General features: G+C 46.4%; 7 protein-coding genes and 1 long non-coding RNA gene across 16 annotated transcripts; 4 read left to right on the top strand and 4 right to left on the bottom strand.

Moving 5' to 3' along the window:
• Positions 1-3,983: 3,983 nt before the first annotated feature.
• On the bottom strand, positions 3,984-11,090 carry MRM3 (mitochondrial rRNA methyltransferase 3). Of its 6 annotated transcripts, XM_067714657.1 has the most exons (5): positions 11,011-11,076; positions 10,751-10,931; positions 10,257-10,501; positions 8,687-8,854; positions 3,984-6,500 (listed from the first exon to the last, which is right to left on the bottom strand). In XM_067714657.1, exons 3-5 carry the CDS (start codon positions 10,492-10,494, stop codon positions 5,956-5,958), a joined length of 951 nt encoding a protein of 316 aa, XP_067570758.1. In that variant the 5' UTR covers positions 10,495-10,501; positions 10,751-10,931; positions 11,011-11,076; the 3' UTR covers positions 3,984-5,955. The 6 variants fall into 6 exon arrangements, with proteins under 6 accessions (XP_067570758.1, XP_067570753.1, XP_067570754.1 ...); XM_067714652.1 differs by having other exon boundaries at positions 10,751-11,090; XM_067714653.1 differs by having other exon boundaries at positions 10,257-10,931; positions 11,011-11,082.
• Positions 11,091-11,109: 19 nt separating this feature from the next.
• On the top strand, positions 11,110-31,648 carry GLOD4 (glyoxalase domain containing 4). Its single transcript, XM_067714658.1, has 9 exons — positions 11,110-11,268; positions 14,065-14,114; positions 14,676-14,796; positions 18,389-18,533; positions 23,916-24,052; positions 24,824-24,910; positions 25,178-25,291; positions 25,382-25,468; positions 31,098-31,648. Exons 1-9 carry the CDS (start codon positions 11,179-11,181, stop codon positions 31,161-31,163), a joined length of 897 nt encoding a protein of 298 aa, XP_067570759.1. The 5' UTR covers positions 11,110-11,178; the 3' UTR covers positions 31,164-31,648.
• Positions 31,649-33,941: 2,293 nt separating this feature from the next.
• GEMIN4 (gem nuclear organelle associated protein 4) lies at positions 33,942-40,643 on the top strand. Its single transcript, XM_067714647.1, has 2 exons — positions 33,942-34,099; positions 37,286-40,643. The coding sequence occupies exons 1-2, from the start codon at positions 34,090-34,092 to the stop codon at positions 40,453-40,455; spliced, it is 3,180 nt and encodes a 1,059-aa protein (XP_067570748.1). The 5' UTR covers positions 33,942-34,089; the 3' UTR covers positions 40,456-40,643.
• A 1,273-nt stretch (positions 40,644-41,916) lies between these two features.
• TLCD3A (TLC domain containing 3A) lies at positions 41,917-50,567 on the bottom strand. 2 transcript variants are annotated; one of them, XM_067714659.1, is made up of 5 exons: positions 49,954-50,192; positions 49,421-49,504; positions 45,585-45,789; positions 44,067-44,162; positions 41,917-43,614 (listed from the first exon to the last, which is right to left on the bottom strand). In XM_067714659.1, the coding sequence occupies exons 1-5, from the start codon at positions 50,073-50,075 to the stop codon at positions 43,345-43,347; spliced, it is 777 nt and encodes a 258-aa protein (XP_067570760.1). In that variant the 5' UTR covers positions 50,076-50,192; the 3' UTR covers positions 41,917-43,344. The 2 variants fall into 2 exon arrangements, with proteins under 2 accessions (XP_067570760.1, XP_067570761.1); XM_067714660.1 differs by lacking the exon at positions 45,585-45,789 and having other exon boundaries at positions 43,478-43,614; positions 49,954-50,567.
• Positions 50,568-50,627: 60 nt separating this feature from the next.
• Positions 50,628-64,875, bottom strand: LOC137211918 (uncharacterized). Of its 2 annotated transcripts, XR_010937276.1 has the most exons (4): positions 64,523-64,875; positions 55,116-58,304; positions 52,205-52,235; positions 50,628-51,661 (listed from the first exon to the last, which is right to left on the bottom strand). It is a non-coding gene; the product is annotated as an uncharacterized lncRNA (long non-coding RNA). The 2 variants fall into 2 exon arrangements; XR_010937277.1 differs by lacking the exon at positions 52,205-52,235.
• On the top strand, positions 64,873-190,447 carry VPS53 (VPS53 subunit of GARP complex). Of its 2 annotated transcripts, XM_067714648.1 has the most exons (22): positions 64,873-65,130; positions 67,061-67,141; positions 70,253-70,302; positions 74,232-74,298; positions 97,132-97,218; positions 100,526-100,641; positions 102,326-102,445; positions 113,044-113,122; positions 115,705-115,848; positions 116,674-116,816; positions 120,709-120,850; positions 131,286-131,387; positions 137,625-137,719; positions 148,200-148,442; positions 151,400-151,547; positions 154,911-154,993; positions 155,963-156,041; positions 169,426-169,574; positions 173,599-173,668; positions 186,241-186,378; positions 188,108-188,212; positions 188,673-190,447. In XM_067714648.1, the coding sequence occupies exons 1-22, from the start codon at positions 65,044-65,046 to the stop codon at positions 188,841-188,843; spliced, it is 2,499 nt and encodes an 832-aa protein (XP_067570749.1). In that variant the 5' UTR covers positions 64,873-65,043; the 3' UTR covers positions 188,844-190,447. The 2 variants fall into 2 exon arrangements, with proteins under 2 accessions (XP_067570749.1, XP_067570750.1); XM_067714649.1 differs by lacking the exons at positions 64,873-65,130; positions 67,061-67,141; positions 70,253-70,302; ... (2 more) ...; positions 100,526-100,641; positions 102,326-102,445 and adding an exon at positions 112,731-112,891.
• Positions 190,448-205,746: 15,299 nt separating this feature from the next.
• RFLNB (refilin B) lies at positions 205,747-213,966 on the top strand. Its single transcript, XM_067714663.1, has 3 exons — positions 205,747-206,029; positions 208,927-209,036; positions 210,848-213,966. Exons 1-3 carry the CDS (start codon positions 205,817-205,819, stop codon positions 211,176-211,178), a joined length of 654 nt encoding a protein of 217 aa, XP_067570764.1. The 5' UTR covers positions 205,747-205,816; the 3' UTR covers positions 211,179-213,966.
• Positions 213,967-225,531: 11,565 nt separating this feature from the next.
• LIAT1 (ligand of ATE1) lies at positions 225,532-228,568 on the bottom strand. Its single transcript, XM_067714438.1, has 2 exons — positions 228,280-228,568; positions 225,532-226,100 (listed from the first exon to the last, which is right to left on the bottom strand). Exons 1-2 carry the CDS (start codon positions 228,458-228,460, stop codon positions 225,697-225,699), a joined length of 585 nt encoding a protein of 194 aa, XP_067570539.1. The 5' UTR covers positions 228,461-228,568; the 3' UTR covers positions 225,532-225,696.
• Between the last annotated feature and the right edge of the window lie 15,225 nt (positions 228,569-243,793).

The following is a 243,793-nucleotide window of genomic DNA, read 5'->3' as shown; positions in this document are numbered from 1 at the left end:
TGTGCCCTGTATCATGATGGCCTTGGAACAAAGGTGGTCTCTCTTAGCAACTACTTAACCTTCTGGGGCAAAAGAAACAAAGTCCAGTTGAGACGTCCTCCTCGCAAGTCACTGCAGCAGAAAAATTAGGTCATTTTTGATCCTTCTACGGCCCATACAGGGCCGACTAAACTACTTGCCACTAATGTCAACTGGACCCTTGACACCAGAATTCCCCTTCTGGAGGGGGGTGTGGAGGTTAAGGTCAATGGGAAGGTTTGCCAAAAAGGTGCTTTTGGTTTATACGGTGGCAACTTTGGGGGGAAAATGCTGGGGGAGGATCACCTCACCAGTGAAAAATCCCGGTCTCTACAGTGCGAGAGATCTTAAAGGTTATTGATGCAGACGAAGTGGGTGGCATCTTAATTCCCACTAAGCAGCTCCAAAATATCTTAAAATTCTTGTCGCTGATCGGAAGCAGGTTAAAACGCCAGCTGTGGCATACTCAAGGTCTTCCGCCCGCAGCAAGGGAGACCGTGCCCTGCAGGTTGATGAGGCAGGATGGTGGCTGTAAAAATGCCACCCTGGGGTTCCAGATCTGTGTTCACCACAATGACTTCCAGATCCGATTCTACCCATTTTCACAACAGAGACGAGTTTTTTTTTTTTTTACCTGTCCCCAGCAATAAAGATCTGCTTAAGAAAAAAAGTATGTGTGTGGGTTGGCATGTACAGCGGGCAGGTGTAAAGGCCAGAGGGCGACTGAGAATCAGCTGCTTTTCCAGAAGTGAGGGGGCTGCCTGCTACCCCCGCTCCAAGTGTGTCCTCGCAATCAATGACTCGCTCATCCAGGCGCAGGGAGCCTGTTCTGCTTTTCTGGCATCAGCCAAGCTTCAAGTGGTAATTTTCAGCCAGACTGTGTTTTTTCCTGTTGCCTAATTAAAGCCACTGAAAAGCTGTTCTCTCCTCCTGCGGCCTTGTTCCAGGGCAGCAAACGGAATTCTGCAGTGATAGACATAGTAGAATGTGGTCCAGGAACGGAGCAGCTGGACCCAATGAGGTCATCGGAGGAGGAGAACTACACACGCGTGTGCGTGTACACGTGGAGAGGCCCGCGGGCTTGGAGTGGCAGCCCTGGGAGGGGCCCAAGCGAGTAGCTGGTCCAGCGCCTCCAGTCACGCAAGCATTCTGTTCACTGTCGCCTCCCCCTCGGCCAGGCCCCTTGCCCGCTGGGAGCAGGAGCTGAGCGCGGCAGCGGCGGCGGCGGCGGCGGCGGTGTGGATCGGCGAGCGGTGTGGATCGTGGGAGGTCCAGCAGTGCCCCTGCAGCTTCTCTCCGGTGCTGCGGCATGAACTGAGGACAGCCCAGAGCTCAGGATCTTCCATTTGCCCTGAAGCAGCTGTGTTCAGTGAGCACTCAAACCTAAGTCCCTCTTTGCTGACACCAACAGGGACGAGAGCGCCCACTGCTTTCCTCCAGGCAGGCTGCTCAAGGGAAAATGCTTTGGGGACAAACGGCTGTTGTCTATTCGCCTCATTATTATTATTATTATTTTTTGCGGTACGCGGGCCTCTCACTGTTGTGGCCTCTCCCGTTGCGGAGCACAGGCTCCGGACGCGCAGGCTCAGCGGCCATGGCTCACGGGCCCAGCCGCTCCGCGGCATGTGGGATCCTCCCAGACCGGGGCACGAACCCGTGTCCCCTGCATCGGCAGGCGGACTCTCAACCACTGCGCCACCAGGGAAGGCCCTCGCCTCATTATTGATTGTTCATTATTAGCAAGTGGTGCATGTGTGAAGGGTAGAATATTTTCCAGGAAACAAAAAGCTCGGATATAGGGAAATCTTATATTGGCTCTACTCTATGGCTGGGACTTCTCCTTCTACGAGGGTAGATCTGATATCAGGACATTCTAGGTATGCCGAAGTGTGAAAGCACGAAGAGAAGTAACTCTGCTGCATTTTTCAGCCTAAGTATGCCTCACCCTCTTGGCCTTCTGGAACACTTCCCGAGTCAGGAAATGTGTGACTAGATTTGGGTAGGACTTGTTCTGAGGGGCTGTAGGGTTTCCATGCAATAATGTGCCGCCTCATGAGAGCCTCTGTCCCCAGGCCTGTAGGCCAGTGTGCAGCCCCAGGAAGGCAGCCAGTCTCAGGTCTGACTCCTGGGCGCTCTTGCATCACACAAGTAAGTCACCCACACGGGCTACAAGTGGGATATGGGAGGAGGCATGATTAGGACCCAGTCCCCCCAAACAGATCTCCTTTGATATCAGAGGATACGAAGTCCCCAGCCAGTCAAGCCACTCTGCCGGCCTGGGGTCACAGAGGTGCAAGGGCGGCTGGGAGGCCAGACCCTTCTACAGCCACATCTCTCCCCAACCTTAGTTCTCTTCTTGCATTTTGAGGAAGGATCAGCTTTGGTGATGGTCTTCTCCAACTATGAGACCTTAGTTGAAAAAACTTGCTCCTCCCTACAAAACATGTGAAGAACAGAGCTGCTACCATGCGTGCTGTATGCACATTTTCAGTACCTGGCCTTCGAGCAGCGGCCTGGCTTCCTGAGGCTATGAGCGCCTGCAGCTGCTGCAAGGTAACGCGGGACCCTGGTTCAGGGACTGTCAGTCACCCACAGCAGCACATCTGGCTTCTAGCTTCTTTCTTTTGCGTGTTCACTGATGCAGAGGACGTGAGATCTTGGAGTTTAAAGGTGTCTACGTGAGTGTGTCCTTTAAAACACGTTTTTCAGGTGGGCCAGTCAGTTCTGCTCCCGCAGTGGGTGGAGGCGGCTTGGCCAAGAGGGGCCCACAGCACAGCCGTGGTTTTCAGCACCAGTCGGGGAACCCTGGGCAAGGTGCTGATCCTGGAGTCTTCGTGTGGTGGAACAGAAGTGGAGCAGTTCAGCTTTTGGTGACATCGGGTGTTGCTAATAGCCCTGGGGCAGGTGGTAAAAGGCCCCAGTGGAAACCAGTCCCCCGAGGTCTGTTTATCCTCTGGGCCTTAATGACTGAGATTCTAACATGAGCTAGTAGCCACGGCGGGGGGGGGGGGGGGGGGGGAAGAGGACCTTTCTGCCTCCCCTGCCCTGAAACTCTAAACGGGGCGAGGCAGTGGGTTCTCAGTGTGAGTCCCAGGCACCTGGGGACATCAGCATTAGTCCAGAGCTGCTTTCCCAGAGGCTCCGTTCAAGGGGAAAAGATGTGCTAGTTTTTTCTGAGGCAGCTACTTCCCACTTCTGTCCATTTCCTCCCTAGTTTTTGGTCCAATGTTCTATACTTCAGATTCTGCCGAGAATGAATGACAACGTGGCTGGGTCTTCAACTTTAGCACCTCTGAGCACAAACAGCTTGCAAAAGGCCCACTGTGGTGGAGGGAGACTTTTGATTCCATCCTCTTTCACAAGTTATATCCAGGAAAAATCCCCACCCTTCCCTTCAGGGTTGGGAGTGGTTGAGGCGTGACTGCCCCCTTGCGGCAGAAATCACCATTACAGCCACATGCAACACAAAAGCAAGGGGCAGCTTGGCCAACCTTCTGAAGGCTTCTCTTTCAGCCAAGCAATGTGTTTTACTTGTCATATACTGCTCAGTTTTCATCCTGTCTCCTGGGGAAATGGTGACATAAATATTGGCCTCAAAACTGAGAAGAATTTCCAGATGGCTAATTTCCATCACTAGGCAAACAACTTCACCATTTGCTTCCCCTGTAATCATTTTAAAGAAAGGAAAATTTGCCCTCCCCTCTGCTAAGTTATACGCACAAATATACAAAAAGAACTCACAAGGCATGGTATACAAGTCATGGACTATAAAGTGAATGGGATGTAAATGTCTTTTCCTTCTTACACCCAGGATGACAGAATGACTTGCTAGGTGTGCTCTTCTGCGGTGCTTTGTTTTTCTAAACAAAGACAAGGTATGGGTTTGTTGTTCTTTCATTGGTTTTTATTTTGCAATAAAAGCCAGCAGGAATAATAACCCAGGGACAAAAATTGCCAGAGACTGGTTTCATGCTGAAAAGGCATGAGCCTCTTTTTATTTTTTTAAATATTTATTGGCGTATAATTGCTTTACAGTGGAGTGTGTGTTAGTTTCTGCGAGCCTCTTTTTAGTGACGTGTTTCTTTAGCACTTTTCCAAGGTGTTGGGAGACTGTCAATAGAGTGGTATCGTTCTCCGGTGTCCACCGCCCCCAATTTCGCCTGCTGGTGTGACGGGCATTATAGCTGTGAAGCTGGCAGAGGGCCCCAGCCTTTGTGGGCTCAACACAGCATGAAGGCTGTGGGCTTTTCTACTTTTTAGAAGCTGATGAGGGATGGAGAGTCTCAAGAACATTCTGGGGGCCGCTGTCACCCAACATCTGTGCGGGGCCCTGGGCAGCCCCAGACCAGAGTGGGACACCAGAGCAGCTTCTGGCCAGTCAGCCTGAGAGAGCACAGCCAACCAAAGAGATTGTTCTTTTAAAAACCCCTCCCCTCAAACATAACAAAGCAATCCCACTGGGGCACCACGTGGGGCACGGTCATGCGTGACCTTTTGGTCTTACCAGGGAGCTCGGCGAGCCAAGGGAGGAGGGAGGGGTCCACGGTTCGTCCTGGGCATGCTGCAACGCATTGGACCTCCCTGCGATGAGCAGCTGAAGGGCTCCCGAGGAACCCCAACCATGACGGGGGCCACTGTATGGAAGGGACGTGGTGACACTACACTGCTAGTGTCTTTGTCCTCAACTCCAACCACATTCACTGTGGTGGTAAACGCACTGCTTGGACTAGGTCCCATCCTCTGGTTCCCGCCATCCCACCTCACACACGCGCAGTGACTTACACACACGGCGATTACCATCTGCCTTGGCCCTCGTGTCCCTGGCTACATCCCACTGGCACTTGGTAAGTAAGGATCCAGCTTGCCCTGGTCCCCTGGGGGTTTGAGAGAGAGAAGAACAGCAGGGTCTTGCTGCAGAGTTGTGGGCTCAAGGGCCCCAAGCTCTCATCCTCAGAACCTCAGCCTCTCCCCTCACAGAAGCCTCTGTTCACACAGCCTCCAGGAACAGTGGCATTTTCCTAACAGTTCTGTTTATGCAGGATGGGGGATTAATGTAAACAAGTCATTACATTTAACCAAAAGTGTTATACAAAGTAGGACTAACAGCAGGAAGCTAGTAAAAAGGGTACAGCTTTGCTGACAGATAGATGCAGGATTAAGCTGAAGATTTAAGAACTGTTTCCTCCTTTTCTGAACCAAGTTCTCAAAAAGATATCTGCAGAAGTGCTAAGAAGGTGTAATACCACCTGAAATGGTGGTATCAGCTCTTTCACCAGAAATGGGGGAAAAAAATTGTGTCATACATAAACAGTGTTTAAGTCATGGCCTGAATTAACAATCACAGAGATTAACACAGCCAAGCCAAAAGAAGAGCCAGCTACTGAACGCCACCACCTGTAGCGCTCAGCTTCCTGGGTCATTAACCCCCTAGCAATGTCCTCATCACTAGGCCAAAGATGAACAGACAGGCATTGAGACCCACTGGCCACACCGAAATAAAACTTTTTAATGTAATCTGCTGGTCTACACTTCACAGGGATGAAGTCAATTTCCACTGACCAATGATCACAGGAGTTGAGTGACCAAGGCCGGCCTCTAACCAGCGCTCCATGATTGCAGAGCACCCCCAGCTGCGGAGGGAGGGGTCCTCCCTACCCAAGGTGATGCCCTCAGCAACTTTCTGGGCACAAAGATGCTCCTTGGCGGACAGTTTTTAAAAACATACAGCCATGAGGAGCATCTACTTATGTTCTCTCTCTCTTACCCCCCCACACACGTACATATACACACATATAGAAGTCGGTGGGAAGATGGAGATCGCAGGAGGAATTTTGGCCTTTGTTATTTTTGAGGCTAAGCAGAAAGTCAGGGAAGTTCTTATTTTTCCAGTAACCACAGAGACAACCTATAACCGAGGACTGGCTTCCACGTCCCCTCTCAGTGGTAACTCCCGTCCTTGCTCAAGTGTTCCGCCCTCACCCGCAGTTGTCTTCTCCCTTCAAAGAGCAGGATGCTCGCAGCCATGGCCGAGTTCAGGCTGTCCACACCAGGCACGATGGGGATCAGCAGCCTCCCGCCCCCCGTGCTCTCAGCCAACTGCAGGGACTCCAGGCTCACGCCGCTGGTCTCCCCACCTATCACCACAGCTGCAGGTGCCTCTGTCCAGTCTGAGTCGTAACTCTGGACCTCAAGTTCAGGGAGCCAGCCTTTATTGGCTGCACTTTCTAGATTCTCTTCCTCCTCCTCATACTTGTGAAACTTTAGGGGTTGTCGGTCACATACCCAGCCGTAGTCACTGGCCTTATTAGACATCTGGGCCTGGGCCTGTGTGTAAAGGCCACAGTTGTCAGCCACGTAGACGCGGGTGTCATTGGGCAGGTAGTTGGGCACTGCTTCCCAGTCCAGGTTGTTGATGATGGGCACTTGGAAATGTGCGCCCATACCTGCCCGCAGCACTTTGGGTTCCCAGGCATCCACACAGCCTAGAAAATAAAAGGATCCAATTAACATTACAAACCTTCCCAGACATGGGGACTTTGAAGTAAATCAGATTAATTCTGGATCAGGAGATAAAACAAAAAGTGTCCTAGTGTGGCCTTCTTGGTGGCTAAGGCCTCTGCCTCCCCAGCTATGGCGGTGTCCAGCCAAGGGACTGGAGGACTCGTTCCTGCTAGTGCTGAAACAGATTTTATTCATCCCTTCAACATCTACCACACACAGGGAATTCCCTGGTGGTCCAATGGTTAGGACTCGGTGCTTCCACCCCTGGTCGGGGAACTAAGATCCCACAAGCCATGTGGTGAGGTCAAAAACAAAAAAACAAAACAAACAAAAGAAACATTTACCACACACGTGCCAGACATTGGACAGGAGATGAGAGAGCCTTAAAGTCCCCAAACTCAAGGAGCTCATGATGGAGCGGGCAGTGGCGTCGGGATGACATTTCAGCAGGTGACTACGCTACCAGTAATAACTGATGTAAAAGAAGCATGAACAAGGTAATAGAAAACTCTCGTACGAAGCAGGGCTATCGAAGCAGGAAAAACCACCTGAGAACACAACACTGAGCGGGATCTTGAAGGTTAGGAGGGTTTTGTCAGAATGACCGGGTCAGAGGACAAAGTTACAGAAGTGGGAAGAAAAACTAAGTAAGGCAATTGGGCCAATTACTGAGTGGGGGTGGGATGGGGGTGAGGTGGGAGATGAGACCGGAGGCAGGAAAGGACCAATTTAAAGGAGGCTGGGTATGCCAGGCTGAGGAGTTTAGGATTTTATCCAGAAGACAATATAATGACCCTGAAGGATTTTAAGCAAAGTAGTGACAAAATCTGGTTTTTGTTTTAGAAAGACACATTTGGCTTCCATGTTGAATCTGGATTGGAGCAAGGAAGATGCTAGAAATGGGGAAATTAGACTGGAGGCAATTACAGTAATCCAGGGAGAACCAAGGCCACAGCCCTTGCTTCCATACACACTTCCTCTCCCTTCCGTGCAGTCGTGCTAAACCCAACCACCTCTATGCATCAGCAGACACTTGGCCTTTCCCACAGGTCGGGAGACAGCAGGACCAGGGCACCACATATCCGGTATCCTCCCTGACTTGTTAGCACGAGTCTCCTCATTGTAAGTTATCTTAGAAGTTAGCCTGTCAAACTTCAGGATAGGTTAAGTAGGCAAACCAAGTTTATAAAGGAAAAAAAGACATGCAGAATGTACACTGTTCACATGGATCCCCAACCACAGGAACAAGGCATGGAAAGTGGTCTGTGTGCCAAGAGGTGACAGGAGGGGCGGGCAGAAGAGGGGCCCAGACTGGAGGGGCGCCATCTAGTCTGACCCCTCCACCGGTGGGGAGCAAGGGACAAGGTGAGACTCCCCCTCATCCTGGTGTCCTCAGCACTGGCCACCACACCAAGTGTTCCTACTCTTTCCCTACCTCTCACACACCATCCACCAGCATCAATGTGGAAACCACACTGCCTGGATAATACAGGTGCATTCCCAGACCACACCTGCTCTCCGAGGTCTCAACAGTGAGGCAGGTGAGTGGGGTACTGATGATGGAACCCCGCACCTCACTCATCCCAGTGGAGAGATGCATCCCAGCAAGGCCTGACTGGGAGGAGGAGCTGTCAGGAGCAATTCAGGCGAGTCTCAGCAATGGGACCACTTCAGTTTACACCAAATGGTAGCTTGACTGTTTCTGATGAATGATCCTCTCCTTCCCCGCTCCCCCCGGGTTGTAATAGCCCTTTCAGGCACGTCCCAACTGTTAGGCAAGTCTGTTTGGAACCAAGGCTACTAATTCCCGTTTCTGACGAGAGGAGATAACCAAGTGTTCAAACCAGCATCTGTTTCTTCCCTGATTAATTTTAAGTTCTTTAATAACGTAGCAGGTGTCAAAATAACTTTAAAGATAATCAACATGAATGAGTGTGCCAGGCACAGTGCTAAGTACCTGATATTCATCATCTCACTTAATCCTTAGAACAACCTTACCAGGTAGATTCTGTTATGCCCACTTTACAGATGAGGAAATTGACATTCAGAATACTGCTTACACATAGCTACCAAGGGACAAATCCAAGATTCAAATACACACGTCTGCCCACAGAGCCAGCTCACTTACAAACAGCCACCCGATCCACCCAGTAGCAGGTGCTCTTACCTTTGGTGAGTAACACTTTGCTGCAGCCTACGCCAGCAGCAGATCGCAGAATTGTCCCCAGGTTCCCAGGGTCGCGGAGATTGTCACAAATCAACAATATGGGCACTGCGTGGAGAAGCTGAGTCTCTGGGTATGTCATCTTGACGTGGTCAGGTTTGGCAAAAATCCCTAAAGAAAAAAAAAGGTGGTTCATTTGTCTGGCATGGGGAGTAATTTGACTTTTCACTTATTTATCATTCTTTGTGTATTCTTAATTACATACTAGGTGAAAACATTCTGATCGAGAAATTCAGTGCCCTCCTCTCCCTCATAACTGCTTTCGACCTTGGAGTGTATCCTTTCAGAACCTGTTCCATGCATCTCCCTACATGTATGTCCATCTACCCATATATAAGTGCTTTTTCTTTTACCTAAAAAAAAAAAAAAAAATCACACTCTATGAAATTATTCTGTAACCTAGTAATTCTTTTTTTCTTTTTGGGCCTCACTGCATGGCTTGTGGGATCTTAGTTCCCCGACCAGAGATCAAACCCGGGTCCTTATCAAGGACAACTATAGCTAATAAGAGCATAGTTACTTAGACTGAGTGGAGGACTTTAGTAGTCCAAGTCCCCACCCTATGGGAGAGTTCTGGGCACGGGGGCACAGATTCCTAGGATTTGCTGGGTTACAGAAACAAGAGACTGTCCCCAGAATTTCCGCTCCCAATTAATAGCTATACAGTGAGCCCACTACAGGGAATATGCATGCACAACTGGTGTGAGAGGCCCTGGCCTAAACATTAGAATCTTGAAGAAAACGCCTTCCCTGCCCCAACTATCCCTTACTATCTAAGAGAAATCTCTACACTCACACATTCGATTCTCATATCTTGAATGTCAAAAAAGTATAAAGAGTTTAGTCTTTCCATATTTAGAAAAAAGACTTTCTAAGTGCTAACAGTCTATTAGAATCTTGAGTTGGATTCAATCAAATGAAGACATGGTTTCCTGTTCAACAGGCTAAACCGGGCGACAAATTGCAGCTTACTGCTCAGACCTGCTTCTAGAATAAGGGGGTCAACAATATATAGGTATTACCACACTGGCAGAGGTTTTGTGGAAATAGAGGGTAAATCTTTTGGTAAACATTTTAATTTTTTTGTTTTTGGCCATGCCTCGTGGCTTTCGGGATTTTAATTCCCCGACCAGGCATCGAACCTGGGCCCACAGCAGTGAAAGCACCGAGTCCTAACCATTGGACCACCAGGGAATTCCCAACATTTTCTTAATTTTTAATTGAACACTTAAGGTTGAAGAAGTGACCCCCCAAAAATAAGGTCTGAGGAAGACTGATTATTCCCTAGAGACTATAAAAAACCCACAATACAAATGACAAAAAAATGGCTTGAGTCTCCACTGAAGATACAAGATGCAAAGATTTGAGAAATGTATTTTTCTGGGTGTCTTAAGAAAAGGTTAGGCACAGTAATATTTTGAATTTGGTTTCAATAAAATTTGTTGCCCTGAGACAAATATGAACAAATAATCCCAAGCCTCTACTTCTAGAGACACACTGGATAACCACTGACCCATTATTCCTTGTGGTGTTACTAGGTCGGACCAATCCTTGATATCCTCAAATTTCACCTTAATGAGGCTAACACCTTTCAGCTTCTCAATGGGCAGCTCCTTTATGTATTCCAGACGGCTAAAGAAGAAAACTCTGGGCACAGCACCAGCCTTGAGAGCATCTGCAATCAGCCTACGACCTTCCAACAGGATCTTCCCTTGCTTTTCCCGAAATTGCCTGGACTTAACTACTGTCATCACACTGCTGTGGGTGGAAACAAAAAGACGGGTAATTACCAACATCCTCGTTACGGAGACACATCTAGTTCTAACAGACATGAAGAGCTTCGCGGGGAAAGAAACGAACTGTTAGACACTTATCCTACCCTCCGTGCATAATAAAAACCAGCGAGTTGTGCTTCAAGAGGTCCTCCAACGGGAGGAAAAAGGTCAAGGTCTCGTTGTGAGGGGAAAGAGAAACGAGAAAACTCGACAAGCCTCAGGAACACATCACCTCAGCCTTTTGTCTCCGGGGAAAGCCTTATCATAGCGAAGCCCCGACTCTTCCCAGGTGCTGGGGGTCTGGGATGGGGGCACCTGACGCGACTGCTTCAGTCGCTGCTCGCGGGGACTGGCCTCTGCCGCCGCCTTCCGAGGCTGCTTCCCGGGACCGGGCTTCCGTTCCACGACCTGACCTGATGGAAACACCACTTTCACGGGGCTGCGCCGCAGCGCCCGGACCCAGCGCCGCGCATCGAGTTCCCAAGTCCGCACCACCGGCAACAACGGTCGCGTGGCCCAACACGCGCGCTCCCCCAGCACCGCCATCTTCCCCTGCGCCGTGAGCTGCGTCACGAAGGCGCGCCGGCGGTGATCAGTGACGTCACTACCGCGCCGGCATCCTCTGTGGGCTGTGCGGCGCTGTACGAGTAACGGCTGGTCATGGCGTCTCGTCGATCTTTGCACTTCGTGTTCAAAGTGGGAAACCGCTTCCAGACGGCTTGTTTCTATCGTGATGTCCTGGGAATGAAGGTGGAGACGGGGCGGAGAGGGGTTGGCGCGCGAGGGGGTCGCGGGAGGCTGAACCCCACATGGCCGAGGGAGGGGAGAAAAGGGTGTGATGTGGATTTCAGCGGGAACCCGGGTGTCCGACCTTAGCCCCTAGACTTCCCATTAGCTCTGTGGTTTTCAACTTCAGGAAGAGCCGTGAGTCGCGGCTTGGGTTAGATGGACTTTGAAAGGGGGTCACACTTACTAGTCGCCGATTGTGTTGCCCACACACGTTCTTTCATTTAAGTTTATTCACGAATGTTTATTCCTGCCCTTGCGAAGCTTCTAGTCTAGTGGGAAAGGCAGTAAATAAAAAGTTATATATAATACTCCTCCGGTGAACAATGACTCTCTTCTGGTTTGGAGCCTTTCGGTTTAGATATCAGCATTAGTCAGAGTTCTGCTTCTCTTGTTGCTGGTTTGAATGGTCTCTTGGATATTCAGTCTCTGGGTGAGTGCTCCAATTCTTCTCTCCATAGTCCAGATCTAAGTGTGAAGTGAGAAGCCATCCTCGTCTCCAACACCTGGAAGTCGCCTCTCTCCAGCTCTGAGCAGCTGTGATTCTGCAGAGATCACCTGGGTGGCAAGCGCTGGTGGAAGCTATTGGGGAGCTTCCTGATAAGCAGGGACTTTAGATGTTGTCAACTGAAACAAAAATGCATAACCTAAAATTTTCGAGTTAAGTTCTTTTTGGGAACCTTACTGAGGACTATAGCCTGGAAGACAGCCTCTCAGATAGCTCTGAGGAACTGCCCCGAAGAGGCAAAGGCGGAGCTAGAATATATATGAGTTTTTTTCTGGGGGGAAAAAAAAACAAAACCACGTAGTTGAACATCAAAAGATTACTGCTAATCACAAAAACAGACATCTCAAGTTAATGCTTCTTTCTTTTTTTTTAACTTGGGATTTTTAAAAATAAACTTATTTATTTATTTTTGGCTGCATTGGGTCTTCGTTGCTAAGCACGGGCTTTCTCTAGTTGCGGCGAGTGGGGGCTACTCTTCACTGCGGTGCGCGGGCTTCTTATTGCGGTGGCTTGTCTTGTTGCGGAGCATGGGCTCTAGGCGCGTGGGCTTCAGTAGTTGTGGCTTGGGGGCTCTAGAGTGCAGGCTCAGTAGTTGTGGCTCATGGGCTAAGTTGCTCCACGGCACGTGGGATCTTCCCGGTCCAGGAAGTGGTCCCCTGCATTGGCAGGCGGATTCTTAAGGACTGCACCACCAGGGAAGTCCCAGAAGATGGGTTCTGGATTCATTGAAATTATTCCTTAGATATGCATCTTAAATATCTAGGGCCAGCATCCAAAGCATGGAATGCTTCTTGTTTTTCTCCATCCTGAATTCCCTTCAAGGTGCACTGTTGGTGGGCCACTGCAGTAGCTGATGCCCTGGTCCTTGTAGAAATGGAGTTGCAGGCGACATTCTTTGTTTACAGTGTGCAAGAGTGCGATTTAATGTAAAGACACCGCAGGAGACATGGAGTGCAAAGGGAGTTACCTGAATTCATCAGTCATTTAAAAAACATCACCCACTTCATGGTTCTGTGTTGGGCTTTGGTGACAAAGATGAAAATAACCCTGGTATCTGTCCTCAATTAAAGCTCCTGGCTTGGAATGGGGGTGGGAATTGTATATTGCTGATGGTAACGGTACTTGAAATTTGATGATGGAAAACCACAGAGCTCTCTCTTAATGTGTTTCCTCATTGATAAAAGGGTGGTTGTAAAGATTAAACACATTATTATATGTGTAGTATTTGACACATGGTATGTCTTATGTAAGTGTTAGCTACCATTATTATAAAAGTACAACAGTAAGAGAGCTTTAACTCTAACCTGGTCCTCAGGAAATAATTCATGGAGACCTTGTACTTGAGGTGACCTCTAGAGATAGGTGGGATATCCATAGACCTAGATTAGAGGGAGGAGTATACTAGAAAAACTGAACAGCCAATGCAAAGTTAAGATATGTTTGGGAAGCACCACTAGTTTTATGTGCCTTTAGTTTTTTGGGTTTTTTTTGTTGTTGTTGTTGGCTGCTCCACACGGCTTACGGGATCTTAGTTCCCTGACCAGGGATCGAACCCCAGCCCTGGCAGTGAGAGCGCGGGGTCCTAACCACTGGACGACCAGGGAAGTCCCTGATAGTATCTTGAATAATATGCTAAGGAATTTGGATTTGATGTCATAAAAAGTGGGGAGCTCTCTTACATTTTAGAACAGGGCAGTGGTGTGATCAGAGCTGTGCTTTAGGGACTTAATTTTATGGTGGTATTAAGGAAAGAGATCAATAAGATGATTTCTAATAAATAGTCTGTGAGAGATGTGATGGGAGCTTGAACTGGAGCAAGAGCTGTGGGACTCAAAAAGGAAAACAGAAACTGACACATTGAGAGCCTACTGTGTAGTAGGTTCTGTGTCAAATGCTTTAATAAATTATCTATTTTCACAACATATTAGGAGACTCAGATCCTAATATGTTGTTCTCAGAGTTACACAACTACTAAGTGAAGGCCACACTTTTTTCACTACACAGTACTGCTTCCCGATCTAAATATAATAGATTTACAACTTTGGTTGGTTGCCTGACCCTTGGTATCAAGCCGATCTTTCTTACCTCTACTACTTCCAGCCTGGGAAAGATATACAGCTCGTTATCTTTTGTTTGTTTTACACAGAAAGCTTACAAATAATAATGTCTGTGTTTTGACATTTTAGTTTGTGCTAAATATGCTGTGTGTACTACTAGGACAACTTTGCCATTAATTCTCATTCCCTTACCAGATTCTTCGGCATGAGGAATTTGAGGAAGGCTGCAGAGCTGCCTGTAATGGGTATGACCCCTTGTTTCTTAAAATCTTCTTTAGTCTGTGAATACTCCTGAAGAACAGAAAGCAGTTTCTCAAAGCGAGTAGAAGGCAGTAGAATAAATTAAGGAGGCAATAAATTAGGGAGGCAGCTTCAGGGTCACAAATAAGTATATGCTGTGGATGAAGCAGTGTCTTATGGAGTATCTCTTAAGCTTAGTAACCATGGCAAGCTGAGAAATTCCAAGGCCTGATGGGAATTGCATGCTTGACAAGTAGGCAAAAAATGAGTTAAGGTCAGGTGGGACGGCTGTCCCTATAGGATTCAGCTCCCTACTTTAAAGAAAAGGTAAACGAATCTTTCCCTCAAGTAAGTGCCAGACAAATGGTCTTTTGAGCCTTTGGTGATGGGGCCCATGAGCGCTGTGCACAGCTGCTCTTAGCACCGGCTGAGGTCATCTCATCCTTATGGGTACTTGGAGGACCAGAAGGGACTGCCCACCTCTTTGTCCCAATAGTTCTTTGGGGGCAACCTGAAGCAGATTTTGTCTGTGGTCACTGGGTTCATTTTTTTTTTCATTTTTCTAGGCCTTATGATGGAAAATGGAGTAAAACAATGGTGGGATTTGGACCTGAGGATGATCATTTTGTTGCAGAACTGACTTACAATTACGGCATTGGCAACTACAAGCTTGGCAATGACTTCATGGTAAATATCATTTTGTTCTAGCAGATTTTTGGCTGTACCTTTTAGAGAGGTCACTGATACGGCTGTAGATAACGACTACTGATTGATGGCTTTGGGGTGCAGTTTAGTGATCAGTTTTTTGATATTTTCTATTTAAAAAAGAACAAAACCAAGAAACCTGCTTGGGCCCCTGTCTCCAAGCTGGCTCAGGGTGAAATGTGTTCTCCCACCACTTAGGAATCAAGCTCAAGACTTAGAGACAGGTTTGAAGGAGACAAGACTCCCCTGGGGGAATGACTGAATCTCAGGAGGTGGAAGGGCCAGAGTCAATGGTTCGTCAGGTCCTCATCACCATCCAGGGAAATATTTTCTCTCTAGTGGACAGTTGTGATTGGGGTGAGTGATTGCAGTGAATCCTAGTCAGAGAAAAATCTGAGAAGGTTTTAAGGATAGAAAGAAGGTGTCATTGCATGCACCGCATTCATTAATGCATTCAAGAATTCAAGTTATTGTGCACCTGTTATAGTAATAGTGTCTGTCATTTGCTGAGCAGTTACTGTGTGCGAGAGGGAATGTCACTGGGCCCAAATACATAGCAAGAGAGGAGTAACTGATTCTTACCCAGAATCTACTGAGCAGCTCTACCTCATGCTAGATGTTATTTTGCTCATTTGATCTCGCTATTCCTGTTAACTCATGTTAAAATAATGGTACCTAGATTGAAGTTTGTAGGACCAGATATATATAAAAGTGTTTTGTAAATGGAAAGGACTGCTCAGATATAACATATTAATACATTTCTCTTTCTCAGTCTCCATGCCTCTCACTAATTTATTCATTTAACAGATATTTATTGTGACTTGCTCTATGCCATGTACCTTGTTAGTCCTGGGGATACCATTTAGAGTATGTTCCCTGGCCTAAGCAGTTTCCTGTCTGATGGGGGAAACAGGTAAAGAGACAACAAGAATACCGTGTGATAAGTTCTAAGATAGGGATAAGAACAGGGGAATGTGGGAACACACAGGAGGAATTTCCAGCCTGTGCTCAGACAGATGAGAGTTCAGGGACGGCTTCCCAGAAGTGACGTCTGAGCAGGGTGAGGGGGGCAGGGTGGGAGGGTGAGATGGCTGTCCTCAGCATGTGCACAGGCCTGGAGGTGAGAGGGAGCATGGTGCTAAGAGAACTGTGAGTGACTCACTCTCGCTGGAGCTTAGTGTGTGAAGAAGGGAGAGTAGAGTTGGGGCTGGAGGAGTGAGCAGGGGCCACATCATATCAGGACGTTCAGACTTTATTCTGAAAGCAGAGTGGAGCCACTTTTAAGCAGGGGAATGATGCAGTATTTGCCATGTACAAGAATCCGTGGCTAGAGCAGGGAGGTTGGGTTGGCAGGGAGCAGGACTGGAAGTGACGCCACCAGCACACAGGATACACAGCAACCTGCAGTTCCGTAACTAACAAACGCAGCAGTAGTGGGGGAGGGAGGGAGAGGATGGATTTGAGAGATGTCAGAGGTAGAGTTCATAGGATTTGGTGATTGAGTGTATATGAGGGTCTCTGTGTTTCTCCTTATCTTTCTTTTCTTTATTCTCCAAATTTAAATCAGGGAGAAAAAAAAAGAGCAAAACCATCTTGGTGCCATAAACATTTAATCGGCTCAGGTCAAATGTTGATCAGTGGGCCCGCAGGTACTAGAAGCCATGTAGGTGGAGAACAGCTTGGTGGCTCTACTGTGGGTCTTCCCAGGAGACTTTGGTAGTAAGAGAGCCCTGATGAAAGGTGCCTTCTGTGCTGCTCCTCAGTTCATGGAACACAAAGAAAAACAGGTTAAATAGAACTCCCATATGTATAAAGAACCCCTGTATAGTGAAAAGAAGAGGAAGTCTCTTAAACATTGAAAAAGATGTTCAACTTCCGAGCTGCCATTTGTCATCTATCAGATTGGCAGAAATCAAAAGGTGTGATAACACACTGTGAGGAAGGGTGTGGGAAAACTGCCACACTCATGCATTACTAATAAGAGTGTGAAGTGGTACAGCCTCAAGTTTGGCAGTATCAAAATAATTAGTGCCTTTACCCTTTGACCTTGCAGTTTCACTTCTAGGAGTTTAGTTTATGCATATGTTAACAAATATGTGAAATGACCTATGTATTAAATTATTTATTATTGAGTGCCTGCTATGTGCCAGGCACTGTTCCACGAACTTCGGATAAGCGGTGAACAAAACAGACAGAAATCTGTGCCTGGTAGGGGAGGGGGCCCAGGGCCTGACAGACAACAAATAATAAATTTCAATGAGGCTTCCCTGGTGATGCAGTGGTTGGGAGTCCGCCTGCCGATGCAGGGGACACGAGTTCGTGCCCGGTCCGGGAGGATCCCACGTGCCATGGAGTGGCTGGGCCCGTGAGCCATGGCCGCTGAACCTGCGCGTCTGGAGCCTGTGCTCCGCAACGGGAGAGGCCACAACAGTGAGAGGCCCGCGTACTGCAAAAAAAATAAATAAATAAAACTGGTCATTTGCCCCATACTCCCAACCCCCCTTATCCTGTTCTGTTCTTACCCCATTACAATAATCACCTTTAAAATATTCAATAACATATATTACGTGCCCAGCCGCTCCGTGGCATGTGGGATCTTCCCAGACCGGGGCACGAACCCGTGTCCCCTGCATCAGCAGGCAGACTCTCAACCACTGTGCCACCAGGGAAGCCCCCACTTTTAATTTTAAGTGGGGCGTTGAGAGCAGGTTTCCATGAGGAGGTGACATCTGAGCAAAGTCTTGGAGATAAGGGAGTTAGCCGTGTGGATATCTCGGGGAAGAGCATTTCAGCTAGGAAACAGCCGGTGCAAAAGCCCTCAGACAGCGCCTGGCACGTTTTAGAAAACGTGAGGAGGCCAGCATGGCTGGAAAAGAGCCAGGGGAGAGGGGGAGGAGGGGGGCTCAGAAATGACATGGGTCAGATTGTCTTGGCCCTTTCAGGCCATCGTAAGCCATCTGTGAGTGAAATGAAGAGCCATCAAGGGTTTTAAGCAGAGGAACAACAGCATGGGGTTGCCGTCTTGAGATAGACTGTAGGGTGGGTTTCAGAAAGTTTACTCCGGCTGCAGAGTGGATGATGGATTGACAAGACTGGAGGCAGAGAGAGGCTGATCTGCAGTCCAGGCTAGAAACGAGGCCGGGCACATCGGAAGGTATAGTGCGCATTCTTAGGCATTTTGATTAATTTAAATAAAGAATGCCTCGATAGTTGGTTTATGTATTTTGGTTTAAAAAGCAAAATTAAAAAGAGAACATTTTAAATAAGTAGCTGGCGAACCAAGGGTAAGATCAAGATTTCTCTGACCAGATCTCAAAAGTGAGGAGAGATTATCTTTGGTATTAAATGAATCAACTTTCTCTGGCATTTGTGTTTCTGTCCTACAATTCACAAAGTTTAGAATCTTTGTGGGAGAAAAATGTCCAAAACCTACTTCAAAATTACTAGCAGAAAATTTTGAATGCCAATTAAATCTTAGGTGATTTGATGTAAAGGCAGTGGGGTTTTGCTTCATTACCTTCTATAAAAGATCCGTTGTGATTACGCACTTGGATGATACTGTTGTTTGCCATAGGGTATCACGCTCGCTTCTAGCCAGGCTGTCAGCAACGCCAGGAAGCTGGAGTGGCCACTCAGTGAAGTGGCAGAAGGTGTTTTTGAAACCAAAGCCCCAGGAGGATATAAGTTCTATTTGCAGAACCGCAGTCCACCTCAGTCAGGTAATTATCCCCACACTGACAAAAGCCCTCTGTCTAAAGGCTTCTGATGGAAGGAGAGAGGGAGCTCAATTTCTGTCTCCTGTGGAGTCTTTCTATATTGACATGACACATCTTTCCCAAGCCAGTGTTGTTATTTGTCCTCTAAGAAATTATATTCTCATATCAGAATTTGAGTGCATCACTGTAGGGGTTCTGGACTGGTTCTATCTATTCTACTGGTAATGTATCTGTTTAGGATACTTCCAGCTGCAGATATTAGGTACCCAACTGTAGCTTGAACGGTAAGAAAATGTTTTAGTTCACAGAGCAGGCATTCTCTGGGTAGGAAAGACTTCAGGGTTAGTTGATTCAGCAGCTCAGCAATGGCATCAAGAACCCAAATCTTCTCTCTCTGCATCCTCTTGTCCTCAAGGGTCTGCTTCTCCCTCTCAGGGTTGTAGGGTGGCTGCCAGTAGCAGTTGGGGCTACCTGCCTCCACATTCTCATCTGGTAGGAGGAAGAGAAACTGACTTCCTGTGGCTCTTTTTTAAGAGCACAGCAAAACTTTCCCAGAATCTTCCAGCAACTTCCTGGTCAGAATTGATTCCCATGCCTGCTCCTGAACCAATCGCTGGCAGGCAAGAGAAATAGGATTATCCTTAGACCGGTTAGTCGTATCTTGCAGCTAAGGTCAGTTTCCCAGACTACAGTGCTGGCTCTTGGTCAGTGTGGTGAATGAAGTGAGGAGCCCACCGCTCTGACTGCCGCAGTGAGTGGGAGAGAAACCGCATGATGTTTCACGTACGAGGCATCCTCGTCACACATGTATTTAATTCCTGCAAATTCTGCTACCTGCTCTGCCAAGAGAAAAACAAAAGCAAGAAAAGGGAAAAAAAAATACTGGTGAATAGCAAGGGCACTTCTGCCTGTCATTCAATCAGTGAACACAGGCCCCTAAGTGCACCTGAGGTGAAGACATTCTCTTTCCCCGCTGGTCTGCCTCAAGTCCCCAAGGCCCCTCAGACTGAGCCTGACAGTTGTGTTTATTGCTACTTGCTTTTCTTTCTTTTTTTTTTTTTAATATTTATTTATTTATTATTTATTTGGCTGCGTTGGGTCTTAGTTGTGGCAGGCAGGCTTCTCTCTAGTTGTGGCGCATGGGCTGTAGGGCGCGGCGGGCTCTGTAGTTGCCCCGCAGCAAGTAGGATCTTAGTTCCTTGACCAGGGATCGAACCCTCATCCCCTGCATTGGAAGGCAGTAGGGAAGTCCCCACTGCTACTTGCTTTTCATCTGGAGCTCAGCAAAAGAAAGAGCGATGTTCCAGTGTGGGAGGTTAGGCTGGTACTGTGGGACGTACTGAGAGATGGTATTTCTGAACTTCACTGGTAATGTAAGGGATTCCTATGAGTATTTTTATTGATAGGTGATAGGTGTTTTATATACTAACTTTGAAACTTAACTCCTGCCACTCATTCCATTATACATTTTTTCCCTAGTCTTAATGATGTTTCAGTACATAAAATAATACAGGACCTCACAATCATAAGGTTTTTTTTTTCTTTGCTTTCTAGATTTGGTTTTTATATTCCAAAGATATCAATTTAGGGTATTGACATTAAAATTCAAATATTTTCTAATGACATCATCTTGATTACCTCCAAATAACTTGAAAAGTTTTCCATAGAATCTTTTTTTTTTTTTTTTTTTTTTTTTGCGGTACACAGTCCTCTCACTGTTGTGGCCTCTCCCGTCGCGGAGCACAGGCTCCGGACGGGCAGGCTCAGCGGCCGTGGCTCACGGGCCCAGCCGCTCCGCGGCATGTGGGATCTTCCCAGACCGGGGCACGAACCTGTGTCCCCTGCATCAGCAGGCGGACTCTCAACTACTGCGCCACCAGGGAAGCCCCATAGAATCTTTTCTTTGGTCACTATTTTTAATTTTTTAATTTTTAATTTTTTTTATTTTTTTGCGGTACGCGTGCCTCTCACTGCTGCGGCCTCTCCCGTTGCAGAACACAGGCTCCGGGCGCGCAGGCCCTGCGGCCATGGCTCACGGGCCCAGCCGCTCTGCGGCACGTGGGATCCTCCCGGATCGGGGCACGAACCCACGTCCCTTGCATCGGCAGGCGGACTCTCAATCACTGCGCCACAGGGAAGCCCTGGTCACTATTTGTTTTTTGAATTTTATTTTTTATACAGCAGGTTCTTTTTAGTTATCCATTTTATACATATTAGTGTATATATGTCAATCCCAATCTCCCAATTCATGACACCACCACCACCTCCCGCCACTTTCCCCCCCTGGAGTCCATACGTTTGTTCTCTACATCTGTGTCTCAATTTCTGCCCTGCAAACCGGTACCATTTTTCTAGGTTCCACATATATGCGTTAATAAACGATATTTGTTTTTCTCTTTCTGACTTACTTCACTCTGTATGACAGTCGCTAGATTCATCATAAGATGTTTTTGTTCTTTGGAATGATAATACCTTTGGGGCATTAATTTCTGGTTGGTGATATAGTCAAATCTATAAGTCTAGCCTGGTGTCCATACTTCTTTGAATGAATCACTCCTGTGTAGTTTCACCCACTATGACTGTTCCTGCCCCTACCTCCCTTCAGGGTCTGAATCACCTGGAATTTGTTGATGTCTCAGTGAATGGGGAAAACTAAAACAGTCTGCCAGGTAGAGGCACCTGTGAGAAACACCTTGCTTTAGCCATGGTATTGCTTGTCTAGAAAACGGGACTAAGGCAGTGAAAACTGAAGGAAAATGCACTGAATTTATCCTAGTCAGATACAGACTTGGAACAGCTCTTCAAAAAGTCACTTTACAAACTCCTTAAAGAAAAATTTTAGTGTAATATCTAAAAAGACTATCCAAAAAGACTTTTAAGATACTCCTCAAACAACTTATGTCTCAGAAGCTGGAGTTTCTTCATATGCTTCAACTAAACAATATATTGCAACAGACAGGGTACAGAAGCAGATGTAAGAATCCAGCTATCTTCTACTAATCCAGACCTTAAAGAGATTCACAAAAACTTAAAACGATGCTGTTCTTGTCATTGCTTGTTTTGGAAAACACAAGTTGTTTTTCACAAAAAAAATGTAATATTATTTTTAAATGAATTAATATGTAAATTTAAAAAGTCATTTTACACTATAAAAGTTTCCAATAATGATAAGTGTTTAAATATAACTTTTATTCTTTTTACAAAAAAAATAGATTTTTTTCCCCTAGACACACAGATACGCAAAAATAAGGAAGAAGAAAAGAGATAACCACTGTTAACATTTTACTTATTTTATTTATTTGGTTGCACTGGGTCTTAGTTGCAGCATGCATATGGGATCTAGTTCCCTGACCAGGGATCGAACCCGGGCCCCCTGCATTGGGAGCATAGAGTCTTATCCACTGCACCACCAGGGTAGTCCCTGTTAACATTTTAGAGTATATCTTTCCAATCTTTTATCAAAAGAAATAAATATATAATTAAATATATATGGGATTCCATTGTGTGACATTGTAGGAAGAGAAACAGTTGTCTGTTGTTAGATATTCATGTTGTCTCTGGTGTTTCGTTGTTATGAGCAACACTGTGATGAATGTCTTTGTGACAAGAGGCCTTCATGCATCCGCAGTCACTTGTTTAATTGCTGAAAATGGGATTGCTGTTTCAAAAGCAGTGGAGGGTTTTTAGATACATTTTGTCAAATTGTTGCTCAGAAACGTACTAATTTACACTCTGCCATTATTACATGATTGTGGTTTTTTCCCCCTGTACTATAACAGTTAACACTGTGAACTTTTAAAATTATTTGCTAATTAGATAACAAAATGTTTTATTTGAATTCTATTTATTTATTTATTTTTGGCGTGTTGGATCTTCGTTTCTGTGCGAGAGCTTTCTCTAGTTGTGGCGAGTGGGGGCCACTCTTCATCACGGTGCGCGGGCCTCTCACTGTCGTGGCCTCTCTTGTTGCAGAGCACAGGCTCCAGATGCGCAGGCTCAGTAGTTGTGGCTCACAGGCCTAGTTGCTCCGCGGCATGTGGGGTCTTCCCAGACCAGGGCTCGAACCCGTTTTCCCTGCATTGGCAGGCGGATTCTCAACCACTGCGCCACCAGGGAAGCCCCTTATTTGAATTCTAATTTCTTTGTGAGGTCAAACATGCATTCATATGTTCATTGACTGTTCCAGTTCCTCCTTTTGTGGATTACTGCTTCGTGCCTTTTGCTTATTTTTCCAGGACGTGCATCTTTTCCTTATGATGTTTAAAGGTGATTTAAATATTAAGGACTTTTTGTCATATATGTTGTTAAAAAAATGTTTCCTACTTTGTTTTATTCTTTAATTTTGATAGTAATCCTTTTTTTTGATTGTTGTCTAGGGGTTTTCCATTTCATGTAATTAACCTAGCACATTTTTTTCTTCATGGTTTTTCTATCTTTAGTGTCAGATTAGATCTTTCTGGGCTTCCCTGGTGGCACAGTGGTTAAGAATCCACCTGCCAATGCAGGGGACACGGGTTCGAGTCCTGGTCTGGGAAGATCCCACATGCCGCGGAGCAACTAAGCCCATGTGCCACAACTACTGAGCCTGTGCTCTAGAGCCCGCGAGCCACAGCTACTGAGCCTGTGCGCCACAGCTACTGAAGCCCTCATACCTAGAGCCCGTGCTCCACAACAGGAGAAGCCACCGCAGTGAGAAGCCCGTGCACCGCAACAAAGAGTAGCCCCCGCTCACCACAGCTAGAGAAAGCCTGCACACAGCAACAAATACCCAACGCAGCCAAAATAAATTGATAGATAAAATAAATATTTTAAAAATCTTATTTATAAAAAAAAGTTTTTCTCCACCCCAAAATTGTTTAAATAATCACCCATTTCTAGTATTTTCACGGTTTCAGTCTTTAAACAATCCTTTAACTCATTAGGAATGTATTTTGCCATTTAGTTTAAAGGTGTAGCTTCTTCCCACCAAATAAGAAGTCAGTTATCTTTTTTTTTTTTAATTATTTATTTATTTTTGGCTGCGTTGGGTCTTTGTTGCTGTGCGTGGGCTTTCTCTAGTTGCGGTGAGCGGGGGCTGCTCTTCATTGCGGTGCACGGGCTTCTCATTGTGGTGGCTTCTCTTGTTGCGGAGCACGGGCTTTAGGCATGCAGGCTTCAGTAGTTGTGGCACGTAGGCTCAGTAGTTGTGGTGCATGGGCTTAGTTGCTCCGCGGAAGCCAGTTATCTTAATGCCGTTTATCTTTATTGAATAATCTGCCCTTTCACACTGACTTAAAATCCCTTTCTTATAAACTAAATTCTTATATATACTTGAGCCTGTTTGGGTCCTTCCGTTCCATTCCTTTGCACTGCCCTGTTCATTCCTGCTGTTTCGTTACCCTACAGATCCTGTATTAAAAGTAACTCTAGCAGTGTCTGATCTTCAGAAGTCCTTGAACTACTGGTCTAATCTACTGGGAATGAAAATTTATGAAAAAGATGAAAAGAAGCAGAGGGCTTTGCTGGGCTATGCTGATAACCAGGTGAGCAATCTTGGAGAGAAATAATCTGTTACTATGAGTTTGGCTTATAAATAAAGTTAACATGAAGGTTATTCTCATAGTTTCTTCATAGTAATTCAATATTTAGGACAGAAGAAAATTAAAAGTGCTGGTAAGCTCACCACCCAGATATTACCTTTGTTTATATTGGGGGAATGTGTCCTTTCAGGAGTGGATTTGCTGAGTCAGAAGAGATGTAGGCAAGATTTAATGCTGTAATGATAATCTTTTTTTCTTTTTCTCTTAATAACTTAGCATTTGAGCATGATTTAGTCCTTTTACTTTAAGCCAGAAGGTCTACTCCTAGGAATTTATTTTACAAACGTACTTATCCTACACGTGCACAAAGAAGTATGTACAAGGTTATCTGCTGCGGCATTGTTTGTAATAGCAAAATATAAGAAATAACCTAAATGCCCTGTGGATTCAAGCAATAGTTCAACCATTTATGGTTCATCCATAGAATGGATTAGTAAGCAGCCATCAAAAAGAATGAGGCGAGTCTCTATGTGCTGAGATGGTAACATTAATTGGAGAAAAACAAGGGACAGAATGGTGCATAAATTATGCTACCATTTGTGTAAAAAAGCAAAAAGGCTATATGCCTGTGGATGCCTGCTGACTGGTTGCCTCTGGGGTGAGAGTAAGAGGGAGACTGAGAATTTACTTTATTCCTTTAGCCCTGTTTGAATTTTTTTCTTTTACCACGTAACCTGTTCCGAAAAATAAACCCGCTTTCTCATGTCTTTTCAGTGTAAGCTGGAGCTACAGGGCATCCAAGGGGCAGTTGTTCATGCAACAGCTTTTGGACGAATTGCCTTTTCTTGCCCCCAGAAAGAGGTAATGTTTGGTACCAGGTCTTTTGTTTAAACTCTGTGACTAGCTAGTTCAAACAGCTAGGAAACTTGACCCTCCCTTCTCTAGGTTCATGTTGATTGTGGCTTTGGTATCAAGTTCAGCAGTTGTCTCGAGCAGCTGAGATATAAAATCAAACAAGTGGCGCCAGAGTTTTCTGGTTGATCTGAGATTCCTCTGGGGCTTTCAAGGACCACAGCCCAAGAGTGGTGTGGGACCCCTTGCTCACTTTGCTTTTTTGTTTTCCTCAAGTTGTCAGACTTAGAAGATTTGATGAAAAGGGAGAACCAGAAGATTCTGACTCCCCTGGTGAGTCTGGACACTCCAGGGAAAGCAACAGTGCAAGTTATCATTTTGGCCGACCCTGTAAGTATTCCCTAGGAGCAGGACAGGCTGCAGCAGGGCTTTCTTCTGAGGTGTCTTTTTGCCAAATTTCTTTTCTCTCTTTTGGTGTAGGATGGACATGAAATTTGCTTTGTGGGGGATGAAGCATTTCGAGAACTCTCTAAGATGGATCCAGAGGGAAGCAAATTATTGGATGACGTGAGTCTCTTTTCTAAATTTATCTCACCTTCAGCTCAAGGGGGTGCTGTTAAGTGTGTATGAAGAAGGACCCAAGCATCAGGGCCAGTTCTTACTTTCAGAACCGTGTCCTTTTGAGGTGACTTTTTGAGCCAGAGGCTTGTGTCAACTTCATTGCCACCTATGTGACTCTTATCTGGGTGCAGTATGTGTGCCTTCCCTCCACCTCGGGCTGCCTTGGAGAACCACTGCTGCTAAATACATCACTGTTCTGCTCGGTGATCGGAAGTGCCCCGACGCCACCCCTTCTCACTACCTTAGCCCCTTGGTCATCTCTTCTCCACTCTACAGCATCGTTCTCTTCCTTCCTAGCAAATTGTTCTCATAAGCATACAAACTAACTCTAGTATCTTCTAAAAATCTTTTATTGACCCCATATCCCTTCTCCAGATTTGTTTTAAAAATCTCCCTACACGCCGTTTCTACTTCTTACCTCCCATTCACACTTCACTCTGTTCTGCATTGGCTCCTGTCACGCAGTGAGACGCTCGCATTGACATCATCGGTGACCTCCTCTTGCCAAATCCAGTGACTGTTTTTCTATCCTCATCAAACACGATCTTTTAGCAGCATGCAGTGTTGTACCCCAGCTTCTAGCACATACCTCATATGTAGCTGGAACTCAGTGAATACTCTGCTGCTGCTGCTGCTGAAAGGAATGAATCAATCTGTCCTGGTTCTGTCGCTTAGGATCTATGTGACTGACCTTAAGAAATTTACTTCAAGTCTCTAAACTGTAGTTTCTTATCCAAAAATTTGAGGAAATAAGATTATCCACCTCATAGGATTGTTGTGTTGTTTATAGAGCTTGGCAAACTGCTGACATAATAACGGACACTCAATTGTTGTTCATTAAAGCTGGAAATGTACAAAAAATATAGCGTTTACAAATTTTACCATAAAGGAAAATAGAATCTCAGGCAACCTCTTAGTTGACAAATTGGCTAGATTGTTCTTCTTGCTCTTTCATATCACTGACCAACTTCCTCCTCTTTTTTAATTTTAAAATATTTATTTACTTACTTTTATTTGGTTGTGCGGGTCTTAGTTGCAGCAGGCGGTATCCTTAGTTGTGGCTCGCAGGCTCCTTAGTTGCGTTGTGGCCTGTGGGCTGCTTAGTTGCAGTACGTGGGCTCCTTAGTTGTGGCATGCGTGTGGGATCTAGTTCCTTGATCAGGAATCGAACCTGGGCCCCCTGCATTTGGAGCACGGAGTCTTATCCACTGCGTCACTAGGGAAGTCCCCAACTTCCTCCTCTTTTGAGCTCTCTTCTCCCTTGATGTTGGGGATCCTGCCATCTTCCTATCTCTCTGACAGCTTCCCCTCAGCCACAGGCATCTTTTTCTGTGACTGATCCTGAAATGATTTTGCCCACGGTCCCATCTTGGCTGTCTTTTACTCTCTCATTGTACATTCTTTCTCTTCTCTGAGTAGAAGTTACCTGTTACTCTGGTCATCTCTGCGCAGAGCTTCAGCCATCATCCATTCTCAACTTCCTAACTTCTAGTTCCCACTCCCCACTAAGCTCTAAATGAGCATTTTTCATTGTTGTTACTGCGGTAAAATATACATAGAATTAAAGTGTACAGAAAGTTTAGTGTCCACTTTGATGAGTTTTGACAGTTACATATACTCGTATAACCACTACTCAAAATATAGAGTATTTTCATTGTTATAGCAAGTTCTGTTGTGCCCATTTCTAGGTCCCAACCCCTCCTCTCAGCAGCAACTACTGTTCTGAATTCTGTCATATGAATTTTGTCTGTCCTTGGACTTCATATAGATGGAATGGCTTCTTTCAGTCAATGTAACATTTTTGAGATTCCTCAGTGTAATTGTACATGCCAGAATTCTTTTTTCTTTGCTGAGTGGTATTCAATTTTATGAATATAACAATTTGCTTATCCATTCTTCCAATGGTGGACATTGAAGTTTTTTCCAGATTTTTATCTATTTTAAGGAAGACTGCTCTGAACATTCTCACGTAACTCTTCTTATGGATATGTGTTTCATTTCTCTTGGGTAAATACCTGGGAGGGGAATTGCTTTTACTTTCTAAGAAACTGCCAAACAGTTGTCCAAAGTGATTGAACCGCTTTACACTATTGGCCATGTATGTATAGAAGAGTTCCAGCTGCTCTGCATCCTTACCAACATTTGTGTGTTGTCTTTTGTCCGTTTCTTTCTGTAACAGATTTTATTTTTAATATTTCATGATTTAAAATTCCATATATACACAAAAGAGTACAAAATCCCTATGTGACTGTCACCAGTCAACTCTGCCATAATTTTTCATCATTCCTTTCCACCCCACTTGTTTTTTCGGCAGTGGGGATATTTGTTGGAGAATTTTAAGGCAAATTTCAGACATCATGGCATTTCAGCCCTAAATACTTAAGTATTTTACACATTTTAAGATGATTTGAAAAGTGAAAATTACAACATTGTAAAGGAACCATACTCCAATAAAAATAAGTTTTAAAAAAAGCAAAAATTAAGGAATTTTCATATATACAATATTGATATAATCACACTTAAAAAATATATCCTTTTTTTTTTTTTTTTTTTTACAGTTAACACAGTGTTATATTGCCTCCTTATATCAACCTCTTATTTATTTATTTCATTGCGTTGGGTCTTCATTGCGGTGCGTGGGCTTCTCATCACAGTGGCTTCTCTTGTTGCGGAGCATGGGTTCTAGGCGTGTGGGCTCAGTAGTTGTGGCTCGTGGGCTCTGTGCAGGCTTCTCATTGCTGTGGCTTCTCTTGCTGTGGAGCATGGGCTCTAGTCACATGGGCTCATTAGTTGTGGTGCACGGGTTTAATTGCTCCACGGCATGTGGGATCTTCCCGGACCTGGGATCCAACCCGTGTCCCCTGCATTGGCAGGTGGATTCTTTTTTTTTTTAACATCTTTATTGGAGTATAATTGCTTTACATATATCCCATATCTTCTCCCTCTCGCATCTCCCTCCCATCCCTCTAGGTGGACACAAAGCACCGAGCTGATCTCCCTGCGCTATGTGGCTGCTTCCCACTAGCTATCTGTTTTACATTTGGTAGTGTATATATGCCATGCCACTCTCTCACTTTGTCCCAGCTTACCCTTCCCCCTCCCCATGTCCTCAAGTCGATTCTCTATGTCTGCATCTTTATTCCTGTCCTGCCCCTAGGTTCTTCAGAACCCTTTTTTTTAGAATCCATATATATGTGTTAGCATACAGTATTTGTTTTTCTCTTTCTGACTTACTTCACTCTGTATGACAGTCTGTAGGTCCATCCACCTCACTACAGATAACTCAATTTCATTTCTTTTTATGGCTGAGTAATATTCCATTGTATATATGTGCCACATCTTCTTTATCCATTCATCTGTTGATGGACACTTAGCTTGCTTCCATGTCCTGACTATTGTAAATAGAGCTGCAATGAACATTGTGGTACATGACTCTTTTTGAATTATGGTTTTCTCAGGGTATATGCCCAGTAGTGGGATTACTGGGTTGTATAGTAGCTCTATTTTTAGTTTTTTGAGAAACCTCCATACTGTTCTCCATAGTGGCTGTATCAATTTATATTCCCACCAACAGTGCAGGAGGGTTCCCTTTTCTCCACACCCTCTCCAGCATTTATTGTTTGTAGATTTTTTGATGATGGCCATTCTGACTGGTGTGAGATGATATCTCATTGCAGTTTTGATTTGCATTTCTCTAATGATTAGTGATGTTGAGCATCCTTTCATGTGTTTGTTGGCAATCTGTATATCTTCTTTGGAGAAATGTCTATTTAGGTCTTCTGCCCATTTTTGGATTGGGTTGTTTGTTTTTTTGATATTGAGCTGCATGAGCTGCTTGTATATTTTGGAGAGTAATCCTTTGTCCATTGCTTTGTTTGCAAATATTTTCTCCCATTCTGAGGGTTGTCTTTTCATCTTGTTTACGGTTTCCTTTGCCTTGAAAAAGCTTTTAAGTTTCATTAGGTCCCATTTGTTTATTTTTGTTTTTATTTCCATTTCTCTAGGAGGTGGGTCAAAAAGGATCTTGCTGTGATTCATGTCATAGAGTGTTCTGCCTGTGTTTTCTTCTAAGAGTTTTATAGTGTCTGGCCTTACATTTAGGTCTTTAATCCATTTTGAGTGAGTGAGTTCTACCTCTGAAATCCTTTGTCTATCTACTTCCCTTTTGAAAAAGCTCTCATTTTCACCTGCAATACTGCAAAAGCCTCCTCCCACCTTCCAGTCAATCCCTGTTGCTAGCACTAGCTCTCTAAAGCATCAATCCAGTAATTTAAAAAACGGTTTAGGGGCTTCTCTGGGTGGCTCAGTGGTTAAGAATCCACCTGCCAGTGCAGGGGACACACGTTTGAGCCCTGGGTCCGGGAAGATCCCACGTGCCGGGGAGCAACTAAGCCCATGCACTACAACTACTGAGCCTGCACTCTGCAGCCCGCAAGCCACAACTGCTGAGCCCATGCGCTTAGAGCTCGTGCTCCGCAATGAGAAGCCGGCGCACCGCAAAGAAGAGTAGCCCCCGCTCACCACAACTAGAGAAAGCCCCTGCGCAGCAATGAAGACCCAGAGCAGCCTAAATAAGTAAATAAATAAATAAAATTTTTAAAAAAGAGACTTCAGTTTTAAGCTGGGCTCCCCTGCCCTCCCTGCCCACAAGCCCCTTTCTATGACCTCAACCTCATGGAATGGTAGGATAAAAGGACTCTGGTGGAACCAAAACATATTGTTATTAACAAGACTTCTTTTTTAATTAAGAGGTTCCAAACCAAACAGTACCAACATCAGCGGAATGGTGTGGGAGGAGGCGTGGAAAAAGGAAATCATTCCAGGCTCATTGCTAAGACGTCAAAATAGCTTTTCACATTTGGTCTCATCATTAGACTGAGTCTCCTGAGCACTAAAGATTCTTGAGAGCCCACCCAGACTCTGAGAATGACAGCACTTTCTGTTCCAAAGAGCCCACAGCGGGGTGTGCTTGGCCTGCTCTCCAGGCAGCATCAGCCGCACTTTCCGGCTGCAGGCTCTGCCCTTTACTCTGCAAAATGAGAACTAACAAGCGATTGCTTGATACCCATCAGCATCCTCTGTCAAAGTAAACACAAGACTCTATACTGAATGAACATTTTTTCTTCTTTTCTTAGTTAATTAATTAATTAATTTTTTGGCTGCGTTGGGTCTTTGTTGCTGTGCCCGGGCTTTCTCTAGTTGCAGTGAGCGAGGGCTACTCTTCGTTGCGGTGCGTGGGCTTCTCATTGCGGTGGCTTCTCCTGTTGCAGAGCACAGACTCTAGGCACGTAGGCTTTAGTAGTTGTGGCACGTAGGCTCTAGAGGGCAGGCTCAGTAGTTGTAGGGCATGGGCTTATTTGCTCCGCGGCGTGTGGGATCTTCCCGGGCCAGGGCTCGAACCCATGTTCCCTGCGTTAGCAGGCGGATTCTTAACCACTGTGCCACCATAGAAGTCCCTGAACATCTTTTAATTGTTAATTTCTTGATTGTGGGCAGTGCAGTGAGGTATGAAGTAGACTATGTGTTTTATTTTATGGATTGAGAATAAATAAATATTCCAATTCTGTTTCTATAGGCAATGGCAAAAGATAAAAGTGATGAATGGTTTGCTGCACAAAATAAACCAAAGGCTTCAGGTTAACGGAAGACATCACGTGGAACAAGCATTAGTGATTCCTGTCGAACACCTGTGAGGCCTGATGTGTGCATTATGTGACAAATGTTCTCACAACGTGGTGGTTTCCTGTGTGGGCAGAGAGGCTGGGTGGTGAAGATTTGTGTATTTTTATCTTTGAGAGCTCTGATATATTTTAGAGAGAAGATCCTATCATTATCAGTCCATTTAGAGGAGAGCTCTTGCTGTCATCTGTGCCATCCCTGGAAGGGTACATTTTTTGTGTAACTGTATTACATTAGTAATCAATTCTTCTGCAGCCTGGGACAGCTGTATTGAACAGGACCTTTGGTTGGGAATGGAGGGAATTTTGATAAGTATGTAGATTTAATGAGAACAAATAAACCCAAATCAATTGCTTACAGCAGGAGTACTTCCAGTACCTGGTGACAGTATGCTGTTCTAATGTCTTAACTCTGGCAGGCCTTGACCAATAAAAACTTTTAAAGAAATTTTGTGCCTTGAACCAAAAGACTTGGTTAACGTTCCCACATTTTTTGCTTTAAATTTTTGAGTAGCCAGAGAAAACAGACAAAAGGATCTAATGTATTATGTTGCTACACGCCTGGCTCTGTGCTAGTTTCTCTCTCTCCCTCTCTCTCTATATGTATATTTTTTTCTTTTAATCCTCATAAGAAGAGACCATGTTAGATTTCTTAGTGATGAATTAAATGATTTCTTCAGCATGAAAAACTTTTTTTTAATATTTTCTTGTTTTCTATTTGATTCTGCAGAACAAATCAGTTTTAATCACTGGAAATAGAATTAAGTTGGGCATAGTTATTATGAAATGTTTTTTGAAATTATGCTTCTGAAATCAAGCTGTTACAACCAACCTGTAAGACTCATTATTTAAAGTGGTTGCCAGGTTCAAACTATAGGGAAAAAACTGATGAGATTGGAAATGATTGACTCAGAAGATATCTGTTCCTGTACAATATACATGAAATTACTTGTAAATCATAGCCTCTGCTGTTCTCCCTTGCTGGCAGGGTAGGGTATGGAAATTTCAGAGTGAGTTTCAGCTCACCTTCTGATAGGGCTATCTTAACCTTCACTGAGAGGAAAAAATTATTTCCCAGCTCCACAGCACTTTTCATTCCACTTAAATTCTCTATCTTAGGGAAGCAATTTTGAGTTTCAAAGCAAATCAAGCTATGTTCCTCCTGTCGACAGTTGGTTCACTTTTTTTTTTCCTATGCATGGGGAAATTATTATATGAATTTTGAATAATCAAGTAAATGCCTCTGTCTTCTTTAGACTATGATTTGTTAATTCTCAGATTTTCTAATTAATTAATAATTAGATTATTAATTCTTGATGTTTATCTCTGGTAATACTGTTCTCCTGAAAAGAAACTACTTCTCCCAGTGTATTAGGCTGTTGTGATGTGGCCTTTCTTTTTTTTGGGCTGCGCTGCACGGCATGTGGGATCTTAGTTCCCTGACCGGGGATCAAACACGCACCCCCTGCATTGCAAGGTGGAGTCTTAACCACTGGACTGCCAGGGAAGTCCCTGATGTGGCCTTCTAAGTTTGTTATAGTAAAATAAGTGGTTTATGTAAGTACTAAACACATGCCAGATTCCTCTTTATCTGTTTATCTTATGTTGTAACATACCCCCAATTTTTTCTCTTAAATGTACAGCTATGCATGAGAGAACTGAATGCTGTTTATCTACCTGGGACATTTTAGCTTCATGATATCAGCCTCCTTTTATTTCTCTCATTGCCTGTCATTTTTCCTTTGTTGCAGTCTTCAATATTTTATTCATCCTAAAACCATTTACTGTACCACTTTGGCCTTTTATCAAGCAATCCAAAAGTTTACCTCTGCACAGGGCAGCTAGTAATTTTAAACCAAAAGTTACTACTTTCCCATCTCTGGGAATGGTATAATCAGCTACAAAACAAGGTTTAAAGATAGTTTTGCCCAAGCTGGTGTTTTTAAACAGATGAAGTTGGGAAGTTCCTCAGTTTCTCCAGAGTTGTGTTTTCAGAGTAGTCATTTTATTTTTCGACTTGAGGGGTTGTGGTCCTAGCATATTAAGTTGAAGTTCAAATATCTCTTGAATTTAAATCCAGAGAGATTTAGAATGGCTGTGTTGTGGAGTTTTCCTAGGTTAGCCTGTAAAGTTAGTATGAAATCCATGTGTGTCTGACGTCTGAATGGAATTAGCAAAGCCAGGGACATTTAGTGCTCCTTAGTATGACTTTCTGCCCATCTCACCTGTCCCACAATGTCCTTGTGAGTCGGAGAGTTTCCAGGAGGACTCCCCGTCGGCCACTGAAATTTATGGTAAGAGTTGATGGGAAGAGACCCGCTGCGGGGGAGGAAGCCTCTCAGGGAGTGGTGAGTCCATGCGGGTTAGTGGGCAGCCTGGGTAGGGGCATTCAGTGAGGGTGAACTGTGGCGGGGGTGTGAGGAATCCGGGGATTACTGGGTGCGGGAGAATGCGGGGCCAGGGACGGAGCTATAGGGAGGACAGACTGGGGCCCAGGAAGTAGGGAACTGCAGAGACGCGCGGCCGAGCGGAGCCTGGGCTGGGAGGGGGCGGTCGTTTGGGGGCCGGGCCCTGGGTAGGGGGGACGGCACGCCGTGGGATGGAGGCGCGGGTACCTGCCTGTTGCCTGGTTGGAGGCCTCTGGCCGATAGAGGGAGCTGTGGGTCTGGCGGCCCCGATACCGCGGGCGCTTAGGTGGGACCGCGCGTGCGCGCGGAGCGGCGTATATATGCCGGGGTCCGCGCATAGCCCGAGCTGAGACTGCGGGCGGGGGCCGAGGCGCCGCCCATTGTCCCGCCCCCCGGGACCGCCTATTGTGCCGTGACGCTTGCGCCGCCCTCGCGGCCTGGCGGGGGAGGGGCGACCCGCGCCGCAGTCAGCGTCGCCGCCATGGATCTAGGTGGGTGTTCGGTTCCTCTGGGCCCGCGTGGGCCGCGTTGAGCAACCGGCGACCAGGCAGTGCTGAGTGGGCCCGGGCTGAGGGAGACCTCCGGGCCGGGGAGGGGTTTGGGAGGGCGGGGGTGTCTTGGAGACCGGAGGTCGGGGGGCCGGGCTCTACCCGCCGCTCTTCCGCTCGCCTCTTGCCGGCTCCAGGCCCCTTTCCACGTGAAGGGGCCAGCGGATGTGAAGTTAGCGTTCGCGAGAGTGGACAGGTTCGGGCACGTGCTTTGGAAAAGGCCGGGCTCCGGCGGCGCCCCGGGGAATCCCGTATCCCCAACGATCTCATTTATTGAACGTCTACTAAGTTCTTGAGCAAGCGTTGAGGTCCTCGTGGATAAACGGGGATGATGATACCGTATCAGCCTCACAGAGTTTGGGGGAGTTTTCACTGAGATCACGTGTGTACAGTGTCGAGTCCGGTGCCTTGCGCAGGGCTAGCGTTCTTCAGACCAGCAGTTGTGGGCACGGGTTGCAGCAGCCGAGGCGGCAACGTGCGTCTTGATTCTCCAGATGCCAGGTCTGGGAGAAGGGAGGGGACAGCTGGTATAAATCGGCGGCTCCTTGCCCAGCCTCCCCCGCTGCTGGATGTGCTCTTAAGGGCATAAGACCAAGAGCTGTTCTGGGAGAGCTGGGGTGAGGCTCCCCAAGATGTGCCAGTATTAGTAGGCTGTTGAGAAATGTTCTGGTCCCTGTCCCCAGCCAGCTGTTCCGTGGTGGAAAGGTAGAGTTGGAAGAGTTTGGAGCCCTGCAGCTGTGGTGATCTCTGTCCCAGCCCACTGCTTTGCAGTTCCGACAACCTGAGCAAATTGTTTGAGTCTTAATGTTTCCATCTCTAAAACAGGAATGGTCCTCAAAATGTTGATCTGACGATGAAAAGATACACATACCAACTAGCACAGTGCCTGGTACAGAGTAAGCGCTTAAACATAAGGAGCGGGCACTCACAAGCGCCAGTTAACCATTCGTGATAAAACACTTGGGATTCGCCCAGCCATTAACTGCTTCTGGGACTTACTCCTTCAGGTGGCATGAGTATATACTTACCGTCTCTGGAAGGTGGGTCTCAGGGGCCAAACATCTCAGCTGAGCAGGTAGAGCAATAAAATTAAATTTACAGAGTCAGAAGGGAGCCTTTTGGGGGGCCCTGGGAGAGCAGCCTGAACCAGAAAGAAAGGCCAGAACCCCCAGGGAGACCTCTCAGCAACCTGGCTCTTCCTGGGAGTCTGCCTCAGCCACTGGGCACCAAGATGGATTGCCTTCACCAGCGGGTTGCATAGGAGTGCTGTTCCAGATGGAAGGGGCAGGATAGTCTCCTGACCCATGAAAATGGGGAAGCTGTGTTCTTGAGGGCCTGAGGGACTGAGGAAGGGGCCCTGGGAAAGGGGAGAGGGGTCAGGAACATTGAAGAGTGAGCAATGTTTGTACGATGATTTAGTTTCTGGCCCAAAGGAAATATACCTAAGAAAGACATGTCCTGTTTCTGAGCTGGAGGAGGCAAAGAATAGGGACAAGATTCTGGTCCTGGCAACAGTGGAAAGGTTTGGGAGAACCAGCGTTTATCGAGCACTTAGGCTCTTTGTAGCCTGATTCTATTTTGTAGTACGCGGGCCTCTCACTGTTGTGGCCTCTCCCGCTGCGGAGCACAGGCTCCGGACGTGCAGGCTCAGCGGCCATGGCTCACGGGCCTAGCCGCTCTGTGGCACGTGGGATCCTCCCGGACCGGGGCACGAACCCGTGTCCCCTGCATCAGCAGGCAGACTCTCAACCACTGCGCCACCAGGGAAGCCCTGTAGCCTCATTCTTAATTGTATATATCTTACCTAACCCTCAACAGCCCTGGAAGATGGGATTGGGAGCCAACAGTGGGTGTGGACCCAATGCCAGGGGCTTGACTGTATGTATTATTTGATCCTCAGGGTCATAATGTGAAGTCTGTATTATCCCCACATATGCAGAAGTTCAGAGAAGTAATCTGTCCAAGATCACACCACTTCCCCCCCCATCCCACCCCGGTACGCGGGCCTCTAACTGTTGTGGCCTCTCCCGTTGCGGAGCACAGGCTCCGGATGCGCAGGCTCAGTGGCCATGGCTCACGGGCCCAGCCGCTCCGCAGCATGTGGGATCTTCCCGGACTGGGGCACGAACCCGTGTCCCCTGCATCAGCAGGTGGACTGTCAACCACTGCGCCACCAGGGAAGCCCACACCACTTTTAAATGGCTGAGCTAGGAGTTAAACCCATGTCTAATTAAACATCCCAAGATGCCTTCCTTGCTAAGTCTGTGTCAACTCAGGGCTCACTGAAGAAGGACTTTTCTGAATCTAGTACAGTATTTTTTTCTATCTACTTCTTGGCTTCTACCAGAGAACCAGGACCATTAGTAGCTTATTCTCTTTGATGGAAAGAGCTGTGGGAATTGAACTGTTTCCCCAAAAGGCAGAACGTTTGAAATCTGTTTCCAAGACAAGGCTTTAAGAGAAAAAAGAGAAGCAGGGCTTGTCTGAGTGCTGCTGTGCAGACGGTCCTGGTCCACGCCCTTCCTAGTCTGTATCGGTACTTAGAAGCTCAGTTGTCAAGTCCTGCAGTAAGTACTTGGTGGCCGCTGTAGTTTGGTACTGTCCTTGCACGCTCTCTCTTTCTCTCTCTCAGCCAGCCCTTCTTCCCCAAATCTTCTGCTGGCCCATCCTTTGCTGGAGGGCCTTGCCTCTGGGCAGGCTCCTTCCTGAGTCACATTTCAAGGTTGACTTGCCTCCTGAGCTTCAGCCCTGTGTTTCCATTGCTGGAGGACGTTTCTACCTTAATGTTCTACCTCAAACTCCAAATGACCAAGACGTATCAGTGTTCCTTCCAAGCACATCTCTCGTGTTCCCTGTTTGCAGTAGTGCCCGTTGTCTTCCCAGGTCCAGGCTAGAGAGCTTGGGAGTCCTTTTTTATTCCTCAGGTTAATCCTTTGACTTCAGCTCTGCAGCGGGTCCTAGAACCATCCCTTCTTCCCCCTCTCCCACTGATTTCATTCAGAACCCTTTTCATCTCTAACCCTAATAATGACAGCCTGCTGACCAACTGCTGCCTCTCCCTCTAACCTCTGCTTGCTGTTCTGAAAATTTTTCACCACATTCTATCCTATTGGACTTCTGTCTGTGCAGGACCTTTGAATATCTGTGAAGAAATGACTGTTCTGCATGGGGGCTTCTTGCTGGCCGAGCAGCTGTTCCGCCCCAAAACACTGGCAGAATTGACCAAGTCTGACTGGGAGCATGTCGGGCGGCCGATTGTGGAGGCTCTGAGGGAGATCTCCTCTGCCACGGCCTGCTCCCAGCCCTTCGCCTGGAAGAAGAAAGCTCTGATTATCATCTGGGCCAAGGCTCTGCAGCCCTACCCTGTCACGCCTTCTGACACTGAAACCCTGTGGCAGGAAGATGTGTTCTTCTCCGTGGGCAACATGATCCCCACCATCAACCACACGGTCCTCTTTGAGCTGCTTAAGTCCCTGGAAGCTTCCGGACTCTTTATCCAGCTCCTGATGGCCTTGCCCACTACTGTCTGCCATGCAGAACTAGAGCGCTTTTTGGAGCACATGACTATCGACACTTCTTCGAAGGATGTGGCCTTCTTCCTCGACGTTTGGTGGGAAATGATGAAGCACAAGGGCAATCAGCAGGACCCCCTGCTCTCCCAGTTCCGGACAATGGCCCATAAGTACCTGTCCTCTTCAGATGAGTTCTCCCACCCTCCAAAGAGGTTTAAGTCCGACCCGGATGTGTGTCCTACCATGCCCCTGCTGGGCATGCTGCTCACTGGGCTGAAGCAAATCCAGGATAGGATCCTGTGCCCCGGGATGAAGTGTTGCGCCTTGGCCAACTTGGCTGACATGCTGACCGTGTTTGCACTGATGGAGGACAACCCCCAGGAAGTGTCCGCCACTGTGTACCTAGACAAACTGGCCACGGTGATCTCCGTGTGGAACACGGATACCCAGAACCCATATCACCAGCAGGCACTGGCAGAGAAGGTGAAGGAGGCAGAGCGGGACATCAGCCTGACCTCACTGGCCAGGCTGCCGAGCGAGACGATCCTCGTGGGCTTCGAGTTCCTGCGCAGCCTGCTGCGGGAGTGGCGGGAGGAGCTGCGGGCCACGCTCGGTGGCAGCCAGGGGACGAGCTACAGCAGCTACCGGCTGTGCGACAGCCTGACCTCCTTCAGCCAGAACCTGAAGCTCTACCTGGACACCGCTAGCCTGTCCAAGGAAGAGAGGCAGGTGGCCTCTGAGCTGGCGGAGTGCGTGGGTGACTTCCTGAAGGACACGAACAGGGTGCTGAAGAACAAGGGCTTTGAGAAGGACATCACTGCCTCCATCGCCATGACCATCATCGAGCAGAAGTTGGACCGGCACATGGAAATGTGCTACATTTTCGCTTCTGAGAGGAAGTGGGCCTTCTCGGATGAGTGGCTGGCCTGCCTGGCCAGCAGCCGGGCTGTCTTCCAGGAGCCCAGCCTGGTGTTAGAGCTGCTGGAAGCAGTGGTGGACGTCAGCGCGGCAGACGGGGCTGTCCCCAGACCCCAGATCAAACAGGTCATCGACTTGATCCTGGAGTGTCATGCACACCTCTCACTGCCAGATAAAAATAAAGTCCTCTCGGGCGTCCTGCTCTCCTGGGGGCGCAAGGGCCTCTCAGAGAAGTTGTTGGGTCACTTGGAGGGGTTTCAGGAAGACCTCAACACGACTTTTAACCAGCTCACGCAGAGCGCTTCTGAACAGGGCTTGGCTAATGCCATCGCTTCTGTGGCCCGCCTAGTCATTCTGCACCCGGAGATCACGGTGAAGAAAGTGTGCAGCATGGCCGTGGTCAACCTTGGCACCCACAGGTTCCTGGCTCAGATTCTCACCGCCTTCCCCGCCCTCAGGTTCGCGGAAGAGCAGGGTCCAAATCCCTCCACGACGATCGTGGTGTCCTGCCTCAAAGAAACAGTCTGGACGAAGTTCTCTACACCCAGGGAAGAGAAGCAGTTTCTGGAGTTCCTGAGATGCCTGGTGAATCCTGTGAAGCCCCAAGGGATTCCAGTTGCTGCTCTTCTCAAGCCAGATGAGGTGCTAAAGGAATTCGTCCTGCCTTTCCTGATGCTCGACGTCAAAGAGGTGGACCTCAGTCTGAGGATCTTCATCCAGACTCTGGAAGCAAACACATGTCTAGAGGAATACTGGCTGCAGACCTGCTCTCCGTTCCCACTCATCTTCAGCCTGTGCCAGCTCCTGAATGGCTTCAGCAGATACTGGCAGCTCCCCAAGGAGAAGCGCTGCCTCCCCCTGGACGGGAAGGACCTGGTGATCCACATCCTGGAGCTCCTCTGCGAGGTGGTGTCGGCTAACGCCGAGACCTTCTCCCCGGACACCTGGGTCAAGTCCCTGTCCTGGCTCCACGGGAAGCTGGAGCAGCTGGACTGGACTGTGGGCCTGAGACTGAAGAGCTTCTTTGAGGGCCACTTCAAGTGTGAGGTACCAGCCACGCTCTTTGAGATCTGCAAGCTTTCTGAGGACAAGTGGACCTGCCAGGCCCGCCCCAGGTATGGGCCCGGCACAGGCCTCCTGGCCTGGATGGAGTGCTCCTGCATCTCCAGCAGCATCTCTGAGCAGATGCTCGCCCTGCTGGTGGTGGATGTGGGCAACCCTGAGGAGGTCAGGTTGTTCAGCAAGGGCTTCCTGGTGGCCCTGGTGCAGGTCATGCCGTGGTGCAGCCCCCAGGAGTGGCAGTGCCTTCACCAGCTGACCAGGAGACTGTTGGAGAAGCAGCTCCTGCATGTCCCCTACAGCCTGGAGTATATTCAGTTTGTCCCTCTGCTCAACCTGAAGCCCTTTGCCCAGGAGCTCCAACTCTCCGTACTCTTGCTGAGAGCTTTCCAGTTTCTCTGCAGCCAGAGTTGCCATAACTGGCTCCCTGTGGAAGGCTGGAGCCATGTGGTCAAGCTCCTCTGCAACAGCCTGACCAACCTCCTGGACTCTGTTCGGTTGATACAGTCAGTTGGCCCTTGGGCCCAAGGACAAGAGCAGGACCTGACCCAGGAAACCCTGTTTTTTTACACCCAGGTGTTCTGTCACGTTCTGCACATCATGGCCATGCTCCACCAGGAGGTGTGTGAACCACTGTATGTTTTGGCCTTGGAGATCCTCACCTGCTACGAAACCCTGAGCAAGACCAAGCCTTCTGTCAGCTCCTTGCTCCAGAAAGTAAACGAGCAGCACTTCTTAAAGTCCATCGCCGAGAACATTAGCCCCGAGGAGCGGCGCCAAACCCTCCTGCAGAAGATCAGCAACTTCTGACCTTCGTGGGTCAGAAAACAGCTGGGCCTCAACCTGGCCAGGTCTACGGGGGCTACAGCTGAAAAACACAAATTTTTCGGTTATGTGAAATTTTACACAAGCCCAAAAATCTGACGACATTGTAAAGAAAATAGTTTCTTAGGTATTTGTAACATACAGATTGTAATAAAATTCTCTTTTGAGTTTTATCTTGCCTCTTTTGAGACTTTCTTATCAATAGTCTAGGCTCATCAGTACACGCTGAAATTGGGCGCAGCCAGTCGTGAAGATCAAGTCAAGCTGGGAGGCGCGTGTTCATCACTGGGCTTCTCCACCCTAGAATCTGGCAAATAAGTCTAAAGGTGAACCCACCCAGGTGGACTGACTACAAGGTACGTGTGTTCTGTTGCACTGAGAGTCTCTTTAAGAGTCATTTCGCCGTATCTTGGAAAGGGCAGGAACTAGGAAAGGGACTCTTTTCTGCTACCAATTGGCCATGTGATTTGTGTGCGCACAAGGCCTGCAACCAGTGTAAAAGGAGAGGGTTGGACCAAGAACATGAAATGTGGGGTGGGTGGGAGGGAGGTCAGTGACCTCAGGAAAACAGGTCTCTTCTGAATCGAGGACTTCTGCCCCACAGTGTTAACGCTGTCCATTCAGTGGATCTCAAAGGGGCTGTGCTGATACTGTCTGGTAATCACCACAGAGACGTGTTTAAAGGATGGGTGTAATTATCTTCTGCCTGGGGTGGGTTGTCATGGGTGGGTTGGTTGGTTGGTTTTTCTGTTTGTTTTATTTATCTATCTATCAGGTCTTAGTGTGGCAAGTGGGCTCCTTAGTTGTGGCTCATGGGCTCCTTAGTCGTGACTCGCCAGCTGTTTTAGTTGCGGCATGCGAACTCAGTTGCGACATGCATTTGGGATCTAGTTCCCCGGCCAGGGATCGAACCCTGGCCCCCTGCACTGGGAGCGTGGCGTCTTAACCACTGCACCACCAGGGAAGTCCCGGTTGTCACGGTTTTGAAGAACATGTGGGAGCAGGGAATGGAGTGTGCAAATGCGTGCCCAGGATATATTCCAGGACCATGAGGACTCGTGAGCGAAGTGTTTAATTGGGAGGCAAGGAAGGACAGCTCCATACCCCCATCACGGTGAGGCAGGATTCAAGTTCTCTCCCCCCGCACCTAAAGTGGGCTGGCTCTGTCTGCGGCCTACAATTGGGTTTCCACCCTCCTGACTCCTAGTTGGGATTCACCTGGGAAGAGAAGAAAGGGCCTAAAGTTACGTGACCACTGGGCTAGAACTCTAGAACTCTGCAGTGTACTCTTGGCACCGTGAATTACAGAAACATGTTAGAGTGAGGTATGAGCTAGGCTCTGCTGGAGGCTGAAGGCATTCACACACACCCTTCCCCTGCAACAGCCCACCTCTGCCAGTTACACGGAGAAGAACACAGAACAGAAACAATAGCACACAGCAGCCATTCCAGTTGGTCACAGGACAGGTCTTACCAGAAGTCGGCGTGGATATATTTCACAAATGAGAATAAGTTGGAAAATATTAGTGCAACTTAGTCACCACAGGGGTGATTTATAAAGATATACGGATAGTAAACAAAACGGTAAAAAAATTACAGCATTTTATGTTTTTAAATGGCACCCATTAAAGACTGAAATAGTCAAAATTTGATACACTGTTACACACTCAGTACTTTAAAAGTTCACAGACAACAGTGAATTAAAAGGCACTTTTAAAAATCTAGTTTTTCACTACTGCTTGGGAAAAAACTTCATGGTAGCAGTTTCTAAAACCCATCCTTGTCGTTCAGGAGCAATTAGTGTTGGCACCAGAGGATCCTATCTGTAAATGGTGGGTGAAGGAGTCAGTCCACAGAACATAATTTGGCCAGGGCTGACTTGCACTTTTGCTCTCCAGCCTTCTGTGGCTAAATGGCAGTAAGTCAGATAGGAACAGACTTTGGACCACAAGCTCTGGCTTATCAGGAGGCAGTCTAGATGAGACATCTCATGGTTTGGAATACAGCAGTCCGTTCTGCTTCATAGGATAAGGACAGTGTCAAAGCGGGGTTACCCAGTGAATAGCTCGGTAGCCATCATTTCACTTTACCCCTATAGTTTTTAATAAGAGCATCCTGTGTGTGTGGATATGGGGAAATCTGGGCTTGAGGGACATGCTAAAAAGGGAATAGTATCTGTAACTGTTGGTCTAACCAAGTCAGCCTGCAGAGGTGCTGACCTATTGGCCTTCCTACCTACTCAGGTGCTTCAGGTTCCCATCCCTGCCATCTACCCCACCCCGCCAGTGAGACTTCTGATCAGAAGTCGGTAGACAGGAGAATTCAATGTTGGCACATGGATGAAAGGATGAGGCAAAGGACCTACGGGTTATCTAGTAAACAATAAAAAAACTACCTACCCACAACGATTTTCCCAGGCCAACATCACAGGAAAAGAACCAAGTCATCACTTGCTTCTGCTGGCCCAGTATGTGTGGATACTCCCTGAGTGGCTGGAAAGGTGGGGAGCCACCAATATGAGGACCAGGCAGGTGCCCAGTTCCTTGTCACCTTGGTCCACCTATCTCCACACCCCATGCTTCTACTCCAGAGCCCTTGAGATAAGACCCAAGGAAGGATCCTTGGGCTTCACATTAAACCACCTTGCTGCCAGTGGAGGTCTGACGGGATCCAATAGTTGTTACTAAGGAAAAAGTGCTTTTGCAAAAGGGGCAGGTTAGAAACGAGAGGTGATAGGAATATTCTTTAGAGAAACGCTAATCCCTCTGCTTATCAATACCCAAAAGGCTGAGGCCACCCAGGGCACAATCTGCAGTTTGGTCCACGGGAATACTGAGTGGAGGAGGCGCCCTCACTGCCTGGCTCATGGAGCAATTAACCATCCTTTTTGGCTGGGGGAGCATCAAAGAGCCGGACTGCCTTCTTGCACAGCAGAGAGAACCAGTAGATCTGGGGAGCGATGAGGAAGGCGTTGGCCACATTGCAGTAGAAAGGAATGTGGAACGGCACTTGGAGCAGGCTCAGTCCCTGCTGCTGGCCGTAGGACCAGTACATGAAGGGGAAAAGGAGGATCCGACATGAGAAGAAGGTGGTCAGCGTGAGGATTCCGTTCACCTTGTACAGCAGCGTGTGCTGCTGCTTTAGCTGCAAAAGAGGGAAGGAGAGCACAGGGTCACTTTCAGGGAATGACTAGCCTGAGTCCCACAACGGACAGGCCAAGCGTCTCCTTTTCGGACACTTGTAGAAAAGATGATTGAGCACTGCCGTATTTGTATATGCAGAGAGTCTCATATTGTTTCCAACAGTGATGTGAAATTTGATCTAAGCCACCCAGCTGACAGGAGCACAGGAACGGTGGGTTAGAGAAACTCTGTGACCAGGATAAATATATATGAAGAACTGGATCAAATTTGAATCAAATGTACAATTTTTCAATCCCACTGGCTCGAAAGACCAACTGACCTTTAAGTCTGTTCAAGGGTCTCCTACCCCACTATTGGTAGCACTAAAGAAGTTTCTCCAAACCCTCTTAATCTACCAAGGAGAAGCAGAGTCTGTTCCCTCGGCACTCTTTCTGCCACTCCTTTCATACGTGCCTGAATCAGAACTCTGCCCAGCGACACAAACGGAGTACTCAGTTCTGCCATGAAGATGCAGCCAACAAAGAAGTCCCCAAGCTCTCCCCTAAGCCTCTGCAGAGGAAAAGAGGAAAAAGGGAAATAAGTAATGGAGGTTAAGGAACCACCGGAAGGAAAATTCTAACTAGGGCTATTGAAAAGGGTAACCCTGAGCAACCATGCAGGGAAATGGAAGTGCTAAACGGGCCAGTGCAGACCAGTTCACACTTGGAATCCTCATGGTCCAGAGGCAACTGCATCACACACTGAGCTTTCTCTAGAATTTCAGTGTCAGCCAAAAGGAACTCTGCAGCCCACTTTTGGGTATCCAACTTAGTCATGCCAAGGGCAGGCACTTAAGCCAGTTCAGTTCCACGAAATATGCACCAGGGCCCATGCCTGATGTTAGGGTCCCCAACACAATCAAAAGAGACTTATTAAAGAATGTCATGCACTCTACCTCTCCTTTTATCCTTTCAAGAAAGCAGTATAGGGAATTCCCTAGCAGTCGAGTGGTTAGGACTCGGCACTTTTGCTGCTGTGGCCCAGCTTCGACCCCTGGCTGGGGAACTAAGATCCCCCACAAGCCACAAGGCGCGGCCAAAAATAGAAAGCAAGCAAGCAGTATTGGGATGGCAGTTCTGTCTCTTAGTACCACCGAGCGAGGTACGTAAACTCATAGAGCCCCAGTTTCTTCCTCTATGGTATAGGGCTAATGTTTTCTAATTATCATTTCTAATTATTTCTAATAATTTCTAATGATTAGAAAGCCACAAATTTTTTTAAAGTTTTTTTTTTAATGTGGACCATTTTAAAAGTCTTTATTGAATTTGTCACAATTTTGCTTCTGTTTTATGTTTTGGTTTTTTGGCCGTGAGGCATGTGGGACTTAGCTCCCCGACCAGGGATCGAACCCGCACCCCCTGCGTTGGAAGGTGAAGTACTAACCACTGGACCCCCAGGGAAGTCCCCAAGCTACAAGTTTTTAAATCAAGCACCTGTCACCTGGTAGGCACTTCGGAATTACTAGTCTCCCCTCTGCATTCCCATTTCTCTTCCTTGTTGGGTGAGTTTTTTTAATGGGAGAAAATGGATCTGGGGAGAAATTATGAGGCTATTTGCTTTGAGAGTCTGTGCTTTTGTGACATCAAAATAATGCAAACAGCCCTCTCTGGGCGCTATCAGAGCAAATAACCAGTTGATGGAGCTACTCTCATTTCTTTGAAACAATTTTTATGGTGTTTTCTATTGTATGAACTAAAGGCAGAACCTTTGACAAATGCTTGGGCATCACAGAGGGCTGGGGGATTGCCAGTGAAGAGGATCACAGACATTTCAGATTTAACTCCTTTCTACACTGTGGCAGCAGCTGGCAGGAGGGCAGTGGGGGCAGCAGGAAAGGGGAAGAAAAGGGGGCAGTCTGACAGTTGGGACACCCAGTTCAACAGGAGGAATGAGTGGCTGAACCTACTGGTGCCTGTCCTGGGAGGCCATTACCTGTGCGACCGGCACAAGGACAAACAGAATAACTGCGTGGTGCGTGATCATGAGGCGGTTTTTACTTAGGAAGTTTCGAAAAATGGTGAGGGGATGTTTGCTGCTCTGGTCCCTGGTTCGGTACCATTCACAGAGGTACATGGCGTAGGAGTCATAGATCATGTATGGAATCAAAAACCAGACATACTCTCGGGCAAGCCAGTGCCTGAAAGAAAGCATATGGATGGTCCAAGAAGTAATTATGGATATCCGTTATGAAGGCTCACAGCCAGCCTCTTCTTAAACACATCTGCATCAGCTTTGTACTTAATCAGCTGTTTTTACTCCAGATACTTCACAATGAACATGCTGAAGCTGACAAATAAGGAGAGTGAACAACTTTCTCTAAATTACAGGGCAAACTCCTAAGTGTCAAAGGTAGAAAGCAAGGATTCACTCAGCACCATGTGTTTCAGTGACTTGCCCTCACTATCTGTCTGGTTTAGCTACTCATTTGTAATGGATTTTCTGGTACTTTGTGATATAAGCTGACTTTGATAGATATCTCTACCAGGGATTCAACAGACCCACCAAGAAACAGGTTTGGAAAGTGACCCAAATCCCAAACCCAGTATTTCCAGTTTAACTCTACTCAGTTGCTCAATAGTTGGGACATTACTCTTGAATCTGTTTACAACCCCACTCTAGGGAGTTTCCAGGAAGTAACGCTGGCCACTTTCTTTACAATACTATGGCTAAACCCGGTTTCATTCAAGAAAAATATCTCTGGAAATGAGCCCAGAGCTCAAGGACTACCTTACTGGAGACAGATACCAAAAGAGAAGCTAGGACAAAAGACAGTGTTCCCATTTACTTGTCCACAGGGGTTGAATCAATATTTGCTGAGTGAAAATGACAGTTTATCACTGTCCCAGAGCAGATTAGAAGGTCTCTACAATTTCCAAAATTTTGTTCCCCAAATAGTCACTCTACAGAAAATCTACATGAAAAAAAAAATCTAAATTGAAATTATGTACTATCCTGGGAAGGATTAGACTAAGTCAGCAAAGTTTTATCAAGCGCCCATGTGTTAGGTAGAAGAAACCATTTAGTTTTATGGTTCTTAAACTACCTGAACATCAGAATCGCCTGCAGTGCTTATAAAGGGCTCCACGCCTCAGAGACTAAACATGGTGTGTCCAGGACCTCAAATCTGTATTTTTAACCTTGTCTTCATTTAACCTAAGGAGCCAGTCCACTGAACTGCAACATTGGGAATATAGAGTGCCATTCACATTTCTGTTCCTGAATGATTCCACACTTACCACAGCAAAACTAAATAATGACTAAGCAGTGAAATACGCAAACAAGTAATGGCAAACTTAATATACATTCAGGTAAATTAATTAGCCAAGTTCCAATGAGGCAAAAAGATGCAATATTTATTCTACTGCCCATCTGTGGTCTCCATCGCTTTCTTGAAGCAATTCCAAAGTAAAACAACTATGAAGAACAATTAAAAACTCATCTGAAATATAACTGACCTCTCCCGTTGCATGGAGCCTAGGGTTTTAAAATTTTGCACACGGTACCAATTCAATAAGATGCGAAATTGTGGCTGTTAGTTGAATTCTCTGAAGACTTACCAGCAAGCGATCTGGATTATAATCTTAGCTAGCACTAGCCTGGACCTTAACTTTTGTTTTTGTTTTTTTTTGCGGTACGTGGGCCTCTCACTGTTGTGGCCTCTCCCGTTGCGGAGCACAGGCTCCGGACGCACAGGCTCAGCGGCCATGGCTCACGGGCCCAGCCACTCCGCGGCATGTGGGATCTTCCCAGACTGGGGCACGAACCCGCGTCCCCTGCATCGGCAGGCGGACTCTCAACCACTGCGCCACCAGGGAAGCCCGACCTTAACTTTTTTTATAAAATGAAGATAATTAAAAAAAAAAAAAAAAGATAATAATCCTTGTCTTACTTTCCTGATGAAGTTATTGTGAAGATTAGAAAGTTAAAAGTATGAGAGTACTTTTAATTGTTACTATTATTATTTTTGGCCACACCACGCAGTTTGTGGGATCTTAGTTCCCAGACCAGGATCAAACCCAGGTCCTCGGCACTTATTTAAATGTGAGTGAGCTGTGTGGCCAAAAAAAAGGAAGCGCTTACATTGACAACTAGGGATCTGGGTCTCTTTAAGGAGCTGATGAAACCCCTGGCCCTGCATCACACCCTACAGATAATCTGGGAAGATTCATAGACACCCCCTCCTACCTACAGACATTCTATATGAAGGCCTAAAATTAAAAGACATAGAATAGAAAAATATTTGGATGTACAGACTATGAACCCCAAAAGGCTTTTTTTTTTCAGATGATTAGGTGCCTTTAGGGCATCCTTGTGCATCCATGTAAGCTGAGGGCACAGAAGGTGGTGTCTGTCTCTATTTTGCAAGTAGAGGATGGATCTAAGGCATAAAGATATACAAAAGGAGGACCCTAAAAGCCAAACTTAGATTTGCTACCATGCTCAAGCCACTAAGACACATGGCTTCTGAGGGGAGAACACAAGCGTGCTACAGAACTGAAAGTTAATTGTGTGCAGATCTCTTCCTGAGATGTGTAGCAGCTGCCTGCCGCTTGCCCTCAAGTGCCATGGGGGCTGCATCTGTCTTAGCTTAATCTCTGTAAAGGAGGCAGGTTTCAAGTTTGACCTGACAAACTGGGGGCAGTGAGGGAGCCTGCTGCACCATCAGGAAATGCTCAATTAAAATAAAAATTGAACCCAGCTGAGAAAATGCTGTTAGTCTTTGGTGTATGCAATCAAAGTCACTTGACCTATCTTCTCTCAGCATCTACAATTCATCGCCAATAACTGGTTTTCTCTAAAAAAAAAAAAAAAAAAAAAGGCAAAAGAAAAGCACAAAAATCTTGATGGCAAGGTTAATCCCAAATAAGAACCAGGCACCAAATTTGCAGGCCACAGTGAGATAGATGCCCCTCTCGGGCTCCCCTCCCATTCCATTCGCAACAGGTGAAAACCAGGACACATAATAGAGTAAACATGAGAAAGGGATTAGGAAAGGCTATTAACTTTCCCTGCACATATGACAATTGCTCTTCAACTTAACTGTGAGGAGGAAAGGGTGATTCTAGGAAGACAGGTAAAAAAGGATGGCTTTGAAAGGATGGCTTTAAAATGGGGTGGGGGGGCACTGTTACCCAGGTCTAAATACTATACAAAGTAGACCAGCCTGGTCGCTATAATTTGTTTCACTGAATGCACATTTCCTGTCCTGCCTGTGGACTGAACTTTCACACCCATTCGAGTCAGTTTTCTGAAAGCTCCAGAAAACTCTTCATCACCTTCATCTTTCAGAGGAAAGACAAGAGCAGCATTTGTAAAGAAAGGGGTGGTGGATTTGTTCCTTTCCATAGCAGGGCTCTGCTAGCCACACATCCTATCTTGGCCAATGAATGCTCCACAGCAGAACCCCAGGGAGATCATTTAAAAGAACCAAAAGCCACACTTCCACTTCTGAATAATTGTCACATTTATCTATCGCATAAAGAACCTGGATCGTTGGACCACACTGTCCTCTAACACGCCACCTTAAATCAGACTCAGGCTCTGTCATGCTCTAGCATTTCTTCAGTTTACTTTCTCCTAAGCTGGCGATGCTGAAGGTGAGGAGAGGAGGAGGGAACTAGTTATAGTGCCCAAGTTTCACCCATTAATCAGCTGCCTGACGGCACATGCTGATAAAGAACTAGGACCTGTGAGCCACTCAAATGCGGAAGCTTCGAAAAAGCCCAGCGCCGTGATCGGTGTAGCTTTCACCTGGCATTGGATGTTACCTGTCGGTGATCACGTGGCTACAGGAGCGGATGATGATGATCCCAGACCCGGTGGCCAACACAGCCTGCACTGAAGAAACCAGCCTAACGTGCGACAGAAAAGAGAAAAGGGGGGAGGGGGGACGGAAAGAGTGCTCAGTCCAGTCCCATGGACAGCATGAAGCCAGAACTCTTCAACCTGACTTCCCCCGGCCGCCAGGGTGCCGAGGAAAACGGTAGGGCCGCCGCCGCGCTCCCGACTCCCAAAGCAGCTGGCAGATGTCAGCATCGGGGAGACGTCCCTCCCGGTCCTCATCAGCGTGGGCAGCCCCCCACCCTCCAGCCTGCTCCCGCTCCACCCTCCTCCGCCTCCCTCCCTCCGGGGGCAGGCTCCACAGGGTCCTCGGAGCTCTCCGGCCCGCGCCGTGGACTGGGCGAGGACCCGGGAGGCGGCCCCCTCGCTTCCTGTCGTCCCCCTTTTCCGCCCTGGGCTCGGCGTTGGGCGGGCGCAGCCGGGGCGCATGGTCGGGCGGCGGCGCGGCCTCGCCCCGTACCTGGTGCTGATCAGCACGCAGTCGTTGTGGGTCCAGGCGGGCCGCGCGCGCCGCAGCCCCCAGGCGCAGAGCCCGAAGAGCCCCGGGAAGAGGAGCGAGCCCCAGGCCAGCGGCAGCAGCATGGGTGCTCGGGCTCGGCCGCCTAGCTCGGCGCCCTCGGCGTGGCTCAGTCGGCTCCGCGCGCGCGGCTCCGGGACTGACGCGGCCTGACCGCCCCTATTTCTACCCTCCGCCCTCCGGCCCCCGGCCCCGGCCCCGGCCCGCCGCGACTCCGGCAGCCGCCGGGCGCTGGTCCCGAGCCCGCGGCGCCACTCCCCGCGTGACCAGGCCGCGGACCGCGATAGGAGCGGGCTGGCCGGGCGGGGCGGGGTCTCGCCGCCACCGCCCCTGGGCCCCGAGGCTTCCCCTGGTTTCTCGGCCGGCGAGTAGGCGGCAGCGGGAGCTGCTGCCCGCCGGGCCCTGAGTGAGCGGACGTTGCTTCCCCGACCAGCGGCGCGCGAGTGGCCGCCGCCGGGCCGAGGCCGTGGAGGAAGCGCCGAGGCTCTCGGGGCTTCTGTTCCGTCACCGCTGACGCCTCCCCCTCCCTCGGGGACCCGCCTGGCTGACGAACTGCCCCGCACCTGCCCACCGGGCGAGGGAGGGGAGGTGGGGGGAGGCCCCGAGAGGGCCAGGTAGGAAAAGGCTCCGGGCCTAGACCCCGACCAGCAGGGTGGGGTGAGCCCGCGGGATAGGGGCGTGGCCCGGCGCGAACAGGGCGGTGAGCGTCTCTCCAGGCGAAGGAAGGAGAGGGCGGGTGGGCTTGAGGCCGTCTGCTCGCCTGACTTATCTATGAAGCGCTCTCGCTTCCAAGTGGGAGGCTTAAGGAAATGGTTGTTCTGCCGGCCAGAGATGGCTTTTCCACGTCCTGCCAACCGCCGAAATTTCTCCAGAGGAGCATCGATCCAGCAGCTCCTCTCTCAAGGCACACATCGAGGTGGAATCTCACGGCTGCAGACTTCCCGTGGTACTGCGGTACTGTCTCTAGGCTTTGGGTCAAGATGCTGTCCCGTCTTGGTGACTGTTTTGTTGTTGTTGTTGTTCACAGCGTTGTGCTTACTTCAAAGTTCTCGGGCCAAATGCCCTGAACTTGGGTGGGCGGAATCGAATCATTTTCACTCAGCCCCAGTCACATGGCACCAATACAGTAACTGCAGTATTACCGGCTTCTCTTCTCTTGGGACTTGCCAGAGTTTTACTTTGGTCTGTATCTTCCTCAGCTTACAAATGTGGGGGGAAAGACAATTCATTTATGTCTACAGCAATTGAAAGGTACTGTGGGTCTCTTCAAATCACCATCATGCAAAATGCTAACCAAAGCCCCATAAGAGTCCTTTGGAACAGCTGGGCTCAGCCTCCCTGGGTCAGTTTCCTTATTTGTGAAATGAAAAAGCTGAATTACAAGTTCTCTTTGGTTCTTCCAGCTCAAAATTCTTAAGATTCTATGACTTTCATAAGGTAACATTATTTCTTTAGATGTCAATTAAATTTCTCTAACATGGCAGTTGCTGGTGTAGAAGCCGATGTAAACACAGCTTTTAACGTCGTCGTATATGTGGTTAAGGTGAGGGATTTAGGAAGCAACATTAAGGAAGCAGAAAACCCAAAGAAAAGTCTGATATTTCTTCCACTTAGGGCAACATCTCTAACTCCCAAATTCACCGGTAACACCCTTGGTGAAATAAGAAAGATACTTCAATTTGGTAGCAAGATATCTGGCAAATAAAAAGCTTTCTGTACATTCACATTTGCGTGTGGGTAAAGGACAGCTATCTTCCATTCTCTTCAGAACAACAAATCCTCTGCATTGCAATTTCTACTCCCTACCCGTTTATCCCAGTCACCTCTGGCTCCAGCTTTTCCAGAGAGGGACAAGTGGTCACAAGTCCTCCCTGCCTTCTCTTCTTAAAGGGATCAGCAACGTGCATCAAGGATGCCAATACTTTTCAGTGATGGGGATCAATCTACCCCCTATGCAAGAAGTCGTTTGTACAGCTCTTAAGGAGTCTATGAAATGACAACAAAACAACAGATGTTTCATGCATAGAAAATAACCAGTAAAATCAGTTTCCAACACCATGCTCATGAAGTCACCAGAATGTTTAGGCTGAACCACCAGAAGGGCAACAAGCATAAAGTGAGCCCTGGCTTTTCAAGTGGGCAAACGATAATGTCAAAAAGCATCAAGCTTTTTTTTACACAAACTTCTACTCACCCTTCAGAAGTCTTGAGTCAACTGTTTCCTCCTGCAAGAAGGTTTCAATTTACCTGTCTCTCCAGGCAGGTTGATAAGTTCATTTTCTAAACTGCCTTTGCATTTGAGTAGTGAGCAAGTTGGTTTTTATTTGTATGCGCTTTCCTTGAAACAGGACCATGTCGGGAATTCCCTGGCGGTCCAGTGGTTAGGACTGGGCGCTCTCACTGCCAGGCCCGGGTTCGATCCCTGGTTGGGGAACTAAGATCCTGCATGCCGTTTGGCACGGTCAAAAAACCCCAAAAAAACAACAACAAAAAAAACCCTCAGAATCTTTTTGTTTTGTTTCCTAAGTTATACCTGGCACGTTGCAGGCGCTCAAGAAATGTTTGATACTTTTTAAAGCTAATGCTTATTGAGTGCTTACTGTGTGCCAGGTACCGGATCCAGCATTTTGCATGAGTTATCTCATTGGTTCCTCGCGAAAAATCTGTTGTCCTCACTCTGTGTGAGTGAGTGTGTGTCTGCAAAATGAGACCCAAAGCAACTAAAATATTGCTAAGGTCACACTGCTGGTAGCAGAGTTGGGATTCAGTATTTTCTGCCTTCAAGGTCAATGTGCTTAATGACTATTCTGCCTTCAAACTTGATAAGCAAGGCGAGAGTACATAATTCTTTTTCACAATGTGGTTGCTGATTAATAACCACTGTTTCTAATTGTTTACCCACAAATATAAATGTGTGGGGTGGAGCTTATGGGCTCTGATGCTGCTATTATTAACACCATTTTATATTTATATATAATTTTTTTTTTTTTTTCTTTTTTGCGGTACGCGGGCCTCTCACTGTTGTGGCCTCTCCCGTTGCGGAGCACAGGCTCCGGACGCTCAGGCTCAGCGGCCATGGCTCACGGGGCCCAGACGCTCCGCAGCACGTGGGATCCTCCCGGACCGGGGCACGAACCTGTGTCCCCTGCATCGGCAGGCGGACTCTTAACCACTGCGCCACCAGGGAAGCCCTAACTTTATAATTTTTCAAAGCACTTTACATGTATTATCTCACTTGGTTCTCAAAATAACCCAGTGAGGTAGGTGAACATATTATTTTCATTTTATAGATAAGGAGACTTGGATGCAAATGGTAAACTGAATTGCCACCCTACGAAGTGGCAAGTCTCAAATTAGGACCCTGGACTCCTGATTCATGTTCCAGGGTGATTGCAACTACTTCATGCTGAGGCAGACAAAGAGAAAGAAAGTGATGGCCGTTAATGGAACATCACTCCCTTCAGGCTACCATCAGCAAAAGCCAGACAGCATTTCAAGGAGGCAGCTTGCTCTCAGGACTCAGAGTGTGGCCAGGAGGAAGTTAGTTCCTACCTTTTTTTCCCCCTTGTACTTTGCATTCAGTAACACCACCTGATCAACACCTTTCACTGATACCTGCATTTGTGTTTCCCCTCCAGACTGAATGCTCCTGATGGGCAGGTGGGGCCTATCTATCCAGGAGGCAGCCATGGCAGCTCCAGGGTTAGGAGTAGAGGACCTGAGTGCCCGTTTTGGCTCTGCTACTCAGAAGCTGTGTGACATGGAGAAAACTACCTACCCTTCCCTGTAAATGGGGGTCCCTCTACCTAACTCACAGGGTGGCTGTGAGAATTAGGTGAGATCTTTTCAAAAATACATGTAAACTATATGCAGGGCAGGGATTTCCCTGGCGGTCCAGTGGTTAAGACTCCACGCTTCCACTGCAGGGGGCGCAGGTTCGATCCCTGGACCAGGAACTAAGATCCCACATGCCACTGGCACAGACAAAAGAAAAAAAAAAAACTATATGCAGGGCAGAGGCCCGGATTATTGTTCTTTCTCTTGGTATCCCCACAGCACAGTTACTTGCTGGTAAGCTTCTCAATAAACATCTATTGGGTTGAAGATGCCCTAGGCCTGCCTTAGCCAGCTTCCAGACTGCAGCTTCTTCAGTTATATCCTGGACTATTTGCAATAGCAAACTCTGAGTCCGAGAAGCAGTCACACCCAAGCACGTGGCTTCTGCAAACAGTGGCCACAGCTGCACACCACAGGAAAGTCTTTGCTTTTGTACACAGTGATAATGATCCCTGTCAATAAAAACCATAATTTACACAAAGAGCTGATTATATAGTGCTTGCCTTTGTGTACTGCTCTGTTTTTTTCAAAGTCCTTTCACATAGGCGTTTCCTTTGCTATAAATGCAAAAATTTGCTTGTTTGCAGATGGCTACACCTAACTAAAAGCAGAGTGAGTCCTACAAGCTTAAGAAGTATTCAAGGGCTTCCCTGGTGGCGCAGTGGTTGAGAGTCCGCCTGCCGATGCAGGGGACACGGGTTCGTGACCCGGTCCGGGAGGATCCCACATGCCGCGGAGCGGCTGGGCCTGTACGCCATGGCCGCTGAGCCTGCGCGTCCGGAGCCTGTGCCCCGCAACGGGAGAGGACACAACAGTGAGAAGCCTGCGTACCGCAAAAAAAAAAAAAAAAAGTATTCAAGGACGTTAATCCATTAAGGAAATTACCTTTGAAATGAGTTAGAACCAGCAAATTGCTGTGAACAAATTCAGCTGCCTTCCTAAATCATCAGGTCAACAATTTTCAGTGTCTTCATGTCTCATAAGTAATTCCATAAAAGGTTGATTTTGCTTACTTTAACTTATATGATTTCTTCTTTTTTTTTTTAGTTTTTTGGTCATAAAAGTAATACTTTAAAAAGTAAAACCTGTGCAATATGGAAAATAATAATCATAAATAATGCCACCACTGAGAGATATTACTCTCAGATTATTAACATTTTAATAGAATTCTTCCATATGTATAAATATATAGTAGAATATGCATTTATTATATATTTCATTGAGATCATGCTTTAAATTAATTTTTTAAATTTTATTTATTTATTTACTTTTGGTTGTGTTAGGTCTTCGTCACTGCTCCTGGGCTTTTCTCTAGTTGCGGTGAGTGGGGGCTACTCTTTGTTGTGGTGTGCAGGCTTCTCATTGCAGTGGCTTCTCTTGTTGCGGAGCACGGGCTCTAGGCGCGCGGGCTTCAGTAGTTGTGGCACGTGGGCTCGGTAGTTGTGGCTTGCAGGGTCTAGAGCGCAGGCTCAGTAGTTGTGGCGCACGGGCTTAGTTGCTCTGTGGCATATGGGGTCTTCCCGGACCAGGTCTCAAACCCAAGTCCCCTGCATTGGCAGGTGGATTCTTAACCACTGCGCCACCAGGGAAGTCCCTTTAAATTAATTTTGAATATTAATATTTCACTTATCATAAGCATTTTCAATGTTAAGATTTTCACAAACCTCATTTTTAATAAGTCAGAAGTGATTTGATATTTAAATTATTGTAGATTATATTTCAAAGTGGGTTTTCACTGGTTTTGAAAGGAATTCTTGGGGTGAGAGCAGGTTTGTTCATAGACACATCCTGGCACACAAACATAGACAATGGCTTCATCCTTTCTGGTAACTTTATCCTTAAAAATATTAAGATTCTCATCCTTACTAGCACTCTCAGTTTCTGTTTTTAAGGTGGCATCATAATATCTATAGCGACCCCAAGCTCCTATTTAAGTATCTAGTTTTTTCTTTTTATAGGCTGAGCTCTATTAACCTATGTAGTAAACTACGGTTATGTAGGCGCTTGGTACTTAAGAAATGAATGAAGGAAAAGCATTCCTGTGAAGCTAAGTCTGTAGTGTCTTGTGCCATGCACAGTCAATCTCAACGCCAGGAGTTAATTACAGCTCAGCAAGATTGTAGGTGAAAACTTAAATGCTGGAAACTAAGAACTAGCATTCAAAAAGATACGTGCACCCCTATGTTCACAGCAGCACTATTCGCAATAGCCAAGGCATGGAAACAACCTAAACGTTCATCTACAGGTGAATGGACAAAGAAGATGCGGTATGTATATACAGTGGAATACTACTCAGTCATGAAAAGGAACGAAATAATGCCATTTGCAGCAACATGAATGGATGTAGAGATTATCATACTAAGTGAAGTCAGAAACAGAAAGGAAAATACCATACAACATCACTTACATGTGGAATCTAAAATATGACACAGGACTATCCCTGGTGGTGCAGTGGTTAAGAATCTGCCTGCCAATGCAGGGGACACAGGTTTGAGCCCTGGTCCGGGAAGATCCCATATGCCGCAGAGCAACTAAGCCTGTGTGCCACAACTACTGAGCCTATGCTCTAGAGCCCACGAGCCATAACAACTGAGCCCATGTGCCACAACTGCTGAAGCCCACACGCCTAGAGCCCGTGTTCTGCAACGAGAAGCCACCACAATGAGAAGCCCACGCACTGTAACAAAGAGTAGCCCCCACTTGCCACGATTAGAGAAAGCCCACACACAGCAACCAAGACCCAATGCAGCCAAAAATAAATTAATTAAAAATAAATAAATAAAATAAAAATATGACACAAATGAACTTATCTACAAAAGAGACTCACAGACATAGAACAGACTTGTGGTTGCCAGGGAGGAGGGGGACTGGGGGAGGGATGGATTGGGACTCTGGGATTAGCAGAGGCAAACTATTTTATATAGAATGGATAACAAAGTCCTACTGTATAGCACAAGGAACTATATTCAATATCCTGGATAAACCATAATGGAACAAAATATAAAAAATAATGTATATATATGTATAACTGAATCACTGTTGTATAGCAGAAATTAACACATTATAAGTTAACTATACTTCATTAAAAACAAAAAGAACAATGCAGAGAGAGTTGATTAGTTACAGAGACTTAAAAGTCTATTTTGGGAAGGAATCTTCATTATATATAGCAACAAGAACCTCAGCCCTATTGTATATACATGCCACATCTTCTTTATCCATTCATCTGTTGATGGACACTTAGGTTGCTTCCATGTCCTAGCTATTGTAAATACAGCTGCAATGAAATATTACTCAGACATAAAAAGGAACAGAACTGCGTTATTTGTAGTGAGGTGGATCGACCTAGAGACTGTCATACAGAGTGAAGTAAGTCAGAAAGAGAAAAACAAATACCGTATGCCAACACATATATATGGAATCTAAAAAAAAGAAAAAAAGGTCATGAAGAACCTAGGGGCAAGGCGGGAATAAGAGAACGGACTTGAGGATATGGGGAGGGGGAACGGTAAGCTGGGACAAAGTGAGAGAGTGGCATGGACATATATACACTACCAAACGTAAAATAGATAGCTAGTGGGAAGCAGCCGCATAGCACAGGGAGATCAGCTCGGTGCTTTGTGACCACCTAGAGGGGTGGGACAGGGAGGGTGGGAGGGAGACACAAGAGGGAAGAGATATGGGGATATATGTATACATATAGCTGATTCACTTTGTTATAAAGCAGAAACTAACACACCATTGTAAAGCAATTATACTCCAATAAAGATGTTAAAAAAAAAAAAAGAACCTCAGCCCCAAGAATCCTAGCGCATGCTTATGTGGCACCTGAGTGTCACACTTGCCTGTGACTGACCTCATGAACTATGAATGGTCAGTCTAAAGACTGAATGAGCTGTTGATGTAAGAGCCAGGCTGAAATACATTTGCTCTGCAGACAGAGCAAACTCCCACGTTGCCAGGGAACATGATGGAGCTGCCTAGCAGAGGTCTTAGAAGGATTTGGAAGGTTTTAAATAATATTAGTGTAAGATGAAGAGGAGGGAGCACTTGGTAGTCAAGAGTCTGCCACTTTCCTTCTTTTATGTGTTATAAATCCATTGTTTCCTTATGCAGTATCTGTGGCTTGATTGGTTTGTCCTTATATGTTTTCTTCTCCTGTTTAGATAGTAAATACCATGTCCACTCAATCTGCTGCTGTTTAACGTCTACTATTGTGGTCCTGGCCAATACAGCAGCACACATATTAGCCTTCAAAAAAGATTTTAAGGGCTTCCCTGGAGGCGCGGTGGTTGAGAGTCCGCCTGCCGATGCAGGGGACACGGGTTCGTGACCCGGTCCGGGAGGATCCCACATGCTGCGGAGCGGCTGGGCCCGTGAGCCATGGCCGCTGAGCCTGTGCACCCGGAGCCTGTGCTCCGCAATGGGAGAGGCCACAGCAGTGAGAGGCCCGCGTACTGCAAAAAAAAAAAAAAAAAGATTTTAACATTGAAAAGGGAGAGAAACAACTATCACTATTTTTCAAACAATATGGTACTTTATCAAGAAAAAATAAGAAAATCAACTGAAATTTAGAATAAGACAGTTGAGGTAAGGTGGCTAGATACAAAATTGACACACAAAAATAAATGGCTTTTCTATAAGCCAACAAATAACAATTAGAAATGGTAATAGAAAAAGAGGACCATTTACAATTTTTTTATAATTTATAAAATCACTAGTTTTAGACCTAACAAGAAATATGCAAGACCTATATGAAGAAAGCCACAGACGTTTACTGAAAGACATAAAAACCTAAATAAATGGAGAGCATGGCCTAAAAATTCAATGTTGTAAACATGTCAACTTTCCCCAAATTGATGTCTAAATTCAATACAATTCCAGTCAAAATCCCAGCGTGTTTTTAATGGACTCCATAAGCTCTTTCTAAAGCTTATGTGGGACTTCCCTGGTGGTCCAGTGGCTAAGACTCTGCACTCCCAATGCAGGGGGCCTGGGTTTGATCCCTCGTCAGGGAACTAGATCCCACATGCCGCAACTAAGAGTTCATGTGCTGCAACTAAAGATCCCACACGCAGCAACCACGATCCCGCGTGCTGCAACTAAGACCCGGCGCAGCCAAATAAATAAATAAATAATAAAGCTTGTGTGAATTAGAGATTATGTGCAAGTAAATATTTACAAGACTGATAATATCCAGTGTACATAAAGATATGAGGGTTATAGACACTTTTCTCAGTGCTGAAAGAAGTATAAATATGTATTGCAAGGATTCAGCATTGTTTGTAATAGCAAAGAAAAATTAGGAATGATCTAAATATCCAGTAGTGGAATGCAGATCTTCCCCAGCTTATGGTGGGGTTATGTCCCGATAAACTCATGGTAAGTTGAAAATACCGTAAGTTGACAATGCATTTAATATACCCAACCTACTGAACAACATAGCGGAGCCTAGCCCATCTTAATTAAAAGTGCTCAGAACACATACATTAGCCTACATTTGGGCAAAATCATCTAACACAAAGCTTATTTTATAACAAAGTGTTGAACATCTCATGCAATTTATTGAGTCTGTACTGAAAGTGAAAAACAGAATGGGTAAGAGTACCAGTTGTTTACCCTCGACTGCCTCGCTGACAGGGAGCTGCAGCTCGCTGCCCCTGCCCAGCATCGCAAGAGAGTGTATTCACCCAGCACACTGCTAGCCCGGGAAAAGATCAAAATTCGAAGTATGGTTTCTACTGAATGCGTATTGCTTTCGCATTATCATAAAGTTGAAAAATTGTAAATTGAACTATCGTAAGTCAAGTGGGAGACCGTCTGACAAAATATTTTATGGTATGATCAAACAATGGAATGCTACGTAGCCTCTGAAAGGAGAGATAGACCAAAATACAGAGAAAGATCTCCAGAACATACTGGAAATTTAAAGGGGAAAGAACAAATCACAATAAGTACAGTGAGATGTAAATTACAGTTTAAAAAAAACTATAAATGTGCTTGTACGTATATTGCTACATAATCACGCAAAGAAAGGTTTGGAAGGGGAACACCAGACTAACAGTGTGGTGAGAGAAGTGTGTATGGGCGTGTGTCGGTTTTGTGCCTGTGGGGTGAGGTGAATTAAGAATAACTTTTACATTTTCCCATGTTGTACAAGTGTATGAGGGTTTTGAAAACTATAGTTAGAAATCTGATAAAGCACACTGCCTTGAAAATTATATGAAAGGTAATATGTAAAAAAATATGACATTCAGGGACTTCCCTGGTGGTCCAGTGGTTAGGACTCTGCGCTCTCACTGCCAAGGGCCCGGGCTCAATCCCTGTTGTGGAACTAAGATCCCGCAAGCTGTGCAGCGCGGCCAAAAAAAAAGAAAGAAATGACATTCATTTAACATACTTTTGAGGAATCATCATTTTTTAAAGTGTGAAAGTGTCACATAAGCTGTTGAAAAGTAATGGCCTTGATTTTTATACGTAATGCTGTAACAGGACCTGGCTCAGGTAGGTTTGAGAGGCATTAAGAGCAAAAACACTTGAACATAACAGACTTTGGTGTCATCTTAGCAGGCCAGCACTTAGCTGCCTGACCTTGGCTTCTCACCCTACTGTCCCACCTACGTCAAGAACTATGGAGAAGTGTAAGAAATAACATATATGAAGGACTTCTCTGGTGGCGCAGTGGTTAAGAATCCGCCTGCCAATGCAGGGGACACAGGTTCAAGCCCTGGTCCGGGAAGATCCCACATGCCGTGGAGCAACTGAGCCCATGCGCCCCAACTACTGAGCCTGCGCTCTAGAGCCAGCAAGCCACAACTACTGAGCCCACGTGCCACAACGACTGAAGGCCACGAGCCTAGAGCCTGTGCTCCGCAACAAGAGAAGCCACTGCAGTGAGAAGCCTGCGCACTGCAATGAAGAGTAGCCCCCGCTCACCACAACTAGAGAAAGCCTGTGCACAGCAACAAAGACCCAATGCAGCCAAAAATAAATAAATAAAATTTAAAAACTTTTTTTAAAAAGAAATAACATATATGTGTAATTCCCTGGTGGTTCAGTGGTTAGGACTCCGAGCTTCCACTGCAGGGGGCCTGGGTTCAGTCCCTGGTCAGGAAACTAGGATCGCACAAGCCTTCTGGCCAAGATAATAATAATCACATATATGAAAACATTTAAACTGTTCATTAAAGTACTATGTAAATGCACTATATTGTATTAGTCCCTGAAACCATTTGCTATCATTTGGTGTAGTGGATTAAATCTGCCCGTAAAACTCTGTATAAGTACCCCGGGCGCTAACTGATAGCACTACTGGAGTGCCTCGCCATCAAATGCTATACTCTAAACCCAACAGATAAATGTGCTTAGGCTAGGGCAGTGAGGGCAAAGAAAAAGAAACTGATGATAAGCAAAGTGAAGATTTTCACAGGCATTTGAAAATGTGTGACTGACACTAAGGAGAGAAAGCCAAGTGTGGACAGAAAAGATGTGGAAACTAGAGATGGCTGTGGGAGTGATCTCTCAAAGCAACGAATCTCCAAGGGGGATTGGGGTGGAGGAAGCTATCGAATCTTGAACAATATTATATTTAGGACATAAAACTTTTTTTTTTTTTTTGCAGTACACAGGCCTCTCACTGTTGTGGCCTCTCCCGCTGCAGAGCACAGGCTCCGGACGCGCAGGCTCAGCGGCCATGGCTCACGGGCCCAGCCGCTCCGCAGCATGTGGGATCTTCCCGGACCGGGGCACGAACCCGTGTCCCCTGCATCAGCAGGCGGACTCTCAACCACTGCGCCACCAGGGAAGCCCTAGTCTGTTACTATTTAATGCAGTTTTCTTCACCTGATGTCCACCTATCTCTCTGCTCTTTTATCTTCCTAGACTTTTGTACCATGTAACTCTCTTAAACCCAAACTTATATTCATTATTATTATCTTATCTGGAAATAGGGAGAAGGGGGATAATGGAGTTGGGAGCTTCAGCATAGGGAAAGGTTTGGGTTGCAGGGGGAATGCAATGAGAGTTGACAAGGGAGTTGTAAAAGGACAATCAGTGGCAATGGGACAGCATGACTTTGTATTGGAGATGGTCACCCTGGTATCATGACTCTCCATGACATTGTGGGCCACTTGGAAGCAGAGAAAACAAAAATGAGGGGACTAGGGCTGATGACAGGCCCGGTGAAGCTGGTCCTGTCACTCCTCTGCTTACAATCCTTCAAAGGCTTCCCATCTCTCAAATGACCTTCAAGAGTCTCCACCATCTGGCACTGCCAATTTCTTCGGCCTCTTGTTCCATTCTCCCCTCGGCTTTGAAAGTCCCATCACCCTGGCCAATTTCTTCTATCTTCGTGGCTTTTGCATATACTGTTCCTTTTGTCTGTCAACTCCTGTTCACACCCCACCCTTTGCTTCAGCTTAAAAGTCACTTCCTCAAAGAAGCCTCTCCTGAACCCCACATACAATCAGAGCACTCTATCAATATCGTCTTCCATAGTATGCTTTACTTGTCTTTCATTAGACCTAACACAATTCTTTGCTTATAAGTATGAATACCCTTTTCATACCTGGAAATAGTTCCGTGGAGGCAGGCACTTGGTCTATTTTGTTGGTTGCTAAAGTCCCAGCACCTGGCCTAGTGCCTATTGCCAGCAGGAACATTCATTTATTCATTCAATAAATTTATTGAATGAATGAATGAATGGCAGGAAGAGTTGGTTATGGAACCTTGGGAACGTTTTTTGTTAGTTTTTAACTACATCCCAATTTTCTCATCTGTGAATAGCAGATGATGATAATAACTACCAACCTCAGAACTGCCATGTAGATTGAAACAATGTATACTTAGCATGGTGCCTGGCATATAGGAAGGGCTAGGAAATGTGAGCCATTATTATCATCATTAAATATAAGTGCTGTGAGCAACCAGAACGCTGATCCATTGCTGGCAGGAATGCGAAAATGATAACAGCCCACTTTGGAAAACAGTTGACCGGTTTCTTATAAACACAGACTTACTATACAACCCAACAATCCCGCGTCTACGTATTTACCCAAGTGAAATGAAAATTTATGTTCACACAAAAACCTGCATATGAATGTTTATAGCAGTTTTATTCATAATTGCCCCAAACTAGAAACAACCCAAATGTCCTTCAGCCAGGGAATGGATAAACAAACTGTGGTATATCCAGATAGTGTATTTACCACTCAGCAAGAAGAAATAAACTACTGATACATGCAACGACATGGATGATATACAAATGTATTATGTTGAGTGAAAGAAGCCAGACTCAAGAGGTGACATATTGTATGATCCCATTTATATGACATTCTGGAAAAGTCAAACTATAGGGACAGAAATCTGGTCAGTGGTTGCCAGGGGATGAGGTGGGGCATGAGAGAATTTGGGGGGGACGATGGAACTGTCCTAGGATTTGATTGTGACAGTGGTTACATGACTATATGCATTTATTAAAACTCACGGCATTCTAAACATGGGTGGATTTTACTGTATATAAATTATTTCTTACTGTATATAAAAAATGAAAAACATCCAAGACAGATGGATAAAATTATCATTTCCTTTAACAAAAAAAAAGGCATTTATGGGCTTCCCTGGTGGCGCAGTGGTTGAGAGTCCGCCTGCCGGGGACTCGGGTTGGTGCCCGGGTCTGGAAGATCCCACATGCCGCGGAGCGGCTGGGGCCGTGAGCCATGGCCGCTAGGCCTGCGCTTCCGGAGCCTGTTCTCCGCAACGGGAGAGGCCACAACAGTAAGAGGCCAGCGTACCGCAAAAAAAAAAAGGCATTTATATTTCTGATTATAAAAATGCTACAGGCTCATAGACATTTTGGGAAAATGTGCAAAGAATACATTCCATCATCTGCAGAAAAGTAATATTTCTTGCTATAATTTTTATAGGCACAAAATACACACACATGTAAACTGGGACCATGCTGTATATTTTTGCTTTCTGAAATATATTATGCACATTTTCCCATGTCATTAAATAATTTTCAAAAACCATGATTTTGAGTCAGTAATATTCTATTATGTAACCAATTTATATTTTTAAGCCTTCCTTTACTGTTAGAAATTATATTGCTCCCATCTTTTTTTAACCACAATTTTGATTAAAAAAAAAAAAAGCTCATTGGGGCCAGGGACACTTCATCATGGAGTTTTACCATGTTTAACTGATAAAACAACTCTTCCCTTGTCTGCAATTATCTCATTGTGTCTGGAGGAAAAGTGGTTCCACAGGGTGACCTGGCTTTTTCCTTTGTGGTACATAAGGGCTAGACACACTCATATTACCTGTATTATTAGCTTAAATTTGCATAGCAATTTTAATTTTTCTCTCTCGCCGCATCCTTGCAGGGTAAGCAGGGCCGATGTAGTAATTTGTTCAAGATCACACAGCTCATCATTCGTGGACCGTGACTTCGACTCCAGCTACTCAGTCTCAGAGAAAGTCAACATTTCCCCAGGGCGGGTCACTGCCTAATCTGGATCTTTTCCCCCGCCCCCGCTACTGCCACTGAGCAAGGGGCCCCTGGGTGCGGACGCCCCCAGAAAATGCTGCCTAGAAGCTTGGCACACGGGGAATTTAACTCTTGTCAAGTGGACAAATTCCCATCCTACAAATTGTCCTTGGCAACATCGCCACTTACCAGCTGGGGTCATTTCTCCCCCGATGGCTGGGGGGACACCTACTGCCACTGAGCAAGGGGCCCCTGAGAAGGATCGCTGGCCTCGCGGCCCGTGAGAGCTGCTGTCATTCGATCGCGACGGTGTTGGGGCGCACCCTCACTGGGGGGTCCTGCCGGAGCGGCCGGGTCCTCCCCAGCGCCAGGGCCCAAGTGGGGAGGGCGCCTTCGGCGAGGTGAAGCGGGTCCCCACCATCTTAAGGAGGGGTGAGGGCAGGTGGGGGCCGCCGCACTACAGGGTTGCCCAGGGAGACTCCGGGAGGTGACAGGAACACCTCCTCCTTGGGACCAGAGGTCAGTCCTCCGCTATCCCAGAATGCCCCGGATCCCGGAAGTGCCTGGCTTCCCGGAAGTGCCCGACTGGGTGACAGAGCCCAGGCTGTCTGGAGTGCTGCCGCTGGAGGGTTGCTATTCTGGGGCGTGGGTGGCTGCAGGAGGTGCGGCTCGGGGTAGGGGTGGGCGCCGGGAGGGAGCTGGGCGGCAGGATGATGGAGGAGGAGGAACTGGAGTTCGTGGAGGAGCTGGAAGCCGTGCTGCAGCTCACGCCCGACGTGCAGCTCGCCATCGAGCAGGTGAGCGTTCCGCCCCTCGACGGGAGGAGAGTGTGGAGGCTGGGGCAGCTCTGGGGATGGGACATGGGGTAGGACGCCGGGGAAGCGGTCTTCGTGGGAGACGTGGGAGCTAGGCGCAGAAGGGCAAGGAAAGGTTTTGGTGGGAGGTGGTGGTGGGAAGGGGTTTCTGAATCTAGAGGAGGGAGAGAATCTTTTCTAGGCCTTGATTGTCTTTGGAGGGTGGGGCGTCCTGGTGGGTTTGGGTAAAGGAGCTGTGTCTCCTGAAAGGATGCACCTAGAAAAAGGGACCTCATAGGTAGCAACCTCAGGTTTTGGGGGTTGCGGGGCTGTTCATTCATTTATCAGGCTGGTGTCGCAGTGTTCCGGATTCTCCATCTAGCCCCTTGTGAGTGACGCGGAATTGAGGGGAGGAGGTAACCTCTATTTTTGAAGCATATCGCAAAGCAGAGGGGCAAAGGTTAAAAGCAAAAAACAAAAAACCCTTTACCATACTTAGTTGAGAATTCCTGCTGTTGATTAATTTGGGTTAGGTTGAAGAATATTCCCAGGTGGCTTCTCTTCCCTGCAGGAATTCTTTAGGTGACTAAATTCTCTTTTCAAGCGTATGGAGTTTTTAAGAGTGATGATATTAGAAATAGCAATTTAGACCCTTGTACAGGGTATCGCTCCTGATGAAGGGAGAAAAATCTCCCTTAAAGAAGTTGGTGTAGGGGATTTAGGAAAAGGAGTGGTGAGCCATACTTAATGACCACTGGGAAGTTTTTTGAAGTTAAACATTACTACTTCTATTACTGATAGTTAATATTTATTGACCATTAATACTTACTATGGGTCTGCCAGTGTACTAAGTTATTTGTTTGTATTGTCCCATTTATAGATTTTTAGATGTGTTTTCCTTGGAGTGGTTGGATTACTCATTCACAGCACATTTGGCAGATCCTGAGGATGCCAGGCCATTAGGCAAAAGTTTTGGTGTTCAAGTCACACTGCTTTCCACCCACCTCCATCTGCCAGAAAGAGACATATGTTTCTTTTTTCGTTTGTTTTTTGTTTGTTTGTTTGGCCTTGCCTCAGGGCTTGTGGGATCTTAGTTCCCCTACCAGGGATTGAACCTGGGCTGCCCGCAGTGAGAGCACGAGTCCTAACCACTGGACTGCCAGGGAATTCCCAGAGACATACATTTCATTCCCTTTGGACCTAGTGGGCTCCAATAGAAGAAACAAATAATGCAGTCAGTTATCGTTTGACAAGTGTTTTAGAAGAGCACAGTTTTTCCTATTTCTTGGTAAGATTGAATTCTAGCACAGGTTTCTCCAATAAGAAGACCTCAAAAAAGAATTTGCTTCCCAGAATAACTGCCTTGAGCTGGTGAAATCTAGTACCCAGGGGATCACTTAACTGCTTTGCAACCCACCTTGATACATGTTCTTCAAATTGCAACATCTGAAGGGAGTTAGCTATATTTCTCAGAAGGCGGCTTGCTTTCTTCTGTAAAAGAGATGGACAGTTCTCCACTTCCTGACGCTGAGTATAATAATCGCTTTGATGCATAGTGAATTCTACTGCTGAGACATCACTGAGACATGGTGTATAATAAGTCTGTTATCAAGATTCCCTTAATACAACCATGTCATCCGCTGGCTTAATCTGATAGTGTACAATGCCCACTTATTTTACCTTGTCCTTGGGATTTCGTGGATATCTGGAACTTTTCACTGTTGCACATTCTGTTAGTTTTACTAAGATGTGAAAATTACAGATTTACTTTACTAGATATTTTATTGCGCGTCTGTTGTTGTTAAGCCTCGTAAAATGAAAAAAAGCTATGGTCTTTGCCTTCCAAAGACTTACCAACCAATAGGGAGGAAAGAAATAATACATAAAGCAAGGCAGAAAGATAGGTGATTTTTAATTCTCTATCTTTATGTAGGTATTTCCAAGCCAGGATCCTCTAGATCGAGCAGATTTCAATGCTGTGGAGTATATCAACACGCTGTTCCCAACAGAGCAAGTAAGTATAGAGTTTTCTTCTTGCAGTGGCTTCTGGCTCATCCTGAATATTAATGATGTATTATGTGTTATACTACATAATCTAAGGGACCTTGATAAGCAAGTGAGAGTTAAATTCAAGTTAGACTCCGTTGTAACCAGCTTTCTTTTTTGGGGGGGGAGGGTTAGCTAATACCAAATACTGTTGTTGTGTTAGTGTGGAATTCTCTGTATAGTGAGCATATTATTAGAAATCATACCCTTAGGTTGAAAGCGTCTGTCCTGTTGCCCCCCAACCCCCAATTTTCTGTAGTAAATTGGGAAGTAGACAGGATTTTCCTAATGTAATAGGGGAAAAATGGGAATGAGGTAGGCAGGATAAGCCTGGAGTTAGAAAGCTACTTTTATTCCTATTTCAAGATGTAAATTTCAGAACTTTGATTTCTAGCCCAGCAGACTGTGGGTGGTGTTGGCCCCTTTATCCTGTACTGGGAGTAAGGAGGAAGAGCCAGTTTTAGTGGTAAGAAGGTAGAATTAGGGTGTAAAGGTGAGCTCAGTTTTGAACATATTTGGGCCATCCAGGTAGAAATACATAGTTGGATATTTGAGTCTGGAGCCCATCATTGCCATAACTGTTAATATTTTGGCATATATCCTTCCAAACTTTTTCTGATGGACATGCTGATTTTTAAAATAAATTTGGAAAAAATGGTATCATACTGTGTGATTGTCTTTTCTGAGATTTCACAGATAGCCTTTAGAACTCATCTTTTTCTTTTTTGGCTGCACCATGTACAGCTTGCAGGATCTTAGTCCCCGGCCAGGGATTGAACAGGGGCCCTTGGCAGTGAAAACGCCAAGTCCTAACCACTGGACCGCCAGGGGATTCCTAAGAGCTCATCATTTTCTATGAAATATGAATTCTAGGAATTAGCTGGAGATAGAAATTTGGAAGCAATGGTATAAAGATAGCAGTTTTAGCCACGAAAAGATTTAATTTACCCCAGCCTATCAAGACAGCTAACTCACCACAACAAATTGTTAGATTTGAAAATTATGTATATAGGGAACCACCCGGTTCTCCCTTCTTCCTGATAAGTTTTTGTGGGTTTTTGTTTTTAAACTACTGAAGGTAGCATAAGACATTTGTTGTTCCACAGATTCACTTATATGTCTTGTCTAATTATGTCCCGACATCCATGGTGATGTATAGTGAAGTTTCTCAGGTAATTCAGGAAATTTATGACACAGGGGTACCTTTATTTCCCCAACCCCAGATTTATACCATTTTCCAACCCAGATTCTCATGGACCTTAATTAAAAGGTAATAGAAAGTAAAGGCATGATTTATAATTTCTTTCAGCTATTGCTAAATCTTGGGCAAAATCCATCTATATACCTCATGGACATTGCAGTAGTTGCATTGTCGCTGTGGCACAGGGGCTTAGTTGCTCCGTGGCATGTGGGATCTTCCCAGACCAGGGCTCGAACCCGTGTCCCCTGCATTGGCAGGTGGATTCTTAACCACTGCACCACCAGGGAAGCCCTTGTTCATTTATTTTGTTTATTTGTTTGTTTATTTGTTTTCTATATTTCACATATGAGTGAAATCATACCGTATTTGTGCTTCTCCATCTGATTTATTTCACTTGATACCCTCAAGGTCCATCCATCTTGTCGTAAATGGCAAGACTTCATCTTGTTTTATGTGTGACCTGGTTCTCTTATCAGACCTGTGCCTGGAAGGCTCCTGCCTCTTCCTGCCAGCACAGGTTGCCGCTAGCAATTTATAAGCACAATTCCTGCATCACCCCCAATTCCTTCTGAGGTAAAATATCTATCGGGAGAGAGGGAAAGAGGACTTACAAAATTATATTTTGAAAACTTCAGTTAAAATGGTGCTATAAAATTGTACCATCTCTATTCCATTAGGGGGCACCCTTTCCTCATGTTTTCAGCTCACTAAATTGGTACTAGTCCATTTGTTTTTATTGTCATTGTCTTAAAAATAGAAATAACTGTATTATAATTGCAATAGCAGTGCATTGTCAATATAGAGCAATTAGAAAATACTCATAGGCAAAAAGAAGAAAAACTTAAAATCCCTCTTCTTCATAGATTACAACTACTGCTACTGATTTCATAGGTTACAGCTACTAATATAGACTCAAAGTAATAGTGTTTATCCTTCCAGGCTTTTTTCTAATGGACCTAGACATGAAATAAAAAACAGAGGTATTTATTTATTGACGTTTAACATAATGTGGAGGAGTGTACAGATCCTAAATGTACAACTTGATGAATTTTCACCAAATGAGTGAAGCCAGGTAACCACCACCCAGACCAAGAAATAAAACATTAATAAAGTAGCCCCTTCTTGCCCCCCCAGTCACTGCCCCCCCAGAGTTAACCACTATCCTGACCTCTAACGCAGGAGAACGTTTCACTCACGTTTGAAATACTATAAATGCAATCACACAGTATATGCTCTTGTGTCTGGTTTGTGTACATGTGTGTGTGTGCGCACGCAACATCATGTTAGTAAGGTTCATCCATGTTGTTGTCTGTTGTAATCATTCATTCATTTTTGTTGCTATGAGGATTTTGTTGTACGAGTTTGTCACGATCCTATATACCAGGGGTCAGGAAATTTCCTGTAAAGGTCTAGATAGCAATTTTAGGCTTTATGGATTATTCAGTCTCTGTTGCAGCTACTCAGTTCTGTCTTCGTAGCTCAAAGGCAGCTGTCGATAATATGTAAACGAATGGACATGGCTGTTTTCCAAAAAACTTTATTTATGAAAAATAGATTCCAGGCTGAATTTTGCAGTTGTTGCCAACTACCGGCTATACTTCCTCCGCCCTCCCACCCCGGCTGCATTGCAAGGCTTGCGGGATCTTAGTTCCCCGACCAGGGGTTGAACCCATGCCCCTGCTGTGGAAGCGTGGAGTCCTAACCACTGGACCGCCAGGGAATTCCCTATATATATTTTTTTTTAAGTGAAAATTGTATCATACCGTATGATTAGTTTCTTTGAGATGTCATAAATAGCCATTATAGTTCATCATTTCTCTGGAAAGAGGAATTCCAGGAAGTGAAATAACAGCTGGCACCTTTCCTTCTTTATTGTAGTCTCTGGCAAACATCGATGAAGTTGTGAACAAAATTAGACTGAAAATAAGGTAAGTAACACCGTGTGATTATTAATAATTAAAGTATGCTGTTCATTTAGTTAATCACATTCTGGATCACACTTATCTGTAAGAACACTAAAATCTCAAGTTTGCTGTAGATGGTAATCTTTTTAAAAATAGTATTTTTTTCTGGGTTTCCATATGAGCCTTGTGGCAAAAAACTTGATTCTTTGATCAGTCTTCAATTATTTATTTTAAAAAAAGGAAGGAATCTGTAATAGACTGTTCAAAACAGTTGATTATAAAAGGAGACAAAAGCATTTCTGCTACATTTTTAGTGGCTTTATTTCCCTAGCAGATTTACCCTTTTTTTTTTTTTTTTTGTATTCCCGAGGCTTAGATATGAAGCTGGGCTTATATATCCCTTGGCCATGTATCAGCTAACAATGTGGTCAGATCTGCTGGTTGGTGTGGGTGGTGTCCCAGGACTAAACATTGTGATTAATCTAGGATGTCTAGGGTGGTCATCAGATGTCCTTTCTGCCAAATAGCCTTATTCTGGTTTATCCATGTCTGAATTTCCAGTTTTGACACATGGTAGATACTCAAAGTTTGTTTGTTGTAATTATTATTGTAATGGTTGATGTTATTACTTTAAATATAGTTTTTTTGTTGTTGTTGTTTTTTAACTTGTGATGAGGAGAAGCCTTCATTTTGAATCCAGGAGATGATTTTTTTTTCCCTGACAACCTTTGGATTTTTAGGTGAAGACCTCTGCCATTAATGTTTTGTTCAGTTGGGTGCCTTAAAAAGTACAAAGAAGGGACTTCCCTGTTGGCGCAGTGGTTAAGAATCTGCCTGCCAATGCAGGGGACACAGGTTTGAGCACTGGTCTGGGAAGATCCCACATGCTGCAGAGCAACTAAGCCCGTGCGCCACAACTACTGAGCCCATGTGCAACAACTACTGAAGCCCGTGCGCCACAACTACTGAAACCTGTGTGCCTAGAGCCTGTGCTCCGCAACGAGAGAAGCCACCACACTGAGAAGCCCACGCACCACAACGGAGAGTAGCCCCTGCTCGCCGCAACTAGAGAAAGCCTGCGCACAGCAATGAAGACCCTATGCAGCCAAAAATAAATAAATACAAAGAAGCCTGTTGATTGTTTCGGTGGACTTTAGCTGTAACAGCGGTAGTAGAGACGGCTAAGTTTTATAGGGTTTGCACAGAAAATGAAAATTCCCCCATGATCCAAAAATCACTTGCGAGGGGCTTCCCTCGCTGTCCAGTGGTTAAGACTCCGTGCTTCCCAACCTAAGTGTCCATCAACAGATGAATGTGGATAAAGAAGATGTGGCACATATATACAATGGAATATTACTCAGCCATAAAAAGAAACGAAATGGAGTTATTTGTAGTGAGGTGGTTGGACCTAGGGTCTGTCATACAGAGTGAAGTAAGTCAGAAAGAGAAAAACAAATACCGTATGCTAACACATATATATGGAATCTAAAAAAAAAAAAATAGTTCTGAAGAACCTAGGGGCAGGATAGGAATAAAGACGCAGATGTAGAGAATGGACTTGAGGACATGGGGATGGGGAAAGATAAGCTGGGACAAAGTGAGAGAGTGGCATGGACTTATATATACCACCAAATGTAAAACAGATAGCTAGTGGGAAGCAGCCGCATAGCACAGGGAGATCAGCTCTGTGCTTTTTGACCACCTAGAGGGGTGGGATAGGGAGGGTGGGAGGGAGATGCAAGAGGGAGGAGATATGGGGATATATGTATATGTATAGCTGATTCACTTTGTTATAAAGCAGAAACTAACACACCATTGTAAAGCAATTATACTCCAATAAAGATGTTTAAAAAAAAAAGACTCCATGCTTCCAATGCAGGGGGCGCGGGTTCGATCCTTAGTTGGGGGAACTAAGATTCCACATGCTGCGCAGCACGGCGCGGCCAAAAAAATCCCAAAACAACAACGAAAGTGAAAATCACTTGCAAGCCAGTTATTTTCAGCTTTCTCTCACCATACCTTTAACGGTTCTTCAAATGAAAAATGACATAAATGACATAAACTGACATAAAATTCTCTGGTTGAGATGCCATTAAATGGCCCCTGTTAAGCTGCAGGAGAAAGAGGAAGTGGGGGCCACAGATCCGCCTCCTGCAGATCAGGGCCCGGGTGGCGAGGCATGGATTTCATATAGCACCTGCTCCTCATCCCTTTTAAGGTTCCTAGGATGTTACTGAGGAAGGATTTTGTGCGGGCTACTTTGAATTCTCTGGCTTGTTCCCATAAAGTTTCAGCAACTTTGTCATTTCTGGTTTACTCCATGACAAATACTAAAAGTTACATTGGTCCTTTTGAATGGCTCTGAACATTAAGTGAAAATAGCCTTTTAAAAAATAACAAAGGCGACTCATTAGTCTGTGCAGGGCTTGGCTTCTACACTACTGTTGCTGCTCCCTCACTGAGGTCCAAGGCCTCACTCTTCCTCCTATCATCAGACATCGTTGTTTTTTCTTCTGAATAAGTAGCTGCAATCTGCAAACATTGATGGATATGTTACTAACTTTTAAAAAAATTAATTAATTTAGTTTTGGCTGAGTTGGGTCTTCATTGCTGCACACGGGCTTTCTCTAGTTGCAGCGAGCGGGAGCTAGTCTTTGTTGTGGTGCGCGGGCTTCTCATTGCTGTGGCTTCTCTTGTTGCAGAGCACGGGCTCTAGGTGCGCGGGCTTCATTAGTTGTGGCACGCGGGCTCAGTAGTTGTGGCTCGTGGGCTCTAGAGCACAGGCTCACTAATTGTGGTGCATGGGCTTAGTTGCTCCGCGGCATGTGGGATCTTCCCGGACCAGGGATGAAATCCATGTCCCCTGCATTGGCAGGCGGATTCTTAACCATTGTGCCACCAGGGAATCCCAGCTTTTTTTCTTTTGGTCAACCTGGAATCGAGATTTTTTTTTTTTTAATTTTTGAATTTTATTTATTTTTTTTATACAGCAGGTTCTTATTAGTCATCCATTTTATACACATCAGTGTATACATGTCAATCCCAATCTCCCAATTCATCACACCACCACCCCCGTCGCTTTCCCCACTTGGTGTCCATATGTTTGTTCTCTATATCTGTGTCTCAATTTCTGCCCTGCAAACTGGTTCATCTGTACCATTTTTCTAGGTTCCACATATATGCGTTAATATACGATATTTGTTTTTCTCTTTCTGACTTACTTCACTCTGTATGACAGTCTCTAGATCCATCCATGTCTGTACAATTGACCCAATTTCGTTCCTTTTTATGGCTGAGTAATATTCCGTTGTATATATGTACCACATCTTCTTTATCCATTCGTCTGTCGATGGGCATTTGGGTTGCTTCCATGACCTGGCTATTGTAAATAGTGCTGCAGTGAACATTGGGGTGCATGTGTCTTTTTGAATTATGGTTTTCTCAGGGTATATGCCCAGTAGTGGGATTGCTGGGTCATATGGTAATTCTATTTTTAGTTTTTTAAGGAACCTCCATACTGTTCTCCATAGTGGCTGTATCAATTTACCTTCCCACCAGCAGTGCAAGAGGGTTCCCTTTTCTCCACACCCTCTCCAGCATTTGTTTGTAGATTTTCTGACGATGCCCATTCTAACTGGTGTGAGGTGATACCTCATTGTAGTTTTGATTTGCATTTCTCTAATAATTACTGATGTCTAGCAGCTTTTCATGTGCTTCTTGGCCATCTGTATGTCTTCTTTGGAGAAATGTCTATTTAGGTCTTCAGCCCATTTTTGGATTGGATTGTTTGTTTTTTTAATATTGAGCTACATGAGCTGTTTATATATTTTGAAGATTAATCCTTTGTTCATTGATTCGTTTGCAAATATTTTCTCCCGTTTTGAGAGTTGTCTTTTCGTCTTGAAGGAATCGAGATATTTTAATGATTTGTATCCTTTAACTTTTTTTGCTAGGAGACTGGATGACAGCATTCGAACTGTTGTAAGAGGTCAAACAAATGTGGGGCAGGATGGCCGGCAAGTAAGTAACTTATTCCTTCGTATTAAATATATCCTGATTTCTTCAAGACCCCACAACCAAGTGACCAAAATATTGATCTGCCTGCTTACAGAGTACTTCCTTAACTGATCTGCCCCATACACAGCAGGAAACTTGCATGACTTGTCCCACTAGTAGCAGGGGGAGGCTGCCCAGACCAGCCGTGAGCTGTCACTCAGCGTCCCTTGGACCAGAAGCATATATTGTAGCACAGCTCACCCAGGTCCAGGGTTAAATGCACGCTGAAATGAGAAAACAGAAGTTTCCTTGGCTTTCTCCTTAATGTCGGACGTCTCTGAGCCCTCCTTTATTTTGTGTACTGTGGCCCAACAAGGTTGCTGCATTTATCTATCTGCTAAGTTGTTGGGATTTTGATATTAGTTTTTTTAAAAAAATATTTATTTATTTAGGCTGCTCTGGGTCTTAGTTGTGGCATGCAAACTCTTAGTTGTGGTACGCATGCGGGATCTCGTTCCCTGACCAGGGATTGAACCCGGGCCCCCTGCACTGGGAGCACGAGTGTTACCTACTGGACCACCAGGGAAGTCCCTCATATTACTTTTGTTGCTGCAAAAGATAGCAGTAACCTGTGTGTCAAAAGACATTATCAACAGAGTAAAAAGTCAACCTATAGAATGGGAGAGAATATTTGCCAATCATATATCTGATGAGGGATTAATATCCAGAATATTTAGAGAACTCCTAATATTCAACAACAAAAAAGCAAACAACCTGATTAAAAACTGGGCAAAGGACTTGAATAGACATTTCTCCAAAGAAGATAATATGAATGGCCAATGAGCCCACGAAAAGATGCTCAGTATCACTAATCATTAGGAAAATGCAAATCAAAAGTACAGTGAGGGCTTCCCTGGTGGCACAGTGGTTGAGAGTCCGCCTGCCGATGCAGGGGACACGGGTTCGTGCCCCGGTCCGGGAAGATCCCACATGCCGTGGAGCGGCTGGGCCCGTGAGCCATGGCCACTGAGCCTGTGCGTCCGGAGCCTGTGCTCCACTATGGGAGAGGCCACAACAGTGAGAGACCCGCGTACCGCCAAAAAAAAAAAAAAAAAAAAAGTACAGTGAGAGTGGGACTTCCCTGGTGGTACAGTGGTTAAGAATCCGCCTGCCAGACCTACTAGAGAATGGACTTGAGGATATGAGGAGGGGGAAGGGTAAGCTGGGATGAAGTGAGAGAGTGGCATGTGACATATATACACTACCAAACGTAAAATAGATAGCTAGTGGGAAGCAGCTGCATAGCACAGGGAGATCAGCTCGGTGCTTTGTGACCACCTAGAGGGGTGGGATAGGGAGGGTGGGAGGGAGGGAGATGCAAGAGGGAAGAGATATGGGAACATATGTATATGTGTAACTGATTCACTTTGTTATAAAGCAGAAACTAACACACCATTGTAAAGCAATTATACTCCAATAAAGATGTAAAAAATAAATAAAATAAAAAAGAAAAGGAATCCGCCTGCCAATACAGGGGACACAGGTTCGAGCCCTGGTCTGGGAAGATCCCACATGCCGCGGAGCAACTAAGCCCATGCGCCACAACTACTGAGCCTGTGCTCTAGAGCCCGCGAGCCACAACTGCTAAAGCCCAGGTGTCTAGAGCCTGTGCTCCACAACAAGAGAAGCCACCGCAAGGAGAAGCCCACGCACCGCAACGAAGAGTAGCCCTCGCTTACCGCGACTAGAGAAAGCCTGCGCACAGCAACGAAGATCCAACAAAGCCAAAAATGAATAAATAAATAAAGTGTTTCTCTTGGGAAAAAACACAGCATTTATTAAAAAAAATGTACAGTGAGATACAACCTCACACCCATTAGGATGACTACTATCAAAAAACCAGAAAACAACAGGTGTTGGCAAAGGTGAAGAAATTGAAATGCTTGTGCACTGCTGGTGGAAATGTAAAATGGTAGAGTTGCTGTGTAAAACAATACAGTGGTTCCTCAAAAAATTAAAATGAATTATCATATGATCCAGCAGTTCTACTTCTGAGTATATACTCAAGAGAATTGGAAGCAGGGTCCTGGAGAGATACCTGTTACCCCCATGTTCATAGCAGCATTATTCACAATAGCTTAAACATGGAAGCGACCCAGGTGTCCATTGGCAGATGAATGGATAAGCAGAATATGGTCTGTACATAATTGGAATATTATTCAGCCTTAAAAAGGAAAGAAATTCTAAAAAAAAAAGGGGGGGGACTTCCCTGGTGGTCCAGTGGTTGAGACTCTGAGCTCCCAATGCAGGGGGCCCAGGTTTGATCCGTGGTCAGGGAACTAGATCCCGCATGCTGCAACTAAGAGCCCACATGCCGCAGCTAAAGATCCCGCATGCCGCAACTGAGGATCCTGCATGCAGCAATGAAGATCCCATGTGCTGCAACTAAGACCTGACACAGCCAAATAAATAAATAAATATTTTTTTTTAAAAAAAAAAAGGAAAGAAATTCTGGCATCTGCTATAGCATGGATGAACCTTGAGGACATTATGCTAAATGAAATAAGCCAGTCACAAAAAGACAAATAGCGGATGATTCCACTTATATGAGGTACTTAAGAGTAGTGAAAATCATAAAGACAGAATGTATAATGGTAGTTGCCAGGGGCTGGGGGAGAACGGGGAGTTAGTGTTTAATACACGTAGAGTTTCCGTTTTACAGGATGAATTATGGGGATAGATAGTGGTGATGCTTGCACAACAGGTCAATGAAACTGTACAATAAAAAATGGTTAAGATAGTAAATTTTATGTTATGTGTATTTTACCTCAATAAAATTTTTTTGAAATCAAGATGGAAATAAAGTTGATATATTGCAACAAAAAAAAAGAAAGAGAGAGAGATAGTAGTAACCTGACACAGCTATAATTCCTCATACCTAGTTTTGTTGCCTAGCAGATAACTGTCGATTCATTTCAAAGTTTTATAGTTCTTTTTGGATCTAGCTAAGGAGGGCTGTTGGAAGGGGATGCAGGGGAGAAGCATTGTACGGGGAAGAGGTATTCTTCAGTGACTGGGGGGCCAGATGTTATCTGTTAACCATTTTTCCTTTTCATCTGGATTCTAGTCTTCTGCTTAGACGTCCTATTTCAGAATTGCTGTCGTAACAGAAGTGCTGATCGTGCCCTGTCTAGTCTTCTCTTACAGTGTCCGGCCTGCTCTCTTCAACAGTAATTCAGTTAGGTCGGCTGTGTGCGCCTCTCAATTCTGTTATTTGTCCTGTTTTGACATTATTTAGTATATAGCCAATTTTTTTTAAATGTTCATTATGCTGCCCAGATTTTATGGGGGTAGCGTGTAGTCCTATGATCTCTCATACTCCGGTTTCCTCTAGTAGCTCACAGGTGTTATATAAGTCTTTTTCCTTTTCTCTTATATGTTTAGTTTTATCCGCTTCTCTATTTTTCCTACATTTTGTGACTTTCTTTTTCCTCTTACTTGTCATCTTCCGTTGGCCTGTTTGTAAGTAGTCTACCTTGTAGTCATCGTCAATATTTGTGTGTAGACATTTTAGTTTCCCGCAACTGATCCTATTTCCTGGCCTTGCTTGGTTCTTAGTCCTTATTGCTTTGGTTTTTGTTTATTTAGGTCTCTCCCATGAAGTGTCACCTCTCTGGCAGGTGAGGCCTGTGTAAATAGGGCCCTTAGACGTAACAAAGAGTAACAGGGTAGCCGGCCAACACTGTAGCCTCATTCTGCTCTTTCACTTTCCGACATACGTCTGGTCATGTCATCTACACAGCCCACAAACCCCTGTGGGCTCTCTACCAACTTCAATCCAAGTTCCTTTGCATGGCATTGAAGGCCTCAATCTACCTTTCCAGTTTTGTCTCCTGCTGTGACCCATCCACGCTGGAAGCCTAGTGCTCTCCCAAGCATGCCCTTTGCTTTCTGGACCTGTGCTTATGTTCTTTTTGCCTAAAATGCTCTCTCTCCTCTTTTTCTTCCAGTAGCTTCACTTCAAGATCATACCCAGTTCAAACACTACTTCCTTTATGAAATTTTCTGTTTGGCTCAACAGTATATACCAAAGGAATCAGAGTTTTAGAACCCGAAGGGACTTGGAACTCATCTGGTCCACTCCTCTCATTTCACAGATGAGAAAATCGATCCCAGTATCCATCAGTTAGATGTACAGTCTCTCTGTCCACGAACTCCCACAGTCCTGCGCCCGTGTTTTTGACTTGGCTTTCGTGATCTGCTCTGACTTATCAGTGAATACATCTTGTCCCTTTGGCTCGTGTATAAGGTCCTTGAGGCAAAAGCTGTCTCTCTCTCATCTTGGCATTTCTCAGAACACATAGGCCACCTGCAATAACATTTTATTCAACTGTATTGAATATTAGGTCTATGGGAGAGTATTTATTATTTGTAAGTAAACAAAAGCCCTCTCCCATAAAACATCATTTTGACCAGTGTGTGTGTTCTTTTAAAGATGTTTAAAGCTTGATTTGTTTATGACTAGTCCCAGCTTACTACTATTTGAAATAATAACACTACTGTTTAGTGTGTTTCCACCTATATTTAGAAAGGCTCACTAGAAACCTTGAAATACTTCAGAGAGTTTCAGGTATTTACAATTCCAAGAATGTGAAAATAAAGTGAATGGTTCATCAGCACTTTCTGTTGGGTCATGCTGTGTAGATATATATATCTTTTAGTTATTTATGTTTTAACCTGTGGTCACAAACGAGCGTTATTGGAGAGGCAGGCCCAGAATTAGCCTGGAGGAAAGTCGGCCCTCCCCACCTTCACATGTTAATAGGTTACAGGTTGCTGCAGCAAAGGCAGGCCATATTTCAGAGAGCAAGACCACATTTCAAGAATGTTTAGATAGCATTTCAATCTGTGATGGAATTTGGTATCCGTCTCCTTAGCATCCAGACAGAAAGGAAGCCCAGAAGAAGTAATTGCTTTTCCTGTCATCTCCTCCATCTGTGTTTTCCAACAGCTTGTAATGCAAGCTGAAGGAGAGACTTTTTTTTTTTTCCAGGGAGCTTTTGAGTCCTGTCCTTGTCATCTCCTAGGGGTGAGAGCCTTGCTGTCCAGCCCCAGCTGGCCAGTGGTTTGCTAAAGAGAGACTCCATTTGACTGACATGGACTCGGGAGAATTATGGATGTTCCAAAATATTGAGTTTTTAGGTCAAGAGGCCCCAGTTTCCCCTCTTCCCTGGAATGGAGGAAAGGTTTGCTTTCAGAACTTGTTTCCGAAGCTTCTGGGGAACAACTCAGAAGGGGAGAGCAGTAATATGGGCAAAAGGAAGTTTTCCTTTTATACATTTCATCTTGATTGTGTGCGTCTTGAACAGATATGCTTTGTAATCCGTGTAAATAGGGGAAAGTGTTGACTTCGCATTTGTGGTGTCTTAAAAGACGTCTTTAGCAGAAAAGTTCTTTTTGGAAAGCAGTGTTTCTGACTCAAAAATTATTTGTGGAGAGGGAGTGATTTAGAAATTGAAGACACAGTGAGTCAGTTGCTTTAGTTTCTCGAAATTTCTGAAACACCCGCTGCCTGGTTAGCACTCTGCTGCACGTTTTGGAGAGCCTTCGATGTCGACCACCCCCTATGGGGGCAGACTTGAAGTGGTCTAGTCCGTGACCTTTTCTAACCAGAATGTGGTGCTTGTACAAAATTAATCCAGCACAGAATTCTCCCCATTTTTTTTTTCTTTTTTTGCGGTACGTGGGCCTCTCACCGTTGTGGCCTCTCCCGTTGCGGAGCACAGGCTCCGGACGCGCAGGCTCAGCGGCCATGGCTCACGGGCCCAGCCGCTCCGCGGCATGTGGGATCTTCCCGGATCGGGGCACGAACCCATGTCCCCTGCATCGGCAGGCGGACTCTCAACCACTGTGCCACCAGGGAAGCCCTCTCCCCATTTTTATCTGTTGAAATCTTCAGGCAAAAGCTTTAATTAAATGCCCACATGTTTGAAACTTTGTGGATGAGATGAGTCAGTTCAGTAAGTACATGAGCTGATATGCTTTGAAACTTACACAGCTTCCCAAGAATTAAAATGGACAGCTTGAACAGAGGTAGAAAGAAAGGCAAATAGAGGAGTGGGTTAGAAGAAGAAAAAGTTAGCATGTGAAATTTCAAGAGTGGCCATACCTTTATCAATTCCTAGTCAGCTCACTGAGAATCACCAAGAGAGGATCAGTCATGGGGCTTCCTTCTGGGTTTCCTTCAGTGTCTCGTGTGGAGCTTGGCTATAATTTAACTATTGCATCACAGCAAGACTAAGGTTTGGGAGAGGAAGAAAATTATTATTGCCATCTTCAGTTCTGCTCACTAAAACTTTGATTTGGAAGAAGCATTAGATAATTGTAGAACCACCTCCCACCCGGTTCAGGAATCCTTTCTATCACATCTCTGACGTTTCATTTTTCTGTTTCTGCTTGGATTCTTGCAGGGATGGGGAGCTCACTACTCTGTTGTTCCACAGGACTGTCTGTTCCAGTTTTGTACAGCTTTATTTTTATTTTTCTAATAAATTTATTTTATTTATTTATTTATTTATTTTGGCTGATTGGGTCTTTGTTGCTGCGTACGGGCTTTCTAGTTGCAGCGAGCGGAGGCTACTCTTCGTTGCAGTGCACGTGCTTCTCATTGTGGTGGCTTCTCTTGTTGCAGAGCATGGGCTCTAGGCACGCAGGCTTCAGTAGTTGTGGCACAAGTGCTCAGTAGTTGTGGCGCATGGGCTTAGTTGCTCCACAGCATGTGGGATCTTCCCGGACCGGGGCTCGAAGCCGTGTCGCCTGCATTGGCAGGCACATTCTTAACCACTGTGCCACCAGGGAAGCCCCCTGTACAGCTTTAATTGTAAGAAAGTTCTTTTTCTTACACCGAATTGAAATAGTAAAATAGACCTCACTGGGGCTTCCCTGGTGGCCCAGTGGTTGAGAGTCTGCCTGCCGATGCAGGGGACATGGGTTCGTGCCCCGGTCCGGGAAGATCCCACATGCCGCGGAGTGGCTGGGCCCGTGAGCCATGGCCACTGAGCCTGCGCGTCCGGAGCCTGCGCTCTGCAACGGGAGAGGCCACAACAGTGAGAGGCCACAACAGTGAGAGGCCCGCGCGCCACCAAAAAAAAAAAAAAAAAAAAAAAAAAGAAAATAGACCTCACTGTAACTTCTCACTGGTCTTAGTTCTGACAGCTGGACAGGTGTAGACCTAATCCCTGTCCCTTATTATAGCTTCTAAAATTAAAAATGGATATTATGTTCCTTTCCGAGCATTCCTTTTCCTAGACTAACCACTCTTAGTTTCTTCAGCTCTATGATATGATTTCTAGACCCTTTATCATCCTGGTTGCCTTGAAGTTTGTCAGCATCCCTCCTGGCCATGGGTAGACATACTGTGTGAACATACAGTGGGACAGTTTACCTCCTTGTTCTAGAGTGGGCTTGTTAACTTGGGAACTGGGAGTTCAGGGGGGTCTTTCAACTCCCAGAAATTAATTGTAAATTTTTATATGGATAGACATATGTCTGGAGAGAAGACTCACTGATTTTTCTAGATTTTCTAAGGAGTCTGTGACACAGTTCTTCCATTACCATGGATTGGGTGACATTTTTGGCAGGTGTATCACACGGTGGGCCTCTGCTGAGCTGTCAGGTATCTGAAACTTCCAGGTCAAGAGTTGCAAACAGATGCCCACAGAGCTAAGAAAGTTACCTAAATTGGCTCTGGCAGGTCAGGACGCATCTGCGGGCACCCATTGTGGGAGTGGATGCCCTGTCTAAAGGAGAGAGCCACAGCTCATTCCTCACCCACTGTTGTCATGTCTAAGCACAGACATGGAGTTTGCCAGATCTATCAGTTTTTCAAGAGAAGCCGGAAATTTGGATTTTTACGTGACTCTCCCCAATTTTTAAATGTTGGTTTAACGTTTTTCACAAATACTTCAAAGGCCAAACAAAACACATCTGTGGGCCAACAGTTTGCAATATCGGCAATATTTTTTTCATACGAACTGCTTTTAAACTCTCCCCTCTTCTGTTTTTTTAAGGGATTCTTTGAAATTAAGTGCTGGACTTTATGTGTCTCACTCTTGGTTTCATCTTGCCAGTTCTGCCTGATTGTTCCAGCCTGTTGAGACCTTCTGGAATCTTGATGACCTTCCCATTTATCATGAGCGGATTTGCCAGATGGGCCTTCTATGTCTTCATTCAAGTTGCATATGAAAAGGTTGACCAGGATGGGTTCAGAGTCACGTGGCATGCTATTAGAGACTTCTCATTTTTCTCTTCTTATCCTCATTTTAGTCAAAGTGCCAGGCCCAGGGGACAAAGGGTTGTTTTTCCGGTCTTCGGTATCCGTCCAAGGCTGTGTTTCTTAATTTTTCATGTTCTTCGTTTTCCTCAGCAAAGGAGGCTAATCATACTTGCCTTCTTCTCTTTTACGTAGAGATATCGTAAAGATTTATTAACTAAATCAGCAAAGCATATTGCCTTCCAAGGAGAAAGTGTTCTTTGCTTTTCACCCTCAAAATTAGTATATCATCTGAGTCAGGCCTTAGAGCAAAAATAATTGTGCTCTCCAAGACTCTGAACTAGGTAGACGGACTTCACAGTACAGCACCGATCTTCGTCATGTGGCATTATCACTTTGTAATTGTCAGCTCTCTTGCAAGATGGCTTGAATCTTCCCCTCCATCATTTCAAATATATCCTTTCTCTCATCTTTTCTTTGGGAGGAAAATGAAGCCCATCGATGGCAGAAAATAAAGGGCACTTAGTAGTAAAGGGACCAGGATTTCCCTGGTAGCGCAGTGGTAAAGACCTTGCGCTCCCAGTGCAGGGGCCCAGGTTCGATCCCTGGTCAGGGAACTAGATCCCACATGCATGCCACCACTAAGAGTTCGCATGCCACAACCAAGGAGCCGGCGAGCCACAACTATGGAGCCCACCTGCTGCAACTAAGGAGCCCGCCTGCCACAACTAAGACCTGGCACAACTAAATAAATTAATTTAATTTAAAAAATACTTTAAACTAGTAGAGGGACCATAAATAGTTTGGGGAGGGAAAAAAAAGACAACTGTCACTTGCTTCCTTCTACTGAAACATACTAAATCTGAAGCAAGTGAGCTTTTTAAAATGTAGGCTCAAATTTTTCCATTTGTGACCGAGAATGGTTAGGCATTTTTTGGTTTCTTTTAGATTTTTTTTGAATTATATTTTTCAGACTGCAGACAACACTGAATGAACTTCAGCAATCGCTAAGGTGTGAGAATGGCCTGGGAGTGCAGCACGCCTTGTGATTCAGTGGGGCAGTGCTGAAGTCAGGGTGTAGTTGAGTCTTTTGCAGGGGCCAGCGCCCCTGGTTTTGACTGGGACTCTCCGCCATTCCCCAACCAGGATTTCTTCCATCGGGTGCAGAGGTCAGGGCTGGCTTGCTTTTATTTGATAAGTTGCATCCAAGTGAGTGTTCAGTTTCCCATGCTTCTAGTGCGCTGTTGGCTGTAGTTGAGGCAAGGACTCATAGCATGTCCAGTATCGAGCACTACAGGGGCTAGGTGCGGTCGTATCACTGTACTTCATCTTTTTTACTGCCCGTGAGCCTGTATAGTGCTTTTAGGCAGAAGGACATGTCTGCTGCATATTAGAACCTCCTGCCACTTGTCCTCTAAGGTTTCTCATTTTTAGACAATCTGTAGGGAATCCAGACAGCTATCTTCTCTCTCCTCTCTGTACAGGACTGAGCATTGCATTTGGATTCTCTAAGGATTGGGGGAATTGGACACTGTCCCTAATGTGACATTAGATGGCAGCCTGGTCAAATGAAAAAACCTGAGCCTTGGATTTAAAGTTTGGCTCCTGCCACTCTCTCTATCTGTGTGACCTTGGACAGATTACTTCTCCGAACCTCAGTTTCTTCATCTGGGACATGGAGATGATAATACCTACTTCAGGGCGGTGGGGATTCGAGTTAACTAATTAAAAACACCAAGCACAACATCAGGCTCAGTCCTGTTTAGCAAATGGCCGTAATACTGCTGCTGCTGGTTATGAGGTAACCATTGGACTATCCATGTTCCTAATTCTGTGCATCCAGGCATTTCTCAAGTTCCGGTGGCTTTTCCATCAGCTCCACTCCTTTCCATCCCTACCGCCCTGCTTTGAAGCACCTGTAGGTTTCCTTGCTCTGAAAGCCTCCTTACTGTCCCCTGGTGTGCTGTTCTTTGTGAATGGAAGTCGCAGCACAGCTTACCCGAGGCCCAGAATTGTTGCATCAGAGGTGGTGAAAGGCTCTGTTCTCTTGTTCTGTCCTTAAGACTTACCTCGGACATTTGCCAGGCTGCCTCTCACTTAGAGTTTTAAGGCTTTAGAGAGGTGGGTTCAGGCAAGGGTGAAGGTTATCAAGGCTTCTAGCCTTTCCTACAGTGCCCGTTAATTTCCTGCACATCTGCACCCCAAAGGGAGGCTCTTTCTGGTCTCCCCCTCTGCCTGCAGGTTTTCTCACGAGCACCCGGTGCAGGTCTTGGAAACGAGCCTGAGAGGGGTGCAAACTGCTGACTATGCAGTTCCCAGAGGTTCCACGCTGTTGCACTAGCCCCAACTTGGCCCTTAGCAATTTGTTAAAAACCATAGTTGATTCCTTCCTGTCCGCTGGGATAGCATCTGCATCTTCCTCTTAGGCTCTGCCACATATGAAACAGTTCTTGGGTGTCCCCATTTCTTGGATTTCAGGAGACCTGGTTGCCTTCGGCTCTCTGATGGGTTCAAGAAATGTTGTGATTTTGCTGTTTATTTTTTTTCTCATTGTTAATGTTAGAGCAACACTCGAGCTTTCTGCATCTTGGGCAAAAGCACAACTGACCAGTGGATTTTCATGTAACATAGTATCAGAAGTTCAGTAATAAGATTTCAGATTCCACATTGCAACCAATCTTTAAGAATCTAGCACTCTTCCTCAAAAAACTTCAAGTAGAACTATCGTATGATCCAGCAATTCCACTCCTGGGTATATATCCGAAGAAAATTAAAACACTAATTCGAAAAGATACGTGCACCCCAACGTTCATAGCTGCATTATTTACAATAGCCAAGATATGGAAGCAACATAAGGTATCCATTGACAGATGAATGGATAAAGAAGATGTGATATATATATATATATATGGAATGGAATATTAGTCCTGAAAAAAGAACGAAAAATTGCCGTTTGCAACAACATAGATGGACCTGGAGGATATTATACTTAGTGAAATAAGTCAGAGAAATACAAATACTGTGTGTTATTACTTATATGTGGAATCTAAAAAATGATTGAATATAAGGAAACAGAAACAGACTCACAGAGTGGCTACCAGTGGGGAGCGGGAAAGGGAAGGAGCAAAATAAGGGTAAGGAATTAAGAGGTACAAACTACTATGTGTAAAATAAGCTACAAGGATATAGTGTACAGCACAGGGAATGTAGCCAATATTTTATAATAACTTTTAGTGGAATATAATCTATAAAATTTCTGAATCACTATGTTATACACTTGAAACTAATATTATAAATTTTATGGAGTATAATCTATAAAATTTCTGAATCACTATGTTACACATTTGAAACTAATGTAATATTGTAAACCAACTATAGTTTGATTAAAAAATTTTAAAAAGAATCTACCACTTTCCAAGTTTTGATGTAGTTTCAAAAAGGATTATCAGTAAGTACCTGAAAAGGATATTAAAATATTTCTTTCTTTTCTAACTGCAAATCTGTGTGAAGCCAGATTTTCATCATGTTTTTCAACTAAAACAACTTATCACAACAGATTCAATACAGAAGCATATATGAGAGTCCAGGTGGCATCTATTAAAGCAGACACTAAAGATATTTGCAAAGTCACAGAGACGATGCCGCTCTCTCAAGAAATTTGTTTGGAGGAAATAGAGTTATTTTTCATAAAAACATGTTATTTGTGTTAACATGTAATGGGTTTATTATTGTTATTTTTAAATGGATTAATAGATAAATTTTTTTTAACTTCTCAGTTTTAATTTCCAGTATGGTATAGCTATAACCCACATAAAATCTCTTTGGGGCCCTCAGTAATTTCCAAAAGTATCAAGGGATCCTGAGATAAAAATTTTTAGAAATACTCTTTCTGAATAATATTTCAGTGTTCAATACGTAGGAATGGCAGGCAGTTTGTTCTTGATTTTAGTGACTCTAATTAGTGTATTTGTTCATTCACTCCTACAGAAAGTCAGTGCTTTCTCCATGCTGGGCTCTCTTCTAGGCACTGGCGATAATGCAATGAACAGAGCCAAGACCCTTCTCCTCTAGAGCTGACACCAAGTGTGAAGGTCTCTCGTTTCCAAATTCTCTATTAAGGACTTATCCTCATGACCTTGGTTCACTAAGCCTGTTTGCCAGAAAAGAGATGTTGAATTTTATCATATGCCTTTCCATCTTCTTCTGATAGGAGCATATGGTTTTTCCATTTGATGATTAGCTTAGTTTTGTTTTGTTTTTAATATTTAACCCACCTTAAATACCTGCTGAGTCACAGTGTATTGTCCTGGTATGTGTATCTGGGGTTTTCATTCCTGTTCAAAAACTTCATTCCTTTTTCACAACTGAGTAATACTCCATTGCGTGTGTATACCACATTTTGTTTATCCATTCATGTGTTCATGGATGTGAGCAATGCCATAATGAACACTGACATACAAATATCTGAGTCCCTGCTTTCAGTTCCTTTCAGTATATACCTAGGGTGTGGAATGGCTGGATCATATGGTAATTTTTAATCATTTCAATATTTAAGCTCCTTCACATTAAATGGAAATGGAGACTTTCTTCCATATTGTTCTGAACTTTAATATATTCTTCCTCTAGACAAGCCTGTTTTGTCTTCATTTAATCCATACAGACGATGTGTTTCAGATTAGTTACAGGCTTAAGTTTTGTGTTCAGTACCTAATAATAATACTGCTGCCTTCTCTGAAAAAGAAAACTACCATGATGATTTCTTTTAGTTAGCATGTCCAGCATTTGGACTATTTCCTTCCTGACCTTAGAAACACATCAAGTCCCACTTGTGTGCAACATGATTATTGAAAATGGTTTTAGGAAAATAGTATTGCCAAGGAGGAACGCTGAAGTGTATTATTCTTCTGAGCCATCTCCATGTACATTGGCACTCTACAGGAGCCAACAAAGAAGGTCAAGCATAACTTTTGCCATCTGCTTGTTCCCATGTTAAGGGCAGTCACAAGTTTAAACTACAGTCTCTGCATCTAAAGAGGAAAATGCTATTCATCACGACTGAAGCTGCTCTGGCTGTTACCCAGGTTACTCTTGCTTTTGACTGCTGGTTGTTAGTGATGGAAGGAAAATTCCACCCTTAGTTTGAGTTTGCCCGTGAGAAAAATTGCAGTATTGCTGCTGACAAGGTGAAGCTTTCTGGGTTTTAGATCCTTGACAGGGGAAGTCATCCAGGTGTGTTTGAACAATGGATGGGAATTTGAAACTATGTTACTTCATGTAAGAACTTGGCCTCCTTTTTTCTCTCCCTTCTCTCATCCATGGAAATACAGAATTTAGAGCAGCATGAATTCAGTTCTGTGGTGGCTCTGTCAACATTTCCATTCATAAATCCCTATTTTCAGGAGTCTGTAACATAGCTGTAAAATGTCCTTCACTCTAATTTGGACTCTAAGGTCTCCTCTGGAAGGAGACTAGTTTTGCCAAACCAGAGATAATGCCTTTTTAGTCTGTTTTGGTTTGGTGTTCCATAGTTGTCTAAATCGAAGCTCTAAAATATACAAGACACTTACGGTCATTCAGATAGCATTGGATCACATGCCAGGATTTCTGATTTTTGTTTCCATGGTACATTGTGGACCCTCTGAGCAGATGCTGTGTTCACCTCTAGGCATTGCATGTGACACCTAGAATTTGCATGTTGGGCAAACTACATGAGTGTCACTCTCATAATGGCCCCCAACCAGAAGGGGGATGTTTCTTCTACAGATATACTTAAAGATAGGTAAATCTGATGGTCCAAATACCATCTTCTATAAAACAGAAGAGGTGAATTGAGGGGTCTTTACCCCATCTCCGACCTAGTTACTCACCCTTGTCTTCTTGTCATACTTCTGAACTCTTCTTGTTCTCAGTCACGTGAGAACAGTAGGGACAGAGAGCCAACTATTATTCATATAATACCATTTATGCGAAGCCAAGTGCTATACTTTTTTTTTTTTCATCGAATACTTGGAGATTCTGATATTTGGAGATTTTGGTTTTTGGATTAGCATCTTGTGGTCCAGTTCCAATACACTTGGCAGCCCTGTAACTACCCAGATCTCTAGAATGAAGAAGGTACTGCTGGGAGGCGAATGTGCCATTCTTGATTGATTCACTATAAGCAGAGACACATTCTGAGTTGCTTAGGCAGAAGATACGTTTTGATTTGTTTGTCTTAATATATAGTGCTTATGTTTTATTACAATATAAATATGTTTATCTTGGGGAATGCCCTGGTGGTCCAGTGGTTAGCACTCAGCACTTTCACTGCCAGGGTCCCTGTTTGATTCCTGGTCAGGGAACTAAGATCCCATGAGCCGTGAGGTGCAGCCAAAAAAAAAACCCCCAAAAACAAAACAAAACCAAAAAAGCAAATAAACATGTTTATCTTACGTTCTGCAAAACATTGTTGCATCGATTACTTAATCCTCACAGAGATGTGAATTAGGCCACATAGATGTTATTCTCCCAATTTTACAGATGTAGGAACAGGCTCACACAGGTTCTGTGACTTGCCCCAAATTACACTGGGTGAGCTAATCACAGGTCCAGATTTTCTGGTCTGGCCTTACCTGTGTATACCAAATTCTCTTTTGAAACAGGGACAAACTTTAAAAGCAGATTTGGGAGCCACTTTTTTCCACTGCAGAACCTGGAAAGTTAACTGGTTCACAAGGGAATCCAAACAGTGACAGTGACTGTGGCCTCCTTAACCAGCTGGGCCCCTCTCAGCATGAAGAGAGGAACTCCAGGAGGGAAGGAGAGAACTGAGCACCTGTGGTCCTGAACACATGGGACCCGATCCTGAAGGGAAGTGAAACAGGAAGAGAAAGTCATCCAGATGAAACCCCAAGGCGGGCCATAGCCTGAAGGGCTTTAGCACAGAAGGTGTCTCTGCAAAGCAGCTGAAGGAGCATCCAGAAGTCAACCCCAAATGAAGCCCTGAATGAAAACCCGTAACACAGATGAGAGTTACTGAGTGACTGCAGTGGGGGATTTGAATTTCGCTTGGCAGCTGGGAAGTCCTAGCTATTTGCGGGAGATAGTCCTTTGTTAAACTCAGGCAGAGTGTTCCTTTAAATGTGCCCCCATCTTCTACAGTATTGCATTTCTGTACCTTCTATTCAGCAAAGCAACTGAGACTCTTGCTTGAATTTTTCCTTCTCCAACTCCATTTGGAGTTGTTGCTTTAAATGCGCTCATCCTCAGGGGTTGCATTTCATCAAAGGAGGCTGTGCATGAGTGCATTCCCCCCTCCCCGCTATTTCAGGAGGAACAGATTTTAAGTTACAGGTGATAACAGGAATAAGCAGAACTTTAAAATCTAAATGTTTAGTCTTGTTAGGGTACTGCTGAATTTATGTCCCAGCCCTGTCTTACAATTTTAATTTCTGGCTTGTTTCCTAAAAACAATAAAAATGAACTCTTTGGTTCACATTTTCAGTGGATGTGGTTTGCAGACATCGTAAATTAAAGTAACAGGTGGAACAGAGCATTTTAACAAATAAGGTGAAAATTACTCCTTTTGCCCTTTATATTCTTTTGGTTCACAAACTTGGAAAGAAATCTGTGCTTTAAATAAAGCCCCTTTATACTCAAGGTTTCTGAATGGGCTAAGGAGGAATTAACGTTAGCACCAATGCTTTGCCTCTGATGGGTGCCCGTCTGGCATTTGACCAGGGCTGCCAGGCCTGGAAGGTACCTAGTGTGTTCAAGGACACAGAGAAGCGTGGTGCTGTGCACATGCAGCCGTCCATGGCGGTGAGATCCCTGGAGCCTCTGCTCCTGTTTAGCACCATTGTGGGGAATGGGCTGCGTTGTTTTTATTGCTGAGAGTTCTTAAAGCACCTCTGCTCCAGCTGGGGATGCCTTGTTTCCATAGCAACAGCTCTCAGTGGTACCAGGCTAGCCAGTAGTGTCAAAAGAAGGAACATTCCATAAATAGAGGCTACTTACCCGTAGGTGTCTGCCTTTAGTGGATGTCACAGGGCACTTTGTTCAGGGCTCATCAGATGTGGTCGCCCTCAGCAACATTTTTGCGGAGTCCTTTGCTTTCCAAATGATCCTGGCATTCATACTTCTTTCTATTGTTCTCATCTTCTAGTTATTTGTTTCTTACGTATCCCTCACAAGCTCTTTAAAGATGTGTCCCCATCTGCGATCTTTTTCTCTCCGTATCTAGCTTAGTGCATATAGTAGGCGCTCACTTTTTGTTGACGGGGCGAACAAAAGATTGAAACTTTTTTTTCCCCCGGAGAATGGCTCATTTACGACATGGTTCAAGGAGACCATCCTCCGATCCATGAGCCACTCTTGTGTGTGTGCCTGCCGATGTTGAACTTAACCAGCCTATTTGCAAAGCTCTAAAATACGGATCGACAACCTTTGGTTCTTAGAGGGACAGTCTCATCTGAAATGTCACACTCTATCTGGGAGATCTGGGAATAATATTAATAATTACCATTTAGTAAACCCCTTCTATGAGCTGCATCCTCCGTCAGGATTCTCTCGACTGCAGAAGACAAAACCCCAGCTCAAACTGGCTTAGGCAAAAGGGGGATTATTTGGAAGCCTCTTGTGTCTTGTTTTGAACAGTCACTCTGTGAAAGAGTAGTTTCTCAGCTGGGCTTTTCAAACAGCGGAAGGTGGCCCTGGAATACAGCTCTGGATCTTCCTGTCTGTGTCTCTCTCTGGGAGTCGGCTTCATTGTCTCTACCTGGAGACCAGCTACTATCTAACCTAATTTCACATCGTGGGGATGCCACCACCAGAGAGAGAGAAACTTTGTTTCCCAATTCGTTCTGGAAAATCACAGAAAAGCTCCAGGTGGCCCAGCTTAGGCCTGGACTGCCTCTGGGACAGCGACTCAGAACACAGTGAGAGGAAGACTCCCAGGAGGAAGGCAGTACTGAGTAAACAGTACCCAAGGTGTTTACTGCTAAGCCCTGTTTTCCTAACAAGTCTCTGGGTTGGGACTATTGTCCCTGTTCTAGAAATGATGAGTCTGCGCCTCCTAGAGGTTAACTGGCTTACCAGAGATCACACAGTAAGTGGCAAGGCCGGCATTCGAATCCCAGTCTGCTGGTTCAAAAAACCCCTGCTTTTTACTAAAACAGTACATTGTTTTTCCAAATAATAGGAAGGGAACCGGCAGACAGATGTAAAGTTGGACCACAGAAATGATAGCAGAATAAGTGGGAAAATATCGTTTTCTTCCCAGTAACCTTGAATATTAGCACCTTATTTTTTTTCAAAGAACAGAATGCCATATTAGTTCTTCTGAAAATGAGCAGCCTCTTCCTCCTTCCTGTAGTGGCAGCAAATGGGATCTCAGTTTTAAATCTCTTAAAGGCTGCCCGTGGACTCACAGGATAAAGGCAATATAATTCTCTCATAGAGCAAACTGCAAAGTTCGATGCGTCTAAGAGCCAGAGGGGATGTTAATTTCTCAAGGCATTTCCATTGGCTCGGATCCGCTCTATCTACACAGGTGGCTGACACAGTGCTGGGGAGAAAAAAGAGATGAAAGAAGAAGAAAGCAGTGGGGTCTGTGCCGGGTTCCATGCTGCTTATCTTCTGCGCACATGACCTAGTGTGGCTTTGGTAGCCTGTTCAGAGTCTGCTTCAGGAAGCAAGGAAAATTAAGAAGAATGGTTACAGTTAATGATGCGCAAAAATACAGAGAAAGCATAATTGGTTCTGCTGAGTGTTCTGGGTCAGCTCGGTGGGTCGCCTTGCATCCCATGATTGCAGGATTTGAGTTAGTAAAGAGGACGACCACTGCCTCCTAATAGCACCCTCGCATGCAGGCTGCAGCCACGCTCCAGTGCTCGATTCAGAAACTCCGGTAAGGGTGGGTTGAAAGCAGACATTTTTGGGTGATTAGTTCTGTTTTTAATCCATATACAGCCTGGAATGGAAAAGTAGCCACATTTTATTTTAAAGAGTGTCTAGGGACAGTGCCAGAATCTTTCTTTCAGCACATTTTCTGATTAGCTAGGTATAAAAGTATTTTAGTGTTACTTAAAAATAAAATCTTAACCTTTTATAGGTCTTATGATCTTTCCAATTACAAAACACTCCTCTTCCTGTGTGATTGATTTTTAGACATTAGATATCAAATATTAGGGTGTGTGTTGAGAATGGACTTGCTGACGGAATGAATGCTTCAGAAGAACCTTTTTCACTCTGGAAAGTGAATTATATTAAATTTCCTCGACTTCAGTGCATTGTTATAACAAGTGAAAGTATTCCAGCCTGAAAAAAAAATCTGGCAGACAGTTTGTCTTTCTTTAAGACTGTGAAATGTAAGATTGTGTGAGTCTTACTTGTTTGCTGAAAGAAAAAAGTGGTACCTTGAGCAGAGACAACTCTGGTAGGATGCCAGATGGAGAGTAAGAGAAAAATAGGGATAGAAACCCTTTCTCTGAGAAAGGATCGTGGAAACTTCTTCAGCCCTGAGATCTAAGTATAGAACTGGCCCTTTTTGCCTTTCTTAGCTGAATGTCATGTGTCTTAGAGTGTTTGGCCAGAACATGATGGCTACAATCCCATCAGCACATCCTTATACCATGACATGACCAGCAAGATCACAGAATTTCATGCAAGCTGTGCCCCAGAAGGTGCGCAGTTGCCGGCAAGGGCCTCTGTAGTGCTTTTCCGTGCCACGAGGCAACATGTTTTAGAAGGTTCCGGGGGGTTAGAATTTACTCACCCCTGGCAGCATCAGGAGCCTTAGATTCCACATTAGCCAAATAGGTAACAGTTGCAGAAAGTGTGATGCCGTGTTTTTGAACCACTGCTTACAGTTGTGCCTGGAGTTAGGGAAAGCCATGGGTGTCATCCTACCTCATCCAGAACAGTAGCCTCAGCACTGCTACTCTTCTGAGAAGTGCCCCACGATGTTTTTTTTTTTTTTTTTTTTTGCGGTATGTGGGCCTCTCACTGTTGTGGCCTCTCCCGTCGCGGAGCACAGGCTCCGGATGCGCAGGCTCAGCGGCCATGGCTCACAGCCCCAGCCGCTCCGCGGCATGTGGGATCTTCCCGGACCGGGGCACGAACCTGTGTCCCCTGCATTGGCAGGCGGACTCTCAACCACTGCGCCACCAGGGAAGCCCCCCCACGATGTTTTTAATCTGTTGGCACATGTTTGTCGAGTTCCAGCTGTGCTCCAGTTTTGGTTAGATGCTGTAGTTGAGGTGATCATATGATTTATCATCAGAGTCACTTTTGGAGTGAGAAGGAGCTAGTGGTGATTATACTGAGACAGTACTTATCAGCTGGGCCTGTCATTCTGGCCACCAGAATGGGCAATTGCCTGAACCATAGGGGATTTAAGAGTGCCATTCATATCCTTGGGCCACACTCTAAAGGGTACTTACAGCCCCGTTAGAGAGCTGGTACTTAAACAGTAAACAATTCAAGAACATTATAAAAAAGTCCTTCTCTTCCGAAACTGTCCCATTACCCACCCCCTACCCCCCCAATCAATTTCTCCTCTTCTTGTGTACTCTCTTGTCTTCTCACAATAAAAGCTTCTTGAAAAAATAGTCTATACCAGGAGTCAGCAAGCATTTTCTATTAAGGACCAGGTAGTAAGTATTTTAGATTTTATATGCCATCTGGTCTCTGGCAACTACCCATCCCTGCTGTTACGTGGAGCAAGTGGCCACAGACAATTCCTAAATGAACGGGATTGTGTGATCCAAGCTGTCATTGTTTACAGAAACAGGTGGCACACTGGGCTTGGCCCCGAGGCCATCATTTGCTGGCCCCTGCTCTCACACGCACTGTCTCCACTGGAATCACTCTTGTCAAGGTCATCAGTGACTTCCCTGGTGTCCAGTTTGGTGGTCATCCTCTGTCCTAATCTTACGTGAATTTTCAACAATGTAAGACATAATCACTCTTTTCCTCTTCCTTCCAACACTTTTGTTTGGCTTCTGTGACACCATAGTCCCTGATTTTCTCTCCTGTCACTGGTGGTTTTTCTCTTGCATCTTTCCTCCCTCCTTTTTTCTCTTAGACTGCTGAACATTGGAGTGTCCAAGGGCTCAGCCCTGGGCCATCTTCTCTTCTCTTCTTTTCTCTTCTGTCTGTACCCTCTTCCTAGGTGATTTTTAGTCCTACAGACTTAAGTGTCATGTATAAGCTGATGACTTCTGAATTTCAATTTCTCTCTTCCAAGCTCCAGACTCATATGTCCATCTTGATATCTCCACTTGATATATATGTATGTATCCCTAGGTGCAAACATGCATTTGCCCAGGCTGGTCAAAAGCCCTGGAAATAGACCTAATATCTGTGTAGCTTTCAACACCTATTATGTCATTGAGTCTTCCCAACAACACCTGAAGTAGGTGGCATCGTCACCACTTTGCAGATGAGGAAACTGATCCCTAGAGAGGTTGCCCTGCTGGTATGTGACAGCAGAGACAGGCCTCAAACTCCTGCCTTCTGGCTGGAAAGTGGAGGGATTTCTCACTGCACCACAACTGTTTTGGGGGTGCTGAATCTGGGAGTGAGGGAGGCAGGATGGTAGGAAGCAGAGAGGAAGCAGCTGCTGAGTGAGGCACCCTCTTGGGAGGGAATGGGTTTGAGAGGGGCTGCTCAGTGAGGCCCAATTCCATTCCATCGCCCCTTTTGATTGGTTACTACTCTTCAGGTAAAACTTCCCGAGTTACGGATTTTGGTCTCTGATAGCAATGCCAACTGTTGTTCTAAGACCAAACCTTCTGATGATTAAAATACCTCTGTCCAGGTGAGAGAAATGACAAGTATAAAAGCTTCTTTGCTCCCCAGCCTTGGTAGATATAAGTGAAGCGATCCAGCAGAGCAAACGCCCACTCCCTGCCTGTCCCAGGAGGTGGTGTGAGCCGCTGTTTATTCGACTAGCATCACCTCAGACTTGGCAACAAACGGGTAAAGGAAGCCATAACATAGTCACACGCAGAAGCTCGGTATCCTTGTCCCCAGGCGTGAAACCCCTGCAGATCCCAGAGATGAAGAAGGTCAGAAGAGAGCTCTGTCTGGGACTGAGACACACACAGGGCGAGGAGCTGCAGGGGAAGGAAGGAGTCCCAGCATCAGGAGAAGTGGGCCTCCCGGAAACCTGGGAAAGACAGGGAGATACAATCCCTCCTTCCAACAAGGAAGGAACTTCCTGCAGCGGAAGCAGACTTAAGTTTGCTTTTTGAGCATGTTTTTCAGCCATAAAGAAAACGTGTTAGTTCATAGTCTAGAGGTAGCTCTTCTGCTGGGTTCTACTGAAGGCGGAGGTTCAAACACCTCTGTCAGGGCTTTTGACTTTCTCCCCACGTCGCAGCTTTACTGTCCTCTTTCCTCTGTCAGGGTGTCCTCAGGGAGGCTGGCTGTTTCCCCCCTGCAGGCACAGATGGCCACACACAGCTCTAGGGCGATGCTGGCCTTGTCATTACATTTACAAAGGGTTCGGGAAGCCATGTTAGGGCAGGCCACTCTTTTTTTTTTTTTTAATTATTATTTATTATTTTTTTGATGTGGACCATTTTTAAAGTCTTTACTGAATTTGTTGCACTATTGCTTCTGTTTTGTGTTTTCGGTTTTTTGGCCGCGAGGCATGTGGGATCTAAGTGTCCTGACCAGGGATCGAACCCACATCCGCTGCATTGGAAGGCGAAGTCTTAACCACTGGACCGTCTGGGAAGTCCCCAGGCCACTCTTAAATCCAAAATAAATGCGTTCAATGAAATAAAGTGGGAGTTCTTTTGGCTGCTGCCTCTTTCACCAGTACATGTGTTCTTCACGTGTGCGGCTGAGTGCCCTCTCCCCTCCCCTAATACTGCTTCCCAGACTCACGCAATTACCACTGTGGGTTGTAATGCTTTTAATGGGTGGCATCCATCTTTGTTGGTTTTTATTTCAGTGGAAACATTTAGCTCACCGTTAGGTGTAAGTATTCCTTTCTAACTTCATTTCATTGGTTTCCAAGTGGGGTACTTACAGATGTCGTTAAGGTCTGCCCACGATTTTGGAGTCCCCATGTGCAGCTGTGACTGTTTTTTTTTTTTGATGGCATCATCTTCTGGAACTCTCAAAACCCAGAGCTTCCCCTACCCCCAACTTTGAGCCACCTATGTCTCTCTTCAGGGTTTTGAAGGTTACTGCATACGTGCACACACACACACACACACATACACACACAGATGTGCATGTCTTATTTATTTGTTTTCATCACTGATGACAGTGATGTCATCAGTGTAGTAATCACTGATACAGAGGGAAATATGTGTAGTAGTTATGTGTAGTAATCACTGATACAGAGGGAAATAGTTTAGTTTTTAAATTAAAACTTTATGATGCCACTTGGCAAGAGCTCTGAGCGTTTGTTTGCCTGTATCCAAATGGTGGACTCCCTCTGCCTCTGCTGCTTCGGCCTCAGGTCTGGTAAAATTGTCAGTGCAAGTGCAGCGAAGCAAGAGAGCTTTAGGCATTTTCTTCTGAGGCTGCACTTGATCACAGTGTAGGGACCGGTGCTGCCTTGTTTTTCATTTATGCTCTTATTCTAGGCACTTGAAGAGGCCCAGAAAGCGATTCAGCAACTCTTTGGAAAAATCAAAGACATAAAGGACAAAGCAGAAAAATCGGAGCAAATGGTGAGTTCCGGTCTCTTCCGGACATTTTTGCGCCGGAAGAGGAAGTTGGCTTCTCGTCCAGTCACACTAGTCAATAGACTTGTTCTCCCTCTTCGTGCCAAGCACAGCGCCCACGTCTCCAGTGCTGGCCCTGGGACGACGTCCATTCAGGAGGTGCCGCTAGACATGCAGTGACTCACTGTCTCTGCTGCCCTGTATTTGCAGCCCTGTTTTTAAACAGGGAAAGTTCTCTTCTTCTCCTTTCCCCAAAATAGTTTCCTAGTCATTTTGGATTCCTTTCTCTAGCATTTGTTTATGTCACGTGTTTCTCAGTTCAGATGTATGACATGTAACTTGGCATTGCTTGAAAACTGGACCTGGATCTGGGAGGTGGGCCGCATCCTGCCTGTGATACGTGCTGAGGGGCTTGATTAAGCTCTCCCTCTACGCAGTGCTGCCCTCGGGTGATGTGTTCAGGGACCTCCACCGACCGAGAGGCCCGCCAGTTTCTTCCACTCTTAATAAGAATAATAACTACCTCAAAGGGATGTTGTAAGAATTAAACGTATGAAGAGCACAGAGCATAGTACTGGGCTGGGGTTAGTTGCTTAATGAATGAAAGCTATTATTAATGTCATTCTTTTCCCCCTGCTCGTTTTGGTTATAAAAACTCCTAAACCCTCCCAGACTTCTCTGCCTACACCTTATTATAATCTACTCAGGAACAGATCCGAGGTCACACTCCCATGGACCCTTCAGTTCTCTTCAGTGGCCATTTGGCAAGACTGGACAGGCTGTGGAAGGCGGCGGGGGCGGGCCTGGCTTCAGCGGAGGGCATGGGGCAGTGGGGTGGGAGAGGGGACAGTTGGATACCATTAGTGAGCAGCATGACCTCTGACGTCAGACCGCCTGCCTTCAGATCCACCCTCTCTCCTTCCTCCCTGGGGGCCTTAAGCAAGTTACTTACCCCCTCTGTACCTCAGCTGCCTCTCTGTGAAGTGGAGGTAATATTTGTGTGTACATCACAGAATTGTGGAGGTTCATGAGCACTTAGGATTCTGATCTGCTAGTTTGGACCACGCTCCCTCTTGAAGCTGAGGGGGGATGCAATAACAGTCTGAGTAGACCGCTCCTAACGCCAGTAGATGTTTTATTTGAAAGCAGTCTGGGACTTCCCTGGCGGTCCAGTGGTTAGGACTCTGCGCTTCCAGTGCAGGGGGCGTGGGTTTGATCCCTGGTCGGGGAACTAAGATCCCATAAGCCGTGTGGTGTGGCCAAAAAAAAAAAAAAGCAGTCTGCTTCCCCAGACGGTGCTTTGCTAAAGGGAAGAAGAGGATATTTGTGGAGCTCTTTCACTGTGCCAAGCACTGTGCCTGTTCCTTTATACAAGTGATCTAACTTTGCCCTCACAACAGCCTTACGAACTCGGTTTTACTCTCATTATTATTTTTATGATTGACCATTTTATCAGTGAGGAACCTGAGACTCAGTGAGGCTAAGCCACTTGGTCTAGGACACCGAGTCGGTGAGTGAAAGAGCCGAGATTCAATCTGAGAACTGTCTGACTCCCAAACCTGCCACGTCCTGTTCTGTCCTTTTTTGGCTGCCCAGGGGTAACAGTTAAGGTAAATTAACGACCAGCATTCTGTTTTGCGAACCGGTCTGGCGAACCGGTGTGGCCTGAGCGCCACTTGCGTGAGCTGCCATTAAGGGCTTTATTTGGGGAATAACAAGAAGTTGGGTTTGTCTAGGGAAGCACAGGGTGTGTGATGGGGAGAGATGGGGAACACTGGGAGTGAAGGGACCAGTGAGCTCCGGTGCAAAGCAGCGAGGGCCTGGAGGAGGAACAGAAGGGACAGAGTCTTGAGATGAGGCAGAGGAAGAATGTTCCGGATTTAATGACTGACTAATGATGCAGGACCTGCAGGAATGAGAAGACTGGTAGATGACGCTGACTTTTAACACAGTAGTTGAAGACCCCTGATGCTAGTGCTGGAGCTAAGGAACCCAGGAAGAAGTACAGGGAGTTTTTTTTTTGATGGGAAAGAGAATGATGATTTATTTCAGAGTTGGAAGGGTAATTAGATTATAAGGCCGAACTCCTATATCTAGTTTATTATATCAGTCTTGATCGTCTCTCCCCCCAGACTCAGTTATTTGGTAAAAGTGTGGTAGGTTCTTCACCTCTTCCCCAAACCCCCACGATAGAAATAGAGACATTTTGGTGGCCTGAGGGTCACAGAGAGAGCAGGCTTGATGGGCCAAGTCCCCGTGAAAGACGCTTTCTCTGCTAGGATCCAGGTCAGCCTTGTGGCTTTGTAGGTGTGGATCTCAGCTGTACAGGTCGTGACCTTTACTTCATAACTCTACCCAGGATGATCAAACTCTAAAAAATCAGGTCATGTGAATTTAACTCACTACTGGCCTTTTTCTCTTTTAATGGGAGACCTATGTTTCCAGTAACTAGGATGTTTGTGCCTGGTATCCAGGGCGCTCCCTTCCCTCCGGGTGTCATAGAACCTGGGGAACCTAATTGCTCTTCAGAAAGTTTCTTGTTCAGCATGGACTCAGGCAGTTTAGTGGAAGAGTCCGCCTGGGTGTTAGTAAAGGTGGAGAATTGTTCCCACCTCACTACTGAATGTACTTTCCTAGTGACTTAAATACACTTACGTTCCCAGCTACAGAGTTTCTTTCTCTTGGACCCGCTGGATCAACACTGTTGGCATTTTACTCCCCTGATGGCCATCTGTCTCCCTGAAGGCTCTGCTCTTAATGATGTCACGTTAAGCTTACTTTGCGGGGGTTACATTTCAGTCTTCTTGAGATTTGAGGAGAAATCTGGAGACCGGATAATAAGCCCTAGATCCACGAATAAAGCCCATCTCAATAGAATTAGCTGAGTCATACTCTGCTATCCATTTTGTATGGAACCTAGTAACCCCGGTGCCAGAAGGCATACTTCCCTGACCTTGTTCAGGAGGAGATCGGCGTCCTTGGCTGCCGGACACCGTGTGCTCCATACTCAGTCACCATGTGGCTCACTCCTCTTTACTTGGGGTGAAGAATAGAGTTCATTTCATTCTCACAACTGAGGATTTTGTAACCCTGGGTAAAGTCTGCTGAAGAAATGCCCAATTAAATGTAAACGGGCTGATTGGAAATTATTTTGAGTATGTATTGGGAGGACACCTGTGTTTTCTCCGAGGGCTAACGCGAGGTATGTTTGTCCCTATTTCGTTTGCATTATTTTCTCCGGAGGCCACTGGCAGACCGGTTGACGTCTGTTTTAACCCTCCTCCTTTTTCTCCTGTGGTTTTTCACTGTTTAGGTGAAGGAAATCACCCGCGACATCAAGCAGTTAGATCACGCCAAACGCCACCTGACCACCTCGATCACGACGCTGAACCACCTGCACATGCTGGCGGGCGGCGTTGATTCCCTCGAGTAAGCACGTCAGCGGTCCCTTTCAGGTCCACGGGAAATAAATGTATCAGAGGAGATGGCACCGTAGGTTTATTTACTTCTCAGCCAGGAGAGTCTCATCATCCTGGCCCACTTCCTGCAAAGCGGTCTCAGATGTTTAGTCACCACTTTGGCTTTGTGCCCTCGGGTGCTCAACGTGTAACAGACACCCGAGACTTTGAGGTGAGGGGCAGGTGAGTCTGAAGGGGCCCAAAAAGCATGTGGAGAATGACTTCAAGAGCACAGGTCATTTCCATGTGGTAGATCTCTACCACGGAGGCTGACGAGGCAGTGTAGGGCTGTAATCACGCCCCCAGCCTGCACGTTGGCAAGTTTTCCTGCTTATGTTGGGCTCAGTTGCACTGTCGTTGAACATGCCTTATGGAAACAGATCCTTGTACCCACTTCTTTCTTTTTTTTTCCACCCACTTGTCCAAAGGCAGAAGCTTTCTGTTTGGCTTGTAGGGGAACTATAGGGAATAGTACATGAGAACATGAGAAACAGTATTAAAAGGAAGAGTTGGTTATTGACCACAATGAAGCAGCCCAAAGGCCTCCTTTCCTAGAAGATTCTGATATTCCTGTTCACTTTTGTGGTCTGTCTCATGAGAATTGCCCCTGTCCCAGCCTCAGTGTAATCTCATGTGTGGATAAAGAAAGAGCACCTCCATAGGAATTTAGACACAGTGTCCAAAGTTGGGGGAAGTAGGGGACAGACTCCTTCCTGGTCTCTCCCAGAGATTGCATGGTCTTCAGTGAACCCTGGCCTGTTCTCCTGCGAGCAGTGATCGGAGAGGACAGCAGGCCCATAGGAGACTGGAAGAGCAGTGTCCTTGTCCCTTTCCCCAGGTGCTCAGTGCTTTCCAACAAACCAGCAGACCAGGCAGTGATAGCAACGTAACTCCTTGGCTTGAAATTGAGCCTGTCTTTTTAAATGCCTTGTAAAGGAAGTCATAAATTATACGTTTAATTAAAAAACCCAATCCTAATGAAAATTTCAAATCTAATCGTTTGTTCCTTCCTTGCTGTGTGTAACTGTTGATTTTATCAGCATCCTTTCATTTAAGCTTCATTAACCTTAGCAGCAGGGAACCTAAACATACCTAAACATACACAGAGTTGCTTAACATTGGCTTAAAGTCTACAGATTTGAGTTAACATGTAAGCGCATATACATGCTCTTTGTTGTGTCCTGAGATATGTTTGGTTTGCTCAAACGCCGTAACCCTCAAATAATAACATCCCGACCCCTGCTCTCTGTCAAAAGCCAACTGATCCATAATACCCAACCCAAATCCCAAACCCCAAATCCACAGTCTTCCCAGATTCCCCTTCCCCCACCCAGGGAGACTCCATCACTCACACATTCTTCTCTACGTCCCAGAGCACATAACTTGGACTTCTGCTTAGAGCTCCATTCATCCTACTTGGTACTGCTTAGATGTGTCCTGTTGCTCTCCCTTACTAACTCATGTTCCCTTAAGGATTTGGACCTGGTCTTATTTTTTTTCTCCCCCAATGCACAGCACCATATATATTCAGTGCTCAGGAAATGCTTATTAAGTTGAGTTGATGTCTGTTTTAGAGCCGAGAGTACGTTGGTCCATATCTGTATCTTGTGTCCTTAGTGTTTTTCTGGAGTCCTCAACTTCCTATTTCCTTGCAGAGCCATGACCAGGAGAAGGCAGTATGGAGAAGTTGCTAATCTTCTTCAGGGCGTAATGAATGTTCTGGAGCACTTCCACAAATATATGGGAATTCCACAGATCCGGCAGCTTTCTGAAAGGTAAAATGTCATTGGAGAAAATGACCTTCCCTTTTAAGAGAAGGTGGTGCTGGGAAGTGCGTAAGCACTCAGCTCAGGATGTTCATTGTACAGTCTCCCTGTGGGAAGGAGCCTCAGAGCTCACCTGATCTGACTCTGCCTGTTGCAGACGTCCCCTCTATGTCCCCTCACCACCTCCTTACCATGTCTTCTAACACTACCTGTGTTAGATAGTTGCTGGCCTGGTGCACTGGAGTGAACCAAGCCCACGTTCGTGAGGGAAGCTGTTCCAGTTGTCTGCTTCCTTGTAACAAACCAACAAAACCCAGGACTTAGTGGCTGATGACAACAGTTATTTCGCTCGTGTAATGTGGCCTGGCCCAGCAGGGACAGCTCATCTCTGCTCCGTGCAGCATCAGCTGGGGTGGCTCCACAGGGGCCTGGAGGATCCGTTGGTTTAATCTCATGGTTGGCAGATGGGTGCTTGCTGTCAGCTGCGAGCTCAGCTGGGTTGTCCTCCCTGGGCTGCTTGGGCTTCCTCATGGTGAGGTGGTGCTGGGGCCCATGAATGAGCATGCCAAGAGAACCAGGTCTTAGAAGCCACAGAGAGTCGTTTCTGTAGTCACAAGCCTGTCAGGATTCAAGAGGAAGGGATATAGCCTCCGCCACTCCCAACGGGAGGAGTGTCAAAGCCCCATTGGTATAAAGAGCACGTGGGGGACTTCCCTGGTGGCGCAGTGGTTAAGAATCCTCCTGCCAATGCAGGGGACATGGGTTCGATCCCTGGTCCGGGAAGGTCCCACATGCCGTGGAGCAACTAAGCCCGTGCGCCACGACTACTGAGCCTGTGCTCTAGAGCCCGTGAACCACAACTACTGAAACCATGTGCTGCAACTACTGAAGCCCGTGTGCCTAGAGCCCATGCTCCGCAACAAGAGAAGCCACTGCAACGAGAAGCCCGTGCACAGCAACGAAGAGTAGCCTCCGCTCACTGCAACTAGAGAAAGCCTGCAGCAACGAAGACCCAATGCAGCCAAAACTAAATAAATTATTTTTTAAAGTATTATTAAATAATAATAAAAAACGAAGAGCACGTGGGATGAGAGATCACTGTGGTAGTCTTTGCAAATACAGTCTGCCCTTGAACTTCAGATGTGACAGAATGATGACTTAGCCTCTTTAAATTTGTTCTTTCCTTCCTATTCTGTTGAGTTTTAATCCTAGATTCAGAGCCAGTAGAAAGAAAGGCAGATGCTTAAAGAGAAGGAAGATGAGGATCTGGAAGAAGATAGGGGTGGGGAATTTAATGCCTTTTCTGTTAGAAGTAGCAGCAGGGAAAATACTAAGAGACAGTCAAAATTGATGGATCACAACCTTTTTTTTTGCAAGAAAGAGGAAACGAAGGGGCCGTTACTCAGCAGGAGCCATCATTTTCAACTCTGCTTTCTCATGAGGCCTGATGGCTGCAGGCCTCTTGTTTTCTAAGTTACTTTATTTCTAATTATATAAGTAACACACGTATACATTTTCTTTATTAGAAAAAAGTCAACATACAGATGAAACTTAAGTCCTCTTTAACTATACCTCACACCCCAGTGCTACCCATAGAAGTAGTTACTATTATCAATTTAATGCTTATCCTCCAGATTTTTTTCTGTGCATTTAAATAAATCTGTAGTTTTAGATTGTGGGTTTATTTTGCTTTGTTTTGTTTTAAATAAATGATCTCATACTGTATGCTTCATTCTGAAACTTTCTCTTTGTTTTTAGCTTAGCAGTGTATTCTAGAGGTTTTTCCACATCAGTGTATACAAACCTATCTCATTCCTTTTAACAGATGCATAGAATTCTGTAGTATAACATACCACAGATTTAAAATTTATTTTATTTATTTATTTTTGGCTGAGTTGGGTCTTCATTGCTGCGCACGGGCTTTTCTCTGGTTGTGGCGAGCGGGGGCTACTCTTGGTTGCAGTGCGCGGGCTTCTCACTGCGGTGGCTCCTCTTGTTGCGGAGCACGGGCTCTAGGCACGTGGGCTTTAGTAGTTGTGGCACATGGGCTCAGTAGTTGTGGCTCGCGGGCTCTAGAGAGCAGGCTCAGTAGTTGTGGCGCACGGGCTTAATTGCTCCGTGGCATGTGGGATCTTCCCGGACCAAGGCTTGAACCCGTGTCCCCTGCACTGGCAGGTGGATTCTTAACCTCTGCACCACCAGGGAAGTCCCATACCACAGATTATTTAACCATTTTCATATCACTAGACTGCTTCTAATTGGAAAAATATACTCCCTTTTGCACATCTGCAAGTATTTCTCTAGGATAGATTCTGGGTGATAGGTCACGTGAATTTAAAATTTTAATAACTGCTGCCCCTTTGCCCTCCAAAGAGGCTTTATTTATTTATAGTACCATCTGCATAGCGTGTGAGTACCCATTTCCCCATATCCTCAACAACACTTGGTATTGTCAGTTTTCCTTTTCATTTATCTGATGGATGAAAAATGGTACCTAGTTCCTTTCATTTTCATATCTCTGTTAACTAGTGAGATTAGTTTCTTTTCACTTGATTATAGGCCATTTGCATTTCCTCTGTGAAATGCCAGTTTATATCCATTGTCTGTTTGTCTACTGAGTTAGTTATCCCTTCCTTATTGATTTGTAGGAGTTCTCTATGTATTCTGGATACTAGTCCTTTGTCAGATCTGGCAGATCTTGCCTGCAAAACTATGTAGGTGTGTCACCTGTTTTCAAGGCAGATCTTTGTCCTTTCAGTTTCTTCAATGGTAATTGGTCTATTCATGTTGCCTACTTATTTTTTTTCCTTTTTAAAAATTGTGTTGAAATATACGTTACATAAAATTTACCATTTTAATAATTTTTTAATGTACAATTTCGTAGCATTAAGTATCAATAAATTCACAGTATCGTACAACCATTACCACTCTATTTCCGAAACTTTTTTATTACCCCAGACAGAAACTTTGTATGCATTAAATAATAACACTCATTGCCTCCTCTTCCCTGCTTCTGGTAACCTGTGTTCTGTTTTCTATCTATGAATTTGCTTATTCTCGGTACCTCATATACTTGGAATCATACACTATTTGTCCTTTTCTGCCTGGCTTATTTCATTTAGTACGTTTTCAGGTTCATTCGTGTCATATCATTTATCAGAATTTCATTTCTTTTTAAGGCTGGATATTTTATTGTGCATGTAGACTATATTTTGTTTGTCCATTCATCTGTTGATGGACACTTGGGTTGCTTCCACCTTGTGGCTGTTGTAGTGTAGACTAAGCAAATCTATCGTCTGGTGCCTATTAAAAATCTGAAGTCCATCTCATTCTTATTCCTTTATAAAATAATCTATAAAATAATTAATTTTGTTCTGGAAGCATTTGAGATTTCGGGATGGGAGAATCAGGAATTTTACTAGGACATGGGTCTCTTTTCATTCATGTTGCTCTGTACTTAATTGTATTCTTTTCTTTTTTAATATTGTATCTTAATGAATTAATTTATTTTTTGCTGTGTTGGGTCTTTGTTTCCGCACACGGGCTTTCTCGGGTTGTGGCGCACGGGGGCTACTCTTCATTGTGGTGCGTGGGCTTCTCACTGTGGTGGCTTCTCTTGTTGCGGAGCACGGGCTCTAGTATGTGGGCTTCAGTAGTTGTGGCATGCCGGCTCAGTAGTTGTGGCACACAGGCTCAGTAGTTGTGGCTCGCGGGCTCTGGAGCACAGGCTCGGTAGTTGTGGTGCATGGGCTTAGTTGCTCCGCGGCATGTGGGATCTTCACGGACCAGGGATCAAACCCGTGTCCCCTGCGTTGGCAGGCAGATTCTTAACCACTGCGCCACTAGGGAAGCCCCCTTAATTGTATTCTTAATCTGAAGACTCATGAGTTCCTTAAATTCCAAGAAATTGTTCTCCTTTATTTCTTCGAGTAGTTTTTATGCTTTGTTCTCTGTGTTCTCTCTTTGTGGAATCCCTAGTACATGAATATTGGAACTTCTAGGTCTGCTGCCTTGTTTCTTAATTTTTTTAAATACCTTGTATCTTTTTGTTGTGTTAAGCTGAGTTCCTCAACTCAACCCCCCTGTTTTAATTTATTCTTCAATCTTGTCCATCCTGTTATTTTGCCCAGCTGTTGAGTTTTTATTTCAACAATCCAACTTTAATCTTCAGGGTATCTAGTTGATTCTTTTCTCATGGGCATATTAAGTCTCTCAGGGAGTATAAACTATATGCGTTTTAAAGTTCTGAGTCGCCTGTTCCATCTCTCTGTCCTCTGATGTCAGGTCTTCAGTTTGCTGAGCACGATGACTCTCTTTCTTGGTGTTTGTACTCTGCCAATATTTGGTGATTTCTAGCTGATCGCTCAGTCTTGGCTGTGAGATTCTCTGTCATTCTGATCAGAGATGCTCTTTTACTGTCACCTGCTCGTGAGGGGGAGGCGGGATGTGCCGCTCGGCTACGTGTGCCACAGACTGTGCTTCTCAGGTGAGGTGGAGCTGGAGCTGGGGGAACTGCCAGGTGGGATATGCTGGTGGCTTATCTTCTGGGCCCGAGGGCTCCCTGATCTGCCTGGATGTTGTCAGCCCTCTGGTCCCTGCTGGGCTTCTCAGACCCACACCCGTTCCTGCTGAACGCTCAAGGCAGGGGTGAGACCTGGGCACTGGCTTCATGGCTCCTCTTGCAGGACCCCAGCGTATCCCTCCAGCGGTTCCCTGGGCCCCCCTCCTGCTCTGGTATCCACTCCCCTCGTGTCCTTCATCTTTGAGAAGCCATTTTAGGCAGGGGATTCCTTCTTCAATCCTCTCCTACCAGAGTTTCTAGTCTACCACTCCTTTTCTTGCCCAGTTCTGGATTCTTACTAAAATCTTTTCATTGGGCTTCCCTGGTGGCGCAGTGGTTGAGAGTCCGCCTGCCGATGCAGGGGACACGGGTTCGTGCCCCGGTCCGGGAGGATCCCACATGCCGCGGAGTGGCTGGTCCCGTGAGCCATGGCCGCTGAGCCTGCGCGTCCGGAGCCTGTGCTCCGCAACGGGAGAGGCCACAACAGTGAGAGGTCCGCGTACCGCAAAAAAAAAAAAAATCTTTTCATTATTTCTCAGTTTCTGGGACAGGAAGGGGAGGGGTTGCCCTGCGTGCTCAGGGTGCCATCTTAGAGGTGAAATGCCAAGGAACTGTTAAGGAATGTTGGAACAGAGCTTGGCGGAATACTCGGGAAATCACCACCCTTTCCCTTATCCTTCCTAAACCCTTCACACTCAGAGCTGGCTGATCGCCATGTCACACTGGGGATGTGAGGCAGCCAGGAGAGCAGACAAACGGGGCTTTGTGAGCTGCAGGAAAGAAGGAAGCTTGGATGGAGAAGGCAGACTCACTCTCAGTGGATGCGGGGGAGAGAGGAGAGGCAGCATCACCTCCCCTTACCCTCCTGATAATCCAGAGTTGATCTTTTTTTCCCCGTTCACTTGTTCTTCTCTTCACTCACTAATAGATACTTACCACACACTTTTGTATCCCAGGCCCTGTGCTGGGGGACTGAGGGCACAAAGATAAGAAACACATACTCTCTGCCCTCAAAGCGCTCACCGTTTTTGTGAGAGACACTAATAGAAAATTTCAGTATAGGATGGATATAGTATATGTACAGGCACAGCAGGGAATTGATAGACTGACCCTTCAGGGGTCAAGGATAGGGGTCACAGAAAAATTCAATTTTAACGTGACCTTAAAAGAATGGGTAGGATCTTACCACCAAGACAAGAAGAGAGAGGGGGGAAAAATAGGAGAGAGAGAGAGAACATCAAGGTACTTGGGGAGACAGTGGAGGGTGAAAGTCTGTCTAGGTAGGCAGGGTCAGATTTTACATGCCTCGCTAAAGAATCCGTTCTTCATCTTGTGGACAATAAAAGATGTTAAGCGGGGAGAGGCATGGTCTCATTTGTATTTTGTAAAACTCTTGTGGGTTATAGGTACAAGAGACTGGAGGTTGGGGCTATGTTCTGGATTAGAAAAGATGAAGACCATACCATGACAGTGACCATGAGGTCAAGGAGTTGTGGGGAAGAGTTGGTTACCCATTGGTTCCATGAGATGGGCATTGCTGAATGGCAGGAATGTGGCAGAACTGAATTTTAGTTATAAAAAAGCACCATAGGGACAAACAAGAGAATGCACTCTTTTAGGATTCCTTGCCTTTTAACATTTTTTTCAAAGAAGTGGTTTTATAAATTTGAAGGAACTTTGTGATCACTGCTGTAATAACACTCCCCTTAGAAATGGAAAAAGATAACATTCTATCAGTATAGTTTGGTGCTCCAGCCATTCATTATCATGTAGGGTTGCTGCAAACACAGGAGGATTTACTTTTCTTTTAGTTCATTTCACAACTTCTATTTGCAAAAAAAAAAAAAAAAAAAAAGTGTTGATTAACAGAGAATATATACTATTTAGTAACACGAAAAATAACGGAAGGGAAGGAGTTTCCAGTGTCTGACTACAGTTCTTTTTCAAGAGGTACTAAAAGTTTGAGGAAAGTCCAGACTTCTTATTTTTAGCATCATTTCTGGTGAATATTCCTCCCTTATGTTTACATAGTGACAATAGAACCATCTGGAAATGATAGAAATAGCTTGTTTGTTTGGGGGGAGGGGAAAAGGCAGGAGAGTTACATCCTGCGCGCTGCTTCAGGTTCTCTAACTTAATAGCTTGCTGTCTGTAAACTGTGGAAGTCATACAAAGGGTTGTGTTCTGAAATCTTTGCCTGTACATTTGACATATGAAGTTCATAGGCTTTGATTCGAATATAGCTGTTTCTTCCAACTACCCTTCTGGAAAATGCCTAAACGTTAATGTAGCGTTGAAGGAAAGATTTTTTTTCTTTAATGTCATCTTTACATTTCAGATCCTCTGGCTTAAGAATATCCATGAAAGCAAATGTGTCTAGTAATCAGTCAGTATTTCCTGAGGAAGAATGGAAGATTCTTGCATTCTCTTGAAACCCATGAAACCGTTGAACTGAAACATATTTTTCAGGGCTATTTCTAACCTCTTATACATGACAGGTACTTGGCAGGTTGAGGGGATCACATGGCTTAGTGATCAAAGAAACTGAAGTGGAGAATGAAAAGGGCTGGCTAATCAAGTGTACTTCAATAAAATTTGAAAAAAAAAGAAAGAAAAGGCCTGGTTAGCTGTGTGACTATGACAGAAAGAACTTAAGTTTCAAAAGAAAGTATAAGGGTTGTACTTGATGATCTCAAAGCATGCCACTGAGTCACTCTAAGATTCTGGGTTGAGATTTCTGTCTGTTTGGAGATGGAGCGTCTGACTAATCTGACTGACTAACCATTGTGTCTGGCACTCCGTATGTTGAGAGGTCAGTTTATTGCGACTCATTGAGGGTATTTTCTTTAGGACTGTCATTCACAAGGTATTGGAAGCATCAGGGTTATTTTATCCATAAATGTCTAAGTGGTTTTCATAGTTTGCTGTCCCTCTGCTGCCACCTCTTATGAAGCACATTTAGGGAATGGCGCCCTTGAACAACCCGTGGTCACAGGGCGTGGAGGATGCTAGGAGGCAGTTGGTTCACCTTCATTTCCGGGCAGCACAGGGAATCTTTCATCTCCTAAGAGTGGTCAACGCTGAGTTGTCACCACCCAACCAGGCCGAACTTATTTAGATGCCAGGAGGAATTGTTATTTCCTTTCTTCTCTAGTAGTGGTAGATTGATTTTTATAACGATGACTAGGAAGTCTTGGTAGCTGAACTCACATATATGCTCCGCTAACAGAGTCTGTTGCTGCATCTCTTCCCAGTAGGAACTTACTTTTCATCTTTGGAAGAGGAAGGAGTATAAAGGAGTGAGACCGAAGCTGTGTTCTTTTAAGTATGTTGACGTCTTTCTAGGATCCCGCTCAGGCAACTGATTGTAAAGACTGCTCTTCACATCTTACCCTGAAAGTACACGGATCAGGGTTTGGCTTTATAGGTACCATTGTTATCGTCAGTAAGGGAAATGGTTTCTCTTTCATCTGAGTCACTGGTAGATACTTCAGGAACTATGCTTGGAAACATATTATTATAATTATTATTATTATTATTCTGCTCCAACATTAATTAAACATCCGACTTCCAGTCACCTGTAAAGATGGATGCCATTGCCAGCTAGTGCTGTAAGACGGGTGTGGTAGAATAGTCAGGATCGGAGCGGATACTGAAAGGCATCTAGTCCAGGCCTCCATCCCCACCCTCTGATTTCACAGCCATTCTTAGTCGTGGCCCACATAGGGGAAATGGCTTAATTAGGATTACACGTAGCTCACCAGTGGCACAGCTAAGTCTAGACTTTCTCAAGAGGTGACCTTGGGAATGGACTGAAGAAGAAGACAAGGGGGTCTGCAAATCACAGCCTGGTACTTCTGTATTTATCATAGGCTTTGGTTGTCTTTTCAGGCACCCAATCTCTTTTTTTTTTTTAATGGATTTTATTGAAGTATAGTTGATTTACAATGTTGTGTTAATTTTTGCTGTACAGCAAAGTGATTCAGTTACACATGTATATACATTCTTTTTCATATTCTTTTCCATTATGGTTTATCACAGGATATTGAATATAGTTCTGTGTGCTATACAGTAGGACCTTGTTGTTTATCCAGTCTATATACTGGGTTGGCCAAAAAGTTCATAAGATCTTACGGAAAAATGTGGACGAACTTACCCAATATAATAGTTTGCATCTGCTAATCCCAAACTCCCAATCCATCCTTCCCCCACCCTTCCTCCCCCTTGGCAACCATAAGTCTGTGTTCTATGTCTGTGAGTCTGTTTTTGTTTCATAGATAAGTTCATTTGTGTCATTTTAGATTCCACATATACGTGTTAGCATATGGTTTTTGTCTTTCTCCTTCTCACTTACTTCACTTAGTGTGATCATCTCTAGGTCCATCCATGTTACCTCAGGCACCCCAGTTTCAAATCTGGTTAAGAATATGGAGTTAGGGGATGGTGGGCTGGGTAGGGTGACAGAGGCAGAGCCGGGACCATCTTTACCACTGAAGTGCTCAGGGGCCCTGAGAATAAGACTGTGACTGTCCCTGGCGGGGCTGGAGCTCCCCCTCCAGGAATGATCCTGTGGCTTAGGAGGGAACCTGTGCTCTCTGTGCGCTGCCAAGGGGAGAGGAGGAACAGAGGGGCCTGAGGCTCTGGAAGCTCCGTCTTGTGACCTGGCACCAGGGCAGTCTGTCTGCCTGGCCCGTTATGTGGAGTCATAAGACCTTGGAGGCAACGGTTTAACAAAAGCGTGTTCTCTTCTGTCCTGTCAGAGCTCACACTCAAGGAATGTTTCCTGTGGTCCACTGGGCAACTGTAGGTGGATGGCCCTGATTCTGCCTTGGGGGCTCCTCCGGTGATAGCCTTAACTCTGTCGTTTCTAACCCCCTCGGAAGGTGACTAAAGAGGCTGCAAACCCACCTATGAGAGTGGTTTTAAAAGTTTTGCAGATGGTGGAAAAACCCTGGAAAGTATTTGGAATAAGGCGTAATTATAACTATGCCATAGAAAAACCAAACTGTTTTGGGTCCTGACTATCCCCTCATTAAAAAAAAAAAATCTGAGTACGTCGCCAGGCACTGCCTAGTAGCCAAAGAAATTGTGGTTTTGAGCTGTTCGCTATTTCTAGAAACTTCATAACGTTAATTCCAAAGTAACAGGGTGGAGAGCAAAAAAGGAAGAACGTTATTTTACGGTGCTTTTAGCAAAGATAAAATATTTGCCGCAGGCTCAGGGCCGTCCAGCTCTGAGGATGGCTGGTGGGAGGCATCCAACTCCTGGGGCTGGTGGAGGACAAGCTCCTCACAGGAGGCTGACCCGTAGCTCCTTTCCCCTCCCAGCTGCTCTCCTTCCTCCTCTTTCCTCTCAGCGGACAAGTATTTCTTGAGCTCCTCGCTTCCATACAAACCACCGTGTTCAGGACCGACTTCCCTGTTCTAACTCATGCTCAGGATAACTCAGTTTTCATCCTCACAGTCTTCTGAGAGAACTTAAATCTTCATTCAGTGGCCTTCACCCTCAATTAGCAGTTCATTTTATCATTTGGATCTTTTTTACTTCAGAAAACATGCTTTTTGTTCTCTTGTTGAAACTTGGGATCCTGCTGTTAGTTTGCGGGTTGAAAAAACAGCGACTCTGAAGCACTGTGGAGCCCTCCTCCCATCCTGTACTCCACAGAGCTGGAGAGTAGTTATACCAGTAACCCGAAGTGGATTTATATGTGATTTGGGCATTATTATATAGCACTTTCCTGCAGCATAACTACCCCCTAATGACATTTTGTAAAGATTAACATATACTACCTCACAACGGGTGAGAGGTGGCCCAGGAGAACTTTGGGATGTGGAAAACCCGTAGTGAGCATGAATCCGATGCCTGCGTCCTGGTCATAAACCTGCTGCTAACTAGTGTGTGACCTCTCTTATCTAGCCACCCCTCCCCCGTTCCTGGATGATCCCTAAAGACTTCAACAGTTCTAACCCCTACGGATCTGTGCTTAATTACTTACGGACATTTGGAAATTTATACCAGGCAATGATATGTTCTCTTTTCCCTACAGAGTGAAGGCTGCCCAGACCGAGTTAGGACAGCAAATCCTGGCCGATTTCGAAGAAGCATTTCCTTCCCAGGGTACCAAGGTATTGTTTTGCATTTTCCCTTCAGTCTTTGGATATTATCACCATTTGCGCCTGAGGCACACTCACTGTAGTTACTGTTCATTTACCATTCCAAAAGCGTTCGCCAGCAGCCATAACGTCTGTTGGCTAGAGGTTCAGGGTAATGAGACCATCCTTGATTTTAAATATCCCAAAGCAACAATTGATTCCCCATCTGTGTCCTCCCAGCATCAAAAAGTGAGGATTTGTTTCAGTTTAATTTAATGTGTGTCAAACCCAAGATGTCTGCCTGGTAAATTCCTTCTTTTTCTCATGGCTATGTTTTAAAAAAATAATAATAATAAATTTTTTTTCAAGCCACAGTGTTTTTTAGGATCGTTACATAACTTTTTGGTTTCAGTTTGGTGAAGAGACAACTGGGAGGAACGTCCCCAGGCTTATGTAACTCTTGGAGTGACACAGTTAGGAGGCTGGCTTTTAATGACCCTGTTCTTTGGGATTAATCCCTTTAGCTCTCACTGGTAGCATAGCTGTTTGTGTTGTGTCTGCAAAGCCCACGGTATTTCACTTGTGAGCTATTGGTTACACTTCTCATGTAACAAGCTTTGCCTCACTTGGCCATCACCGTGCTGGGGTAACTGCCGGGGTAACTGCCTTCAGCTCCATCCTGCAAATTATAGCAGACATAATCTTAATGCTTTGCATGTGTTGGGGAGAGAAGAACCCTCAGAAGCTTTTTTCCCCCTCTATTATTTGAGCTATTTCAGGAGAAAGAACTGTGCAGCGCAGAAGTGACCCAAAGCACACGCCGGCAAGCAGCACTTGGTGGGTGGAGATGGGGGATATATGTTCATTCACCGAGCCAAGGAACGTTTCCTGGATCTGCTCTATAATTCAATAACTGGAAATATCTTAATCGTTTTTCTTTGCGCCTCATAAAAGAAACTTAGGACGTAGGTGGGGGTAGCAGCCCCAGCTTTGTAGATTACCTTCTACAGGAAACCTGCCTCTGATTTTAATGTCATATATTCTGGCTGACTTCTAGCAATCAGGTATTTTATGTGTAAAGCACGTTCCTTTGCGGACTTCATCTTCCTTATTCATTTGCTGTAAGTGTGGAGAGTGGATATTGGAAAGCTGTCCTGTAACAAGGGGTTGTACAGTATTCACATACAAACACTAGCCTCTTCTTAGTCCAGGGCCTGCTATACTATACTCCGCTGTTCACCCTGGTTTTAAGAAGTTTCAGAAAAATGTGGATGAAACCCAGCTTTATCATTTAGAAAAAAATAATGTTGACCTACATTATATCTTTTTCTCAGACTCCACGAGGCAGATGAGGTGAAAAATGGTTTTCTTTAACAACTTGCTTCCCTTTTCTCTGTCTGGGCGACTTTTTTTTAAGAGTTTTCTTTTTTCCTTCTGAATGACTATTGACTTCTCTTAAAGGCCTTGTGTTACTATTACTATTTCACAAATGGAAATAAAGATTTTTTTTTTTTAATTACCCAAAGGTTACCTGTTAGGTCCTTTTTAAATGAAAAAATCTGAACCCATGAGCCCATAGGTTTTGGCTTTCGTGACTCCTCTGTCAGATCAAACATTTTTATCTAGAAGCCAGAGTTGAGCAGTCAGGGTGCTCAGTGAATGACAGAACAGCCACTCAGCACGGAGCAAGTCAGAATTTTAACAATTTAGCTCTCGGGCAGCTTAGGTAACACTTAGGAAACTCTTGAACTTCAGCTGAGGTGGATAAATTGGACAGAATTGACAAAAAAAGAAGTCATAAAGATTTGGAAGACCCTTAATCATCACCTAGTTAAAGTCCATTATTTTTTTCACTTATATTTCAGATGAGTGTCAATAGTTGTGCCAAAGCCATGTGGCTATTTAGCCAAGCCAAGAGCAGATGCCAGGTGTTCTTTTCGCTATAGCCCACTCAGCCAGCCATGTTCATTCAGTGAGTTACTGTAAAGAAAGGGTCAGCGAGGCTGAGTTGCCTTCAGCAGTACAAAGGCCTTCCCACCATGATGTATCAATACAGCCCCTTGATAGTTACTTCTACTGTTTTTTTTCAGGTCAGGGGGCCAGTATCATCATGTTTTACCTTTGGCTACCTGTCTGCATGGTTGACTATCAGTGGGACAAGGCTGGTGGTTTAGAACCGGGATTTAGGTTTTAAATGCCAGCACACTGTTTGGCACAAATATAGCACCTTAGGAACAGGAATCCAAGGTTAGAATCAGGGGAAATTGGCATGTGTGGAGTGAGACTGGTATCATTCTGATTCCTAAGGCTCTTCAGCAAGGCGACTTCAGTTCAGATCGCAGAAGTTTCTACCATCATTGCTGGCCCTGTTTCTAAAATGTCTCATTGCTGATTCATGGAGTAGCTTTTATACTGGCTACTGCAGACTAGCTTAATGATTCTTTCATCAAGGAACAAGTAACTAAAATATCCATCCACAGCACAAGAATGAGTGTCAGGGGAGTGGAAATAATAATAACATCATGAGTAGAACAAGAAGCCGCAGCTGTCAGAGGCCATAAGATTTAAAGGTCATTTCTGGCTTTTGAACTGGTGTGTGTTGTTTGTTTTTCCAGAGGCCAGGAGGACCCAGCAATGTCCTACGAGATGCTTGTCTGGTTGCTAATATTTTGGACCCCAGAATCAAGCAGGAAATCATCAAAAAGTTTATTAAACAGCATCTGTCAGAGTATCTAGTACTTTTTCAAGAAAACCAAGATGTAAGTATTGACCAAAGGAGATCAGATGTTACATTTGAATTTATTAGTTTATTTTAAAATTTATTTTATTTTTGGCTGCATTGGGTCTTTGTTGTTGCACGTGGGCTTTCTCTAGTTGCGGCTATCGGGGGCTACTCTTCGTTGCGGTGCGCAGGCTTCTCACTGCGGTGGCTTCTCTTGTTGCGGAGCACAGGCTCTAGGCGCTCGGGCTTCAGTAGTTGTGGCTTGCAGGCTCAGTAGTTATGGCACGCAGGCTCTAAAGTGCAGGCTTAGTAGTTGTGGCGCACGGGCTTAGTTGCTCCGCGGCATGTGGGATCTTCCCGGACCAGGGATCGAACCCGTGTCCCCTGCATTGGCAGGCAGATTCTCAACCACTGCACCACCAGGGAAGCCCTATTACGTTTGAATTTTATTGAAAATTGATTGCTCTCAAGTCTGTGATTTATATTTTATTAGTGTTACTGTCTTAAAATGTTGATTTTTGGACCATGAATCCTAGGCGCTGACTGTACAGTTCAGCAATTCTTAACCATTTTGGGGTCACTGACCCTTTGGAGAAATTAATGAGAGCTACAGATCTTCTCCCCAAAAATGCACCTATGCATAAAACTTTGCATACAGCTTCAGGAAGTTTGTAGAACCCTGAAGCCCAGTCATAGACCCCGGGTTAAGAACCTCTGGATCAAGTACAAAAAAGTAGCCTAGACTCTGAAACTGTGAGAAATTGGTTTTGTTTCTGTGGGCTCTTCTACGTTTCGCTGTCTCCTTGAGCTGCCAGTACTACTTCTAAGCAGCGGGGTGGATTTTGTCCCCTGCCTCCCCAAGGTTGCCTGGCTGGACAGAATTGACCGGCGCTATGCCTGGATCAAGCGCCAGCTTGTGGACTACGAGGAGAAATACGGCAGGATGTTCCCGCGAGAGTGGTACATGGCGGAGAGGATTGCGGTAGAATTTTGCCACGTCACAAGGTAGATGCCAACTCCCTACTGGTTTTGGTGTTGATTGGAATCAGTTGAAACCAGTTGATTGAAACCAGTCCCCCAGTCTCTACAGGCTCCGTGTTGTCTTGTGGATTTGGTGCTACTCCCACCTTTTTTGGTTTGTTTGTTTGAAAGTCATCATTTTAATGAGAATGTCTTCACCTGTGCTGGACTCCCCTCAGAGAACTCCTTTCCTTTTGAAAGTCAGATTTTATATACCCCAAACCAAGTCCCAAACTCCAGCTGTAGCTATATCCCACCTTCTCCAACTTTAGAGTTCCAGCCCTAGAGGAGAGAGCATTATGTGAAGGCAAGGTAAACACTTGATAAGGAGACATGGAAAAGGTTACATGAGAAGCCCTGGGCCAGTAGATTGTAGCCAGAGCACTTGTATTTGTGTTTGTTTTGCCTTAAGAGTAAAATATACCCAACACAGCAGCTATGTCTGCTCTTATCTTTGCTCTAGGACTTTCCTATAGCCTCGCCCTTGCCTTGAACAGCCTGCCTTCTTAATCAACTAAAAGTTCATCAACCAGATTTCCCTGTAGTGGTTCAGTGCCCCACATTTTCCCACGTGTCTGTATCACCTATATCAATGTGCAGTGAGAATACATCCATCATTGTTCTGCTTTTCTTTTTTTTTTAATAAATTTATTTATCTATTTATTTATGGCTGCGTTGGGTCTTCGTTGCTACATGCGGGCTTTCTTTGGTTGGGTCGAGCGGGGACTACTGTTCATTGCGGTGCATAGGCTTCTCATTGCGGTGTCTTCTCTTGTTGTGGAGCACGGGCTCTAGGCACATGGGCTTCAGTAGTTGTGGCATGCAGGCTCTAGAGCTCAGGCTCAGTAGTTGTGGTGCGTGGGCTTAGTTGCTCTGCAGCATGTGGGATCTTCCCGGACCAGGGCTCAAACCCTGTGTCCCCTGCATCGACAGGTGGATTCTTAACCACTGTGCCACCAGGGAAGCCCTGTTCTGCTTTTCTACTTGCTGGGTAGGTGGTTCCAGAGGGACAGGGGCAATATCTACTTCAGTGACATAGTAGGCACTCAGGAAATAGTTGTTGAGAACATTTCCCACCCCTAATACAGTGTTTATAGTCTTTGGATAGTTAATATTATTGGCATCTGAGGGTTCTAAGCATTTTAAAGACCTTCTGTCATTCATCCTGTCTTCACTTTCAGTGAGTGTAGCCCAGGGCCAGATAGTCTCTCTTTTTTTAAAAAAAATTTATTTGTTTGTTTGTTTGTTTATATTTGGTTGCATTGGTTGTTGCCCACGGGCTTTCTCTAGTTTTGGCGAGCAAGGGCTGCTCTTTGTTGCGGTGCGTGGGCTTCTCATTGCCGTGGCTTCTCTTGTTGTGGAGCACGGGCTCTAGGCACGTGGGCTTCAGTAGTTGTGGCACATGGGCTCATTGGTTGTGGCTCTTGCGCACTAGAGCGCAGGCTCAGCAGTTGTGGCGCATGGGCTTAGTTGCTCTGTGGCATGTGGGATCTTCCCAGATCAGAGCTCGAACCCGTGTCCCCTGCATTGGCAGGTGGATTCTTAACCACTGCGTCACCAGCTAAGTCCCAGATAATCTCTTTATATCAAAGAATTAAAGCCCAAGAAGTATAGATCAACGTATCCATTGACAAAGCTAGAGTCAAAAGTTTTTATTCTTTCCTTGCAGCTTTACCACAACAGTGGTGGGAACGGGCTTTTATTGGTTATGTAGTCCCTTCTAATAGTGCACAATTACATTAACTCCAAGTTACTTAATTTATTTTTTTATTTTTTATAAATTTATTTATTTTATTTTTGGCCATGTCGGGTCTTCATTGCTGCGTGTGGGCTTTCTCTAGTTGCGGTGAGCAGGGGCTACTCTTTGTTGTGGTGCGTGGGCTTCTCATTGCGGTGGCTTCTCTTGTTGCGGAGCATGGGCTCTAGAGCGCAGGCTCGGTAGTTGTGGCGCACGGGCTTAGTTGCTCCGCAGCATGTGGGATCTTCCCGGACCAGGGCTCCAGCCCGTGTCCCCTGCATTGGCAGGCGGATTCTTAACCACTGCGCCACCAGGGAGGCCCCAAGTTAATTTATTTATTAATTTATTTTTAAAAAATATTTATTTAGGGTGCGTCAAGTCTTAGTTGCCGCATGTGGCATGCGGACTTCTTAGTTGTGACATGCATGCGGGATCTCGTTCCGTGACCAGGGATCGAACCCGGGCTCCCTGCGTTGGGGGCGCTGAGTCTTACCTACTGGACCATCAGGGAAGTCCCAACTCCAAGTTAATTTTTTAAAAAGTCCCATATCTAAGCATAACTGAACCACCTTAGAGTAATTCATGGTAGTCATCTCTCTTAAAATCATAGGTACAGTCAAGTTGTATGCTTTAAGGGCACATTGTGGGGGGGTGGGGATTCCTTAAGGGATATTGGCTATTGTTTTCTTTTTGTTTTCTTTTGTTTGTTGTTGGTTTTTTTTTTGCAGTATGCGGGCCTCTCACTGTTGCGGCCTCTCTCGTTGCGGAGCACAGGCTCCGGACACGCAGGCCAGCGGCCATGGCTCACGGGCCCAGCCGCTCCGCGGCACGTGGGATCCCCCCGGACCGGGGCACGAACCTGTGTCCCCTGCATCGGCAGGCGGACTCTCAACCACTGCGCCACCAGGGAAGCCCCTGTTTTTTTTTTTTAATAGGCTGTATTTTTTTAGAGTAGATTTAGGTTCACAGCGAAATTGAGAGGAAGATACAGAGATTTCCCATATACCCCCTGCTGCCCCATCCCTCCAGATAGCCTCCCCCATTATCAACATCCCCGACCAGAGTGTACCCTGTGTTACAATCACTGAACCTACACTGACACATCATTACCAAGCAGTCTGTAGTTTACATTAGGGTTCATTAGGTTGCTGTACATTCTTTCTGGTGGTGGTTTTCAGAAACACATTTGCCACTGGATTTAGATAACCTTTTTGTACTGATTCAAGGTTGATTGTGGTTATGACTTTCTAAGTCCTGATTAGCAAAGAAAGAGTGAATTCCTTGAGAAATTGATAAATAATTCGCTTTAGCCTCCAGTTCAGTGACTTGCAAAATTCATTTTCTGTGAAAAATGAAGTCCGCAGGAGACTGGGAGTACCCAAAAGCCAACACATCTGCTGCTATTGCGTCAGCTAATAGCAGTGTTGCTGCCAAGCTTTCATTATTCGAATTTTGGCTAAAATCCTACAGATACATAATTGTTAAATAAATTCAGAGACTCTTTATTTGGTTTTTGTCACTTATTTATGAGGAAAGATGACCCATAGCTCAGTACTTACTAAGAACTCTTGTGTTACTGCTCCCTTACCACTTAACATTCCGAGACGGGACACTTGAGTGTCACGTAAGCTTCACAGGCAGGAACGACCCAGACATGTACATGTCACTTTTCACATGGGGATTCCCATCTCTCACGTCTCTTTCCAGGGCTCCTGCTGTATGGTGGAAGAGGTGATTATTGAGCTCTCTGGAAAAGGGAGGGCTTTGTAATTCAGTACTTAATGACTTGTGAAATTATATAGAATATATGCATTTTTATAAAATACTGAGTAAATGCTTCATATATATTATTAACAAATTATTGAAAAGTTTAAAGATAAAAATTGTAGTACCCATGTAAACAAATTGATGTCCATAATCCTTGAGTTTTTTTTTTGACTAGTGGATAATTTCATCTTAAAATTGTTACTTAAGATATGTATTTCTATTCCCTGGGCATTAAACTTAGTTAGTGATAGATGTCAGGTTTTGAAATGACCACATACTTTTTTTTTTTATAATATACGCTAAAGCCACTTACTTTGTCTTATCTTGAATGATCAGTTTGTTTGACAACATTCCTATATCTTTAATTTGAAGGACAGAACTGGCCAAGATCATGCGTACCAGAGCTAAGGAAATTGAAGTGAAATTGCTTCTCTTTGCTATTCAGAGAACGACTAACTTTGAGGGGTTTCTTGCAAAACGCTTCTCCGGGTGTACCCTGACAGATGGAACTCTGGTAAGACGGTCCTAAGGGAGACTGGACCAGGAAATCAGTGGCCTGGGTGGGTGGGCTTCACTTCAGTCTTTCACACTGTGGTGGTTCCATCCATTGGCTCAAGTGCTTAATCCCCCATCCCAGGGATTTTGCTGAATTTGTGCAAATAGTCATACAGGATACTCTGTATGGATTTATTGTTTGTCTATTATGCAGTACTTCATGTTTCTAGAATGTCCTGTCATCATTTTGTCTAAGGATAGGCCCCATTTTAAAGACTAGTAATTCTGTGAGTCACAGAGGCCTCACTTATTCAGTCACAAATACCTTATTACATTATCAACTCTTGAGTTTTATTACAATTAGGATATGTTTAGAGGAAATGTACCAAGAAAGAGGTGAACTGCAGCCTTAAAAGCAGAAAACGTTGGCGATTTCTACAGTGTTCATCACTGAAGAATAGTTAAATAAAATATGGTAAATTCATGCTGTGGAATAGGTATAGCAGTTTGAAAGTGGTAGAATGGGGGATAGGTCTAGATGTGCTGTCATAGAAAGAAAACCTCTCACATATATTAGGTGCAAAATGTAAGCTGCAGCCCAGTATATATGGTATAATTCCATTTGTGTGAGAAGCATGTTTGTATATGTAAATAGGCAAGAAAAAGGTCTGGAGATGATAACAGTGGACGGATGTCTCTGGGGAAAGGAAATTGTAGTGAGACTATGTAGAGAAGCAAAGAATTTTTTTTTTTCATTTTATTCTGGTAATTCGTTTGAATTTTTCTTATAAAAATGCATTTACATACTTTTTAAACTTTGCTTTTACATAGTCTAACAACGTTATTTTTCAATTTTTTTTAAATGAGGGACATGGCCCAAACAGTGACTTCCAAACTTTCTCCCCCTGCCCTCCCCTCCCCTCCCCCCTCCCCTCCCCTCCCCCTCCCCTCCCCTCCCTCCCCTCCCCCTCCCTCCCCCTCCCCTCCCCCTCCCTCCCCCTCCCCTCCCCCTCCCCCTCCCCCTCCCCTCCCCTCCCTCCCCTCCCCCTCCCTCCCCTCCCCCTCCCCTCTCCCTCCCCTCCCCTCTCCCTCCCCTCTCCCTCCCCCTCCTCCTCCTCCTCATTTCTTTTTTTTAACATAAATTTATTTATTTATTTATTTATGGCTGTGTTGGGTCTTTGTTTCTGTGCGAGGGCTTTCTCTAGTTGGCGGCGAGCGGGGGCCACTCTTCATCGCGGTACGCGGGCCTCTCACTGTCGCGGCCTCTCTTGTTGCGGAGCACAGGTTCCAGGCGCGCAGGCTCAGTAGTTGTGGCACATGGACTTAGTTGCTCCGTGGCATATGGGATCCTCCCAGACCAGGGCTCGAACCCGTGTCCCCTGCATTGGCAGGCAGATTCTCAACCACTGCGCCACCAGGGAAGCCCTCATTCCTTTTTTAATTGAAGTATAGTTGATTTACAGTGTTGTGTTAGCTTCAGGTGTACAGCAAAGTGATTCATTTATACATATATGTATTCTTTTTCAGAGTCTTTTCCATTATAGCTTATTACAAGATATTGCATATAGTTTTCTGTGCTATACAGTAGGTCCTTGTTGTTTATTTTATATATAGTAGTGTGTATCTGTTAATCCCGTATTCCTAATTTATCCCTCTCCCTCTCTTTCGCCTTTAGTAACCATAAGTTTATTTTCAATGTCTGTGAGTCTAAACTCTTTCTTCTAACAAACTGTAATGTGGGATCCACACAGAATAAGAGCTCACAGTTTGGGAACCTCCACTGTGTATCGCACACTGTGCCAGGTGCGTTTGCCTGCAGTCCATCACTTTGCTTCATCAACTGTAGGAAATACGCATTTGAAACTTACCCGGCACATATAGAAAACTCTGAGCTATTGTGCTTGAAGCAGGGGCAAGGCGGATATTGGGCCTAGAGCGCCTTTCTGTTGCTCACCTGTCACCTCTACTTTCTCTCTTCTACTTTCCCCCACCCTGCCAGTCATAAAATCCTGGGACCTCACTGGAATCCCCTCTTTGCCTCCCCCCAAGACCTGCCCCAGAGTAGGCACATAAGGAGCTGGTCCCTCAGGGCAGTGGGCTGAAGCGTGGTGATGGCAGCGCTTAGTTTTAAGGCAAGACCATAAAACCCTGTCCACTCAGGGCCACGCGTGACCTCATTAAAATAAAATGCGGGGAACCACAAAGCACTCCTTCCATACTTAACAAATAAAACTATATCCATATACAGATATATGGACGCTCCTCTGCTTGTTAACTCATGTTCAAAATGGATTTCTTCTTATTAACAAGGAAAAGAAAAATAGTACATGAGACAAATGAAAGTGCCCTTAAAGAAAATGCAAATCCCAAAGGCAGCAGGTCCCACAGATGCTGTGGAAAGAAGCTTGTGTCTCTCCTGAGAAGTATTGGGTTGACTGCAGCACCCACCTGATGTCCTCACGCTGGGGCTCCTCTCCTCCCTGCCCGAGCTGTGCTTTTGGCCTGGCTTCCAGCAGAGGCTCGTGTGGCTCTGGTTCAGCCCTCCAGGGATCTGCCTGGGGACCAGGCGGTTTGAGCGTTGAGCACAGACCCCAGCTGGGTGTGCCACCTGTGTCACATGGCTCCCCGCCGGGCAGGGTGGGTAGTGCACGGGGTTGGGCTCCGGGAGCCAGTAGTCCGGCTCGCTGTTCAGGAAATGTGTCCCGTGAAGAGTGCTTGAATCACAGCACTCCTAAACACCTGTTTTGAGCCATTCCTCCCTTCCTTTGGCTGGGCCCTTCTTCCTAGTGATTTTGGTTTTACATTTCGGGAGCTCTAATGTCACAGGGGAAAGAATGGCCGGCCCTGTGGTACCTGATGACCAGGAGACCTTGTAAACTCGGGGCTGTCCTGGGACACGTCAGGTCTCAGCTGTGCTAGGAAATGCCCCAAAGGTCAAAAGAGCTAGAGTAATGTGGGCTGGGAAGACCCCCTCTACACCAGGTGAGGCTACTGTGCAGGGTAACCACGTAGAGACCATGAAAAACAGGCAGGAGCTGAATGTAAGTTTGCAAAGACAGCGCTTTTTCTGTGGAAAACTGGTATAGGAATGTCAAAGCAGCAGTTGGTCAGCTGTTAACCAACTTCTGTCTGAGGGAGGAGACGGCTGGAGGCACCTGTTCTTTGGGGCAGCCCAGCCCCTCCACTCTCACCCGCTGCCAGGGCCACGCTCCTGGGCTGCAGCCTTCCATCTCCTGGGGGTGCTGCGCTCTGCGGTGCCGCTCATGGTCACTAGGAGCCCCTGAACCTTTCCCACCAATCCCTTCCTTTCTGGACTTCTGGTTTTGAAATTTTCTGGCATAATTGATTTACAGAGATGTCCTCCAGTTGCTCAGCTGTTGCTTGCCTCTCCTATAAAGTTTGCAGCGAGTTTCAGGTTACAGATCCTTGGCCAGGAAATCCTGCTGAGCCAGGAGCTTTTCATTCATCCCTCCAGTTGGTCAGCTGTCTTCTGCACAGACTTCTCCAAGTCACTCAACGTCTTTAAGTCAGCTCTTCCCTCAGACTTGTCACAGTTATCGTGACCCGGTGATCATTCTGCATTTTCCAAGTCCTGACCATGGCTGCTCCATAGCCTGTGAGGATTTTCCCTTAAAGATTAGTTTCTAGAAAGGCAACAGAACTCCTCTGGCCTCTTCCACAAGGCAGGCCAGGTCTTAGAGAATTGGTTCACTGCAGCCCTGCTGTGGGGAGATGTGAACGCCGTGCTTCTCACTGTCGGTGATGTTCACTCTGACCCTGGTCCTGCCAGCACCTTGCTGTGGGCAGTTGGGGCCACACCTTCATCAGTAGCCTGTAAGCCTCAGCATCAGGGACCCCGATGGATTTAGTCATGACCACTGACCATGCTCCCAACAGACAGTGTTGGGAAGAGGCTGGCCTGGCCTGGGCCAGGAGGGCCACCTGGCCTGATGGCCATGCTAGCTGCTGGATACCCCACCTGAAGACTGGCTGCCCCTTGTCTCCTCCCCGTCGTGCCTTGATCCCAGGATATACCTTTTGGAAAATCTTTTGTGGTCACCATTTTGTTTCAGGGTATCAGAACTACAAAATGAACCAGAGTATATCATAATACCCTTTAACATATGCCAAATTTCATAGAAAGTTAGCAAATTCCTTGGAAGATTATAGAGCAGATAAGAAGTCAGCCAAGGAGCCAAGTTGACCAGAGACCCTCCCAGGCCTGTGCCCTTCCCCCTCTTCACTTTATCACTCAGGACCTTTTAAGACCCTTGGTGACTGATTGACAGTCAAACACTGAGGGTGAGCTTGAGAGGGGACAGGCTCACCTGCAAAGACCTTCCTAACTGATCCATGCGATGCATCATCTTTTGCTCTTTTTTTGACAGATGCTGTTTGACATCTGTTAGAAATCTAGACTGAAAGAGCCTCAAGGACAGGGCTTGTTTTGTTTTTTACTATTCCAGCCCCAACAAGCTTATAACACCCTGTGCTTAACTGTTACTGGAAGAAGGGAGTTGCCAAGCCTTCTAACTAATTGCCTGAACTCCTGACCCTTTAGGAGGGATTTAAAATAGTCTGTAAATTAAGGGACTTCCCTGGCAGTCCAGTGGTTAGGGCTCCACGCTTCCAGTGCAGGGAGCATGGGTTCGATCCCTGGTTGGGGAACTAAGATCCCACATGCTGTGCTGCACGGCCAAAAAAAAAAAAAACGTCTGTAAATTAAAATGCCTTGAAATTAAAAGCAAATGTCTAGGTATGATTTAACTATGCCCACATGCATTATTAGGGACTCGACGATTAGATTTAAGGTTAAACATTATATTCAGCCTCTATGAAAGCACTGAAGTGGAAGTCACCTTAAAATGGTGAATTTTATGTTAATTATATCACAATTTTAAAATACCAAGGGTTTTAGAAAATATTGTCTGAGTTTAGTTATAAATCATCTTCATGTTTCAGGTAATTTGTTTACCAAAAAGAGAGACGGAGGGAGAGTAATACATGCTTGTTAAAGCTCATATAAATTCTAAAAGAACAATCTCTTCTTTCTCAATTACTCTAAATCCCTCTCCCCAGAGATGTGCACTGTTTAACAACTTGGGGTATAATTTGAGACTCTTCCAAGCATACGTGCACACGCGCGCGCGCGCGCACACACACACACACACACACACACACACACACTGGGTTTTTTGGTTTGTTTGTTTTACAAAAAACAGACAGTGTTGCCCATGTGTCTGAAGAGGACTTTATTTAGTGCTTCTCATGTGATCAGCATTTATCCACAAGTGTTTTTCAAGCTCCGTCTTGGTGCAGGGCCTTGGGAAAAGATGAAAAATTGAATCAGACAGGTGCTTATGTTCTATTAGGAGAAAGAAACCTATGCATAACTGTCACAACATAAGATATGAACATGGTGGTACCAAGAACAAAAGAGGGGTTCCAGTGATGTTAAACCAGGTGCAAATAGTCCTGTACCTACTGTCCTATCAACTGAAGCCTCCAAGCCATCTCTTTAAGAACAGATCAGGAACTGGGCTGGAGTAAAGTGTTTATGGAATGAGAAATGCAGAAATTGTGGAACTTTCACCTCATAATGAAAGCTCTCTCCTCCAGAGAAAGGAAATAGATTCATCTTAAATTTCAGAATTCCTTCTTTGATCATTTGAAGTGTCCAGCTAGGCCTCAGAAAGGCATGCGTGCAGGCAGACCCAGGTATGGATGTACTACTGACTAAAGCCTGACCATCTCTTCCCAACAGTAAATTAGACAGCTTGGCTGGCCTGTGGCCCTTGTGGTTCTGAAGGTGGGTGTGGGGAGTCCCATGTGGTTTAATTAGTAGGAATTAACTTGCCGAATGAAGAATTTTTCCTTCCTGTATGGACTTGAAATCAACTGTCATCATAGCAGAAAGAATGAATCCTTTTAAAATTGGAAAGTCGGTCATTTCTCGGCAAATTTTTGGTTTCACTTAGCAGCCCCAGAGCTCATGGAATATGTCATTTGAGTTCTTTCAAATCTAAACCTAACCTTGTAATTCTCTGTGGGCTCTGACAGCCGCAGAGCAGGAATGAGGAGCATGGTCTGGCTGGCTCCGCCCGAGGGGCCCTTGCACAGAAGGCTGAATTGTGCTGGTGATGGCTCCCTGCAAAGACTTGTTCTTTCATCACAGCAAATCAATCTGAGCAGTAACATGGCCCCTAAATAGCAGGAGTCTATGTCCACCCCTCAGGGTTTTATAATATAACATTTGCCAGTAGGATGGTGGTACAGGCGTTACTTTGAGGGCTTCATTGGAGACGAGGGGAGAAGGGTGAAGCCTTGTAATTTGATGGGTGCATTGCTTACATTTCCTGGAGAGCTCCCAAAGAGACGGTATAGTAGGGACAGGATCTCACTTGTGATTAAAAAGAATTCTTTTTGTGAGTCTTCGAAGTCCTGTGCTCCCCGCTTTTTCCCTCCGGAGAGTTGCTTCACTGAGAGAGGCACAGCCATGGTTCTGCCTTCGTGACTTGCCCACCCCGATTAAACACTAACGACAGCCCCCATGTGCTGAGCTTCCGCTATGAGCCAACCGTTGTGTGAAGCTGCTCTATAGACATGCTTTGCGTGCGTTACCTCATTAATTCTCATGACAGCTCCATGCAGCGGGTGTTGATATCCCTTCACGTTGCAGCTAGAAGGACGGAAGCGTGGAGAAGTTAAGCCACATACCCAAGCGGTAGAGCCTGGGTGCGAACCCAGCCCCGTCCATCAGTCAGTGGTTGCACCAGCCACACAGTTGCTCGGGCCAGAAAGCGCACGACTCTCGATTCCTTTCTTTTCTTCCTCCTCACATCCACCCTCTCACCAAGTCCTCTTGACTCTCTCTCCTAAAGATGCCCCAGGTCTGGCCACTTTTTTCCATCTCCACAACTCTAGCTTAGCCCACTCCCACATCAGCCCCACCTGGCACGCTGCAGCAACCTCTTCACACTCTAAAACTGGATCCTACCGCTGCCCTGTTTAAAACCCCCAGTGACTGCCCAGTTGCCGTGAGAAGAAAACCTAACCTTTCCCATGGCCCACGACAGGCTGTGTGATTGGGTCCTGGCTGCCCCGCTCCCTCACCCTGTCCTACTTTCATTCCAGCCTTTGCATGGGATCCCCCTGGTGAGAATGCTCTTCTCCAGATCTTTGCCCGGCTGGCTCCTTCTCCTCATTCAAGTCTCTGCTCAAAAATCCACTCCCCCCAGGGGCCCTCTCGGATCACCATATGAAGAAGCCCTTCCCCAGCCTCACCCACAGCCCAGCCCAGTTCCTACATTGTATTTTCATCACAGTGCCTCCCTTCTTTATCTTGCTCACTGCTGCATCTCCGGTGCCTAAGAGTGTGCCTGGAGCTGAGCAGTTGCTCAACACATGACTATGGAATGGATGGCGTCACGTGCTGGTCCCTTTGCCTAGAAAGCCCCAGCCATCCCGTGCCCCTCCCACCTGAACTGTGGAGCATCCTTCAGTTCTGGCTCAAACGTCGTTTCCTCAGGGAAGTTTTCTGTGACCCTCTGTTGCATCCTTTCGTCACCTTTGCTTTTCCTGCAAATAATCACATATGCTTGTGTGATTATTTGGTTAGAGTCTGTCTCTCCCACCTGACTGTAAGCTCCCTGAGGGCAGAGGGTGGTCCACCTTGCTCCCTGCTTTCCTCGTCGTGCCCAGCACATCCCTTTGTCGAATGGGTGAATGGAGGAGTGAATCCCTTTTCTGGTATCAGCTTAGTCCCCGGTTGGAATGTGTGTGCCTGAAATGAACAAGAAGTTCCTGAGTGCCCCTGACTCCCTGGTAATCTCATCAGTTTGTGACTAGAGAGAGACTGCGGGAATAGGAAAGACACCTTTCCTTTTGGGAATCTCCTGACCCGGTGACACCAACAAGTAGCCCACATTATACTGCCTGAAATGTTGCTCTGCTTTTTCAGTGTTGCCTTTTATGTTTCCTTCTTAGTACTTATGTCCACCCATTGGATACCCCACCGGTGAGCATGGAGCCCAGGAACACCCTCAGTCCACTTCACCAATGTCCCCTTTTTGTCATATTTCCAGTAACACATTGTTTTTAAAATAAGGTCCACCTGTATGTAATTGTGAGACGTTATTATCAACCCTGGTAGACCTAGCAATAGATGAGGAACGTTTGGTTCAAAAATTCATATCCTGTTTCTGTGGCTGAATGATTTTGAACAAAGCTTTTCACTTCAGTTGCTGGCTTGCTCTTTACACGTCCAAAGGACTGAAAGGCTCAGAATCATAGAGATTCAGCTCCTCAGTATGATCCCCAAACCCACTGTTGAGCCAGTGGGATCAGGAATCCAGTGCTACTAACTAATTTAACTTGTTGTTGAAGCTTAGATTCCCTTTCTCACCCTCACCCTAAAATACCAACAACCCTCACAGTGACAACTAAAACTTAGAAATATGGCTTTCAAAGAAACATTTCTAAAAATATCCTAATTTTGAAAATGAATGTCAATTGCTTTACATTTATAAGGATTGTTTTTCCATATCAGGCAAAGAAGCCAAAGTTCGGAGTGTATACATTTGAAATATTTGCTGGGTTCTTAGGCCATATTGTTTCTCCAGAGGATACCACAAAAATCATTGTCCTACTGCTGATTACCTAGAGCTAATACATTAATCACAGGGCTTTCTTCACACCCCAAGGCTCTGGCTAGCTACATAATAGCGTCCAAGTGTGGGGGCCAAGAATTAAGTAGTTGACATGAATGTGAGTGGAATTGTCTTAAAGCCTCAACCAGACACAGGTGTGGTTTTTGTTTTTGTGTTTAAGTTTTATTTTTCTGGGTTGTTTGTTTGGTTCTTTTTTTTTTTCTTCTTCTTCGTCCTTTCTTTCTTTTTTGGTAATATCTTCAGCTGATGTCCTGGCACTTGACAAAGTCATTCACACACTGTGGTCCATCTGCCTTCCCTCTTGGCGTAGGGATTAGTTCAAGCTGCTCCACTGATATATGCTCAAATGTCATAAGTACTTTTAGAAGCTCCTCTCCACCCAGATTCTTGTCTCCAGAGAGTCATTCCTTTCTCCTTCCCCTCTTCCCCAGCACCAGCCAGTCCCTTTTATCCTGCTCGTCCACTTAGGTCCCTTTCTGCTAGAACTCCCAGCTCCCTGGCATAAATAACATCCTGAGGTAGAATTTGTAAAAAATTCCAAAGATCTGCCTCGATTCTGTTGTCACATTGGACTCATCATCGGTAATATGTATCACGTGCTTCTCCTAGGGTTTCACATGCTTTATCACATTCAATCACTCAAGTAGTCCTGTAACTCTATCCTCCTCATTCAGCAGATCGGGCCGCCGGGGCTCAGAGAAGCTAGGCGATTTGGCCAGCGCAGCAGCGTTGGAGCTAAAAACCCACATCTCCTGCCTCCAGCTTTCCCGCTAGCCCAAGGTCCCACTCAATGACATCTTTTGAAAGAATGGTCGCATTCAGGAGCTGGGGAGTAACTTCTCTCAAGATTTTATTGTGGTTGTTGTAATGAGACTTATTTGGGAAGGGACTTCTCTCTATAATCTAGAACACAAAAGATTAGCTCTATAGTTTCTTTTTAAAAAAAATTTTTTTTTTTTTGTCTGTGTTGGGTCTTCGTTGCTGCGCACGGGCTTTCTCTAGTTGTGGCGAGCGGGGGCTACTCTTCGTTGCGGTGCGCAGGCTTCTCATTGCGGTGGCTTGTCTTGTTGCGGAGCATGGGCTCTAGGCACGAGGGCTTCGGTAGTTGTGGCTCACGGGCTCTAGAGCACAGGCTCAGTAGTTGTGGCACACGGGCTTATTTGCTCCACGGCATATGGGATCTTCCCGGACCAGGACTCGAACCCGTGTCCCCTGCATTGGCAGGCGGATTCTTAACCATTGCGCCACCAGGGAAGTCCTACAGTTTGTTCTTGAATTCAAACCCATCTGGCATTTTGACTCATTCATATTTATGAAGACCTATGACATGCCAGACACCAGAGATAGAAACAAGACATGTGATTCCTGCTGTCACAGAAGCTAGTGGGGAGAAGACAAATAAATGAGCGGTTGTGATACGTTAGTAAATACCTGGGTAGGGGACATACCGGGGTGATGGGAGCGTGTGACTGGGACCTATAACCCAGACTTGACAGGTGAGAAAGGCTTCCCAAAAGAGGGGACTTCTGACTTGAAGACTGAAGGATGATGGAGAATCTTAGGCAGCTTGGGATTGGGGTTGGGTGGGCAGTAAGGTTTCAGGAAGAGGAAGAAGCAGTGTGAAGGCCTGGAGGTGAGAATGTGGTCCAGGTTGTCTCAGTTTTTGCTCATTAGATCAGATTTCATGATGTAGCTGTTGGAGAGACTTGGAAAAAGCAGATCAGTGGGGAAAGCTACTGACCACGCTCAGAAAATACCTATCTGTTTCTCACATCTAATCAACAGAAAAAACTCGAGTCTCCACTCGCATCCACCAATCCCTTCCTAGAAGATGAGCCAGCACCAGAGATGGAGGAACTGGCGATGGAAAAAGGAGACGTAGAGCAAGTAAGTCTGGTTTGCATTCCCCTGTGCAGCCTACCTAATGTTTGTTTCTGAAAATGGGTCTGCTTGCTCTAAATATGATCCCTTGGCTGTTGACCACATTCAGAGATTACAACCTTGGTGGTCTTTGTAGAAGGCCTTGCTCTGAAAGTGCATTTAGAAACCGGAGTGAAGGAGCAGCCCTTCCTGCCCCACCCCTTGGCTCCCGAATGGCACACCGGCCTTAGCAACGCGGCCAAGCTTAATTAATTAGCCCATGTGGTGGGGCAGCAGAACTCTGCCCTATCTCCTTCATCATCTCCCAAGCTTGTCAGCTTAGCTTTCCATTGTCCCCTGATCTGGTCTGGTGACGACGTGGGTGACTGAAAGATCCCGGGTGAAGTTAGCAGCACCGTCAGCCAGGAGAGGTCTCTGCTCAGCACAAGCCGAGCACCTTAGTCTGGAAGCCGATGGAGAGGCCTGGAAACACCATGGTGACCAACGGCATATTTGGAGAGTTACTTTTCAGAGCACACCAGCACTTTCATTTCCTTCAGCTTTTTCTGTCCAACTCTAAATTTTCCTCTGCCTTCATCCCACAGAATGGTGTTTTTGTTTCACTGCCATTTTATGGTGAGAGAGCTTAGAGCAATAAATCAGGACTTTTCCTGTCTGGATTAGTGATCCTTCTTTTTAATTTTCTACACTTGGCTGCTGGAGGATTATTTTATGGTATTGTTTTTGCTCCAGACATCACCGAAAGGGAGGCCTACTGGGAAGAGCAGCTCTGGGAGACCCGTAGCCGCGCACTTTGCAGTTAACCCTGCATTCCTAGCATGGGGAGGGTAGGTGTACAATCCTGGCAGGAGCCAAGAGAGCAGAGTTTCCAGGAGCAGTTCTGAGGCGACGCCATCAAATGCGTCTGATCCATCGATTAAGTAATTATAATAACATGGATGCCTCACATTTTCATGGTGCTTTATGGTTTAAAAGTCCTTTCCACGCTTTATTCCCTTTCATCCTCACAATGCCTGCCTTTCCTTTTATAGGATTTTATATGGGAGCTGCAGGTCAAGTGACTAGCCCAGGGTTACACAGTTTGAAAGTGGAGGAGCTGAGACCAGAAGCTAGGTCTAGAAGTCGGAGACTAGAATTCCTTTTCTGGCGTTCCTTCTGTTACATCGGTGATGTCTCCCTGAAAAGTGGAGGACATAGAAATGCATCCCGTGAATAAAAGTGAATGGATAAAACTGAAGGGATACTTTGAGGCCGTATCCCAGAGATCTATGGGATTAGACGTAATTGATTTAAAGCCATCATATCAGCTAGGCTGGGAGAAAACAAAAGATTTCTTCTAACTAAAGAAATGCGTCTCTCACATTTTGGGAGGAAGGACTAGGGTGGGAAAGAAGACTCTGGGTGTGGAGCTCATCCTTCCCATGTATCCTCCACCCACGCCTGGCACCTGCACCCTCTGAGCTGGTCGTGTGTAGCTGGGACGTTTTCAGGGCCCTCATGTCTCCCCAGTCCAAGTGGCTGCCATTGTCGTGTCCAGAATTGTGTAGCTGAACACTCAGATGCTGCTGTGAAAAGTCATCCCTTTCGCTAGTCATCTCTGGATATTATTAAACTGGATTATGATAGCCCCCATTAGCTACAAAATCAGTTTTTCCAGGTAACATATGATTTTTCTTTCTTGTGGAACTTTTTACTCGTCTTTTAAGCTTGAGGTTACTGTCTTAAAGACAAAGACCTGCTCATTCTAAGGACACAGAACACAGGCACACGGGGTAAAGCAGAGTCACGTGATGGGGAAGATGCCAGCCTCTGGTTTGCCGTTAGCTGCCCCATGACCTTAGGTAGGTTTTCACTCTCTCTAGACTTCCTCGCTTCTCCATGTGTAGAGAGCCAGTGGTGTTCCAGCTGTATTCCTTGCCCTGTCAGATGTCACTGTGGGGAGTTGGGATGAGACCAGGGCCCCAGGTCCCTCCAAATACAGCAGTTCTGTTTTGAGTCACTTTTTTCATGAACTTCCAGGTAAAATTGCTTTTGGATCAGGGGTTCTAGGTGTGTTCAAAAAGAAAGTACTGAAAACCCCTGGACTAAATGATCCACCCACAGCTTCACGGGCTATTACTTGTTAGTAATAAAACTTACACGTCAGTGACTAATAACTCCTCAGCTGCCATCCCGACCTCCCACCACCTCCCCAGCACCTGTCCCACTTGTGGTTGATGATGTGGGAGCTCAGGGCCCCCCTTTTCCCAGCCACTCGCTGGCTTCTGGAGCTGGGCGCACAGGAAGATGAGGAGCCAGGTGGGGCGCTCGGGGCAAGCCCACAGTGCACTAGCGGCAAGCTCGGCCAGAGGTGGCGGGAGGCCCCAGTAGTTGTCCTGGGTTACCCAACCCACTGCATCACTGCAGTTAGCAGACGGGTGGCCCTCGAGGTGAGGGTCGCTCCCTGCTCACCACTGCAGTTAGGCTCTGGAGAAGGGAGCGTGAACTTGAAAAGAGCTATTTAGTTTGACCAATCAGTTGCCAACGTGTTCCTGATGATTAAAAACTGGCATCTGAAGAGGGACTGAGGGTACTCAGAGTATAAAAGGAAGAGAGAAGAAATAAGGAGTTTCTGGTTTTAAAATGTACCCTTCTGGTGATCCGAGCAGTTAGATTTAATCTGTTTACACTGGATAGTAATAAAAGGAAATGGGACCAGCTGCAGACCTCCTTACTGTGACAACAGTAACCTTTTATTATTCCATCAAACTCCAGGAGGAAATAGCTTAAACATCTGCAGCTTTTGGACAGAATTCACACACTCCCAAATCCAGCCTGAGTGCTACTGCTAAATGACTTAGTATATTCTTTAAGCTGAGAAGCAACCCTTTGGGGAGCTGGACGGTACAAAGGGAGACACCAGTATGAGCCGAAATTCCAGCCCATTTCATCTAAATATGAGCACAGCTATGAGGCAGCCAGAGGCAGGAGGCAGCCCTGTGGAAAAAAAGAAAACAGGAAACTTCAGGCAATCCCTCCCATTGTTCCCCTCTTGCTTCCAACTCACGTTGAAAACACTGTAAGAGGACAGAGAGCCATGGCGACAGGGCCCTCCTCACTGCCAGGAGTGCCGTTAGCGGGCAGAGGCTGGGCGGAGCGGACTCCCCTGTGGGGACGGGGGTCGGGCCACCTGCACTGTCTGGTTGTGCGGCTCTCTGAGCCACATCCAGAGGGTTCTGTGGGGACTCATCAAGCACGGGGCCTCTGGGAGACTGATCAAGATGAGTTTGTTGGAATATCATGTGGTCATTTTCCTTAACCATTAGAATCTATGTTTTATACTAAATGAGCTCTTCAGACTTATCCATACATTTTTATCATGTACTTTTGTACATACATAAAAAGGAAAATATAAGCAAAATAAATAGGTTAAGATATTCCTAAGACTTCTTCACATTCAGAGTCTAACTCTGCTGAACCACTTAAAAAAAATTTTTTTTATTTTGAAATAATTATAGACTCATAAGAAGTTGCACAGAGAGGTCCTGGGTACCCACTTCTCAGCTTCCCCCAGTGCTGATGGCTAACATAACTATAGTGCATTATCAAAACCAGGACGTTGGCTCTAACCCTGTTTTCACTCGGGCGTGGATGTCTGTGTTTCCCCACGGTGTGGTCCTCCAGGTCATCCGGAGTGTTGGTGATATGCCGTTTCTCAAAATGCTCCACTACTGTACCTGGGATTATCTGCCACGTTTTTTATTGTTATTTTAAACTTTTTTTCTTTTTTAATAATGTCAAACTTAGGGAAAGTTTTAAGAATATTACAAGGAACTCTCAACTATCTTTCACTTGGGTTCACCAGTTGTTACCATTTTGCTACATTTACTTTTCCATTTCCTCCCCCCTCCCTCTCTCTCTCTCTCTTTCTCTCCCTCCCTCCCTCTCTCTCTTTCAGAACAAGTAAGTTTATAGGTATCACACCCTTTGCCTCTGAGTATTTCAGTATGTATTTCCTTTTTAGGAAATATATTCACTTAAAAAAGATTTTTCACTTAAATTACTACAGATCAAAATCAGAAAACTTAACATTAGTACAATACTATTATCTCATTTACAGACTTATATAAATTTTATAATGTGATTCAAGAGTGATAAATTGAAACATTGTCAGTAGTTGGAAAAGTACACATAAATTAGTAGGTAAATAAAGCCAAATACAAAATACACATGTTGATTTAAAACATGACAACATTCTATATTATATAAACTCCCATTTGTAATTTCCAGAAGCTATCCTACAGATATGTGAATATTTTTGTCAAGGGAAGAAAATATAAATAAAGGGAATAATTATAATGTTTATGAAGATTCTATTTTAATTAATGAAAAGATATATGGCTATAGTGGCCATATTTTCCAGTTCTAAAATCAGGATATCTAATCCTACAGAAGTTATTCAGATTAAATCACATTTGTCTATTCATTTATCTGATCATCTTATTGAAAAGAACAGAATAATTTTTTTAAAAAGGTAACTGACTTGGAAAATGTAGAACAAATAGATAAGGACCTTACCTTCACAACCATCATACTGCATCATGGATCCCTCATTTTAAACTAATGGAAATGTGGAAAAACTCCTAAGGCATCTGTGAAATGAAGTGGGACTTTGAATCCAGTCAGTTTAAACTCAATGAACCTGAACTTGAGAGCCTCTTACAGTCTCAGCCTAAGGCCTGACTTTGGCAGTGGCTTCTGGATGATAAGAGAAAATAGCCCAGACTGTAGTTATTCTTAGGAAGAACCAGAGTTTCTTCAAATCCTGCAAAAAAAAATTAAAGACATGGAACTCTTAGAAGGTGAAAAGGGAAGAGAGTTAAACATGAAATTAAATGGGATATATCTGCAGTTGACATTTAATTTTTGGTGATCATTACCAGTTTTTACAGATGCTTTTAACCATTACAACATTTTATTTGTTTTTAATTACTAGAAGAAGGTAATCATTTCTGTCTGTCATTAGGGGGCTTAGCTTTTCCTCTTTTTATTAAAAGATATGAGCCATTCAATTCAACAGGTGTGCTGTGCGTGCCAATTTATATCCAGATAGTACTCTTGTATCAAGCCCAGCAAAGGCTCAAGGACCTCTGTCTATTTGCAGATACCAACAAACAGAAATAGATAGAATTGGCTTTTTTTTAAGGAACAAAAAGAAATATGTAGGAAGATCCTTGTTTATTTTTTAGATGTTTTGAAAGGGAATTTAAGTAGCAAATAATAGTTTTTAAATGCTTGCCTGCCCGGATGACCTTTTTATCAGTGGTTTCCCAGTTTCAGTTGGGGACCAGTACTGATCCAGGTTTTAGCTGGTGCAAGGCAAAAAATAAAGACAAAACAGCCAGCCTGTGTGTCTTTCTCTTTGTCTTTCTATCTGGTATAAGGTCACCAACTAACTGTCTTTTCTTGGGAAGGACGGCCTTTATGCGACTATTTTCTCTTATAAAATGTTTGGGTATAAAAGTTCTTTTAGGAACTTGTGGTTAGAGTAGAAAGTAACAAAATAAAAAGTTAGCAACCCTGTGTTGACCCCCTACTTTTCTTTTTTTCTTATATTTGTTGGTGAAATTCAACAGTCTTAGGAAGCACCGCAAGACAGCAATGATCTACTAGAAAGAATTCTGGTTTAGGAGACAGGAAACTTCACCATGTGCCTTGAGGCAGGCTGCTAACACCCTCTGAGCCTCCCTTTCTTTAGGTGTAAAATAGTAGTAATAATTCCTATATTGGGGATTGTTTTGAGGAATAGATGAGATATTTCGTACCAAAGTGCTTGGCTCATAATAACAAGCAGTAAATGGAGGCTTTTACAACTGGATGGCGTGAAAGCACTTTATATGTTCCAAAGCACGGCACAGCTCTGCGGTGCTGTTATTAGCTAGAATTTACATTTTGAAAACATCAGTCAGATGATGAAGAGCTTCCAAATTGAAAACGCATGTGTTATCAAAGTAGCAATAAATCTTTCACCGCACAGAGCACGTAAATGATGCCAACAAAGCTGGCTTATTGTTCACAAACTGGCATGACTCATAATACAGGACATAGTCTCAGTCTAGTTACGCTGAGTGCTTCTTATCTGTAAGTTGGGAGTGAACTTTGAAGGGATGTTTTCTTTGAAACTGCTTGAAAGTTTGCAAAGATGGCTCAAGTATAGGGTTTCTTTTTTCTTTTCTTCTTTTCTTTTTTTTTTTTCCTTTACAGCCCAAGAAGCCTAAAGCCCCAGACAATCCATTTCACGGCATTGTTTCCAAGTGTTTTGAGCCTCATCTCTACGTGTATATTGAGTCCCAGGACAAGTGAGTGATGAACATTTTGCTGCCTTCTGCATATCTCGCTCCTTGGGTCAGGGCTGGGGCCTCACAAGGGCACAGCTCCTTCTAGGGGCTGAAGGAGGGACTTGGGGCACCCGTTACCCTCCCTGGAAACCTGTTAAGGATGTTTTTCGACCTTTTGAGTGTTATCATGTATTGTGTCCATGAATCTCAGAAGCCTGGGTTTGACTCTAACAAGGTTCCAAACAGGTCCCAGCACCTACTTCCCAGGTGGGCGCTGAGCCCGTATCCCACTCTGTATGTCAGCTCGTGAGGCTTTACAGTGTCAGGTGCCGGAAAGTGGAGAAAGAAAGCCTCATCTCTAATGTATATGTTTTCAAGTGTAATTTGTTTTAACTTTTCACTGTGAAATCATTTAGACTTACCAAAAGGTTTTAAAAAGCTCTCATATACCCTTCGCCCAGAGAAATGTTAACAGTTTACATAACCGCAGTTATCAAAACAGGAAGGTACCCTTCTCCCACGAATGTCCTTTCTCTGGTCCAAGATTCAATCATGCATTTAGTTGTCAGGTCTCTTTAGGCTCCGTTAAGCTGGAATAATTCCTCAGTCTTTTGTTTGTCTTTCATGACCTTGACACTTTTAAAGAGTGTTTGACCAGCTATTTTGTCCAAAGCCCTCAATTTCTGTTTGTGATGTTTCCTCTTGATTAAATCAAGGTTATGCATTTTGGGCAAGAATACCACAGGGGTGACATTGTGTCCTTCTCAGAGCCCAGTGCGTGATGTCAGGAGGCATCTCACCTGGATTTGTCCTGTTATTGCTGAGGTTGACCTTGACCACTTGCTAAAGTGATGTCTGCCAGCTTTCTCCCTGTGAAGCCACTATTTTTTGCTCTGTAATTCATAAGTATCTTGCAGCGGGGGGGGGGGGGGGGGGATACTTGGGGACTATGTAAATATCCCATGTCTCATCATACTTTGCCCGCTCATTTTTCACATCCCTTGACGATTCCTGCCTGAAACAATGATTACTGTAGTGTTTGCCAAACGATGGTCTGTTTCTGTCATTTCTTCTATATTTACTCATTAGGGTTCTACTATAAGGAAGAGCTTCCTCTTCTCCCCCACTTGTTGATTTGTTTGTTTTTTCCTGTTTGGGCTGATGTGTTATATTTTCTTTGATGAATTGTCATCCATTTAACGTATGTGCTTTTTACAGAGGGGCTCCAGAAAATGTTTACAAAGCAGCCCACTGCAGCCGGGTTCCCTCACAGCCAGAGAGTATGGTCATGTTCCAGTATCCACTGTTCATGCAAAAGACAGAGATCCCTCTTCATCCCTGAATCTCTGTCCACAGCCAGAGCAACTGTGGAAGGCCCTTCCATTGCCGGAAGGCACATTTTGGAAAGGCCCAGTTTCTGGAACAGGCCGAACTGACCAGAGACAGGCTGGTCCAGGCTCTGAGGAAAGGCCCGTAGCCTAAAGAACACACGCCTGGGAGGACGAGACAGTGGGTCACACAGGGAGGACAGCAGCTGTGAGAAAGTTCCTGAGGGGAGTTCTCGGGGAAAGCATTTAGGTGCTGAAGTCCAGTCCTTTTTTTTTTTTTTTTATTTAATGCTTCTTTCAGTTTAGAACATTCTTGCTTCCAAGTATGTTTCAAGGGTAAACCATCAGCTTAAGAGAACATTTCAAATGGCTATTTGTGTCTTAAATGGAACATTATTGTTATTCAACTATTTGATTTTGTATCAATAGATTGCTTCTATTCTTTTCTTCCCTGATTACAAAATGCTTCATATGAAAACCCCAGAAAATTACCTTTGTAAAACCGCTTCTACGTTAACAAAAACAGCCTCCTCACCGCCCCCCACCTCACACAGAAAAAGTTGCCTTGACGTTTTTTGTCTTGTAAAGCCCCAGTTTTCCTCCTGCTCTCTATCTATCGGGCTTGTGTCTGCAGGCGTGCAGAAGGGCAGTAGTTACTATTGCCGTTTAGTCCTTTGAAAACACCCTCTCTTCTGCATTCACAAAGTTTTCTGTCAGGATATTAATAAGACACCCTTACGGGGCCGGAAAAGGAGCAGCTCTTTGCCTGTTAGATGAACAGGTCTTGGAGCCGCCCACCCGTATGACTATTTTGGGACAAAGCCCTCTCTTCTCTTATCAATCCAAATTCTTATTTCTTAAAAGGCTTAAAAGCTATTGGGTCCAGGGTTTAAAGTGCACATCTGAGATAACCACGTACTTTCTCAAAACTTATCTGGTCTAAAGAGTCAGTTTTCTGAATTATCTGGTGTAATTCTGGGATCTACTCTTTTCGCATGGCCTTGATTCGTATAAACCACACTCATTGTTCGTGAGACTTTGGGCAAAGAGCCAGCCCTCCCTTCCTTAGAGACTCTCCATTTCTGTATGAAAAATGCAGTGCTGGCCCCTCATCCTGCCGTCTGGCCTCGCTGGGATGTTTCCACAGCACTAGTGCAGTAGCGGAAGCTTCTCGTAGGAGAACTGCGTAGGCCGTGCTGTTGTCGCTCCAGAATAAACAGCAAAAGCTTGAAGTAGAAAATAGAGTTCAAGAAATCCATTTCCTCATCTGTTAAAGGAGCGCATCAGACAAATAATGCCTAAAGCAGCAGGTTATTAACCTCTTTTGAGTCACAGATCCCTCTGAGAACCCGATGAAAACCACAGGTCCTCTTGCCAAAAAAACATCCACATAAACCCACACGCTCTCTTGAGCACAACTTCAAGGGGTTCTACGAAGCTCGTCCTCCCTTAAGTCAGAGAATCCTAAGACCGGGGAAGGAGCTCAGGTGGGGACTGATTTGGGACAAAGTACTCCTCTTGTTGTAGTTCTGACTCAAAAATCTGCAAGGGAGGAAAATCTGAGACCATTCGCAAGTTCCCCGATGACTGAGACCCAACCCAGGGTAGTGGAAAGAGCATAGGCCTGGGTGGAAAGAGACAGACCTGGACTTGAGTCCGCGCTCCGCACTCCCCAGCCTGGGGCCTTGAGCATGGCCCTAACCTCTCCGAGTTTATTTTGTGCTCTCTACGGTCAAGTGAATAATGCCCCCCTCACAGGATTAGCGGTGAGGAGTAAATGACATGACACGTTGTCACTCGGCACAAGTAAACAACACTCGGGAACTGTGCCTGCCCTGCCCTTCCGGTGATCTTGTTCTGGACTGTGGTTGGGTGGCCTGCTTGGTGCTGCCAGCTCTCTGTGGGCTTGGCATGGGGTCCACTCTTCCGTCTCCCCAGCCTCCCACCTGCCCGGGGAGAGTCCTGGCAGCACCTGCCCCAGCCCAAGGCCCAGCCTTGGTAGGAGGACTGCGGCGCCGGTGCCCAGGGAGGAGGAGTGGGGATGTCCCTCGGCCACCTCTTCGCTGGCTGGGCTGAGCTGTCCTCCTGTGCTTTGAGCAGTTTTCTCAGTTTTTGTCTATGTCCAAGGAGGAAGTTAGTAGTGTCTCTTCTACTCTTGGGGATGTAGGCGTTTTCTTTGGCTGACTTGCAGGAGAGATTTCTCTCCGTAGGCACTTTCTTCACTCCATTCAGTGACATTCTCAGTCCAAGAAATTATTAGGGACTCCATTTCTGCCCATTCTCCTGAGTTCCCTGTCATAGCTTTTGTTGAAATAGAGCCCGCCACCTCTTCTAGCTGGGTGAAGCCTAGAGTCTCTCTATAAACTAATGTTGCTTGTTGTTTGTTTTGAATTAATTTCAAACTTTCAGAAGAGTTCCAAGAATCGTACATAGACCTCCTGTGTATCCTTCACCCAGGTTCCTCTATTAACAGCTGTCTCTCCCGCCTCTGACACACACACTGACAGACACACACATACTCACGGATATATGCACATACATGTTGTTTTTCCTGAGAGATTCAAATTCTCACATTTCAGGCAAGATGCCCCATTACTCCTTAATATTTCAGTGTGTGTATCCTGTAAATAAGGACACATCTATGTAACCGTAGTACAAACCATCAAAATCAGGAAGGTAACATTGATGCAGCACTCCCATTAAATCCATAGACCCTATTCCCTTTCCCCATTTGCCCCAGTCCTGTTTTTTATAGATCTCAAATCCATTCTGGGATCACAGGTTACATTTATTTGTCATGTCTCTTTGGTTCAATCCAGAAGAATAATCTGTTCTTTCTTTATCTTTCATGACTTGGAAATTTTTAAAAATTAATTATTTTATTTTATTTTTGGCTGCGTTGGGTCTTCGTTGCTGCGCGCAGGCTTTCTCTAGTTGCAGCGAGCGGGGGCTACTCTTCATTGCCGTGCGCGAGCTTCTCCTTGGTGGAGCACGGGCTCTGGGCACGCAGGCTCAGTAGTTGTGGCGCACAGGCTTAGTTGCTCCACGGCATGTGGGATCTTCCCGGACCAGGGCTCAAACCCGTGTGCCCTGCATTGGCAGGTGGACTCTTAACCACTGCGCCACCGGGGAAGTCCCACAACTTGGAAATTTTTGACACGTGTAGGCCAGTTACTTTGTGGAATGTTCCTCAGTCTGGTTCTGACTGATGCTGGCTCATGATTTATGATTCATACAGAAGTGGCACCATGTTCTTCTCAGTAACTCTTGTCAGGAGACACACGGTATCAATGTGTCCCACAACTTGTGCTGGTCAGTTTTACTACTTGGTTTAGATGGTATTGGCCAGGTTTCTCTATTAATTAATAAGTAATTAATAAGTGTTGATTAACCTTGAAACCATATAAATAGCCTTTTTCTCATCTTTCACTTACTTATTTTACCATCTGTTAATGACACTTGCCTGAATCACTTATTACTAAGATAGTTGCCAAATAATTATTTTTCTAATTCCATCATTTCTTCTACATTTATTCTGTTTTAAGAAACAGCCTTCTCTTTTCCCCATTTATTTGTATCAGCATGGACAGATTCCTATTTGTGGATATAGGAATTTAGATTCCTATTTTATTCAATGGGTTATAGTCATTACTATCTTTTTTTTTTTTTAACTTTATGCTCGAATAAATTTAGACCTACAGAAAAACTTCAAAAATAGTGCAGATTTCCCATATTCCCTCTCCCAAGCTCCCTTAGTGTTCACATCTGACATAACTGTAGTACAGTTATTATCAAAATCAGCTAGTAAACATTGGTTCAGTACTATTCACTAAACTCCAGGTCTATTTGGATGTTACCAGTTTTTCCACGAATGTCCTTTTTCTCTTCCAGGATCCATCATTATTTGTTTTAATGCCCAAATTGTCCTGGTTTCGGCCCCTCCCAGCTAGTTTTCCACTCTTTTGCATGCCCCTAGCGTGTTTTGAGTACTTTCTTTCTGGCCCAACAAAATATACCAGGCTCGTCTTGTACTTCCCTAACCCAGCCCTGGAGTCATCCATTTTTCCAGGATCCCTCGTTCCTTTGGTGGGAAATGACATTTAGAAACTAAGTCTGCGCGTTATATGTGTTCATTGCTGCTGGGGTGTCGTGCTTCTGGGTCCTCTGAGCTGAGAGACCCAAGCAATGTATGTATGTGTATATCTACCTATCTATCTACTTTTATACCTATTTATATATTAAAACCTGTGAGTCTATGCCAGTACCTCCAATTCTAACCTAACCTCAGGATTTACCATGTCTGTAACTACCTTCTACAGCAGTGAGAAGCTTGGTTCCCAGAATCCTCCATGTATTTACCTGCTCTATTTACCTGTGTGGAACCCATCTCCCAGCTGTGCTCAAGCCAGAGCTTGGCTCCCTGCTGGCCACACCAGAGCCAATTCCTCTGCCGCAACCACAGGGAAGGGGTAGGGGTGCATATTAGTCGGCGCATCCTTGGATGAACAAGTTCTGTAACTTCCTGGGGGTCTTAAGCCGCTTTGCCCGTACTCACCTCCTTGCCCACTTTTTCTGACTACCCTCTTCCTCCCCCAGAGCCATCACTCCTGTACTTTCCAGTTAGAATACTGTTTCTGTGAATGTCAGCTGCAGACCCACCAGAAGAAATGGCCTTGGTCATCCATCCCTAAGCTTGGTGTGCAGTGTGGTTTTCCTTCTCACCGTGTTTTAATCTTCCCCTCTGCTGCCACCGCTCTGCAGTAGTCTTTATTCCTAGGTCATTTTCTGTATCAGTGGAACTTCCAGCAGTATTTCACATGGCGCCCCCAAAATGCTTATACGGTTCTTGGGTTAAAAGCTCAAGTTACAGGGAAGAGGATAAAAGACACCATCTGCATCCATGACGTGTTTCCTTAAGCTGCAGAGAAAGTGAATCACACCAATAATCGTAATGCCATGTATCTGTATAGCGCTTTAGAGTTTTGAAATCAAAGCATCGGATAGTGGTTAGAGCTTGGCTTTGGAGTCAGACAGGCCCCAGTTCGAATTCCAGCTCTGATAAATTCTGTGGCCTAGGGCAAGTTATCTTATTTTTCTCAGCCTCAGTTTCTTCATTTATAAAACAGGTATACTAATGCCTTCCGCTCAGGGCTGTTGTGAGGATTAAGTGAGATTGTATTTATAATGTAGCCAGTGCAGTGCCTAGTTTATAGGCATATAGCCTAGTGTGAGAGAGAGACCAAAAAAAGTTTTTGGAACACAGCATGGAGGGTTAAAGGTATGAACAGTCTGCTGTGGGAATTCAGAGGTGTGTATGAACCTAACTGCAGGTCAGACTTTTCTCAGTCTGTGTCTTCTGCCTCAGCCAACTCCTCTCCTTCTTCCCGTCCTCTCCCCCTCACACCGTGTTCTGTACTTACTTCTGACTCCAGGCCTTTATTCTCTTGCCTGAATCTGCTGTGGAATTTTCTCTCCAGTTTCCTCTGTTATTTCCTTTGTCTAAAACAAATTGGTCATATTGTCCATACTGCAAAACTAGCATTTTGTTGCCATCTTGAGATCTAAAGATCATAATCATGAAGGTCCTATCTCCCCCAATAGGTCACAGCCTCTAATGGACAGATGCTGTGTCTTTACCCCCCCGCAGCACTGTAATCAGGACTTGACCCTTTTTTTTTTTTTTTTTTTGTGGTACGTGGACCTCTCACTGTTGTGACCTCTCCCGTTGCGGAGCACAGGCTCCGGACACGCAGGCTCAGCAGCCATGGCTCATGGGCCCAGCCGCTCCGCGGCATGTGGGATCCTCCCTGACCGGGGCACGAACCCATGTCCCCTGCATCGGCAGGCGGACTCTCAACCACTGCGCCACCAGGGAAGCCCATGGACTTGACCCTTTTTAACCTTTTACTTGATTGTAATTGCTTTAGGGTATAAAAGGCGCATCCCTGTGATTCCATTCAACAGGTCAGCATGCCCCGTGTTCCTTTCTCCAGTAGTCCTTCCTATAAGATCCTGCCAAAACTCAGGGTAGTGTTTGGTGCCTGGAAGAAATGGTAACCTTTGCTTTTTTTGTTGTTGGACTCATTTATATCTTATACTTGCTGCCCGCAGCGCCTTGTGCATACGAAGTGCTCCATCCATATTTGATTGGATTGCATCCTCTTTGCAAACTCACGAACTTCACCCGTTCCCATCCGGGTGACTTGTCCTCTTCTCTTCTGTGAAGGTATTTGATTACTCGTTGTCTAGTGTCTCGTGTGGCACAGAAGCAGGCTGATGAAGAGCGCAAGATGGAAGTGGGGAGGGGTGGGTCACTCTGGTCTATTTCTCGTTCACACCAGAGAACAATGTCAACAGTAACCCAAGAGACATTCTGCAAAATATGGAAGATCTTTAGTGTTTGTTTTTTTTTAAAGAGGAAATTTTGTCTCTATTCTGTGATCACAATTAATTTACAGTCTTACTCATCAGCTTGGCTCCGAAATAGGAGGTAGATGAGGAAGTATCCTGGCTTCAGCTTCCAGCGGCATTAGAGGAGTGGTTCAGGCAAAAATGCCTTGGAGCTCTCGCCCCTGTTTTGGTTGGCACTGTGGATTCGGAGGTTAGAGTCTCTCATAGGAAGACTCGAGAGGAACCCTCCCCTGCTGTTCTGTGCTCTCCTCCAGTGCACCAGCCCCGACCCTTGCACTCCCATCCCTTAGGAACAAAACGTGGAGGTTGATCCGCCGAGTACGTGTTGGGCACCAACGTAACTGGGAGCTTAGCTGCACACGGAAGCTTGAGGGCTGGGCCTCGGGGGAGCAGAAGTAGCGTAGACATTATCCCTGCTCTCAAGAATCTCACGATAACATACGTGACACAGAGAAGAAGATTCTACCACTATAAAGCAAGCAGCTTTCACCTTCTCTGCCAACTTCAGCTCATAAGAAGTGATTGGCTACAGTGCTGTCTCAGGAAGGCTTCTGAAATTACCCTGGAGATCAGTGAGAAAGACACAGCCATTCCTGATGAGCATGGCCTACCACGGGCCCGGGATGGGAGAAGGTCAGCATGTTTCCTGAATAGTTGACACCCTCACACTGTATAATGAAGTGTTAAAAAAAAAAAAATAGTCGTCAGTGTGTTACAGATGACAGAAGTTGCAATTGAGATAGAGGATGGGTGTGAGTAGGAGTTATCTAGGTGCCTCCTGAGCTGAGCTGGGAGGGTGAGTGGACAGGTGGTGACGGGAGAGTCACCAGGGGACGCATCCAGGCAGATGCACAGAGTCAGGGATAGAGATGGAGCAGAGCGGCAGCTGAGGGGAGCCTGGCTGGAGCATGGGGTCGCTGTGGAGGAGACGTGGGAAATTAAATGGAAAGGTGAGACAAGAGGAGGGTGTGAGGAAGGAGGGTGGACATGCTGGAGCTTTCCAAGGTCAACTAACTCGCTCCTTCTCTGCTTGCTAACCGTCACCACCATCACAATGGACTGTCCTAGGCCTTAAGTTCTTTGAGGGCACAGTGGCTATATATCTGGATGTAATAAACTTTCAATAAGAAAAGCTCTTGAGTAAAATGTCAATTTTCTCCTGTTCCTACTCATTAATACTGCATGTGGTTCTTGTCTTTTTCTTCTTGACTGTTATATAAATACAAAAAAAAACAAAACAAAAAACACAGCTGGATTCCTGTAGCCTTAGACAGCAACTAAAAAGATGCAAAATGTTAAGAGGGGTGGGAACACCCACCTCTCCCCCATTTTTCATAGAGCACAGCTGTGCAGGGACCAATTAATATAGCCCTGCTGGATGTGAACAGTGATGACTCAGTGTGACTGAGGCAAATTCAGTGATGCTTGAATGGGAAATGGGAGAAAGTTGCAACCATCATCATCACCGTGACCTGGGGCAAGCCTGGAGCGGCTCAGTATTTTCTCTCCTCCCAAGATTTCTTACACCTTTGATTTTGGAAGTTGTTCAGAAGAAACTGCATTAAAGGAGAAAGAAAGCATTAGACTGTTTCTTTACAGTTTCTCTTTGTTTAGTTGTCTGTGTGCTGGGTACCTTTAGGTTAATGATATCTAAATATTTGCTGACTTCATAACCTTTTTGTGTTTGAGGAGGTAGTAGGGTAGAGTGGGTAAAAGCATGAGGTTTAGAGCCAGGCTGCTTGGGTTTTAATCCTGGCTCCTCCACTCTCTGGCCATATGACTTTGGACAAGGTCCTTTAATTTTCTGCACCTCGGTTTTTGAAAAGGAGGATAGTTTTAGTCCCTACGTCATAAGGTTATTGTGAAGATTAAGTGAAGTTCACGTATAAAGACTCTTACAAAGAGCTGACATGGTGCCTGGTATACCATAAGTGTTCAGAAAATGAACACTGTCATTATTTAGGGTTTTCATTTGTGGAAAGGGGAGCTGGTACTGATAAGGTAGTAGGACCAGTGCACACACTTAAGCGGTAGATTCTAGGCTCAGCTCTGCCACTAAATCGTGTGACAAACTTTCTGGGCCTTATTTTTTTCATCTCTTAGAGGGTCCAATAACACGTTATCTTTCTCCCAGGGGTTTGGGGTCAAATGCGATCATGAAGTGCCTTGAAAAGTATAAAACAGCACAAATGCCAAATTTTATCACTGCTGTTGTTGTAGGAGTGGTGGTGGTAGTTGATGATATTGATAAAAATGGATCCAGGTTCTAAAAATGTTTTAAGTTAATTACTTTTTATTGAGGTACAGTTGATTTACAGTATTGTATTAGTTCCCGGTATATAGCAAAGCGATTCAGTTATTTTTTTCAGATTATTTTCCATTATAGGTTATTATAAGATATTGAACATTGTTCCCCATGTTACACAGTAAATCCTTGTTGCTTATCTGTTTCATATATGGTAGTGTGTATCTGTTAATCCCATACTCCTAATTTATCCCCCCCCTTTTACCCCTTTGGTAACCACACATTTGTTTTCTATTTTTGCGAGTCTTTCTGTTTTGTAAATAGATTCATTTGTATTGTTTTCTAGATTCCACATATAAGTGATATCATCTAATATTTGTCTTTCTCTGTCCGACTTACTGAAACGGGTCCAATTTTAAATGTAAAAAGCATGAGGAGTGATCGCCTCGCGGCAGTCAAGCACGTTTGTTTTCTCTTTCTTGAAATAAAATAACGTTTCATGTTTTCTTCCTCCCAGAAACCTTGGGGAGCTGATAGATCGGTTCGTGGCCGATTTCAAAGCCCAGGGGCCACCTAAGCCCAACACGGACGAGGGGGGCGCCGTGCTCCCCAGCTGCGCCGACCTCTTTGTCTACTACAAGAAGTGCATGGTGCAGTGCTCGCAGCTCAGTACCGGGGAGCCGATGATCGCCCTGACCACTATTTTCCAGAAGTACCTCCGAGAGTACGCCTGGAAAATCCTCTCTGGCAACCTGCCCAAGTGAGTCCTGTTCTTCCTGGTCTGACCGGAGAAGTGAGATTCTGAATATACCTAAGTGTGGAAATCTTTAAGGAAATCCGCCCTGAAGCTGTTCGCTAAACTGCCAAGAGTATCAGGGAGGAAAACACCCTTATGGAGTTCCCAAGGGTCTGAGACTGTTTCCTCTCAAATGGGATTCCACAGCTGATCAGGACCGCCAGAGGAAGTCAGTACTGCCACGCTGGCCACTAGCATAGGTCGGATCCTGCCACGGTGGACTCAGGGGAGTCAGTCCCATTATAGACGTGCTTAGTTTACATGGATTCAGTGATAGGTACTTGGCAAAAGAAGTGGGGTGGTGGTAGCAATGACTTTCGAACAGCAAGGGCAGTTTCATTCAGGCCAAAGTCTCTCTTATGGTGTGTGTATCTTGCCCTCCTGGGTTGAGTCTAATGTTTAAAGATGTGGTAGGATTTGGGGAAAGGTGGTTGCATAGCATAGCTCCTAATTATAGCGACTTCACTCTGTTATTCTGGGGCATTAAAATATTGTTATATAACTTATTACTTGAAATAAATGGATTGTTCGACTAGAGTTTTAGAGATATTTTGGTTATATAGCAATTTCTATTGTAATAGAATATGATCTGAAGCAATGCTTCAGAATCCAGTAATTATAAATCACTCCCATAGCTAAATTCAACAGTTTGGAATTTAGTTTCTGTCACCGTCACTAAAATGTGTCATATATAGGAGTTTTACGTAATTGGGAGGAAAGAAAAATAAAATCCCTTCGCTCTACAAGAGATTTGAAGTAACAGACATGTTTTACACATGAGAATTTCTTTGAATATGATAAACATTATTTTTAAATTTTTGATAACTTTTATCCTGATTTTCAAAATACTGCAAGTTTGTTATAGTTTGTAAAACACAGAAAAGCACAAAGATGAAGGTAAAAATCACCACCCAGTGAAAACAGGTTTAACTTTTCAGTATACATTTTTCTGTTCTTTCTTTATATGTGTAATGTGTGTGACTGAATGCTTCTGTTTATTCGTTTAACAGGACTGGACTATAGTGCTTATAGTTTTACACCCTGCTTTGTGTCATGATGTGAGCATTTTGCCATGTGTATTAGTCAGTGTCACAGCAGGAAACAAATGGTACTCAGCTGGGATATTATTACTAAAGCCACTGTTCACAGAAATGGGGGCAGGTGAAAGGAACCAAGGGAGGATTCTGAAGCATCCAAACTCTAGTGGGTAATTGTTACTACTTTAAAACTCACGTGACAGCTAGGGCTGTGGACAAAGGGCTGCCTAACAGAAACTGTAGTCATAGGGGCCACGGTCACTGCCAGGACCACACTGTAGCAGAGGGAGCAGGAAGGCTAGTTGTTACTCCGACTTCTCTCTCCTCAACCTCTCTGACTTCCTACAGCCTCTGCTGATGGCTGAAACCAACAGGAGCCCAGGGGGCTGGGGAGCCTGGGTGAAAAGTCTGCAGAGGTCAGTCTCCCAAGCAGTGAAAAGGGAAGAGAAGAGCAGAGAACAGTCAGCACAGTAAAAATATTCAAGACACTTTTTTTTTTCCAGATTTTTTTTTTTTATGTATGTATGTATGTATGGCTGCATTGGGTCTTTGTTGCTGTGTGCGGGCTTTTCTCTAGTTGCGGCAAGCGGGGGCTGCTCTTCATCGTGGTGCGCGGGCTTCTCATTGCGGTGGCTTCTCTTGTTGCGACGCACCGGCTCTAGGCGCATGGGCTTCAGTAGTTGTGGCTCACGGGCTCTAGAGCACAGGCTCAGTAGCTGTGGCGCACGGGCTTAGTTGCTCCGCGGCATATGGGGTCTTCCCGGATCAGGGCTCGAACCTGTGTATCCTGCATTGGCAGGCGGGTTCTTAACCACTGCGCCACCAGGGAAGCCCCATCAAGACACTTTTAATGATGCTATGATGTTCCCACATACCGAAGGCCCTCAGCTAACTTCTGAGATTTCTTATTGATCATTCTCTTAATTGACCATTTATGTTGGGTTCAGTATTTTGGTATTTTAAATAACATTCAGAAGAGCATCCTTGAACAGAAGTAGAACTACTGGGTCAAAGAGTCTGAACGTTTTTTTAAGCTCCTGAAAAATACCTCCAAAAAAGTTGTACAATTTAAAGCTCTTAACCCATAGTGGAAGAGACAGCCAGTGTCCTCATACCCTTACAAGTACTAGAAATTAAGATGTTTTCAAATCTTTGATTACCTAAGACTGGGAAGTTTAGGGGTGTGTGTGTGTGTGTGTGTGTGTGTGTGTGTGTGTGTGTGTGTGTGTGTGTGTGTGTGTGTTTTAAAGGAAAAATTTCTCTTATTTTTAAGGTAAATGTCATTGATTTCTGTCTTCTTAAAAAATAGACTCTCACAGTTGAAATTTTATTTATAACTGCAGGAAGTTATTTTAAAAACTGCTTTTTTATTTTTTGTGATCACATGATTAGATCAGTAGGAAGAGATGACGTGCTTTTTTGTTTCTTGAGGCAGTCAGGCCTTTGGCCAGGAACCATGTCTTAACATTCACTTCTGAACCCCTCCACAAGCACGAAGACAAGCTCCCATGCAGAATTTTCTTAACTGAGAGAAACAGTTGGGGAACCAGCTTTTGCACCACACATGACTCTGAATGAGCTGTACAGATCAGGAAATGCCACGCTAAGCAGAGAGGCCGCTCAGCAGAGCAGAGTCATTGTAGTTAACATGACTGATGGCTGGCTCACTGTTGGGATCGTCTCTTCCTATTTCTGATGGTCAGAGAATTTAAACAAATGACAGTCAAGGTCAGGTCACTCGGAAAGGACCTCATTGTGTGTGGATTTGTTTGGGCCACGTCCAGCCTCTCCTTCCCCTGTTTCTTTGTCTTACAACGTGCAGTTTCCGGGTCAGGAAGCAAATGAGGAGTCCTGGCCTGACTGGTCCCTATGCCTTTTCCTCAGAACCACAAGCAGCGGCGGTGGGTTGACCATCAGCAGCCTCCTCAAGGAAAAGGAGGGCTCAGAAGTGGCCAAGTTCACCCTGGAGGAGCTCTGCCTCATCTGCAGCATCCTGAGCACTGCAGAGTACTGCTTGGCCACCACCCAGCAGGTGAGCCGCCGGGGCTGCCCTTGCGCCACCTCCTCCTTTTCCTGAGCCGCCTGGGCCACTTAGCTCAGTGGGTAAGAATATGGGCCCCAACGAGGCCACACACAACCTTGGGCAGAACAGCTGGTCTCCCACAGGGGAAAACTCGAGGTCCAGCCAGGGGACGGCCCAGGCAGCCCCCTTGCAGAAGGACCTTGTTAAAAGGAGACTGGGCGAGAAAGTATGACTGGTCTCCTCCCCAGAGCTGTGTAAGCTACTCAAAGAGCATGACGTGCCCTCTTGAAAATAGGTCAGTAGCCCTGTCTCCCATGTGCTGAAAGCAGTTACAGTCGTAGTGGTGGTAGGCCCCAGCCTTGGTGGTGATGAGTCACAACCAGTGATTCCATTCTCAGGAGTGTTACCAGGTCATTGAAAATCCTTTGGGCTTTTATGTGTCTCCTGAAATGTATGGAGCATATTCTCAATCTGCAGAAACAAATAACCATTGTCTGGATGCTGACGTTCAGGAACTGGGAAGCAGGAAAGGGTAATGTCTCTGCTGGAGCTCCCATTAGCAGAAGGAAGACCAGAAGAATTTTCTGTTCAGCCTTCGATGTGGGATTAGAAGTTCCTTTCCACATTTCCAACCCTGCCAACCCTTCCTTTTGGACTTCTGTGAGAGAATACATTTCCATTTTAAGCCACCAAGTTTGTAGTAATTTGCTACGGCAGCGTTAGGAAACTAATTATAGGAGTCAGCCTGAATGAACTCTACTGGTCAAAGATGAGACATACAAGTATCAGTGAGAATATTAGCTACAGTCGATTGTAAACATCAAATATGTTTAAATCCATTTGGTTATAATGATTTTTAAAATTCACTTATCACCTTGGAAGATACTAAGAAACCACTGGTATGAATTGAATACTGGTAAATAAAGGAAAAGTTCTTATCCTGCCTTTCCTATCTGACTTGTACCTCAGGATAACCAAATCACAGACAATGGGAAGTATATTTTTATAGCAGATTTTCAGTTCATAAATGAAGAAGAAAAGATATTGAATTCAAATATCATTCTTTTATACCTCTTAATGGAATAATAGATCTGGGCATTGACCATCAATGGCTGCTGACATTACAAAAAGAGAGACAACCAAACATCATGTTATCTCCTGATGGAAGTACACAGCACTATCATGAAGGAGTTTTCTTTTTTTTTTTACTCTCTTTCTTTCTTTTTCTTTTTTTTTTTTTTTTTTTTTTTGTTGGTGCTGTGTGACTTGTGGGATCTTCATTCCCCAACCATGGATGGAACCCCGGCCACGGCAGTGAAAGCGCCGAGTCCTAACCACTGGACCGCCAGGGGATTCCCATGAAGGAGTTTTCTTTAAAAAAAGAAAAATCTGAATCTGATCAAGCTTTTACATCAAGCTACAATTTACAGGAAATACAAGGGATAGAGGAGCATGCTAATTAGTACCTTGTGGATACAATCAATGATATCAAACTATGAGAAAATCTACGGGGCAAACAACCTAGTTTCCTTAAGAAAAAATCACAGGGGTTTGGGGGGGGGTTGCAAAAAGAAATGGAGGGAGAAACCAAAGAGACTTGAGAATCCAAGCAATGAAGAATTGAAAAATAATATTTAGAAAACAATGCCAATAATATGTCAATATCGGTTCATTAATTGTAACACTTTTACGCTTAACACCTGCATGGGGTGTGCCATTCCCTCCTTCAAGAGATCTTTATGAAGCACTGATTATGTACCAGGCATTGTATTTGGTATTAATTCACAGAGGTGAACAGAGTAGACAAATTTCTTACTGTCATGGAACTTAGAACTAATAAAGGAGCCAGATAATAAATAAGGCAAAATGTAACCTCAATTTTGTTCTAAGTGCTGGGAAGGAAACAGATGTTGCAGTGCTAGTTAGGGAGTTGCCTACTGAGGTAGAGTAGTCAAGGAGGGCCTCCTGGAGGAGGTGATATTGAAGCAGAGACCTGAGGGGTGGGAAGGAGACTGCCAAGTGAGGAGCTTGGAAGGGATGGGCAGTGGGGGGGGTGGTGGCAAAGCAAAGGAGCTGGCTAGGACGGGGGAGCAGAGAGTGCTTCGGAGAGGAGAGAGGAAGTAGGACGTGTGAAGGCCCGAGGGGGAAAAGACCCGGTGTCTTCCAGAACCTTAAGAGGTCGGTATAACTGAAGCCAGGCGGACAAGGGGGAAAGCAAGATGCGGGCCGTGAAGCTAGACAGGACCCAAATCATAGTTAGAAGTTTGGATTTTATTTTCAGTGTTAACAGGGAAAGGCCGCTAGAGAGTTGAAGCCTTGAGAGCCTGCGCTGTAATTTTTCTCCTCAATCCCTTATAAACGTGTAGATTGTTTCCAGTTTTTCACTAATATAAACGACAGCAGAATGTGAGCTTTATGAGAAGAGGATCTTATCTGTTTTTTTCACCAGCTAACTCCCTTATGCTATGACAGAGCCTGGCACTCTATTTAGAATAGACTTTCAGTAAATATTGGTTTAATTCATGAATGCTGCAAAGAACACGTGCGCATCTCCGTACCTTGTTCTCATTACTCGTTGAAATATCTTTCTAGATGCGAAATCGCCAGCCGAAAGAGTGTGTATGTTTAAATGTTTGCCTTTTAAATAAGTTGCCTTCCCAAAAGGTTACATTAATTTACCCATTCCTAGGAGTCACTTTTAAATCTAAGACAAAACATTCTTTATTCTTAGAGTTTCTGTAATAAATAGGTTTGGGGATGCTAGGTGAAGCAATTCCCGGGATGTTTTGAGGTATTTACAATTCCCGGTCAGTTGTATTTTTCTTGGAGGCTGCTGGAGCGTGGCCAGCGTTTCTCCCCGCTTGGCTGTAGGAGGATGCCGGCAGGAACTGTGTTTCTTTTGTTTATTTTGGTATCCCTCAACACCTTAACGCGGTGGGTGGCCCAGCCCAGCGCTCAGGGAATACTTTACCTGATTTTATTGCGACCCACCACTGGAGGCTTCCAGTGTTGGTGGGTAAGCCAGCAGTTCACGAGGCAGGGAGTATCCTAAAAATGGGGATCTGTTTAAATTGTCAGTGTGTCATGAGAACCAAGTACAGTGCAGGGCCAAAGGGCACAGGCTCTGGAGGAAGTTTGATTCCCAGCCCTACCACTCACTGTCCTGGGTAGGGTATGCCTCCATCTTCTCATATATCAAAGGAGGATCATAATAGAACCTTCCTTACAGGGCAGTGAAAATTAAATGAGTCCATACACGAAAAGTGCCTGGAATTATACTGGAATCCTCACACTCAGTAAATGTTAAGTATTGTTACATTGCTCCTTCCGATAAGCATTAAGTATGTCGTTCTCTCTGTTACTCTCTAACAGCTGGAAGAGAAACTCAAGGAGAAGGTCGACATAAGTCTGACTGAACGAATCAATCTGACTGGAGAAATGGACACATTCAGCACGTATGTACTCGCGCGCCTGCTCGAGGCCCGAATTCCCCCTTCACGGAGCAGCGTGTCTCAGGCCGTCAGCGTAGGTTACTACAGAACCTGAGAAGTTTCCAGGGCCTTCTGTTGGATCAGGATTATTTTCTCCACCAGCCACCAAGGAGCCTTAGAAGTTGGTGCAGCTGCCCCCCATCCCGCCTCTTCAAATACAATCATTTTTAGCTTATGGGGGCTTTATTGTTGCCCTGTCTGGAATAACAAGAGAAAAGAAATCCCCCCTTGGCCATCCCTGCAGGAAGGTCAGGTCCAGGGCCTCCTATCTGACCCGCTAAATCTACAGAGAGCCAGCCCCACCTCCAGTGTTTCAAGGGTATAAAGGGTGAGCAGCCTGATTTTAGCCACTGGGGGGCGGGGGAGGGCAAGTGTATTTGGGGTGGAAGAGTGTCTGTCCAAGGAGTTCAGCCTGTAAAGCCTTCTTGAAACAGTTATTGCCCTGGTGCTACCTGGCAGGATTTTGTCCTGGTCGTTAAATGAGATTTGGGAAAGCCAAGCTTCTGCTTTCACATCAGCCACTTACTGAGGAAAAGTCCAAATTCTCTTCTTAGGTCATTTTCTCTCAACTTCTCCCCCACCCCCGCAAGATCTGATTTAAACATTTTGGGTAAACGGGTCCTTTTGGAGGAGGTAGCAAAGAGGAATTCTGGGTGTAGCAACTGGGGAGACGAGCCGTGGAATCTGGTGTCCTGACTGAGTAGGAACACATCCGAGTGAGACCAGGACACACAGCAAGAAGGAGGGCGGAGCCAAAACACTCCTCCTTGTCATTCATTCCTTTCTGAAATGAAACTCAAGTTTTTCTGAGGAAATGGTGCATCTAAGTTTTACACAGGTGCCTGAAACATTTGGAAGGGGCTGTGTCGGTCAGTCGTTCGTTCACAGTTCACTTTTGTAAGCTGTGCCCACAGTAGTGTGTTTGATTTGCAGTGTCATCTCCAGCAGCATTCAGCTGTTGGTTCAGGATCTCGATGCTGCCTGTGACCCCGCCCTGACAGCCATGAGCAAGGTAAGCTTTTAGGAAGTGCTTCTTCCTGAATGTCCAAGAGTGGCCCCAGGTGGTTTCTCCCTGCCCTGCCTGTAGCTCCTGCAGGCTCTTCAGTGCTTAAAGCACCAGTTGGGAGGAGAACGGAGGCCTCCAGGAGTTTGCTAAAGCACTCAATTGATCTTGCACCTGAAGTCAATTGCCTGTCCTTTGAGAATGAGACGGGGAGCAGGTGTGTTTCCTAAGTTTGAAGGAGAGTTTGCTTTTTTTTTTTTAAATCGTTTTTATTTATTTATTTTTGGCTGCGTTGGGCCTTCGTTGCTGTGCGCGGGCTTTCTTTAGTTGCGGCGAACGGGGGCTACTCTTCGTTGCAGTGCACAGGCTTCTCATTGCAGTGGCTTCTCTTGTCGCGGAGCACGGGCTCTAGGCGCACGGGCTTCAGTTGTGGCACGAGGGCTCAGTAGTTGTGGCTCAGGGGCTCAGTAGTTGTGGCTCACGGGCTCTAGATCACAGGCTCAGTAGTTGAAGCTCACGGGCTTAGTTGTTCCGCAGCATGTGGGATCTTCCTCGACCAGGGCTCGAACCTGTGTCCCCTGCATTGGCAGGCGGATTCTTAACCACTGCTCCACCAGGGAAGTCCGTGAGGTTGCCTTTGATCAGCATCTGACACGTGCCGAAAACCCTTCGTGTGGCGGCAGTCACTTCAGACTCATTTTCATTCCTGCCCACTGAGAAGTTTTTCCGACTCTCTCTGCGCTCTCGTGAGGTGCAGGATCATTTGATCAGGTTGCGGACCCTGGTTTTCTAATATCGTGGTGGCCCGTCAGTCAGCCCTCAGTCCGCAGGCCCCTCCTTTGGCGCTTATCACGTGCAGCTTCATGTTGCTCTTTGGCTTTTACATGCCTGTGTCTTTTCTTCCTAAAAGAAAATCAGTTCCTTAAGTTCATGGACCACATAGAATAGAGAAGACTCATACTTGTTGATTAATTAAGTTGGAAATAGGCAATTCTTCATTGATTTCTAAGCCAAATAACACGAAGTTGCCCACTCTTTGAACCTTCTAGAGCAGGGGTCGGCAGACTACAGCCAGTGAGCCAAATCTGGTCTGCTGCCAGATAAAGTTTTATTGGAACACAGCCACGCTCATTCATTTATATATTATCTATGGCTGCTTTTGTGCTACAACGGCAGAATTAAGTAGTTGCAACTGAGACTAGATGACTCGCAAAGCCTAAGATATAAACAGTCTGGCCCTTTACAGAAAAAGTTTGCCAATGCCTATTCTAGAATCGTAGACTCTTGGAACATTCTTACAAATTCTAGAGAAAGAACTTCTCTGGGGCATACTGACCAGTAGCAGAGTAGAACACTGGCTTCGGAATCAGACAGACTTAACTCTCCTCATTTTTCCTTTGGGCGTGTTAAGCAAGTAACAACCTCTCTGGGCCCAAGTTACCTCATCAGTATGTGAAATGCCAGGATCTGCCTTCTGAGGAGAGTGACTGGTCTGGTGCCAATAACCGTTAGTCCTCTTTCCCTCTTGTCAGGAGTGGCCGTGTCACAAGGTTGTGTAAACACACATTTGCTGTGAATTTGGTTTTGTAGTAGATTGTAAATATTTAACAAAACTAGGGCTAAGACCAAAACTTAAGCTTTGGAGTTTTATGGCGCTCAGTGGGGAGTCCTGAGTAGCTGATGTCACAGAGTTTCCATTCAAAAGGCCCTTCCTTCCACCAATCAGATATGGATGTGTATTTCCAGCATCCAAGTGTTTACAAGCAGAATACTCCAAGCAGGCACAGGGAGACTCACTCATTTTCTGAAAGGAACGTGACTCTGAAGATTGGTTTTGTGGGTTCTGATTATCCCCTCGCTGCTGGGGAACACTCCCTACATCCTGAACATGATCTGTTCCGGCTGCCATCTCTCCTGCATTGCCACACACTTGCGATTGGAATGCAGCTGGCGAAAGCATTTTTACATTTACCAAAGGAAGAGTGGATTTTTTTTTCAGTAAAATAACAGTTGTAGGGGGTTTAACACTCCAGGTGTTGCTTATATGAACTGTCAGTTCATTAGGTGGATTTCCCTCAAACTGCCCCCACCACCCATCTCTCCACCATACCCACACCAGCAAACACTAACAGAGACCATACCTCCAGAATCTTTTGTTTACATCATAGGAAAACCACAGATGTGGGAAGGCAGCAGCTGGGAGGCCGTTACTCTTTGTCTGAGTCTTCTGGAGTTCTAGCAAAATGAAATCCATGTGATGAAAATGACCAGATATAAACAAGCCAAGTGGTCACAAACTGATTAAACAAATACCCTCTGTTATTTGTGCCTGCCTTCTGTTCTGTGTAGTTTCTTCTAGGATTTTTTAAAACTTTTGTTTTGTGATAATGCTTATTCCTGTCTGTGATTCCATCATTTTTGCTGCTAGTTGAACAGTTCATTTCAGACTCTACCCAGCACGGTGCTGGGAGTCCCAAGGCTGGGAAAGATGTGGACCTTATTCCAAGGTGCTTAGATTCCAGAAAGTGTGGGGTAAGAGATGTGTGAGATGAGGGGGGTTAAGGTATGAGGAAATCAGTACCAGAAGTACAGAATACACCCTTCTCAAAGGAGGAGAGTTCAGGACTTCCCTGGCAGTCTGGTGGTTAGGACTCCGAGCTTCCACTGCAGGGTTCGATCCCTGGTTGGGCAACTAAGATCCCACATGTTGCGCTCGCACGCCCGTGCAGCGTGGCCAAAACAAAGCAAAACAAACAGACGAAAAAAGAGGAGGGTTCACATCCAGGTGGGGAAGCAAAGAAAGCCTTCTTAAGGAAGTAGCATTTGAAACAGACCACCAAGGATGGCAAAGTTTTGAAGAGATTTGTGATTAGGAGGGCATTCTGAGCTGAGTGACAACATGAACACAGGTTTATAAAGTTAGGAAAGCCCCGCACCTTGTCAGCATTGCCAGTCTCCTTACACATCTTTGGAATTCCACAGAGCACTCTGGGTGTGCTTGTACCTACGTAGTCAAGGCTGGAAACAGGGCTGCCCTTGAGGAGCTTATATTCTGGTGGGGCAAAAACTTAGAATAATTGATGCTGTAAATAACTATTTTATAAATGGTGAGAAAATGAGCATTGGGCTCGCCAAAGTGGAGCGGTGTTGTCAGATGATTCTGAGTTGAGGGAAGGAGGCTTCTTTGGCAAGATGGATTGAGCCAAGAAACTGAGTTATGTCATCCTCCTGCGAGGAGACCTCCTTCTCATTGAAGGCACCCCATGATCTCCTTGGTTAGCATACTGGGCTTTTATGATTTGTCCCTTCACTACCTTGTTGGTTCTGCCACTCCTGTGTGTATAACTATACTCCAGCCTCTGAGCCACTTTTCTTTCTCTGAATGCATTACTTTTTTTGTGGCTTCCACACCTTTTCTCATTCTGTTCTTTCTGCCTAGAATTCTCTTTCCACCCTTGTCTGCCCAATTAGCTCACCCTTTAAAATCCAGTTCAAATGTCTGCCTGCTTTTAGAAAATTGAGGTATAATTCACATACAATAAAATTCATCCTTTTAAAATGTATAATTCGGTGGAACCACTACCACCGTCTAATTCCAGGACATCTTCATCACATGAAAAAGAAACCCCATACTCGTTAGCAGTCACTCCCCATTTCCCTGACAGTCACTAATCTACTTTCTGTCTCTAGGGATTTGCCTGTTATGGACATTTCACATAAATAGAATCAAACACTATGTGGCCTTTTGTGACTGGATTTCTCCACTTAGCCTAATGTTTTCAATGTTCATCTATGGGGTAGCACGTATCAGTACTTCACTCCTTTCTATGGCTGAATAATACTCCCTTGTATATGGTTAAACCACATTTGGTTTATTCACTGATCAGTCAATGGACATTTGGATTGAGTCCACTTTTTAACTCTTATGAGTAATGCTATGAATATTCATGTACATGTTTCTGTGTGAATATGTTTTCAATTCTCTTGTATACATACCTAGGAGTAGAACTGCTGGGTCATCTGGTAGCTCTACGTGTAACGTTTGAGGAGCTGCCAAACTGTTTTCCACAGCAGCTGCACCATTTTACATTCCTACCAGCAATGAGTGAAGGTTCTCATTTTTCTATATCAACACTCATCAACACTTTAAAAGAAAAATTATAGCCATTCTAGTGGGTGTGAAGTGGTATCTCATTGTGGTTTCAACTTGTATTTGCAGTTCCCTGATGACTAACACGTTGAGCAGCTTCTCATGTGCTTATTGGACATCTGTATATCTTCTTTGAAAAAATGTCAGTTCAACTCCTTTGCCCATTTTAAAATTGGGTTGTCTTTCTATTGTTGAGTTGTGAAAGTTCTTTTTATAGTCTGGATACTAGACTCCTTGTCAGATACATGAATTGCAGATATTTTCTCCTTTTCCATGTGTTGTCTTTTTACTTTCTTGATCATGTGCATTGAAGCACTAAAGTTTTAAATTTTGATGAAGTTCAATTTTTGTATTTTTTCTTCTGGTGCTTGTGCTTTTGGTGTTACACCTATGATACCATTACCTAATCCAAAATTATGAAGATTTACACCTATATTTTCTTCTAAGTATTTTATAGTTTTAGCTCTTACATTTAGGCCTTCAATCCATTTTGAGTTAATTTTTGTATATGGTGTGAAGTAAGGATTCAGTTTCATTCCTTTGCATGTAGATGTCCAACTGTCCCGGTACCATTTGTTGAAAAGACTATTTATTCTTTACCCATTGGGTGGTCTTGAGACTCTTGTCAAAAATCAGTTGACCATAAGTACATGGGTTTATTTCTGGACTCTCAATTCTATTCCATTGATCTGTATGTCTTTCCTCATGCCAGTACCACACTGTTCTGATTATTATAGATTTGTAGTAAGCTTTAAAATCAGGAAGTATGCGTCTTCCAATTTTGTTCTTTTTCAAGATTGTTTTGGCTATTTTGAGTCTTTTCCAATGTCACCATTTTTGGTCTCATCCAGAGTGTTTTCCTCCCTCAAGACACCACGGCACCTATACTAACTCTCTACTTTGTTGTACAATTATTTTTATATCTGTGTCCCACCCCCGTTAAGCTTTGAACAACTCATGGGCTGTGTCTTACTCATTTTTTGATCTCCACAGCACAGCACAGTTCTTGTTTAACTGTAGTACTCCGTGAATGACTTTGAAAGTAAAAAAGACAGGAAGAACAAAAGTTTGTAGACACCCATTTGACCAAAGAATGGTGACAAAGTAAGACATAGGTAGTAACTCTCCTGAACAGATTTAGCTGGGTAGAGCTGGTAGACATAGGTTAGGAAACTTGGGCATCTTTATTGGAAACGGCAGGATTGTAGACTCCCGGAAGCCTCCAGGCTCATCCAGGTGCTGTTGAGGATGACGTGATGCTCCTGGATGGTACTTAATAGCAGGGCTTCTTTCTTCAACAAGTAGCATCCTGGAGCTGATTGAAGAAAAGTCAGAAATAGGAAATGCCCACATCTAGCTATTAGCTTCCCAGCTGTGGGCAAGAGCCCTGCTGCTGGAAAAGGAGAGGAGAACACAGAGGGGCAAAGTTTGGTAGAAAATCCACAGGAATGTCTTTAAACAGGCCAGGCCCACAAGGAGGGAGGGGAATATGAGGAGAGTTTAGTGGTTTCTCTGAAACTGTAACCTAGAGATTACAGTAGTGTTGATGATAAGTTATGTCAAAATTACCTTTCAGACCACTTTCCCCTCCCATATTGCATTGTTCTCTTAGATGAGCTCTGTGAGATGATAGTAAGTTGTTATCTACCGAGCGCTTACCAGGAATCAGCACCCAAAGGCATTATCTCATTTAATTCTGACAAATATGTAAGGTACCTGTGTTAGTTCCTTCTCTCTTTCACAGATAAGGGAACTGAAACTCAGAGAAGTTAGGTGGCTTGTCAGATCTCTTAGATAACATGTGGCAGAGCCAGGGCTCCGGTCTCCCCTCTGTGCAGGATTGTACCACACCGCACTTACAGAGTAAGAGTTAGTGTTTTTGGCACACGTGGAAACTGAGGCAAAAATGAGCGTAAGCAACTTGTCTAAAAGCGCGGAAATGATGACAGTGTGTGCCCGGTACTGCTGGGTTCACACGAGTGTGCATTCACGCTCACTTTGACTATGAGCTCTTCAAGCACTTACAAGCATCCTGTTAGATATTGGTCTTCAGCATTTCTCAATCTGACACTGACTTTCCTGCAGGGGAGAAATCGGGTTGAGCAGCCAACCCAAGTAGTGCAGTCTGCTCTGCACGTTTCTCCCTAAAACTGATGAATTGTCCTTCTGGGGTGTGTGTTGCTTGGTTTTCTTTTTCATAAAAAAAGCCATATAGGTTTATAACAGCGAAGCCAAGAATAAAACCAAGTCTCCTGATTCTTGAAAAGGAAGTTGTTTGGAGTGCTTTGGTGGAAATGTGAAGAGTTTTGTCTTTTAAATGTAAATTCTGTGAATTCTTAGGAATTAGTATGTCTGCTTATGGCCTTTTGTAGGATTTTTTTTTTTAACAAGTAGGATTAAAAAAAAAAAAATCTGTGGCTTCCTTAAAAGGTCCTGTGGTGCTCTCCTCACTCTGTCCTTTTCCCTAGGGCTGCTCACATCACTAGATTTAAAGAATCTAAGTCTCTGTCCAAAATCAAACAAACTTAGCTTTTTGCCCATTAATGGTAGTTTTAAGAAAAAAAAAAACAAACCCAAATTAAATTTCCTTACAGTCTGGCATGTAATTTCTATTAGGTTTCAAGATCATGAACATGTACTAATTTAGGAGGCCGCCTTACTATCCCCCAAAGACATTTCGAAATAGCTAGAACAGTCCTCAAATCTGTTCTCATTTCCCTCTGTCATTAAAATGTAGATCTGTTTCAGGAGGCCCACAGAGCTCCATGGTTAAGAAATCCTCAATTTCATGTACCACCTATAATCACAGTACATCTGTCTTTCTTCGTAAAAGAGATTTTTTTTTCATTATGACCAAAACAAATTACCTTCATTACAGAAAATTACAGATTTTTAAAAAGAAGAAAATTTGGGCTTCCCTGGTGGCGCAGTGGTTGAGAGTCTGCCTGCCGATGCAGGGGACACAGGTTTGTGCCCCAGTCTGGGGAGATCCCACATGCCGCGGAGCAGCTGGACCCGTGAGCCATGGCCACTGAGCCTGCGCGTCCGGAGCCTGTGCTCCGCAATGGGAGAGGCCACAACAGTGAGAGGCCCGCCTACCACAAAAAAAAAGAAGAAGAAAATTTAAATCACCCATAATTCTGATTAATAGACATATTTCATTCTTTCTATGCATATACTTTTAAATAAGTTTATACTTTAGTTACTGTGTAACCTGTTTTTCTCATTTAGCAGGTTTTAATAGTTTTCTGTGTCGTTTGATCTAGAGCTGTGATATTTTTAGTGATTGCATAGTATTCCATAGTACAGAGTATTTACTGTTAAAATCATAACAATAGTTAACATTTACCATGGAATTACCATGGAATTAATACATGCCAGGTACTATGTTATGAGCATTCGCTGTGCTGTCTTTCAGTAACTGTATAGATTATACACATTATCATCATCCCAATTCTATGTCTGAGAAAACTGAGGCACAGAGAGTTTGGTCACTTGCCCAAGTCACTCACTTAGCAAGTTGCACAGACAGTATTAGAACTCATCACTGGTGACTCCAGATTCCTTCATCCTAAGTACTATCATCTATTGCCCTTGAAATGTAAGTGATCATTTCACTTTTGATGGATTTTTGGCTATTTCCAATTTTTCACATTTATAAACAGTATGACAGTGGACAAGTTCGTGTGTGTGTATGTTTTCTGAGCCTTCATAATTATTAACTTCAGATTAACTGCTGTGAAATTGCAGAGATCTAAAGCTATGTAAAATGCTAAGATTTTTTGATAGATATTTTAAATTTGCCTTTAAGAAAGGTTATATGAGGGGCTCCCCTGGTGGCGCAGTGGTTGAGAGTCCGCCTGCCGATGCAGGGGACATGGGTTCGTGCCCCGGTCCAGGAGGGTCCCACATGCCGCGGAGCGGCTAGGCCCGTGAGCCATGGCCGCTGAGGCTGTGCGTCCGGAGCCTGTGCTCTGCAATGGGAGAGGCCACAGCAGTGAGAGGCCCGCGTACCGCAAAAAAAAAAAAAAAAAAAGAAAGAAAGATTATACGGGGACTTCCGTGGTGGTGCAGCAGTTAAGAATCCGTCTGCCAATGCAGGGGACACGGGTTTGAGCCCTGGTCTGGGAAGATCCCACCTGCCGTGGAGCAACTAAGCCTGTGCACCACAACTACTGTGCCTGCACTCTAGAGCCCGCGAGCCACAACTACTGAGCCCACGTGCCACAACTGCTGAGCCCGTGTGCCACAACTACTGAAGCCCGTGTGCCTACAGCCTGTGCTCCGAAACAAAGAGAAGCCACCGCAATGAGAAGGCCGCGCACTGCAACGAAAAGTAGCCCCCCCTCGCTGCAACCAGAGAAAGCCCGCGTGCAGCAAGGAAGACCTAATGCAGCCAAAAATAAAAATAAATAAATTTATTTAAAAAAAAAGAAAAGTTATACAAATTCACCTTCCCATTGGCCCAGCAATGAATGGGAAAAAAAATCTACACCTATATCATCTTCTTTTAATATTTATTTATTTTGTTATTTTGGCTGCTCCGGGTCTTAGTTGTGGCACGTGGGATCTTTTTTGCGGCATGCGAACTCTTAGTTGCGGCATGCATGTGGGGTCTAGTTCCCCTATCAGGGATCAAACCCGGGCCCCCTGCATTGGGAGCATGCAGTCTTACCCACTGGACCACCAGGGAAGTCCCTATATCTATATATCTTCTTAGAGCCTTTTTTGCTCCACTTTCTATCCTGGGTCTTCTTGGTTTTCCTCCTGGAGTTAAGGAATGTGTATCCCTGAGCAAAGAGGTGAGGAGAGTCATCCTTTCCTCCCCCTCTGCACCACCATCACCACCACTACATCATCTACTGTGGACAAGCTCATTCTGTACGTAGATTTTGCTTGCCCCCCAGATCCCTCAGCGAATTTCAAGTTCATTTCAGGTGGTAACACTTCTTTTGGAAAGCAACGTGGTAAAGTGGAAAGAACATGGATTTTGGAGTTAGTCAGACCAATATCTAGATCTCAACCATTCGGACTTACCAGTTATGCTTCATTAGACCAGCCCCTTATTGTCCGCAAGCCTGTCTTATCATCTATAAAGCAGGGGTAAGAATACCTTCTTCGCTGCATAATCATAAGCAGTAGGTTCACAGGAAAATGTCAGTCATCGTGCTTGGTGCACAGTAGGTGCTCGATAGATGTTCCCTCCTCTTTTTTATTTCCCCCACAGTTCTTGGTTCAGTGCTGTACATGGGGAAGGTGCCTAGAAACATAGCACACGCTTGTTCTATGAGTAAAAGTAGCCCCGACAGACATGAGAGTGTGCGCGTGTGCATGTGTGCATGCCTGGGGCCAGTGGCCCAGCAGCCTAAACTGTAGCATTAGACTGATTACCTGCAGTGTTCCCAGACTCCACATATCTGAATCCGTGCTCTGTACAGCTCTACTCCCATGATCAAGATGAGTACTTGGGAAGTTGAATTCTCACTTAAGGAAAATCAGTTTCTTAGGAGACCCCTTTGTAAGTTTTACACAGCTGTGGAGAAACACAAGTTCCATAGTAAACTAGTGTGGAGCCCTGTCCTCTGATCAGTGGATGGGTCAGAATTCTCTGCTCCTGTGGGTTCTCGCCAGGAAGAATGAGCATCTCCCTGACGCTCCCTGTGAGGTGCAGCCACACACTCCTCCCCAGGTGGCAGAAACCACGGGCGCTGGCGACGCCCCGGGCCTCACAACCTCTCCCTCAGGCCAAGTGTGGGGTCCTACAGGCTCTGGCATTGTCCTCTTGATCCTTTCCTTGCTTGCTGTTTCTGTCACTCCTACATCTTAGTTACCGCTTCTTTTGCAAACTGTTTTTCTTGTTTATATAGCACCAGTGGTATTCAACCCCACCCCACCTTCTAAACAAGAAGTGCAGAAGGAAAAACTTGAAGTATGGAGGGGTAAATTTCAAAGGTCAGATGCAAAGTTCATCTGAAAAAGTTGGAGTCTTACTTCGACTGATGGCTTTTCAGGATGTTTGTTCTTCCAGTGCAAGCTACTGTTTGTGTCCCTTTTTGAAAGAGAACTTTGCTTGATCCCTGTGTATTTCATTAGCTTCTCCGTGAGAAACTAGGCTCCCCTTGAACTAGGGCCAGTTGAGTGCTTTGTTCTTTGTTTTCTTTGTTTTAAATCATTTGTTAACAAGTGTCTAGGAAGTGGCCTCGTATAGTGCTTGGGCTGTAGATGGACCTGCGCTGCCTCCCCTCTGCTGTTGACTAGCTGTGTGACTTTGGGCAGGTGACCTCTCCTCTTTGAGCTTTTTGAGTCTCCTCGTCAATAAGACCGCTGTGAGGAAGATGACGTCTGAATAGTAATGAGATGATGTTTGCAAAGTGCCAGGCCAAGCAGCCTGCACACGGTAGGCCCTGATGTAGGTATATTGGGTCATTCGAGTTACAGCCCAAACCCTAAGTCATTGGGATGGGTGATGGCAAAGCATCCGTCCTAGGCAGTGGCTGGACAGCATCACCGCTGACGATATTTTGTTCATTTTTTAGAAAATAGTCCGAGCAATGTCAACTTTCATTGTTTTCCAGTACTTTAAATTCTTTTCTTACTTCATAAAGCTGACTTAAATTTAAACTTGCGAATCTACTTGACTTTTGCCAATACTTCCTTTAACTTGACCGGTGGAGTCCTAACTGGCTTAAGTATTAAGGCAAATCCAGTCTTTTCACACCGATTCCCAATGTGGGCACGTATTGAGGTGGCCAGTGGTGATCAAGAGGAGATAGCTCTCCAGCGGGAACTTGAACTCTCACGCCACACACTCCGTCTTGCCCCGGAGCTGCTTTGAAACCGATGGCAGGACATGTCACCACCTCCCTCTGCGGTTGTCTTCTGTCGATGGAGAACCGTTGTGCGTAGATAATTGTTTATGAACTTTTTGAGCTGTTGAAACCTAAACTGCTGCCGACTTGGAAAACAGTGGTCATTACTATGGACGAGCTTTGCGTCGGGTGGAGGGGTGGTGCGTCCCACTCTCTACCCAGTTGACTGTGCTGTCCTGGGGCCTGCTGCTCTGGAGCCGCTGCCGAGCTGGGAGCGGAAGATGAAGCGTAGGTGCTAACAGCACCTGCCAATTCTGGCCTCAACCCTGTGCGCTCATTTAAAACCCCCTAGGATGTTCCTTGTTTGGATGGGTCACATCTCTAAAATCAGATGGAAGAGAAGCCTCTTGAATAAAATAGAAGAAAAAGAGGAAAACATTACACATAGCCAAAGAATTAGAATATAAAGTCAGTTCATATTAGACTTTTCTACCATCTCTCCATTCTTCATTTTTATTTTTTTCCCAGTAAGAGAATTAGAGACCCTTTTCTTTCTGGAGCCTCACTGTGAAAGCTTGCGTAAGACTTCATGTGCCTGGGCCTTGGTTTTCTTATCTGTAAAATGAAGACAGAGGTGCCTTCCTGCTTTGCCATGGTTCTGTCCTTGCACAGACTGAAAGCTTTCAGGATATAAATATCTGCTGACTTGAAGAAGCATTCGGGTAAAACATAGAGTCATTTGAGCTTCCCAGGAGCTGGGGGATCATCCACGTACAATATGATTCTTTCAAACAAGTTCTCTCAGGATTGAATTTTTCCTTTCCCCAAGAGCTCTATAAAAATAGTATTTTCTTGCCAGAGACATCAAGGCCTCAGAACTACTGCCCTCGTTCTGTGAACGTGTTACATGGTTTGTGTTTGGCTTAGGGTCTTTTTATCAGACAGCCCGGCTCTGTTCTGAGAGGCTGACTCAGCAGAGCCCCAGCGCGGGGCAGGCTGGGAGCTGGTAAGACCTCCCTTCTCCCATGTGTATCCGAGGCGGAAGCAGTATCACACCACTGCTTCTTCCTCCCTTTTACTGTACATGCTTTCAGAGCATTTTCCCTAGTTCTCCTCAGGTTGTGAGAACTTAAGCCCAGCAGGTCTCTCGTGTTTGTTCATGGCCTGGTCAGGGGTCACGCAGGGCTTCTCAGTGATGCCCATCTCCCCCGCACCTGCCATCTACACAGTCCCTGCCCCGTTCCCCATGGCACTGTCTTAATCTCTGACCTGCCCCTCGTGTTTGCCAGAGATCCTCTTTCCTTCCCCTTGATTGAAATCCCACATAACCCCAAAGGCTCTAGGAGTAAGAGTCTAATGTTTGATTATGAAAATTTTCAATTATATACAAAAGTAGAGAAAACAGAAAAGTAGAAGAAATAAGCCACCAAAAAGCAGAGAAAATAAGCTACAAGGATATAATGTACAACACAGGGGATATAGCCAATATTTTATAATAACTATAAATGGAGCATCACCTTTCAAAACTGTGAGTCACTCAGAAACCAGCACAACATTGTAAATCAACTATACTTTTTAAAAGTTGTGAGTTGCTATATTGTACACCTGTAACTGTTGCTGTATTATACACCTGTACAATACACCTGTATTGTACAGCAACTATACTTCAGAAAAAATAGAGAAAACAGTATAATGAACCTCATGTACCCATCACCCAGCTTCACTAATCTTGTTTCACCTGCTCCTCCCAGCACTAGATTATTTTGAAGCAAGTCTCACAGGTCATATTGTTTCTAATTTCCTTTTTAAAAAAAAAAAAAAACCTCCAGTTTGGGACTTCCCTGGCGGTCCGGTGGTTAAGACTCAGCCTTCCAATGCAGGGGGTGCGGGTTCAATCCCTGGTCGGGGAGCTAAGTTCCCACATGCTGCAGGGTACGGCAAAAAAAAAAAATCCCCAACTCCTCCCCGTGTACCTGAGAGAAGGGCATTCCAGGTTTCCTTTCGTGTGGCCCAGCCACCTCTCGGGTTTCCCAAGCTGCCAGCCTGGTCGGAAGTAGACGTCCCTCCCCTGTCCACCTACAGCCCCTTTCAGGTAGAGCAGCTTGTAGAAGAATACGATCCAGTTCATCTGCCTGGTGAGGGTTCGTTTAGAAAGAAGGTGGCACTTAGATGAGGAGGGAAGGCTGTTTCAAGCCTGAGAGGGACAGGGTAGGAAAAGGTACACTTCACTGTCAGGGAAAAGGTGGGCTTACTTGTTTCTATTCATGATTAGCTCCTATAGACAGGGAGAGACAAACCCCCTCAAGACAAATCAGCCTCCATGACAGCAAGTCACGGGCTCATTTCCACCACCCTTGCCCCTTCCTTGCTAAGAGGTAAGGCTATCCTCCAGCAGAGGACCTAAAGGCTTGTCCCGCCCTGTCTCCATTTTCAGATGCAGTGGCAGAACGTGGAGCATGTCGGTGACCAGAGCCCCTACGTCACCTCTGTCATTCTTCACATTAAACAGAACGTCCCCATCATCCGTGACAACCTGGCTTCCACGCGGAAATACTTCACACAGTTCTGCATTAAATTTGCAAAGTAAGTCCTAGAACATCCTCATCACTGGGTTGTTCTGAATGCCATGCTGACCACCAGCACGCGCCCGATCCAGGTGTCCCCGCCGTCCAGCTAATTTTTTTGTACCCCAGAGAAGCATAAGAAACTAAATTTGCTACTTAAGGTCCTAAAGAACAGTAGCAGCCATACAGTCATCCTCATTAAGACAGACAGAAAGTGAGTGGGGAGCTCCTGTCATTCGAATTACGTGGACATGATGACACCCCTGCCTCCCCCCAGGTTTGGGTAATGAAAAGTATTTTTCAACATTTCATGTATGTATTTTGTGTCTCCAGCTAGATGATAAGCTTTTTAAGGGTAGGAACCATGGGTTGTTTCTTTTGAGCCTTGTCTTACTCCTTCCTCATGGCACTCGTTACTGTGGCTGCTGGAATGTATCCACTTGTGGGCATGCGTGAGCCCAGGGAAGGTACTAGAAATCGGGGAGAGCAAGTCAGGGAGCCAGTCCATTGCCAAGTAGGTGGAGTGAACACTGCGCTGCGTGTCTTCCTGCCACGTCCTCCTGTGTGGCCATTTCTGGCTTGTTTTAAAGAAGGGAAATGGTCTGGTCCCTCGACAGTCAGCATCTGGCTATAGCACTGTTTCTCTGGAGACCGGACACCGTGGAGGGTCAGTACCTCCTCTGACCAAGTATCAAACAAGCGTTTTGGCAGACTTCGCAGGCAAGGGCCTCAGGAAGATGGGCCCAGTCCCAGCTACTGAATTTAGGTTGTTCTCATCCAAGTCCCAAAGGGTGATTTAGGGCTCCAAGTTTCTGTCTTCCCCAGATCTCTCCCAGTTTGTGTTCAATTAAGGCTTTCCCTCACAAATGAATCCCTCAGGAGCAACAGTTACGGAGTGGCTTGTGGCGTAAGCTTCAGTTCCCAGTTTGTCAGGAAAGGCCCGCGTGGCCTCTCCCAGGAGGCATTGACATGTGCGGGGCGGCGGGTAGGCCAGGAGCGGACACCCCTCCACTCTCTGGGTGCTCCTTAACGCGTGTTGAAAGCATTGCTGGTAAATCACACTGTGACACTCCCCGTAACCCCGGGTAGAAACAGCGTCTCTAGAAAAATTGGCCGTGGCCAAGAACCTCCAGTGCGATGCACGGGGGTCTGATGGAGCCAATGTTAAAGTGAGTCAGGGGTCCACTTGCTTACCTAGTCCCGGCGTCCGCCTCACATTCTCTCAGAGCCCTTTGCTTTCATTACTAAGCCCATATTGGGTGAGCTGGGAAGAGGATGCCCACCTCTCACATCTGGAAAAGTTTAACCTGTGATCTAAAAAGCGGTTTTCTCATTTAATCCCCGGTACCCTCTCATCATTATAAACTCCCAGCTGAAGGCCAGAACCCTCAGATGGGCGCTGTGAGAAAACCCTTCTGCAGCCAAGAGCGATAACTGCCACCACTGCAGCGGCCTGGAGGAGCCTCTGGCAGTTACCCGTCACGTTGCTGGAGCTCTTCCCACACAGACATGTCCCTGGTCCCTAGATCTTCCCCGCCCCACCCCTACAGTCTAGCACACAGAGCCAGTTCAAGGGCACGCTCGAAGCCTACTCTAGTGTGAAGTAATTTAGGTTATAAACTGTGCGCGTCATTGCCATTGGTCGTAATGCAATCTCACACTACTTGGCTCTGCTTTAGAGCCCGAAGGATCCCTTCCACATAGGCCCTTGTCCTCACCCCCTCCTGATCAATCGGCAGGCATTCCCGTAGATCTGATATCTGGAGCTGACATCTCTTTCCTTTTAACTTCCCTTCTCATCTCACTAATGCAAAGCCTTGGATGTTTCCTTTTGCCTCCACTGGGTCTCTGAAGCAACCACAGTCTCTCCTGTTTAGACATCAGGATCACCCCGCTGATTGAAACTACTGTTTGAACCATAAGCGACTTCCCTCATCCACTCAGCTGATTCTCCTCCATTCAGTCATGGAGATGATAGATCTCTTACTAGTGGTTGGAGGGATAAAATCAGAAGTGTTAAAAACGTCCTGGTAAAGTGCTGGTACCATGCTGACATTTAAAAAGCGTTAGCTGTTACCATTATTATTTATTATTTATTCAGCGTGCAGTCCGTTGAGCGCCTGCTGTGTTCCAGATGCAGAGTTAAGTGTTTGGCTTAGTAGACGTGGTCCCTGTCTGCATTTGCCTTACGGTCAAGTGGAGGGAAGTAGACGTGTAAGCAAATAAGTGTAACAGAGTAGGTTACGTATTAGGCTAGAGGTCTGTGAACTCTGCAGAGTATGGTGGAAGTGACTGAGGAAAGGCTTCATAGGAAAGCTGGCCTTGAGCAGAGTCCGGGAGACATGTGTGCACTGACCTGCAAGGCCGTGGGGAAGGGCGTTCCAGGCAGAGGGAGCAGCGTGAGCAAGTGCACAGAGGCATCAGACAGCCTCTACAGAGTCGTAGGATCTGCAAGTGGCCCAGCCCACTTGAAGCACAGCGCACCAGGGCTTAGCAAGATGGGGCTGGGGAGAGAGAGTCAAGACAGTGAAGGAAGGCCTGTCTGCAGCCATCGCAAGAATTGTAATCAGGGGAGCGTCTTGGTCATGTTTGCATCTGAAATATTGATAGATTTCTTTGGCAGCTGGCTGATGGATGAGAAATGATAAGGCCGAAGGCTAGGAGACCAGTTAGGAAACAACTGAAAGAGCTCTAGTGAGAAAGAGAAGGGCAGCGGCAGGGGGCTGGTCAGGAGGGGTGGGTGTGGGCCTTCAGGGAAGAGCTGGGAACTGATTGGATAATGGAGTTGAGGGCAAGGGTATGGTTTCTGACTTGGATGACTGGGCAGAGGAGATCCAGTCCCCTGAGCCTGGTTTTGGGGTGGGGCTGAGTCTTGGATATGCTGGGGTCGAGGTACTGGTGCCATGCCAGTGGGATGTCCAGTAGGCCACTGGATAGCAGAGTGGGCACACGCATTCTGGGAAAGATGTGGAGAGAGCAGAGCGTGGCGACCGCAAGCCTGAGAGCAGCATTTGGAGAGTGAGGAGAGGGAGAGGCTGGCCAGGCTTTACCTCGACCTCCAAGCCCTTTATTGCCATGGTCCTCCCTTCGTCGTGGGCCCTGTGTTCTCCTGGTCAGCTCACTCTGAATCTGGCCTGATTATAGGCATTTCTGGTTCCCACATCTTCTGTTCTGCACCAGTACAACTCAGCCTTCCCTACACAGGCCTCTGCAGTTTTTTTTCTAAAAAGCCCTCCTGACCTATTAAAATCATATTCTCCCTTTCCCCAAACCAGCATCATCAATCTACCTGGCCCACGTTGCCCTTCAGTCCCCAGTAAACTTTTTGGAGATCATGTATTTTGTTCCCTGATCTGACAGTTACTCCCTTAGCATTTATTTCCTATTTTTTTGCATTTAAGATCGCATAACTACCTCATGTGTATTCGACTATCTTTATCTATTAGGATGTTTTCAGCTACTAGTCATAGAAGCCCTGACTCAGACTGACCTAAACAGAGGTGAATTTTTTTTATTTCATATAACCAAAGTCCAGAGATAGGAGAGATCCAAAGATGACTGCCTCAGTGGTTCAGCAATGTCATTAAGGACTCAGGCTCTTTACTTACCCTCCTCTCCTTGGGCCTGGCTTCATCCTTAGAACAGTGGTAAAATGTTAGCTCTAGATGTTAAATCCAAACACACGAATACCCTAAAGAAGAAGAGAGACTCGCCCCAGCCGTGCAATGAAGTCCTTCCCTCCAGCTGGCTTGGATGACAAGCCATGTCAGTACCAACAACAGTCACCAAGGGACCCCAGGCTCTGCCTGTAGTTTAGGAGGGATCAGCTTTTCCCCAGCAACCCAAGGCCAGATTTACCTAAATAAAACCAGGGCTATAGTTAGAAGGAAAAAGAGTGGATGCTGGTAGGCCACAGTAGTGTCTACTTTAATTCTCAGTTTTCTTGTAGAAGGAAGTGGGGCCTTAAAAAAAGAAGAAATGTTTCTGCAGTTCTTTACCAAAGAGAATATAAGCCTAATTTGTCACTTCTTTTTTATCCACAGCTCCTTCATTCCCAAGTTCATCACCCACCTCTTCAAGTGCAAGCCAATTAGCATGGTGGGAGCAGAACAGGTAAGACGGAACTGGGATAGGACTGTTCCTTATGGCTTTTGTCGTAGATCAGACTGTGTAACTTCCTAGTACAGAGCTGCTGTGGAGAAGTAAAGTCACTGATTTCCCTGTTTGAGGACAGAATGATGACCTGGCAGCTTAAATTATTCATCCATTTATTGAAAACATTTTCATTGAGTACCTCCTAAGGTGTTTGTCCTTAGACAAGTTGCTTAACCTTCCAGGGCTGTAGTTTCTTCAGCTATAAAATGGGGATACTCACAGCAGCGCCTCACAGGGTGGTTGTGAAGATTAAACAAGATAATGCACTGAAGTGCTTGACCCAATGTCAGGCGTATGAGAAGCCCTCAGCAAATGCCAGCTGTTACTACTGATAGTTTGTTTCCACTGTCAATGCCCATCTCCCCACATAGAAACATCTAGTTGATGCTTGCTGCGGGCTGTCTGGCTGACCAGCTTAGCAGAGTCAGAAGTACTGTCTCAGCAAACTTCCTGGGAGGTTGCGTGGGTTCAGACACTGTGTCTGAGTGTAGAATTTCAGTGTTTGGAAATTCTACCTCTTGCATGTCATAAACACAGAACGAATTCTGTCCTCGGGAAACAGCAGAATAATGCCCCAGCATGCCCAGTTTCATTAACTCATGTTTATCGGGAATCCACTCTGTTCACTTTTGTGTGTGATAGGAGAGGACGCGGAGTGATTGCTCTCTGTGTGTCTGAGAGAAGCTTTAGATTCTCAGTTACTAGGTTTCTGTCTCTAGACTTGATGAAGCCACTGGAACACAAAGTTGACTCATTGGGAGCATGTTTCCATGAGTTTGCAGCTCTGCCCAGGCCTTACAAGCTCATTTAGTGTCCAGTAGCATGATATTTTCATATTGTCACATGAACCCAATGTCATATCTATTTTCCTCAGATTTTCTCTTCTTTAAAAGAATGTTAAAATAATCAGCTCAGACTTGAAAGCCCGCACCTTCAGAAATATATCAATTTGGCCAATATTTACTTCTGCTTTGAGATGCGGATGAGAAAACCATCTGTGAAACTGGTGTTTTACTTTCTCAGACCCCAGACAAATAGGAGTGGGTGACAGGAGAGCATAGATCTCAACAGGCCCAGCCTGGGGGAGGCCGTGGGTGAGAACTAAAGGCAATGTGGCCCTTGGAGGATTCCCACGTGAAGTTCAGGTTTAGCTTGGGTCCGTTCTTGCCCTGAGTATCTGGCCTTAGAAATCCAAGCAGTCATGGAGCTGGAGGCGTGATCAATCAGGCAGCAAAACCATAGGAACCGGGCTTCCCTGGTGACGCAGTGGTTGAGAGTCTGCCTGCCAATGCAGGGGACACGGGTTCGTGCCCCGGTCCGGGAAGATCCCACATGCCGCGGAGCGGCTGGGCCCGTGAGCCATGGCCGCTGAGCCTGCGCGTCCGGAGCCTGTGCTCCGCAATAGGAGAGGCCACAACAGTGAGAGGACCGCGTACCGGGAAAAAAAAAAAAAAACACAGATTCTGCTGCAAATCTTGCAGCGGCTGTAATCCAAACTTTAACAAAAGCTGTGAGAGTCAAAGCAAAGACTGAGGCCTAATCTCAGATGCCTCTGCTTTGCCACAGAAGTACTAGATCCTAAATTTAGACTACACTTTAATACTTGTGCCAAAAATGGGAAAGGAGACATTTTCCTGCTCTTGATTCTCTTCCTGATTACTGTATAAAGTAAATTATTTCTCTTTGGGCCCCAGAGTCCACTTGAGCAATTGCAAGGGCACGTGGAACTGAACCATACCAGTATTTGTAATGCTTCTTGCTAGTTTGTGATTTTCAGAGAGTCTTGTGGGATTTGCAGGGTCATTAATTAGTCTTTTGGCCACAGTATCTATGACCGAGCACACAGTAGAAAAGGAATCCAGGGACTTCCCTGGTGGCGCAGTGGTTAAGAATCCGCCTGCCAATGCAGGGGACACGGGTTCGGGCCCTGGTCTGGGAAGATCTCATATGTCGCGGAGCAGCTAAGCCCGTGAGCCACAACTGCTGAGCCTGCGCTCTAGAGCCCACGAACCACAACTGCTGAGCCCACATGCCACAACCACTGAGGCCCGTGTGCCTAGAGCCCATGCTCCGCAACAAGAGAAGCCACTGCAATGAGAAGCCCGCGCACCGCAACGAAGAGTAGCCCCCACTCGCTGCAACTAGAGAAAGCCTGCGTGCAGCAACAAAGACTCAACACAGCCAAAAATAAATAAATAAACTTATTTAAAAAAAAAAAAAAAGAATCCATTTGCATAAACTACTTACCAGAGAGGAAGCAGCACATTGTAGTGTTGGGAAAAGGACCCTAAAACTTGGGGTCCAGTCCCCGCTCTGCTTTTAATGGTCCCTATGATCACGAGCAGTTGCTTCCTTGCTCTGGACTCAGTTTCCTCATGTTTAAATAAGAGCCCTGAATCAGACTCTCCACACACCTCCTTCTAGATCTATTGTATTGTGGATCTAAAATATTTTGAGGGGACTTCCCTGGTGGCGCAGTGGTTAAGACTCTGCGCTCCCAATGCAGGGGGCCCGGGTTTGATCCCTGGTCAGGGAACTAGACCCCACAAGCATGCCACAACTAAGAGTTTGCATGCCTCAACTAAGGAGCCCACCTGCTGCAACTGAGATGCAGGACAACCAAATAAATAAGTAAATATTAAAAAAAAATCTTAAAAAAATAAAAATAAAATATTTTGAGCAATATAGTTCATGTCTATGAAATATAGACATGAACTATATTGCTCAGAATATTTTAGATCCATAAATATTTTCCTTTGAATTATCTTTATATACCATATTGACTTTTTTTATTGTGGTAAAACATACATAACATAAAATTTAACATTTTAACCATTTTAAGTGTACAGTTCCTAGTATTAAGTATATTCACATTGTTGTGCAAACATCCACCATCCACTTCCAGACCTTCTTCATCATCCCAAACTGAAACTCCCTTCCCATTAAACACTAGCTCCCCAGCCCTCCTGCCCCAGCTGCTGGCAGCCACCATTCTCCTTTCTATCGCTATGAATATGACTGCTCGAGGGACCTCCTAGAAGTGGAATCATACAGTATCTGTCCGTTTGTGTCTGGCTTATTTCACTCAGTGTGCTTTCAGGGTTTCTTCATGTTAGTATGCTTCAGAATTTCCTTCTTTTTAAGGCTGAACAGTATTCCATCATACATATTACCACATTTTGACCATATTGACTTTTTTAAAATAAATTTATTTATTTAGTTTTTAAATAACGTGATTTTTTTTTAAACATCTACATTTCTTTCTATTCATTCATTTATTTATTTATTTTTGGCTGCGTTGGGTCTTCGTTGCTGCGCACGGGTTTTCTCTAGTTGTGGCGAGCGGGGACTACTCTTCGTTGCGGTGCGTGGGCTTCTCATTTCGGTGGCTTCTCTTTGTTGCAGAGCACGGGCTCTAGGCGCACGGGCTTCAGTAGCTGTGGCAAGTCGTGGCACGCGGGCTTAGTAGTTGTGGAGCACGAGCTTAGTTGCTCCGCGGCATGTGGGATCTTCCCGGACCAGGGCTCGAACCCATGTCCCCCTGCGTCGGCAGGTGGATTCTTAACCACTGCGCCACCAGGGAAGTCCCTAAAGACCTTTTTGAATCTCTTAACTACCCAACTGCTCACTTTTCTCTGTCTCATTAAGCTCTGGCCCATCTTGATTTTTATGAGGCCCTCCTTCCCACTGAGAGCTTGAAGCCTCTTCTGTCACCCAGTCAAAAGGGTCCTCCCTTTGTGCCACACAAAGAGACAGGCACGGCCATTCTCCACAGGGGTTTACAAGCATTGGCAGGGTCGCCAGGGTCCTGGAGATGGGGAGACCGAGCCAGCTCATGAAAGAAATGAATCAGTTAATGAAAAACAATATTGCCATAAACATCACACTTAATGGTCAAATATAGAAAGATTTTCTCTTGACATTAGCAACAAGACAAGGATGTCTGCTGTCACCATTTCTATCCCACATTGCCCTTGAAGTCCTAGCCAGAACAATAAGACAAAAAATAAAAGAAAGTTTTAAAGAAATAAAAGGTACACAGATTAGAATGGAAGAAACAAAAAACTGTCATTTTTCACATTTCACAGAGAACGTGATTGTGAATGACAATATCCAAGAGAATCTACAAACTATTAGAATATAAGTTTAGTAGGGGTGTGAGATATAAGGTCAGTATTTAAATTATTTTTAATATTTGCATATAACAGCAACAAACAATTTAAAATGAAAAATTTTTAATGAAACCATATACAGTAGCGTTAGGAGACCTTAAATAGCTAGGAATAAGTCTATTAAAAAGTGTGCTAGTCTTTTACACAGAAAATGATACAATATTAAGAGACATTAAAGAAGACCTTTAAAATGTCAGGAAAGCTCATGTTCATGTATTAAAGGACTGAATATTTTTATTTATTTATTTATTTATTTTTGCGGTACGCGGACCTCTCACTGCTGTGGCCTCTCCCGTTGCGGAGCAACAGGCTCCGGACGCGCAGGCTCAGCGGCCATGGCTCACGGGCCCAGCCGCTCCGCGGCATGTGGGATCTTCCCGGACAGGGGCACGAACCCGTGTCCCCTGCATCGGCAGGCGGACTCTCAACTGCTGCGCCACGAGGGAAGCCCGGGACTCGCTATTTTTAAAATATCAATTCTTCCAACATTAACCTCTAGATACAGTAAAATCCCAGTAGGGGTGGGGTGGATGTGGGTGTGAATGGGAATTGATAAGTTGATTCTAAAAGTTGGATGGAAGTGCAGAGACCAAGAATAGCTAAAATAACTCTAAAGAAAGAGCAGAGAGTTGGAGGATTTAAACGTCAGGATACCAAGACTTATTTTAATGCTGAAGTAATTAAGCACACAGGGACAAATGGGCCAACAGAACAGAGTCAAGTTCAGAAACAGACCCACACATACATAGACACTTGATTTATGACTAAAACGGCACTAATTCAGTTGGGAAGGGATGGTCTTCTTAGTAAACAGTGCTGAGTAATTGAATATCCACGTGGAAAAAAAATTAATCTTGACCTTAACCACACACCACATAGGAAAGTCAGTTCCAGCAAGGATGTGGAGAAATTAGAACCCTCGTACACTGGAAATGGAAAATGCTGCAGCCATTTTGGGAAACAGTTTGGCAGTTTCTCACAATGTTAAACATAGAGTTCCCATGTAACCCAGCAATTCCACTCCTAGATAGAAACCCAAAAGAACTGGAAAAGTATGTTCACGCAAACACTTGTGCAGCGTTGTTCAAAGCAGCGTTATTCATAATAGCCAAAAAGGAGAAACAACTCAAATACCCATCAGTTGATGAATGGATAAAGAAAATGGTTTAATCTTACAAGGGAATATTATTCAGCTCTAAATAGAAGTGAAATACTTACACATGCTACAACATAGATGAACCTTGAGAACATTACGCTAAGTGAAAGAAGCCACAGACAAAAGGTCACATAATGTATGATTCCATTTATATGGAATGTCCAGAACAGGCAAATCCACAAGACAGAAAGTACACTAATGGTTGGCAAGGGGTGGAGGAGAGGAGGAAAAGAGATGTGATCGCTAATGGGTATGGAATTTATTTGTGGTGTGTTGAGATGTCTGGAACTGAATGGTACACTTTTAAAAGGTGAATTTTATGGTATATTGTATCTCAGTTTTTAAAAAATCAATTCCAGGTGGATTATAGCTCTGAAAGTGAAAGATAAGACAACAAAACTTCTGGAAGATAATAAGAGAATATTTTTATGACTGTGGGTTAGGCAAAGATTCCTTAACAAAACATTAAAAGTACCAATCATAAAAGAAGAGATTATTTGGAGTACTTAAAATTAAGGACTTCTTTTTCTCAAAAGACAAGCCAGAGTAGCAGATGATATTTGCAATATATGTAACGACGTACTCATATTCTAAGTATATACTTTTAAAAATCTCTTAACATATCACTTATATGTGGAATCTTAAAAGGAAAAACAATTTCATAGAAACAGGGAATAGAATGTTAGTTGCCAGGGGCTGGGGGAAGGGGGAAATGGGGAGATGTAGGTCAAAGGGTACACAATTTCAGTTCTAAGATAAGTTCTAAGGACCTAATGTACAGCATGGTGACTGTAATTAATAATGTGGTATGATATACTTGAAATTTGCTGAGAGTAGATCGTAAGCATTCTTACCACATACACAAAAGGAGAGTTAACTATCTTGATCTTGGTTATCGTTGCACAATATATATGTATGTCAAATAATCACCTTGTACACTTTTAGTATATGCAGTTAAAGTATATTTGTCAATTATTCCTCAATAAAGTTGAAAAAATTACTTAAAAAAACCCCTCAACAAATCAATTAGAAAAAGATGATCAACCAGTAGAAAAATGACAAAAGATTTGAATAGGCACTTCAGAAGGAGGCTCACCAAAAAAGCCAAAAAGCATATTAATCATCCAGGGAAATATAAATTAAAGTCACAATGATATTAGAATGGCTAAAATTAAAAAGGCCAACGATACCAAGTGTTGGTGAAGATGTGAAGCAACTGGAACTTTCATGCATCGCTGGTAGGAATGGAAATCAGCACAACCAAATTGGAAAACTATCTGGCAGTCTGTACTAAAGCTAAACATATGCTTACTCCTTGAACCGGCAATTCTGCGTAGATGCCACCCCAGAGAAATAAGGGTGTATGGCCACCAAAGGCATGTACAAGAATGTTCATAGCACGTTAATGAGCAGTAGACGAATCCTGAGTGACAGAGGGCAGAAGAGTGGTCATCTTTGTTAGGAAGGAAGGGAGAGCGTTGACTGGAAGAGAACCTGAGGGAGCCTTCTGGGATGCAAGAAATGTCTCATATCCTTTTTTTTTTTAATTTTTTTAAAATTGAAGTATAGTTGATTTACAATATTGTATTAGTTTCTGGTGTACAGCAGAGTGATTCAGTTATATATATGTATATTCTTTTTCATACTCTTTTCCATTATAGGTTATTACAAGATATTGAATATAGTTCCCTGTGCTATATAGTAGAACCTTATTGTTCATCTATTTTATATATAGCAGTGTGTATCTGCTAATCCCAAACTCCTAATTTATCCCCCTGCCCTTTCCCCTTTGGTAACCATAAGTTTGTTTTCTGTGTCTGTGAGTCTGATTCTGTTTTGTAAATAAGTTCATTTGTATCATTTCATTTAGATTCCAAATATAAGTGATATCATATGATATTTGTCTTTCTCTGTCTGACTTACCTCACTTAGTATGATAATCTCTAGGTCCATCCATGTTGCTGCAAATGGCATTATTTCATTCTTTTTATGGCTGAGTAGTATTCCATTTTGCGTGCGTGCGTGCGTGTGTGTGTGTGTGTGTGTGTGTGTGTGTGTGTGTGTGTTGGCCAAAAAGTTCGTTCGGGTTTTTCAGTAACATCTTATATGCCACATCTCTTTATCCATTCTTCTGTCGATGGAGAAATGTCCCATATCTTTAATGAGGCAATAGGTGTATACATATGTAATAGTTTATCAAGCTATGTACTTGGTCTTTGTGTAGTTTACTGTATGAAAGTTACACCTAAATTTTAAAAAAAAGAAAAGAGGAAAGAAACTAGGCATGTCCTCACCTTGGTCCATCCATTCTTCATATCTGGAACTGTCTCTTCTGTGTCACCTCATTGAAACTTAGCGTTGTATATATGGTCCTTTACCTTCTAGCAGTGGGCCTTTTATCTTGTCTACTCAAGGTTTCCATCACTGTGATAGTCATGATGACCCCCAAGAGTTGTAGGGGCTCTTTAAGAAGTAAACCCCTCAGAGCTTTCCACTGCTGGGTGATGACGCTTCCCAGGCATTGCATGCTGGCCAGATCTGCACCCCAGTAGCCCATCAAGAACATGAGCCACACCACCCCAAAATTTATCTCTGAGGCTCAAACAAATTTGGTGGATGGCCACCTCTTGCCCAATGCCTCATGCCTAAGGGGATGAACTTTCAGCTATTTTCAAAGATGAAAGCCAGCAGATTTTCATGATAAATGGGGCCTTTCACCTTCATTGCCCACAGACAGCTGCTAAGCCTATCAGACTAGCTCCCACCTTTTCTGACTGCATTACTTCCGGTAAAACCTGAGACGAAGATTTCCATCTGTACAGCTGTCTGGTGAGGACAAAATTTTATTGTGACTGGCTGGGAATTGAAAAAGTCCTATCTCTCAAAATATGGGAGACACTAGAGAGTTATGTCTGGCTCATTCAAAGCTCTTCCTGTCGCTTAAGACTGTACAATTATTTATGCATATAATATATCTCTGGGAAATAGAAGTACAGAAAAAACAGGAAGAATCCCCATAAGTTTTTAAATGATCACTGATCTTTTTTTTTCCTGCTAGCAAATAATGCCAAGACATGCCTTTGATTTTGACAAGGCTCTGAAATTTTGCTGTATGGAAGATAAAGTTGAATCCTCACTAGGCCTCAAATAACATAGTGTGGGAAAAAAAGAAGAAGAAGAAAAAGACATAGTTTCAGTTAATAAAAGTAGAGAAAATAATGTCAAGAATATCAGCTTCCCACTCAGCTTAGTCAGATCTTAACATGTTCCCACATTTGCTTTAGATGTTTTTTATATAAAGTAAATCATTACAGTTATGGCTGAAGTCCCCCCTGGACCCTACCCTTCCTCTCGCCTCCCTACATGCCCAGAGGTAATCACTATTCTGATTTTGATTTTTATCATTCCCGTATATGTTTTGATATGTTACATGTGGATCTATTCACAAAAGATATATAATTTTGTTTTGCATATTTTTAAACTTTATACAAATGGTACTATACATATCATTCCCCACTTGCTTTTTTTTTTTTTTTTTTTAAATGAAAGCTTCTTTCTTTCTTTCTTTATTTTTGGCTGTGTTGGGTCTTCATTTCTGTGTGAGGGCTTTCTCTAGTTGCAGCGAGCTGGGGGCCCCTCTTCATCGCGGTGCGCGGGCCTCTCACTATCGCGGCCTCTCTTGTTGCGGGCCACAAGCTCCAGATGCGCAGGCTCAGTAGTTGTGGCTCACAGGCCTAGTTGCTCCGCGGCATGTGGGATCTTCCCAGACCAGGGCTCGAACCCGTGTCCCCTGCATTGGCAGGCAGATTCTCAACCACTGCGCCACCAGGGAAGCCCCCCACTTGCTTTTTTTGCCCAACATAATGTTTTCTGAGATTTATCTATGTTGTTATAGGTTGTTTGAGTTCACTCATTTTAACTAAAATATCATATTCCATTGCATGAATATGCCACCATTTGTTTATCCATTCTACCGTTGATGAGCATTTAGGTTGTTTCCAGTCTTCTGCTTTTACAAACATGGATGCAGGGAACGGTTTTTTTTGTTTGTTTTTTTTACATAGGCAAGAATTTCTCTAAAGGATATGAGTGCTGTGTTATGGGTCATGCACAATATGTAGCCTTTTCAAATTGGCCTTTTCACTTAGTCATGTGCATTTAAGTTTCCTTCATATCTTTTTTTTTTGTGGCTGCGTTGGGTCTTTGTTGCTGCGCACTGGCTTTCTCTAGTTGCGGCGAGTGGGGGCTACTCTTCATTGTAGTGCGTGGGCTTCTCATTGCGGTGGCTTCTCTTGTTGCGGAGCACGGGCTTTAGGCGCGTGGGCTTCAGTAGTTGTGGCGCAGGCTCAGTGGTTGTGGCTGGTGGGTTCTGGAGCACAGGCTCAGTAGTTGTGGCGCGTGGACTTAGTTGTCCCTAAGGTTCCTTCGTATCTTGATAGCTCATTTCTTTTTAGCACTAAGTAATAATCCATTGTCTGGGTGTGCCACAGTTTCTCCATTCAGCTACTGAAGGTTATCTTGTTTGCTTCCAAGTTTTGGCAATTATGAATAAAGCTGTTAAAAACATCCATGTACAGGTTTTCGTGTGAACATAAGTTTTCAATTCTAGACAAATAACGAGTAGCATGATTGCTAGATTGTATGGTTAGAGTATGTTTAGTTTTAATATAAGAAGCCACCAAACCGTCTTCCAAAGTGGCTGTAACATTTTGCATTTCCACCAGCAACTAATGAGAGTTCTGTTGCTCTGCATCCTCACCAGCATTTGATGTTGTCAGTGTTCCAGATTTTAGCCATTCTAATAGATGTATAGTTGTATCTTGTTGCTGTTTTAATTTGCATTTCCCTGATGACAAATGATATGGAGCATCTTTTCAAATGCTTATTTGTCATCTATATATCTTCTTTGATGAGGTATCTGTTAAGCTCTTGGGCCCATTTTTTAGTTGGGTTGCTTGTTTTCTTATTGTTGAGTTTTTCTTAAAAAGCTTTGTATATTTTAGATAACAGTCCTTTATAAGGTGTATCTTTTGCAAATATTTTCTCCCAGTCTGTGGCTTGTCTTCTCATTCCCTTGACATTGTCTTTTGGATAGCAAAAGCTTTTCATTTTAATGAAGTCCAGTTTATCAATTATTTCTTTCACAGATCATATCTTTGGTGTTATATCTAAAAAGTCATCACCGTACCCAAGGTCATCTAGGTTTTCTCCTATGTTATCTTCAAGGAGTTTTATAGTTTTGTGTTTTACATTTAGGTCTGTAATCCATTTTGATTTAGTTTTTGTGAAGGGTGTAAGGTCTGTGTCTAGATTTCCTTTTATTTTTTGAACATAGATGTCCAGCTGTTCCAGCACCATTTGTTGGAAAGACTGTCTTTGTTCCATTGAATTGCCTTTGCTCCTTTGTGAATGACCAGTTGACTATATTTGTGTGGATTTGTTTCTGGGCTTTTTCTTCTCAGTTGATCTATTTGTCTATTCTTTCACCAGTACTAAACTGTCTTGATTACTATAGCTTTATTTTATATTTATTTATATATTTGGCTGCACTTGGTCTTAGTTGTGGCACACAGGATCTTCGTTGCCATGTGCGGGATCTTCATTGCAGCATGCAGGATCTTTAGTTGTGGCATGCGGGATCTTTTAGTTGTGGCATGCGGGCTCTTAGCTGTGGCACGTGGGATCTAGTTCCCTGACCAGGGATCGAACCCAGGCCCCCTGCATTGGGAGTGTGGAGTCTTAACCACTGGGCCACCAGGGAAGTCCCTACTGTAGCTTTATTATAAGTCTGGAAGTTGGGTAGGATCAGTCCTCCAGCTTTGTTCTTCTTTAATATTGCGTTCGCTATTCTGGGTCTTTTGTCTCTCCATATAAACTTCAGAATCAGTCTGTTTCAATACCTCACCATTTTTTGAGAGCAATATTTCCCTCTGTGTTATCCCAAGTAAAACATTGATGGCTTCTCCAAATTTTTGTACCATTGTCAAAATTATAATCACCATGTCCATTAAGTTAATGGTGTTTCTCATTAATGAGTTTGTCTTATCTTTAGTCGTTAATTCTCCTGTCCATAGCAAAGTACAGGGAGAATGAGAGAATTCAGGGTGTCCTAGGGCCTGAAGGGATACCATTCCACCCCTGCTTGATATAATTATGAAAAGCTTTCTGAGAGGAGCAGGCAGTGGTAGATACAGCAAGCCCTGTCCTGAACGTAAGATTGACCATCAGAGTTGCAGTAGTGAGACTGTCACCCTACTGCTACCTTTGTCTGGTTGGTGGGCATGTGATTCCATCCTCCTACACTGTCTGAACAGGCCAGTGTATATATGCCATTTCTGTGCCTGCAGTTGGTGGGCAATCAGGAAAGCTGATAGCCTTCCAAATAATTGCTATCCAAGAGAACCAAAAAAAAAAGAAAGAAAAAGACAGTTTGTTGCCAAGATACTGATGTTTAAATTTGATTTAATCTCCTACATCCTCACTGGTATCCAGAGAAATCCACAATAGAGCAGCGCGGAATTACCATGTTTTGCCTGTTGAATACGCAAAATTTTTATGGCAGTTTTCAGTGCTGATGTGGGTGTGGTCCGCACTGTGTAAATAGGTACATTCCATTCAGAAAGCAGCTCAGGATGTGTGAGAGGAGCCTCCCAAATGCCCTTGTCCTTTGATCTGTCCCAAAGACTGTCTCCTAAGGAAATGCCGCTGATAGACCTAGAATTATATCTACACAGCTGTTCATTACAGTATTCGTTATTTATAATAATAAAAATCTAGAAACAAAGTGTAGGGGAATGGTTAAAAATATTAAAGTTACACACACACACACGCCATAGAGTACTGTATAGCCATTAAAAATCATGATTTTTTTTTTTAAAGACTGCCAAGATGGGAAAATAGAATTCAAAAAACTTCATGTATTAAGTGGAAAAACCAGGTCGTAAAACTGTCTATACAGTATAACTCTAGCATGTTATACACACACACAAGCTGGTGGGAATGATACCACACTGAACTGTGACATCTTATTATTTTTTCCTGGGTCATAGTAATTATAACTCATGTTTTTCCTTTTATGTTTGTTCATTCATTCATGAGAACGTATTACATTTAAAATCAGGAAAGTGTTATTAATCAGTGTGCGTACACCAGGTATCGTGTCCCTGTGAAGTGGCTGGTTCTATTCTGCTCTCTTCCCTCAGCTGCTGCTGGACACCCACTCCCTGAAGATGGTCCTGCTCGATCTGCCTTCCATCGGCTCTCAGGTGGTGAGGAAAGCCCCAGCCAGTTACACAAAGATCGTGGTGAAAGGCATGACCCGAGCGGAGATGATCCTCAAGGTGGGGCTTGTGTCTTCCTCGGGGTTTCGGTTAAAGGGCCTGGTTATCTGATTGTTTATTCCAAGGAGTACTGAGTACTAGTCTTTGAAAGCACAGGTTAGGACCTATGCCCATCAGTCCTAAAAGATTGTCCACAGACTTTGGCCTCATCAGATATTGTTGAAAGTCAGTGCACTGTTACTGGGGGGTCAGTAATTCTATCTGACAAATGAATTCTTCATCATAGTGGAATTCTCTTGTAATAAGATTTGACCAAGATTGGAGGTTGGGTGGCGCTGTCACTGTGAATCAGCGTCTAAGTCAGGGATCTGTCTGCTTCTTAGCAGGAATTTCTGGCCCAGCTATCAGTTACTCAGGTCCACGTAAGCCTCTTTGGCACTCTGAACTCTGCCACTTTATAGGAACTCTGAACAGATGTTGCATAACTGATTCTAATCAGCAAATGGGTTTTCTAAAGCCCCGTTTAATAAAATATACATGGGGTGATGATGCTGAGAACGTCTGAAGCCTTGAGCTCCTGCATATGATTTCCATCTGGATGTGTCAAGGGGAAAGGGGGCCTGTTGGGGAGGGGAGAGAAGGCTGGAGAAAAAACGGAACTGTCAGGGGATGCTCTTAGAAGGCCAGGGCCTGCAGGCCCTTCAGGTCTGTCTCCAAACAGAATGACTCGAATGATGGAGGAGTGAAAAGTAACGGCAGGCCCTGACATGGGTGGGAGCAGGTGAGGGGCCCACACAGACCTCAGGCTTTGGCCTGAGGAAACCGGAAGCAGGCTAATCCATTTCTTCCCTAGCTGGTTTACTCAGCAGGGTGGAGAGCAGGGTTTAGAGAGAACTTCTGAGTGCATACTCCTTGCCAGTCTGAGTCATATGCTCAGAAATTCAAAACAAAAGCAGTCTGCTGGCCCACACGCCACAGCTACTGAGCCTGCTTGCTCTGCAGCCCGCGCGCCACAACTAGAGAGAAGCCCGTGCATCGCAAAAAAAGATCCTGCGTGCCGCGACTAAGACCCGACACAGCCAAAAAATTAATTAATTAAATAATTTTTTAAAATTAAAAAAAAAGAAAATTGAAGCAATGGTTGCCTCTGGAGGAAAAAAAAAACAGTCTGCTGGAGGAAGGAGATCAGATGCCATGCTGAAAACCAAATGGCAGTGAATGTGAGGGTTGCGATGCCATTGCTTTCCTGCTGTTGGTACATGAATTGGACGTAGTTAAATGAAGTTCCAGATTTGAAGTCTTGAAAAGAGTGAGGCTGTTCTAGGGGTTTTGTTTTTGAGAAAATGCACTTAATTCAGTGCCTTTTGAGGCCATCTTTCGGGAACAGTGATACATCAGGACAGAAGGAGCAGGTACCACGAAGCTACGAAATGTCTCAAACAGGGGACCCTGCAGCAGAGTGTTTCCCGTGGTCCTGATATTTAAAGTCACTTGGGACTCCCCCCAGGCCCTCTGAATTAGAACCTTCAGAGGAGGGACGTAGGAAGGTGTACTTAAGAAGCAATCCAGGTTACGTTTATGATTTAGGAAATTTAGGAAGCATTGCTCTAACTGAATGTCGAGATGAAACAGGCTGTCAGGACATTTCTGGGTTTGCAGCTGCTGCTGCCACCTAAGAAGATCGTGCAGAGTCCGTTTTGTGATCGGCCTGCAAGTGAGGAAAGATAATCCTCAGCCTCCGATCGTGAGTGTTCCCGGCAGGCCTACTCTCGTCTCTCTCCCTCGGTAGGTCGTGATGGCCCCTCACGAGCCGTTGGTGGTGTTTGTGGACAACTACATCAAACTCCTGACGGACTGCAACACAGAAACCTTCCAGAAGATCCTGGACATGAAGGTTGGCTCCGCGTTTTGTTTTGTCCCCGGGCACCTTCTTACGCTCGGTGGTTAACTGGAGGATGGGATATTGGCCCCCGGGAGCTATCTCAAAGTGCCCATGCCTGGCCCGGGCTGCACACCTAACTCCCAGAAGCCTTTTAAGGAGGAGGAAGAACCGGGGCCTGTGAGTGTCCCCGTTCTGATGGCACCCTGACGTCCAGCGGAGAGCCAGGCTCAGCGGGACTGCAGTGGAGAGGAGGCTCCCCTCGCGCATCCTGCCGCCTGTCCTCCGCCCTCTCAGCCCTTCTCCCTCCTCTCCTATTGCCTCTTCCTCTGCTTCTCTCCCAGGCTGCTACCCAGGGCTGGTATCTCCCTGAAGAAAGCCTTAATCCTCAGCCCAGTGAATACCAGCTACTGTGCTTGCCCTCGGGCCCTTCGGGCCAGAGCTGACGTCACCCTCCTTTCTCTCTCCACCTCAGGGGCTGAAAAGGAGCGAGCAGAGCAGCATGCTGGATCTCTTCCGCCAGAGGCTCCCCGCGCCGCCCTCAGGGCCCGAAGGCTCCAGCTCTCTGTCCCTCCTGGCTCCAACTCCAGAACAGGAGTCATCTCGCATCCGCAAACTGGAGAAACTAATTAAAAAGAGACTGTAGGAGCGTCCAAGGGGCACTTTTCCCCCAGCCAGTGACACCCCCCCCCCACCAGCACCCAGATCTCCGGAAGCCCCCCACCTCTCCTGTGCTTCCCCGACTCTCAGATCATCAGTCTTGAAACTTGCTGGGGCGTTTGGGTCATTCACATGTTTCTCCCATGTCCTGTCTTAATTCCTGTCCTAATCAGAGAAGACGGGTAACAGCCAGATTATAAAAAGGCAGTCAAGATGGTCCCTGATTCCTGCAGCAGAGGCAGCTGGGGGTGAAGTTTCCGTGTGCTTCACTTGCTGGTCCCGGGCTGCCCCCGACTGGTCCAGTTGTCGCTGACTCCGTAGCCTCACCCCCACAGTCACACCCTCTGGCATGTGGTCCTGTTCCTTTCCATGCTTCTATCCCAGCACCGTGGGTAAGAAAGCCTGGAACTCACCCCTTCCTCCACATGCAGCCGTGTGAGGTTCCCTCTGCGGCCGGACCCTTAAGAGATGTCGTCTGGGCTTGGCTCTAGGGCCCAAGTTATGAAGTGGAAGATTACAGGTGTGACAGAAGAAAGAGGTGTGGCCTTTAGCTAAGCCCTAGTAGGGAAAGCTGGCTAAATAAGAAAAGCGCTGGAAGGGCAGGGAAGGGGCTGGGGGGGCACGTGGGCAGCTCAGTCGATAGATTTCACTCTGCCCAGACAGCCATGGTGTGGCTCTGGTAAGGTTATCCAGCCCGAGCTAATTGAGGTTAACATTCTCTTCCCACTCTTGAAAGAAGGGATGATGGGCCCATCTCCAAACAGCCACTTCAGCCATCTGTCCTCGGCCTGGGAGCTGGAAACCCAGTGGACTCCCACACCTGGTTCTTGTCACTCTCAGTGTTTACAGATCCACACTTCTCTTTGTGTTTCATCATGAGGAGTCATTTTCTGGAAGTCTCCATGACGGCATTGAGATGTCAAGCTGCTGTTTTGCGCCCCGGGTGGTGGTCACAGCCGGGGAAGTTGCCTTCCTGATTTATTACACTGTCAGTAAGCTCCAAGGAGCCAGCAGAAGTCAGTAGGAGTTACGTTAAGTGTCTTGCTGATGGGCGCTGCATGCCCTGTGTGCGCCCTGTACAGACAGAGCATGTTTCTCATCTGGGGGGTCTGCATCAGAATCACCTGGGGCTCTTTTTTTTTTTTTTTTTACAAGTACAGATGTATGGCGATTGTGAATCAATTAGGTCTGGAGTGGGGCCCAGCATCTAGGTTTAAAAGTTCCATAGGTGATTATAACGCTTACTTCTCGTGAAGAACCATTGTAACAGAAGTTTGCTTTATTGAAGGGTTCCTATTGCACATTTTCATAAATGTATGTTCTTTCCGACTCTAAGCAAGTGTAATTACTGTATAACTGAGCTGGTGCCCAAACGGTAAAGGTTTTTCTTTTTGCTGATAGCCAGCAGCTTGAGTTTTGAATTTGTGTTGGTGGTAGGGACCATGGCAGAAATCATGCTGTCCCCGTACTGACTAGGATTCTTCTTGTTTTGATGATCAAGCCCCAAACAGAAGGTTTATTTATTACTGTCACTTTGAAATAATATATATAAAGGAGCACTCATTGATAAAAACAGTAGCTAACAACTCTGTTATTCAGCTAAATTATATAGATACTGTACCGGTTCCTTCCCTCCGCTTTCTCTAGCCCCTTAAAAAAAAAAAAAAAACTTGGGCTTCCCTGGTGGTGCAGTGGTTGGGAGTCCGCCTGCCGATGCAGGGGACACGGGTTCGTGCCCCGGTCCGGGAAGATCCCACATGCCGCGCGGAGCGGCTGGGCCCGTGAGCCATGGCCGCTGGGCCTGCGCGTCCGGAGCCTGTGCTTCGCAACGGGAGAGGCCGCAGCAGTGAGAGGCCCGGGTACCGCAAAAAAAAAAAAAAAAAAAAAAAACTTAAAGTCACCTTATGTGGTTAAAATAAATATTCGTAATTTATAATTGATAAAGAGTTCACTGCTGTTTTTACTCTGGACAGACTTCCTGATTGCTCGTTAGAGGTGCCCAGGCTGGAGAAAGTTCTGTTTGGATCATAACAGGGAAATGGGAACCACCATGGACGGGGTGTTTTGACCTCCAAGTTCAGTTCTGGAATTGAAGCTAACTGTTGCCACGCCTCCCTCTCTTGAAGAACAAAGACCCAGTACCTGGGGCTCTCCCAGGAAAGGGCACCGACTTCCTCATGCCTCGGGCAGCTCCTCGGTGCAGGTGGAACAGGACCGAAAGCAGACGTCCAAGGACCAATGTAAGAGTGGCGGGCAGGCAGGGCGAGCGAGCAGGGGACGCAGGGGACGCGACACCAGCCCATCCTGAATTGCCATTGGACAGGGAGCCCTGGTCCCCCGTTTACAGAACGCTAGGGAAAATGCCACAAGTTCACAGCTGGAAATGTAATTCCTCTCTCTAGGAAGAGAAATCTCCAAAATAACCAACTTGCTTGAGCGTGAAAGCAAGTGTTTCACACTTCTTGTCTCCTCCAAGTCAGATTGCTAAAAATAAAATCCTTAGAACTGTGTTGGGCCATTTAAACAATAGCCTTGGAAACACGGACACATGAAAAGCTGGCGTGCAGAAAGAGTACTGTTAGGTTTTACACAGTAAAGAAACTCTTCCAGTCTCTTTCTAGTATTTATCAAAATAGATAAGCCCCCTGGACCCTCAAGGTATCGATTCCTGAAAATAAAGGGGTTGCTTTTTTGTGTAAATATCATTCATTTTTCCCCCATCTGGAAGTGGTTTCGTGGCGCATATCGCAGCATAAAATACTACAGTTAATTAAAGCATTACTGGATGTCATTTGCTAGGATGTATTTCCTCACTGTTGACAGAAAACAGAACAGGCTATGGGAAAGAATTAGCGGGCCGTGAAGCCCGGGCTCCCCTCTCAGCATCTGCCCTTCTGCCTGGTGAAGATGCGCCCATTCCCTGACAGCACGAAACCAGAATGTGATGTTCCTCAGTGAGGTCCCGGCATGTCCAGCGGTGGTGGAAACCCTCTGTAAATAGGTATAAAGCGTTCTGCTGCTGATTTGGAATCCTCCCTGTGCTCCAAGTTTCTACCCCGTTGACTTTCCCTTCTCCACCTCCCAGCTCCAGTCACAGCCTGCTTCTCCATGTGACTGCCAGAGGCCTTCTGTCCTGTGCACAGTAAGTCAATCCGGTTTCCTTAATAGCTGGGTGGGCGTTTTGCAGCGGACCTCTGGGGAAGTCTGATGTTCCCCTCAGCCCTGGAAAATCTGCGGCAGCACTTCCATTAGGTTGGCTTCAAGATCATTCCCTAGTTTCCATTCTTTATTTTCACCAGCTCACCACTTCGATAGGGTAGCCAGAAATCCATCTGATGAGAAAAGAAACATTTCCGTATACCCCACCCAGAAGAACGCTGCCAGATGATTGACCCACCAGGCTCTCTTCTTTCTCACATACATAACCAGGTAAGTAGAGGGATATAAAGAATGTTTGAAACAAAAGCAGTTTTCAGAATCCATGAAAGGGGGCGGGGGGGGGGTGCGTGTAATTAACAGGGCAGTGAAGGTCACACAAGAGCCAGCTGTGCACACGCTCTGTCAGCCACGAGGCCGTGTGAAATGTGACCTGCTCCTTACCACTCGCCAGGCCTGAGCCCCAAGTGGGTGGCCACAGCGCTTGCTCTGTCCCTGGGCTCACTTGGACAGGATGGCCATGTGACGACACAGCCTGCTGCTGGGTGCAGGCCGCATCTGAAGCAAGCACCGGAATACGGGGCCTTTGCGTTTTTAGGTCTGCCGCCTGGGATATCCAGCTTACTCAAGCATTTTAAAAGACGCTCCATCCTCTGTTCCCCTTGCCCCAGCAGCTGCTATTTCCGTAGCATTTAGGGATAAACCTGCAGACACTGAGAAAAGAGCTTCCTCCCTCCCCGGTGGTGTTGGCCGGACTGCCTGTTACGGAAAATGTGGCACATTTCCTCTGAATGCAAATTAGAAGGATTGCCAAAGGCTGCTTTCCAAAAAACATGTCTTTAGAAATGGTGTCTGGTGTCCACAGAACCGGTTTCAACTGGCCAGTCCTGGCAGGGACAAAATTCTTGCCTGCACTCTTTTTTTTTTTTTTTTTTTTTGACCTTCAATGCCCAGAAAATGCTAAGCGAGATTATCTTGGGACAGGCAGACGTAACAGGGAAGCCAGAAGTTCACCAGCTATTCGGATTACTTCACAGTTGCCTTTCAAAGATGATTCCCAAGGCCAGCGGAATCCCTGTAATCAGCTGAAAAGTACCTGCCTGGCTCTTCCAATCCCCTCTGGGGATATCGATACAGAGAATGCTGGGCGATAAGAGTGATACAGAGGAAAAGCTGTGTACATTCTTTGTCCCCTAAGAATGTTTATCACTTAATCGGAGAGCTCTGGTGGCCTCTGCTCAGCAACAAATAGAATTTGCATAATCGCTGGTGCAATCCTGCTTGGGGTAATTCTTCAACACGTGAGAAATTAAGAACAGCTTCTCAACATAACTTCCCTTTACTTCTGGGGCCATGAAAAGCATTTACTAAGTAGGCTGCAACTTTCAGGAGCACCAGGTGAAGTGGTGGAGAGAAACTCCAGCTTCTGCTTGGTTGCTTTGTGCTGATGGAAAAGGAAGGCCCTTCTCAAGCAGAGGGGAAGCGCACCACCTGCTAAAGAGACCGCATTCCACGGAATTCTTCACTAAAGTCCTGAGATTGGCCTGGGGCAGCCGCGGAAGCGCTTTAGCAGGCAAATGGAAAAATGGCCAGTGTTGTGTAAAGAAAACATGAGTGCACACACAGAGACACCCCCCTCCCCCAGCCTCATACCCACTCCCTGCTGCAGCCCTGGCACTGCTCTCAACGGATCCCAAGTGTCGGCCCCTCGGCTGGCTGGCTTGCTCAGTCGTCAGAGAAGGGCGCTAATGGGCCTTATGGTCCCCGTGGATTAAGCCCTTGGCCAGAGTTGCAGCCCAGCTACTGTCTGGCATGCAAATAATACCTGATTGTGAGCAGGCCCGAGAGATCCAGGCCATTCCATGCTATTGGGTGGGGAGGGAACTGAGTATTTACTGCCTCCTGGATAGTTAAGAGACCTCATTGGATCAAAACCCCTGTTAAGTGGGTAGGATTTTATGGATGTGGACCTGGAAGCCTGGGGGGCAAATGATGTGCCCAAGGCTATATAGCTCGTGTGTGGTAGAGCCAGGATTGGTGTCATCCATGCTCTTTGCACTTCACAAGTGGTTTTCAAATTTATGAGACCCAACTTTACATGGGACTCTCACTCTACGAATAGATAAAAGTATTTTATTAATACATTTTGTGAGTTCAAGTATCTTTCAAAGCAAGTCAGTGAGAACACTGAAACTGTTTCAGTTAAATAGAAAGCATTGCAAAGCTAAGGTTATGGGTGGCAGTCGATATGTACCAATGCCAGCATCCAGTTTATTTTTGTGTTTTGCTTTGCTTGCATAGAATAGAGAAATCTTGACTTAATCCAGCTAAGAATTTGCAAACAGCATCAGTTTTGTTTTAAACAAGCCCTCCTCCCAATCCCAGATACTCTTTGGTTACCCAGATGTGACAAGGACTCTTTATCCTGAGGTCTACGTGGACAGAACAGCCCTGACAGTGCAGGTTAACACACCAAGGATCTGTAAAATCTTGTATTTGCACCAATAACACATTCGCATGTTATGTTATTACTTTCGAATGTTCAGTTTTTAGAATGAGCTTAAAGTATGCATCCTTAAAGGGAGGTTAGAATCAAAGCCTTGTGGAGCTCCTTTGCCCCCTAAAACATCTCAAGAATTCCAGGTTCCCCAGAAGCCAGTTTGGAAGCTGCTGTCCTCATCAGCGGCTGCTGCTCGAGGGGCGGGGGTGTCTGGCGGTGTCACCTTTGTACAGGAGACAGCAGCTTTTCATCTGAGGTCCACATCCCTGAACTGTCACCCAAATCCTGTCCGAGTCACGCTGGAGGCCACCTTCTGGGTTGAGCCTTGCCGCCTTTAGAAAGAGGACATCAGAGGGCAAGGACCACCCCCGACCCCCCGACCCTGTGCGAGGCAGCTCTTTTCTAAGAACAAAACTGTGCAACCGGAACTGGGGGAGGGGGCTTGGGCAACATTTGCAAGGAAGCCCATCCTTCTCTCAAAATCCCGACAAGCCCCAAATCTTAACGCCTGAGGCCTCACACGTCTGTCTGTGTACATGCAAAGCTTCCCAACCTTTTCAGGACTTGAAGCATAGAAATGATGACCTTTGTGCTCCCTTGGCATCACACTGGGGCAAACCAGTTGAAGAGGCTGCCGGGGCCATATTCATGGGCCTGGGGACTGTGGCTGCTTCAGGGGACCGCCCCCACCCCCGGCCAACCGGGCTGAGGGGATCCACGTGGGCATTTGCTGTGCACTCCGGCCACGACCCAGCTCTGTAGTTGGGAAGCTCTGAATTGGAGCATCAGCGTTGGGTGGTATGTGGGTTTATTTGTTTTTAGAGCTTTGTTCAAACTTCCTCATTTATCGTTGGGAAACTGAGACCTCGAGAGTTCCAATCGTGAACTTGCCCTTCACTGTGGAGAGGACTGGCAAAGTCCAAGCCACCTCTGTGTATCCCACTTGCCACTCACCGCTCCACCCTCCCTGGCTGGCCTTCCCTGGAGTCCCACCCCTCCCTTCCTGCCCCCTCCTCCACTCCCACCAAGTTTCTCAGAGCTCGTCCCCTTTTCCGTTCTGCCTGAAGAAGTGAACCAGGGCTTCCATGCTTTCTTTGATCTTCCACCACCCTCCCAGGCCCCCGTGCTACTTCTCTTGTGGCCTTCGTTACCATTTCCAACAAAAGGTTACAGCCATCACGTCCAGCCCCTAAGTGCATTCCCTCTTGTTCAGCATCCATCTCAACTACCTTCCAGAAACTTCTCTGGAAGGATGGGCTTCTTGCCACACTTTCATCCTCTTTGCACTCTCCGTGGATTTGGTGAGTCCTCCCTGCCCCTGGGAATTCTCACTTCACTCCCTCGATGCCTTGCTTTCCTGCTTCCTTAACGTCTTGGTCTCCGTCACTGATGCTCTTTTCCTTTTGAACCTTGACTCTGGTCAAGCCCCAAGGTTTTAGGCCTCCTGTGGTTTTCACTCCAGACTCTTTCAGAGGACTTTTCTGCCCATCACAAGTATAAACACCAGCTATGCCTTCTGAGGTTTCTCAGATTTTTAGCCCTTGTCCGTCCCCTTCAGCTGACCCCAGTCCGCTTGCAGGTCCCATCATCGACTTGGGTGGAGCATCTCCAGGTACACTCGGCTCCCTTCCTGAAATTCCCCGTCTCTAAAGGGCACCACCTTCCTTTGCCTAGTTCCTCAGTCTCAAGGCCTTAGAGTAAGGCACCCTTGCCAACTCTCTTTGTCAACCAATATGGTTAGTTAATCGTAAAACATTTTCTTAATGATTGTACAAACACCAGTCACAGAAACCAAGAGAAAAATCTAAGTTGCCCCAGCAAATCAAGGCTCTCAGTCCCGGTCAGGCCTGGCAGGTGGGGTTTCCTCGTGGGGTAGCCCTTCTCCGTGGTTTCCCAGCCGGGCCCACGGCGTTCCTCTCTGCTCTGAGGGCTTCTGCGAAGAAGCTGGCGTAAGGCTCGCTCCACTGACCTCCTCTCATGACTGCTAACCCCAATGATTGTGTTTCTGCACTGCTGTTTCCATTTTCTTCACCTTATAAAATATTGCAATAATAATACTCATTTTTAAAGTACACAGTATTCATGTTAATAAGTTTAAACAATATAGAAATATATCAGAAGTGCTACACTCCTCTTCCAGACATTCTGTCTTACACTGTGGGGGGAGGGCGCTTTGCAAACAAAATTCATATTAAGCATATCTGCATATTTTTCTACAGCTAAACAAGAAATCTTGGATCTCTTTTCCCTCAGCATACACAGAGCCACTCATTCTTTTTAAGGCTACACGGTGTTTTATAGTTGAGATAGACCACTGTTTACTTAGCCAGTCTCCTCTCAGTATACAAATAGGTTTCTGTTTTTTGGCAGTGAGAAACACATCGCCAGTGAAAACCTTTCTGTAAATATCTTTGCTTACTTGTGCCCACCTTTTTGTAGGCTACTCTCCTAAAATCGTTCAATTCCCATTTTAAAAGGTTAAAGGGCACGCACATTTGAAATGTTGCTAGCTCTCGCCAAAGTGTCCTCTGCAGAGGTTATGCTGCACACTGCCATCGACCGTGTGTACGTGTGTACCCTCTTCTCCACATCCTCACTTGCCCTAGATGTTCTTTCCTGCTTCTTGACTGAGAGGATGTAGTTGCAGCTCTATCTGTAGAAACCCAGTAAGCAGAAGTTCCCCCTTTGGCTTTCACTGCACAAAACCAAATGTGACCCAACCAGCGCTGTGTCTTGCTGCAAGAAAACTTTCTGAGCAAAAGCCCCGTGGCTTCCCTCATGGTCAGGGCTCCTAGAGGACATGCTTTGTTGGTTCGCTCATGAAAGCAGCGGTCGTCCTTTGTATTTGTAGAGTTTGATATTCAGTTGAGCATCCCTTCTGTTCTTTATCTCTGCCCTTTCCCCAGACTCCATCAGCAGACTGGGCTCCCTATCATGCACTGTCTTCTGGCAGTGACGCTATGGAGATAACAGCTTAAATTCTTAGTTTCTGAACTCCTGTAGAGACTTTGTGATTCTATAGTAGAGAAGAAAGTCTTGAAAGCCGCGAGAGTTACAAGAATTGTTGGAATGGCGTTTTGCTTTGTTTTTGTCCTTTATTCTAAAAGTTACCCTTTACATTTTAAGAGCCAAAATGCTGGAAGACTTTGCACACAGCCAGCACCATCAGCAGAGGGACAGTGCATCTTGACATAAACATTTTTTTCCATAGAAAAAAGAGGTGGGGGGGAGGGGGAATTTTGACCAGCAGGTATCAATAGAAAAGGAAGAACTAGAGGGGATATGACTTGGTTTTGAGGCTGGAAGGTCATGGAGAAGAAATCCAGAACCCTACCGCTCTGGGCTGAGCCCCAGTATAAGCGAAACCCCCATAAGTTTGAGGGAAACCCTGATCTAGAAACCATTGCCTGGCTTCCAGCAATTAACCTGGGAGACTGCAGTCCCTGTAGAGAAGTGAGGTGTTCAACAAGGCACCTGAGGAGGAGAGAGAGTGTCTGAGAGTGTTGTCCGGCCAGGTGGGCCCAAGGGCAGGCACACCTCACAGAGTCCCTCACACCCCATCATGGGGAGGTGATGGCTTCCAAGCTCCCTGAGCTCCCAGAAGTAATGAAAGGGCCAGCTCATTGGAAGGGACTTCAGGCTGGGACAACTAGGGTACAGATCAAGTGGCATATGGACATGAAAAGCAGAGGGTGGGTCTTCCCTGGTGGCGCAGTGGTTAAGAATCTGCCTGCCAATGCAGGGGACACAGGTTCGAGCCGTGGTCCTGGAGGATCCCACCTGCCACGGAACAACTAAGCCTGTGAGCCACAACTACTGAGCCTGCGCTCTAGATCCCGTGCTCCGCAACGGAAGAAGCCACCGCAATGAGAAGCCCGCGCACCGCAACGAGGAGTGGACCCCCGGTCACCGCAACTAGAGAAAGCCCATGTGCAGAACCAAGACCCAATGCAGCCAAAAATAAATTAAATAAAAAAGCAAAACAAAACAAAAAACGACGTTGTAGAGGCACAAATGCCAACCAGTGCCATTAAAAAAAAAAAAAAGCAGAGGGTGGCACTCCTTGGCCAAGCAGAGCAAATTTCTCCTCCGTAGAGGCCGGAGAGATAGGAAGACGACCACGGACCAGGCACTCACCACCAGCCACCCCATCCTTGCTGCTGTGATGTTACGGAAGCCTCCCCAGATGCCACCCAGGCAAAAGGGAAGGATGAGAGTAGTATTTACCCAAGAGCCGCTAGTCATTTTCCAGAAGAACTATACTGTGAGCAAGACACTTCCAGTCTAGAGAGAAACGGGGTTTACGAGCTAAACTGAGCTCAGTTTAAAAAAATAAAAAGAGAATTAACCTTTTGGATGCCAGAGTACAGTCACAAAACAATACCCGTGACAAGTGCAAAAGGAAAAGTAACAGCTTGCTCCAGTGTCCTCGCCATGGCATTTCCAGGAGCACAGCTGGACTAAACCAGCCACCCTAACTCTTGCTTCCCTCTGTCACCAGTGCAACATCTTTGCAGGATGCACGTCCGGGAATGGAGCTAATTGACTCCAGAGGCAATGAACTTGGGGCACTTGTCAAGTCTGCAATGCTCTCCGCTCAGTGAATCTAAGCCAGGGGAGAAGGATGACCAGATCTTCAGAGACCTCATGGCAGAGCTTTGGCCATCATCTCCTCCTCCCTTCTTTGCTGCCTGTTCCTTATTTGCTGCGTTCGTATCAGCACAGGTGTCACTCCCTCCAGAAATCCTCCCCCAATCTTCACCTCCCTCTCTCCACCAGGCTGGTGAGGCTCTCTTTGTGCTCTCACACTCTGTCTCGCACAAAGTAGGCCCTTCGTAGGTGCTGATTGAATGAATGGGTCTAGCAGGAGAGCACACACGAACCCCAAAATCTCTCACCCAGAGCAGGTTTTGGTAAGAGCTCTCAGCCTTGGGAGGAGAGGTGAAATGGATTCTGGGGAACAAGAACAGGGTATCTGCTGATAAACAGTCTTTCAAGAGGAACACAAAGCCCAGATTCCTTAATGTCCGTGTGTGATGGAAGGCCCGGGCTGCACTCGTATCAACTGCTCTTTTTATTACAAGCATGGAGAATAGGTAGGCATTGTGCCCTGTCTTGGGGTTTGTAAGATGATGATATCTGACATTCTAGAAGCTTCTGCTTCCAACACAGCCTGCTAACAGCAGAAGGTCCTTTCTCAGATGGCAGACAGCCTTGATGCTAAAAAAGGCATCCCTGGAAATAGCAGAGTCTACCTTTCAGTCTTTGAAAAGCAAGGTGTTGAGATGGGAGTTGGGTGATATTTGATGGGTGTCTGATGGGGCAGGGGGCCCAGCCGGGACTGAAGTCGAGTATCCCTGTCATTCTCAGGTCCAGACGTGCTCTTTGCACGCAGGACCTGGAAGGCTCTTAGAGAAATCCCAAGAGAACGGCCCAGAAGGGTAAACCTGGCTCAGGGGAGAGGGATTTGGAATTCAAAGGGGTTTTTTGCTTGCTTGTTTTATTATTTGTCTCTTGGCCCAGCTCTGCACGGTTCAAGGTGAATCCTAGGGCGGGAAGCAGGCATAAAGGAAGCCGCACTGCATCAGGACCACCCTGTAAACGCAACCAGAAGGGGCGAGAGGCACTTAGCTGCGGACCACAGCACAGCTCCGGCACCTCCAAGCTACGTGGCCCTCCCCCTGCACCAGCACCGGCAACGGCACCCGGGGCTTTGGTACCCACAGCGGTGGCGTGGCTGCAGCCCCTCTCTAAGTGCCTGGTGGAGCTGGTGGTGGTCTCTGCAAGGGCAGCCTGTTGGAGGGCCGCCGTGTGGGTCACTGTCACCCAACTTAGCAGAACCAAAGGCTGGGGCAGTGGGTGCAGGAAAAGGAAAAGAAAATTAATGGCAGGCATCCTCTGCATATAACCAGATTTATTTATGACCATATGAGAGGCAGAGACTTCCAGAAATACTTGTCATTGGTTGGGGTCATCCTGCAGAAGTACAAGGCAAGAGTCAATAAAATTCCAGTTAACCCCCAGCTGATGCGACCTGGGAAAACATGAGACTCATGGAAGTTTTCATTGGTACCTCTTCTCTCACCTCAAGTTCCTACCCCACCCCTGGCTAATTTTCCTCAAAACTGAAAAACATTTCTTCAAAGGCATGTAAATGTCTTCGGCAAGTCTCAGGAGCTCCCAACAGTACATAGCTGCAAACCACAGCCGCCTCTCGCTGCGGGGTATTCTGCTTTGAATTTGAGGGAGGAGAGGAATGCACTTAGGGACACCGGCTCCAGGAGGACAGCAGAGCCAATTGGCCGCCCCCAGGCTCCCACTCTCCACCCTTTCCCACGCAGCCTACAGACCGAAATCCCCCGAGGGTCCTGGAGGCTGCCTTTGGAGAGTGGCTGTGCAGACTGGCCAACTGTTGCCTGCACACCCTTCTATCACGCCCTTCAACCAAGGAGCCAAGGGTCTTAACTTCAGTTGCTCAACTAAGGGCTATTTTTCTGGGCTGCAAGTCCTTGTCTGGTGTGAATACGCAGAACGGAGCCAGGAGTGCAAGTGTATTGATGTCGTTCCAACGAGGCCGTGAGCCCCAGCTCTTTTTGCAAAATCCCATCTGGGTTTTATTTTGCAGATGCCACGGCCCTTTTTCTGTGTAACTAGGGAGCGTTTGGGAGAACAGCTCTCAGCTCACACATAGGAGGCCCCAAGGGTGGAGCCTGTATTTGGGGTCCTCAGGTTCCCCACACAGGGGTCACTGGCCTGACTCCACCCCAAGCTTCATTCGGTGTCTGGGTGAGCGTCGCCACTGAGGCTGGGCCAGATCCCACCTCTCCACCTGACCTGGTGGTCTCCCAGGTGAGAGGTCAGAAAAGGAGCCTGGGTGCTTCCCTGGTGGTGCAGTGGTTAAGAATCTGCCTGCCAGTGCATGGGACAGGGGTTCAAGCCCTGGTCCAGGAAGATCCCACATACCGCAGAGCAACTAAGCCCACGCGCCACGACTACTGAGCCTGCAAGCCACAACTACTGAGCCCGTGTGCCACAACTACTGAAGCCCGCGTGCCTAGAGCCCGTGCTCCGCAACAAGAGAAGCCACTGCAATGAGAAGCCCGTGCACCGCAACTGAGAGTAGCCCCTGCTCACTGCAACTAGAGAAAGCCCACGCATAGCAACAAAGACCCAACCCAGCCAAAAATAAATAAATAAATTTTACAAATAAATAAATAAATAAATATTTTTTTTAAAAAAAGAAAGAAAGAAAAGGAACCTGTTCCTCAGGCCCATTTCGCTCTGAAATGGCCAGCCTTTGGTGTCCCTGGCTTCTGGTTCAGGCCACCTTTGTGAGTGCCGGGAGCACAGAGGTATGAACCAAGCTCACCAACTCATGTGTGCACAGACTCCTGTGGGCTGGGCCGTGTCAGTACATCTTTTTTTTTTTTCCTGCAGTACGCGGGCCTCTCACTGTTGTGGCCTCTCCCGTTGCGCTCCGGACGCACAGGCTCAGCGGCCATGGCTCACGGGCCCAGCCGCTCCGCGGCATGTGGGATCTTCCCGGACCGGGGCACGAACCCGCGTCCCCTGCATTGGCAGGCGGACTCTGAACCACTGCGCCACCAGGGAAGCCCCAGTACATCTTTTTAATGCAGTGTCTTTCTTTATCGAATATGGCAGTTCCCTTTCCATGCTCTTTTTGAAACCAATAACCTTAATCTTAAGACACATAAGGAAACAAAGTCCTATTTTTTTAAGCATTTTGGTTGACATGGGTGTATATGAACGCAAGGGGGGACCTGGTTTAATACTAAGGCCAAGCCACTGCCTCGTGGTTCCCGGAGCCCGGAGACCCAGGGGGCTGAGACCGCAAGGTACCTGGGGCCCTGGGCCCACGCCGGCTCACTGGAGCCCACAGTGCTTTTAATCCCCTGTCTGGCTGGGTTTACTGAAAACAACTGCTCCAAAAACAATAAGCAGCTGCGCTGTGGGGGGTCCCGCCCCGCTCTTGACTGACTCAACTCCTGTTTGGGCATCAGCTTAATTTAGTGGAGAAAAAGGGAAAATGCAGGATTGGCATTCATTGTGACGCAGCTTTGTTCCTCAGACCCTGCTGGGAGAGGCCTCAGGGCCAGAAGCCAAGTCCTATGAGGACACCAGTCTCTGTGATCCAGGCAGGGGATGATGGCCGCTCGGAAAGGATCGCTTTGAGGAGAGGCCACTCTTTCGGCAGGGTCCGTGGTCTCGTTTTTGTGCAACTCACCCCTGATTTCTAGGTGCAACCCAGATGCTCCTCAAAAGAAGGCCTGTCTTCGAAGCCAGACCAGGAGGGGGTCAAGTGGAATCCGTTGTCTCTCCCAAGCCTTGGTTAGAGTTTTTTTTTTTTTTTTTTTTTTTAAGAAACGTCCTTTGGAAAACAATCTGGCAGAAGATGTAGGACAATGATGAGCCCAGGGCATGGGGCTCTTCCCAAGGACTATAGCAGATATGCAGTGCGGACTCACAGCTCAGGGCTGACGAAACACAGCTGTCTTCCAGGGTCTGTGCCGCATGGCTCCCATGAGGTTACAAAGGAAGTCTCTCTGCTCTCCCACCCAGGGGCACTCATGGGCAGGCTGAAGTCAGATGGTTCCTGTTGTAAGAACCCCTCTGCTCATCTCCAGCAGGACTGCCACGAGTTCATGGAGATGCAAGTGCAGGCAGGACACCTGGGCCTGGCTGGGCATGCCCTGCACGTTCTCCTCTGAACCCGAGCAGCTTCCAGTCAGCTCCAGCTTATCTCTGAGCTCTTTGAAGACAGTCTGGACAGGAGAGGACAAACCTGGGGTCCCAGGTGTCTGCTGATTGGCTCAGCAGGGTTCTGGGAACCACGGAGGGGAAGACTTCGATGCAGCTTCTCCGTCAGCGTCAGGTCCCCGGGCTGAATTCCTCTTCAGGCCCCTCCAGTTTCCTTTGTGTGTATCAGCGCTGGCCTCCTCTGTAAGGAAGGAGGCCAGGGTATGCAATCATTTCACGCTTTGGGAGCTCCTTGGCAATTGTCCTGAGGCCTGAGGATGTCCTGATTTCTATTAAAGCCAAGATGTTCTTCTGGGTTGGGGAGAGGTTATGTTGGGGATCAGACAGAACTGTCATAGGCTGGAGCTCAGGACATAGATGCTTCCTGGGTACAGTTTGATGGCTGAGATGCCCACGTGAAGTCCTGGGCCACCTGCTTGATGACCCCAGTGCCAAGGAGGAAGGGGTGCCTCGAAGGTGTCCCCTTGATCTGCCTGGACCCTCCGAAGCTGGCAGCTTCACACTCCCTTGCTCTCTTCGGCGGCTGTGATGTCTCTGTGGATCTCTGTGAGAATGTGAGTAATCTAAGCCCTTCAGAATTCCCATGAGAAGGTGGCAATTCAGGGCTCCCCCTAGATTCCATGTTTTAGCGGGTCCAGGGGGCGATCCCTCCCAAGACAGTCCACAACGATCCAGTCTTTGGTGGAGACAGTGGCTGCACTGGCCTAGCATGATGACCTTCCTCAGCCTCATCCTCCTCTTCCAGACTGATGACCTTGGAAGAGGGAGCAATTGCCACCTTCCTGGACACCTTTTCCCAGCTGGCCAAGCCGGGAAACAGTTCTCAGGATCTACATGGGAATGCTGGTGGGCAAACTCCCTCTAGGGCGCCGAGTCCTGCCACGGCCAGCAGACCGCCTTTCCACACCCCCAGGAAGCTCTTAGATTCCTCCCGTGATGCCCCGGGTTGGGGTGTGCAGGTGGTGAGGTCAACAGGGGTAGGGAATTGTAGCCACACAGTTGGCCCAATCTCTAAGACCCACTGCTTACAGTACTTCCTTGCAGGAACCATCGATCCAGGACTGTGCACGCTTGATTTTATAATCTGTTCCCACAGGTCCTGAATGAATGACCTCCAGCACACAGGCACGTACCCGTTTTATTCTCTATGGAGGGGATGATCCTGGGCTTTCTGGTCACAGCAAGCTGCGTTGTACCAGCTGTGTGACTTGGGGCAAGTCAAATTCCTTCTCCGTTTCCTTACCTAAAAGTGATGAGTGAGGAGGGTAGGAGGGCTGAACTTTCCCAGCAAATCTCGAACATCTACCTGCTCGAAATTTGGACATCACCAGGTCCCAAGCAGGACAAGGATCCTTTGTTTTCGCAAGGACACAGACTGGCCCGCTATGGTGGGGCGTGCAGCACGCCCACCTCTCATCTAGCCAGGGAAGTCCCTAGTCCACGGCACTGCTCCTCTCCAGAGCTGGCACCTGTGGGCTAGGTCTGGGCAAGCTCCAGCTTGAGGCCCTAGTTGGGCACCCATCAGAAACCCCCAGGGTACAGTGGCTGGTGGGAGGTGGGGACTTCCTATACTTACTGATAATCAGGGAGGTCTCTGTTAGAAACAGTACTCGAACTTTCTAGTACTTTTAGATTTGAGAACAGCCCAGTTCTACAGCTGGCAGCTACTGCAACAAGTTCCCACTCAGATAGGGCTTCTCTGTCTAAAGAGGAAGAAGTCCCCCGTCTGAAAAGCTGTGACCCCCACCAGGGAGCCCCTGGCACTTCAGACAGCCGGTGGGCAGCCTGCTGAGCCCGTCCATCTGGTTCGAGGTCCAGTCCACGCAGAATTTTCCTGCCAGGTGTGGCCACGGCCTGTTCCGCTGAGCACCCAGGCCAGGGGGTGATGCGCTCCTCCCAGCTCCGCCCCCACCCCCCAGCCCCTGAGCCCCCTGAGGAGAAACGGAGTAGGCGCTCTTTTCCTCCGGGGCAGAAATGAGAGCCAAACACAAACTAAGAGCCCGCCCGGCTGAGCCAAGAGGCGGCTGGAACCATACGAAGCACATTAACTATTAATAATTTCCAGTTGTTTGCTCGCTGGGTTCAGCCGGCTCCCCCGGCCTCTCCGGGCCCGGGCTCTACGCTGCCTCCCGCGCGACGCCAGGGCTCGAGATATGAGCGCCTGCCGGCCTGGCTGGGCCAGAGCGAGGAGACAAGGCGCCCTCGGGCCCGGCGCGAGAGGGGTACAGGGTCGGCTTGCTGCGGGGCGGGTGGCCGAGCGGAGCGGGGACCCGAGCCGGCGCCCCCCGTTCCTGTGATCGGCCGCTCGGGGCTGGCTGAGCGGCCGGGCGGAGCGCAGCGCGGGCTGCGCGCGGCGGGAGCGCAGCGGCCCCTGGCGCCCGGCCTGGCGGCTCCGCCACTGCGGGCGGGCGGGGCGGGCCCCGGGCGGGGCGGGGCAGGGGGCGGGCCCGGGAGCGCGGAGACCGGCGGACCCGGACGGCGCGCGGGCGGCGGGCAGCGGCCCCGGCCCCGCCGCGCGCACCGCCATGGTGGGCCGGCTGAGCCTGCAGGATGTGCCCGAGCTCGTGGACGCGAAGAAGAAGGGCGACGGCGTCCTGGACAGTCCGGACTCGGGGCTGCCCCCTAGCCCGAGCCCCAGCCACTGGGCGCTCGCGGCGGCCGGGGGCGGCGGTGGCGGGGAGCGGGCGCCGGCCCCCGGGGCGCTGGAGCCCGACGCGGTGGCCACCCCCGCGGCCCCGGTGAGTGACCCCGCCTCGGCCCCTCCCCCCATCCTCTGTATTCCCCCGCGCCCGGGCACCGGAGACCCCCAGGCGGTCGTGTCGGCCCTACCGGGGCACGCTGTCCCCGCCGCCGCCCGCCCGTCGGCCAGCGCTGGGAGCCCGCCCGTGGCCAGCGCTGGGAGCCCGGGGCGGGAGGCGCGGCGAAAGCCCGGCCAGCTGGAGCCGGTGGCTGGAAAATTGTCATCGCCTGGGAGGCCCGGGAGCCCCGGGAAAGGCGACCACCGCCTCCTCCCTTCGGGGTGATGGCCCCCGGGGCTGCCAGGCTGCGGCTCGTCCACATTCCTGACCCTGCCGGGCTGGAGGGGTCCGGGAACACCGAGAGCAAACTTCCCCCAGGCACCTCCGGGCTTTGCCCTCGCCCCCGGTGGCTCCAACGGGCCTGCTTCCCCTCCCGGTGGGTGTTGGGGAGAGGGGTGTACTCGGGCTCCCCGATTCAGAGAGCAAAGGGGGCCAGCTTTGGGGGACTGTTAGTGGCCTTGGAGGGGACCTTTTCAGATCCGTGGCCCCTCTTGTCCCGTCACCTAACCCGTGTCTGGCCCATGATGGGTGGGAGGCCTTTAGGTGGACAGGAGAATCTGCCTTGTTGTATATATCATCCCCACCAACAGCAGTCGCTGGGTTAACACTCTCCCCCATTCTATTGGGCACCTTTTTCAGAAAGAGGAAACAGGCTTGGAAGTTAAGTAACTTGGAAACTTTCAAAAATGAGTCCTTTTACTTTAATTTAAAATTTTTATTTAAAGAAAAAACACCAGGTCCCTTTTACCTTAGAAATGGCTCACATGGTGGTGTTTATTGCCTTTAACTAGAGCCCAGGGGACCCACATCCTGCCTACAGTCAAGCTAAAAGTGGGACTCTGAGGCCACCCCTCCCCCTTGGGGATGGGTGTTTGCAGCCTTCTCCCCTGGGTGAAGTAGTCAGTGGCAGCTGCTGCTCCTCGGGGACCCACCCACTTTGATGGTACGTGGAATTCTTGACCAATGATCCTGTCTCTCGGTGGACATCAGTGCATCCTCTCATTTCCATTTAGAAGGCAGCACTTGCTTCATCTTGGCCTTCAGAACCCTCGCCACCTGGCCCTTTTTAGCCTCATCTTCCACATCCCCTGACCACAGGCAGATACACACATCGGTGCCTCTGATGCTACTCGTCCCCCTGGTGTGCCTTTTCCCTCCCAGCCATCCCCTTCTACCTCTCCCAGCACCCAGCTGGCTTTTCCACCTGTCAAACCCTTGCCAGCCCTGCAGTGCCCAACTTGTCACCTCCTCTGGGAAGTCTTCCTGGATGCTTCCCAGAGCCATGCCAAAGACTGTGACTTCGTCCCCTTTCCCTGGTAAGCCCCTTGTTCATGCGTAGAACCCCTGCTGCCCCGCCCCACTCCCAGCCTGCCCTGGAGCAGGCTGGGTGCTCAGGGAGCTTGGGTGGCAGGGATGAGGGAGCAGAGGAAGCAGGAGCAAGAGAACCGAGTGCTTGTCTGGATACCTGTGAGTGCTGGGTGGCGCCTACCTCCTCTTGGTGGCTGCATTGTCCTGCAGCCTCCAGGACTCCCGGAAGGCACCCCCAGGTTGGGGAGTGCCCAGCAGCTAGAGAGCTTGGGGCAGCGCAGGGCCCCCTGTCACTGCTGGGGGCTGTTTCCTAAAGCTCTGCAGTAGCTGATGCCCGCACCTTACCCCCTCCCCCAGCTGGGTTCTCAAGCCCCAGTGGGGGCTTATTAAGCTCTCCCCCCACCAAGTTCAGGGCTGGACCCTGGGGTCCCCCTGCCTCTCCCTGACCTACCTGGTCCCCTTTGGCTTTTGCATGTCCACCCTATGCCCCCACTTGACACCTTGTCCTGGTAACATAAGAGTCTTAGAGTCAACCTTCTAGAAACGTCTGCTTCCTGGAAGACATGGGGGTGGGGCTGCCACCGCCATACCCTGGCCCAAGTGTAGGTTCTTCTCTCAAATCAGGCAAAGAAAATGACAGCCCCCAGTTAGCCCAGGAACCCAAAGGGCTGCTCTCTGTTGCTCGCTTAACACAGAAGCCCTGATTCCAGTCAGGTCAGGTGAAAACCCAGCAGCTGTGTGGAGGATGGTCCCATCTCTTACTCAGGCTGCTTGCTGAATCAGAAAGCCCCATGCTCTGACCAGGCTGGAAGGCGGTGAACCCCTGGGATGCTGTGCTCTGGCTCTTTGAGTTTTCTGGATAGTGGAAGATGACATAGACAACTTTGTGGTGTTCATCTTCCCAGTGAGTTTGCAGATTCCTCCATCTTGGCTGGGTATTGATCTGGTGGCCTCAGAGGCAGAGGACATGGGGGAAGTTGGACTGAATCTTCAGTGTAAAAAAAAAAAAAATCCCTTGTAGCATTTCTCTTTGTTGGTTTTGGCCTTTTCTGAAGAGTTGCTGAGACAATGCCAGGGTTGGGGGCACATAATTGAAGGTTCTGGTTAGTGAAGTCCCAGTTCGTGTCGGTTTTCTCACCGCCTTGCTGCGGGATGATGCAGCAGCCCCGGGGTCTGGCCGCGGTCACGACGCTGAGCTGTAATTTGTTTCCTCTTTTCCTCCTTCCACAAAACCTCATCGATGGAAAGGGACACCCCCTGGGTGTGCAAGTAAGGTCACAGGGCATATGCTGTGACTCTGCTGAGAGCACACGTTCATGATAGGCCTGGGATTCGAGCAGACCTCTTGGCATCCTCTGTGCCCTGTCCGGTGGTCTTCCCGTGCTGTGGGTCAGCCCTTCGCTGGCATTATTCCCTGGAGGGTGACACAAATCTCCGTTGGGCCCATCAGCTGGAGGCTAGAGCCAGGACCTTCTGCGGGGAGCGCATCGGATGGGGCTGTGAACTAACTGCGTTTTCTGTTGTTGCAGAATCCAGCTTCTCTCCCCAGCGCCCTGGGCTCCGGCTGCTCGCCAAGGTTATGCCCCCTGTCGTTCGGTGAAGGAGTGGAGTTTGACCCCTTACCACCAACTGAAGTAAGGTAAATATAGCAGTCCCTGATTTCATTTTATTTCTATTTTCAATTTTTTGTTCCAGTAATTAACGCTTGTTATTAAAAAAAAAAATAGTCAATGACAAAAGTGTGCCAAAGACTCGTATAGTTTGGTGGGTACTCTTTCGGGTGTTTTTTCTGTGCTCTAACCATTTGAATATAGATACACTTATTAAAATAAAAACGAGATCGTGTTATACATAAAGTCCTGCAACTTGCTTTTTGCACTTCACTTATCATGGCCATCAGATGTTTAAAAATTTGTAATAAAGTAAGTCCCCTTTCCAGAAGCTTCTTTCCACATCTCCCCACCCCCACCCCAGTGTCAAGGTGCTGTGACCTTGCCTCAGGTTCTGATTTCACTGGGCAAGTACCGTTCTTCTTCCTCGGGGAATTTATCATCCAGGCTCATCTGGGGGCAGAGATCCATTGAGAGGCTCCATTAAAGGTATGTCTTTTTAGAGAACGGAATTTTACTTTTGGTAGCTGGTGGCTTTAGAGATGGAGTTCCGTTGCACGAATACAAAGGGCCCTTTGACACAGAACAAAGGAGGCTCACCAGTTTGGAGGTGAGCAGTTCAGCCTTTTATTCCTGAGGAGCTTGTATTTTGAACAGAATGGGGACATGACTTCATGACATGAGCTTCCCAGCCTTTTAACCTACTTGCCCAAGGCGAAGAGATGTTTCCACTGGACTCATTTTAAAAAAAGAGTGCCGGTTCTTACTCCCTGACCAGTGGGTAGGGGCTGGCGAGGGGCAGTGCTGTTCAGTTTGTCTGTGTGTGATGCCTGTGCATACTTTTTATTTTATTTTTTATTTTTAAAATTTCTTGGCCACGCCTCGCAGCATGTGGGACCTTAGCTCCCCGACCAGGGATCGAACCCTCACCCCCTGCAGCAGAATCGTCGAGTCCCAACCACTGGACTGCCAGGGAGGTCCCGCTTGTGCATATTTTAGTATCTATGAAGATGCCATAATTAGGAAGTAATATGAATTCATGCTTTGCTTCCAAAAAAAAAGAAATTCCCAAATTGCCCAAGATGGACTTTAAAAAAATTATAAAGTAGCTGCTGAGGAACGTGGATGTTAATTTATTTTATGGAAAACAAGACTGTAATTGGCTGTGATGGATAAGGTCAGATCTCGGTTCCCTGGGTTTGAGGGAGTCTCCAAGCCGAAGGCAGAGGTGGCCCCAATACTAGGATTTGGTATCACCAAGCTTTCAGAACCAGCATTCAGGATGTCTGGGTTCCCTTCTCCTCTCATTAAAGAGCTGACTGTTCACTTCAGGGGATAGAGAAACCACTCATCCCCCGTGGACAGGAGAATCTGCCTTGTTGTATATATCATCCCCACCAACAGCAGTTGCTGGGTTAACACTCTCCCCCATTCTATTGGGCACCTTTTTCAGAAGAGGAAACAGGCTTGGAAGTTAAGTAACTTGGCCAAGTCTCAAAGCTTAAGTCAGTGGGAGCCGACTCCAGGGGCTGCCGCCTGCAGTGAGGAACAGTGAGTGCAGGTTGAACTTGGGAATCCTGCATTTCTGCACTGAAACCCCAGCTCTACCGCTCCCTCCCACTGTGACCTTAACCTCTGCACCCCGATTTCTTCTCCCAGGGTTGTTGGGAAGATTAAATTAGATCCTGGAAGTAAAGCGCTAGGACAGGAGCACACAGTGAGCACGTTATAAACTCCGTGCGGCTTCTCCCTAGAGTCTCAAGGTTCAAGGTCACGGTAGGGATCCCTGCGCCCCCAGCTCAGAGGAGCGGCTTCACGCTGCCTTATGTCTCCCGCTCAGGTACACATCCTCCGTCAAGTACGACTCAGAGCGACACTTCATCGACGACGTCCACCTGCCCCTGGGCCTGGCGGTGGCCTCCTGCAGCCAGACCATCACCTGCATCCCCAGTTGCACGTGGCGCAACTACAAGGCTGAGGTGCGCTTTGAGCCGCGCCACAAGCCCGCCCGCTTTCTCAGCACCACCATCGTCTACCCCAAGTACCCCAAGACCGTCTACACCACCACTCTGGATTACAACTGCCGCAAGACACTGAGGAGGTTCCTGTCCAGCGTGGAGCTCGAAGCCATTGAGCTCGTGGGCGGTGATTACCTGTCGGAGGAGAGCTGACTGCAGCAGGCTGGGGGCCTGGCCCGGCTCTCCTGCCCAGGTTGGGTTGGGCCAGGCTGCCCTTGTGTGTCATTCCAGCCCCAGAAGAGTCTAACCCAGAGATACCTCTAAGCCCAGCCTGGGGAATAAAAAAAAAAAAAAAAGTCACAACATCTTCTAATTATTGAAAGAATTTGATTTTTTACAATTTTTTCCAATTGTTTTGAAAAGGAGTGTGTTTTCCTAGTTTGCTGCTACATAGCTTCCCCAAAGTCTCGATTTGATGAGAAAATAAAAGGATGGCTAGAGCAAAAGGAAAATGGCCACACTTTGAAATAGGGAAGAGGGGAGCGCCCTTCCTCCGGCGGTCAGTTTGTCTGAGGAGGAGCGTGGAAAAAGTCTCTGAGATGGAAAAAGTGAGTTGGAAGAACTTTCTGCCCCGGTGTCTTCACTGCTAGAAAAGTGGTGCTAATTCAGTGAGCTGTGACACCCATATGGGTTCAATCTGTGGAGAGTTGAGTTCCATTCTGGTTTTTTAAATTTCCATTTGTATTTCCTGTTAACCAAAACTCTTGGAATTCTCTAAATCTTTTTTTGTGATATCAAAAAACCCCAAACCACAATATAAGATGCCTTTCAAAAAAAAAGCAAGAGAGGAAGGGAAAGGCAGGCAGGCAGGAAGGCGTTCACCCTGTTCTTGCCTCTAGAGTGGGGTCAGATCAACTGGTGGCTGAGTCCGGGGGCAACGGCTTGGTTCTGGTTCCTTCCACGGGTGGGTTCCAAGCTCGGGCTCTGGCGAAGCGCCTGGAACCCCTGGCATCTGGTAATGTCTCCACAGGCTTGTGTAACTCTCCTGATATGTATTTTGGGGTTTCCAAATACTTTCCTAGTTTTTTCATAAGGCGAAACATAGCAGAGGGTCCTTTGGAGAGAAATGGCGTCTTGAAAGAATGCTTAGGGAAAGCACTTTTGACGGAGTCCACAGGGGGCGTTTCACTCACAGTGGGAGCCGACAGTCACACCTAGGACTTGATACCCCCAGGGAGGAGGTGGACACAGATGTTTCTGGTGATCTGGTTCATCAGGGTGGGCGTCCTTTCCAGTGACTTTGGGTCAACACCGCGGAGGAATTCTGCTGGTGCCCGAGGTCTAAGCGAAAAAGCAAGGAAATCCACCTCCCTACCTCCAGCCAAGGGAAGCAAAGGAGAATTGAGCATAGGGAATGATGCCACATGTCAGGCTCCCAAACCTGGGCGCTGGGGTGACCGTACACGTCTAAGCGTTCGTTTTAGTGTGACAATCATGGCGTTGCGTGTGAATGGAAGAAACTGTGTGAATTCAGCTGAACGGGCCACAGAAGCGGGGACACAGGCTGGGCCAGGTCAGGAGGGCGTGGAGGCCAGGCTGCCTCTGGCCTTCAGCCTCCTGCCCGCCCTGCCTCACCCGGCCCGTACTTCTTTCTCCTGCCAATCCCTGTGGATTTTGAGTAAAGAAAGTGGCAGAGGACTTTTGCTCTTCTGATATCGGAGAGAACAAAACCGTGGGTATTTCCTTTCAATGCATCCAAGTTATGTCAAGTGCTTGGGGCTTGCAGAGTCCTGGAAGCTCGGACTCCCGCTGTATCTCCGGGTTTGTGCTGATGGCTTGCAGCTGTCCTGAAAGCAGAATTGAGAGTTCTCTGGGTACCCTGGAGCCACAGCAGGGACTTTTGTACTGAGGAGAGCAGGTGTGATGATAATCACTGTCATTTAAAGTCATCAGAGGCCTAGAGGGCCAAATGGTCTGCTGTCCTCTTCAGGTTGAATAGTGTTTAGTCTGTCGTGCACCTGGTTGGAAGCATCCCTTCCGTGGAGCCTGCGATCAGCTCCATGGTCCCGAGTTTGCCAGCGTGAAGCTCAGCAGGGACCCCTCGAGGGGTCACTCCAAGACCGCATAGTCTCCTGTCTTCATGCGGAGCAGCCTCCTGCGTTTGGAAGAGTAAATCACACAGCATTTATTGTTTAAAAATGGGTTTTTCTCTCTGATTTCATGATCTTGTCATTTAAGACAAGTGGTAAGTGTGATTTTTAAACTATGGTAAGAGAATTCCCAAGGTTTTGCTCTGGCCCAATGGAGACACTTGACGAGCCCAGGACAATGCCATGGGCAGCTCGGCCAGAGAGACGAGGGGTAGAGAACGCGGCCTTTAAACAGCCCCGTGCTGAGATGCATGTATGAGATTTTTTGATATGAAATATATCAGTAAAGTAAGTAGAAGTGAGCGACTGTACGTGTGTCATGCGAGTGGAAAAGCAGATTTTGTTTTAAGTTATTCACTAGGGACCAAACTAGTTCTCTCAAATCCTTTCTTTTTCTCCAAATCTGCGTTGCTGAAAGTTGCAGAAGAGGAAGCATGTGAAGACGTAAGGGGACACGTCAGGGTGGATAGCATGTTGTCGATCCATGGTGGATTCATGTTAGTTTGCAAGGTGGAAGCGATGATTTTTAAAACCCACTGATTAAAAACAAGCATTCCTAAGGGAGTCTGGGAAATACCATTTACTTATGAGTTAAAAAGTCTTTTTTCTCAGACTCTTAAATGATGTCTTTTATGTAATAAAGATGATTTGTATTTTCAGAGAAAAGTTTTCTTTTGAAATCACAGACCTTTGAAAAAGAGTAAGTACCTTTTCATCTGATGCATTTCCTGTTTCTCACCTTAGGAATAGTATTTGATGAAAACGACTTTGTAAATTTATCTTCGACATCTGTCTCACTTCATTTTGTTTTATGACTTCTTCATTTCATAATAAATTATCCTTTAAAAACACTTGGAGATGCTTCCTTTTTTTAAAAGAAACTCATAATGCCTGGTTAAGAAAAGTGAGACAAACGGTTCCTCCTCTTAAAAAATTTTAAGACGTGATTATGAAGTAATAGAAGTAATAGTACAATACTTCTGACTGGGGTGTGCGTTCTCCTGGGGGTATAAGAAGATTTTCCAAGGGGTTCCTGGGCACAGGAATTTTAAGGAATTTGTTCCCAGATTTGATGTGTACTCTTTCCCAAAGCCGATCTGCTCTGAGGTGCACCTGTGAATGATGTTGTCAGGCCAGCCCCTTCCCACCTTCCCTTTCAAATCGCCTTCCTCCCACTTTGCAGAAGAAATACACACCTTAGTCCACCGAGCCTGAATATTATTGTGGTATTTTGCTCTGGGCTGGAAAAACCTGTAGGCAGGACAAAGGGACAGATAGAAACATGGTGTCTGGGCACCAGGATCCACTGTAGGTTTTGTGCATGCCTGCAGCAAGCGTCCTGCATGTAAATCGTCATGGTGGTGGAAGCAAGGCGGGCCCGCGTTGGGAGTTCTCATTTGCAACGTCTCGTACAGTTGAGGCAGTCAGAATGATGACACTCCTTATGACCATCCGTATCTCTTCAATCTCAGAATATTGTCTTCCCTGAGGAAAAGTCCCTTTGGGCAAAGCAAAAGAGAGGGTCGGTAAGAGCTACTGAAAGTGAAGGCACCTTATTTCACTCCAACCTCAAATTCATGGCGAGGCTCTGTGCCTCATCCATTAGCCTTTGAGTTGTGACTCAGAAATAAACATGTCCCAGGAATACATATTACCATTCTTACAAATACATTTTCAAAGCCAGTCTCTTTTTAATAGACATTAAGTCTAACTTGGCCGATTGGGACGACAGTGAGGGCTAATTTTGCCTTTTAGGGTATACGGTGTAAATTTTCCATAAAATGAATGAGCTAATCAGCAGTTCCAAGGTTTTGATAGAAAAATATTTAAAGCCTGTAGGATTAAAGCTATAATTTGTGTGTGTGTGTGCGTGTGTGCGTGCGTGTGTGGCGAGAGAGAGAGAGGCGAAAGTGTGTTGAAGCTAATAATGTTTCAAATTTTCAGCCTTTTGAAGTGTATCAGACTAAGCTGGTGCCCTGGAGAAGCAGCAGTAGGTGGAATTAATAGTAACGTGATAACTCTCAGAAAGCCCTTTTGGTATACTTCCCGGAAATTGAAGAAATGAATAACCCTATTGATCAGGCAATGACTCCTATTGTGTGGGACGCCTCTTGTCAAAATTAAATTCTCATAATTTTATTTTGGCATATAATCATTATCAAGTGGTTTGTATATGTCACTATTTCCTAGAGTGCTTTCTGTGGAGTAAAATAAGGTTCTGTGATCAAATAAGTTCGGGGAAATGAAAAGTTGAACAATGCTAAACATGCTTATCGAAGGCTTCTCGGAACCCGTGTATTAATCAGCTCTTGCTGTATAATACCGCCCACAGAATCACAGTGATACGATAGGGCGTTTCTGCCCAAGGCTAGGTGTTGAGTTCAAGTTTGTTCCCCTTGTCCCTGGAGTAGGCTGGGAAGGTTGCATTCTTCTCATGGAAGAGGTCAAAAGCTCCCAGAGGAGCAAGTAGAAACATACAATACCTCTTAAGGTCTACACTAGGAACCGGCACCCTGGTACTTCCACCCGCTTTCTACCGGCCAAAGCAAGGTGCATGGCCAAAGCTCACATCAGTGGGTCAGGGAACCATACTTCCACCATGGATGTGAGAAGGAGTGAGGTTTTGCTGTAGAATAATCTACCTTAGCCTTTAATGTGGTAACATGCATTGATAATCTTCAAAAGGCAAGGTCTAGTATGTAACATTTTCCGAACTCATTAGATCAAAGAGCCTACGTGCATTTCATAGGACTAGTGTTCTTTGGAATGCACTTTAAGAAATGCTAGTTCGTATGTATAACAGTCAGAGTCCAGTCTGGAAAACTAAACCCATACAAGATATTTCCAACAAAGGGGATTTCATACAGAGAGTTGACCACACAGATGTTGGAAGGCTAAAAGAATAAGGGGACGTAATCCCAATTGTTAGTAACTGTAGGAAGCAGCTCCCACCCCTAACGCCCCCTTCTGGCAATTTCTGCCTTAAGACGCTAGAAAAAGATGAGCAAATTAAACCCAAAGTCAGAGGAAGAAAGGAAATAATAAAGATTCTTACTGATGAAATAGAAATGGACAAACAATTGTGAAAATTTTAAAAACGAAAATTTGAGTCTTTGAAAACATTGATAAATCTCAGCTAGATTGATTAAGAAATAGAAAGCATAAATTACCGATATCATGACTGAATAGAGATCCTACAGGCACCAAGAGCGTAATAAGATAATATTAGGAACAACTGTAGGCCAACAAATTTGACAACATAGGCAAAAAGGAAAAATTCCTTTAAAAAACTTTATCTGACCCAACTGACATGAGATGAAATAGAAAATCTGAAAAGAAAAGCAAACTGTTTATTTAATTAATTAATTTATTTATTTATTTCTGTCTTCAAAGACTCTGTTAAGAAAATATTGAATAAAAAATAGGCCATGCACTGAAAAAACAATTCACATCTGACAAAGGACTTATATCCAGACTATATAAAGAGCTCTTACAAGTCAACATAAGAATGACAACCCTGTTAAAAATGGAAAAGAGACTTGAACAAATACTACATAAAGGAAGATATATAGATGGAAAATAAGCACATGAAAAAGTGTTCCACATCATTAGCTAGCAGTGAAATGCAAATTAAAATCACAATGAAATGCCATTAGATACTTACCCAAGAGAAATGAATGCAGGTCCATAAAATATATAATGTTCACGACAGTTTTGTTCACAACAGTCATATGTTGAAGGAACTGAAATGTCCATCCATCAGTAAGAGAACTGATCCACCTTGGTGTATATTCCTACAATGTAATACCAGTTAGCAGTAAAAGGAATACGTTACTACTACATGAAACATTATGGATGAATCTCATAGACATAATGCTGACAGGCACCAAAGAATATATACTGTATGATTTCATATACAGGACATTCTAGAACAGGCAAAACTAAGTTGTAAAAAATAATAGTGATTGCCTAGGTGTATGTGGTTTGGATGACTGGGAAGAGAAGTGAGGGAACTTTCTTTAGGAATGGAAATGTTTTATACCATGATGGGAGTACGTTGCATGGGTATATACTTTGTCAAGATTATACAATTTAGATCTATGCATTCTAATGTAATTTTTTACCCAAAGAAAAGAGAACCATAAAAGGTGAGAGGGGTGGGGAATGGATGGGGATATAGATGAAACAAGAATGGTAGAAGATGAAAATTCTAGAAACTGGGTGATGGGTACATGGGGTTTCATTATGCTATGTCTGCTTTGTTTATATTTGAAATTTTCCATACTAAAATACTGGGAAAAGTATATCTTAAATAATGTTTCTACGACACAACTGATAAGTGATCGTTTTTTAAAATTGGAAAATACATATTAGAGAAAATAAAAATCACTCCTATTTCCCTGATAAACCATTACTGATTCTGGAGAACCGTAGCTTTTGATGGTGGTTTGAATGGACCAATCTAAGAGACAACATTGCTTTTAGTCATCAGAGCATAAAGGGGTTTGTTTGTTTGTTTTGCCTCACTGTGCGGCATACAGGATCTTAGCTCCCCAACCAGCGATCCAGCCCAGTCCCCCAGCAGTGGAAGTGCGGAGTCCTAACCGCTGGACTGCCAGGCAATTCCCAGGAGGTTTCTATTCTTTACGTTTGCTGGTTTCTTTTTCAGAATGAGAATGCAGGAGAAGGCAGGGGTCTTGGGTGTGTCAAACCAATTGCTGGTAATTACAAATTACTGCTTTTCTCCAAAAGCACTGGGGCTTAGGGCAGGTAATTAAGCTGGCGAGCACAAATAACAGGATGTTCTGAATGCCAGCGCCACTGTTTCCAACCTGGAGAAGTTCTTACAAAGCAATAAGGGTCCAAAAAGTTAGTTGAAATGAGTTCTTTTTTTTTTTTTTTTTTTTTGCGGTACGCGGGGCTCTCACTGTTGTGGTCTCTCCCGTTGCGGAGCACAGGCTCCGGACGCGCAGGCTCAGCGGCCATGGCTCACGGGCCCAGCCGCTCCGCGGCACGTGGGATCTTCCCGGACCGGGGCACGAACCCGTGTCCCCTGCATCGGCAGGCGGACTCTCAACCACTGCGCCACCAGGGAAGCCCCGATGTTAATATTTTTTACGTACACGGGGTTGTCACAGAAGTGAAAAGCCAAAGAAATTAGACTCAGGAGCTTATATACCATTTTAACAAAGGGTCATAAATTGAGAAGTCATTAGAAAAAGGAAAGGGAGTTTGGGCCTAGGGCCAATAAACTGTGGGAAAGTGACTAGGAAATAATTGGGGAAATTAATGGAAGATAAGAGTTATTTAACAAGACCTGTTTATGCAGATTCATCTCGGTGCCTCTCTGTCTCTGGTGACAAGAGTTACTGTCCTCATCATGGTATAGGAGGTGCAGGAGCAATCTATCCCAGCTTCACAAAGGGAAATTGGTGCCCTGCTTTTAGGCAGACAAGGGGAAAGCAAAGAACTTTTCCTACATCTGTTGATTCTTAATTGCCTTCAGCTCAAAATAATCTTTATGCCAAAGTGGCATATTTTGGAGTGGCATATTCTAGACCTCTTCACCAGACCACCTGGATTCAAATCCCAGCTCCATCGTTTATTAGCTGTGTGACCTTAGCAAGTCCCTTAAGCTTTCTGTAAAATGAGGATAAGAAGGGTCTTTCCTCACAGACAGCTTGTGAAGATTAAATGAGTTCATACATGCAGAGTGCTTAGAACAGTACCTGCCATGAGTTAAAAGCCATACAAGTGTTTCTTGTTTTAATTCTCTTTTGGCTTGTAATTTCACTTCCAAGAATGTACCCAAAGCACTGGACAATTGCACTAAAATGTGCCTGTAAGGATGTTCTTTGCAAAATTGTTCAGAATCGCCAAAAAGTAGGAAACCAAGTAAATGTCCACAAAGAGGGATTGAATAAATAGTCTATACAATAAAATACCAGGCCAGCTTTACAAAGGCCGATGTGGATGTCAATTTAGTGACTTGGAAAGATGTTCATGCTATATTTTTAAGAGGATCATTAGAAGACAACACATGTATTATTAACCCATTAATTTTGTTTTCCTGTATGTAGATGCTTGAATAGAAAAAGGCTGGAAGGATGGATACGAAACAGATGAGGCTCAGTTTCTCTGAATGGTGAGACTATTGGGTGTTTTTAAAACATTTTTTTGCTTATGTGTAATTTCTAATTTGTCTGTAATGTATATGCATTTCCTGTGTAATTTGAGAAGTAAAACCCGCATGTAGGACATGGTACAGCTTTGTGATCTGAGTGAAGAGAAACCAGAGAGTTAAATGGTCAGTGTGTTAAGAACTGTGTAGGGCCTTAGCTTTTACACTATTTGCAAGCTAACACATTAGCCTCCACGCTTTCATGGATGTTGGCTAAAGACATGAGACTCTTGGGTCAGAGACAAAGGATGATTTATGAGTCACAGCAATAGCTAGAGGGTCAGCATTTGTTTGTTGGTTTCCAGAGCCTCAGTTCCCACGGAATGATGCAGAGGGGGCCAGGTGGCACTGGGATATAAAGGGTGTTTGACGGGAGAGGGACTCTGAGCTTAGGAACTGGAATCGAGACCCTGTCTATCTTCCAAGGCCGTTGGTCACCCCAACATCCTTCAAAGAGCAAAGGCAAAAAAAAAAGAAAAAGAAAAGGGACTTTTCTGGCGGTCCAGTGGTTAAGACTCTGTGCTTCCACTGTAGGGGGTGCAGGTTGGATCCCTGGTCTGGGAACTAAGATCCGCATACTGCGCGGTGCAGCCCAAAAAAAAAAGGAAAAACAAAAGGCAGTCGGAGACTCCTTACAAGATGCGCAACACGTGAGAGATCTGGGGAAACTGTCTCCCAAGCAGCAGAGCTGCTCAAACATCAACGTGCTCGAGTCACCTGGGGAGCTTGTTAAACTATAGGCTCTGATTCGGGAAGTCTGGCCTGGGGCCGGAGAGTTTCTAACAAGCTCCAGGCCCTGTGGGTGCTGCTGGTCCCAGGCCCCTGTTTTGACAGTGAGGCCTTGGCACCATCCTCAACGCCAAGGCGTGGCCGGTAAGTGGCCCCAGGTGGGCATGCGGGCCTGGGTGAGGTGGGAGAGAGGATGCTTCCTAAGCCCTTCCCAGTGATGATCAGAAGGGAGTGTGTCAGGAGTTTCAAAGGCCAGATTTGACCATGAACAAGTACACAGCATGTCCACGAGGCCCCAGAGAGTGTTTTCCCATCACCCTGGGGCCCTCTGGAGCCCTGTGGGTGTGGATTTCTACCTCCCCAGGCCTCTTCTTCCCAGCAAGCTGCCCTGCCAGCCACAGTTCCCGGGAAGGACTCCCTCCTTTCAACTACACCCCAGCCGGCTTCAGCCACCGGCCCTGCTGACGAGCCCCCATTCTGTCTTCCTCTGCCTCTTTCCATGGCGGTCAAACTCCAGGAGGGAGTGTAGCTTGGCTCCCCGCTGCTTTGGGAGCCCATCTGAGGCACCACAGCACAGTGATTAAGAGCTGGACCTTTGGAACGAACCAGACTTGGGTGTGACATCCCAGCTCCTCCCCTCCTCATGTAGGCAGGTCACTTTCCTTTTCTGCGTCCATTTCCTCGTGTGTGATTGGGATCACAACACCTCGCATCTCAGAGATGGTTGTGGAGATGGAATCGTGTTATGTGGGGTATGTGATGCCTACACCGCTCCTGGGCACCGCTCCTGGGCACCACTGCTCCTGGGCACCGCTCCTGGGCACCACCGCTCCTGGGCACCACCGCTCCTGGGCACCACTGCTCCTGGGCAGGAAGGAGCCTGATCCATGAGACGGTTATTCCCAGTATCCTGGCAGCAATTAGCAGAGAACTGCAGACTGAGTAGTGACTTGATAAACATTTTCTAAAAGACCATTGGAGACCTTGGAGCCCATCTCTTACAAGTTGTGTGACTTGAGCAATTCACCTCTTCTCTTTAAGCCTAAACTGTACCGTGGAGATAATAGTTCCCACCACTCAGAGGACATCTTGACTGAGGAACAAATGAGATAGAAGAACCTATAAACTAGAAAGTGACCTAAGATATTATAATTACAAGGTGCGGGGCAGGATGCAAAACACAGACCACAAAAATATAAATAGCTGTCGACAGCTCCAGGTGTGAGCGTAACGGGTGGAAGCCATTCAGTCTTACCTATCCCTTAACTCACCCAGCAGCCCCCCTCAACCCTGCAGGGCACAGCATTGCTTCTGTGTATAAACTTAGGCCTCCTCGGAGCACCAGCGGTGGGAGTCCGTGGTGCCCGATAATACATGGCTTTTAGGAGAAGGTTGGGTTTCGGGTTTTCCACCCTCAGGTCGAGGGGGACGCAGCTTGCTGAGAAGCACAGCTGACGGTGAGGGAAGAAGCCAACTGCATTCGTAACAAAATCAGCCCCAGATTGAGTGGCTTCAAACAACTTTATTATCTCGCAGTTTCTGTGGTGTCGCTCAGCTGGATGCCTCTGGTTTCCAGTCTCACAGGCTGTAATCCACCGAGTCACTCAGGGCGTGGTCACCTCAAGGCTTAACGGGGGTAGAACCTGCTTCTGAGCTCACACGTGGGGCTGTGGGCTGTTAGCTGGAGGCGTGGATTCCTTGCCACGTGAACCTCCCCCCGACCCCCGCCAGTTTCCCCAATTGTTAACGTCTTGCATGAGTTCGTACGTTTGTTATAATTGATGAGCCCACATTGATACATTATTATTAACTAAAGTCCATAGTTTAGGAGTCCGTCTTGGTGTTATACTTTCTATGGGTTTGGACAAATGTGTAATGACATGTGTCCACCACTGCAGTTTCCTATAGAATAGTTTCACAGCCCTGTTCATGCTTCCCTCCTTCCTGCAAACACATTCTCTTTTTGTTAACCTCATCTCGGAAGAGACATTCCATCACTTTTGCCGTATCTACCACGCCAAGCCGCACCGCAGTCGTAACCTCCCTGGAATTTTCCTGCAGCGTCCACAGTGGATGTTCACGGGGCTCAAACGGTAGCGCTTTGTTCTCGAGTCTCCAACCACTACTAGTGTGGAGACCCAGGGGCTACTTAGGGTGGGAGTGTCTTAGAGTGAGCTGGTCATGTAGGCACATTCTAGCTACCTGACCTTAAGGCTAGCTTCTAGCCTTAAATGTTGAAATCCACCCCCTAGGCACCACCAAAACCAGGTGCAAATCATAAACCCAATTATTACCAAACTGTGCTGACCGGCTGATAACATTCTGCTCCAAAACAGCTCAGGGACCCATGGTTACACAGTCTTGTTCATCTTTAGTTAATAGATTCCCTAGTGTTGGGCAAGGGTCAGTAGTTCTGGAGATGAGTGTGCAGCCAATCTGGGTCCTTGAGATTAACTCACGCTATGCAATCCACCCCCATGACCCTTCCTCAAGTTCTTTTAAAAGTGAATCATTCGGGCTTCCCTGGTGGCGCAGTGGTTGAGAGTCCGCCTGCCAATGCAGGGGATATGGGTTTGTGCCGCGGAGCGGCTGGGCCCGCGAGCCATGGCCGCTGGGCCTGCACGTCCAGAGCCTGTGCTCTGTGGCGGGAGAGGCCGCAACAGTGAGAGGCCCGTGTACCGCAAAAAAAAAAAAAAAAAGAATCATTCTCCACCTGGAGGGTAATGGACAAATCTACTTGGCATCTCTCTAGGGAGTCAGTCTGTATTCTATGTAGGTTTTATATAGATTCTATGACAATCTGTTCAGTACATGTGTCCAGTGGGGTTGACTCCCTCCGCCACGTCCCCACCGTACACTAGGTCTCTGCAGCAAATACTCCATTTCCTTGACCACTGTGATTAGTCCATTGATGGGCATATGACCTGTGCCAGGCCAGAGATCTTCTCTGGGGTTGATATGAATACAGGAGTGACTCTCTTTTCTTCGATGAACTATAAGGCTGTCAGTGGCCATTTTTGCAATCCTGTTATGAGAACCTGCCTGAACGTGAAGCTAATCAGGGAGGCAGAGGCAAGATGTGGAGAAAGAGACAAATTCTGATGACACAGTATGACCTCCTGGATCCAGCCATGCCTGAAGCCATATCCAACCCTGGACTGTTGGCCTTATAAATCAGTCTCTCTGTTTTGTCAGTAAGCCGGTTTTCATTGGGTAGAGTCCTCACTGAAACAGGCTGGATATGAGAAAGATACTTAAAACTTCTAACCCAGCGTGGTTTGAGTTGGAGCCTCTTCTGTGCTTGTGGAAGAGTTAATCCCCACCTGCTTCCTCTGTTCAGATCTTGAGCACAGACTCCCCTTTAGTTCCAGGCTACAAGTAGGCACGTTCTTGTTTGGCTCAAAGCCCCCTCCCCAGAACACTGGACTTTGAGACCCTCGGTTCATTCCTCCTACATTCCTCTTGCTCCAGACCCCTGTAATTTGTTTGGCGGTTTGTTTGAATTCTATCAGCCAGTCGCTGAAGCCACGTTTCTTTGTGAAGCTCACCCTTTGATGAGGTGGCTGTGTAGCCACCCCACCTAAAACATCATTGCTCAAAGCTCCTACAATAGATTGAGCGCTTCCTAGGGGCCAGGCGCTATGCTAAATGCTTTATGTAATTACTGCATTTGATTCTCACAACACTGAGATGGGTATTTGCATCCCCGTTTCCAGATGTGGTAACTAAGGCTCAGAGAGGTTAAGCAATTTGTCTGAGGTCACACAGCTAGCACGTGGTGGGAAAGAGAAAAATGCAGCTCTGAGGTCAAAGTGCGTCATTTTCACCATTATCCCAGAATATCTCATGGCAGAAAGGCGGCCACAGGCCACCCCCATCCCCACCCCCCATGGAAGACGATACCAGGAGACCAAGGTACTCTGAGGCAGGTGTGCCCTCAGACTCATACGTGCACCACACCCCCAGCCACCATGGTAGAGCCAGAGGGCACAGGAAGTGCCAACTGAACTGCCCCACCCTCTGCTATCTTTACCTTAAACCCAGATCATTGGCTGAGGTCTGAGTATTAGTATATTTCCCATCTCCTCCTCCCCACGGAGCTGTGCCTGAGCCCTCAGTGCCCTTTGCTCGATTCCATGGGTGCGTCCCAACCTGGCAGCAGGGGACAGGCCTAGCCTCGGCACAGGGAGGGCCCCTGCCAGGCCCGGCTGCTAACCTCCTCTCCAGGGGAGGAGAGGGCTCTTCTGAAAGCCCCTCAGTATATCTTGCCAGGGTGTGGTGGCCGATGTGAAACCTGTCACGGTCCTTTTAAGGAAGGGGTAGGGGGCTGCTCTGTCAGCTGGGGGCTAGCGGAGACCAAGAGGACCACTTTCGCTTGACTTTCAAATAGGCATTCTGTGATGTTTTGTGTTGGCTTTCAACTTCTCCTGTGTACACTGTACGTCTTTACCTCCTTGGAAGGCAGGAACCTCATCCTAAGTGTCCACTCTGTCCCCCTCGGGGCCTGCACTGTGCTGGACACAGGTGTCCGATGCTACCCCAGAGACCGCCTCTATCTCTTGGAACTTTCAGGCTGCTGCTTTGTGCCTGAGGGCGATTTCCTCCCCCACCCCCCACCCGAGCTGAGGTTGCTCTCTGGTCTGGGTGTGGCAGGCTTGAAACGCCAGGAACCCAACCCCCCCAGGACCCATCAGCCAATGCCTCTGGGGAGTGTAACACCCCAGCTCCCTCCCCCTCTGCGGGGATAATCCTGACAGTGTTTCCTTGTGGGACTGAGGCCCTGTTGCCCAGTATGGAAGCTGTTTTCATAGTGTCCCTGGGTTGGCCCTCTCCCCTTCCCTGCATCCTCTCCATTGAGATAATCTACTTGCAGTGCAGTCTTCGTCTGCTTCTGGAAGAACCTAAACTAAGGCAGTACATGGCCCTCACTCAATATTTGTGGAAAGGAAGAATATTAACTTAGACCAAGTAGTGTTGTGGGGCCCTTTTAATGCTCCAGAACTTGGCTTGAAATGCTGTCTTGGGGGATTAGAGGAGGCCCGTATTGATGTGAGAAGCAGTGTTCCTTTTGAGACTTTCCGTGATAACCTCCCAAAGATGATGTTCAGGAACTCACTTATTTTGAAGGCCACATAGGGCAGGGAGTATATTTAATTTTTTTTAAAAAAAGGCTTTAGGGAATTCGGGGCATTTTCCTTGGGCTTCTGAAAGCATGCTGTGTGAGGATTTTTACCCATGAAATTAATTTAAAATTAGAATTGATATAATCTACACACTTTCTCTTTTTTTGTGGGCAGGGGATGATACATATCTAACTGTGATGGGAAATTAAATAACAAAGAGATGCCAGATTATTTGGGAAAAAAGGATATTCGGAAAAGAATTTTATTCATTGACTTGCTTGCTCTCTTAAGGAAGGAGCTGTGGCTTCCGGGGCCTCGAGCGGCGTTTTGGTGGAAGGTGAGTTGAGCTCATCGACACACCAGACACGTGCTTCCTTCAGAGGTAGGTCTGATTTCCTTTTATTTTTATTCTTTTTTTTTTTTAACACATAAACGTGTGGTAAGGATAAACGATAAGCTTGTCCGTGTCGCAGGTGGGCTTTCACTCAGGTGGCGCTGCTACTTTGGGATAAGGTTTCCTTTAAAGCAGTGATTGGGGCTGTCGGTTGTCAGCAAGGGCTGCTGGCCGCCGCTGCCGCCGTCTGCTCAGAGAGGTAGGCTGGGTTCTCTGGGGCCTCCCCGTCACTGGGGCCAGAGTGGAAGCCCCTCAGGGCCCAAACCTGGTACCGCTTCCTCCGGTTCTGCTTGTAAATGCGAATCCTTTCCTTTTCTGCCTCTGGGTCGGCGAGAACGCCATCCCAACGCAGACTTTCGTTGATCTGGTTGGAAAGGGTCTCTTCTATTTTGGCAAAGCAGGGGAGACATACGGCAGAGGAGTAAGAGGGGGTGAGCTTGCTTTCATCCCTGTCCTGTCTGTGCTCTGGCCCCGGGCCATGATCTTTGCTGGGACTTAAGATGTCATGGAAGGATGGAGACAGCTCCTGAGTCTTCAGGCCTCCACTCTGATGTTTATCTGCTGAGCACATGGGTGGTGTTAGTGTTTGTGATGCCTGCCCTCAGCCTGCTTGGGGGTGATGCCCAAACCACTAAAGATGTGAGGGGGGACCTGGAGGCCCCTCCTCACATGGGGCCTCAGGTGGCCAAGCCCACCAGCCCCGTACACATCCACTGCCTACATGCTTTGGGCTGTCATTTTGGGGAAGGAGGAACCATTTATTGAGCATGTACTATGAGCCAGGTCCTCTGGGTAAAGGCTGTCAGCCTTTACCAGGTGAGGAAACAGACTCCCAAAGTTTCAATCGGTTGCCGATGTCACAAAGCAGGTGGCAGAGCCGGAATTTGAACACACACCCGATTGCCAGGGCCCTGTCCTTTCCACACTGCCCCCCACCTCACCTACCCACGTGCTCGCCAAGGTACTGCCCAGTTCTGGGAGCCTATGACTTACCCCTATTCTAGACACTTTATGATGGAAGAAATGAAGAACAGCAGAAAAGCTTCCTAAATCTGACTGTGGAAAGCATTCTGCCAAGCCAGGAAATACTTTTTCTGTGTGGCTTATACTGATTTTTAAAAATATTAACAGCCCTTCTGAATTATATAACATGCATATACAGTACTACAACATGCGATTCTTTAAACAGCTCATCCTATTTCTTTGGGATAGAGGAATCTCCCTCCCCCCACCAAAAAAAAAAGAGAGAGAGAGAAGAAAATAAGAAAAAAATCCTCTCTTGGCATTCCTATACCTTCCTACTCCCTGAGAATTATTTGGTGTCCCCTGCTGACAGTATGAGGTCCGTGCCACTGTAATCTCTAGAGGCAGAAGCTAAGCTAAAAAGATAATAAATTTCCTCATCTGGTTTGGCAGATACACGTGGAGTTTATTGACCTAAACTCCAGAATTGCTTTCTTGCCTCTTTCTTACGATCCCAACTGGAGAAGTAATTATCATCTGCCCGTCGCGCCTTCTGCCTTCAGCTTGTCAGGGGAGCTGGTTCTGCATAAAGAGGGCTGGGACCCAGAAACGTGAACCCAGGACTAGTGGTGCTGGAGGTCAGGGCAGCTGTGCCAGGGTCGGCGAGAGCCACCTCCCTGACAGACAAGAGCCACCATGCACCACACAAGGACGGTGGAGACTCACAGCACCCCTGGACAGGTGCGCTCGACGTCACTGTTGCACTCTCTCCACCAATGGGTGCTCAGGGGCTTTGTCGAGCTCCCGGGGTGTTCTATGAGAACGGAGGGCTCTGTGCTTTTGTGGCAGCTGTTAGTGGTTGTACGTCTGTGAAGTGTCCGCAGGAGGGCCTGGAGTGAGAACCCCACGTGTATGGTCATACGTGTACTGGAGAGGTCTAGGCATGTGAGTATGTAGCGGAGTGTGTGCTTGTGCGTGCAGACTGTGAATGCGCGTGCCTGCTGGGGTATCTGTACTTTAGCTTTATTTGGCGATTATATTGATAGAAGGGGGTGTTGTTGAGGGTGTCCGGGATTATAAGAGTGTGTAGCAGTGACTGGTGTGATGGTGTTTGTGTGCAGTCGAAGGGTGGCCTCCGTAGATGAGGGAAAAGGAAGGGCGGTCTGTACAGGGAGCATACTTTATATGAATGTCCTGGGTGTCTACACAGAGGCAACCAGAGGCAGGTGCCCCGAACAAATGAGGGTGAAAGGAGGGTGTCCAGGTGGAAGGCAGGAGCCTGTGATTCTGTGTATGAGTGAGAGCATCTGTCACTAGAGCCTTAGTGGCTGTGCATGGGGACAGTCTCTGTGTGAGGATGGGGGCATCTCTGTAGGAGGGCTTGAGATTTCTGTGGGGAAGGAATAGATGTTCAGGATTTTAAGCTTGGACTGAGGGAGGAGGAAGATGAGTGAGTGTCTGTGTAAAGCTAGGAGTCACAGTGTGGGGCTGGGAGGCTCTGTGGCGTGTCTCTGTGTGGGGCTGAAGGTCTCCATTGATGTTGAGAATTCTCGACGCGGGATTTGGGGTCTCTGCGGACATGGATGGTCTTTGTGCGGAGGGCTGGATCATCATCGTGCGGAGAGAGGGAGGACCTCTGATTGGGGCTGGCGAGTTTCTGTTTCTGGGCTTAACTTCCCCAAGTAGGTGGGGGTCTCTGAGGGGTGGGGTGGGTGTCCTTGGAGAAGAATCTCAGGTATGGGAGCGAGGCGGACGCGTTAGCTGCTCCTCTTACCGTGCCCCTTCCCAGACCCCTTGGTCTTTCTCTTCTTTTTCTTCTTCACCTTCCGTTTGGTCAGTTCTGAGGCGCAGCCCGAGATGCGGGGCAGTCTGGACCCCTGCGAGGCCGCCATGCAGCCCTCTCTCTCCTCCTCCTCGCCGTCCTCCGACACCCCATCCCCACCGCCGCAGTCCATTCGCCCGCGGGGCCGCCCCCCGCGCCTGGGGCAGCAGAGACCCGCTGCGGCTGAGCCGGAGGCTCCGGCGGCGAGGGCCAGGCTAGGGCCAGGCTAGGGCCACGCGTCTCCACGGCGACCGCCGCACACTGCGCGCGCGCAATCCGCAGGCTGCTGCCTAGGAGCCGCTGGCGGAGGAGATGTGCGCATGCGCATTTCATCCTGTGCGCTTGCTTGGTCGGCGGTGATAAGAGGAAGAGTGGGTACCGAGATTGTGAATGCTTGGGTTGACACTCATTTTCCACTCCTGTGCCCTTTTATTATTTATTTATTTTTAAAGCATTTATTTATCTGTCTATATTTATTTATTTATTTAGGCTGCCTCCCGTCTTAGTTGTGGCAAGCAGGGGCTTCGTTGAGGCATGCGGGCTCTTCATTGCGGCACGAGGGCTTCTCTCTAGTTGTAGCGCGCGGGTTCCAGAGCGTGTGGGCCCTGTAGTTTGCAGCACGTAGGCTCTCTAGTTGAGGCACGCGAGCTCAATAGTTGTGGCCCGTGGGCTTAGTTGCATCCCCGTGGCATGTGGGATCTTAGTTCCCTGACCAGGGATCGAACCCGCGTCACCTGAATTGTAAGGTGGATTCTTTACCCCTGGACCACCAGGGAAGTCCCCTGTGCCCTTTTAAATGCTGTGTGTTCTCTCCTAAATTTTTATCTCCTGAGTTCCAATCTCATATGTCTATCCTGGCCTTTTAAGCCCACTGTGTCCAAACTCATTTCTCTATTATTCTTCATCTCTGTGAACAAAAACAGCTGGTCAGTCCAGAGCCCTGGCAGTCTTCCTTACCCCCACTCTCTCCCTGTACCCTCACCTAGGCTGGGGCTGACCACCGTGTCTGGGACGTGAGCTTCTGCACCCCCTTCCTAAATGGTCTCTGCTTCCAAATCCACATAGCTGCTAGGAGGAACTTTTCTTTTTTAATAATTTTATTTATTTATTTTTGGCTGCATTGGGTCTTTGTTGCTGCATGCGGGCTTTCTCTAGTTGCGATGAGCAGGGGCTACTCTTTGTTGCGGTGCACGGGCTTCTCATTGCGGTGTCTTCTCTTGTTGCGGAGCACGAGCTCTAGGGCGCGCGGGCTTCGGTAGTTGTGGCTCGCGGGCTTTGTTGCTTGGCGGCATGTGGGATCTTCCCAGACCAGGGCTCGAACCCGTGTCCCCGGCATTGGCAGATGGATTCTTAACCACTGCACCACCAGGGAAGCCCAGAACTTTTTAAGATGATGAACAATTTCATTCTCTTGCTTAAAACCCTCCGGGGGGGTGGTGGGGAGTGGGCCATCACACGACTGAACTTTAGTGTGGCTTACAAGGCCTGGTATGATCTGTCAGCTTTTCTTTCCAGGTTAATCCGCCACAGATTGTATTTTCCCAAAATGGCTGCAGTAACAACTTTTATTCCCCAGGCTCTTCTAGAATCTTGCCACTCCCACATCAAGAGACACAGTCTAACTCCTCCCCTTCAATCGGGGTGGCTCGGTGGGGCCACACGTAGCCAGTAGAATATGGTGAAAGTGACACCGTGTGACTTCTTAGGCCAGGTCATAAAAGGTACGGCACATCCACCTTGTTAGGCGAAGACTTGCTCCTGGAGACCTGAGCCTCCTGCTAAGACATCTGATGTCTGGGTACCCTGAGGCCACCATGCTGTGAGGAAGCCCAAGCTAGACCACATGGAGAGACCCCCAGACTATGTAAAAGGAGAGAGAGAGAGATGCCCCAGCTGCTCCAGCCCCCACTTTTCCACCTCCAGCCATAGTCCGACTATAACAGCGGGAGAGACTCCCAAGCCAGCCCCACCAAGCCAAGCCCTTCCTGAATCCCCGACTCAAAGAAACTGAGAAATAATAAAATGATTGTAACTGTTTAAGTTACTAAGTTTTGGGGTGATAAGTTATGGAGCAATAGATAGCTGAAACATCAGTCTTTGATGTTAGCCATTCTAGTGTGTATGAAGTATTTCCCTGTGGTTTTAAGTGCCATGTCCCTGATGACTAATGACGTTGAGCACTTGTTAAACTACTTATTGGCCATTTGTGTAACATAGTTTGTAAAGTGTCTGTTCAAGTCTTCTCCCATTTTGTCATTGGGATATTTATATTTTTATTGTTGATTTGTAAAAGCTCTTTACATGTCTTGGATATAAATCCTTTGTCACATATATTGCTGCAGAGATTTTTTTTTCCAGGTCTGTAGCTTGTCAATTCATTTTCTTAGTGGTGTCTTGTGGTAAGCAGAATTTTTCTATTCTGATGAAGCCATTTTATACGTTTTTTTCTTTTTGTATACTGACCAAGGAATCTTTCCCTACTCTGAGATCACAAAAGTACTCTTCTGTTTTCTTCAAGAAGCTTTATGGTTCTGGGTTAGGTCCACCATCCATCTCAAACTCATCTTGTGAATAAAGTCAGATAGGGATCGAGATTCATTTTTTTTCCAAATGGATTTCCAGTTGTTCTAGAAATTTTCATTGAAAAGACATTTGTCGTGGTCCGAATGCAGGTTGGAAAAGAATTTCCAGGCACAAGGCAGAATGTAAAGAAGATAGAATTTATTAGAGGGAAGGGTCGCTGCCACAACAATGGGCCGACTTCCTAGTAGTCTGGTAGCGTCAAGCCTGAACATGTGCTATTGATCAGTTTTTATAGCCAGAAAATGAAAGAACGGTCCGAGGTGAAAATTTTGTTTACTGATTGGTCGAGGCACATATACCTTTCTTCTATAGGGTGGGAGTGAGACAGTCCAGATGCCTTTCCTTATTTAGGACAGGTCCCATTGCCCAGGTGGGCGTCACCCAGGTGGGCTCAGGAATTTCGTAACCATCGCAACATGGTGGGGAGGGCGAGTAAGAGTCCGGTAGGGGGTGTAACACCGCCGACACTTTTTCAGGCAGGGTCGTCCTTTGTCGCTGGAGCACCACAACGTTCCTTTCCCACTGACTTGACTTGGCACTTTGGTAGAAAATCAGCTAATTGTTCATGTGTGACTATTTCTGGGCTCTGTTCTGTTCCGTTGATCTATTTGTCTTTCCTTACAGCAGTACTACAGCGCCCTGGTGATTGCAGCTTTATAGTAAGTCTTGATATTAACTAATGTTAAATCCTCCAACTTCGTCCTCTCTGAAGATTGTTTTGACTCCTCTAGAGCCTTTGCTTTTCCATATACATTTTCAAATCATCTTGTCTGTCTCTTCAAAATAGCCGGCCGGGATTTCGCTGGGAATGGCGTCAGGTCTATGCATTTCGGCACTCCTAGTACTCAGCGAGGATCGTCATCAGTACTGATCCACACACAGGCGTGAGTGAACACATTGCTCCGTAGAAGACTTTTCTGTTCTTCTATTTTCCTCCGTCTCTCACTTGCTGTCCAGCTCCCTGAAGCATCCCCTACAGCTCTGCACACAGCGAGTGCTTGTGATCTGCCCCTTGACCGTCTGCTTTTGTCCCCAGGAGCTGAGTGAAATGTAAATCACAGAGGTCCTTTGTGCAGGTGACCACCTGCTAATCGAGATGTCTGGGGTTGGCTTGCCAGATACCCTACCCTGCTGACCCTGGTGCTCGCAGACGGGTGCTTACAAAGACCGGCTGCCCTCCTTTTCCGAGAAAGGCTGGCCTGTCTTCCCTCTCAGCTGGTCCTCTTTGCCTCGATGCTTATCTGGTAGGAGGCAGCTAGGCCACTTCTCTTCCCGATTTTTGTGAAGGTTGCATCAAGGTTATGTTGAACCAGCCAATCAGCTCGAGAGACAAAATTCACATCCAGCAAAGGAATACATTTTTTGGAATAATCACAAAAATCCCTTGCAAGTAGAGAGAGAGAGGGCGAGTATATACCTGTTTGATAGATGAGGAAACAGAGAGATGCAGAGTGACTTGCTCACCTCTCAGTGCTAATAAGCCTCCCAGCTGGGCCTGGAGTCCACCTTCCCAGTTTTTTTTGTTTTTGTTTTAAATTTTTTTTTTATTTTTTGCGGTACACGGGCCTCTCACTGTTGCGGCCTCTCCCGTTGCGGAGCACAGGCTCCGGACGCGCAGGCCCAGCGGCCATGGCTCACGGGCCCAGCCGCTCCGCGGCACGTGGGATCCTCCCAGACCGGGGCACGAACCTGTGTCCCCTGCACCGACAGGCGGACTCTCAACCACTGCGCCACCAGGGAAGCCCTACCTTCCCAGTTTTACACGTTAGCATCTTGCAGGAAAACAGTTGACTTTACAAAGGTGTTCACTGCCCAACAGGAGAGATGATAGTGTTTTCATTGTTTGTTTCAGCTTCCTTGTTTGTACTTCTCTTTGTGGTTTCAGTGGCTGTGATAGTTACGAGCCGGTAGGAGCTGAGGTTTCCTTCTCTGCAAGGCTCAGGTTGTCCCCTTTGGCCAGTGCTGACGTAGGCATGCTTGGGTGGGGCTTGCGGCTTTGTCCCTCCCTGAGGCCTGCTCAGCCTTGGTCCCAGCTGGCTGGGCTGCTGGTTCCAGCTCTTTGCTCTTTCCGGCCTACTTTCTCCATGCTGTCAGCTCCTTCCCCAAGGTAGACAGGCAGTGTCCACTCTTTAGCAGCACCAGCCTTAGACTTGGGCAAGTGGGGTCCCTACCCTGGGCCTTGCGCTTCACAGGACACTGCTCTGACTCTCCCCCCACGACTATCCTTCCCTAAGGGACAGGAAGTCTGTGGAGTCAAGGGATCCTTCCCACCCAGCACCTCACATTCCTCCTCCAACTTGTGGCCCACAGTCTGAGTACCTGGCACCTTGGACTTTCTTGCCCAAATGACCCCTGCCTGCTTGTAGGGTGTATCTGGGCCTCACTCCTGAGTCCATCCTCCTGAGTAGCCCTAGGCCAAGGGCAGCATAGGTGGAAACTCAATAGGCAGGCTGAGGTGTCCAGACCTGTGTATTCAAGGGCCTTCTCAGTGCAGGATGGAGCTGGGTGTCGGAAGAGAAGGGGGCAGGCCGTGGGCTGGGTGCAGAGCCCCAAAGAGCCAGAAATTCTAAATTTAAATCTGGCCTTCCAGACCGGTATGAAGGTCTAGTTGTCAAGGTAGAAAGATAGTATTTATTTTATTTAACAGTATGTCAATTTATTTTACCACTTTTAATATTTAGACATATGGTATGTGGGCCTCCATCTACTTTTGCCCCAACAGGGCTTTGCAACTGTTGAGAGCAGGCTTGCTCTTTATTTTTCCTCCTTTCATAAGCCACTCCAACTGCTTCCTGATTTTCGCTTCGTACCTCATGGTACCTTAAAAAAAAAGGAAAAGAAAAATCCTACAACCTATTAAGTAAATCGCATTATAGCCATATGGCAGCCTACTTGGGAGTTTCTAAAACAGAATGAGGCAGGCTGGTTTAGGCTGATTTGGGACAAAGGCAAAGAGAGTGTCCTTGGAGAAGAAGTAGAGCAGTGTGAAGGGGTTGCTAACACCTGCTACCCTCTCCTCACTCCCCTCCAGCCACACTGACCCACTGACCGCCTAGCTGTTTCTCCTACATGTCCACGTCTCAGCCCAGGTCTCTGACTTCCTGTTCCCTCCCCCTGAACACTCTTGCTCTAGATGTCCCGCCTCCATCCTCAAGGGTAGAAGAATATGTCACCCCCAAATATGCCTCTTTACACAGGGTCTGGGTGCTTTTCAGATGTGACGGTCTGTTCCTCACGTCTGGGCTGCTCTGCCTGTCTCTTCATATGACAAACCCCAGGAAGCTGGGACCTACACAGGCGGTTCTGTTTGTACAGCCCCTTCCCCACACCGTCTGTAGTTAAGCGCTACGCTGATGAGGATGCTGGAGCCTCTCTTGGGGCTTTAGTTTCCTTCAGAACGTTCAGTTGATTGTTCTACATCTTGGCACCCAGTCTATTTCCGGAACTCAAAGATCTAAATCGCTGTTTGCCTTTGTGGGCTGCTGTTTAACTCCGAGTCCTGGACGCCTGTTGGTTCTGAGGTGATGAGGGAGCCCCAAGGCTCCGACTCACCAGGAACATTTCTAGAAAGTGTTAAAGGAAAACAAAGCTGGATAATAGTTAATGGCGGTAAAGACAGATTTTATTCGGTACTACTGCAGCGGGGGAAAGAGACTTCTTTAGAATAGAACCGAGCTTGGTTCCGATCTATGTAGAAGGCACTTGGCCTTTAAAGGGAGAGTAAGGGAGTAGGGAAGGGGAGTGAGTGAGGCATCAAGCATAGTCGAGACAGTGAAAAATTACAAAAAGCAAGTAAGTGGTCAGTGTCAGTATGATTAGGCCATCTTAGTCTGGCCTAATCACTCAACCAAGACACCTGCCTAAAGAGATAGAGACACAGGGGCCCCGTCGTCCCTCATGGTTATATTTCAGAGGAATAGCTCCCAGGTCCATGAGAAAGACACTCCTGGGTTCCAGGAGGTATACATACATCTCAAAGGCACAGAGAAAGGATTTACAACGATAAGTTTCCAAAATAAATGCTCTAAGGAAATGGAGGCCAGGAGCCTGTCAGCAGGCGTCGGCTGGAACAAATGGTAAATTCCCTTGGCAGTCGAGGTTTCTCAGACAGAAACTCAAGAGGGAGGGAGGGACTGGGTCACTGCAGGGACACCGTGGCCTTAGACTGCTAGAAGCCAGGCTAGATTTTTTTTTTTTTTTTTCAAGTCTCTGTGTGTGGGAGCGTGGACAAAATCATTTGTGTTGGGAGTTGCAGTTCTCACAGGCCAAGGCTGAGGCCTAGTTGAGAAGTGGGCTCAGAGGTACCTGATGGAAGTTTGATCAAGGAAAGAGCCTTTGTCAAATGGAAGGTGGAAGTCAATGACGTCATCCCTGTAGTTTGGGAAGCCAAGAGTGAGGGTTTCCGGGTCTTCCACCTGATTAGGTGGCCAGAGGGTGCCAGCCAATGTGGTCCTGGATCACTACAGACACCCAGAACCCCTCGGGCTCTTGCACCCACTTCGTTGCGATGCACAGGCTTCTCATTGCAGGCGTGTCCTGCCACCTAACATGTCCACACTGCCTGCTCCCCGTCCCCAATCTTCTGAAAGTGTCATCGGAGACATACAGAAGGGCTGTGGTTTACGGGACCAAAAGAACACCACATGCCTTGAAGTAAGAGGAGAGTTTGAGATTTAATCACTAATTTGTGCCAGTGTGTCTCTGGGCACATAAATGAGCACGACTATAACCTGAGGACATGAATGCCTATGCCACAGATTATTACATCAATCAGTGGCACTTGGAAATATATAAAACTCTATAATGAGGATGTATTTTATTCATAAAGTCTTCCATTAGCAAGCAGTCCCATCTGTGGGAGTGAATCTGTGTAAGCCAATATCTATTTACCTTTGTCTCTTAGACTCAATAGAAAAGAGGCATGTCTTCTTTACACACACACACAGATAGATTGCTGATTCTCTGTACTTCTTGATGGTGACTCAGAATTCAAGGATATGAGGCTGGAAATGATTGGCCAGCTGTAATCCACATCCTTGGCCAGGGGCCCGGGACCCTTCTCCCACTGGTCCCCACCTACCACTCTGGGCTCATTTTCTGCTCTCCCTCACTATTCACCACTCCCAACCTTTCAACATCCCCTTTCTTGCCTTCTCTGTGCCTTTGCACCTGCTGTTCCTTCTACCTGCAATGTCCTTCCCTATCTGGCCCACCTGGCAAACTCCTAATCCTTTGGGAGGCTGAACAAGGGTTTCCTCTGAAAAGCCGGACCTGAGCCCTGCCACACTGTAGTTCACTCCTCTGTGTTTCTTTTGTGTCTTATGTAGCCACAGGGGTAAGCTGGCATAATGGCCCTGCTACTACCTGCTGTATGACCTTGGGAACATTCCTTAAGGTGTTTATGTCTCAACTATCATAGCAGTAAAATGGAGATAAACAATGTCCTACTTCCATGGCACCTGTCTGCCATGAGATCAGCACACAATAGGCAGCATGTTACAGCCTGCACGCCATTGTCCAGAGATGATTTTTTTAAATTTATTTATTTATTTTTGGCTGCGTTGGGTCTTCACTGCTGCGCACAGGCTTTCTCTAGTTGCAGCGAGCGGGGGCTACTCTTCGTTGTGGTGCACAGGCTTCTCATTGCAGTGGCTTCTCTTGTTGTGGAGCACGGGCTCTAGGCGTGCAGGCTTCAGTAGTTGCGGCACACAGGCTCAGTAGTTGTGGCTCGCGGGCTGCAGAGCACAGGCTCAGTAGTTGTGCTGCACGGGCTTAGTTGCTCTGCGGCATGTGGGATCTCCCTGGACCAGGGCTCAAACCCGTGTCCCCTGCATTGGCAGGCAGATTCTTAACCACTGCGCCACCAGGGAAGTCCCAGAGATGATTTCTTTATGTTTCTGTTTTCCCAATTGAACTATGAGGTTCTTGAAGACCCAGTATTTTACCCATCTTCCTCACGTAGCAGATTTCAATGCTCCTCCAAGTCACACACCTGCTGTGGTTGCAGGAACACTGGGCCCTTTTGGCAGCACAGGGGCGGGGGCGGAATTTGCCAAAGCAACCAAAGAAAATTTGGGAAAGAACTCTTAATAACTAGGATGTCAGCTGGGGCTCCTCCAAGCCTGCTTTGAAATCAAAGCAGGACCCATCCCTGATGTGAAGCACTTACTCTCTTAAGGCTCCCTGCCTTGGGCCCTGTCCTTGCTGTTGTGCAAGGACACTTTCTTTAAAAATCTCAACACTTTCCTTGAGTTGTTCACCAAAATCAACTCACACAAAAATGTCAGCAAGTTAAGTAGACTTCACTGAGGGTTTTGTAGGGGAGCGACCCATCTTTTCTTCTGCAATGTCTAATCTGCCATTAATCCTATTCAGTGTATTTTTCATCTCAGACATTGTAGTTTTCACGTCCAGAAGTTCAATTTGGGTCTTTTTTTTTTTAAAAAAAAAAAACCTTCCATATCTGTACCTAATATATTCAAGCCGTCCTCTAGCTTCTGGAACATATAACTGTTTCGGTGCCTTTGCCTACTGATTCTATCATCTGTGTCATGTCTGAGACAGTTTCAATTAATTGAGTTTGTTCCTCTGTATGAGTTGTGATTTCCTTCTTTCTTGTGTTCTGGTAACTTTTTGTTGGATGCCAGACACTGTGAATTTTACCTTGTTATATTTCTGAATTCCTGTAAACATTCTTGAACTTGATTGTGGCAGTTAAGTTACTTGGAAAGAGTTTTATCCTTTCCAATCTTGAATGTAAGCTTTCTTAAGTGGGACCAGAACTGGATTTCTGGATTTAGTCTAAGGTTAATTTTTCTCTAGCCTCAAAGCAAGACCTTTCTTAGTATTCTAACTCGTGGCCCCTGAGATGTTTTCCACTTTGGCTCTTGGGAACAGGCCTTATTCCAGCTTTGTGTGAGCACCAGGCACTGTTCCCACTAATCCTTTCGGGTGGTTCATCCCCCAGCCTCGCATAATTTTCTCACACACATGTGCTGAGCGGTACTCATTGAATACTTGAGGGGGAACTTGTGCAGATCTCTAGATTTCTCTCTCTGTGTGTATCTCTCTCCTCTCTAGTCCTCTGGCCTGAGAATTCTAACTGGTTTCATTTCCCCAGAATCCAGCTCTGTCTCTTCCATTCAGGTAGATTTCTCCTTCTCTGAACCATGGTCTGGAAACTCTCCAGGCAGTACGTTGAGCAGTGCAGCCTTTACCTTGCTGTTTCCTCTCTCCCAGAGATCACTTCGCTTTGTTGCCTGATGTCCAATGTCTTGAGTATTGTTGTTTCATATGTTTTGTCTGACATTTTAGTGGTTTCAGGCCTGAAGCTAACTCTGGTCCCTGTTACTCCATCTTGAACGAAGCAGAAGTTTGGGTAAAAATATTCTTATTTGATCGTGTAACGAATTTGTTGAACAAATTCAACTTGATGATGTCAATCCAGGAAATAGCCTTGTTTTTCTCAAGGGAGGAAGGAGGAGAGCTCTCTTCTCTCCCTGTCTTTTTCCTGCTTTGATCTCCTCCGGATTAGGGCGTTTGAGGGTTTCTCCAGGAGCCCCTATGTGATGCACTCTCTTGCTCCCCTCTAAGCACCTGCCCCCCAAGCAACATCCTGCAGCCCCCGACAGCTACGGTTCCCTTGTCCCACCAGCCACTTTCTCGGACAGGAACTTCTTCAAGACCAAACACAGCTCTCTTCCACAGTTTCCTCTTGGCCTCTCCCCTGGCCTAATAGTGGAAATGCAGGCCTACGTACCCTATCCTGTTTGTCCCACTACTGCAAACACAGAGCAGTTTCCTGCCCTCCCCTCCATAATTCTCTAGGCTAAAAAGATACACTAGGCTCTGGGTCAGTGGTTCTCAATGATGGGGGGGTGGAAGATACGAGGGTGGACCCCCCCACCCGGGGATAACTGACAAGGTCTGGAGGCATTTTTGTTTGTCATGACTGGGGAGTGGGTGGCTAAGGAGGCACAGGACAGCACCCCCGGCCAACAGCATAGGATTAACTGGCCCAAATGTCAATAGAGCTATGGTTGAGAGACCCTCTTCTAGGTTCATGTCGGCCCCCAAAGTCCAGGAGGCAGAGTCAACTCCCCTAAACTTCTTCTCTCACCATTCTCTGCTCCTGGAGCTACAGAGTCACCAGCTCAGCCAGCATCCTTCTGGGGAGCGAGATGCCCCTCTCATAGGCACCCTTGATTTCTTGAAGGGGTTTTCTGTTTCTGTTGTTCCGTCATCCCGTAAATCCACCTGAAGAAAGAGGAGACGTGAGCTTATTTGGACCAAGTCACAAAAAGAGAGGAGAGGAGGCCACTCTGAATCTGGCTGCGGAGGTGGTGCAGGTAGGGTGCTCTTCCCCAAGCTGTGGGGAGAGGAGTTGGTCAAAAGAAAGGGCCTCAGCAGCAGACTCCAGCCATGACATTGGAGTGAGAGGCTGTGCAGCAGCTCGTGACTGCTTGAGGGCGGTAGGTACCTGTGTGTGTTGGCGTGTGCGCATGTGTGGAAGCGTGTGTCCCTCTGCAGTGAGCATGACGGACCCAACACCAGGAGGAGGAGGAGGTTATGGTGGAGGGCGTCGGGGGAGGAATGGGCAGGAATGGGCCGGGACCAGTGTACTGCCTCGCGGGGCCAAGGGAATAAACACTGGGCCAGGAGAGCAGGAAATGGCTTTTTAAGCGAGCTGGGAGGCTGTGTCTGCTCTCCCCTGTGAGTCATCCCCGGGGCATGGGGCAGGGCCAGACAAATGCTGTTTTGTTACTGTCACTGGGACAATGTGGTGAGGCCTGGGGAAATGAGTGCGAATCCCGTCTAGTCAGAGCCTCCACAGAGCAGAGGACAAGCAGTGCTTTGCTGAAAGCTTTGATACTGAAGGGATGAAGACTAGCGGGGTTCACTTTTTCTGAGCCCCAAAGAGCTACAACTTCAGCCAGGAAGAGGTGCTACAGGGAGGCCACTTCAGGACAGTGTAGAAATCTTTATCCCATGGTCAGCAGTCCAAAGAGAGGCTAGGTCCCTCCAGAGGTGGTGAGCGCTGCGTCACGGGCTGTGCAAGCGGCGATGTGAGCGGCTCCTGCCTGCAGGGGCGGCTGTGGGGCAGGTAGGCGGCCTAGAGCCTGCAGAATCCCTACAGCCTTGAGGTTTCAGGCTGAGTGAGGTGATGATGGTGGTGAAGATGATGTAATGACTCGACTGAGCCCCTCCAGTGAGCCAGGCCTAGAATCGGGGGCTTCTCCTACCTGATCTCATTCAGTCCTCCCAGCGGGACTATCACGTCCCTTTTGCACATAAAGAAACTGAGGCTTAGCCACTAGCTACACTGGCGAAGGAAAATTTAAACGAAGTAAAATTAAATCTAAAAGTTCATCCCACGTGACCGGTGGCCAGGGGACAGCATGGCAGTATGACATTTCCATAATGGCAGGAAGTTTACTGGACAGTGGTAGCTTAGAGAGATGTGCTCACTTACCCAAGGTCATCTCTCCCATGGGCAAGATCCAGAACCCAAACGGAGGTCTGACCCAGGTACCGGTGGAGGCTGCTGTGTGAGTCTGGAGACCAGGACTCCCAGATGTGGTCATCACTCAGCACCTGATCCTGGAGTTATCTCAGGAAATCAGTTCGTAAACAGGTTTGGGGTCGAATCGTTTTCCTGATAGAGAACGGAGGGTAACAGGGCTCTAGCACTGCCCCTCCAAGCTTCGCGCTCCCACCCCACCTGCATACCAAGCCAGGCACCGCGGCTCCGAGTGGGTGGAAGTGGAGAACGTGGCAGATGTTCTTGAAACGGGGGAGCCAAGACACAGGGCTGATGGGTCTTTTTTGTGGCCGTTTCCTTTAGTGACTGAGCCAAGTTGCCACAGCTTGTCCGGTGTCTGTCAGTGGAGCGTTCATTCATTCAACAAATACACGTTGAGCTGCAGGAGGTGCCAGGTGCTGTTTCAGGCCCCAGAAGTCATACCTGCCCTGCTTTTGTACCTTGGGCGGTTAGAATGGCTCATTTGGGGGGTTGGGGACTTGGAGCTGCTTAGGGAACAGACAGTGATGTTCGTTACCCAGAAACAAGAAGGGGCCGTTGAGACTGGTTTGGCGGCGAGGACAGTCACCCAGAGGGGCCCTGGCCTACAGGGTGACCTCAGGCCGGTCCTCCGCCAGAGGCCTCAGGTCCTGGGCCGGGCGTGGCGGGGCAGGGCGGGTCGAGCGCCGGGTTCCCGCGGCCGCCGCCAGAGGGCAGCCAGGGAGCGTGCCGGAGGCCGGCCGGACCCCGGGTGAGTCTGGCGCCCCGGGGGCGGCCCCCCTTTCGGGGCCCGGTCTGCGAGCGCCGGGCCGTGCGTTCGGCTCGGTGGCAGGGACCGCGGGGGCGCGTGGGGCGGCCCTGGAGCGGCGGGCGGGTCCGGGGAGCTGTTGCGCGCGGAGTGGGGACGAGCCTGGGGGCTGCGGGCCGCGCGCAGGGCCCGAGCCGCGTTCCCTCCCGCCGTGCCCGCTGCCCGCCTGGCCTGGAGTCCGGGGCTGGTCTCGAGAGGCTCGGGGCAGCGCCTGGGCCCGGCCCCCGGAGCGCTTGGTGCTCAGCGTCCGGCCCTTAGCCTGTCTGGGGCCCTCGGGGGGTGGGGGGCGTCATGCGCCCGCGTTGGGGGGCCGCGGGGAGCGAGTGGGCGGCCGAGAGCGGCGGCGGACTGCGGGCGGCGCTGGGGAGAGCGCTCCGGGCGAGCGCGTCAACAAGCGCAGTGTTTACCCACCACCCGCGGGGCGCGCAGGTGCGCGGGAGGGGCCCCGCGAGGACGGCGCGCCCCCCCTCTCCGCGCTCGGCCTGGCCTTCGGTGAGGATCCCACGCTCCAGATGGTGGGCCTGGGCCCTGGCCGTCGGGGCTTTCGCCCCCAGTTAGGTGGTCAGGAGTGGGAATCGAATAGCACTTGGTGCCAGGGAGGGTGTGAGGAGGGCGGGATGGAGGTAGCTCTCACTGGCCAGGCAGGATTCCTCACCCTGAGCACCTCTTTTCAGCCTGAGAATCCTGCCCCGGGTTTGTTTTCCAGTCTTCCCAAAACCCTGCTCCCAGCAGTCGGGCCAAGCTCTGTTTTCCTCAGCCGCGGGTTTGGAGGAAGTGTAGAAATCATCCAGGGGGGCTCCGTGCATTCAGGATGAAGACTCTGGGCTCACGGTGGTGCCTGTGACACCTGCGCTGTGGGTGTGGAAGCCCCCTTGCTCGGGCTGCAGCGAGGGCTCTGCTGGGAAGTCTGGGAATTTTGACCCCTGCTTGGGGCTCGGAAGGCTGAGGACCTGATTTTCCTACCTGCGTGGTCTGTGACATGCCCACCGCTGGAGGTGGCCCTGGGGAGAGGTGTGATGTGGGGGGGGTGGGCACCCATCCTCCGTGAGTTTAGAGCTGGGGGTGGGGGGTGATGAGGCTCCATCTGTGCAGCCGCGTGAGAACCTTTGATCCCCCAGCATTTGGAGGTCTGGGGGAGTCAGAGTGTCCTGGGACACCCTGGTAAGAGCATTGGCCGAGCCGGGGCTGCAGTCTAGTTTCTGCGCCCCCCCCCCACACACACCTTGAGCGATTGTGCCCGTCTCCGGGTGCCCCTCCATCCTCCTTCCTCTGATGTTCACTTGGCCTCCCATCTCTTGGGGGGAGAAATCCATGCACTGGAGCAGCAAGCTTCGTTTCCTCTTTTCTCACTGCCACATTTTCCCGGCAAGGGCTCTGCACCTGCCGCCTGCCTCCTGGCTGCACGCCTCCCCTCTTATTCCTGCGCAGCCTGGGCTGCTGTCCCCACCACGTTGCGAAACTGCTTCCCTGAAAGTCAGCTTGTTTCCAAACACCGATTTTTTTTTTGTCGGCCTCATCCTGCTGCCAAGTCCTTCTGCCCAGGAAGCAGGCCCCTCTTTGCAGCCTTCTCTGCTGCGATTTCTCTCCTCATTTTGTTCTTGTTTCTCCATCATTCCTTCTCCTCTTCTGATGCCCCTTCCCTCTTTTATGGGATGTTGTGTGAGGCCCCGTGTTTATCTTCTCAGAGAACTTGCTCCAGGATCCCTCAGGGAACTCCGCCCCCCCCCCCGCCATTCTAGCTCTAGTCCTGGCTCCTTGGATGCCCAGTGACACCCCAAATTCACCATGTCCTCCTTACTCCCCAGCAGTGGGTTTCCTTCCCTTCTGTCACACTGACTTTTCCCTGAAGCGTCTCGCCTCTCCCTGTCCCTTTGTGACCAGGCTGCTGTTCCAGGCCTTGGATGTCTCAGGCAGGAGGTCAGAGGCCCCTTCGCTGGCCTGATGCCAGAATCCCTTCCAGCTCCCACAGTCCAGCTGGCATGTCGCCTCTAGACCAACGGTCTCTGGATGACAACTGCTTTTACCCTGTTGCTGAGCCCTCTCGCCTAGGAAGTCTTCAGAGGCTCCTGGTCTCCTCCCACACAAAGCTCAGCTCTGCCACCTCCTGTAGCCCCTCAGTCGTGTGGCCTCACCCTCCAGAGCCACTTTCCAGTCCCGAGATTTCTTCCCTCCCTACCATGGTCAACCCTCTTGGCCTTAGTCTTAGAGACCCAGCCCAGAGCTGTCTCCCTGGGAAAGCTTTGCTTCTCCCAGCTGCCCTGGGGGCCTCTTTCCTGGCCTTCCCACTCCACCGTGCCCTCAGGACCACGGCTGTCTGTCTGCTGATCGCAGCCCCTTTGTGTCCTCTTCCTTTCCTCCCAGATCTCCAGGACTGGGTATCCTGTTGGCTCTCGATAAAGGAATTCCTCCCCTTACCCTCCAAGAACACCTCTGGCCATCCTTCAGAGTCTGGTTCAAATCCCACCTCCCTCCTGGACTGTTCCAGTCCCAGATTCCCAGTGGCCTGCACTTCTGGGCTCATGGATGGATTCATTACCGTTTGTGCCACCCAACTT

This window comes from Pseudorca crassidens, chromosome 19, assembly GCF_039906515.1.
Source record: "Pseudorca crassidens isolate mPseCra1 chromosome 19, mPseCra1.hap1, whole genome shotgun sequence".
Classification (NCBI taxonomy): domain Eukaryota; kingdom Metazoa; phylum Chordata; class Mammalia; order Artiodactyla; family Delphinidae; genus Pseudorca; species Pseudorca crassidens.
The sequence above is the reverse complement of the archived record's forward strand: the minus strand, read 5'-3'. Positions and strand labels throughout refer to the sequence as shown.

Excerpts from the sequence above, each read along its gene's own strand:
- LIAT1 (XM_067714438.1), bottom strand. The coding sequence starts at position 228,460 with ATGGACTGCGGCGGTGGGGATGGGGTGTCGGAGGACGGCGAGGAGGAG. Across the intron at positions 226,101-228,279 it reads GGGGTCTGGGAAGGGGCACG|ATAAACATCAGAGTGGAGGC; the intron begins GTAAGAGGAGCA and ends TGTGCTCAGCAG.
- VPS53 (XM_067714648.1), top strand. The coding sequence starts at position 65,044 with ATGATGGAGGAGGAGGAACTGGAGTTCGTGGAGGAGCTGGAAGCCGTG. Across the intron at positions 100,642-102,325 it reads GGCGGCGTTGATTCCCTCGA|AGCCATGACCAGGAGAAGGC; the intron begins GTAAGCACGTCA and ends ATTTCCTTGCAG. Across the intron at positions 148,443-151,399 it reads CTCTCTGGCAACCTGCCCAA|AACCACAAGCAGCGGCGGTG; the intron begins GTGAGTCCTGTT and ends CCTTTTCCTCAG.
- RFLNB (XM_067714663.1), top strand. The coding sequence starts at position 205,817 with ATGGTGGGCCGGCTGAGCCTGCAGGATGTGCCCGAGCTCGTGGACGCG. Across the intron at positions 206,030-208,926 it reads TGGCCACCCCCGCGGCCCCG|AATCCAGCTTCTCTCCCCAG; the intron begins GTGAGTGACCCC and ends CTGTTGTTGCAG. Across the intron at positions 209,037-210,847 it reads TTACCACCAACTGAAGTAAG|GTACACATCCTCCGTCAAGT; the intron begins GTAAATATAGCA and ends TCTCCCGCTCAG.
- MRM3 (XM_067714652.1), bottom strand. The coding sequence starts at position 11,064 with ATGGCGGTGCTGGGGGAGCGCGCGTGTTGGGCCACGCGACCGTTGTTG. Across the intron at positions 10,502-10,750 it reads CCCGGAGACAAAAGGCTGAG|CAGTGTGATGACAGTAGTTA; the intron begins GTGATGTGTTCC and ends TTCCACCCACAG. Across the intron at positions 6,501-8,686 it reads CAAAGTGTTACTCACCAAAG|GCTGTGTGGATGCCTGGGAA; the intron begins GTAAGAGCACCT and ends TTTATTTTCTAG.
- TLCD3A (XM_067714659.1), bottom strand. The coding sequence starts at position 50,075 with ATGCTGCTGCCGCTGGCCTGGGGCTCGCTCCTCTTCCCGGGGCTCTTC. Across the intron at positions 49,505-49,953 it reads TGCGTGCTGATCAGCACCAG|GCTGGTTTCTTCAGTGCAGG; the intron begins GTACGGGGCGAG and ends GTCGCACGTTAG. Across the intron at positions 44,163-45,584 it reads TCCTTGTGCCGGTCGCACAG|AGGCTTAGGGGAGAGCTTGG; the intron begins GTAATGGCCTCC and ends TTTCCTCTGCAG.
- GLOD4 (XM_067714658.1), top strand. The coding sequence starts at position 11,179 with ATGGCGTCTCGTCGATCTTTGCACTTCGTGTTCAAAGTGGGAAACCGC. Across the intron at positions 14,115-14,675 it reads TGCAGAGCTGCCTGTAATGG|GCCTTATGATGGAAAATGGA; the intron begins GTATGACCCCTT and ends TCATTTTTCTAG. Across the intron at positions 25,292-25,381 it reads TTATCATTTTGGCCGACCCT|GATGGACATGAAATTTGCTT; the intron begins GTAAGTATTCCC and ends CTTTTGGTGTAG.